Raw genomic sequence first — 288,358 nt, 5'->3', positions numbered from 1 at the left:
GCTTTTCTCCCTGTGAATACATTTCCTCATTTTAAAAAGGCTTATTTCCAATGCAATTAATTTTAAGAATATGCTCAACTCCCATTGCATTCAGTGGGTGCTAAGTGCACATTCATGGCTTTCGGCATAGATGGACTCACCCCCACCTAAGAGCTGTGATTCACAGCTCCGCTAAATCAGAGGATTTCCCACAGTCTCACTGCCGGTCTCACTCCGTGTTCAACGAGCACCAAATTCAGCAATGCTTTTGTGTGCAACATGCACACACACCAGCTACCACCACTGTTCCCAGCTATGAATCACGTATGTTAAAGCGGATGCTTGGTTCATCCTGCTGGCTGGGCTGGTAGGTTATTCATCTCGGAATAGGGTAATATTTCTTATAGATGATTAAAATGATGTGATTCAGCTGGGAATGAGAACCAGAAACAGGACCAGGAGCTGAAGTCCTGTACTCAAAGCTTACATGATTAATTTTAATGGGCTATATCTCACAGAAGACAGAGGCTATCTGGAGTGCGCCGGGGAAGCAGCCCATCCAGCTCTGGTGTGAAGGTCCATAAACTGGGAACAAATCACCGCTGGGGGACAGACAGGCAACACGCACCGGTGTGCAGCCACCATACACATAGTGTCTGTCCTTGATGTTCTCTGTCCAAAAATACTATTTGGGTTTTACCACTCAACTTTTTTCTTCACAGAAAAGTGGTTGCAACCTCTAGTTTAGAGTTTCAGAAGTGTAACACAGGCCTGGTTTGGGCAGCAAAACTATGGCGTTTCCCCCCCCAGTATGTAAAGAGTGGTATTTGATTTCAGAATACCCTTTCAATTACAGGAATACTTGGATATAACCCAGAATCTTATAATGCAATTCAGGACTCCTTAATCCTCCCTAAGTTCTTTTTTCTGGCTTTCTCAAAAAATTGTTTTAGTCTCTTTTCTTACATTTTCCTTTAATTTTCAGTCTTATTCATTTTTATTCTGATTAAGCTCTGAAAAGCCTTTCTTCATATCATATTCAGATTGATAATTAGTTTGAAGGTATTCGTCAGCCTACAATAGCTTTTGTTATTGTGCAGTTTTTATAAAAAATAATTAAAATATTGCTACCTCCTCACTCCTGAGAAGCCTGTAATCCAGCTTCCACAGATAACAGGGAATAGGGTATGAGTTCTGCTTTTATGTCTTTTGTGCCTTGGACTCCAGAATGAAAAGATACAGATTTATATATAAATATCTGTTTAGTCAAACACTGACACAGACTTAGTGGAAAACAAGGGTAATTCTAATTGCATTCACTTAATCTACGATGGTTTATACTATCTTACTTTCCTACTTCTGTATCCATGGTCGTAAACGGGTAACCCAAAGATACAAGCTTTCCTCCAGTGTGCTAGTGTTAGTGTCAGGTTATTTGACCTTTCCTGCGTCTCCAGGCAGAGATTCCCCAAAGTTATGTGGACAGAAGCAGACCCTTGACAGGACTGCTAAATTTGGTAATCCACCAGTCTCATATATAGTGGCTCAGATATTCTTTTGTACGTATTTACTACCTTACCAGAGCTTGCTAGAAGACTTCCTAAGGGAGATACTAAAGCTGCTCAGGTCAGCGTGAGGAGGCCAATGTGAGCCCTTAGTTGGTAAGGTTAGATGAAGCCCTGTGTAGCATCGATCAATGCCTACCACCTTCTAAATCCCTTTATATGCTGCCATGCACACACTTCCAATCGACTCGCTTGTAAGTGAAACTTCTCGCAGGCACAGGATGAGGATTTGGTATTTTCTTGATAGAAAGTACTAATACTGAAGCAGAGGGCAGAGGAGGGGGAAAGTATCAAGAGATAATATTGAGTTTTCATGTTGCCATCCACCAGTAATCATAGATTGGTGCCCTGGGATGAAGACAATGAAAGAAACTGGGAGAAGTCGTCAGAATAGCAGGCAAAGTCAAACCTATGAAAGCAGAAGGGATATAAGGAAATTAAAAAAGCTTTCCCCTCCTCCACCTGACACTTTAGGAACTGACTTTTTGCTCCATTTCATTACAGAAAAAACATTGCAAAAAAAAAGAAATTTCAATTAATTTTCCTCCTAACAAATTTTAAAAAAAGCTTCTAACAGCCATTCATTTTGTCAGCTTTATGAATAAACAGTCAAGTGTTGCTTTGCCCTTGTTTCATACGGTTAATGCTGAGGACCCAAGCTCTGCTCCCGAGAAGATGCCTATGCTACACCCCAGGTGCACCATGCTCCTGCTCTACCAAGTCATCCAGGCACTGGTGGACACTGATGCTCCCTCCCTGTACTTTGATTTTGTCTCAAGGGGAAGAAATGCTGTATGAACCTGGGTTCCCTCTCCTCGTCCCTGCATGGGGGATGCCACAAGGCAGGACTGCTGCACACAGCACAGTGGGCTGCAGCTTAGATACCAACAAATTGTAGGTATTAATGAAAGAATCTGACTTGTTAAGTCAGATTAAGCTGAACTCGTTAAGTTAAGCTAAGAAAAACAGAGCCTGTAGATTTCACATTTCCAACGCTGGCACAGAAACTCAGAGCCTGCTACGATCACATAGTAAGGAAACTTGTTGGAAAGTAATTATTCCCTGGCCTCTTGAAAGATCAGGGAATGAGATGGAGAAATATGCTGCAGCTCCGAACATACATTTTATAAGAGCCAAACAAAATTCTAACTTCAAAGGATCTGGGATGTGCTCTAAATCTAGAATAGGGGCTCTGTGTTTTTTCCTTCATGAGAAGCAGCTTCTTAAATCCAGCCTGAACAAGAGAAAATGAGAAAAAAGGGTAGTTTTCTGAGCATGAGAACTAATGGATTCTGATTCCTTTGGATTTGTGTTGCTTGATTAACTAATTCTGCCTGAATTCTACAAAGGTCTCCTGTCATCTGCATCTACCGGTTTCTGCATGTAGTTACCATCTCCTGAGTTAGCTACACTGATACATATTGATTCCCTGCAACATTTTCTAGCAGAGACAAACCCCTGGAGCCCGGTGTTGCTAACGCTTACAGAGGAGTCCTGAGCAGCCTGACTTTACCCCGCTACTCCTACGTCCCTATCAATAGCAATTTCTGAATGCTAAGGACTAAAGCAATCCACCATCTCTTCCTTCCCTCCAAACCCACCGCCCCCAAGCACTAAACAGCCACCAGACTCCCTGGTCCAGGACCCTGCCTAGCTTCAGGTGCACCTCCTGGCTGCTGCCTGCTGCCTTTAGAGTTTCAAAGCCGTTTTCTCCCAGGTCACAATTTCCCCCATGTGGATTTTTGGAGGTTGAGAAGTCGCATGCCCCCGGTAAAGCTTTTTCAGCATTATGAATCTTCAAGTGTTTATAATGCTGCTGGCTGGTGTAGATTCTCTAGTGTCTAATAAGCTACAAACTCCCACTGCAGCTTTTCTCACTTGCTTGTTTGCCTGAGAAAACTGAAATCAAACAATGGGAATTTTTAGAAGAAAACACAGAAGGACAGATGTATATGCATAAACCTTCCATCCACCCCCAAAACATAAGGTTTTCCTTAGGGAACCAGGCTAAAAATGAGAGAAAACATCCCTAAGAAAACTCCCAATGTTTGTAGATCTCAGCAAGAGATTGTGCTGCCTTGAATACAAAATGGATGTCTACCTCGAAAGCCAGAGGATTCCTTAGAGATTTAAAGGTACAACATACAGTGAAGGAATTTGTAGTAGTTATCCAGCTCAATACGACATTCAAGCATTTTTGCCAGAATGAGCTTTTATATTTCTGCTATAAAAGCTGCTGGAGAGCAGAACAATCCCTTAGCAAATGTCAGCAGCAAAAAATATATATTCCAGTTTTTATTAAGCTACCCTGTGCTAATCTGTTTTAGACACTGGTTTCAAATTGTGTAGCCAGAGTCTTTTTTTGTGTGTTGAGAATGGGTTGATTTGACATGCCAGGTGCAGAAATGCCTTTTGCATGCTCAGACACAGTCTGAATCTCTGCCAGAACTTAAAGAAGGTCCTGCTGAGACTGTGCTACAGGAAACTGCTTCTGAAGCTGCAGAGTTTCTCTTCCACAGCTCATGCAGATGGTTAGGGCTCATCTACTTGACTTGTCAGCACCAGGTACTGTCAGTTGTGCACTCACCTGGAGTCTCCCAAGGATCAGTAAAGGTTGATTGACTGTCTGGCTCATGACTGAGTATACAAGGGAAATTCTTGACAGTATTACCCCACTATCATCTCATTCCCCCTTTTGATGGATGTGCATTTTTTTTCAGGGAAAGGGTTTTTTTTGGCCCAACAGGTACAGCTGGCAGCAGGCGAGAAGCCTCCTCTCTACAGTGCTGGCAGCAAATTAGCTGGAGATCACAGCCTGCATGGAGCCAAACAGCTCGTTCAAAGAGACCGGGACCACGCTCCTTGGGAAGCTGCCGGAGGTAATGCCAAGGGGTCCCTACTTCTGTATAGTTTAATAATTAAATCTGGGAGACTTTGGTGAAAAGGTTTGTGATACATCCTTTTCCCAACGTGGATGATGATGATGGGGGAGCGCAGGGGTATGATAAGGGGTGCCTGGCACTCCTCCCTAACTGGCCCATTTGCTCTCTAGGTGACACTGGGCACGCCATGAGGGACAAGACCTTTGTGCAGCTCTGAGGCTTAACATCTGTGGCTCTTCATACAGATCGGATAGTTTGGCACATTGCTATAGCTGCCAGTCCAACAAATCTCACCTGCTGTGAATATGCTAGACTTCATGAAAATATTCACAGAAATAAATGTATGCTTTCACAACTTGATACATGAAACAGTCATTCCAAGTAGTCAACACACGAAATGTTTTTTTTAAAAAGTATTAGCCTAAAGCAATGATTTTGGAAAGAAATGTAAAAAATCTTTAGCTTCTGTCAGATTAAAGTAGTTTATACTGTGATAGCAGGCATTTCTCAAATGCACCAAAAAATGAAACTATAACACAATCCGACTAATTATAATTACTTATGATATTTTGCAAAACCAGAGATGATACATCACATCTAAAAAAAGAAAATCTGGTTTGCTGGCTGCAGTATTCTCTGAGTACTGTTTTTCAAAACTGAATGGCCCCAGACGTGAAACCACCAGCCAAGAACAGACACTTCTAAATCACAGTGCTTTTGGAAACCCCCCACACCGCACCTTTCACCCTAACTTCTAAAAGACATTTATTTGCATAAAGTTTTAATTTCAGCTTTAACATCTATAATTGGGAGACTACAATGTAATGCCAAGCCCTGTGTGTATCTCCAGAGTCTGCCTGCCATGCAGAGTGAGATGCAGCAGCAGTAGGCATGCACCACCAAGCCTGCAGATAATTGTGTCTGTGATATGCTTACTGCATACATGTAGATAAAAACTCCTTTATAATTATTGCTTTGTGTACCTGAGTTGTAGCACAACTCAGGGGAATTGTGCATATGTAACAAGTCAGTTATTTCATATTTTTGATAACGATGAGTGCTTATTTGGGGATGGAGAAGCAGCACATCAACGTATTTGTGTGTGTAAGCACCTTGTGCAGGGGTGAGGTGACCCGTGAATGATTTGCAGGTTCTCAGCAGTTCAAAAGCAGTTCCCATGCCTGGCTTCCAGCATGTGATGGCACGCAGGGCTGTGCTGTGCATGAGGCAGGTAAGCATCCTGAATTTCTGGCTGGGATCGAAAACAGCAGGGCTGCTGCTGCTGCCAGTGCCTGGGACTCAGCGATCACTCTGTCCCTGTCCCATCCCTCAGCAGGAAAACAGTGTCACAAGAAACTCTTGCTCCCTGCCTGTGAGTCAGCTGTGTTCCCTTTAAGCTGTCTGAAGCACAGGGGCTGGATTTTGTCAGCTGTCACCTATTGCCATATGTAAGTCCATAGCACCAGGAAGGTAGACACCCTGATTAGTGGGTTTTCAGCAGTGCCAGGGTCTGGCACCCCGGGCAGTTCCTTGGGAATTAGCTTCCTACTCTGCTAGTAGCCAATGTTTATTCATCACATATGTGTATCTTTAGTTACCTAAATGCCCTTGAGCCTTTCAGTCCCATTCTTTCTTCAAAGTCAGTCCCTTTTTCTTGCCTAGGGACTAAATAGAGAAAATTTGAGTTCATATTATAAGCATCTAACAGTCAAATACTTGAAATGACTCAAGTCCTGTACAAAACCACACATGATACAGACAGATTTTCTAAGACTTTGATTTTAGGCCATTTCCAAAATCCCAGGGTCACACACATTGGGTTTTTAATTTAATTTATTTTCTTCTGGACAAATCAGAAATGATGCCATTGGGTTCAGTGGAATAGCAATGGTTTAAAAGCAGCCTTAAAGACTAAGGACTCTAAAGTTGCACAGAAGCACATTCTTGATAGCAAATGTAAGATGAATTTGGCATAAGCACTTCCATAAAACACACAAGAGTCATCATATTGAGATGGCTTCATTTCCTGTCCTAAAGCCTTGTCTATCAAACTATATCGGGAATGGTCAGGCTTTTCAGCAGATGTGCCAGAAGACACCAACAGTATGTTCTTAAAGGTCTTTTGGAGATCATCTCACTTTTGGTACTTTTTTCCATAGACCTGAGGGGCCCAGGTCTGACAGTATCAAGTAAAACGTGCTTTAAAATGACGCCTCAAAAGTAGCCCGTGTCTTATTCCATGGAAGTTTATGCAAGAAGATGGAGCAAAAAGATGAATGCAGTCAGGACTTTTCAATGAGAACAGTGGTTTAAAACCCAGCATCTGAGAAAATATAATTTTCATCAAAGGAGTTAAAATGATGCATCTGGCATCCGAATCTCTTCCAGGAAAATGGGAAAACTGGAAGCCAAAAAATACATTTGAAGTGTCATGAAACAATTTTTTTTTGACGGAAAATTGGAAATATTTCTGTTTGTTTGGGAAGGGGTTGCTTTGTGCTTTGTTTTTGTGGATGGTTGTTTTCAATCCCGTATTAAAAATGAGATAAAAGTTATGTTTTCTGGCCATCAGTACTGGCTGACTTTCTTATGTATCTTATTTATTTTTCTGATTCTACACTCTTTCTTTTATTGCCAATATAGACGCTTGCATTACTGTTGAATACAAACTAAATGAAAATCTGTGGTCCATTGTACATTCCCTTTTCATTGCCTAGGAAACCATGAAAGATTAGCAAGGCGAACTTGTGAGGACATATAAAATCCATCATCTGTGTGGCTGTATGAAAATGTATCTCAGGTATTAATACTGCTATGACAGTAAGACAGTAGATTTTTATATCCAAGGCACAAAGGTGTCAGCAAATCCTTCCGAAACTGTGAAAGAGACTTCTAGCTCAGGGGACAGGGCCTTAGATCTGGTCTTTATTCCCAGCCTTGCTCCTACTGTGTTAGCCATGGCAAGCCGCTGCATCATCCTATATATGATTGTCTTCCACTAGATTTCTTTTTATCAGACCTTTAAGCCTCAGAGCTGCTTGTTGTCCTGTGCCTGTTTGCCCCTAGTGCAGTGCAGGTACACCCAGGTTACCAGGCTGAGTCATCCGGAATATGAGTGTGTAATATTGTGCCATGCAAACTTTTTTTCCCCCCCTACTGATTTCTCTAAAACCTTCCCCCACCCCTGCTACAGGCATCATTTCACACGAATTACAGCCCACCCCACAGCCTCCCAGTGTCGCTGAACTCCTTTGCCGTGCAGAGGACCAGACCGACCAGTGGTCTGCTCCAGAACACCGTTTCCTCTGCCTCGTCCTAGACCTGTCTACACTGAAACATGCCATAGGAGCTGTTAAAATCTCCTAAGTTGCAGTATCTCCTTTTTTAAGTACAGGAATGTGTTACAATTACAGCAAATGCCTAAGGCAAGGAGTTGTGAGCCTTTAGCAGCACCCATTGTATTCATCTCTTATAGTCCTTTTTTGCAAGCCAAATATTTGACGGAATTATAGTTCTGGCATCATGAAACGGAATGGTTATCTGTTACTTTTTCAGTGTTTCCCAGCCTGGGGCATCTGTCTTTGCAGATGACAGCAATAACACAAAGCACTCTTATCCCAGTAACCTGAAGTGCTCTGGATCTCAGACACATTAGAGATTTACATTTACACTTTCTTGGTACCCTGGATGAAAAGAACTGCAAACTCATCATTATAAAGAGATATGCAAATCCCTCTTTTGTTTTCAAAGAAACCATTTAATTGTCTATTTTTCATCCTCAGATTTTTCCCAGCAGTTTCATTAGCTGACATGACAAAATGCCAGCTCATTTCATATTTAAATATAGGACCAATTTGAAATAATGTATCTTTACTTTGGGAGCAAATTCATCTGTTATTATTCTATGAATAATGTCCAAAAGAAAGAACTTAAGCCCTTTTCTCCTATTTGCAAGGTTGACAGAAAATTTGTATTTTCTGTTATAGAGTAAGGTGCTTTTGGTTGTTATCTTTTTTTTTTTTATTTTCTGCAACTGTAGATGCTTAAAAAGTGATCAGAAGAACTGAAAGAACTCTATAAAGTCTAGCACCTACCTTGGCTGGCCACTTCAACGATCTATGCGAAAAGCAGATACACCTTAAACCTTAAATTTTGGGCCACAGTTCCCTACTGAGGGATGTAAGTGGGTATTCTTTGTCCATCTCCTTTGCTCCTTAAGGAAAAAATCCCTCTTAGAGGCCCCTGCTACAATAAAAGCAGGTCTCAATCTTTCATTTTAAATAACTGTTTCAGATCGGCCGCCAGTTCAGCCTTTGACCCAGACTCCTGTACAAAGATACTACTCTACAGTGCACATCTAAAATAACCTGGTCATCACTCTAGCACTCATTTTTGTCCATGCAACTGACTGACTATAGCTGCAAAAATGTCTCCACGCAGTGGGACTGATAGTACTTGGGCCTGAAAAGAGATGTTGGCAACTGGTGCCCCATCAGTGCAGAAGTGATATGAACGCTCACAGGCACCCAGGGGAGCCTGCTGCTTACCAGTCGGCTGCTTTTTCCCAGCCTCTTTCCCTACATCTTCTCTTTCCAGGCTCATAAAAAAATCCATGGGAGCTCTGCTACCGTTTGGGATAGTTTTAGATCCTCTGTTGTTGGAACTTTAATTCACTCATCCTCCCAACTTTAAATATTTTTCTCTTTAACAGCTCCCACAAATTTAGGGGGTGTGGATCCTCATGCTTCTCCCTACAGAATCACTTTCCTTTCCTATTTGCAGATTTTACTGTCCTTTACTGTAAGCCTCCCCCTTTCGTGCATGCAAAAAAGGAGAAAAGAAATGCAATTACATACATCGCTACTGATATTTCCATTGAAGTAATGGATTTTTTTGCTAATAATAGACAATAAATGAACACAGTAACAATGGATCCCATCTGAATTCTCAGTTACATTAAACTGATAAAAGCAAATTCCAATTCCTTTACTATTATTATCAGATAGTGTCAGTGTGACTCATATGGTGGATAATGGTTTCCCATCCCCATTGGAAGATTAATGCCTTAGCAAAGCCCATGGATTTATAGAGAACATATTTGTAATGTTTGAAGCCTGGTTTTATTCTTTAGAGGGGACACAGAGAGGTACTTCCAGGCTCATTCACAGTTCTAGTATTACACAGGTACTTAATGATTTATTTCAAAAGAGTTATAAGGGACCTGGCAAGCAAACCGGAAGCCTGTGTCCTCTCCGTCTTACTGTGAAACTCTTCTTGAGACAGAAGATCTGCAAAATGGTCTCAGGACTTGTTTAAACTCTGCTTTAAGTACTTAGAATAATGGGAGTGAGGATCTCTGTGTGGCATTCCTTTCAAAAATCAGGGTTTTCCTGCCCAGGCTTACATCCTATGTCAGTCCACGAAAGCCCCATTAAGTGACTTCTATAAGGAGCAGTGTGCAGACTTGATCCTCTCACATTCCTCCTTAAGCTGAGCAGGTTTTTCCAGGGAAACACAGGTCAACAGGTATCTAACACACATGGAAAGACGTTGCTGCCTTCTGAAAAATCACACTGGATACTGCTAGGCTAGTTCAGCCAGGATCTAAAGATGAGAATTTTCTGTGGGAAGTGAAATAGCCCTTTTTTCTCCCCACCAGAACATGCTGAGTCATTGAAACAGGAACATTTTCCAAGTTCAAAGTAAAATTTCTAATCAAAACATGAGAGGGAAAGAACTTACATAAGACATGGAAAATCTGAGGTCATGTCTCACACTGTCTGATGAGGTCCAGATAAATGTCCTAATTGCACAGCTCTGGGTATCTGGGGCAGTTCTCACACTTTCCTGAACAATTTCAAACAATCTGAGTTGCATTCTCCCACAGAACAAAAAAAGTCTACTTCAGAACTCCTAGTATTTTACACAATAAGCATTCCTAGACAAGCGTAATGTCTGAAATCAGGGAGCTTCAATTTATCCTTTAAAGGCTTCTTCAAGGAGGCCTTTAAAATACCAGCCACTCCACACAATCCTCTCAGCTGAAAAGACAAATGGCACCAAAGCCTCCAGCCCAAACCCTTACGCACATCTTTCCATTCCTGTGTACATTATATACCTTTTTATTTTATAAAAAAAATTTGCCAATTCCTGATAGAAAGTCGAGATTTCATGCTGGAACCCCCTGTATTTAGGCAAGACAGACCTGATCTTCAAAAGTATTTGGTGACAAATGCTATTAAAGGATATATCAGTCAGTGGTCGGTTTGGTGGTGTTACTTACTGGCCTAGCTCTAACACAAGGGTTTTTCCACCCCTCAGTAAATAGCTGGGAAATGTCTTTCCAGACGAGTTCAGCTTACGTTTGGGGAATGACTAGGAAAAGAGTGCAAACATTCTTATGGGAATTGTAGAATCACGGGTGGTAACGTCGGGGGAGAAATCCAATAGGTCAGAGCACATGCAATGTAATAACCACACAATGGCTGTAGGAACAAGGCAACAAGCCATGCTGACTCAATGGAAGGATTCGAGGAAAGCCGCCTTTGTAAGAGGCAGGTATACGGCATGTGCTTTCGCAAAGCTGAACATCATTCTCGCCTGTTCCACGGTGCAGCAGGTCTTGCTTTAGCAGGTCACTGAAGAACACACTTCAGGCTGATCATGTAATCACACACCTCCTTGAATGAAAGCCAGACCTTCTCTGACCTCATTGTTTTGTACCTAAAGGGCTTTTTTCTTCTATCCAGAACCTACTTTTGTTTGTGATACAGTCTCAATTGTTTTAATTGTTCTCTTTGGTTTTTGTTCTGCCTTTAATCCCAAAGCTGCATTTCCCATTGTCATTACCTCAAGTGCCTTTGACAATGCCCTTAACCTTGGGCACATATCACTGTCAAAAAAAGATATTTCTATAAAACTGCTTTGTCAGTAAAAAAAAAAAAAGTGCAGCTGTTTTCATAAATATCTGCACCATGTTACCCCTGACAAGGACTGACACGAATTCCTCTCCCTGAGCCTAGAACAGAGATACATCATTTTACATGAATTATGGGGAGTAACATTACCCCACAGTTTGACCAAAATTATTTGCTATTTGACCAAATATCTTTATAAAGTACACACTTTATTTTTTGGGGAAGAGAGCTTTTTCGGGATTGCATGCATTGAAATTCACAGCTCATCATGGCTAATGTAATCACAGCCTTGCATTAATTGATCTTACTCAAGATGACTGCTGCATGTCATGCAGGCTATCCCAGAGCTGACGTAGACTGTAGGATGTTCCTCGATACATTATTTAGGGCAGGAGAATTTGCTTCTGACAACACAAGTTTTTATTCTACTCAAGTTTCAGAAGCTCTTGTTTGGGAGATATTCAACAATAAGACAAAGCTTTGATCTCTTCTCTCATGAATGATGGAAGAATTGTTAGATTTATTGCCTAAAATTTCCACTTTATTAAGCTGTCAAGTTTTGCTTGGTGGCCTACTACAGAGTGAAATACTAAATTTGATTTAAAGGTCAGAGGAGATGTGTGGCACCTACAATCTGCCTTTGAATTGTTTTTGTAACACTAAATAGAGTTTACAAGGAGAGAAAATTGGAACTGGTCAGCATAAGTCATTCCAATCACAGTGTCTTTGAAAAGACAGCTCTACTTTTAACTACACTAAAAGATAAAGGAAATGGATACATTAGTGTGTTGCTCTGGGATTTATGAAACTCCAAGCAGAGTTCTGGGACTGTAATTGTAACAGCTAAACAAGAGGAAGGCATCAGGAAAATGCTTCTGTTTCTAATGTTAATGCAGCAGCCACAATTATAAGAAACTTTAATTTGGGGAGACATTTTAATCTGAATTTACTAGAGGTCTAAATAAACTCTCAACAATAAGCTCTGACCACTCTCCCAACAGACCTTGTTATTATTTCTGCATCTCTACATCTTTTAATTCACAACCCAAATAAGGCCCCAGAAGAAATTACTTTCTTTTAAAATAATTTTGCAACTGTGGACAAATATATCGTCATTTTAATTAAATATATGAAGTATAAGAAGCACCAAGATATAAATTTCTAGGAGACTGAAGCCTAGTTTAATTTCCACATTTAATATATAAAACTCATGACATATAAAATCTCCTAATATCCTCATTTGCCTCTTAGTATAGTCCTTTATCATGTACATTTCATTAGTCACAGAGATAAAAAAAAACAATTACAAACTAACTGTTAAGTCTATATGAGACACTGCTTGGTAACAAAATTTGGTATTATACTAAGTGGAAATTTGTCTTCGAAAAAGACTGCGTTAGGCAATTTCCCCGTCTCATTAAAAAAAAAAAAAAGAAGTTCAATCATAATCACCATCTAACTTTCTAATTTTCTGATTTTCTTGCTTGGAAATTTGGAAAAGAGATGCTCTTCCCTTAAGAATCCTGAAAATTAACTAAACCTTCAAGAAATGGTTCTGTGGCATTGTTCCTCTCTAGATGGAAAACCAACCCTGGACAAGACTGAAAAGCATGAAAATACTGACATTCAGCTGAGAAAGTAGCTGGAAAGCAAACTTGTCCCAAACTTGCTAATTCCACCTCCCGACAGAGACGCAGGGAAACAACCTGAGCTGCCTGACGGGTAGCGCATTGCTCGGATTCAGCATAATCCACGAGCAGAGTAAGCAGAAACACGCCGAGGCTGTTCTCTGTTTGTTGACCTGGCAGTTGCCATTCGGGCTGTGTATCACCACCTCATTCTGGAAAGCTCACACATACCCTCTCCCCAGCTGCTTCCCACAGCTTTCAATAAAAACACCTGTCTCTCAGGTTTTTTGGCCTTTCCTCTTATATTAAGGGTCACTGTGAATTAAAAATAGAGCCTGAAGGGAGAAGGTGGCTATGGTTTCTAAGTTACAGCTTTTGACTTTTTCTTTGAGGTTTCACATAAAACCCTTACACTGAAAGCAAACCTGAGCCTTTGATCCAAAAAAGATCCAAGTACAGTTCTAGTTCAGGCCTGTTCAAGAAATACGACATTTCAGAGACAAAGTCAGAGGAAATTTATGAATTCCTTAAACCAAACAGATTTTGCATTTTTTCCCATTTTCTGAAGATCCTTTATAGACTGCCTGGCAGCCAAGCAGGGAAATATCTGAAGGAGTTCAGGAATCCTGCGTTGAAAGGCTTGGTCTGGACGAACAGCTTTTGCACTGACTCTTCCTTCTAGGTTGTCCTAGGTCCTAAGCATGGACCCGGACACGGGTGGAAGACTGCAATCCTTTCTGACCCAGCTCTCTGCAGACACACTGTGCCCAGACCACCTGGTTCTACCGATTTTGACAGTGAGAAACAGCACGGGCTAGAGCTTTCCTCCTTGGCCCTTCTGCATTTTCTCCAAACTCAGACTTGGTCTCCACATAACATAGGTACAACGCAGGTTCAGGTCTGAGCACAGAGTTAGCACTACAAATACAAAACACATGCGCTTAAGATGGGGTGCTGCCTGAGGAAGGATTACCAGGAAAGGAGGAAGTCCTGCTGCCAAGTGCACGAGATTAACAAGCTATTCACGGATTTCAGCACAGAATTACAGCGTTGTAAAAAACCACTAAATGCAGCTTTGCTGAAGGTGCTAGTGCAGCTGAAAGAGGTCACCCCACTCAGTCTGTGTGACCAAAGAGGCTTTTTCTACATACTTTGTGTCAAATCCAAGAGACCTTTCAATTGGGTTAAAACATCTCCATTTCACCCCTGTTTGTAAATATGACCTGCTGACAATTACCTATTGGTACAAGCATTTAACATCTGTACTTAATAAGTAAGTTACAGGGAAATGAATCACTCAGGACTGGTAGAGAGCTCTCAGGTAAAAAAAATAAATACTCAAATGAAGTGTGGAAAACTTAAACATGACTGCAACGTGGTATGAACTATAAAAGGCAAAGAAGCTGTCTGACAAATCTTCCAAGTTGTTGAGAAAGAAAAGAAATACAAATATATTTTTGGTTGATCATTTGGGATTCTCCTCTGAAGCAGAAAATTCTATATACAATATATAGAGAGTCTACACACATCTAAAAGATACTGAGTGCCCTCAGTTTCTATTGATCACAGCTCTGCATCTTTGTAGAATATAAATGATGAATTACCTGATTCAGCAGCTTTAAACAAAAGAAAAGCCTAGATGGATAATGTTTAGAAGGACCTATTTAACAAGATAGCACAGAAAAGATGGCCAGGCTTTCTTCCTACAAATACTTCCAGCTGTAATCATAGAAGCATATCCATGGATTTACAAACTCTCATTATTTTGATGTATTGCTGCATTTCTGCCTAAAAATAAAATGATATGTGTTAAGTTTGGCCTGAGATGAAATTCAGAGTTTCCAGCACTAAAATGTTTCAATTATTCATTCTGAAAGATCAGGAAACTAGCAAGGAGATAAACATTGTTGTTCATATACTGACAAAGTGTGCCAACTGTTAGAAACATGTGTTTCTATTTCAGAATAATCTAATTAACATTAGCATGAGTGTCAAGTCATTAACATATTCTTCTGAACAAAGTTATCAGACTCTGATTTAAACTTCACTTTCACTCAATTAAACGTATAGCCACTTTCCCCATCATTCAAGTAATATTTTCTATAAAAAAAAAGAAAAAAGAAAGTAAAAGAAAGATATAGTGATAGTCACCCAGTAACTAACTGACAACTTCAGCTATCTCTGTGATTAATCCGTTCGGATAGGCAGGAAAACATGCAGTGTGCAGATTACAAGACAAAGCTGATGGATGGCATTTTTACTGCACAAAAGTTAGTTCCAATAAATTGGAGAGAGTTTAATGGATCTGGATTTATCAAAATAACAACAACAAAATGGGTAGAGATTTCCTGAATGCAATTTTTTAGGGCTTAAAGCACAGACTTAAGAGTCGATCCTGTTCTTAGAGAGAAGGAAAGTCACACAACTGTGACTGAAGATTTTAAACTGCTGTATTTACACACCACTTTCAGGAGGTTTTGTCCCAAATTTTGGTTTGTAACAATCTCCATGTAGCAGTGAGCACATGGGAAAGATCAGTGTTAGATACCCCTGCGAACACACTCCAGACACACACTTCAAACATCGCCACAGGGAGTAGCTGAATAACTAAGATTAAACCCATTGGGTTCTTGTTTAAAGTAACTTTGGCTCTGGCTGGTTTTGGGGGTCTGCCTCTTTTTTTAGGTTCTCATTAAATTTGGTGAGGAGAGTCCCTTCATTTAGATAGAGCCACAGAAATTTCAAAAGCTGGATGTGGTCATTACCACTAAATTTAAGCCAAGGAAAAAAGACGACCTAGCTAGCTTTCAAATGGACACCATTTATATTAAAGACAATCTTTTAAAAACTTTTGAAGACTGATATTCTCACAGCGTGAAGGTATAAAGTAAGATTGTGAGGCAGCTGCAGTTAATGATTAGTAAGCAAAGTTCCACGACCAACAATCCAAACTTGTTGAAAAGCCATTTACCTAGCTCTATTTATTTATTATTGATTATCATTAATTGTAAAGACTCTGAGTACTGCAATATTGGACTGATGATTTCAATTTTTCATGAAATTCATTAGCTTATTCATCCAGATACTGCAAACACTTTGAAGTATCATAACTCAGCTGCCATACAGATTACCTAATTATACAGTATTCACCTATAAAGAAAAATACCTCAGACACGAGAACTGTACCAATAAAAGCAATGATTCACACTTTGGTAGGAACTTTATTTATAATTTGCAGAGATGGAACTTAAAACACAGACTTTAAACACTTGGAAATTCAGAAGCAAAGCCCCTTGCAAAGGGCACATGCAATTCAATGTAGCAACAACCAGCCTGCCACCCACATTTTGGTACACGTCATGAGCAGACTGTGATTTTCCTTGGAGCCTGAGTATCGATGCTTCTGCAAGTCAGAGTTTGCCAGCTTTAATGGCAGTATCTCAAGAAAAAAACTGGGGAAATGGGAGTTGTTTTCAGTTAGCTCATCAATGCTATTGATCAGTTCTAGTCGTGACTGGGAAGCGACTCAAACTGCAAGGCAACTCCTGTGCAGGGGTCAGAGCTGGGGGCAGTCTAAGGCATAGAGGCTCTTGGCAATTGCACTCAAGGGTCTCTGAAGCTTCTCAGAGCCATGGTTATTTGTACAGCAGGTACGCCACTAAGGTTGTCAATACGTGCTGTAGCAGTACCCTCTGCACCCTAAAAGCCCTCTCGGTGGGTAGCCGGCAGCATCACTCAGTGCGGTCTCTGCCTTACCCAACCTGAGGGCTGGAAAACAGCTCTTCATTTGGTTCTCATTCTTGCTGAGATGCTCAGGTAAGTTTGTTATCATGTGCGGTGTTTGGCTTTCTGATGAGACCTCTTGAAACCACACAATGGCTTCAGGATCCAAATTAAAATTCTCCTGCACCAAATATATACTCGAAACTCCATTGGACATTATCTGGGTAATACCTGAAAATGGTTTACTCAACCGATGGAGCTCAGCCCTTGTACCCTCAACTAGTTTGTTTCAGCTAAAAATATCCATTATGTATGCTTTTATTTGCAGTTAAATAATAAGTGACTGCTATGAAGCTCAGCCAGAATAGCAACTGTAAACCAGCAAGATCCCTATCAAACTACTGAAGCAATGAAATAATATATATCAGAATCCCAAATGACCTCCATAAATCCTTGTTCACCAACAGTGATATTTGTTAACAACAAAATTAACTTTTATGACTTTCCTTCTGTGACTGTATTTGCCAACACTCATTTTTGAAGCTCCTCAGATCAACCAGAACAAATAAATTAGATTAAATTAGGTTTACTGGCCAAGAAGTGAAGACACAAACATAACTCTGAGGCTTATATTAAGCCATGATTTGAAGAACCACATATAATGCACTGTACACAGGAGACTAATAGAAAGAAAAGGAAAAGAGCTGCTGTCTTTGATGCTTACACAACATCCTCTGGATATTGCACACATAAAGGGTTACCTCCCAGCTTGACATGCAGTATATAGTAGTCTGTGTGGAGGGAATATAAACCCAAATAAAATCTGGGCTTTCACTCAAGGGGTGGCAATAGGACTGTGCTCTGAGCACATGCTATGGACTAGTTTCTAAAATGGAGACACAGGTGGGGCTCTGAGGTGCCAAAACAGCAGCAGGAATAGCATTCTCTTGGCTCAGATGAGCACAAAAAACGCCTGAGGTGCACAAAAGTGCTTACTGTTTCAAACAGGAGGGCAAATAAGGGTAAAGTGGAGATCAGAATATTGGAATGGCAACCTCAATCTTTTGTTAATTATGGATTCCAATTCTGTAAAAAGCCTTTTTCTGTCAAAGTCATGCAGGTGGCAATAGTAACAAATAATTATTTTTGGAAGGTCTTATTATACTGGGCACTGACAGTTGCCCCAGCAGCCACCAGCCGTGAACCCTGGGAGTCCCTCTGATGCTGTCAAGGCACTGGTATTGCATCCCTGCAAGGTGCTCATCATAGCATCTTCTGGGTCCTGCAGAGGTTACCATGGGGAGGAGTCTCCTGAATTTTACTGAAATAGGCTGGTTTTCTTGTTTTCTGCTTTTCACACTGGTGTCTCTGTCTCAGTGCCAAGGAGGCAAACTTTAATACAGGACCAGTGAACGTTAACCTTGGCTCTCACTGTGAAAAATTTGCTAAGTAAGGTATAATAGGGAGATATGATTCATTTTTATCTCATCAAGATTGTCTATAGGCAGCAGGCAGTATGTTTTCTAACACACTGCCTTTATTCTGGAGTTTTCCTTGACATGTTTGTGCTGTTTATGAAGAGTGGAGGTTAGGATCCTTGGAGAAATGTAAATTACTTTAGTATTTTCTTAACAATTCTTTGGCTCAAATTTATGTGGGAAATCAGATGTGAGGATTTATGAAGGACACTTGTGACAGTCTACTCTGCAAAAACTGAAGAGGGAAAATCAATAAACAGCATTAAAAATAAATAAATAATAATTATAAAAATTTTCGAAAGTATCTCAAAACTCCTCTGATCCATCTCTAAGCAAATTCCTAGCAATGCACCAATATCTTCCAGTGCTCTGCCTCTGCATTAATCAAATGATCTGGAATGAGACAAGAGCCCAATTTATAGTGCAAAAGTAACCAAAGAGATAAATTTAATCTTGCTCCAACTTGACTTCTTACAGCTTTGCAGCTGCTCCATTATTTTGTAAAGTTCCTAAAGTTTGTCTAGTGAAAGTAACTGTGAAATACCCATGGGTAAGTATCATTCCTATGGCAAAGATCAGCATGAGGCCTTACCTTGCTCCTCCTCCGAAGATGTAAATGCTGCATGGGGTCTTGTTTTGGTCCAATGAAGGGGAAAATCACTACAGTCTGACCTGGAGATATGTTTGCCATCTTAGCTGAGAATGCAAGTGTGCAAAGCTTCTTAAAGAAGCTTATCCTTAAAACATAACTTCTCAAAGTGCAAAAGCAAATTACCATTGAGTCCTTAATTTTCCTGATGGGTGATTTTGGCTTGAGACATGTGACCTTTGAAAGGAGGAAGGGGTTGTTCTTTAAAGAGTCAGTGACCAGACGTCATATATTTTTGTGAGAATTTCTATCTACAGATAAAGGAAATAAATAAAATCTTGCCTTGTGGAGCAAATTTGAAAGGCAGACCTGGGATAAACTGTGCTTCATTTATTTTAGAAACCTTTGTCTAAAATAACGGATGCTTGCAAATATTTTTACTGTACTGGAGCAGGGTCAAGACTCTTGGTGGGCTTTCCCATGGCCAATGGGCTAGTTACTTCTAAAGTTTCCACATCAGAACAACTCTTTATTCTTACTCCAAAACTTACTTATTTGGCAAACAGTCCCCCATAAGCCTTTATAGTCTTACGTATGCCTTCCCAAACCTGTTGAAAGCTGAAGCATTTATACTTCTCCAGTGAAGTGCTATAACCTGCTCATTCCAGAGCGATTTGACTCAAATTCACTCAAAACCAGTCAGGTTAAGAAACCAACTCCATTTCTGTTAAATACTGGATTAATGATTTTATACTGCTGTATGGCTTTGCGTTAGCTTAATTTTCAGGACTTTTGTGTCCCAACTGGAAAAAGCTGTCAAAACTCCGCTCCAGCTCCAGATACCAAGTCTGCAGCGCTGGCATTGCTGCGGTCCCAGATGTTGGCTCAGTATTATCCTGGCTCTGGCAGAGCACCAGGACCTGTGGTGTAGGTGAGGATGCGCAACCTTCCCTCTGAATTGAGAGAAGGGCACAGAGCTGCAGTCCCTGTCCCGGATCCCTGGCACGGAGCTTTGATCAGCTGTATATCTCATTGTGAAGTTTTGTGTTAACGTCAGGCCCAGAGCTGTTCTCAAATGTGAAACACCAGAGCCAGACAACAGTTGTTTGGAAGAGAGAAATGTGTGTTCTATGCTGAGACTGCAAAGCAGCAGTTGCACTTTTAATTAAAACCTATGTCCTATATATCTTGGTGTGTTTGAGTGTTTCTTTGTTTTTAATGAAATTTTTAGATAAAGGAAGCTTTTTTAATTATACTTCTGCCTCCTGGTGCACTCCTTCCTTATTCATTTTTGCTATCATGACTCTTTTCAATTTACGTTAACAGATTAGGCTGTATCAGAGCTTCTGAGTATATTAAAGGTGACGGCAGCAAAACACAGCTCTGTTTCTTGATCTATTCAGTAATGGTCTCTTTAGTCACCCTCCTTTATCCCCTTCCCCACCATACATGCTTTAATTACTGGGACACATACAGATCTTCAGCATATTTGACAAAGAGTAATGAATGAAGGCTCAACACTCATCAAGCGAATGCCTCAACATTTGCATAAGTTAACACTACTATCAGTCTGTGGATCTGCAGGTTAAAATTAGGGATTTTTAACTTGGGGAATTTGATTAGAACAGCAATTCCTGAAGAGCTACTGTTCCAACAGATTTCCTCACATACAGCAGTTTGAATTTTGGAAGCACTGAACTCACACTCAAGTCCAGCAGAAGTCGGGGGAGGATTTTTGGCTGCTGGGAATGAAAACCTTGGGTCCTAGTGAATGTGCAAATATGAGGCACAGGGAAGCTAAAAGAAAACTGCAATGGGATCTGGAGATAAAGAAGGAAGCCAAAAGCTCTAAAATAAAAGTAAATAATTAACCAGAAGAATGCAGGGTTTAATTTCACTAGAAGTTACAAAATCAAGCAGCAAATCACATGAGAATTGAAAAAGATGGCATTAAGCAGAATACATGCATCCATGGCCCAGGTATTCCGATAAAAGGTTTTATGTTCATTATTTGGATGAGACATGAAGTAATTTCTTGCCATTAGCTTGATAACACAAGTAGCGATAGGAATTTGCCTGCTTGACAATTAATAAATTGATACAGGGAAGCAAGTGAACTATGCTAAAATGCTGGCAGTTAATTTTCCTGCCATTGCCTTGCTTGCTTGCTTCTTGCTCATGCAGAAGACTCCTTTAGTTTTCCTTTTACAGGACAAGAAGGACAAATTTTCCCCCACATGTAGAAAGCAGAACAATTTTAGCAATGCTAGCCCTTGAAAAGCAGGAAAACTTAGCCTGAATTTGCTTCCAAGGAACTGGGCATGGAAAAGGATAAATTGGGTGAAGGAGGTTTACTTCTGAGTTCCCAGTCCTGCTACAGAATTTTGTCTTCTGAGCTCCTTTTCCATCAAGACTCAGTATCTTACAAACTGCTTGCTACAGCTTTAATCTTCATGCAAAATAACTGCTAAGCATAAAGTGTGTTTACATCAATCATTCCAGAAATGTAAACAAATAGAAGCAGTAGAATTATGAATGAAGAGTTGATTAAGAAGTGACAGCAAAGATTTGTGATAATGAAGGGATGAATAGTGCTTGTTTGGAAATGTGCCAGTTACTTGCAATTAATTTTGCTGGCTACTCAGCAGGATACCTGCTGGCTTGCAAACAGAGTGGGCATTTTCTGCCCAGGTTGGTAGGCAACTACAGACTCTTCTAGACTAAAACACTTGTAATGTTTTATGACTGCGGACTGGAGTAACAAAAGCACAGTAGATCTAACAGCCCTGACAGCATTTGATATTAAATATCGATGCTCTAACCACAGACTGTTGTTTCAAATTCTTAGAGCCCTGGGTTCCACCAAAACTGCTCCTGCCTGCCTGCCGATGGGCATGCCCAGAGCCACCTCTTTGTAGGACTCATAAGCAAGACCTCAACTCAAACTAGTTAGAAGGTGTTCTCCCAGCTAAACAGATAGGAGGGCATCCTAGATCAATCTACCATGAAAATCCTCCTCTTGTGGCTGTGAAATGAACTCTAAGCCTCATAGTATGCTATAGAAAGCCCCTTTGACTCGCAGGAACATGGTGCAAGGTGTTGGCTAGCCACCTAGCATGCCTGGGGACCGGAGTGCCACTGCGCCTGGTATATATGCTCATGCCTTATCACAGAAAGTCAGATTCTTACAGCAAAAATGAGTGCCACAAGGATGCTACAGCACAGGATATTCACTTGAGAAGGGGGAAATGTAGGTCCAGGATCCTGCTCCATAGGATGGCTACCCAGGAGCAGGAAGCCACTTGTCTTCCCAGTGAGCATATTTGCATATAGAGCCAGTTTTCTACACTGCATTCATTATTTCTTCTTTGGAGGTATGGATTAACTGAAATGAATAAGCTGAGACAATGTCAGATGTGTGTTTTCTGAAATCATACAGCAAATATGTGACAGACCCGGAAAGCACAGTCTTGGTGTAATGACACTCTAGTCTCTTATTCTGGTCACAAGCCCATCTTGCAGTCTGTTTCAATAAAACCAAATAACCCTAGATGAAACCTCTAGAAAAAAAAAAAATAATACCACAATGTATCCACAGGGTCAATGAAACAATTCCCTCACGCTCCTTAAACGCTACAAAATGCACATTTTTATCTAACAGCTGAAGTATTTAACTATTCCCAAATGTAGGCTGATGACTAATCAATCCCCAGGCAATCAATCTATTGAATTTAGGAATAACCACCATTTCACATACTTTGTAATAGCTACTGTATGAGTAGAATTTCAAAATAATGTGCAAGTCTGAATGGGTCCAAGGTTTCCCTCTAATACAGACAAATTACATCAACATATTACAAAGAAAGTTTGAAGGTAGGATTATTAAAATTCAAAGTTTTTGCTGGTTATATGATTAGGAGCATGAAGAAAAAGCAGGAGGTGAGAGTGTGAAGGTAAGTAATAAAAGGAAACCAAATGATTCATTTAATTAAAGGGTTGATTAAACTTGAAGACTTGTTATACCTCACATTTTTCATTAGCAAACATTTCTATTTAGGGGATTTTAAATTTTTTTTTAATTGAAGTTCTTCCAGATACAGTGTGCAATTTACAGTGTGTGATTCATAGGCCCAACCCTGCTTCTTTCAAAATCCACAGGAATCTTTGCACTGATTAAAAAAGTCTATCATTATGCAGGCAAACAAACTTTTCTGATGAATTCTCACTTCAGCCATAATTTTGTGAATCTCAAATGATTTTATGTTAAAAGACCGTGGTGCCACAAAATTTTAGGAATGCAATTAAGTTTTTTTGCTTTATGATACTGCTCAGATGTAAATAATCTTAGGACCTACACACCGAGACCATAAATTACCTTCTCTATTATTTGTCCAGGTTCTATGTCATTGCAAACACTGGACATAGTCACATTATTGAGATGTCTTTCAGAGGGCCAGTTAATATAACCATATCTGCTGGTTTATTAGAACAATATTAGAAATTAATGAGGTTGCATTTAGTTGGTGCCAAGTAATTAAATAGAATGTAATGAAGTGCTAAATATATCCAAAACTTTAAGCTTTGGTCTTTTAATATAGAACTTGTGTGCATGAGAGAGAGCAAGAGAAAGAGAGAAAAAGAGTCAAATCATTTAAGCTTTTATAGCCCTGTCTAATTTTCAGCCACCCATCCATTACAACAGGCTTTTCCAGATTTCACTATGTAGCTGAAAACTAGAGAAATGAAATATTTTTTAAAGTTAGTAGTTGCCATGTGTGCTGAAAGTGCCCTAGAACCTTGGAGACTTGGCTCACCTAACATTTTAGTCAATTAAAACTCTTAAACTGTCAAATAAAACTTGGTTAAAACTGTGTGTGCACAATCATGCACACACCCATACAAAACAACTGTTGGGTAAAAAATGAACCTTTCCTCAGAAGCACCTCTGCATACAGAATTTGAAACATCAAGGTCCCGATTACTAAGTGAATCTTCCCCAAAATCTTTGGTCTGTAAAATTTTGCAGAAAAATCTGCATAACAGTGAAGCTATTTATCTTTTACAATTTCTGACATGTACAGCCCAAAGGCAAACTCTTTCTTGGTCCTCAGAGCTCAAAATGGAGCGAGAGAAAAGCTGGTTCCTGGAATGGTCTAATTCCAGATCTATGCCTGGCCTTTGCTGGATAGAAACTGGAAAAGTGAAATGCTTAACATGTTCCCTGCCCTGAACTGTTCTACATTCTCTGCCTGTTCGTGAATCAGTATGTAAGAGGTATCATTTACTCCTTCCAGTCAAACATCACAATTTAATCTATGCGAGCCATGCAGCATTCAAGTAACTATGTGGCTAATTTCAGCCACAAAGCAATTTCAGTCCCAAAAGTTCTGTATTGATTTCAACGAGAATTAATCCTGCTCAGAATCATGCTTCAAAATCCTGGTTCCAGTATCTGGGAACAAAATGAATATCATCCACCGCTTGTTAAAATAAATGCATCAGTAAAGATTCATCCGTGAGAAAAATTTCACAGGTTACATGTGCAAAAATGCACATATACCAGAAGATATATGCCATATTTTAAAAGTGTTAAAAAGCACACCATTTTACTGATAAAAACACTTAAAATCTCTCTCTGTCTCTCTCTGTGCTTCTCTTGGGAACTTTAAACTCAAATGACTCTGATAAAATATGAAAGCTTCCATTGATTTATTGTTAATAGCAAATAAATAAATTTAGGGGAGAAAATGTACTTTGAGATATTACTGTCACTGAGGGACCAACAATAACTTCAGCTTCCATATATCTGTACAGAAATCTGTTGAAAACCTCATTTACATATTCATGGCCATGGTCATTCTAATGGGGAATGCCTATAAGCAAAATTTTTCATTCCCTTACTATCCTGTCTAGTTTACAGGAAAAATTTCGTCATCGGTATTTAGCTAAAAGATTATGTCCTGGTTTCAGCTGGGATAGAGTTAATTTTCTCCCTGGTAGATGGTACAGTGCTGTGTTTTGGATTTAGTATGAGAATAAAGTTGGTAACACATGGATGTTTGAGTTGTTGCCAAGTACTGCTTGCCCTGATTCAAGGACTTTTCAGTTTCCCAGGCTCTGCCAGTGAGCAGGTGCACAAGAAGCCGGGAAGGAGCAGAGCCAGGACAGCTGAGCCAGACTAGCCAAAGGCATATTCCATACCACAGAACATCATGCTCAGCATATAAACTGGGGGAGGTTGGATGGGAGGGGCTGTGCCCACGTGCGTGCCATAGAGGTGCTGCACAGGCTTAAGTGCAAGGATGTATTGACCCAGGTGGGCAGTTCTGAGGTGGGATGCAGGAAGGCAGAGTCATCCCAAAACCTGAGATTATCCTGGGCTTGATTTTCAGAAGTGAATGCCCAAAGCAATCCAATGCTATAATTGTACAGTAAAGGTATAGGAAAGTTGCCAACTACATTGCTGAGTGAGATCTGGAGCTAGCAGCCTTCACGAAGCGCACAGTTCCAGCAGTCACTATAGAAAATACCCACAGAATTCACCCACAAACCAGGAAGGGCCAGAGGAACCTTGCCGGAGTAGGCATATTTTAGTGACAGTTGTCCAGCTTTCCTGGACAATTGGTTTTTCCTACCAACTGATTGATTGTTGCATGACACAGTATGTTGTACAACATTAGCTGAACCTTTGGATAGCAAGTGCTCAAAAAACCATTTTGGCAAAGACTGAAGATGAGCAAGTTCTGATGCTTAATCAGTACTTAGCTTCTGCCGGAGACTGATATGGATCCAGAAACGAAGTTTTCCCTTGCCTAGGTCTGCTGAGGAATGTAATCAAAGAAAGGTATAGTCAGAGCACATCTACCACACGCTATTAAGCTAGGCTCCTACAGAATCAACCGGTTATGGGCACTTCTTTACTTTTTTAATTAGGAGCTCTAATATCCTGGTATAACACCAGAGAAAAACAACAGCCTGAGTCAGGTCGGGTTCAAGTTCTTCACTGGATTTAGCACCTTTAAAAATGGCATTCGGTATTTAGGTGAATTTGAAAGGATGAAAATACCTCTGAACCTTTGGCCTTTGATGACGATATGCCCCCATTTACCTATCTGTATATTTGATAACAACTATCTTTACCTTTGAGGTCTACAGATCAAAGGCACATTTTGAAATGATCCCTAAGAAAGGAGATCCCTACTAACTCTGAAAGTTAACTTGGCCCAAAGAAACTTCACATTAAATGTGAAATTTTCATGATTTATGCAATGCGGGTTTCTTTAGGAATTTCCTGGAAGGAACCTACATCACCACGTGTAAATCCTCTGCCTCCATAATGGCCAGTTAAATCCAAGTGTGACGTAATTCCATACGGGAGATGCGCTCTGCTGCATTATGCCATGTAAGGTGTGTCAGATTATTTTAATTTGTGTTATTCAAAGGCATGACCTGCTCATGGGATAAACCCAAGGCTGGCTGGCAACCTCACAACATGAGACATTCACTCAGAGGCTGGAAAAGAAAAATCTCCCAAATGTCTCCAGAAATCACTATTTCTTGTTAAAATGCCATTGAAAAAGATCTTTTTTGGCTTTTTTGTGTGGGTCTTTGTGCTTCCTGAAAAGCTTCACTGCCAGATGCTGTAGCTGTAGCTCTAAAAGGTTTTCCTTTGCTTATTCTAATGTTAATAAAGAAGGAACCAGGAATAGTTTGAACTGCTTTATTTGTTAAGAATATTTCTGGCAGTGTATTTGCCTTGAGGACAAAAACCCAATACACTACCAAGGACTTCTGTTTTCCTTTTTCTTCTGTTGCTTTGTTTATTGCTGGAGTATTTTGAAATATTTTTATTGCAAATTCTGTACTCAATTTAGGGCTTAAAGTAAATATTATGCTCTACACTGATACTAAAATAAAGCTTGTAGTATAGAACCCACTGGCAGCAGAGTGTGACTTATATTTCATATTTCACAAATGTTATGGAGACTTACTTAACAGAAAATCATGGTTTCACAGCCTAAAGCTTGTTATTTAAAATCAACTTTTTTTTTGGTAAATCAAGCTCAGCACTACATAGCAATAAAAGTTTACCTCCAGTACCTCCATAATTCCCTACAGTCGCTGTGTTCTCCAAGTGCTGAATAACAACACACTATTGAAATGCCACTCCGCTTTGCCAAACAGGAGGAAAATGCCTCAAAAAGCATTCTTCCTTTCTAGTTTCACAGCCTATAAATACAAAACACTGGAGATTTATGAGTGAAAAAGCAGAAAAAACACACAACACCAGCCCACTCTAACACATTGTTGCAACTGAAGGCTTGTTAAAAAAAAGAAAAAGTGGTATTTCCCTCAGATGATAATTCACTCTAAGTAGAATTATTTCACAGCTTTTTTATGCAGATTCACTGCCGTATGTTTTGCCATAACCCATGGAAACAAGGTTACCGTTCCCATGGTTTAGGCACAGGTGGTGATTTGGTTTATTGAATTTCAGCCTGGAAAAAAAAAAAAAAATAATCCCAGGGAAAGCTGGGCAGCTTGGCTCCCTCCAGAGCTGCCAGAGGGAAACACGAACCTCTCGGTAGCAATTCCTCAGCCTTCTAATGCTCAGGTGCAATGCCTGTGGAGAGCCCTGTTTCCCCTACTGCCTGGGGAAGGAGCCTACATACACGATGAGGTGAGCTCCAGACCAGCTCCTGGGTAGCCGGCACCCGCTCATCTGTACCCTGCATGGGCATCCTCGCTAGGGGTGCATTTGTGCCTTCCTCCCCTTGGTCACCTGAAGGGACCTTGTCTAACTGCGGCTGTAATAAGTCACTGACAAAGAGCAATAGCAATTCACTTCATTAAATGATCAACAAGAACTACAGGTGAGGATTTACGGTTTCCAGAATCCCTTGCACTGGTAAGCTGAAGCATAGCACTTACAATATAAAATCCTTGGACAGAAATTTAGACCTGTTTGCCCGGCAGTTACTGCAGTGGGGTCGTTGATGCCCTTGGATAAGGTGGCTGGGTACCAGTTCAGATAAATATTAAGTGGAACAATAAACTTAATGGCTCTTTTGAAAAATGCAGTGTCGCTCTGACTCTGATCTGGTTTGTTTAACAGTGAAAAACATTTTCCCTCATAAACTTTGTATTTTTTTCCTTTACATGGACTTAGTTCAATTGGAGGCTTCTCACTCTGTGCTGCTGAAATAAAATGACTTAATGTGTACCTTTAAACCGGGTCATTAATCTTCCATCATTCACCTCCTGTATTATGCCTTAGCTTACAGTTAATGGAATATTTAACTGCCTTAAGAGGAACAATAAATTGAAGTCAGTGCTTCCCTTTAAGTTTTTGTCCATAATTTCACCCAAATAAAAGAAAAATTGTTGACTGGGAACCATTGTGATGTTTTCTTAATAGCATTTTATTTGTGAGTATACAGTGAAATTCCATTTCAAAATGTGCTATCGAAAAAAGCATGGCTTATAAATCCCTGAGCCTCAAGCGCTGCACAGAATATAATACACAGAAGGGCATTTCCTTGGTTATCCTGGGATAACACATGGCTTTTAGTGCTATCTGCAGGGTTCTAAAAACAAAAGCTTTTCTTGCTTGATGCTGAATGATATATTGTTTAAAGGAAAGCGTATCTTTGAGGACAGGTCTCCTCAGAACACTTACCAACAATCTGAAATCCCCCTTCCACTGTTCACACCCCAATTTCTTTCCCCACAGAGAATTTGGATAATAGCAAACCTTTCCTGACCAAAACTTCTGCCTAATTTTTGAAGTCTGCAGCAGACTCTGAAGATAACACAACAGGTAGAAACCAGGCTGTAATAATTTTCTACAGAAACTTCAGATTCGTGGGCTATTGCTTTAACCCCAACCGTTCTCTCACAGGATGCCCATGGAGTTTGCTCCAGTGAGGAAGGGTGAGACCCTCTGCTCCACCAGAACATGCACATCAACCGCACCACCGAAATATTGTTTGGTGGAGATGTAGGATGAGATCATTACATAAGGAAGTTAATTCCCCACTGTAGCCAACTGCACACAGGGAACCTCTCTCACACAGCAACTGCCCAACGACCCACCCAGGCTGCAGCCACCCTGACACTAACCATAGGACAAAACCCAACAGTGGAGTCCTTCCATCCCATTATGTTTGCCAAAATTGTGCACATGTAACTTTTATGCTTTTGGTTTGCCCTGATTGTGCCACAGCTTTTAGAAAAATTCAACCAAGACCATCCCAACAAAGTCTTCCAAAATGCTGGTGTAAACACACGAGCAGGTCCGAGGCCAGTTTTGCAATGTGCTAGGGAAACGGCAGGTCTGTGAGTTTCTGGGGATACTACAGAGACATACTGCCCACTGCCTGACTCCCTGCTGAACACTCTTTTGCAGGCTGACTTATTAATTTTATTTTATTATTTTTTTAAGGAAGCATGCCTGAAAATGTTAACAGGTATCTGTTACTGCATGTATGACATTCATCTGTGCCTGCCAGGAAAATGGTATGTGCTCTGATGCACGCAGGTAATGCTAACACAGCTACAGAAGAGCCCAAGGGCTTCCTTATAGCATTGAAAACTACTAAGAAGAAACGTAAATGAAATGTAAGCGAAAATGCTTTCTTTGCTGCCTGATAAACTTTTTTGTATTACAAAATGAAGAGAAAGCATTCTCTTGTCCCACTCTCCATAAGAATGTTAGATGCTGTGAGGCTTGGGTTGAGAGGTGGCATGCCCTACCAGCACTCCACTCAAGATTTCTTCCTGGCATCTTTATCAGCCTGATGTGAGATTCACAGACGCCTCTCCTTTCCTCTCACATTTTGCTACTATTTCTTAGTTTACCTGGTGCTGTATGAGAGGTTCCTAATATAAAGGCACTGTCTCAGAGTTCTCCTTAAACACCATCTACAACCACTCCACCTCTCTCTTTCTATGGCACATTCCCAACAGTGTCCCAGAATAAAACCTTCACAACGGAATGATACCAGGCTTACCGTTTTCTTTAGGGATGCCTTCTCAAAAGCACAGTATTTTGGTAAATGAATTGCAGGTAAGATTTTTTTCTTCTGACATTGGACAAAGATTTGCTAGTGAAAGGGAAAAATTGAAAAATACCTAACAGTTCTGACCAGCTCAGTTTTGAGCTGCATACATCACCTGGTGGTATAATGCAAAGCAACATGATCTGTGGATTGAGGTACCCATAACCATTGGAGTTTCTTACAGTTTATATTTCAGCTACAGGAGTAAATGACCCTCTATCTGTTGAAATAAGTCTTTCCAATTAAGGTAAATCACCCCCATAGTTTGTAGGCAGTTGCCTGAGCTGGAAACATTTAAATATATACCTGACCCAAAGGGAAAGAAACTTGAGCAGCAACGGGGCTGAGGACCAGCATCACTGCCTCCAGCTGGCTCAGGATGAATGCCGGGCAGCTGCCTGAGACATACAGGGCCAGCAGAGCTTGTCCCTGCTTGTCTGCAGAAGCCTTTTCAAGTGGGAACGTAAAATGTGACAGTTGCTTTAGGGGAGAAAGTCCTAATGACCAGTTGGAGGGCATGCCCAATCAGTTTGTAACCAACTTCTGAGGGCAGATATTCGGCCTGTGTCCTGCCTGCAGCTGTCTGCCTGTTTCCCAGTGAGATTTTTTCTGCATGAGACTCTGGCTCCCCCAGTTATGTGCAGGCAGCAGCTTCCTGCTATATATGCTTTGACCTTGCCCAGATGGCCTTCATGGGTCTCAAATCCTTTCCTCATTCTGCCAGCAAGTACAATTTCTGGTGGCACATATATGCCAAGAAGTAGGATCAAACTGATAGGTACATATGGCACAGTGTGGCTCCCGGATTTCACAAGGGTAGACTTCCTACAGAGAGCCAGGGCAGTTGTGCTGTTACACATGCTTCACGTATTAAATCACAATTACTGGTATTTACCCTCTAAGGAGGGAATCTGGCAAAATTAGGAGTGGACCCAGTGCCTCTGAACCAGATGGCCTTTGAAGAACTTGTCCAGGAAACCATGTATTTGTATCAAGTAGGTTTCAGAGGATAAATGCAAGCCAAAAATCTCAAGTGCCTCTCCAGCCTTTGCTCACTTATCTATTGCATGGGATAGGTCCCCTTTCAGTCTAACTCAAGAAGGAACTAACTTTCAAAATTACATTAACATCAACAGGATGTAAACTGCAGTTTTTTTGTTGGCCTCAAGCAATAGGATGCAGCGTTACAAGTGTGGGGAGAATTTTTCTGGGGTTTTTTTTTTGTTTTTTTTTTTTTTTTTTTTTTTTTCCCCAGTGTGTGGTTGTTTTTTTTCCTCTCTCCCCATTCCCCCCCCTCCCCCCCCCCCAATGGGAGAATGTGAAAAAGACTTCTTTTCTGTGTATGACACACATGATTAGGTTTTAGTATAGAAATCCTGCAAATGGCAATGTATAAAGCAGCGCAGCCTCAGTTTGTGGCAGGGATTGGGTTATTTGGCAATGAAGTGGCATATGCTCTTGCTCCCAGTGAAGTTGGTGGCTGGACCATACCCAGGGTATTAGCGGCCACCGTGTTGCAGTTAGCATCTGCCAGCTGCTATGCCAGACTCTGCAGTCAGCCTTGGTGATGCCAGAGAAATTTGTGCCAACACATGCAAAGAACACAGAAACCCTTATCACTTCTGTTGTCAACATTTGTAATCACAGATGTCCAGGAAAGCAAGGTGGGAGACTATCAGGAACTCAGAAAAAAGTTCAAGACAGATCGCTAGAAATTGCTTTCCTCTGTCCCTAGTTCCTGTACATGAAAACATTTAATCTCTTTAGTTTTTAACACTAAACTCTCTGTTATCAGGGAGCTTCTGGCTTCTTTAAGGATTTACCAGAGAAAGATTTCCAGGACTGGTATGGCTGTTATATTCTTTTAGATGTGGAAAAGCATAAACACATACCAAAGGGATCCAACCATATTTCACCGTGTATTGCACTCCTGCGTGAAGCACTGGAGTTACATACATACTCTGATCAGAAATGGCAAGAGATCAAAATACGCTCATCAGCTTGCACACAGTGTGGCTTCACATGGTCTGAAAATCTGCCTTTGTCCACTGTGAGCAAAAGCATATGCCACTTCATTGCCAAATAATCCAATCCCTGCCTTTGTCCACATCTCCTATTTAAAAAGTCAGATAAGACCACACACCCCTATATAATTTCATGCTTTGCAAGCGTGGGTCAAGATACTGCTTTCAGCAATGCTTTTTGTAAGGTAACATGCCTGCAGATGTGCTGCTGCACCTGATCAGTGCATGGCATTTGGTGGCAGGGGCAGCAGCACCCAGCAAGCACTGTGGAGTGCACACACGGTGCCTCTCCACGTGTAGGGCTCAGCTCTCTTCCTGTTAGGATACCCTGGTACTCCAGAGAATCAAGATTTGTCCCTTGAGAGTGTCTGCTCCAAGTCTTTGCTGCTATTATACTGTAAACTTTAAGCCAAGTTATGAGTAAGCCCAATTAGGAAAGTGTCATTATTATATTAAATCATATTAAATATTGAGAGAGCATAATTTACACATAGTTCGCATGCATAATCTCCTTCCTAGGGAAAAACAGTGTAACCCTAACCTGATATTAAAACTGGAGAGAAAATTAATCTGCACAATATGAAATGATTTAATGTCTAGATCACAATAAGACTTTGCAGGTAGTGAAAGTTATTCAGGCATCAGGCATTAGTAAGGTAGCTTTAAAATTGTTTGTATTAATCCTTAAAAACCATTGATTCTACCTGAAATGGTATTTTCTTTTCACAACTGCTGTTCAAACAGATAAAAAAAAAAAAGAAAACCAAGAAAGAACCAAGGCTTGTATGTCTTTTACAGCATTGCAAAGATTTAACTAAAAATGTTGTCCCTTTCATCAGCTGTTACAAGTGTTTTGGAGTAGAAGCTTATCTAATGTCCTCCTCTTTTTCTTTCTCTAGATTTTGAAGGTTGTAAATGTTTGAGTAGCAGTTGGCAATGAAAATCCAAGTGCCGTAACAGTTTTTGGAAATTTCTGTTCTAATCCTAAGGACAGTAATAACAAATTGCTATAAAAAGGTCAAATACCTTGTGATAGTTCAGCTCATTGGTCACTGACTAGTTAATGGCAACTTTATCCAGTTCTTGCATGCTACGCGCTTCCTTGGAAAATTTTACTTGTAACTCCTCTTGCCCTTGTGACATTTAGAGAACAGGGATTTGCCTTTCCTCCCAGGTTTGAGATAGAGAATGGTAGCAGTGGAAGATGGTATGTGACACGAGATGGATAAGCAAGGAAAATATCAATAGTAGTTCAATATACACAGCAGTGAAGGGTCAAATGGGCTAATACACAGTGGCATGAAGTATCAGCATTTCCAGCATGCACATGGTATTTTTCAGAAGCAAAAGGCACAGCCCGTGGAGCATCACATCTGCATTGCCATTCTGAGCACTGAGAGCAATCATGCAAGCCCTGACAGCATTTTGGTAGGCATGGCCCGTTGTGATGAGTTGTAATCAGCATTTATTTCGCCAGTAAAAAGAGCTCTAAAGTCAATGACAACAGAAACACAATTTTTCCTGTTGATTTCTTGCCTTTTGTGCTCCTAAAGTGGCTTCTTTTCATTTCAGCCCAGGGAGACCCCAGCTACAGTTCACTTCCATCATGACACAGCTAGGAAAGAGCAACTCCTTTCAGCCAAACCCTTCTCCTCCTGGAGACATTTCATACTTAACCCTGGCAGTCCCTCCTTGATGGACAAATCACCATCAGGCCAGTACTTACTGCTCAGGACAAAAATTGTGTATAGTAGGTTTTATGTGACAAACTGCTGATTCTAATCCCTTATTATTGTAATTTAGTGATCATAAAGGCAATAGGTCTGTTAGACCCAAGCATGCTGCAGATGCATTTTGTGTTTTAGAAATTCCAACCATATCTCCTGCTCACCTGGTAGATGCTATGAACAACCAGGTGTTGAATTTGGGAGGAACTGTCACATTTCTATCAGTCAAACCAGAACAGAACACATTTCTTAACGTTTTGAGCCCACTTCTATTTGTTTTGTGTAGAACAAAGTTATTCTAAAAACATCTATAAAAGCCCTATTAAACCACAACATTGGAGGGTTCTAAACCAGTTCCAATACTCAGTAGGAGCCTGGACTCTGACCTTTCCAAGATACACTACCAACAATATACCTTATAAACCAGCAGAGTCCTTCTATCCATAAGATTAATGTGGGTTGACTTAGACCGTGCGCTGTTGTAGCATTAGACAGATGTGATGGCATGGCACCAGCTCAGGAACTGGCTTAACTGTTAAAGATAAAATAGCCTCACTGAAACCAGGGAGAGCTAAGTATGCACTAAAATAAAGCAGGTACTTAAGTGGTTTGCTCAGTCAGGGTTATAGCTGTGAAAGATGGACCGCAAGTTAAGGCTTCAGTTGTTTCCAGCATGGCTGTGCAAGAGACCCAGCCCCGAGATGTGTAACAGACACGAGTGAGAAAAGCATTGGCTGTGCCCTCATGCTGAAGGCAGACAGAGTGAACAGGGTGCTATGCTACAGGTTAACCTGAAAGTAGCATTTAACTGGCCAACGTCAGACGCACGACTCTGTTTAGGCTCCCAGACTGCCCACCTGTAGACACCATGGACAGGCAGAAGCTGCCTCATACCCAAATGCCGCAGGATTTAAGTACCGCTGGAACCCATGTTTATCCTGCCTGCAGGCATCACGTTAACAGACACTTTCAAAGCAACCCGGCAAACTAGCAGAGTGGTTTTTTGGCAAAACAGGCATCTGGAGAGCAGAGAGCAAGATGAAGATACCACTCAGATCAAACAGGCAGTGTTTTGAGGACTCTGTTACTGCCCCAGTGCTTCTATGGCCCTAGCCTACTGGTGGCCAAGCAGAAGGGACAGTGTGCGGATGTGACCGGGGGAGCTGTCACTTCTGGCAACTGTGCCCCACTACAACCACTTCATTGCAACATCCCTGACACCCAAAGAGCTGCAATTTGATCAGTTCCTGCACTGATATTAACAGACCCACAGTCCAAGATACAAACTATGTCTGAGAGAGAAGGGAAATGTCTAGACTTTTGCTTTAAGGGTTTTAATAGTTTTATTTCTCCTGCACAGATTATAGAGCAATTTCACTGTCTCAGGTTTATATGGTGAATAGAGAACTCAGTTTCAAGTGATTGGGTTTAGATTTCCAAGTAGCTGTTAAAATAGAGCCCAAATATAATGGAACATTGCTGTCATCTAAGGGCTCTTTGGTGTTCTTCATGAAAGGAGCTCAGTTCAAAAAGGAATCAGTACCTACAACCTAAAATATCTCAGCACATTTGACAACCTCATTGAAAACCTCAGTGGAGAGGCCTGTTCTCAATTTTACAGGTGACAACTGAGGCAGAAAATGTAGGGCTGGGAGAATGCTTCTTCCACTGATGTTCACAACTTACTTTGAAGAAGTCTTCGCCCAACAGTTTTGCTCATATCCCATACCAACAAAGCGTGTGGGCATATGCTGAACCTTAATGGTGTGAATTTTCCTGATTAATTCTTTGCCAGTTCCTCACAGGATCCTCTGCCCTAAAAATCGTTGATGATTTGGAGCTTGGATTCACACGGAATGTGGCACATGAGTGAGAAAGAAAAAGGGTAAAAAGAGTACAATGGTTTATTATTTATTTCTGTTTCTGTTTTGATGGCATTTTCTATGGCTTTATTGAAGTGCTCATTAGCACAGTCTTGTCTGTCTTGTCATCTACTGAGGTAAAATAAAATTTGCATGCATCATGAAAAAGGTCAGTAAAGCGCCACCCTCTATGTTCTTCATAGAAAACCCAGAGTATTGCTGATACTGTTGCCCCTCTGTGGTTGTTGTTTTTTTTTTTTTTTGTTTTGTTTTTTTTTTTGTTTTTTTTTAATGCAAAGATTCAGCCATACATCCCAGAAACGGTGTGTGGGGTATGAGGAATTAATCAAGAGCAAACTGTCAGAGACCACAATACACACAGTACTTTAATGGTAGCAAGTTCCCAAGTCTTATCACAGCATAAATAGAAATGTCTCATTAAAAAGACTGTACACTGAATCCTTTTTATCAATCACCACCTCCTCTACTTTTCTGTTCTCTCCCCATCAGTGTTTTGGTTTGTGATCTGCTTCTAAAAAGCTCAAATTCTCTAGCTGGGAAAGCACAAAATCAAATTTCAAAGTTAATACCCTATTCTCACCTTCGTGTATATTTTATTTTGTTTTCATTTTTAGCTGCAGTGTAATTTTTTCCCCTCTCCCTTGAGAAATTTTGCTTGGAAACAGACCTGAAACTTCGCAGTTTTTATTCCCTTTTCCCTGACTGTCCTAATCCTTATAATATATAATTTTGAATTCTTTGTGGTTATTGAAATGCTTCTCTTTTAATCTTTGAACCGTCTTGCTGGCTGAGAAATAGGCTGCAATACTGATACTGAATAACAGTAGAAAGATAGTAAAATGGTTATCACATGAAAACCTCACCAAAACAGATCTCCATATGGCAAACGGAGCAAATTTTTTGTGGTGGTATGAAGGGGAAGCTGAACAGAACAAGCACAGAGAGAAGGATTTCATTTCTAGACAAAGACAACAGCAACACCAAAATATTTAAATCCAATTTCTAAAAGAGTGAGAAAGGACTTTGCTACACACCCTGCACGGCTACTGCTAGGGCTGGTTGAATTCATAGCTGCTGAAGCCATGGCAGGCGGATGACCAGGGGACTGTGCTGCTTCCCACAGCGCGAGCTGCTCCCCAGATGCTCGGGTACCTCTGTCCCCACTCACAGCCCCCACCTCATTAGTGGGGTGAACATCCCCAGGGGAAAGGGAATTCAGAAACCATGTGGAGCCGAACCCCCATACTGCCTAGCCTACGCTTTTAACGTTTGAGGAATAACCACCCTGAGTGTACCGTAAAAGAGCAGCATTTACCATATCCCCTGCTTCTTGCCCCGTACCAGGCACTGACTTGCTCAATGATCCACCTGCCAGTTGTGGAAACAGAAATCCAGTATTATTTTGTTCTCTTACCAGGACCAACCTGTGTCACATTTTATTTAAAGAATCCATAGTTATTAGCTGAACATCTTCACTTTTGGCTGACCCCAACCTATAAACTATTCGTAGAAAAGAAAACTGAAGGATAAATTACATTCTTCTGCTTCTGATGTAGATAAATATGATCATATAAAATTACTCCTTCATTTACGGAAATTGCCTTTCAGTCTTAAAAGAGATATGTGTGTCCATTGTCCCTCTTTCTTGATCAGATATTAGTATTTGAATCATCATCTCTGTGATTCACAGTATGCACCCTTATAATTTTTCCAGCTACATGTCTTAGTAATATCTCCAGAGAGAACTAATTATGCATGCAAAGACGACTCAGAGAAAAACTGCTGCTAACAAATCATCCAAAATCCCAGTTCTTAGTGTTTTTCTTTCCCTTCCTGCACTGTTATGATCATTTTGCCCATTTCAAACCTCTAAATTTTAACTCTTTTACCTCCACAGTCCCTGCTTCCCCAGTATCTTTCTAAAGGAATGATACTAATAACAGAGGAAGTTCTGATCATGTATTTCTTTACGGCTAAACTAAGAAAAGAATAAGATTTCAAAACCTGTCCAGTAAAGACACATTTGCCTTCCTTCCCAGCCCCCCCTGCCCCCTCTCCGCCCCGGCCCCGCTCCCCTTTACACCCCCCCCCTTCCCCCCCAAAGGAATCAAGTCAAGGAACATGTAATAGAGGGATAAGGGAGACAAAAATCAGAGAATGCAGAAAGCTAGGATCTAGGATTAGACTTTTTTGTTAGATTTGAAAGAGTAAAAGCCCTGATCATCATTTAAAAAGAGAGCCATCGCCACCTTCACAGAACCTCAATGTGACTTTACAGCTGGTCAAGAGATTGCCCACAGATGATATATCTTAGTGGAAAACACATTATTACACCAAGCTACACAAGGAGAAATTCATATTGCTTGGATTATCAGTCTTTAAATTTTCTGAACGGTGTATTCGTTAATTTAAGGAATGAGAGATGATTATGCAATGCTTTTATTATTCAAAGCTCCTAGTATTGAGCCATAAGATTAAAGTTTTAATTAGCTGTTGCCAAAACATATAAGGTAGGACCATCCCTAGCCCCTGCTCTCTGCCTGGCCAGAGACCCCAGGTCCTACAGACTCCCAAGGCTTTCAGCTCCTACTGAGGCCAAGCTCCCAGGACCCACAACCTTGCTGCTATGAAGGCAGCAGACTCCAAATCAATTGGGAAAAAACTGACAGAGAAATCAGAATATCCTTGGCACTCCTAAGAGTCCATAAGGCAAGACCCTACAGTGCCTGGGTCAGTGCCACTTCATCGGGCACTACAGTACTGTTAAGACTCATGCCCTTGCACAGGGTATTCAGCGAATGATGCTGCACCAGACTGATCACTTCACAGACCCTTTCGGATCCTCTTTTCTCTAGTTTTTTTGTTTGTTTTTGTTTTTGTAATATATATAGGACCTCATAACTGAAAGTTTGTTATAATTAAAGGTACTGAGTTAATTCTTCAGTTTATGGAGTCCATTAGGATAATTCAAGTTTATTTAATAATTAATGGCCATTTCAAGTTACTTGACTGAACAAGAGTAACCCGTACACCCAGTACTCAGAGGAGTACCCAAATCCCTAAGAACTCAGTTGGTTAAAACTAAAGGCTTAGACGGAAGGATTTTGCAGAATCAATGTGCAGGGATCTGCCCTTGCAAGGCTATCCCAGGAGTTTTACTGCCAGAATTTCCTGTTTGGCCTCATTTCTCTGACATTTCCTGATGGTGAGGTTTTTTCATATGGTGCAATGGTTCCTTAGACAGATGAATCCTGACTGCTGGTATTTGCAAGTCGTATTTAACAGAATTGTGTAACAATAATTCAAAAATGTGTTCACATTCCCCCTTTCCTAATCAATAGCTAAAGCAATTGGCAGTAAAAGTCAAATAGGAAATTATGAAAGTATAAAAGGTAAAATTACCCCAGAATGCCACTCTCAAAAGTCTAGAAGAGACTGATTTCATTACAAGTTATTTCCCTAGGTTTGGGCTTTTCTCAGTTGCTGATGATTGATGCGGCAAATTTTATTTTCACATTTAACAGATTTTAATCTGTGAAACGTTTCTGTATCAAAATGAATCTAGAGATGCTTCTTACAAGGTTTACCTCCCAATAAACTTGTGTAGACTTCTCCCAAGCTGGCAATGCGCCTGTCATTTCAAGTTTAGCAGCAGATTCTCAGTAACAGTTAGAAACGCTGTACCCTTGTGACAGCTTTACAGTGCAGTAATTTCACTTTGTCCATAACCTTGAAGAAGCTGCAATCCAGGTTACTACTGTCACATTGGAATGCAGGGGTTTTCTTTCTTACATTAATTCTATAGAGCCATAAGTGAGAATAATTAAAACACAAAGTTAAAGTTTGGGAGCCCAGTGCAACACCTAGAAGTCAATATAGCTCGCCTGACATATGCAGCTATGTTGCTTCTCAGCTGCCAGAGCTTTTGCCCTTAACACCTAAAAATTGTACAACAAGGTGTGGCAATTATTGCGACAATCTGTACGTATACTACAATATACTCAAAAAAGCCCAAATAGCATCCCTTCCCTGAGGATTTTCAACTCCCAACAGAAGGTCGTGACTGTGCTGAAAGCACCATTCAAATCTTTCAACATCACAAACAAAACTCAGGGTAAGAAATGTTTGGACCAGCTCCAGTATTTTCTACCACTTGGGTCTGGGGATTTCCACAGTGAGAGTTAGTGTTTTATCCTGAAAGCAGATATTTACTTTTATAACAAAAAAAAGTCCCACAGCAAAATCTACCCGGAAACTGAATTGCTCTTTGAAAAAATTTGGACATCAGCAAAAATGGAAATCCTGACCACAGCCATTTCGTCTGGCTGCACACCTCTTTGCACAGAATGATGTAGCTGGAGGACAGCAAAGAATATTAGAGAGCAGAGAAGGATTCATCTAAGTGCTTGTGAGCTTTTCTATCGCTACCTGCATACAGAGCCACCTAGAAAGGGACAAGAATAATTTCAAGCATACAGTTTTCTCCAGTTTTGTGTTTTGAGAAACTGGCTACAGCCTTGGCTCATCACTAACAGAGGTGCAGCCTACACGACTGCCTGTGATGGCTCTGACCCTCTCTGCAACCCTTTCATGCCCTGCACAAAGCTTCTCAGAAAGGCAGGAAAGCTGTGGCACTGAAAATACAAGGGCCTCTGCATACACTGTATCTGAACATTTCTATATAGAAATAAACGTTGTGCAAATAACACTGGGTGATCATAACACGTGCGAGTATTTGCTTGGATAAGGCACAAGTGGAAACTAGAAGAAAAGATACAGCATTGTGAGAGGCCAGAGAACTTTACGTGCACTTCTGGCATCCAGACTTTGACAATGCAGGCAAGTTCCCCCGTTTCAAGCAGTAGCTGTTGTTACTCTATCACATAGCTGATAAATATAACTAACTTATATCTATCATTGCAAAATGATATTTTGAAAGCCCCAGATTTATAACTCGTATTATTTGACCTATCCTCAGTAGCCCATACACCAGGTGGAATACTGCCCATATTCACCCATGAAAGGGGTATTGCTCATCTTCTGAAGATAAAGGCAAAAACCTGTCTTCATAAAGCTGGCAACGTAACTGAACATGGAGGAAATGGTGTTTTAAATCAGATGTGCTACAGTTTTCATGGTTAATGCAAGTCTTTAAACTTGATTTAGGTAACACATGTCTCTGTTACTGCAGCAGGATTTGCTCTAAGATAGAAAAGGCATTGTTTGATTGAGGGCTTGTAGCTTTAAATAAGAACAATTAAAATACATTTGATGTTTGAAAACACACACACACTCGTTCTGTATTGACTTTTAAAATCTGCCAAGCGAGTCTATTGAACCTGTCAATGGGCTCATGCGATGATTATAGACAGGAACACAGTGACTTTATTTTGAAAATATACAGGAAATGCTCTTGTTCTGGTAACTCAATTTTAAGATCAATACTGTTCAATTATTTAGTGTTTTATCCTTACTGATAGTACAGACAGCACCATTGTGTGGTACAGATGAGGGAGGCTCTAGGTGTATTTATCAGATGCTGCACACTGTATGACAGACTGAAGTTCACACTTGTTAGGCAGCTTAGAATACATTTTAAAGACATTACCCTGACTCATCCTAGGGAGTTGTGTTTCTTTTTAACTTGTGGCAGAACCATCTCTTAGCCATTCCCACTGGGCATCACTGAGATGTTGGCATGGGGTGGAGTGGGGTGACCTCAACCTCATCACGGCAAGGCAACAGTGTGGGGTGGCATTATCTCAGGCATGGAGCAATCCCCAAGATACTGGTCCCAACAGCTCTTTGATAGCATGGCCTCAGCTGAGAAAACATGCTGGGGAACTGGAGAGAAAACCAGGACAAGTGACTAGCAGAGAAATGATCCATGAACAGTTGGATTCAGAGAATGGGCTTTGTTAAGTTTTTATGTGAAGCAGTAGGAGCTGACCCTTCTTGCACTTACTCCAGGATGGAGGCTGTAATGGAAAGGTCTCTGCCAGAGGCATTTCACAGACACTTCATGTCCCAGCGATTTTCTGTGGGACAGCATTATCACTTGTCACTAAATATTTAAGAAAATTATGCAAGAAAATACACACTGCCATTACAACTTCACACAGCAGCTGCCATCAATATTTCACAGGCAGACTTGGCATAAGCTAGAGCTTGAGGATTACTTGACATTTTTTTTTATTTTTTTTGGCTTGCTGTTCATCATCAATTAATTAGAACTCATAACTTGGAACTGAGTCTTGTTTAAGGACACCCAGAAGCCAGTGGCACTAGTCATTTCATAGTTTCGTATGTCCTTTTCTCTGGCTGTACAACATTCAGAACAGTATTGTATCATACAGGAGATGAGCTGAGCTTTTGCTAGTATTTGGAATAGGATGATTTTCTATACATTAACTTTGCTAATGTTTTTACAAATACATTAGAAGCAAACAGAAGGCCAAGGAGCATCTCCATCCTTTACTGGATGTGGCAGGGAACATTGCCACAAAGGATGAGGAAAAGGCTGAGGTACCCAATGCTTTCTTCGCCTCTGTCTTTAATAGCAAGACCGGTTACCCCCAGGGTACCCAGCCCCCTGAGCTGGAAGACAGGGACAAGGAGCAGAATGAAATCCCCACGGTCCAGGAGGAAACGGTCAGTGACCTGCTGCTCCAGTTAGACACACACAAATCTACAGAGCCAGATGGGATCCACCCCAGGGTCCCGAGCGAGCTGGTGGAGGAGCTCGCCAAGCTGCTCTCCATCATTTACCAGCAGTCCTGGCTAACTGGGGAGGTCCCAGCAGACTGGAGGTTAGCCAGTGTGAGGCCCATCCACAAGAAGGGCGGGAAGGAGGATCCAGGGAATTACAGCCCTGTCAACCTGGCCTCGGTGCTGGGAAGGCCACGGAGCCGGGAAGGCCACGGAGCCGATCATCTGAGTGCCATCATGTGGCAGGTGCAGGGCAACCGGGGGGTCAGGCCCAGCCAGCGTGGGGTTATGACAGGCAGGTCCTGCCTGATGAACCACATCTCCTTCTATGACAAGCTGCCCTGCCTAGTGGATGTTGTGGCTGGTGTCTGCCTGGACCTCAGTAAAGCCTTCGACACCGTCTCCCACAGCATCTCCTGGAGAACCCGGCTGCCCATGGCTGGGGCTGGGGTCTCTGCGCTGGGTAAAGCCCTGGCTGGCGGCCGAGCCCAAAGAGCGGTGGGCAATGGAGTCACATCCCGCTGGCGCTGGGCACAGGGGTGTCCCCAGGGCTCTGCTGGGGCCGGTGCTGTTTCATGTCTTTACCAGCGACCCGGACGAGGGGATCGAGTGCACCCCCAGTCAGTGTGCAGGTGACACCGAGCTGGGCAGCAGTGTTGATGTGCTGGGGGGCAGGAGGCTCCGCGGGGGTCTGGGCAGGCCGGGCCCATGGGCCAAGGCCAACTGTACGGGGGCCAGCAGGGCCGCGTGCCGGGCCCTGCCCGTGGGCACCGCAGCCCCGCAGCGCCCAGGCCGGGGGCACAGCGGGGGGAACTGCCCGGCGGGACAGGGCCGGGGGGGGCTGGTCGCCGGCCGGCTGGGCAGGAGCCCCCAGTGTGCCCAGGTGGCCAAGGCGGCCAGCAGCAGCCCGGCTCGTGTCCCAGACGGTGTGGCCAGCAGGGCCAGGGCAGGGACTGTCCCCCAGCACTTGGCACTGGTGCGGCCGCACCATGAATCCTGTGTTCAGTGCCGGGCCCCTCACTGCCAGAGGGACACGGAGGGGCTGGAGCGTGTCCAGGGCCGGGAACGGGGCTGGGGAAGGGGCTGGGGGGCGGCTGGGGGAGCTGGGGGGCTCAGCCTGGAGAGGAGGGGGCTCGGGGGGACCTGATCGCTCCCTACAGCTGCCCGGCGGGGGCTGTAGGCAGGTGGGGGTCGGTCTCTGCTCCCAGATAACAAGAAGAATCAGCCTCAAGCTGCACCAGGAGAGCTTTAGGCTGGGTATTAGGAAAATTTTCTTCACTGAAAGGGTGTGAAGCATCAGAACAGGCTGTCCAGGGAAGCAGTGGAGTCACCAACCCTGGAGGAGTTTAAAAAATGCATAGATGCGGCGCTTGGGGACATGGTTTAATGGTGGACTTGGCAGTGCTGGGTTAACAGTTGCACCCAATCATCTCAAAGGTCTTTTCCAACCAAAATGATTCTATTAGATTCTAACTACATCTTCTATTTGGAGTAGCACAGATCACTTTGAATGTATGAAGCCTGAGCTCAGTATCATAGAAAGTAGAATTTCATTTTGAAATTAATTGATTTTTGTTACCACTAAAAAGGCAAAAGTGAGCACTCATGCTCTGGATTAACTGCCCCTGGAACATGCTATACTGTGAGAACATGGGATAAATGTGAATATATTTATCCACAACGTTCATGTCTACCAGTTCATGTACACCTGCCCTGTTTGCCCATCTGGCACCAGACTGCTCATTGCGATGAAGCCTGCTTGGGCTTCCTCAGTCATCTTCTTCGGACCTGGGTGATGCTTCTTTCCACACAGCACCACAGGCACAGGCAGGTGGGTGTCTTAGTCACCCTCAGCAGAACCATGGCACAACAGAACTGTTGTTATAATAAAAACTCTTTTTTAACCTACACCCTCTGCAGACCAGGTCGCTTTAACACATTAACCTTAACGTGAGCTGAAGAGACCGAGGCAAAACCGAGCCCTCCAAAGCGGCACGGCGCAGCCGCGGCTCACCCAGCGCTGTGGCAGCCCGGCGCCCCACCCTCTCCCTCAGCTCCCGCCAAGCCTCGCTGCCGCGTCCCGCCACCGCAACACGCCTCATTCTGATTGGCTCGGACGCCCGGGCCCCCAGAAGGAGCCGTGGGTACGTGACAGGAGCACCCGGCACCGATGGCCGCCTGCTCCGCAAGGTGGCGCGTTGCGGGAGGGGGCGGCGCCCGGCCTTGGGCAGAAATCTGGCACCAGTCGCACGGCCGCATGTCTGAAATCCTCCCCATTCTATTTAGACATAAGTCAATTTAACGCCTGTTTAGATCAGTGTCAAAAACTCCTCAAAAGAGGAGCCAGGACTTCATCCTTTGTGGTGGTAGGGCTACTGTGCAGTCTCCTTTTCCCCGTTTCTCTTTTCACAATGTGGGATCTCCCCCCCCAGAAGATTACTACAAATACGTTTTGAATATAACTTAAATCTACAATGAATGCCTTGCAGCATTTTCTATAAGCGATCAGACTCTAAATTAGTGTAATTCACCCTGGCAATGCATTCCACTGTAAAACCTTCATTACTGAAAACACCTTAAAGAATATTACTGTTTCTCCATTGATTTTATGGATGACTGAATCCTTGAAGTTTTGTGGCTGAGGTCTGGAATGGACTTTTTCTCTCCTTTGGTTATCAGCAGCCACAAATTGTATAATTCATGTCTGTGCAGTGAATAAATATGATAGTGTTGAACAGTAAATTGCAGTTAGGAATCAATACATTATATCCAAGAGTGTTTATGGAGAATGTTTCCATCCCCTCTGAAATGATGCAATATGGCTGTATTTCCCCCTCGTTCTCAGATTTACTGTTGTTTGCTGGCAGTTCGTTATGTGCAATGGTTCTGCTGGAATTTGCTAAAGAAAATTACCAGGACATTCCTTTGTTGCTATTGTACTGAACTGCTCCCAGTGAAATCCCAGGGCAGACAAATTTAATACATTTATAGATGTCAGTAATCTCTGTCTAGAGACTACCAATACCCCTCCTATTAAACCACAATATCCACACAATTAATTGATCAGTTAAGAAGGAAAAAAAAAAAAGTCTTGCAGTTCACTCAGTCTAACTTTTCTGATAAGTACTTCATTCAGACTTAAAATAAAGGAAGTAATTTTCTAGTTACAAATCATCCTATGCTAATGTGTTATTCTGCCATAATTATAAGGATATTAGTTACTTTAAAAAACCCCAACAAAACACATTAAAAGCACAGTCTAAATCGGTGTCACAGGATACATATAGATTGTGCAGAGCTATGGAATGAAAATAAAAAGTGCTTTGTCATACCACTTGATCTTAGCAAACAGGAACAAATTTTCTATTTGGACTATGCCTTCTGAATACTGTTTTATATTAAATGATAATATAGAAACATTGTGTAGCTGACCAGTAGGAGAGAGAAAGAAGGACAGAGGATGGCAAAAGAGATGATGTAGTCATGAAAACCTGCCCTGTTGAAATCATTGTGAACTCTGCAGCTTGTTTCAGTAAAACCAGGACTACCAGTGCTAATACTAGATGTGATCCTGAAAAATCCCATTTGTACTAACTTCAGTTGAGCTGAATCACTTGCCTTTCTAAAGGGAAAGTAATCCAGTTTTGACAAGGCCAAAAAAATTTGAGAAAAGATTTTGACAAATAACGATAGTAAGTTGGGAAAGAGATGATGAATGCAGTGCTTTGTGTCTAATTGTATGCCTGGAGTACAAAATCTTTTTTTCAGGAATAAAATGCTATGATAGCTGCCAAGTATAAAAATCTATCTGTGCAGAGCGTCCCCCAGAAACTTCCATTTTAAATCATCCAAACCTTCTGAAATAACTGTCAGGTTAAATGAATTATTAGCCCTAAGACAAGAAAGTTCTTTGCCTTTATTACTCAAAAGAACTATTTCATCTTGTTTAAAGTTACGTTTGTATTATGTGGCTATGTGGATACCTACTTTACTCTTTGTCTCTGCCATACTGAATTATTAATTTTAAATCTCAACACTTCCTTTAGTTATTGTGTTTTTTTTCAACACAGAATTTTCACTGAAAATTGTTTTCAGTTGCATCTTGAGTTCAAACAGTTCAGGTGAAATAAGAGCAAGGTTAAATATTAGTTCTGCTTTTTTAATTCTAAGGTTTACATCTGTAATGCTAATACAGTAACGGAGTTGGCTGTTTCTTGTCACAGCAGTCTCTGCTTCAGGCCAGTAATTAATTATCACATCTCTATTTACTTGCAGGACAAAACATGACTCAAAATCACTGGGGTACAACTAGTGCAGTGGCTAGTGTTTGAAAGATTGCATAGGAATTTGATTACTTGAAATTACTACCCAAGAACTAATGCACTACAGCACGTGCAGTGTTAAAGTCTCAAATAGCCAGAATTAGTAAAGGAATTCAATGCCTATTACTGAGGCGCTGCAGGACCTGACGCCTGAGATTGCTCCAAACCTAAGCAAGACTCCTAGACTTCTTACAGAGACGGAGGAAGACAAGTGCTTCCAAAGGGCACTTCAGGGTGCTTGCTGAGCTGAGGGCTGCCTACAACTGCTCAATAGGAAACACTGAACTGAAACCAGATAGATTAATTAGTCTGATAGATTTATATCCCAAGTCTGCCCAGCAGTAAAAGTCAAAAATACAGTGATGGGTTTCTGCTAAACCTGTTTTAGAAAACCAGTTTGCATCTCAACCAGATTCTGCAATGGGCAGGTATTTTGCTCACCTGTTTGAGTAGCATCGACATGCATTTTACATACCCAGAGACAAAACGTATTAAAAGTGCTTATTTAGTATGTCTCTTGCACGTATGCCCAGTCCTGTTTTTTCCTGCAAAGAAGGGCTGTGTAGAACTTGCTGTGCACATTAAAAAGATACTGTAGCAGCATGGAGTACTGTTCTGGACAACCCTTCCCTAGCTGGGTGACAGCTTCCTGGCAGTTTGTTTCTTTCTGTTTTCAAATCCAAACTTTGTTTCCCCCCACTCCCTTTCTGCTAAGCTTGCAAACCTTTCAAACGATACCACTTTCAATAATGCAGTAAATAATATCTAATGTCTTAAAACTTTTATAGCACTTCAGGTTTGCAAGCTGGAAGAGTTTTTACAACCTCTGAGGCTGCCACAAATCAGAGAATTCATTATACAGCAAAACACACTCTCAAATTGAGACTGTTCTTGAAAACAAGCCTATTTTTTCTGCAATGATAGTTGCAAAATAACTGGAGGTTTTAAGCCAAATGGACTTCTTCTCCTATGAAATAAGAAATAACCGTATTAAATCATTTTCCAGGCAGACCTACTAGTAGAGAAAGAGTTCCCACTGCCCTCTTTCACCACACCGACCTAGCCAGAGATTAATTTTTAATGAGTTATGGAGTGGCTAGAAAGGCTTAGGTTACTGCAATCAGCTGGTTCTGACATTGCTGCAACTTGGTCCTGGGTGACCCTTGGTATTCTTCTAGCAAACTATTCAGTAGGGAAAGAGGTGTGTTTTTTCCCCAAGTCTTTAGTTTAGGGTGGGGGAGATGAACTCATGTGCTGAAATAGCAAAAGCAGAGTTTAACCACAAAAAAGCTAAAGAAATATAAATGGAAATGAAAAATAACCCTGGACTTAATGCTGTTCGTTGCTCCCTCTTATCTTGTGCAATATCAGGAAGAGTGTGATTGCATTTCTGTGCTCCAGCTGAGCTGCTTCTAGTAAACAATGGCAGCCAGACTAAGGCACTGGGGATGCCAGTTATTTTGGGCAGAGGCAGAATGACGAGTGGATGTCTTGTGGAAAGGCAAATTGATAACATTTCATTATTTTACTGTACTTTATAATAGAAAGTGAAATAAGTTTTGGTTGTCTATAAAGCAAGCCCGGAAAATATGGCAGCTTTATGCAGCATAGTCTCTGGAGTTCTTCTTTGTTGCTCTTTTTCTTGAAGATTTGTAAACCCTATCCAAAAAATCCAAGATTTGTTGTGGTCAGGAGAAGTTCAGACCCCATGCATGAAGCTGCCAGGTTATGTCCACTTCCCAGAGGTTATACCTGGCAAAGATTGCTGAAGACTTCTCAGTAGAAGGTGCCGCCAAAGCAGGTGAATGGGACTGTGTGTCACATCTACGCTTGCATAAAATTAAAGACTGGATCCATTAAACATTTAAGAATGGGAAGGCTTATGCTCTGGTAGAGAAACTGTTGTGAGCTGTCAGCCCTGGGTGTAAAAAAATGTTTTTGTTACAGTAAAGATTGCCCTGACTCTCACAGCCTGCTGGTGCTGTCCACTGCAGCATTTCTTGCACATCCACTCTCTTCCATTTTTTTTTAATGCTCATGTTGTTTTGTTTTTTTCCTTTAAAACAGAAACGGGAATCTATTACTTATGTAATGAAGGGTCATTTTTTTGTCTTGATTCTGCAGCTGCTATAAAGAAAATAATTTTGTGTCTTCTTTACAGTATACCCAACATACACTGATTGCTTTTGGCAAAATCACGTTAGCACAATCTCACTACATTACTTTGCTGAATGTCTCTACATTACAGGATATCTACTGCCATTAAGAAAGAGAAAAAAAAAACCCTAGTAATTTTGTTTAAAATAGGGTAGGAGATGAAAACACTTCACATTGCTCTTACAGACTTAATCTAGTTCCCTGGAAACCTTTCCTTTCACTTCTGCTGAAGATAGATTGGGCTTTCTTCCTCTTTTACTAAGTCCTCAACAATCAAAAGTCTAAATAACAGAACTGTTAAGTAACACATGATGAACTAAATAATTTACTTACTGGAGGGCTTCCTAAGCAGAGCTTTTTCTGTCTGAAGATTAAGGGCTGTCAATGTACTTCAAAATCTGTTGCTTTTCAAGCTCTCCCTTGCCAGAAATGCATCTGGTTCATCTAACTGACTGTAAATGTTGAGCTTTAATTGCTTGCTGGAAAGTCTGCATGACAATCTACAACCCAAATTCCTTATTTAAAGAACTTCCTGAATATCTTTAAGAAAAAAAAAAAATCTCACTTGATAACATGGCTTTATTTTTGGTGGGTTTTTTTTTTTCCTTAACCTACTACATCAAAAGAACAACAACAAAAAAATCAGTTGTCTTTGTTGTCTTCCATTCTTCTTTATTATTCTACACTTCAGCTCTTATAAAAATTAGATGCATGGGCATAATTTTAAACCAATATATAGTCAAGAAAATTAGGTATGTCATTATGACATACCTATTTGGTACCAATCCCAGAAGACGGAGAAGGAATTGAAATACAAACTGTTCCATGGGGTAGGAAGTTCAAAGTATTTTCCAATAGATGTGCTTACAAATGAAATGCTTGTGGGAGGGAGACTTGGAAAATCTCAGTTGCAGAACTCTGAAGGGGCTGCTCCAGACTGTTCTCTCAGATAACAGCACCCAAAGTTAAGAAAGTGGAAGAAAAAGTTATTTAGGCAACTAAGGTCCTGTAAATCCAATTTCAGCTGTATACAAGGTTTTAGAACAAAATTTGAAGGGAGGAAAAAAAAATATCCCAGGACTGACCTTGTTTAATACTGGCAGCTAACAACATTGGCAAGTACACAAGGTGTGCTAATGAGATGAGTGGGACAAACTCGGGAGGAGGCAGTGCCCATGGCACAATCTGAACCGCGCACAAAGAAATGCATGACCCATGGACTGAAGGATAGGGAGGTGGTGAGGTGTAATGGTAAAAAGGCGAGGTCAGGCACTGGAGGACAAAGCACTGTTCTGCCGTGTGGTGGTACTACATCAGCTGGAAGTCGCAAAAAGGAAGAGCTGCAGGGGTTAGATGCCGTTAGGAGCGACTGTTAATGGCTGTGACTGAACTCTTCGGATCTTAGTTAAAACCACAGAAATGTCTATGTGCTATATTTCCAATAGCTATACTGTCTCCTCCTCCCCTATGAAGACAGAATAGGAGAAAGCACACAGGGCTGCTTTTCTGTATCTTTACTCAGTTTTTATTTAGGCAGCTTCCTGTTGCTTCTCTGAGCAGAAAATAGTCTTAGGTAAAAACTTGGCCTATGGCTTGCAGTGCTGCTCTGTGACCACATTCAGTTTTCTGTGCTGTAGCCTTCCCTTCTCAAGCATACGCACATTTTAGTAATGAGAAAGTTACGGAAGAACTGCCTGAATTTGCCCTCATCTTGACCAGATATCTTCAGAGATTTAATTCATGCATTTTAGCATGAGATGGATTACAGCAATATGCTTTTGGCTCTTCTCTCAGAGGTAGATGTTGGTAAACTACAAGCAAAAAGTTGCTGTCAAACATTTGACACATACAAAGTACCAAGAGCCCGATTTTGTCAGTTTTGTGTTGGCTGTCTGCTAAAGAATGAAAGGAGTACAGAATCAGCCAGGAACAACCAATGTCACAAACCCCAGATATATGAATTAGAAGGCACATGAGTCAAATAGGTCATATTACCTTTTCCTACTTGCCCATTTTCCCCTCTTACAGTCATGTCCTGCAGCTATGCAGACCGTGCCATCCATGCAGTCATGGGGAAATCTTGCCTCTAATCTGCATCAGTGACAAAATTTGGTCAAGAGCAGTTTGTCATTTGGAGATACTGAATTTGATTCTTGTCTGAGTTACACAGGTAATTCCCTTGTAGTAATACTAAAGTACATGGAAGTGCATGAAAATTACTATCTTTCCTATAATTCTCTCATTACAATTCACAGAGGTTGAATTTTCAGTGTTATGCTATTGTTTCCTACCACCTTTTCCTTAAACAGGCTTTCTGTCTGACAATGCTAGTCTTTAAGTGACTTCTCGTATAAAAACTGTTCATGGAAGGTTTACAGACTAGCGAACTTGTTATTTGCCAAATTAGTTGTTTCTCAGCCTTGGGAAAGGAGGAGTAAACAATGCTGCTGTGTAATTTCGTAAATTGAGATTAGCATAAAAGACATTATTTTAATACAGACCAAAAAAAAAAAAAAGATTGGTGGAATATGTATTGAGTATTCCAAATAATTCCTTGATTGTGATGTTAATATGAAAGAGAGCCTACATCTCTCTCTCTTTTTCTCCCTCTTTTGTGTGCATGTGTGTGAATTTCAAGACCTTTTCTGATAGCATTTCCAGTTTCTAGTCATCTTTAATTTACTGGTATTCAGAAACACAAGGAGGAAGGAAAGGGAGAAAAAGAAAGGTATGTTTAAGTTTTAAAAAACTCACCAGAAGAAGATGAATGCCCAATTTAACTCCAAAATGCAATACCATTTGATGTCAGATAAAAGGCTGGATTTTCATTTACTTTGTTAATCATAAATACAATGAAGAGAGGATAATGTCTTTTTTAATTATTTCATTTCATCACGAGTATAATTTCAGTGATGCAGACCATAAAAATGCATTCACTGAGGTGAATTAAAACCCTTTTTATGTACATACTCCAATAGAATCACCAGAGCAAATTGTTTTATTGAGTTCTCCGTGCCAGCTACTCATCCCCTCTTGGAGCCAGTGATCTGTATTTGTGTCAGACATTGATCTCCAAGTGCAGCTAGAAGTATCAAGGACAGCTGGAAAAGGAACTTGCTAAACTAAATGCAGCAATAATAAACAGAAATGAATATTCATACACAGTCACAGATGATCATGAACAGTGAAGTCTGGAGTTCAGTTGGACTGTTAAGAGGATATCACCAATAGGTGGTGGATGCTGATCCACATCCCTCTTACCCTTGTGCCAGATGTTGCTGTCAACAGCATGGACTTGCTGTGATTAGTGAAAGTCTGTCATCAGATAGTGGAATTTATAAAATTTAGGATCATAGAATCATTTAGGTTGGAAAAGACCTTTAAGATCAAGTCCAACTGTTAATTCAGCACTGCCAAGTCCACCAATAAACCATGTCCCTAAGTGCACATCTACATATTTTTTTTAAGCACCTCCAGGGATGGTGATTCCACTGCCTCACTGGGCAGCCTGTTCTTGTGCTTGACAACCCTTCCATAAAGAATTTTTTCCTAATGTCCAATCTAAACCTGCCCTGATAGAACTTGAGGCTGTTTTCTCTTGTTCTGTTGCTTGTTACCTGGGAGAAGAGACCAACCCCACCTGCCTACAGCCCTGTCGGGCAGCTGTAAAGAGCAATAAGGTCTCCCCTGAGTCTGCTCTTCTCCAGGCTGAACACCCCCAGTTCCCTCAGCTGCTTCTCATAAGACTTGTGCTCCAGAAGGGGATCACAATTTGGGGAATTCCATCCTCAAACAGCTGCAAGAAACCACAATTCCTCACCTACAAGGAATGAGTCTGAGAAGTTGGGGAAACTTAACAGAGAAGAGAAAAAGGGCAGGTCATTAACTCGGAAAATACGTCAAGCTATATGAATTAGTCAAATACAGCTCAGACCGGTATCGCAGTCTCTGCGCGCCTTTGTCCTTTCCGCATGCACTGAACTGCCCTGGCACACGACTGGCAGTGAAGAACGCCGTCCTGAGGCAGCTCGGGACTGGTCTGCCTCAATTCTCTTGTGAAATCTTGTCTCCTCCAATTCTAGGAGTCCATTTTCCGAAGCAGTTTTTTTCTCAGTGACTACACAGAAACAGCCGTACATGCATTCGCTCTCCTCTGCTGTAGCCCTCTGCAATTGTAGGGGAAGGCTCCTTAGTGACACATCCTCAAGGAGCCCTGTTATCTGTGCCACACTATCACTTCTGTTTCTCCTCATATGCAGAAACACCATTTGAAAGGTTAGAGTAACGTACAGAAACATTGCTGTGTCCTCACTGGATGAGGTGCCCTCCTTACCAGAGAGTATATATTTTCCATCTCTAAGTCCTGAGCTCCTTTCTCAGCTTAAATCAATTGCTTAACCAGTTTCATACCATTCTGGCAGATATGCTGGCTCACAAAGTAGCACTGGCAGAATTTGGAGTTTAAGAGAAAGAAGCTGCTTCAGTCCAGACTCCCAGTGCTTGAAGCACAGGTTCCTCCACCTCTGTAGTAGCTTGCCAGCTAGTGCTGGGCAGTGGTAGCAGTTCACATCCTGATGCAAGTGAAGAGCTTTTGAGGTCATTCCTCCCTGATCATCAGAGCAGAGGGGCAAAGGCCCCCTTACCCGCTGCAGCTTTGGTCTTACAGGGATTGCTCAAATGGAAGGCAACAGCGAAGGGTCACAACAGGGTCAATGCATGGAGATACAACTCTAAGAAATCAATCTGCAAAAAGTCAGAGGGAATATATGTATTTTGCTGTATGCTCGTTGTTTGATATTCATATAGAGAATAGCCAAAAAGCGTGTTTAGAAATAAAACCCATGTGGAAAGGCTAATTAATATTCTGTTTATATCTAAAGAAAGGTATGGATCATTGAATGAATAGCAGGATTTTGAGTGAGAATAAACAACAGATTTTTTTCCTCCTGTAACTTTCTTTCACTTCATTCCTAATTTGAACACTGAGTTTAATCCTACTAAATCCTCACTTACAGGAGTAAGTCTTTAGTTATGCTGTTAAGTAACATTGTGTAACCAGATTAGTGTTTTGGTGACAGAGATCTGAGAGCCACCAAAAGCAAGTGCTGGCAAACCATGGGGCTGCTGTTGATGTTTTCTTACATCACTTCTGTGGAAACGTTGCTTTAATAAAAACATCAGCTTGTTAACAACTTCCGCTTTTACTTTGGAAACCGGAATGACCTGAGGACTAAAGTACCTGTCCACTGTTTTCAGCTGCTGCTCTTCAAAATGCTCTCAGGCTCAGTAAAACACTGCTGCAGTCAGTAACCCCTGGGGCTGTGCCTTTCCCTGTGCCTCAGGTTTCAGAATTTGTCTGTCCATGTAACATTACAGCACCTCTTATGTAGCACGCAAGTCCATTGGCCATACTTAGAAGCACTGGGCTTAAAAGCGTTTATGGTCAACCTGTGTTCACAGAAGGTCCCATTCCTTAACCAGCCCTCAGGCAGCACTGCGTGGTGTCTGCAGGAGCCAGCAGTTTACCTGCCATCTCCACAGGGTGACGAGCTGTCGTGTTCCCTTGGGTGACCATGCTGCAACAAAGCACTCGCCTTAAATTTCATTTATTCTAAAGGGAAATTCTAAGTTTACTTCAACTACAGCAGGTTTTTCTCTTTTTTTTTTTCTCTATCAGGGATATCCATATGCAGAATATTTTACATAAGCATCACTCCCATAGCCAAAATTTTAGTCTTTTACTTAAATCACAAATTGGATCAGCCAACATCAGGTTTCCTCTACCTAACATACAGGTTAATAGAGATTTGCAAAATCAGTATGAAAAGAATTCCTGAACCTACTAGTAATTTTTGTTAATCTGGGCTGGGCCTCATCAGGAAAGGCAGGTATGAAAGGCTTGCCAGGGCCTGCTGAGCTTGTCTGTCAGCAGATTTTCAGGGGCGGTGCTCTAGAAAGGATGCATTGGGACAGCAAAACCTGCTCACACAGTGATAGCAGCTCACCACTACCTTTTTTCCCCGCTGTGCAGGCAGCAGGGATGATGCATTTTGTGGATCAATCACTATTGGCTGGTGCTCTTCTGTAAAGCAGATTATCCCTGTGTTGCCAAAGAAGAAACACAAGTGGACTCTTACGTTTTTCTTTCTAAAGCACAGATCCAAACACACTGAGTGGAAGCTTTGTTCCAGTGGGTTGCACTGGAATATAAAGTCACAGCTCTCATGCCAAGTCAGGATGATGTACTAAGGATTGTTTTAACGGGCTGATTCAGCTCCCTGAATGCTGGTTTCATGTTGCTGCTGCATTACAAGCTTGACTAATACTGAAGAGACATGTCCTGAAATTATCACTGAGCAAATACAAATGAAACAATGTGCACGCTGTTCTCTGAAGACTCAAAATAAGGCACATTTTGAACGCCTAATTTAGCAGAAAGTATTATAAATGAGAGCGGCAGGAAAAAATAAATGAAACATAACTTTCTGCTGCTGGAGTTTGGAATGAAACATGCCAGGGAGGTATGCTGCAAAATGACCAAAAGAAAGCAATTTGAGGGGGAGGTGATATAACAGCCAGTCAAGAAAATCAAATGCACAGTCTGTGAGTATTTGATGATAGTCAACAACAGAGTATCAGGACCTGCTTCTGGAAACTGCCCAGGTGTTGCACTGGCTGCACCATAAGCACAGTGGAGCTGAACCGGGCCTTTCCAGGACGAGGCAGAGTTTGGGTGGGCTAAAATGGTCCGCTGGAAATATCCCTTTTTCTATACTGCCATTACATGGCCTGCCATCATTAGGGACAATGTTTATAACTGTGTGACCTCAGGTGATTGCCTGAAGCTTTGCAGGAGGAAGAGCATCACAGCTTTGAGCACAGTTGCCACATAGACAGGAGCTGTGATTAAGAGGGATTTATCCAAGTAGTCATTAAGTTAACAGCTATTGTAAATAGTCCTAGGGTGGACCCACTGCAACAGCAGCCGATTGGGATGCTCAGGAGGGTACACTCGGCGCTAGGGGAACTAGCTCAGCTATTTTGACTTTAGGAAGAAGTACAAACATACTGAGGATTTTTTTGGGGTATTTGAACTGTGATAGGAATGAATATGGAAAATTTTGCTGTATTTATGAAACACAGTGGAAACTCATCATTAAGCATAAGCAGGTCAAGTTGCTACTGTGCCAGCTGAGGGGTCTGTTCGTCTCCTAAAGCAAGGCCACTGCTGGTAGCAGCAAAACGTTCACTGACTGTGGTTGTACAAACTTGGCCTTTATTGTAACCAGTTTTCAGGCAAATTATGTATAACATCTTTATAACAGCCTCCAAAGGGTAAAATACATTAAAAGAAAAGCATGCAACATGCAGTTAGTCTGGACTGTGAATAGCAGCGTTGGCCAAAAATTTTCTATTGGCCAAAAGCTATTTCCCCTGCAATTATTTACAAAACACACTTGGTGGATTTCCCAATTAACTTGTTTGTTAATTTTTTTTTGCTAGACGGTTTATGCGAATGTGGTTCAGCCTGTGAATTTGCTATGACTGCTGCTGCTTTAGGCACTCATTAGTTACTGTGTGCGATGGGTAACCTGTATCACACAGCATCGTTGCTGTTCTGTAATGAGACATCTCTGGGACACTCCCCAGGAGCTCTCAGGGTGGATGGAAGGCTCTTGCTGGGGGAATGCTCCCCAAGAAATCTGCTTATAGATCTGCAAAACCCTTGCTAGGAAAAAGATGCTTGTATGAATATTTACAGGAAACAAGAGGGACAATGACTCATGAATACAAAGCAAATGCTCCATTTTCATCTAATGCTATCTACATTTTCTTTCCATCTCTCCCATAGAGATTACTTCAACTTAGAAAATGCTTTTCTATTTGTTATCAGAGAAGAGATACTACAAAGACAAATAGGAAAATTATCAGGAGATTAAGAAGAAAAGTAAATAACTCTAAATTGCCTTCATAGTTGCTTGTTCCATCCATTAATAATATAAAAAAAGTGATGGAAATAGCCTCTGTGAATATTTAGGATAATTCCAACCAGCCCAAGACTGGCCTGTCAAGTGTTTTTTTTTAATTTTGCTTTTCCCAGATAATTTGAAGTTTTCACCAAGAGAATAGACACCCCACCACTTTCGCTTACCTTTATATATCTTAATTAAGAAAATCACCTGATACTCATTTATTGTATTGAACAAAACATTTTTTTTTTTTAAAGCTAGGGTACAAGTTTGATGCCTGGACAATGACAGCTTGACTGGGATGGCTCCAGCAGTCGGATGCTGAGCTTGCTAGCTGCCATTTGGCCACAGAAATGCATTCTTGCAAGTACAAAATGACTCTGCTCCATACAGTTGTGACCATTTCTGACTGCGAAAGCCAGCAAGCAAAACCAGAAGGCAAACTGAGGGTGGCTGAAAAATACGGTCTTTAATATTTATTCTTTTCTCTGCAAGCTTCACTTTATATTCTCTAATATGTATTCATTGGAAAGGATTAAAAGCTATTATTTTTCCACTTAAGGAGCAGGAGTCACAGGGTAGCTTTTCCCAAGCTCCTTTATAAGCTCATAGCCCCTTTCTCTGCCTGGTTGTTTCACAGCCTAGGTGGGCACAGTCCTGTTCTTCCTACACCTTCCAGCCAGCTGCCGTGGCAGCCCATGGGTCCCTCCGTGGCAGGGGCTGCCTGACCATGAGGGACACCCTGGGACACACCAGAGCCCCACTGCACCCAGGATGGTCCTCGTGACCCACCAGCAGCACTTGGCAAGAAGCTCTGGGTTGCCCACTGGTCCCTCTGGTCTTCTCAGGTGCTGGCTGCGTGGGCCCAGCAAGTCAGAACTTTTAGTTGACGTTTTAAATTATCCCCCCCACACGTTAATTTTTAGTCCCAAGTTCAGCTAAGTGAACCATTAAAAGTGACACAAACTGAGATGAGCGTCAAATTAAGACATGCCTCAGGCAGCCAAAACGTTTCTTTTTTAACTTCCATCTGTCAAGCACTGCCTTCTGAGGTACGTGACACAAAAGCGCCTTTGCTAACAAACAGCTTTTCACTCCTGCCGATGGGTGGCCGTACTGAGGAAAAGGAGGGAGAGACTGTGCAGGCTGTGGATCTGGAATCTAATCCTCGGGCCTTTTTAATCTGCTGGCTGATTTGGAAACTACATGGAAAGGGAAAAAAATAAAAATAAAAATTTAGAGAATGTACCTGGAAAGCTGACTTGGATGAATGTATTCATTTTCCCTTTAAAGAAGGCTGACAAGGGGCTGAGTCAAATACTTGAGCTTAATTTACATCTTTAGGTGGGAGAGATTCTCCAAAATGCAAAGTGAAATGTCCAGTGTAGAGGTTAAACCATTAGGAGTACAAATACACTCCTAAACCTTAATAAAAGAGTGAAGACATTTGTGTCACTATTATTATTTACCAGGTTGTACTTCCAGTTAGAAAAAGAAAATAGAAATGTAGTCCCTTCCCCACAGAATTTATGACTGAAAGTGTTTTTAGCAGTATGGGAATCAATCCATCCTTCCATTTGTTCATGCCAAACCTAGATGTATTAAAAAAAATTGGTGACTGACAATCTAAAAAGCATTGAAAGCATTTCACTAGTAGTACAAGAGAAATACTGTTTTGGGTTTTACAAAGAATCACATAGGGCTTAATTTTTTTCACTTTTCTGCAGCTCAGGAAACTAAAAGGCCCTGACAGCAACAAATGAAGGGCTCTGTGAGGGCTTCATGGGAGCTGAGGAGGGCCAGCTGATTAATTCTCTAAAAAAAAAAATAAATAAAATTGAGATCATTGGTAGTAATTCCACCTGACATTTACCAGCAAAGGCATTTTTTTAATGGGTATATGAATGGTAAAATGACTTCTGTTGCCTCTGGGGTATTTCGTCCCAGGAACACTGGTCAAAATGATGTTGATCCTGTGATGCACCCTGACCTGGAGGGTGCTGTGCAGTTTGCAGTCAGTGTTCAGCACACTGTGGCATTAGTCATTTTGTTTTTTGGAGGAGAAAGCAGCAGTAACAAGGGAAGTGCCACAAGTGCAAACCGATTGTGGTATAGCATTTGTATCTGAGTTTTGTTTACAGTAGCCTCCCTCTTAATTTCTCAAGTATTTGAAAGGAACCTCAGTGCAAATGAGATTCAGCTCCCCAGTGCAGGGTACAACTTTTAGCAAAGCCCCCTGCAAGCATTACTCAGTGACTGATGAATATACCTCTTAGGAAGACAGTAGAAGGATTACATTGCAGGCTGGTTCACCCCCTTCCCAAAACATAATAAAAGCAAGTTCGGGTACAGGGAATTTATTATGAACATGTGCATCTAGAAGTGAACACCTGCCAATGTATCTGGTCTACCAGGGCCTTTTCTCGCTTGTGCTTTTTAACTGAATCTTTTAATCTTGGCTACTTTTTTCTTTTTCTTAAGCATTTTGTTTTAAAAGTGCCTGGTGCGTGCATGTGTGAGTGCTTATATGAAGAGCTGGAAAGCCATTCACTGGTGAGTGAATAGTACACATGGTAATGAAAGGGGGAAGACAAAGCAGATAGAAAAAAGAAAATACTTTCAACAAATGCATAAAGATGGTAACCTGCTGGCAGCTCTCAACTATGACAGTCTGGATATTATGGCTCAAAGGGCTTGAAACAGCCAGTTCCAAGAGCTGGAAAGTGTACCAGGGAAGGACAGCTCTGTATGGATCCTGTTTCTCATGCCATTTCCACAAGTGCATTCTATAGCAAGTTCCAGAAGGAACTGGAACTAGATTGAAGATAATCAGAATTTATGCAGTACACTCTTAACTTCAGGAATAATATATAGTGTTATTTTTTAAAACTAGAAATGTAAAAAAAAAGTACAAAAGATTTCTTTAATAAAAGATTCCAGTTTTTTTTTTTTTTAAATGATTCTGCAGAATTTGATTTCATGTTAAAAAAATAATAATTGTGTGGGGTTGGGCTTCATTTGAGGTTAAAAATTACAGAAGTATAAAGCTTTTTTAGTACCCAAAAGTCTTTTCTGGTATATAGACATGATGCAAGTTTATTTCAGGCAAAGAATTTTTTGATGAAACATGATTTCAAATGCTTCTCTCAAACAACATATTTCATAATTTCAGAAAGAGATGAAGATTAACAATAGAATAGGATTGTCTTTGTGTTTGGCTTTCCTTTGAGACTTGGTCCTTGAGTAGAATTTAATCCTGCCCTTTCATGTCCCTGAGCTGTATTGCAGATTTGCCAGCCAAGAAATCCAAAATTTGACTTCTGTGGTACATGGATTTTCTAAATTCAGATACCCTTCCCCTTGCATTAGTTTCAATACGCATGTTCTGAAAAAAAATTGTTTTGTATCTATTCCTTTAGTTCTAAGCTGAAGTTCAGATACTTGGCCACAGCTTTGCCTGACCACAGCAAAACTGAGTATTTTCAGCATCTGTGGTGGGACTCGTAATCACAGAATCATTTAGGCTGGAGGAAATCTTCAAGATCTTCAAGCCAGGACTGCCAAGTCTAACACTAAACCACGTCCCTAAGCACTGCATCTACATACGACAGCTACAGCAGAAATCCATAGTGCCAGAAAGGACAAACACATCCGAGAGATGTAAACTGAGCACAATTTATAAAAACGTAGTACCAGTCTGCAACAATACCCATGCAGTACTAAACGCTGAAAAATATCTGAAAATTCACTGCGGAATTAGTTCTTTAGGCTTACTTGTTTCCTAACATATTATCAACTTTTTTTTCTCACTAGCTTGCAATAGTCGTTCATTGACTAGGCAAAAAACACTCCAGTAGATATTTTGCAAGAAATCTCATTTGAGGATTAGCACTACATAGAGATTTTCTTTAAATTGTTTTTAACATAACCCTGTATTATATACAATTATTAAAACCACTTCCATATGTTGAATTGAGGCACATTTTGTTGCTTGGATAGGGAAAAAAAATTTCAGAGCAACATCAGCTCTACTGGTTGTGCTGAAATATTAAAAAGTATAAATTATTTATATACAGACTGAGACAGAAGAGAGATGAATTCCTCAGAACATTACATATATAAATTATATACAATGCTTGATTCAAGAAGTTTGATTTGTTAGAAGACATCCACCTGAACTTAATTTCATTTTTTTTCTTTTTAAAAATCAATGTTAGTGTTTAGAAGAATATTGGAATTTTAGCTCAACACTCTGAAAACAGGAAAAAACCCTCCCATCAACTATAAACACCATCTCCCTCTTGCTATAACAAAACCAATTACATTTATTGAAGATGAAGATGTGTCTTGAACAAAAGGGAACACCAGATTTTTATTGTAGCAATAAAGAACTTAAATAATTTTTAAGATACTATTTCAATATTTGAGTTCTGAGCATACTCTGCAGGACAGCTGCAGAGTAAACCATCACCGCAGTAAAGTCCCAGCTCTTTAGGGCTCTTGGTGAGGTTTTTATTCAATTATGTTATAGTAGAACAAACACTGCTTTAACAGCAAAATTGCTTAATATGTATATAAAAAGAAATCTACAAAAGCTTTCCTAACAGCATGGTTTGTTCTACTTAAAGAGTGGTCTCTTGTGTTGCTTGCTTTATTTGGGTTTTCTGCTGAGACTTCTTTGAGATCTGGATCAAAGCTACAGTTTAATTTTATTTTGTGTTGGGCAGTATAACTTAACACATATAAACTTGCAGTGGGGAAATAAATATCCCCTCACCTTAAGTGCTCATTTATTGTTTTCTATCTGTCATGCTTGATTAAAATATAGAGCTTGCCTCCCAGGCTGAAATTAGCTTTTCATTTTAAGCGACTAGCATTCAGATCTGAAAAACAACAGCCCATTTGTTTCAATATTTACCATGCCCATTCAGAAAGGGCTTACATTATGGCCAATTAGTAGTTAATTGTGATCCATAATTCAGACATTTGTGAGCTATTTGGAAATGCAGCACATGGACTGCAGGCTCCCCTCCCTACACGTCTCCGTGCCTCTCATTGCGAGCCCAGTCATGACATACACCAGGTTTTGACAGCTCTTGTCACAGCACCATCCTGAGCCTATGTGGATCTCGGAAAGAAAGGAAGAGACAGACATTACAAGTTGTTCAGGAGTGCAAATCTATTTGAAGAAGTGACAGGACACTTGCTTTGAGTGCATGCTGCGGGGCTGTGGAGGTGTCCACTGGAGAGTTCAGGTTCAAGACCACGCACATCTATTCCTACTCACTACTTGCTTGATCCAAACTCCTCAAGGTCTTGTCTCTACAAGCCATTTACTCAGTGTTGCTTGCTTGATTTTCTGTCTCCACATATTTGTATGGGAAGGCCCAGAAACAATTTTACTGTAGAAATCGATCCAAGAAAGAGCCCCAAGCATGGATCCTACATCGAAGAAGAAATTGATGTCTCCCGCAGCCATACACACCACCTACAGCGGCAAAGCACTTCAATATCTGGTTGTGGCAAGCTGAAAGCCAGAAGGTCAGTCCAGCCCATACACGTCTAATAGTCTGAACTAGAGAGTTAATGAACACCCACAGATCCCATCTGACTTGATATGGATGACAGGACATTTCACGTGCAAAACTGGAAACCTGCTTACAGAGGAACGCCAAGCTTTCTTTGAAGAGACACACATAGTACTTTAGGGAGAAAGAAGATTTTAAATCTTTTCATTTAGTTGCTTTTCAGTGGTATTGCTCTTAGCAAGGGTGTTCTGTGCTATTCATAAAGAGTACAAGCATCCAGCAAACCAGGGAAAGACACTCCTTCCAGCCTCAAAAACAGCTCAGAAAACAAGTATATAGAGGCAAATAGCATGCGACTACACTTGCCACGTGGCCTTCTCCACCACAGCATGGCCAGTGCTGCCTCTAGAAGGAAGCAGGTTTTGTTACTAATTCTCCAAAGGATTGCCTCCCGAGCACCGCATACAACTTTGCTGTGTGCTGCTGCAGAATTTGGGAAGTCCTCTGTGCCACTCATCAGCAGCCATGTACAGTGGTGCAAAGCCTACAGGGCTCGCTCACCGGGACATAAATCTTACGCTGACAGTTTACTGCTTTCCATTTAAAAACATGATTCTCCTGGATTATTGTCATTGCTATGGGCAGTGCTTTGTGCTGGAAGGCACAGGAAATAACAACTTCAAACAACTTTATTTTAACAGCTCTTCCAGTGGACTGTAGTTCTGAAGACAATTTTGATAAAGAAGCTGGTAACAGGATTGAATTCTCAGGGCAATCAGTCTCCCAAATGAAACAAAATATGAATAACAAGAGACTGAAGTACACCAAAGTTGTTTTTCCCATGCTGTCTTACTCATCTCCTAGCTTCTGTTCTTCTCTCGCTCTGTCCCTGTTTATTATTTTCAGAGTTGTTTTATATGAAAAAAAGGGCTTCTAGAAACGTGCCCTCAGTACCAGGCTCTCAACAATTTCAGCAAGAACTGCTGCTAATCTACATTGTAATTGGTGCTCAAACTTTTTTGAGGTTCTCTTAATAAAGGCCTGTTCCAAACAAGTCACAGCACAGTCGTAAAGTAGTGCAAGTGCAAAAAAATTAAAACAAAACAAAAAAATATCAGTGTCACCTTGCAAAGTAGCCAGTCGGAGATCTTCATTTTAATTACACATTTTAAAAGGCAATGCCGAGAAGCTGAATTTGTCACAAAGCTTTGTACCTAGAGGAGGGGATTATTCAGAGATGATGGTTTTACCCTTAACCAGTGAAGCGATTTATTGAGATGTACTGTGACAACTACCAAATTACAGCTGTGGAAGCATTTGTGTGAAATATCCAACCAGAGAGGCTTTTCTAATCAGTGGTATCTCTTCTTTTTTATTAGCACTGCACCTGGGATGCCTATGAAATGATAGTGTTGCTTGTCTGTAATACAGTATTTTTAAATACATCTAATCTTTGGGATCTCAACATGTTTTGCAATAGATTAGTATTTTAGTTTGCTTTCCCGCCCTCCCCTCCTGCTTTTCGTGTGTAAATTGCAGGCTGCATGATACCCAGAAATAGGAATTCAAAACAAAGATACTTAAAAAAAAATAAATATCTATTTACATGATACAACGTTTGTTCATTACTTTCAACATCATATTCTCATTCTTCCCCCCTCCCTCCTTATTTTTGTCTTTTCAAGTTTTATGACAAAGTGACCTGAAGCATAGGAGATTAAATGGTTTATTCCTGGAAACACATTAGACCAACAGGAAAGTAAGGCAGAAAAAAGGTACTGGCTTTTGGAAACAGGGAATGCTTCAGGAGGAAACACCTAGAAGTCTGCAATGCAGAATAAATAAAAATCAGAGTGAATTGCCTGGGATGTGGGACAGTAGACATCTGGAGTCTCTGGACTAAAAGGACTCGGACTTGGCAGGTGAATACACAGAGTAGCACAAAAGGAGTCCAAGCCTGGAGGCATTTAATAGAGGAGAATGGTCTGTTGAAGGTCACAAGGCTGGCTACAAAGAGACATCAGTGAATTTTAAGGAGCTTTGGAGGTGGAAACTTTCTGTGCCCTCCCAAATAGCTGCCTCAGCAGCTGGAAAGGTGGATGTGTCGGGAGTAAGCTGTGCTGGGCCTGTTACCTCCCTCTCCTGCTGAATGGGGCTGGGGAGATGACCTCATGCTGCAAACACCTCTCATGAATTTTTAAGTCATAACACAGAAAGATGTGAGACACGTTCAGTTTGTACTTGAAAGAAAAATTCATTCTCTGCTATGGAGTTATCTGGAAAATCTCTGAAAAACAGAACAACCCCCCTCCCCTCCCCGCCCCCCCCCCCCCCTCCCCCCGAAAAAACCTGCCACACCAAATGCAAAGGACCCAACCACTTTTCATTGCTGCTCCAGTTCTTACTAAATAGCTCAAACATGCAGGTAGTGTATTTAGTTTCAAAATGACTTGAGAGAAATAAATTCAAACACACAACCACTGAGCCAAGAACAAATACCTGGAAAATATACAGCCTGCCTGTCTTTTAAGGTTGAATACAAAACAAGAGAATCGCGCTTCCTGGTGCTGTCACCTGAAACATTCTTTTTGTCTCTAAAGGTTAGTTATCAGTTAAAATGTGTTAAACTATTACATTTTATAACTTAATAAAATGCAATTTATTAAAGACCATGAATTTCCTACTTTCTGAAACAAAAGAACACATTGCTCCAGAACACCACGTACCAAGCTCCAAAACACACCACTTTGGGCAGGAGCATCCTGCCCACCTGGCTTTTGTTTCCAACAGTTTATTTCACAGATTAGGCTTGGGATGTGTACATGCAATTAATTCCTTGAACTGCATAAATCCACATTTCACCCCTTTTCCCAGGAATGCCCTCCCAACAAGAGCAAAGGCAGCTCATGTAGTCATGAGACATTTTTATTTTGCAGAACTTCTGCAGTACTGTTGCTCCTGAGCTCCATATCAGTTGTGCCTATGCTACAGGAGAGTATACACAGCAGTTCCCAGCACCTTCCTCACACATGCAGCTTTTCTTTCAACACAAAGCCAGAAACACAGGGAAATATTGGAAGCATTACCCATTCAGTTAGGGGGCACAGGGTGAATCAAAGTGCTGCTGCACGATATTGAGGGAAAAAAAGCTGTCAGCCAGGCAGATTTAAAACAGATGTGAAATTCCTCAACAAAAAACCCAAGCGCACTGCAAATGGGGACAACACCGCAACTCCCTTCAGACCAGTACAGGGGCAGGGAAGAGGGTAAAGCTTATTTCCAAGAAATACCAAAGTTTGCTTTCTTTCTCAAAATACATAATGCATTTGAGCATCCCTGTGAGCAAGGGAGAAAAGCCACCTACCAGAACAGCCGGGTCCTGCTGGGCTCAGGGCACTCACGGGTGGGAGTCGCTGGTTTTGGGCTGGACTGGGCACCACCACCTCTGCGTACCAGCTCGTGGCCGTTACTGGAGGGAGGACGCCAACTCACTCCTCTCTGGTCACTGAGAAAGACCGTGGTCAACACAACAAAGCTTTTCCAACCAAAAAAAGCTGGTTAAGCTAATACATGCCCCTAAGAATTTTTTTAGAGTATTTTCTAACAAAATGAACAAATTCCTGGTATCAAGGAGCAAGCATAGCCCTGCGACCCACGGATTTATGCCTTACAGCAGGCTAGCTTTAGCTGCTGTGCCGATTCAAACTTTTCACTGAAGCTTCCCAAGTGACTGAGCATTTAGAAGGAATTTCTCCCATGTGTTTTCTCTTGATGTCTGAGATGTTAATTGATCCTGCAGCTGGGCATTGAAGGGTCTCTTGCCTTAGTAGAGCTGCTGCTGAATGTGTTCATATTAGGTCTATATCTCCCTCCACAAAACATGTTATCAAAAGTTTTCTGAACAATTTCTTAAAAAAAAGGGCATGAATCTTAGGCAGACTCCACAGAAAAACTAATAGTTTAAGAGAGCTAAATTCCTCCTCCCTCCCCCAACCCTTTTATGTGATTTCTTTAGCATTAATTTAATGCATATTAACAGGTCAGTAGACATTAAAATTTCGAGTCATCTTTTCTTTGGCTGCTCCATGGAGCTTGGACCCTAAAATGTTTAACAAGCAAGTGGAAACCAGTAGATTTTAAAATAGAATCAGGAAACAAACAGGATTCTGTAAAACAAATCCATTCATGTGAAATCATGATGTTAGTGTTCAACACCTTGAGATGTGCAAGGCACAAAAAGGATAGAATTGTCAAACAAGAGGCAATAAAGCGCCATGGTGAGGTGCCAGACCTTCTTTGGAGGAATTTGCCAGGCTTTTGATATCAGGTGCTTTCATTTAATTGACTTAATTGAAGATGCATGCAGGATGAAAGATTCTGGAATTTTACTATTGAGTATAAAACATAGTCCTCCAAAATGAAAACTGGTACTTGTGGAGACAAGTAAAGAAACTTGTGATCAAACAAATGCTTAGTAAAGCAAGATAAGCACCACCACAAGATACAATTTGTGGTCTGAACTCTAGTAATTGCAATGTATAGCACCTCACTGTGAGTCCATTTTCTCTAATTCTCTTATTTTTCATATTTTTTCTGTGGTTTCCCTCTCAGTTTTAGCAAATTAGGAGGGAAGAGAGGACAATGAAACTGTTGCTAAATGCCGAAATTCTTGATTTAATGCTATTTCCTTTGCAGAAGTCATCTGTTCTGCCCATGCATGGAAATAATTTAATTTAACAACATAATAAACACTTAGAAAAGCATTAATATTTGATTACTAAGTGGTGTTATTACACTAATGCCACTTCTTTTTAAAAAATATCGGCTCTAAAAAAGTATAGATTAAACATCCAGAGGATGAAGTGTAAGCACTAGTTGAAACTCCCTAGAATGGCTTGCAGAGAGGGGTGGCTTATTGGCCCTTAAATTAGTCCATATCCTGCATTTTAACAGCTCACAAAGAAAGCTTTAAAATGAATCAGAGGTCTGCCTGCTAGTAGTTCAGTTTTGGTACGTAAAGAGGAATGATTAGGATGTGAAGAAACAAAACAGAATGGCAAATTAAAAACACAGAATGGAACAGCTCCAGAAAGAAAGACAGAGACAGTGTTTGCTGGGAAAGCCAACGACCTGACAGCCAGGTCTTTTGTTTGTGATGTGTGAAAAGGAAGAATAGGGAGTTGAATGTGGGAGCTTGAATTCTAACCACTGGTTTACTAGCTATTCTGCGTTAGGTTTCAATCTCATACTTTGTGAAGAAACGCCAGCAATTTGGGTGCCTTGTTCTGATCCTCATCTTCGTCAGAAAAATCCATTGGCAGGCACAAATGAATAGAATTAGGAATAATGCTTAATTCTCCAAAAAATTTGGTCCAGACAAACTCATTTCCCACTGTGCTGTACTCCAAGCCATTTTATTGGCCAAACATTACATTATAGAAAGACCTTTAAGGAAACATGATGAACAGCCTCACTGGAATGCAATAGATGTTGCTGCTCAGTTAAACTCCTGCCCTGGAGACATCATCTGTGGCTCCCAGCACAGCACGAGGTTTCCATTGCTCTCGGACCTCTGTGGTCACTTTGCAGCTCTTCTGTGCTTCTCTACTAAGTGGTAATTTACATTTTTTCCCTGATTCGCTGTGAGCCAATAAAATACCGCAGGCAGAAAAAGGGTGAGGAGCTGGCGTTTGGGATCCAAAGAGATACCACTTTTTGTTTGGAATAGGCACTGAAGTATCTCATGTTGCGCAGTTAACATCATATTTCTGCTCTCTTCTCACTGAGGAACAACAGGAAAAGTTCTGATTGAGTCAAGGACATTACACCTGAGGAAAAAATAAAAGGCATAAGCGAAGTGTGATTAAAACATAGGTGTGTGCCTGCAGTTGCAGTGTGAGAGAATTAATACCACTTTTGTGGGTCCTGGCTAATGATTATACCCTTGCAACCATTATGCTCTGATTTTTCTATCTTGCAATTCTTTCTTGTTACTGCTGACCTTGTTTTTGGCAACACAATCTTTCATTCCAGCTATGAAAATGCATCTATTTAGAATCAGCATAGACTGAATACAAGTAACAGAGAGTTTTCCTATTAAACTCTATGTGGTTTCACACCTGTTGTCCAAGTAAGAGATAATGCAGAGAACGCAAAAGGGCAGGTATAACTGTCCTCACTAATGTAGTGGCAAATCTCAGTCTTTCCACTTCTGTCTTGCTTCAAGGCAGTTCCTAACATTAAATCCTCCAACCCATTGCCCTGTTGAATGATTTTTAATTTGTCCTTAAAAAACCATTATTTCCATGCAGCAAAATATTGTATATACATAGCTCACACCTAAAGAACACTGGGAAAATTCAACCAACCAACACAACAAAACCCTGACTCTTCTCTGGGGATCCATCAAGAATAATTACCTCCCCGGCCTGTGTTCAGCTGGGGATCCTCCTAACAGACACATTTTCCTGCAGAAAACAAACATTTCTGCTGGCTCTGATTCTGACGCCTTGCAGGTTCAGGCTTGAGGTGTGGGAGCCGCAGAGAAGTGATGCTCTACCTCACTAAAGCAGCAGATTGCTGCTCTGCACCGGCAGCCACCATCCCTCGGGCAGCCCCACTGTGTGCAGGCAGGCGACTGCCACTCTGTCAGTGGCAGTGAGACAAACAGACTTTAAAAAAGTGTCTTAGTCACAAAAGTTCTGTCAGTGGTGTGTCTGAAGTCACAGTTATTTATTTTCTCACATTCTCTCATCCTCTCTCTTTTCTTTTTCCATTAGCTCTGGACACCTTTTCAAATAGACAATCGAGGAAAATGTATTTTCAGTGGCTTTATTGTGAAGCACTTGGCATTCTTTGTTCCTCTCTCTTTAAGGGTAACGTGCCTTTTTATAATAGAGGGGGTCTTACTAGTCTCCTGAAATGATAAAATCAGATCATTTACATGTGGGAATTGCCAGCTGGAGAGGAGGAAACATACGCTTGTGTTCAAGAAAAGTTTCACATGACGTTAAAAGAAACCATCTGCTTTTTCTTTTTTGTTCTTGTTTAAGAACAGCTTGTGTTTGCAGATCACAATTTAACACATGGTAATAACCTGCAGGACTTTGTGAAGCATGGATCTTGTTTTCCTGTATGCATAAAAACCCATAAAAGATTGTGAAGACGACATTTACTTCTGATCACTGTCTTTTTGCGATTGGTTATGCTTTCACAATGGCTGTAACACTGCAGTAAAATCCAACTGATGGGTATAAAATGTAATGTAAGGCATAGATACTAATTTATACCGTACGCTCAAGTAGAGCTAAGCTTTTCTTTCTTCAGTGCATATGCAGCCAGCTTTGGATTATGATAGGCAAACAAATTATTCATCTGCTCATAGTGCAGACTAAGGTTTCAATAGTGTTAGGAACTTCAATTGTACTAGTGATAAAAATATCCCTGTCAGCCACAGAGCTGCTTCGAGGAATTCCCTCCAGCCCTTTCTAAAGACCATTTCATTAGCTGTCTCTTTTAGTGAGTGATTTTCTGTGCATGCTGGCAGTAACTAGAGGTAAGGTATATATGATATTGCATGAGTGATGGCTGGCCCCTCTGGGGGCAGTTTAGCGTAACCTTCACACATACTGGCCCATTCATTTTTTTTGCTCATCTGCTCTGCGGCATTTCTTCCTGAGCCGGGGCAGATAGATGATCATAAACAAAATGCCAGATTTCCAGGTGGATTTTAATTTGCTCGGCTGTAGAGAATTCATTTTTGTTTTGTGTTTTAGCAGAGCATTGTGCCCCAGTCTTTTTTTAAGCCCCTTCATGATTCCTTATGTCAGTGAAGAGTTCAAAGTGCGTGGCACAAGGTAGGACTTCTGTGTGCCATTTATCCAGGATTTTCAGCAGAAAACTCTGCAGTAATATATGAATGTCTGAGTTAGGGGTCATGCCTTTGGCTCCCTCTGTGTAGCCCAATTTGGAGTCTACCTCTTACTGGGTTTTACATTTATATATCTTTTCAGACTTTTTAGTCCTTGTGACTGTCTGCCAAAAAATTGGCAGAATAAAGTACTAACAGAAGTTAGTGAACTTGAACAATGGTTTTTCCTCTGGATTGCATGTTCGGCTGAATCTCTGGTTGAAATAACGCATTTCAGTGAGCCTTAACAAAGGTAGGAAATTATTGATGGTATTTCCCTTTCCTGTGCTGTTCCTTGACTCTGCTGTGTCCCCTAGAACATCTGATGATTTGGTCTGGCACATGAATGATCCCATATGTACCATTATGGTATCAGACATCTGCTACCCATCACGATGTCAGCTTAATTTGAAAAGAAAGCATCTATAAGCACATGCACAAGCACCAGCCAGAATGCTTTGTGACCTTTGGATATTTACTTTAAGAAATTAAATGCACATCGGATAAAATCAGAATTATGATAAGTGTCAAAAGAAATGGTGTGAGTTTGTTCCCAGAAGTGGAACTGTGAGTTCAGGAACATTTTATTTTTATTTTTTTGCCTGAAAAGGTAAAGTGAACTTCTACTTACATCAAGAATGACCATGGAATCTGAGCGCCACATGTTTACCACACGTTGCTGTGGTTGAGGGGACAAACTCCAGTAGATCTAGGACATACGATCTGCCATTCACTAGGTTTCCAGTAGATCAGAATGTAGAGAATTGTGGAATAGATGATAATACTTCCATCTCTTCTCTGGCCTTCTCCACTTCCCTAGAAACCAGAATTCCCCAGCTTCACTCCAGTGAGAGAGAGAGAGAAAACCAGTGACCGACCATCAATTGTGCATAAATTCTGATAAAAGAAAAAGTATCACCAAAAATACAATTTTAGGTAGGTGGGGTGAACCACAGGAAAAAATCAGTGTAGGGTAGGGTAGTGGGGAAGACCCTGTTTTGGCAGGATTAGGAAGTGAAGATTTTCTTAAATAAGAGCTGGGTATGCATAGTGATTTAGATAAGTATTTTGACAGAAAAAAACGTGGCCAGGAATTGCATTGGTATTTAGAGTCATCAGCAACCGTCATGTGTAATAAGAGGAGACAAGGATGTTGTACAGTGGCTTATGATTGCCATTGAAGAGGAATAGGTAATAGGAAATGAGACTGGTCAAAACACTGGTGTCATTTAAACAGAAAAACAGGTGAAGAGGTAAGAGTTTTTAATCTAAAAGAGCTCAATCTGAGAAGAGGGAGAACCGGTTGTGTAATCAAGTTTGAATGGTAATCTCAGGAATGTAAAGGCAGTACAGGATTAACTGTTCTAAACCAAAGGTGTAAAATAAACCTGGAATCTGTAGCCCAGCCTGGGGGAATAAATGGGAAGAATTCCAACCTAACAGATTGAAAAAAGCATATTGTAAGTAAGTAGAAAACTGTTCAAAAGTCAAGCTGAGCTAGGCTTTGCCAAAGGATATTAAAAAGTAAAAGGCTTTTTAACAATATAAATGTAAGGAGAACAAGAATAAAAGTGCCTGCTATGCAGTGAGAATGGGGTTAAGAGCGAAGATAATCTAGATATTACCCCCAAAAGAGTGCTGACTCAGACTTCAGTGTAGGGACAGGAGCAGGATGGGTGGTGGGGCAGAGTGTACTGCAATTTATTACCATGGCCCAGATGGTGGCAAACCCCTGAGTATTTCATGCACTTTAGGTAAGAAAGCCCATTAATCTCCATCCCAGATACCTGAAAGGAGCAACATAGAAGCAGCAAGTCTAATAGAAAGCACTGATGAAACTTATCTGGACAGGCACAGGTCTGGTCACTGGAAAGGTGAATCCATACGTGGGCAGATGCAGAACTGGGCTGTGACAGTGATCGTGTGGATGGAGAGTGTCTTACAGGAGGAGGCTAAAAGAGCTCAGTGTGTTCAGCGAAGCAACAAGAAAGCTGAGTCTACAGAAATGCTCTCTATAATTTTTTCATGGAACAAAGATAAGGGAGGGAGAAATGCTATTAAGATAAAGGAAAGTGAGACCAAATAAAGCAAAAGAGAAATGTATACATGCTGACTGGGCATAAACTTTGGGTGGGCAGTTGGGAACCTTCAACACTACCCGGAGAGTGATCCCTGGTTGAACACTGGGAACACGTCAGATACGAGGCCAGGCAGAAATCCACAAGCTTTATAGTTAAACCTATGAGGCTTATGAGTGCATTTCTGTAATAGCAAAGGCTTGGATTAGGTGATTTAGGAAGTTCTTAATCCCCGTGCTGTCAATCCTTCCAGGGAAGAAATCACTAAGGAGTGCCAATGAAATGTAAGTGCAGTCTCAGTTGCTCTTTACAGGCCCGCATAAAATCGTGGATAGGGAAATCCCAAGGTGTTAAAGATTGCTTAACATTCCTGTAGCAGTGTCTTTTAAGGCTGAGCTCAGGCTGTTTTGTACTTTTCCTTACACAAGGAAGGTGATTTATCAGCTCTTCAGCACTGGGACTTTGCATGGTGGATCAGCTCAGTGCTGTTCAGTAGAGATGTTTCTTTAATTTGGGCACACAGGGTGGCAGTCACCATGTTCAATGGTCTTCAGATCACTGGGTCTTCTAGCGGTGAGCCGGTGCGGAGCGTTGTGCGTGCTGGGTTGGGAGCTGGGAGCCTCGCTCCCCCCTGGCCATGCTACGGGCAGGGTCAGGTACGCGATGTGGACTGACCTGTTGTCATGAGCCAAGACCTGCAGGGCCATAGCGAGGGTGGGTTTATGAGCCACAGCAAGGTCCATCTATCTCATCCACTGCACTCTGAGTGGGAATCAGTCCTGCAAAAGGTGGCTAAAGCCAAGATGACCATTGAGAGGGGCTGGCAGAGACAGAGGATGGAAGAGTGATTCTCCTTTTGCTGGAAACAGATAACGAGAGCAACACTTTCTTCACAAATCTGCACTTTATAATGTGAAATTAATGATACAAATGAAAAGCTTCTCAAAGGGAATTAGCACATCTTAATCATCTTACCATTGAAAAATCTGATGAATCACCTCATAATGACTTTGGATCCCCAAACTCTGGCAGGAAAGTACCTTCTGTCAGAAGATTTTATGCTGTCTGTGCTACACTTCTAACATACAACTCATTGCACCTACAAGAGGAGGCATGTCTCAGGCTGGAATATGTAGGGACAGATTGTTTGCCCAGCTTTCCAGTCTGGAGAGACTGCAGAAATTGGACGTTGCTTGTCAGATAGATGTATGGATTCAGCACGGCAGGCAAAGAAGTTTACATCCAGAACAGTGTCTGTAGGCCACCTTGTTGTGCAGACACCATCCTACCCGCCTGCCATACAAAGTGGCTGGCCAAGAGCAGCCTTGCATGGAGAACTGATTAACCCTTCTTTTCCATGGTTATTTCAATATTTGTGTGGTGGTATCGCATTCCTCAATTTTATGAGAAAGATGACAAATGCATCAGTCTATAAAATTTGTCAAACCTTTTCATCAATAGTAGAAAATATCTTCTTCTGGCATTCCTTTCCCTTAACATGTATTTAAAACCAAGCTAATTATTGGTATTAACACGCTAATGATCAGAAAACAAATTTTGAAGCGTGCTTCAGACCTGAGTTAACTTTCTATAAATGCTTCTGGCTTTTAAAGCCTGTTAAAATCCCACCATTACCCAAACATTCATTGTAAGAAGTTTGCGAGTATCAAATCCATGCTAGTGAATCTGACCAGATCAACCAACAACATAAAAGTGTTCATGAGGAGGTAACTACCCACAGCAGCCGGAGGCACCTAATCCTTTACAACTCAGAGATACCTGAAGATTTTGATGCGCCTCCCCTCCCCACCGAGCTATGAAAAGAGATAAGCTCTCTATTTAATAAACTTTTCTCAAAAAGCTCAGGTTTTAATGGATCAGATGTAAGCTAATTTCACAGGGCTATGAAGACCCTGAAGGTTTGTCACAATAAATAACATTCTCTGGCCAGCTAACATCCAGCCTCCCATCCCTCTGAGCAGCAGTGACAACGCTGACCTCCCCGTAGTCACTTTCTTCACAAATCTCAGGGTTTGGAGTGGTTTGTTCTCGCTGAGTTTGAGAGGTCTGCTAATTTCTTTCCCATATATTATGATGCACTGGAAATAACGTGAATTAATTTAACTTGGTGACCTTTTACAACTGTCAGACTGCAGTAATTTCAGCTTTCTTGATCATCTCTGGGCCCATTGAAAAGTAGGAAAGGAGGCTTAGTGTAGCTGACACTTTGCATTGTATCATGGATATGCTGGAGCCTGAGAGGTTACCTGATGAACTGCAGTGCCAAGGAAAAGGACAATCTACAGTAAAATTACATATTTTGGTTTTGAGATGTCTCTTAGGCCCTTTCAAAGTGAACAGTCATGACTCTGAAATGCCTTGCACATAAACTTGTGTTAGAAACCTACTGGATTGTACTTAATAAAAAAATACACATAGGAATTAGAATATGAATGCAAATAAAAGATACTATTTCAACATTTTCATACTTTTTTCTGCATAGATTACACTGTTAAAATCTGACAAGTCGGCAATCAAAATAAAACACTGGCTTTGTTCAAAAGTAATAAAGATTCAGACTCTGCAACTACGTTAAGCAGCTCCAGAAGAAATAGTCTAAGCACTTTGTTCTTGCTATTATAGTTTCTGCGGTCTCTCTAGGCATAAATGATAGCAAGAATGTTCTGATTTCTGTTTTGACAGATACAGTGAATCTAACCTGATGTGTATGTGTAAGTTAACCCATTTCATTTTGTAATCCATGTAAAACATATCTGTCCAGACAGATCTGCTCAAGTTCATAAAAGCAGAATTTTCAGCAAGTGTTCACTGATAAATGGCTTCAGAGCTGATCTGCTTAACGGAGAGAGCCTCATAAAAGTCAGAAAATCTCTTCAAATGAACTTACCAGAAAATAGGAGAAGCATTTTAGAAGCTTGAGGCATACAGTAACACATATGAGTTGATCGGCAATTCAGTGCCCCATTTTCACCTATAATTCCCACTGTGCATGTTCAACACAGCTAACTGTAGCTGCAAGTCGTACTGTTTATTTATTCTCATTTCTCCTCAGCTTCTGTGCTGTCATGGTTACTTTGCGCTAGTCTGGCCATGCGATTGATACCTGAAAATGCTGGGTACATAAATATTTTAAAATTGGGAAAGGTATTCAGTCTCGTCTTCTCTTTCGTATAGTGTCTACTTGACTACCTGCAAATTAGCTCTTCTAGTGACCTGAGCTGCACTTGCCCTTCCCCTATGCATACAAAGGTATTGAGCATAAACCATCCTGGTGCAGACGTAAGGCTACTTCCAGTATTCCAGTAAGTCACTGTTCACAAGAAATTTTGGATAACATTGCTCATGAAGCTGAGATCCTGCTACAAACTAGAACTTCGGAAGTTAGAGCCCCGTTTTAAACGGCCTGTTGGGAAATACACTGCAGTGACAAGTGTCAATTGATCTTTTACTATCTATGGTGCTGCTTGACAACCCTGGTCCTGAGGAGTTGTTGCAGAAAAGATTTGTTCCCACTACATGTTCACAACCCGGTGGAAGATTTCTCCTATGGCTTCATTATATTACCCAGCAACCAGAGCAGTTACTTGGTCTGAAAACATACACATACACAGACACACTCATGCCGTGATGATCCAAAGGCAAGGTTGAGCCAGAAACAGTACTTCTCTTAACATTCATAATAGAAAAAAACCCCAAACCCTAAACAAAAACCCACCCCACTGTGTTAAAAATTACATTTTGCTGCAAGAAGTAGGATTTTTAGATAAACTCCTTTCTTTCTCTTATGGCAACTAATAATAAAGGGGAAGAGTTAAAATGAGACATCCTCTTAGACTTGCAAAAATAAAAATATCTAAATTTTGCAATGTGTCTTTTGGCAATAAGTCTTTCTGCAGTGTGTTTTCAAGCACACTATTAAAGCCTAGTTTTGTCAGCACACTCAAGCTGAGATCTGAGTGCAATTGTTTGTGGCTAATATTACTTCCAGTCAGAAAACTGCAGACACACAGTTTGCTCTCTGTACCAACTGGAGAGCAGATATATAATGCATGTAAATAAAGCCTATGAAAGTACCTGTATATCCCTTTTTTCATGCACTGAGGAGTTCCCATTCTCTGCACAGAAGCTTTCCTTATCTTGACATCTGGGGAAACAGGGCCAATGACCAGTGCATGACATGGTGCTGCGAGGCTGATGGAGTCCATAGGAACACCCAGAGCAGTAATACAGGTGTGATTCACAAGCCAATCGAAAGCTAAATGATACCAGTCTTAAAAACCGGCAGCTAATACAACTAAGAGTGGTGTTGCTTTAGAACAACAAATATTAGTTTTCTCAGTACTTAACAGTTTCAGAGTGCTCTGCCGTGTCTGGCTGTCACCTCAGAAAATCTTGAAAGTAAACACTAACACAAAACAAACTGGTATTTTCAGCTGCTGTTGCAACTTCAGATCAGTTTTCTCTGGAAATGTTGCCATTGTGTCTTTCCATAGTAGTGACACATACTTTTTAATTGAATTTAATCTGTTACTTACCTACAGAAATAAAGAGAATTCTTCAGTGTATCACCATGCAAAACAAAGAGAAAATGGCATAAGAGGAAAGATTCACGGAAAGAATCTAAACAGCTTTTTTTCTTGTGTGTGACATGAGGAATGCTGTATCTTGTTATGCCCTTTGCTTGGCATTCTCTTGCGGAATTTTCCCTTTCATCCTATGCAGATCATGAAAAAGAAGAAAATACAAATTAAAACCCATAATGCTGAATTTTCAGGAGCAGCAAGGAGTGATTTCACAAGCATGTGCCTGATTTTCTTTTTTTTCTGTCTTTTTTTCCCCCTCTTTTTTTTTCCTGAGCACTTCTCAATTTGCAGATATTAGTCTCCCTGGGTTACAGGTTGCTTACTTGCAACCTCGTTGTTACTACACTTGATGAGATTACTTACAATCAAGAGGATTCTATCAGGCAAGTACTATAACACATTTTAAAATGTCCTTGCTTCTGCATCTTCCTTTTAATAGACAACAGCCCTGATGAGCATTAAAAAACTAAGGAGCAGACACTGCCCTGATGCAACTGGGGGATGTCAGGGCTGCGCAGCCATGCAGCTGTGACACTGTGCATGAGCAGCTGTGACACCAGCTGCTGTGAACAGGGGCACAGGCTAAGGGCATGGGATGGCTTAGCTCTGTACCTTGCCAGGAGAAGGCATCAAATGGCCCTTGAGATTGCCAAAAGTGCATCCCTGGACCCCTGGTTGGAGTGAAGCTGGGTGGGCAGGAGCACTGGGCTCTGCGGTCTCAGCCTTAGCGCTAATCCTGCTTACTTTGCAAGTGCCTGAAAGTATGTCATCCTGCAGTAGTTTCTCTTGCTCCCATAGTTACTTTGGAAGTGGATACCTGCAGCCCTTTTGCCTTTACAATTGTTTAATTTCCTTTAAATTTAACTCCTTTCAATGTAACTCCTAATATTTAGGCAGATTAACATCAAACTTAAAAGCCAGTCCAAAAAAATTACTAACCATAAGTAATTTTACACAAGAGGCCAGCCTTACAAAAAAAAAAAAAAAAAAAAAATCCTCAAACCCCAGAAACAATAAAATCCCAGGAATAATCCCTGAAGATGGGAAACCAACGTTAGAAGCTATACCACAGACTCATTTTCTTGTCAATAGTGTGGGAAGGAAGGTTTGAGAAGCTCACACACCTAAATAGCCCAGAAAATTATGCTCTAAAAAGATCCTGAACTCTATACAGCTCCCCATAGAGTCGTAAACATCCTTATACCACGGGAATAAATGAAGTGCTGTCCACTCCTAAAAGACACAGACAAGAAAATAAGCTGGTCTTGGTCTTACTGTGTAGAAATTAAAAGCAAATGAAGGATCATCTTTCATTGCAGCTGAGTGAAGAGTATTTTGTCTACGCTGTTCTTTACTTAGTTGGATGGGTCACACCGTTAAGTGTCATCTTTCAGTGGAGTGAGCTGTAAATGGATTGTACACAGAACTGACCAAACCGTGTATGAAAAGTCTCACCATTGAAAAATGTCAATTTTTGGACCCGTGAAACAAAAAAATATCTTTTGAAATGGCATGAAAAAGTTTTGCAGACAGATTTCTGCCAAAAAAACACAGAAACCTAAAAATGTGCTACCTGCTTTTTGACTTAAAATACCTGTGCTGGGAGGTCCCTTGGGCTGAAACAATCTTTTCAGTGGGGACCCACAAGCTTGCTTCTTCCACACCTGAGTGGTTTGCATGGGTGACGTTTGATCAGGACGTGGGGATGTTCTTGTCAGATGTTTGCTGTGATGGGGGAATCCTGGACTGTGCTTCTGATCTGGTGATTTCTTCTGCCCCTGACAAATGTGTTCATGCCGCAGCTGCTTGTGAAGAGCAAACAGAATTTTCCTCCCCAAGTCATGTTCTGTTCTGCTCCCCGTGGCTCGTTACCCTCACTATCACTCTGGCAATTCCCCTTTTCAGTTTTAAAGGCCCTCTTTCATGTGGGAGGATATCAGCAAAGAATTCATAACCCGCTCTGTCAGCTCAAGAGAGTGACTGATGCATTGAACTCTCTGAAAGATCACAACAAAGCTGTCTGTCACTGCTGGTTTGCTACTACAGGTGTTCTTGACCCAGGCAGTTGCTTCTTCATACACAGGTGCTTTATTTTACTTTAATTTCTTCATATAAAATAAAGGCATCGGAAGTGCGTTGATTTAAGAACATTTCAGATGGCACGTCTTCCACCTCAGAATACAGAAAATGTATTGCAATCAGAGTATGTTCATTTGCTTACACTAAATGAATTCTAAAAAGAAAGTGTAAATGAATTATAGATTTGAATTTTAGCTCCTATGCACAAGGTAAACCTTTTGGGACCCATTTTTTATGGTTGCCATCATGCACAGGAGGCACCAGAGGAACAGTACTTCAGCTTGAGAGAGAGAGATTCCCCAGGAGGGATACCAGCCTCTGGAATAAATTCCTGACAATTTTCTAGTAAGGAGCTAAGGAAGCTAGACACAAAAAATACCTTTGGAAGACCCTTGAATAAAATTGCTGAAAAAAGTTAGAAGATTTTAAAGATAGAATGAACTTTTGCTGTAAGAAAAAATATCTTTCTCTCCTCAAAACCAGCATTATTTTTAGTGATAGATCAGTTTCTCTGGCAAGTTTCCCCCATCTTATTCATTATTAGTAGACTGGGAAAGCAGTTGCATTGGGGAAAAATGGGAGACAACGAAACCTTTGCCTTTCAGTAACTGTAATGCCAAAAGATCTGTAGCAGATTATTGCTGTAAAATACTGAGTTCAAGTCCAACAATACAGTAGTAATAGAATCTGGAAGTGTCTGTTCAGTGGAAGGTGCTGTAGAATACTGACCAGGGAAGAGATTTATAAGTGATTACAGAAAAAATCCCTAAAGCTGTCTGCTCATTGTAGGGGCTCAGTGGAGGAAAGCAAACAAGATTCTCAGATACAGTGAACTGCTTGAAGAATATAAATGAACATAGGTAGCACTGCTGCACTCTGTACTGAGCGGCCCTCTCCCAGAAAGCTGTATCCAGCAACGATCAAATGGCCACCATGCTTTTAAGGGCACACGAGAACAAGGATAGGGTAATGCAGCCTGATAAAGAGCCTGAAGGAGCTAAGCCGGGAAATGTATCAGGGGAAAAATATGTCCCTTTCTACCTGGAAAGAAGTCAAGATGAGAGCAATGAGAGCAGATGAAATGATAAAGACAACAGGAGGGAAGACAATGGTGCAGACACTTCTTAAAATGTAGTAGCTTGGATTGATTGATCTACCTAGAGATTCACTGCCACTCTGACTGCGAGAATAAAGGGAGGCAGGGAATAGACATCACTGGCTACAAGCTCAAATCTGGCAATACAAGCAACAAATTAGTTGCTTTCTGCTCCTCTTATGTGAGAATACAGACTCACTGTGATTGCTCCTTTCTTTGCCTGTAAATCATATTTGGTTTTCAAAGTAACCCAAAGATTTCCAAAGTTCAAAAGTACTTCTCAGGACTAAGACAGCACAAGTTGAAAGAAAAAGATTATATTTAATTTATACATTGATAAAAGTGATGCTTAAAAAGTCCCTTCTAGGTAACACAATATATGGAGAAACTGGTTTGAAAGGGGAGTCAGCTCCCACTTCAGCTGATCATCATTTATAAATTTGAAGGAATGCAGTCATAAATAAGCCAAGCCCAGGCTAGACTTATCTTATATTACATTTTTTATGAAAAGATTTACGTTAGTCTTAACTTGTGGTTGGGGCTCTTGAGCCCTCAGGCTGTTTCCTCAACTCCGTGTGGAAGCAGCATTGTTATTCGCTTCTGATATAACATGATGAAGGATCTGCGAGCGTATTCAGAAGCCAAATTAGTGCTGGTAGCCGGCGTCTATTCACGCTGGTAGACAGACCTAGGGGTTGGCTCTCCAAGGGCCTAAAGGCAAAACTGTTTAAATCGTACGACAAGCATGGCTGAGCCTAGAAATGAATAATCAGGAATGACCTTAACCCACACATTTCGCTTATGACCTCATTATAGTTGTTAGTCTTGAAATGTGCAGAAAGAGCATGAAGTGCATTTTTTGCCATGGTTGTTTGCAAGGAGCTTTGTGTATTTCCCTCTCTTTTTCTGTCCATATGCACCTACTATTTACCCATCCATGTATACCGGCCTGCCGACACTCTCACGCAGACCTGTATGGCCCTTTCCAACACAGATATCCCCCCCAAAGGCTGCACGGATGGCTTAACCAGCCAGCAGCGGGCTCTTGATGGAGCTTGTTGGGGGTTGAGGCAGTAATAATACACTTTTGGCCACCTGCAAGTGTTCCAGTGAGCTACATCCCAAAAGATGTGTCTGCAGCTGTACTATTGACTGACTTCCCCAAGAACTGCAGGAGCTCAGTGGGATGTTTCTTAGTCCTTCAGCCACAAGGGAGAAGCAGCAGCACTTTGAGATGCCTGAGTTTCTCTGTGAGGTATCCAGAGAAGCCAATAAGAAAGAAAAAGGGTTAAACTCACAAATTATGTGAGATCCCAAGAGAAGCAGATTACGCTAGGCAACAAAAAGATGCATTGACACAAACGTAGATAGTGTCAAAGGAAGCAGGGCTTACAAAACAATGTAAAGATAGCTGAGACAATCCCTCCAGTGCCGTGACGGAAGACACACAAGACAGATAAGCGGGAGCTTTGACAGCTCTGTTTGTGAGTCTTTGGACAGGCCCAAGAAGCACCACCCATCAGGCCACATGGCCTCCTCAGATGCAAGAAATCTGGGAAAAGAAACTTCAAAGCAAGGTCAAACCACTCATGGAAAAACATTTCTCCCCTTTTGTTTAAAAAAGTAATGATTATTTTTAAAGTAACGTAATACTATTATTTTAGTGAATTTTGCCACTGAATGCACAGAATTGAATATCTGCATTGTTACAAGTGGATGCAAGTGCTACTAATGGGGCATGTTACCCTGAAGTTAATTACTTTCCCTGCCTGTAACTGTTATTAGTGTTAAGGTAGCTCATGGGTCTAGATTCAAAATAAGACTATGCAGAGTGGTTAATTTCCAGTGGAATAAGGTCAGCGGCATGAACTTGTAGAGGAAATGAGGATATCAGCTCAACCCTGAAGATCTCAGCGCCAAGGTGGGATCACACTTGATACTTGCTACTCCTGGTTGACACTGAACAACCTTATATTAAACAGCTTTACTAGCATACTGAAAAATCAAAAAGTGGCCCGGGCCTCCACACGATATCACACTTGTGGGTGCTATGCAATATTGCATGCAAGAAAACAAAAATGCACTTTTAATGCAAATAATAGTTACAGGCAGTCTCTGTTCTCCATCACTGGTGGCTGCCATGGTGGGCTAAGCTGTCCCAAAAGGCACTGGCCCAGCACAGCTGTTTTCAAACTCCTGTCTCCTTTCTTTGAAGGAAAGTTGCCAGATTAGGGAGCTCCATATCTCTGGTCCTTTTGTGCTTTCAACCATAAAGAGACATACCAAAAAAGATTGGTCTGGCTTAAGACTAGAAAGTGTTCCTTCAATACTTAGGGGACACTACTCTATTGAGATGTTGTTTTGGATGTAAGATATAGATGTGTGTTCCTGGTAGGTGAGTCACAAATTTCCACGTCTCCTCTACTCCAATCCCAATTTATCCAAGAAATGGTCTTATCTTTTCATACCATCACTTTCTGTTACATGAAACCAAGCCAATTTCATCTGCTGCTATGTGTCTGAACAGAATTGGGCGTGTGAAATATATTGTCACCTAGGCATTCCAGATGTACCAGCACAAGCTGAAATATAAATCAGAAAGGGCTTCTTCCTATAGGGAGTCTTGATTTCAGATTTATTACACTGTTTCTTAGAGTTTGGAAGGTCGGCACATTACACCAATTGATTTCAGGGAGGGCAGAAAGAGGCCCTTGTTATTCAGAAAGTAGTTTTTCCTGCAGGGTGAAAAGGAGAGTAATCTACAGGAGGCAAATGTAATAAAAATTAATTGGTACAACTAAATTAAAAAATACAGGTATGAAGAAGTCTGATACCGCTGCAACCTTTAGCACTGGTCAAATGTAAAGTTAATCAGTGCTGCATATTCTCACATCTGGGCATCCTGTAGCCCAGGTTCTAGAAATGGTGGACTGAGAGATAAATTGAAGCCTGCTGCAATTTAAAAAAGAAAAAAAAAAAAAAAGAAAAGAAAAGAAAAAACCTTACCTTACACTTTGGCTATGGATCCAGCAAAGAGAAACTCTTGGTGAGCTGAAGAACTGATGTAGGTCTTGCAGGAGTTAGGTCAATCTCCTCTAATTAAGAAGACCAAGCAATAAACACCTTTCTTTAGAAGATCATTATATAAATGAAAACCACCAAGCTGGATTTTTCACACGATCGCCTGGCAAACACAAGGGTAAATCCACTGTTCACTTTTAAGTTTTCATCCTCTCTTATTTCAGGCGTGTCACGCCAAGAAAAGGCCAGCCTCAGAAACTGTTTGGAGTAGAGATCTGTAGGTTGCTCAGCCAGATGTTTTTCACTAAAGATGAGAAAACTGATCTTGCTGGCCTGTACACAGAACTGACGTTAATCTCCAAACTAGCAGGTGCTTTGAATTCTCTGCAGTGATTTCGGTTGTCTTTCTGAAACCATTTCTTCTCTTTCCAGAGTGCGTCTCAGAGAGCTGCAGAGCCTGGTTTCCTCATCTGTTTTATGCTAGTTTTACAGTGGCAGAATTATCTTCAGATTATTGGTTTCTAAGTAAACCAGGTCAATACCAAACACTCTCTATTCTAATGCACAGCAGCAACATTTTATACTAAATCAGTCCAAACCTCATGAAGGTGCCTCTTTAATTAGAAGGTGGAAGCGGGAAGAGGAAAAGTATTGTAAAAGTCTTGGTTAAGATGCTAAAGCTAATATAAAACATACAAACAAAAACCCTTTCGTACAATGTCTTTGTATGGTGATTGGTAGTTTTAAAACTAATGAATAGAAATATTCATATATTTCAAACAGAAAAATAGATAATGAATAGAAACACTGCAGACTTGTTCTTACCCATAGCATTATCATGGATGTTGGAAGCCAGACACTTTGTGGCATCTTGTAGATTTTAATAACACTCTTAGTTTCTTAGGTTCTTTAGGAATTAGTCATTTTTGGTAAAGCCTGGAACTGTTAGCACAGAACTGACTGTAGTGATGTTGCTCACATCGAGTGACATGTTTGAAAGGAATTGTTTCCCAATAATCTCTGCTAGATCACTGCAAACTGTTAAATGGCACCCTATAGAAATATTTTGGCAATGAAGTTTCTGTCTTTCATCTACACATTTATGACAAGAATGACAATCAAATCATGAAGCATTTTACTTTAAGCAATACCTTTGATTTTCCATGATTTCACAGCTTGTCTAAAATATGTGCCATAAAAATTGGTTTGGGAAGAAATAGGGCCTAGGATGAGGCATACCAAAAATAATACCAAAATAACAATTATCTTTGAGGAAGATTAAAGAAATAAACAGCAGCTGAGCTCATGAGAGCAAGTATTTCTGCATATTGCTTATTTTGACATATGAAGTGCCATTAGAAGTCAGAGTAAAATTATACCCTCTTAGTAATTAGAGAGGAGACAGAAGGTTTGAAGGAAAACTCTGGAAACGTGAAGATCTGATGTCCAGCAGCAGAACAAAGGACACTATCATGTTATTTCCAATGCAAACTGAAGCAAGCGTAAAAAGGGAGGATATTGTGTTTAAGGAGCTTAGATGGCTATCTCATTCTCCTCCGCACTCTGTGTAAAACCGTGCACTAGTTACTCTTTGCAGCCTGGCACCCCAATCTGTCCAAATTACAGGCTCTGCAAGTGGGGGGCTACTTTGCATTAGGTGTTTGCCATAACGTACTGGCATAAGGATCCTGCCTGAGTGTTCAAATATGGTACTTCATAGATACTGCACATAATTTTTAGCTTCCTTTCTGTTAAATGAGCATTGGAGCACTAGAACATTTTTTTTTCCCCAAGAGCAACGAAAAGCCCAAATTAGTTCCTTTACAGGGGTCCATAATTTCACTCAGATACTTGGAAGATTTGAGGTCTTTTTGCATCAGCACAAAATGAAGGGTCTATACTATCTCCTGTCTCATTATTTTAATTTCTTAAATTATTGCATGTAAATAGAGCACAGAGAAGTTTGTTCATGTGAGACTATAGGGGGGAAATAACACAGTAGAAACTAAAATACCTCTGCAGTTGCAATAAGTTGTGACACTATGGTTTTCATAGAGGCATTTAGAAATACAGCATGTGCAGAAGGTGCCAGTGTGTGTGACAGCTCTATTTTGAGAGTACACATGAACAAAAATAAACACCTCAAATAAAGGCTCACTCAGGGACAAAGGGAGGATCTACAAGAAAACATACTGAGGGCAGTTAATGCTTGTGTGAGTGTGCTTATCTCTCAGCAGTACTATGCAAAACAGTGCAACATTATATCAAGTTCAGTTTTGGCTCTAAGCTCCTAGATCTAAACCCCAAATTTGGGCATATTCTAGCATCATGTAGGAAAACTGACCCAAATTGTAGCAGCATCTCCAGCTCTGCCCACTGACGCAGGTACAGCTGACGTCTGAGCCACAGCTAACAGGAGCAGTGTGGGAACAAGACAAGATAAAAAGGTAGAAGCAAGGAACGGAGATTGATGTTGCTTCTGCTCTAAATTGATAGAATAAAGAAAGAATGCCCCTTTTTTAAAAAAAAAAAATAAATCAGAGACTATAGAAATACTAAAGACACAGTTCTACAATCAGAGCGACCTTGTAACTATATTTCAAACACAGTTGTAAAATAAGTTCAAAAGTGATAACAGCTCCTAAAATCCATGCTGAGTCTGGCTCTTACAAAGCTGCAGCCCACCTCCTTTGCCTGCTCGTGCTCTGTCTGGATTCCTATATTAGCAACATCACACATTTCTTTCACATAGCTAAACAAACTCAGCAGGAAGTCAAGAGCGAAGGGATTGTAGGATCACACCCTAAATCCCCAGCATGGAGCTAGAGCATCTGCATTTCAGAGCAAAATTACTGTTCTAAACAGGCTTGAAATAAATTACCCAGACCAGGGTCACCTTAGTGAACACTGAAATGTGAAATCTTCTTTCAAAAAAGCTGGACAGAGAGTGAGCAGCGAAGGGTAAAGTAGTATATTTTGTAGTGCCTCATGAGAAAAATATATCTAATCTGGGTATCAGTTCAGCCATGGTGAATAATTTAATCATACTTGTAAATGACGTTGTAATAAAAGGTCATCAGATCTGTCATACCCTCAACTGCTTAGGTAAAATCAGGCCTGCTTTACTGATGTTAAAAAAAATTGACATGCATAAAGAGTTAGTCCATTAAAACCATAACAATAAAAATAATGAATTTTGGAAGGAAGGTCTTGGAACCCTCCCTGCCAGGAACAGGGATAAGAATTTTAGATTCCAAGATAGCAGCATACAAGGGACTAGATTTCAGTCTTCAGCCAAGCCATTTTGTACTGCTGCAGCAGTATAAAACAACTTTAAAATTACCTTAGAGGGTTTTTTGCAGATTGTGCTGACCGTTTCCACCGTGATTCACATAAGCCATGTCAAGGGTATGGAGAAGGTGAGGAACTACTCAATACCGTAAACTCCAGCAACAAAACTTCTCCCTGGGACTGGGGTATGAAGTAGCTTTAGATGATTCTTTTCCCTGCACGATGCGCATGCTTGGACCCTCAGCAGCCCCAGAATGATGCTGTGGTAAAGAAAAGAGGGTCAGTGTTAGTGCACACCTACCAATCTACTGCCCTGCCACTGCACTTCAAGCTGTGTTTGTGTTGAAGGCTGCTGTAGCTGAACAAGCCTTTGCCATGTCTTGCCCTTCATGTTCAGTGGCAAAGGGAAAGTAGATTGTGAGATCTTGGTGTCTGTCAGGGAGTAGAGACTGCCCAGGGAAGGAGACTTCACCAGAACTGCAAGTTTTGCTTACTCACATTCGGTGTAGACATTTTCAAGTAATAGAGCATCCCCAAAAGTTTATTTACCAGAGATAATTCTTAATAAAATCTTTGTCATCACTCATAGCTTGTTGTTTACCCGTGTGATAAATTGGAGAGCCCTATGATAAATGAACACATCAATTTATTTATCAAGCACCTTTGATCACTTCATCTGTACTCTGACTGGGAATCCATCATCATAAGGCTCATACTCAAAGCCAAATGCCTTAGCATCCAAACTGCAACAGAGAAAACAAGTTGGTCTGTGAACAGGAGAACCAACTTTGCCTGGCACCTCGGGATTTACCCTATGTGTCCCTACAGTTTGCCAGTGGAGTCATCCCAGTTCTTCCCATCAGCACCCCTAGTTGTGCCTCCTGAGCTCTGGTCCCCCAGTCAGTGTTATCCTTGGCTTTCTCTTGAAACCCTTCAGTACTGGCTGGGCAAGAGGCATCGTATATTGTGAGTGAACCCGAGCTACACAGAGGCTTTTGCTATAATTAAAACTACTGTAAGTTTTGTACACATTAAAGAGAGTTAACACAAGATTCAATAGAAACAAGCACCTTTGCAGGCATGTGGGTGGGCTTGAGCAGGTGGATATGAACAGCTTCACATTCTCCAGTGGAAATTAGTTCTTTTATTTATTCATGTTCTTCAGTTTTTTGTTTTGGTGGTTTTCTTTTCTTCTTTTTTTAATGTAACTTTAGAGTTAGAAACACTAACAAAGGTGCTAGGCTTTACAGGAAAGATTACAATTATTATTAATCACTTCTTTACAAAGTGTTTAATTACTGTTAACCTGTAAACCACATTTCCAGTATTTCTGTGATATATGTAATGCCTTGTTTTTGAGATGCTGGGATAACAGAATGGCTGAAAAACATTTGTATTGATCTGCATCGCTGCTGTCACTGTTGAGTAAAAGGGTCATGATAAACCCTTGCTGTCTGTGCACACACACAGGCACATGCCAGTAATAGTTACCGCTGAGAAGCTGCCTAAGTGAGTCTAGCTGTTTCACCCGAATGAACTGAATTTAATGAGAGCTGCAAAACTTACTGATACCAAAGCAATCGAGCTATGTCCTCTTTCCTCCCAGTCTAGTCCCTCAAAATCTTTTCCTTAACCTCACCAAACACAAATCAGAGATGGAGAACTGTATTTTTTCCTTTTCAGCTCCTTGAATTATTGGCAAGAAAAGTCCGTGCACAGATGTGTTTGGATTCCTCATCTGACATAATCTTCAGAATTTTAGCACCCCTCTGAATTACAATCCGCATGTAATTTGAAATGATCGATCATAATTAGCTGAACTGTCTACTGCTGAACAGCAGTTCTCAGGAAAACACCAAAAATACCTAGCGATTAAAAACACAGATATACAGATATCTGTAAATGTATATATATTTAATTTCAGGTAATGGTCATAACAACCACAATATATAATTTTCATTTGTTTTCTCTATCTTTAAAGAAAACACACCATCTGAACATGTAATGATTCAGGTTTTCTGTCTTCCACATTTGTCTGAGCTTCCCTTTCACTTGCAGCTACAAGACAACAGAAGGAAAACATAAGTGGGATGAAAAAGGAAGGGAAACAGCTGTTCTCTAGCCGCTCCAAACCCTCTGTATGTCTTCAAAAGGAAAGGTTGAAAGAAAATGCGGAGAAAAAAATTAATTGTGAAACCTGTTACTTCTTTAAAACACATGACGTGAAAATGTAGAAATACTTTAGATTTTCTATCAAAATAATTTTCTATTTTTTAATCAACTCTTAAAAAATTACTTATTTCTCCACTATGTGCTTTCTGTATACTGGTTCACTGAAAAGCTATAAAAATATTTGCAAAGATATCAGTGAGTACTGAAGAACATCTGTGACTTTGGGGAGAGAAATGTATTGATTACTTGGTGTAGAAGCTTAGACATTGGTCAGGCTACTCTACTGAGATGACATGTTTTTTTACAAAGTATCTGATTATTTATCTTTTTCCTTTTATTTTTTTTTGAAGCATTTATAGATAAATCTCCTTAAAAATGTCATATGAGTTAAAGAAGAAAAAATAGTTATAATTTAAATATCACAGAACTCAATGAAAGCCTAAATATACAGTCAAGTGAAAGAGAAGATCACCAGGAAAGTTGTTGCACTACCCTGGATGTAGCCAGGACTGTGAAGATTTACAAGACCCCTGTGTGTGCACTGCTGCATAGACAATGAAACATGCAGCGGCTGAAACAGGGAGGCAAGAGAGATGTAGCTAACAAGGAGGACAGTGTTTTAGATAAGGTGGCACCAAAAAAGAGTTTACAATTAAACACTTACTGCTGTCATGCATGGGTAGGAAGATGACCGTGGTAGCTGTGCTTATGATGGTTAAAAATGTGGTGAGTGCTCTGTGAGAAGTGGCAGGCGAAGGGAAGAGATTCCCCACTCAGGTGATTTATATTTCCACTTCTCTGCTCCCATTCACTCTTATTTTCTAGCAGAGGGCAACTTTGGTGGTAACTCACACATTTCATTGATGGCTTCCCTTCAACTGAACTGCCAGAACACAGGCAGCTGGCTGGTAGAAATGTTTCCAATACCCAAAGTTACTTTTCATACATAAATTAATAATGCATTTTCAAAGGAAAATCCTTGAATCCAATAATCTGTGTGGATTTGGAGGCTGTGCTATTACATGCTGGTGTACGTTCGTTATCAAACAAACATGTCTGAAGCTGGTCATGCTTCAGAAATATGAAAAAACTTGGTTCAGCTTCATTACGTGGACATAAAGGTGTGCTGAGCAAATGCTTTGCTTGTGTGTTGCTTCTCCTCCAGTCTCTCCTTCACATGCACATGTGCCATAAACCAAATCAACAAGCTTCCAACCCTGAAACCTGCTGGAAGCTCCCTGGGTTAAGCCCAGAAAACTCCCGCTGGCTTCCATGAACCATGGTCTTCAAACTACTTTTACACTGAAGTACATTTTTGCTAATTTGTGATCAGCAGTTTGTGCAGTAGAGAGTATCAAGAGGTGCTATGGGCCACATATATAACAAACAATGTAACCAATATGATGGATGAAGTGAAAAAAAGACAAAAACCCCAAACCAACCCTGTTTGGTATCGGTGCTACCATGGATTTGCCATGGTGTCAATGCATGTTGGTGCTGGGTGCACAAACCACTGCTCTGCCTCTCCTTGAACAGTTCTGGAAATGGTTGTGATCTGTGTCTTTTAATTGTATGTTACTCATAATGTCTGAAGAAGAGTGAATGTGACTAACTAAGGGAAGGACTTTATGAAATTAGATGACAAAATGAAATTAGTAGATGGAAAATTCATACATGTGTAATAAATTACATTATATTGCCACCAAGAAAAACTTTCCCCCTGCAAATTCAAGGATAGTCGAAGATTCCTATAACAGACAACAAAAATACACATTAAAAAAAGACTGCGGTCTGCCATAACTGCGGTTATCTGTCTTACAAAAATGTGATCTAAAGCTCTTGACTAGACAATGAATTTCCCTCCTATGTTAAATGCCACGCTCTGTAAAAGAGTGGTGTTCCAGGGAGAGGAACAGGGTGTGAAAAATAAAATTAGGGGTGATTTCAATAAAAGGAGAGTCATGCTGAGGATGCATTGCTGCAAATCATAGATCTATGGTGCACAGCATGAATAAATGACGCAGTACCTACTGCAGGCGCCTGATCACTGACACAAGTGCTGAACTGGACAAGGATGCAACTCTGGTGCACAAACAGTTAAGAAAAAATTACACCATCATAAAAATCCCAGTTTAAGATTAGATTAGGCTATCATCTTGTTCTGTGGCCTGAGATAGAACTAAAGTGCTGTCTTTAGGTCAGTTTTACATTATTCCTTTATTTATTTATAATTATTCCATAACAAGGAAGGGCAGTTACCCAAAAGTCCAGTTATGCCCGATATGAGTTTCAAGAATGAAAATAAAATTAAATTCAGTTACCTCTGTGACCGTTGGCCAATAAACTTTGCTCTCTCATTATGTATAGGCACTTAAATATTTTGCATCCTCAAAGCTTTCAATATTAAGTTGCTAAAGACAGAATGTGACATGACTGTTCCTTTTATTTGTTAGTGGGTTTGCAATTATTCCTGGGTCTCCAAGGACACAGCCTGATAGATGATGTTTCAGGGAAACAAAATCCAAGTTTTGTTATTCTCAGCACCTTTTTGCATAATAATGAGACTGGGCAGAGGGTAGGTATACTCAAATATAAGTGCACAAGGTTCGCCTCTAGGCTGCTCTGCAGGAAACCTAAGCCCATAACAATTACTGTGTTTGTTACTGGAAAAATAAGAGATAGTAATTAGAGTGATGCTCTTAAAATCACCAGCTCTTTGTAATATATGCTTTCTAATTTAGTTCGGCAAAAGTGGCTTGTAACAATGTGAGTACATATTAAAGAAGCAGCAATTAGGCAACCAAACAACCATGATGACAGCTTTTTAGTAAATGGTTTAGCTTTTAATTTTGAAATGGCAGGTCCCACTGAGAACAATATTCCAGAACTGTAATTTTGTAGAATGTGACGATGTGTTCTTGGCAATTAATTAAAAATTTCTCTCCTTTTTTTTTTTTTTTTTTTTTTTTTTTTTCCTGAGGAGGTGAAGAGTAGTGGTCACCTGTTTGCAGAGTTTGCTATGTGATTAACACCACTGTCTCCAAAACAGTTTGCAACTTGTCAAGTACAAATTGAAGGTTCTGTTTGGCTTTTTTCTGCAGTCACTTTGCAAAGTGGGAACTTGAAGTATCCCCCAGCTGCCAAGGGAAGAGCCCCTGATCTGGGCTTAACGGCACTGTACTACTGAAGTCCTTGGCAAGCTTCCTCAGGCTGTGCCAGCTTGTGCTCTTCAAAACTATACTTCATTCTTATTTTCCCTAAGTAACTTGAAGACCCCAGGAATAAAAGCAAACCCCCAAAATCCAACCAACAACCCCCAAACACTTCTTTAGGGCAAAATCCTAACTGACAGTGGGTCTGGTGAGCCTGGCAGGGCACCAGAAGGAGGGAACAGTGGAATCTACTGTTGGCTGCATCTGACTTCTGGTTTGCGTCCAGGGCACATCCCTTAATATCTCTCCCCCCTTCAGTTTGTCGTGCTACTTACTTTCTCCATACCATGTGCAAAATGCATTATGACAGTAGTTGGGTGTGCATGTGTATTACAGAGTCATTGGTAATCGGAGGATTTTAAACTCACTTTTGGGTTTCTGTGAATGGTCTGTGGGGGAAATGTGAATTTCAATTTCACCTCCAGGGACTTGACTGACTTTTAACTTCAAAAATCAATGAGCATTTGCATTAAAAGGTTTCAACTCTTTTTTCCCCTCTTTCCAAACTATCAGTAAGGATTTTAACCGCCTGTTTAAACAGAAATCCATTAACACAATGTCATCGTATCAAAACAGAAATGCCAGAGGCACGGATACACACCGGGGCATGGTGAATAAACATTCCTGTCCTGGTGCTGCGGTTCTTGTGGCATTGAAGAGGCATATTCAGCGCTGCTGCCTTGTCATTGGGGACATCCAAATACCGACCTAGAGAAACAGCATGAACCATGAGGTGACCCTCCTCAAACTAGGTGTCAATTTCACAAAACAACAGGATTTCCAGAAAACAGCAATGTTTTTTCCCTCTGTTTGCTAGTACATTAGTAGCTTTTCCTGGCACAAAGCCAGCATAGCACTTACATAGATAAATTCAAGCATTTGAGTGGTTCCATTAAACTCGCTGGGGATACTCACGTCTCGAGCTACAGGAATAGGTAGAGTCCATACTGCGTCAGACCCAAAGAAGGGAGGAGAGGGCCCCCATGAGACTTTATTAGACATATTTAATAAGGACTTGGAGTGTGGGAAGAAACACCTTAACATTTAGAACCTCCTCCAAAAGAGAGACAGAGACCATTAAGTTAAAGAAGAAATGTGAGGGGGAAACTCAGCTGCATGCAGGGATAAATCCCAGCATTTTCAGCCTTGCTGTTCTGAAACATGGACCAGGAAGAAGCTCACTACAGAGAGAAATCCATTTTAGGAACTACCAGGGAGCTTATTTGCTAAAAATATCAGTCAAACATTGTTTTTATCACTCAGCTCTATCATCATACCCAGCTGATGGTGAATATATTTGCCTCTAATGTTTTCTACCACCTAACTGAGCTAAAGTGCTACTGCTGCTCTCACTTGGCTTCCTTAGCAAATGTAACAGCAAATCTTGTAATTGCTTTCTGGTCTAATCTATTTAGAGATTATTTCCCATTCTGCTTCTAAAATTCAGATATTCGGATGATCTGAATTGCTACAAGTTATCAAAAATGTCATTTCTTTACCATCATTGTCAACAGTTGCCTATGATCCTAATACATAAACTGTGTGGTATTGGCAAAATGAGATTAAGACCTAGAAGGCAAGCTAATCTAATTTCACCATTTCCTACACATATCATAATGTTTCCTGCACAAATCAGTGCTTGAGTTCCCAGTAACAATGGCGTAAATTTCATGTATGAAGAATGCCAGTTCATGTTGTAGCATTTCTCCTTTTCTTTCCCATCTTACTGCATTACTGATATGAATTTATAGAGCAAACTACCTAGAATTGTGACAATGAGCTATTTCACCACTACTGCAAATTATCCAAAACAATTATTAAACTCTATGTTGTAACATATATTACACATATTGCAACAGGAGAAACAAAACCTTTTAAACATGATTTTTATTATTATTATTGTTATTATTATTCACAACAACAAAGCAACTGAATATTAAATGAGTAAAAGTAAAAGAACCCTACAGTTGTGCAAATCTAATTATAATTATTATGCATCTGTTGATTCTCCGGTTACAGATGTGTTAATTTGGAAGAAATGATCTCTACACGGACAAGATTAAGCAGATTTTCCCCTATATATGAAAAAAAAAGTAAGCAATACAAACAACAAAATATAACCGATTCCTAGAAAACTCTCCTCTCCACTCTATTACAACTATAGACCAATAAAACTCACACATGTGAAAACTTCATCTGCTTTAGAAGTAAATTGGAATTGAGTTTGACTTTTTGTTTTAATATCTCTAGGCAATGCTGCAGAAGTATTCTGATAACATACTGCAAAACTTGTTTAAATTTTCCCAAATTGATAAACACTTAAACACACAATTCAGAAGTAACACTTGAATATGGAAAAGCTAGCTGGCACTGCTTGCAGCCAAGAAAAGAAAAGAAAGAGAGGAGGTATGGTATTGTAGGAACTCTCCTATGCCTCAATCTGTGAGCTGCATCACATAAAAATAAATCCATTCCACTACACAATTTCCAGAGCAAGAACTACCTTGCAGCTGCTGTATTCATTTTTCTTGAAACAACTGAGAAGCGGTCTAGTCCCATCAACTAAAATCCAATACCTGATTTACTTTTTCTTTAAATAGCAGATACTCATCAAATGTCATCTATTGATCAGCATATGCATGGATATCTGCACTTACTTGAATGTTTTGCATTTTTTGTTCTGTCTTTCAGTGTCTCACACCATATAAGTAGTGAGGAATGCATGACGGAAGGATGTAATTAGATCAATTCGTGAAGGTTGTCAACTGTGTTCTGTGGCTTTTATTGCTGAAAGGAACTAGAAACCTACTGAATCCTTAGGCATGATATCTTGAGAATAAATTGTTCCTGCAGTCTTTGTTCTCCATTTCTGCTGAATAGGTTTATGATCAGAGTTTTCTCTCACTGATAGAAGTGTTTATTCTAAAACCTCTCTTCAAAGGAAAACAAATCAAGTAGAAATCAGAACATTCTGTGCGATTGGAATTTGATGTTTGCTGTGATAAAACAATTGTTGTTCATTGTGGCAATGCATTTTCAAGAGCAATTTAAAGAAACTGGCTAACTCTTTTTTCATTAAGTGCAGTGGATTATTCAGAGCTAGTGCAAGAGGTCCAGTTTCTGAAAGCAGCTGAATAGGAAAAATGCACTTGCAATTTGTGGATCTGAAATTGCACATGCAAGTTTGGAATTAAAGATTAGATTCTTCTTTCAGGACAGATTGAAGAAAAATCTCCTGTTGATCCTTGAGTGGTCCCAGGTAGAAATTTATGGACACCAGCATCACCTAAAGCTTGGGGAGCAGTTGCTGGGCACGTAACTGCTCTCAGCTACAGCTCAAGCGGCGTGTATTACCCAGCCTCAGAGCACCGTTCCATATGAGCTAGGTTGGCAATTCTTCTACCTGGGTTAAAACTTACAGGTGAAAAAGGCCTTAAGCAAGAGGTTAAGCCAGATATTTGCAGCAGGGAGTCTGACCAAATCCATATTCCTTTATATTGCAACAATTCAGGGATGCTTACCCATCTGGTGGTGCCTTTCATCAGTAAAGGCTGTGGCAAACATCTGAGGGACACTGGATTCTTAACATCCTGAGCGCTTTTGCAAGTGAAAACCTAGCTCTATCCAAAAGAGCTTACATAGGACAACAGAAGATGCAAACCACCAATGTTTACCATTAAAAAAAAACAACAAACCCAACAACCCCCCCCCCCCCCCCTGCATTTTTTCCCCGAGAAAAGCTTGAAAAGAAGAGTTTTAATCCTAGTGTATCAACTTTCAGAGTATGTGATACACACATACGAGCTATGTTGGCAAAACAGCATCCGTATAGGAAAACCCTGTAAAGGGGTAAAGTGGAGTTGTTTGTACAAATAATCTTGCTTGTTCCCATGAGGCATGGTATTGTTGTTACTGCAATGATCACTTTGATTTCCATAACAGGAGTGAAATAGCAGCATTTCTGCAAGTCAGGGCCCAAAAAATTGGGTTGGGAATTGAAAACAAGAACACAATTAGTGATGAGATGCCTACAGGCAGGACATAGCCAGACACACCACTGCAGCTGAACTGGGCAAACCTGAAATTTTTTTCCCCTTCTACCACCTGCTTCTTGCTCCATATTGCATTTAAGAATACACTTCAGTGGAAGTGTAACAACAATTCCAATGGAAAACTGATTTCTTTGCTGTAAAGCCCATAGGCTTGACATTTCAATTCAGATACTGAAAAAGGCAAAAACCTTGTGAAAAAAATACACAGTCATACAATTAATTGCGTCATTTTTCTGCAAGAGGGAGAAAGACCAAAGTGACGCTGTATTGGCATTTTTATGCTGGCATTTCCTAACTTCAGCAAAATTATTTTTGGCACTCTTCATGATGCTATTCTAACATAAGGTGCAAATCTGTAGTAATGCCACAGGTTTAGGAAAACAAGTAATCTAGGGGGAAATAAAAATCTCAGCACATAGGAATGACACCCATATAATTCATCATAACTTTTGGATCTGCTTTAAAAAGCTCGGAAACCTTGTATTTTTGCAGTCTTTAATAGCAGTTTAGCATCTCCATCTCAACAGCAAGCTTTCTGTGGGCCAGAAGCTTTGTCAGGCTTTCCTGAAATGCTGAAAGGTTCGTGTGACCTCTCATTAACCTATTTTCATGGCCTCTCTGCCTCCTCACAGAAGTCTCATGGGACAAAGCAGTTGCAAGAAGTATTCAGAATAAGGTAGTTAGGCAACTAAAGGCTACTGCTCGCAGTAATTAATACAAAAAATGGTACAACACTGACTTGAAATTCAGGCAATTAGTAAAAGTCCATTTGGGAAATTTTACCAAGTTAAAAGTTCACACTTAGACTGGCAAACATTTAAACTTTTCTTTTAGCCTTTCATAAATTCATTATTGGATAACAAGTCAGGACAATGGTCCTCTGGCCACTGACCCCTTGCCGAAGTTTTGATTTGTTTACTGCTGAAGGCAGTGGATGTTTTTCACACCTATTTCTGTCTTCAGAGCTCCAATATTAACCTATGTCTGCTACAATTTATTTCCCCTTTCCCCCATTATGCTGTTTGGTGTATGTTTTAGCTAGAATCTGCCAAAGCTGTACTTTAAAAAGGAAACCTATCCTCTAGTGAAGCTGCATACCTTGGACATTCTTAACTCCATGCAGTTTGGTTTTGTACAATAAGATGATTTTAATGAAGTTTGTTCCTCTGAAGTATTTCGCAGGCCTCCAAGTTACACCCCTGAAACCTATTAACACTCTGGTACAACAGAATACTTAGTGTGGTTTATGCCATTGCCGATAGCGTTGCCAATAGCAGGGACCTGTGAGACTCAAACTGTTAATTCAGAATATTTGAAAAGGTCACAATTTCTTCATGACAAAATTAAGTTAACCCTGAAGCAAGGATTTTCTGGTGGCTTTTAAAACAGGTATCTCCTTCAACTACTCCCGGGAGGCTCCAGTGATGCCACTGTCATCCACACTTTCTTGAATACATGGTCTCACTGTGGCCACTACCCAGAGTGAGAGAAGATGGCAGAACAAAGCATCACACGTCTCCAAGCTGCTGGTATCCTGTTGGAAGGCTTTTCCTGATGGCTTTACGTGGCCTACCACAACCTAAGCTCTAAAGAAATCTGGAGTTTTGTATCATTTGAATGTAGGTGATTAAATTTATCCTGGACCCCCATTGTCGCTTGCCAGAAAATCAGTGCCTAGAAAAAAACCACCAGAAAAACATGGTTTCAGGTATATTTCTGCTGACATAGGTGGAAGAAGAAGAAGCAGCATTCTTAATATTTTTTTTTTCTCTAAGGAGAACAAATTCTTAGGAAACTTGCAAGGCACTTGAAGAGCTATACAAAATATTTAGAAATTCAGGGAAGCTCAGTCTATTTGCCCCCTTACTTATTTGTAAGACAAGCAGTGTTTAGTGATAGGGAAGGGCTTAAAAACATGCAAAACGGAATATACACTCCACAATCCATATTGCTCAAACTGTAATACTCACAACATGCAGGCACAGAGATTACCACTATTTCTGAAAGGGCTAGATGTATAAATAGATAACCTGAAGTTCAAATATGAAAATAATATAAAAGATGCAAATCATTGAAGTTAAGAACATTAGTTAGTAGCTGGCTGCCAGGGGGTAGAGAAAATACTCTCCAAAGGAACAGATAATTTTCCTTAGTGGAGCTGTTGCATCTCTCTGTGAAATATTATCATTGGCCTCTATTGAACAGAAAATCTCAAATTAAATGGGTGCCTGATTGGATGCAGGATTTCTCATCATCATACCTGTGCATATGTTTGACCAAGGGATACTGAAAGCCAAAAATCAACCACTTAACAAGGAGGGAGCCCTTGCTGTGTGCATTCTAAATGCAGTGTAATTAGCAGCAAAATCTACTCATTTTGACTGAGCTTGCTCTATTTTGGCTCTAAGCATCACTATTGCTTACAAATAAAGTCCAGACTATCTGCTGGAAAAGCTAATCCAAGGATGGATGCTGGCTTGTAAATGAATCTAGATGCTAACCTTGTAATACTGCCACAACTCAGAGAGGATACAGCTTGTTACAATATTTGTTATTTAAGAGCCTACTAGGACTAAAAAAAAGATTGTAAGTTTTGTTGTGTTTGATGTAAAAAAAATCAGAAAGAAATCCCGCTGAGCCTGTTTTGCAAACATGCTGAATTTATGAGGATGAAAGGCAAGTCAGAAAAAGGTCATGCCTATTAATTTCAATCCTTGTGCAAAACCAGCATATTCTATACATGCCTAGTAAGATTTGTGGCATTTGGGTAAATACATTTGTATTCCTTTAATGCTATTAATAGTATCCACGCTCTGCATTGCTAAGTATATTTCAAATGGTGTCTTTTGCAATCCTGATATACTTCGGTTAAATGCAAGCATGATACTATAGGCCTATAATTTACTATTTCCATCACATTAGAACCATCTCACTTGGTGAAATCCTTTATACTTTGAAAGGCCTGTTGATAGGATTGGACAGGTTTTTTTACCTCGACATTGTAATAATCTGGCAATGCCTTGTGATGTTTGGCAGTGCACAATTAGAACTGGATGTGCAAGATTTGAGAAGAGTGGGACTTCCTTATCCCGTTAGCACTGCTCTTTGTGGCTCATCTCCTCACTTACGTGAGGGAAAGATGCTCTTCTCATCCCACCGACATCCCTCTTCACATCGTGTCTATATTCAGCCCCACAATGAAAAACATTCCCTTTTTGTACAGAAAAAAAAAAAAAAAAAAAGTCTTCTTTCATCTTAGAATAAATCCAAGTCCCTTGTAAACTTCTCTGTGAATGCAAAAAGAGAAAGCCCAGCACAGGACAGTTTGCTATCAGCACGCTCACCTAAAAACCATGGAAACCAGGGTTCAACTTTCTTGTCAGTCACAGAAAGAGGAGAGTGTCTGGCCACCAGATGCAGACTATTTTTAACTCTGCATTTCCTCACTGGTTTTGGCAAGAAATCAATCCTGGATCTAAGAATATGTGTTACACACAGATAAAGGGAGTTTCATGCTTGTGGCAGTGGGGAAGCTGGGGAAGAAGGAAGCAAGAGAGGAAGCATGTGGGACAAGCGTGGGGATTCCTGAACGTATCAGGTAACAGAACTGGCAGGTATCTTCAGGACTTATAACCACGGTGTGATTAGTGAAGGCACCACAACAAGGTCCTGCTGGCAATGGAATAAAGAATGTAGGAATGTGAGAAGCATAAATAATTTATAAGGGCTGTGTAGCAGCTCTGTGCCATGAGAAGCTCTTTGACTTCTGTAGTGTATAGCAAGGCATAGATTTGTCATCTCACTTTCCCTGACAAGTTCATTGCTGATGAGGTGAGTGATTGCTCAGCAGGAAAGCAAGAGTTCGTATTACGGGATAGAAGACACTGGATACAGTCAGGTTGGGAAGAAATTCAAAGATTAGATTAAAAGGTAATTAAGAATGGTTGTACAAAACTAATCTTTTAAGTGGGCATGGATGAGTCAGTTTTCATCAGTTTTGTTTACACTACGTGCGAGATGCTGATGAGGAATGTTTTTCTACTTTGCCTGCATCAGTATTCAATAGTGAAGACTGTATTAGTAAATGAAGGTGAAATAAGAGCTTATACAGTAGCTGATGGGACTGTATATCAATGTGCTGCAGACAACATGCACAATGTAATGGATGTTTTGTGGCTAGGGAACTTAATCGTTAGCATGGGAAGGAGGAGCTGAATGAAGCACTAAAATGAAAATTTGAACAGTAATTGCAAAACTCCCTGACATAATAGTATCAACAGTAATCTTCTGTTCTATCTTAATTTACTAAACACCAAGACCACATTCATTAATTAGGAATCTGACCCCACTAGCAATCCAGAGAGCAATTTTATTTGTGTGAGTACATCCACTGACTTCAAAGTCATATGCTTCTGTGTTTGCAGAACTGGGTACTAGATGCAGCATACCAATATGGGTAATAGTCCTGTAAAAAAAAATCCCCACCAATGTCCTGAAGACAGTCTCCCAACATGAAAGCCAGCTTAGTTCTACTGAAGAAAAATCTATACACATCTAGATCCAGAACCGTTTATGGTAGTATCTCATTTTATATTGAATTTTTCAGAATGAGCTTGCAACTATTTATGGGTTCTCGGTTCAGGTCTGGCGGCAGGGATGGGAATTGGTAAGATTGTGAGTGGTTTGGGTCTGCATTCTAAATCTAAGGTGATTATGAATTAATCATTAATATGTTTTTTAAAGCTTTACTGACTGGTGCAGGTGGAAATGCCCATCCTGTGAATGAATCTGCACTCAAATTAATCAGTTTTCAGACATGATTTCCCTTCCACAATCCCACAACCACGTATTATCCTCCCGCCATGAACTGCAACCATATTAATTCATGCCGCAGAGACCTACTATACGGTGCATGTATTTCCACATACTTTTAAGTTCTGAAGTAAATGCATATACAGGCAGGAAGGCATAATCTAATAGATCATTTGCAAATGAATAAAATCTGTTGCTGGTGTCTCATCAAGGAAAGCAGGCAAGTGCCCTAAACACAGTTGTTGAGATTGATGTTGATTAGGAGCTACAGCTGGGGTCAGATTTGCAAGAGGAAGAGTTTGCTCACTGAAGATGCTATACATGTAGCTACTAGTAGAGGTGCTTTGATTTGTGCCTCTGGTTCATTTTCTGGTGATGCATTTTCTGACTGCAGCTTGTTCTCCTTGAAGAAAATTTCAGTTCTGCGGTATGCAGAACTGGAAAGGTATCCTCAGTTAGGCTGTCATGCCCTCTGTGATATGTACCTTTCTAACAGCATGCCTCGGGTTTCATTACTAATAGTATTTGACACCGTTGTGAATACATAAATTCTAGAGCCAAGGCTGTGAAATATGAATATGAAATACAGGTACTCTTTCCAACCCCAGCCTTTATGCAAAGATCGGTTCTCATGATTCGCACCCTCCATCCTCGGCTCAGACCAGCTACATCCCTGCCAACGAAGTGCACGGGAGGGGAGCAGGACATACATTATTGTGGCAGACAGGTCTCGGCTGCGGGAGTCAGGGCCGATGAAGAACTCGGGGGTCGTGGTGCCTGCCAGCTTGGGAGTTCTACTCAAGGCCTCTGTGCCTTGCTTTACCCAAATGAAGAATTAGCATTTACATTAAGATGGTCTTTTTGATTAAATCAATGAACTGTAAGACAGAATTTGTCGTGAAGACTCTTCTATAATAGAACTAGTTCAATAGGTTGTGCTTCACTGAAAAATAATTTTTCAAGGGGAAAAGGCCATTTTAATTACATTTATTTCAAGTTTTCTCCAGGGTATTTTATACCTCTTGATCTTAATGCTATGCTGTTGGGTTCTTTTTCCAAATTTGTTGTTGTTGTTTTTTTATATTATTGCTACCGTCACTTTTGCTCCAACAATGAAGAAGAACAAGGAAGAACAAGGTAGATCACCCAAACTAAGCCAGGGAATCTGACTTTTAATCTGGTTTAGTAGTACACATCTGGTAAATCTGAAGACCTGAAGTTGTTCAATTAAATTGCTTTGGCTTCTTAACTATGATTATTTTATAATACATATTAGTTTGTTCAACTTTGTGACTGAAATTAAGAAAATATTTTTTTACCTTATTTTTGTAAAGATGTGAGTTGTGGGTTTTTTGGTCTTTGTAATGTAAATGTGTATACATGCTCTCCTTGTAACTTCCAAAAATGTCTCACTCTAAATTTGTACTTTTGTCAGAGCTATCCTAAACTAGTAAATTCATTGGAATTTAGGCAGCGGAAAGTATGAAGTTAATAGAGGTCACAGTGAGATGCCATTCACTGCAGAGTGAACATGCTTAAGAGACAGCAGACCACCTGCTGAGGAGAATGGCCTGGAGGAACATCAGCAGGGAGCCCTCAGGACCAGCAGGGAGCCCTCAGCGCCACTGTTGCTCCTGATGTTGCCCTGCAGATTGGGCACATCGTCTCTGCTGGGCAGGCGCAGGGCTGTCGCTGGAATACAGAGTCCAGTGGATGGATGAATAATCCCACCCTGAACTGTCTAATCAGCAAGATGAATCAGATATGGGGAACCATCGGTCACCTGCAGATACAGATGTTTTAAGACTGAAAGGAAAGGAGCTAGAGAGCGGGGAGGCACAGTCCTTCCCAGAGGGTGCTCTGCCTGGCCCTGGGGGCAGCCTGCCTGTTTTTGGTACAAGCTGTGAGCAGACAAAAGTCAAAATAAGACTGGGGGGAAATTATCAAACGATTCAACAACTTGATTCCATTTTCAAAAAAGAATGAGGAGCCTAACTGTCACAGACTTCCACCGAGCTTTGTATCTCCATGCACTTATTTTTAGTTTTCAGAAGCATCTGAACCCATTAATTTTCAATGTAATTTAAGCCGCTAAATCACTACAACATTTTTAAAAAAGGTACCTTAATTTCTCTCTGCTCACTTTATCATCCCCTACTTTCAGCCCAAAATACAGGTATCAGAATGACTGACAAGTTTTCAAGTCAGCTAGGAATATCCAAATTAACAGTTAGCCACTCAGCACCTCTAATTTACTGTTTCATTAGAAACGATGGTAATTTGATACACAATAATCCTGAGAATAGTTCACTCAAAATCCCTTGAGAAAATTTGTGAGAGGTGGTTCTGTCAGGTGAATTAAATACCAGGAAGTAAGGGGATGTTATTTTACCTACTGCAAATCAATCATAGGTGCTGTTTAAAAGGTCATTTGTATGTAAGTGGAAATTTTTTTATGTCCCTGTTTAAAGGCACTAACTGTTATATGCAGAGGCATAAATCCATGGAACTCTTGAATACTAGAAAAAAATGCTCAGAGGCTTGTCTGTAAGAACCAATTACCTGCTGATTCACGAAATTTCATGAATTATTAAAGAAAATCAAAGATTGATGTGATCTACTCTCACCCATTTGAATTGGCAATAAAAGTATACAGTTTCCCTTTCCAGGAATATTTCAGAACTTGAATTTTTAAAGTGATTTTGCTCTGAAGTGAGATATGCCTCGAAGACCATGGCTTATTCACCGCAATATGGTTTAATTGCAATAATACATAGATCAAACTATTTATCATGAAGAAAAGAATACTCTTTTGTGAAGAAAAGAACAACATTAGGTATTATCAGTGATCATATGTTTAATGAAAAGCAGTAGTGATGGCTACTCCACTGTTTTTCATTTTAACTGTGCAAAAAAAAAAATCAATTAGTATGAAGCACAAACTTTGACCGCCACAGCTATGTGAGGATGCCACATGGAAATTTATAGCCTACATACTGAATATGCACCAATACAAATTTCTTCAAACAGATTTTTATCTTTCTCATGGAATGACCTGAACTTATGACCAGTATCTTGTTAGCCTTTTGAGGCAGTGAGTTCCTTCAAGGCCAGATGGGAACAAGTCATATAACGTATGAATTTCCATTTGCATTTGAATATGCTGTACATATTTGCGCATTCATGGCAATTGAAACCTGCCTGAGGAGCACAGAACTGCTAAGTTTCTGAACTCAGAAAGGTACAGATCTGTACCTCTGTCTTGTGGGCTCTTCCAGTGAGATTTTCTTCTGGAGAGAGCCTACTGCCCTGCCTGTGTGCCTCCTGTGCTCTCCTCCCATATGCCCTGCAGTGCTGGCCAGTATGTGTCTGCAGTTCATTCCAGCCTAGTCCAACAGAGATGCTCACTTCAAGCTAAGACAACATTTTCTTTGCACTGGACCTTGACCAACAACCTGAGGTGGATGGAGAAACAGTCTCTTCTGCCCCATGTGTGTCTGGATATAAAGAGGGTCTGCACAAAACAGTGTAGTTTAATTTTTATCCAACCTGGTTATCAAGCAACAGGTGATACTGAGGTGTCACCAAACTATGGTTTGAAATCCTTATGGCGGGTATTCTTATCACAAGTATGCAAAAAGAGGAAGGACTTACCTTTGCATGAAGCTCCCAGTGTCTGGGACTTCAATAATTACAGTCCAACCACGCAACACTGCACTTGCTTCTTGGCCCTGTTGGATACCAAGCACAAAAAGGTGCACTGAATTACAAAGCCATGATCTTTTACGTATGAAAAAAACCCACCAGTTCCTAATGTTTTCATTCAATTCAGTAAGGCATTCTACCCCACCTTCTCTATGTGGAAGTATTTACCTTGGAGACTGAACGTTTGGGTAAGAACATCATGGTGTTGATTTGTAGCAACGACTGTCAGCCTCCTGGATGGCATCACCTACAACTGAAATGATGTTTCACAGAAAGCTGCTACAGCAGCTGGTAAAACCATCCCCAAGGAAACCATTGGTACTAATCTTTAATGTCTTGGTGAGGAACAGAAAATCTCTTTGAGGGCAGCAGAAATTCCTGGGATGAGCTATCTACCAGCCACTGCCTGAGCGAATGCACTCAGCAGCACATGCTTCCCTCTTCTAGGATACCTATAGTTCCACCAAATGTTTTCTAATGTAAATCCTACTGCCGGTTGGCTTTCCCGGCTGGCAGCTCAGCCCCCCAGCCGCTCTCTGCCCCCCCAGCAGGGTGGGGGAGAGGATCCAAAGGGCAAAAGTGACAAAACTCGTGGGCTGAGAGGAAGGCGGCTGAACAGGTAAAGCAAAAGCCGCGCACAAGCCAAGCAGGACAAGGGGGTCATTCAGCAGTTCCCATGGCGGGCAGGGGCTCAGCCGCCCCCGGGACAGCAGGGCTCCAGCACGTGGCACGGTGACCTGGGAAGACAAACGCCATCCCTCTGAACGTCCCCCTCCCTTCTTCCCCCAGCCTGACATGCTGGGCATGACGCCAGGCGGTACGGCACATCCCTCGGGTCCGGGGGGGGCAGCTGTCCCGGCTGTGTGCCCCAGCTTCTTGTGCCCCCCAGCCTCCTGGCAGGCGGGGTGGGGTGAGGGGCAGAATCTGCGTGAGCGATGCTCAGTGGTAACAAAACATCTCGGCACTGCCAACACTTTCAGCACAAATCCAAACAGAGCCCGTACTAGTGACTGGGAAGGAAATGAACTCTATCCCAGCCACAGCCAGCACGAGCCCTCAGATGCCATAGGTTACAAATGGAAGGGAAGGGATAACTGTAGAAAATTGGAAGCATTAGAGGACTAAAAGCTAAGATAGTGGGAGGCTGGGCATTGGTCAACAACAAGATGGAAAACTAAAAGCCAGTAAGGAACAGAAGTATTTCAGTAAATATACAAAGTCATACCTGCAGGAAATCCTAAATGAAGTAGCTTCTGATGTAGTATCTGGGCCACAAATACATACAGATACAGAGATCAACCACTATATACAGACCTGCTAAAGGGTTAATATAACACAATTTATTTCTTTACTTTCCTTATATTAGAAACTGTGGCATTAAGTAATTTTCTGTCTGTGAGTGGAGAAGATGCAGCAGATTGGCTCTCTAGCTGCAAGAATTGTTTTAGATGGCTCTGAGAGACACAGATGATAAATTGCTTACCTAGGTGCCTGAAAAGTGGTTCCTTTTTACCACAGTGCTTACCTAGGTTACTGAAAAGTGGTTCCTTTACACCTCTCCTGCTGAAGCTCCTGTCTCAGTTCCACATCATTGGTTCTCAGTCTACAAGTGAGGATGTCACAAAATTACATGCAGATTACGTACTTGCCTGACAGAAAAAGAATCCTAAGGGATTACAGCAGTGTAAGGTAATTGTATTAATCACAGTCTATGATTTCCCAAGATTTCTTAGGTCTGCCTGCGTTACCCAGATTCACAATGTTTTGCAAGATCTTGAAAGAAAATACAGAAGTACTTGCAAGACAATTTAATGAAGTATGAAAAGCAGTAATTCAAGATGCCTATAGGAAAGATCTTACCATTTCAAACAGAGCAACTAGCTAGCTAATCTGTCTGCCTTTTTCCTTGAAGGTAAAAGACCCAGTACATTCATCTCCCTGTTAAAACCATTACTAAAACTTGAAACCATTACTAAAACTTCTGGTAACTCACATAAAAGAAGATGGCTCACAGTCTTTGCAATAACTGCCATTACTCATTAATGTCTGCATGCTACTCCAAGGACTTTGATACTTTTCTTCCTATTGAACTCATTTAAAAACCTTAAATAGTTTTCTGAGATCAGCTAAATGTCCTTTCTATAGCAACTGCTTTTCTTTATTAAAATTCACTCCCGTCTCGTCTCATCTTGTGTCTAAAATTAAGTCCCACCTTTTTTATGCATCGCTGTGATCTCGATTTTCCATTCCATAGTTTCACTTATATTTTTTCATGAAAAACATTTCTTTAGCATCATCCTAGTTTTCCTTTTTATTTGTTTCCTTGCTCTTTTCTGCAGATAAAAGAAAAAAACAAAAGGAAAAAAAATATCAACTAATCTCCTTTCTCTTTGAAGGGTCAGAGACACTGCCTTGCCCTGTGTGTGCAGTTCTAGCTGACATTAATGGGAATCCCATGTGCAGGTCTCAGAGTCAGAGATACTCCAGGGGGCCAGAACCCTCAGTCACTTGCCAAACGTTGTGCCTAAATTAAAGACTCACTGGAGGAGAAACAAACAGAAGAGAATTAACTCAGTTAAAATAATAAGACAAAATAAAACATACACTTATGCCCACACACTTCTCTGAGAAGAAGAAAGCATAAGTAAAGACAAAATAAGCATCCCTGAACTTGAAACAGCTCCCTGTTCATGAGGGCAAGAAGTGTACTTTCTTTCTTCCTAATATACAGTAAAAATTGCTAGAGACTAAGAAACTTTTACTTAAACCTCAGTGATCTTTAAATTTAAATTAATGTTGAAAATTTCAACTACCTGGGATGAAGTGAACCTTTGATAGGGCACTTGTATAGTGAGAACATGGCAGAAGCAGCCAGTCTAATGTATGACGTGGCTCTGGCAAGCATCCCTTGGAGCCATTTTCAGTGCAGTAAGGAAGATTTCCTCTTCTGGTACTTCTCTGGCTCTACTGTTCAGGCTTTTTGGGGTCCATGTGGGCTTCAATTGGACAGTGTGGAAAAATTCCAGTGGAGGAGTATGCCAACAAGCATAAAGGTAGAGGAAGAGCTACAAAAAGCCTCTGGTGAACTCCAGTGTAGCCAGGAAATTACAGAAGTTCTGGGTATGCTGCAAGCCAGTAGACAGAGATGCCATGGCAGTGACATGTGGGGAGTACCCAGAAGGGGCAAGGAAGGGTTCCTGGGGCAGCAGGAGTGGAAGGCTTTATTTAAATCCTTTAGCGCTGGTCTGTGAAAGAACCTGGATTGGAAAGCTGGTGATTTAGGTTATTGCTTAGGTGAAGAATCAGATGTTTCTTTTGGACATCCATTTAACGAAAGCAGCAGGTGATATGCCAGGACCCTCACAACAATCTTTCCTTATTAAAGAATGGATTGACAGAAAAAAATAAATCAAGAGGTTCTGTGTAACATCAAGCATCACATCTCACACAGCTATCCCTCACAAAATATTCTGCATCTTATTAGAGTTTATACAAAGAAGAGGAACCAAACTTTCTCCTTTTATTGTATTCTCCTGATAACATGCAAAATAATGAAAATACTCAAAGTCATGCTGTAGTCTTAGTGCCTTAAAAGCATCATTTAAAGCATACGTGCCCTTGCTACCTCCTTACTGAGTCCTGGGACAAGGAGTCTCTATTCTGTCTGATTTCAGAGACAGCTTCAAGCTTCTTTTTTGGAGAATTATGTTATTTTGGACTGTTAGCATTATTGTAAGCATAAAGCCTTAAAATAAAGGCTGCTTAACCACCTATTTCAACAGAAACAAGGATACTGTAAATCAGATGACAAGATTTGAAACAGATTGAAACTTGTGATTGAAACTCAACACTTGATCCTACCATTTCTTGCACTTGGCAAGGCAGATATTCTATCTGTGCCTTTACAGTAGAAAATTGGAAAGATGTTGAACAATGTGAAGCCATTTAGCTTGATCTGAACACTTAGAAACGTAGTGGGGCCAAAGTATCTGAACTTCAACCATGAAACAAGAAAGCACTGATACACTTTCAGTTAATGGAAAAGTTGGAAACAGCAGCTTGTAGCTATGTTCTTTATTGAAGGGTTCTTTGGATTTTTTGATAGACATGTGAACTAAGAAACGCCTTTCAAATCTCATTAAAATTATTATAATTCCAATTTTATTTTCTTCCACTTTTACATCTTTAATTACTTTGCGTGGATTCATTAAACAGGTGGGCACAGAAACTCAACCTGAGTGGGAGGCTACCTGCTTCATAGTAATTCTGCTGTACCTTTTCTTTTCTAAGCAATGGCACTGTGCTTTGGGAGGAAGAAGGCAAAGCTTTTTTGGCATTGCAGCATTGTGAACATTATCACATTCAGATTTCATTGAATTAAATCTTTCTCTTTTCATTTTCTGCTTTCTTCTTCCTTCTGCTGCTTCCTTCCTAAGGACTACATAAAGGGGAAAATATGAAATTAGATTTTAGTGCTTCTTACTTTTAATTTCAATCTAGAGGTGGAAAAGTAACATGAAGTGTAACATTACAGTAAAAGTAATCAAAGGGACTGATGACCTACCTTTTAATTTTCTACTTCTTTATACTTTTGTATGCTGAAATGTCTTTATATATATATTTTTCTTCTGTCTTACACACAAAAATCACCAAACACTTGACATCAGTAAGTTATTCAGATACTAAATTAATAAAATCCTGTTTGCAACAAAGGTAAAAATTCCTTCACTTACTTCAGCAGCAGGATTCATGTCACCTTTCTCAACAAGAATTGGTGGCCATGCTTAATGGGAAATGTTAACTTTGACTGTATTACTGGCAGGGGACAGAAAAACTGACAGCATTAATGGACACAGCAAAGACAAATCAGTCTCGTACTGAAACAGTTCTGTGCAGTTTGTAGTACTGAAAGCAAAAAAGTGGGCAATGCGGTGTATATATGTTTTGAATTTCAAAGAAAATTACATAAGCAACAAAAGGTGTTGGATAGTAGGACCCGCATCAGCCCCTCCAAAATAAAAGAGGTTGATGCTTATGTAGAACATCTGCTAGATTTTTCTGAATAGCTAGCCAGCTCGAATGAAGGATACTGTCCCCAGACTCAATCCTGCAAATGCTTATATGTGTGAGCTCCACAGCATTTTAAACAGAACCAAAGGCATCTGCGTTTATGATTACTGGAGGAGCCCAGCATTTACATACTGATCAAAATACCAGCAGTTGTAATAATTAATGAGTCTGTTAAGCCCTGTTCTGCTCTTCACACAGAACATTCCCGCAACAGGAGACAGGAGCTTAGTCCTACTGTGAAAATCTAAGTCAGGAAATGTGTGATGTTAGGTAAGCAACAGTAAATTAATTACACTAGAAGCTTTTGGTATGCAAGCAGAGGATTTTGGTATAGGTGTTTGCTCACAGCAGGTAGGCAGTGGGCTGTTGGCTTGATGCAGAGATTACTAGGGGATACTTTATATCCTTTCCTTTGCTGGAGATCAAACTACATTTAAAAGATTATTTTAGTGTTCGTTTGCATTTCCTTGGGCTGTCTATATGCTTTTAAGTGCTTGCTTGTACCCTCACATTCATTAATGCAAAATAAGAGTAACTGCAAAATGTCAAACCTACAGCAGGAATAAAAAGGAACACTATGAAGTAAAGAGCAAGGCTTAATTTTTTTCTGGAGCAGTATAGGGCCTTAGACAAAAAAGAATCAGAAGGTGAAGTTGAGGTGAAGTTGTAGATGTGTTTTTAAAGGAGCAGGCTTCTGAGAATGTGCATTGTCCAGCAAATTTGAGGCACTGGGAAAGAAACTGAGGAAGGGCTGAGAACAGAACAAGTTTGTCTGTTGTATGAATCCTTCTTGGAAAGTATGGTTGTAGCAGAAAAGATCACAGAAAATTTCTGATCAGGTTCTGCCATCTGGGAAAAGAAATCCTTCCACCTCATCTAAAGCCAATGCCTGTGCCATACACTGGCAACAAAGACTAAGGTCTTAATGTAAACTGAAAGTTTTAAGCATTTTTGTTCAAAGGCAATATTGCTCCTGCTGAGCATATTCTGCTTCCTCCACTTTTTCATATTTTTCAGTTAGAAAGACTGAGTTGAAGTCTGAGTCCTTCAGAGTCTAATAGAAGTTTTATCCACCTTCAAGCTAGAGAAGACACAATTACTGGCAGCATAAGATCACAACCAATTATAGTCTGATCATTGATGCTGCAACTGTGATGGGAAATTTTGACCAAATATACAGTCACAGTGTAAAAGACTTCTGAAACCATTCAGTTCTGTGCAAAATAGAGGTGCAAGTTTATAGAGGCATTGGAAAGCTGGGGAAGGTGATAGGAAAAGGAGCTAGCTAGGGAGTTTCTTTAGGGCATTGCGGTATATTTGCATGATTTTATTCTTGTGCAAACCAAGCAAAATATAAGATTGACCTCAAATGAAATGAGTCTCTGCTGCAAATTCAGTGTAAAGTTTCTTCTTGAAAGATGCAGCTTTTACCTGTGGAGAACTTTTAGCCCTATTTAATATGAGTTCCTTTATTACGAAATCTCTCCCAAAGATTGAATAGTCCTTTGAAAAAGAGGGAACAGGCAATTTTGTTGATGTTTAGACCCAATTTTGACTTCACTTGGTGTAGATGCTCAAATATCTGAGAGGACGAAAAAAGATTTTTTTCACCTCTTTACTAAACAATCAAGGCCCTCTAATGGCAAAATCAATTTTGACATACTTGTCTGTTTTAACTCTTCTAACTGACGCAGAGTGTGTGCATCTGAAGTAATGTTTATTCTCAGCATACACAGATTGATGTGAGCGATAGTGCTAAATTGCCTGTGACATTTTCCAATGACATTCCAAAACCAGAAGTTTTGACACACAAGCTGAGACTCCTGATGATGTCTTTAGGAACTGCCTCAGACTAACTGTTTCCCTCTTCTGCAAGACATTTGAGCTGCAGGTAAGTTTATCAGTACAATGGCCATGCCAACAGGCATGCTATGTTTTGATTCACTAGATGCTTAATTATACTGGCTACAATAATTTCAATAAATGGACCTATAAATGAACATTTTTGCTATTAGAAATGTCTTATGAATATTTTACAAAGCTAAATAATAAAAAAAAAGTTGTTACTACTGCATTATCTGTCTAGTCTAGAAAGATGCACATTGGTTTAGCACTCACCACTCAAAGGAAACAACTGGTCTATTTTAGCTTCAGTCAGGCAGTAGGTCTCATGGGATCTTCAATGACTTCTCATAAGGCCAAAAGCTGAAGAATCTTCATGTTTAAAGGGGCTCTATATTATTAAATTTACAAAAATAAAATAAAAATTAGAAAATAATGATTTTTCTTCAAGAGCAATTAAACAGTGAACTATACCATCTGTACCATCCTATAAGGAAAACTGAAAAATTAAACACTAAAAATATCTTTCATGGATGAAATCCAAACAAGGTTATAAGCATGTATTAAACATTAGACATGTAAGTATTGATCTTAAATTAAACAGGTGTGATACAGGAAAAGATTGTGGGCTCACTGTTACTCGGAGATAAATTAGAACTCTTACTGAAGATAAAGTGCATAATCCATCTTCTGGAGAAAATCCTGCAGCTGTTTACAAAGGACCGCAGGAAACAATCAGAAGTACGTGGTTATGCTGATCAGTTAGAGCTGATATACCTAACAAAGCGAGTGATTAGCAAGGTAGATACCAGACCTATAGAGAAATAGGAAAATAGCCAAGGGAAAAAAAAAAAAAAAAAAAAAAGGGGAGGGAGAAAAATCCACAAGTGCTGAAATTCTCCGGAAATGTAGAAGACAGCTACAGAAGGCTTAAATAATGTAGCTTTTTGAATCAGTAAGGAGTGGTGCCAGTAAAAAGAAAGATAGAGGATTTTCTTTTTTTTCCTTTCTTTACCTTGACAATAGCTTATTCTCAAATACTTGATGTTTTTAAATAGTTTTCTTTTAAGTTGGGCAAAGGAGGCTAGCCATGAACAGTATTACGGAAATTTGAGAGTGCTTGAAAGTGAAAAGTAAAGGGTATAAAGAAGGTAAAACACAGAAAAGCTTGTATAAAACCAAAGTATTTTTGCTATTCCAAAAAAATGATCTATCATAAACACATCTGCCACCAACCTTCCTACCCTTCCTTCCCCTCTCTCCCCAATATAGTTACTTTTTCAGTTACAAATGAATGGGTTACAATTAATGACAGTTTATGCCTTGAATTCAAACATCTGAGAAATCTGAACAAACATTCTCACATCACTTGGTAAAACTCAAAAGTATTCATCAACACAAGTAAACAAGAAACCAAAAAAATCAACAGCAAAGCCTGCCTTGTCCCACAGTGTGATCACATGAGCTAGTGTCACGGACGAGACTCAAGAAAACAGGTCAGGTCATGTATACCAGAGACATCAAGCAGTGTATTTATTTCCAACAATTAGACTAAGTCTAATGAGATGTTAGTCTGCATGACCCCATATCCAGAATCCTAAAATTGGTGGAAATCCATATCCAAGTAATAAAATATTTTTTTGAATCTGGGTTGTCATCTGTTGACATTTTGTATGGCAGGAAATTAAATGCAGAAATCCCTTGAATTTTAATTACAGGTGCTCTAGATGGGCAAAGGAAAGTCATCATGAGGCTGTGGCTCCAGAGTTCTGCCTGTGCCTTCAGTTGCATCAATTTTTATTGTAATCATTTTCCCCAACACTGAATTCAAATAATGAATTATGAAAAACCACCTTATTAGAGACTGTTTTTAATCTACCAGCTTGCTCCCTGGTGGAACTCTGGAGTGGCTGACCTGTATGGCAGGTCTTCCTTCTTTGAGAAAAACAAAACAATGCTTTTCAGTGTCTAAAGAAGCACTAAGGTTTCATCCCTGTTGGCATGGACTGAAGTGATAGAGAAATCTTAGAGGACTTCAGTGAATGCTAAGTTGGAGGAGAAAGCGCCTAAAAATACTGCACCTTGACAAAAGAATACTCTTCCTTTAGTTAAAAAAATGTCCTTAAACTAGAACATATCTCAGCATGTAGCAAGGTAAAGATATGCATTGCTGAATAGCTTGGCCATACATTCAGGGAACAAAAGGGTTACAGAGCTGCATTATGTTATGTAACGGCGCGTGCTTCGTCGGGGGCATGGAGACTGATTCAGGATGTCTGAGAATAAAGTCTGAGGAACCTCAAGAAGTGGCGGCTGGAAAATTCATTAAACCTGTAAAGAAACTTTCACATAGAGAAATAAAAGGAAATGTTCAACTTCAGAGTGATGCGGATACTAATCAGAACAGAGCAGAACATCTGTTAAGTAGAGAAGCAACATTTTCTTAAACATCTCATAGAGAAATTATTTGTCATCCTAGCATTATGCCTCTATATAAGAAACTACAATGGGAAAAATATAAGTGATATTTTTCGTGTAATAGAAAAACTAGAAAAAGAATTCTAATCAATTCAGACCAACCATAATACTGGACCATACGTAGCACGCATCCTCTTAAAGGAATAAAAGGACAAAAAAAACCCCAAACCCAACCAGAATTTGATTTAACAAAATGAGTTTGGGTAATCTAAAGTAAGTTATATGGTAATGTAGGCAGCCACTGATAAAGGACACAAAAGTAAGAATGATGAAATTACAGGAAACTTTCCGACGTGTATTTGCAGCCATAATGGGGTATATGATAAGCTGCATTTTGTTATGCTTCATAAATGCAGCATCTCTACAGTTTTGCTTCAAATGATGTGCTGAATTTTGGAGAAACCCACAATGTTTATTGAACTTTCAGGAAATGGCATAAAATTAAATATTGAGTTCTGCTGAAATTTGCTGTTTCCAAATGTGAATTGCTCTTTTACTTTCTGATAATTAAATTTATCATTTTAACCCTGAATCCATATGACTAGGCATTTTTTTTCACACATAAGCAGATGGTATTTTAGTTGCAAATAAATGTGGTTTCTCTTCAGACCATTTGTAAATACAAAAGGAAGCAGAGAAAATTATTCTCCAGAGCTTAGGCTAGCTTTATCTTGTGTTTGGACAGGGTGAAAGTGGACAGAAGGGAAGTTTATGTTTAAATGCCTTTTGTTATCTGTTTGTGCACACTCACAGAGGATCAGACAAGCCAGACAAGTCCCATGGGGCAATCCCTGAAAAGCCCCGCTGTACTGCTAAGTACTGCTGCAGGTATGTTCACTCCACTTTCAAACTTCAAACTTTAAAGCTCTCATAGCCCTTGCAAGGTGGCTTGTGCCACTGCCGGGAGCTGCTGCATCCCCCAGGTCCTCAACGGCACCTTGTGATGCCTGACATCTACAGCAGGCTGGGATCTGCACAAAGCCTGATGCTCACCACTACTTCTTTTGTAACCTCGATCAAGGGGACTTGTTAGCCCCCCAGTAAGAGCAGCTGGAATAAATAACTTGAATTTCCATGTCTCTTTTTTCAGCCTCTTTATTTCTTTCTGCTCCGCTTTTTCTCTTAACAGTTTATATGTTCTTTGATTGAAATCCAGTAAAAGTATTCAACCCCAAAATTCTAGTTCTATTCAGGCTTTAAGTGAACGTTGAGCTAGACCAATCAGAGCCACTGGCAATAAATACTTACCCACTTTATTTTCTATCAATAGATCATAAACCAGCTAAATTTTATATAAACATGGATACACGTACACCTCTAATGTATGTAGATACACGAATATAGATAAACCTGTCAGATACCACCTCTAAAATTCTTCCTGTTTTTGAAAAAAAGTTTTCAGAAAACACGATGACTAGGTTTCATTTTACTTTTAGGTGTTTTTATTCTGTTGGAGCTTTTTTCTGCAATGTAGTCATATTATTTTTTTCAGATAACAGCATAGGTAGCATTTATCTTCCCCACCCCTACTGAAATACAGGCTACAGAAAACCATCTATCTGCTTAGTGAAAGCAACAGCGTTGCTGGTTTGTTTTTTTTTTTTTCTTTTTAAATTCATTCCATCTCTCAATTTTAGTTTGTCTATGAAAGAAAGCTACCAAGGAAAAATACTGTATTCAGACAGATGAGGACAATTTTACACTGCACATTTACACAGATGTCATTTTTCATCAGTTAATTGGAGACAGTTATGTCTCAGTGTTAAGATGGGTTCATACTGATGGTAAAAATAATGACAGCATAACAAAAATGTATGACAAACTGCATCATGTACCAATTAGCAAGTCTTACTCTGCTACTATTATGAGGGAAATGCAAGACAGATCCAGATAGAAATGATCCACTTTGTTTTGGGGAAGCTGTTGTAAAGATGCCTTTTCCACCCACTGAAGCAGTAACACAGCTCTAGAAATGCCTGTAATGAGGCCTCGCAGGGAACACTTTCTTCATAAGTCTTATTATCATGCTTCAGTAGGCTCCGGACATCCTATGCTCTTCTTACCATTGGAGACCTAGTTAGGCTGTACAGGAGATGGAGAGCAGAGCACCTACTGCAGGGACTTATTGCCAGCCACTTCATCACTGATGAAATCAGGATTTATAAGAGTGGCAGCCTCTGTCCATCTTAAATTTTGGGCTAAACAAATTGGGAAGGCAAAGCATAGCTACCGATGGGTTGAGAAAGTGCTGGTGAGAAGGAGAGTGACAAACAGTCTGGTTCAGCGTGGGCAGTAATTTATAAAATCAACTGAGGAGAAAGTAAGATGTTTCTGTACAGAGAGCCATCGGTCTCTTCCTCCAAAAATACCTACTTTGTGCGTGGGATTTTTTTGTTTCAGCTTAAAGAGCCGATAAACATAGAATTGGAGGCAACAGAACAAATCTCAGCAAGGCAGCTGAGTGGGTGTTCAGGGTTATAAATGAAACTGAAAAGCTCATATACGGTATTTATATCACGTCACTGAAGTGAATCACAAAATCACTGTCTGGACTTGATTGCTTTAGTAATCAACAATGTACTTCTCAAAATACCCAGACACATACACAAATCTGTTCTGAAAAATAACCATGATCAGAATTGCATAGACTGATTTCAGCTCAAGGAGACCTAATCCATGAATTCCTTGATGATGCTCTATGTCTTTTGGGAGAAAGCAATTTCAAGCAGCATTGAAAATAGAACTAAATGGGTACAAGCAATACAGCAAACAGACTTTTCCTCAAATAATTTACAGTAAGCAACAGGAAGGTACTGAACCAAATTCTCATCCCTGCTCCCAATTAAATCAATAATTTCTATTCTTTTATCAAGGATGAAGGATCGTAACCACTCTGGTTGCCGAACGATAAATAGAATATTGACTGAGGGACACTGAACAATGAATCTAACTGAGGCTGTAAGTATAACTGGAAACAGGCTGTTTAAAGTAAGCAGAGAAGCATTTTATCATTTGGCTTCACAGCTCATTTCTATTTCCTTTGCTTGCTTGGGCTGGTGCTAGATATCGACAGGGCAAACTCCTGTATTCATGCTCAGTGACTGCTTCCACTTCAGTCATCTGATCCCTCCTTCATCCTACAGGTAAAGGTCCCCTCTATTTTCTTTACAGCTTTGTGATCTGGATGATCAAAAATTGTGCAATTACTTAGAGATGCACTGGGACATCATGATATAACACAGATGAAAAAACATTTTCCAAGAAAAATTTTTGGGGAAAAAAGTCAACAACATTTATGTAACTATGCAGGGATTATCCAGTTTTGCACTGCAAATTGGAAATGGCTTAAAATTTGGGGAAGTAAAACAGGAAAAAGAGGGGAATTAAATGTACTCTGAGTAAGTGAATGAGAAAGGCCATTTTCCTCCACTGAAATAATTTTAAACAAGAAGTTTTCCCATATTCTGATGTAATGCCCGATTTTAAACATCATTTTTCTTGTGAACTGCAAAGATTGGGCTAATTTGTAGATTTATTCAGATTATTCATGTGCCTCATGGCTGCAGAATATACAGAAAAGTCCAGTATAAACTTGCTAATATTTTCTGCATGAGAAAAACACAAACCTTAGTCTTCCTTTTTTCTTGCTACTTCTGTCCTTTGCTTCCTACTTTCCCAGCTGATGCATATATATGTTAAAGGACACTTAACAGCTTAGCTTAAAAGAACCCTGATCACCAAACTGGAAAAACATTTGGTTTCTTTTCATTTCTGTAATGAAGGTAACCCCAGTGAGCCAGAACACAGCACCTGAATGCTTTTAAGGTCATACTAAAAAAAAAAAAAAAAAAAAAAAAAAAAAGATACTTGCTATTAAATTCCTGTCTTAGAATATCACGATAAGAAAAATTATTGCACTATTCTTCCTTTTTATTGTGTGCTGTCACTGTAAATGTGGTTGAGATGGCTCATGTGTTTATGTAGCCATCTGGCTTCTGTTCTTTTCTGTTAACTTAGATTTTACCTGTATTGCCCTTTTGATTCCTACCCTGATGTCATCCTCAGCCACACTGTTCTGGACAGGGAGAGAAAAAGAGAGAAAATGAAAGTCTTTTAGAGGACTAACAGAGTCCCAGCTTCTCCACTCTTGCTCCTGCAAATGGCTGTCACTTGCTGTGACTGCAGACTCGTTTGCTGTGGGACACTGAAGCATGTTGTAAGGGGCAGCTCTATATCTGCACATTGTTCCCCACTTGCATGTATCAGAAATAGAGAAATTTGTACTGAGTAGCCTGAGCTAGTCGCTGAGGGGTGGAAAAGGCAGTACCTTGCTCACCTGGTAGTGAAGAGGGGGAAAAGCAGTAGGCTGCCCCCATTTCAAGCATCCCTTTGGGAAACTCACCCTTGTGCTTCCACTTGCCAGAAGAATAATCTAACCCTCAGCAATTTATTTTCCAAACTACTTGCTGGAGTATTGCAGCTGAGCAGCTCAGGCAGCACATCGGCAGGAGCACTCTCTGGAGTCTTTTGTCTCTCCCCAAATGGCTGAAATTCATTACGGGGAGGCCATAAATTAGTAGAAATCCTCACGCTGCAATGCCTTAGAAACATCCCAGGCCATTCAGAGTCTCGACTACAACTCTCTGCACTGAAAAGCTTTTGCAGCACTGGTGGCACTGATGGACGGTTAGTGTGTGAGGGCTGAGCAGCTGCAAACAGGCACCTTTTAATGGAAACTGGATTAATAGACTCTGTGGGTTACCTGCGAGGCCTGGATTAACTGGCTAATTACCAACCTGACAGTGAACTGTCTCTGCTGGGACTGCCAGGGGAATGGGAGACAGCTTTCACCTGATGGGATAATACCGTGTTCAGGTCCAGGGGGAAAATGGAGGTGGGGGAGAAGCAGCCACCTCTGTGCCCCTTGTGCTGCTCCTCTGCCCCTGCCCATCAGAACCAGGCTCTCCGCTGCTCTCGTCCCTGCCTGCTTTATCAGAATACCACTTGTTACTGCTTCTATTAAATAAAGCTTAATATGTGAGGCTTTATATAAGATCTCCAGACTAGATTTAATGAGAATCGGTTTGCAGTGAGGGATAGCAAACTTTTTTGTGCAGTCACCTGGAGATGCCCAGGATGTGCCTGTCCCCAGAGGGCTGGGGCAGTGACTCAGCTCCAGCAGCAGGAGGAGGCCCTGAGGACAAGCTTCCCCACAGAGCTTAAGGTGGGATGGGCACTCAACCCTGTCCTGAATATTTGATTCCATTAAAATAAATAATAATAAAAAAATAAAAATAAACCAACCGTGTAGCTTCATTTCAGTCTGCTGCTCTCACTGCCATAAAATGATGCATGCACCTTTCTTTCTGCACCAGGTTCAGCTAAACCTTCCAAACTGGGCTCATTTCCACCTTCCAAACAGCAGAATAGCAGACAATCTATTTTTGCTAATTCTGTCCTCTCTTTTTATAAACATTAATTAACTACATTAGAGATTCTTCTTGCCTGGATTTGGGTTTGATCCCACAGTACTTTCTGAAAAAAGTGCCAGTACTTCTATCACTATCTACATGCACATCCTGTTTAGGTGCCCATTATTACTGGGCAAACAAACAGTACCCTAAAAGGATGGCTCTCTTCTCGTACAAAGCTACATCCCTTTTCTATTCCTGTGTGCAGAGCTGTACATCAGTTTATAGTCTGGAAGTTGTGTAAGTTAATTTATCTTAACTTTGTATTTTTTGCCATTTTCTTTCTTGCTGTCCAGAAAAAAAAATAATAATTTAGTTTCCTACCAAAATGCTTTTCCTATCTAAAATTGATTTTAGTGAAACGGGGTCTTTGTGTGAGTTCTGTGCTTGTGTAATCCTTGCTAAATGTCTTTACAGGTTGGTGAACTAAATCTCATGACCCAGATCCTGAGCCTCTTAATTATGTCTTCATTCAAGCAAACACCATTGGTATCAAAGAGAGTTTGTCTGAGTAAAGGACTTTGGGGTTTATCCCAGGAGAATAAATAGTACTTAAGCTTCAGAGTAAGTGCTGAACTCTTTAACATTTTGTTTGCTGATAGTGATTTCTTTATACTCAAAGAAATTTTTCTGCTCTGCATTAGAGAGTGAAGCATTGCTTAAATAATGTTCTAGTGGAATTACACAATCAGACTTTCTACCAAGTGTACAGATATCCTTGCGACGGTGATAAAAAAGTTCTGGATACTCCTCTGTGCTGTACCCTAGTAGCAATACAATACTGAGTTGGAGGATTAGGCCTACAACATATTGCATTCCATCTGCTGTATACTTGTGAGTAAATGCAGTCATCTTTCATTAATTTTGTTTCTTTCCTCAAGGTACATTCAAACTTAATCTGCAAAACTCGATCTTTCTATTAGTAAATAAATTTATGGAAACTCCCATCTCCTCTTTAACATGCCACTTTCATATTGATTTTAATTGAATTACTGAATTTGCAGCAATGGAAGAAGAAAAGGCAGATTTGCAGAAGCCAGACACTTTATGAACAGTATATATAACAAAAATAATATGGAATAGTCCAATCATCCCATCTCAAAACATTTTCACTTCAGGAAAAAAAAATATTAAAAAAGCAGTTGAATATTTTTTCATAATATAATGGTTGTACTCTGCATACATCTCTAAATTCTATCTCTCTCCCTAGAGCTGTTTCATGGATATAAAGATACTTTTTCTGCCTGGCTTTGATCATTTTTAAACCAGAATTTGTTCTGTCACTTGAAATAGGCTATTTCTCTACCTGTCGGAAGCAGCAGACTTTCACACAACCAATTTGTTGCCCTTGTTGCTAACAGAAGGGACCACAGCCTAGATTACCAAATTAAACACAGCCTTGCAGATGTTGAAGCATCTGAAGTGTTGGGCAGCAATTCATTCCCACTGTCTCCTCCTCTTCCCCTCTGTTGTCAATGAGGACCTCCAATTCTCCACCCTTCAAAATTAGAGACAAATACAAATAACAGCTGCTGCTTCTGGTGCTCTGAATAATTCATGGAAGCTCAGTTTCAGTTTTGCAAAGTTATTTACATCCTGCAAGACATAAAGAAGGACAGTTCCACTGAAGGATTCTTTGATTTTTGAGATATGGAATAGAAAGACATTTTTGTAACTGTCCTTATTTTTTTATTTTTTTAGTTATGGGCACCCTCTGAACTCATGCTAAGTAGTAAGGAAACATTCCCTGAAAAGAGTTCAGCTAACTGAGGGTTTGTAATGCATATTTTAAAACATTAAAAAACCCCAGCAAACTGATTTACTGCTTATTTGAAAGTTCCTAGATTGAAAGCCTGGAGATGGTAACCTTGCACTTCACCGAGGGCTGGGACAGCCTGTCTGGGCTGTGATTTCTCTATCCAATTTTGGAGCTGATGAAAAAAGCATCAAAATTACAGACAGCTGAAAATTTTTCAATTAACTATTTTTAGCGAACATGATAGTGTATGAAAATTGTAACTGTTCATAAAACTATGACAGTTTTGACAAATCCTCCATGTTTCAATATTGTCAGACTGAAACTAATGTGATTCTAGTCAAAAGAACTTTCCATATTTTTTAAAACTAGGTTTAAAAAAGGGGAAAAACTAAAATAAAATATACTGAAATTTTTCTTAACTTCTTAAAGATATTGCATCGTGAATTTTCACATCCATCCTGATGATGTTTCTTTTTTTCCTCTGAAAGCTCAAAAAATTCTCATGTAATGGCAAACAATTCTCTACAGTGATATAAATGCTGAAAATACTAATACAACGAGACACTTCCAGAAATATATGGGAGGTGATAAAATTGGAATAAGTAACAATAGTGACATGGAAACTGCTTGTTCTCGCAAACTGTCGTCCCTAGGGAAGCCCTACAGAAAAGGAAGGGCGTGGTTACTTCAATAAATTAATTGAATGAGAGTTGAAAGGAGACAATTTTTTATAGATGGAAATTATTTCAATTCTAAATACCATGCGCAGGGAAAAAAATCTAACCAACTTTAAGCCACTCTTAATTTTCCTATAATCCCCCATGTTCCAATTGTGAAATATTTTAGAGTAAATGCTAGTCCTTCACAGGCACATGTTACAGAGATGGAAGTCATTCACAGGATGGATTTGGAGGTCTTTTACTTAAGGCAACCCTTCCGTAAGCCACAGAAATAAATTCACAGAAATGAAAACAAGAAGTGATTAGCTCATCATAGTCTTACTGATTGTCAGTGGGATGTTTCACCCAGTCTGACCCTTTCCAAAGATGCTTGCAGATGCCAGCCCTCAGCTGCCCTGCTCCCACCTCCCCATCCCACCACACAGCTCCTGCTGGTGGAAATCATGGGATGAACCAAGCCAAGGTCCTCACCCTCTGCCATTTTCCCTGACTGCCCGCTCTAGTTCCCTCAGCTGTTTTCTCTGAAACTACCAGAAATGATCCTCCAGTTGCATTCCCAAATAATTTTTGAGGAAAACCTAGACTCTACCAATTAATTAATGAATGAATAAGACCACACCAGCGGCCATGGGCATCACCGAGACATTTGGTTCTTGCCTGCTAACGGGGACGCCTCCTGCAAGTTCCCCTGCACAATGTTTCTTGTGTCAAGAGTACACAACTGCTCAAGAAAAGGTGGTAGGAAGAATTCTGATCAAGCTATTATCTATTTGCTTTCCACTGATATTTGCTGTGTCCCACCGGCTGTGTGCTCATGCTTTGCTGTATGTACAACCTTGGGCGCAGGCTGCTGAGAGGCTAGTTTCTAAGGCAAGCAGATCTAGCTCTTCTACCAAGTAATAAAACACTATTTTCATATTCTCTGCTTTTCAGGGTAGAATGGTCCTTACATTCAATGTCTTCCTAAATACAGGGAGCATCTAACTAGGTAAATGCCCTAACAGGTTTGCACCCTCCGAGTTCAGTTCTGTGGGTCCCGGTGTGGCATGGCACAAGAGGTACAAGGTGTAGCAGAGAGCCTTGAGGGCTGGGGCTGCACCACCCCATGGGGACATTTTGGGCCAAGCCTGGCACTGGACATTCATTCTTGCTGGCAGCCCACAGCCTTGGCAGAGAGAGAACATTCAGATGTGGGAAACTTCATGGATCATTGCAGAAGGTGGTCTAGATTGTTTCTTCAGGCTGATAGCAGTTGGCAGCTATGGGGAGCCAAGCTGGGGCAGTGGCCACACTCAGCAGTTCTCTCCAGGAGTACGAACAGGGACATGCCAGATGTGGACACACGAGTCCCACCTGCCAGCAAGCACTGTCACCTGGTCTGCCCTGAACCAGGGCTCTGGTAGCAAAGCTTAGACTTGGCAAACCAGAAGTATCTTGATGGTTTTCATGCCCGAGTGAGAGATGACTACAGAGAGTTTCCAGCCAGAAGTACTCTTGGATATGGAGGAGCAATCAGAACAGATGATCACGAAATGAGAGGAGATGGGGAAGATAAAGTGATTTTATGACATGCACCAAAAACATCACATGTTGGCTTGCAACCACATGCTTCTGCATTCATCAAGAGACACTAGGGACAAATCACTTAAGGAAACATGGCATTTCTCATCTTTGATGTTAGTATCAAAACATACTTGTTCCAGTACTGCTTTTCTGCAGAACACTACCCCGACTTCAGAGCCAATATTTTATTCCTTCTATTTTTTTTTTTACCTGGCATCTGGTGTATCAGATAGCAACTGACTCCAGCATAAATAAAATTTCAAATTAAAAATAATGAGCTGCATGTGTGTAACTCATTTTGTTTTTTAGTTAATTGTCCCTAATTTATGCAGCTGAAGTGCCTTGCAGTTTCCTATGATTAAAGGCTACCATGTTTAACTTGTCAGGGAATTCATTTGATATCAGTATAAAAGAGCTATAAAGCATGCCTATGATTGCTTGCTGAATGATATTAATGCATTTCTCCTTAAATTGTTCAATAAAGAATGAAATACTTCTGATCTGTACATTCTGTGGTGACAGTTTTAGAGCTTTAACATGAATAAAAATTAATCATATTAGAATGTATTTTTCCTAAAATATATATATATATACACATATAAAACCATTGCGCTAATGGAGTTTATTCAGAGATCTACTGCTTTATTTAAAATGGAAGTCTGGGTCTTCAAAATTAGCTGAAAATCAAATAAATAAATCACAATCAAATAAAAGTTAGAGTACAACTTGGTAGAAAGAAATCCAAAAGAGTAACATGCATAATTTTTCAGTGATTCCTCATTCATCAACATAAATCCTTGATTCAGAAAATCACTTTAAGCCGACACTTAACTTTAAGCATGTGCTTAGGCTCCTTTCTCGCCTTATTTTTTTTTTTTTGCTGAATCCATATAGTTAACGAAGCCCACACTGCGGTGTGCCAAGCTAACATCATCAGGGGAAGATTCAAATCGATATGTTGTATTTTTAGTTCAGGTCCCTAAACACAACTAGTAAGTACCAATTACATGCCTCTGTCTTCTTTCTATCCCCTTCCCTGTATGAACTCTTGGCTAACCACAACCACATTTGACCACATTATTTTGTTCAATTAATTAATTACAGCCAAATATCTCTGAACATCCTCAAAGGTATCACGGTCACACTAGTTCCAATGGGCAGGTTGGTAAATGCGAGGTTCCCCTCTCAGTGCTGCCACAGTAAGAAGGTTTCCATCAGAGCTCAACTCTTATCACACCCCAGAGAGTTGAATTGTGAAGAACAAATGCTCAGAAAATCAAACTCCCTTAACTCCAAGCACTCAGAACTACGGCTTTCCTTTGGAGCTTGGGGTGGATCAGGGAGAGGTAATACCTCTTTTTCTGCTCCGTTGGTAAAAGGCAAGCACTTCCTAATTACAGCATGAAACAAAGCGTATGTGTACGGCTGCCAGGGAAAGCTGCCTTGGTATAATCAATGCACTGTTAAAACCCTAAGGGCAAAATGTTCTTAAAACTACACAGATGATCTTCACACACAGAGTCAGCTTTCCTGGTATGTGCAGGAGGCTATTGAGATCGTTGAGAAGTGCAGGGAAGAATTCTGATAAAGAGTATATGGAGGATAATAAAATTACAACCAGTAAAATAACAATGAACCACCTCATGTAATAGTTTTGTTTGTTTGTTCAAAATAAATATATAATTATGCACTAGTGTTAGGATAAAATACCCACAGATATCTCTCACCTAAGTCTATCTTCTGTTCGCTCTCTCTGTTTCCAGGTTGGGTTGATTCCAGATTCTATATTCCAAAAAATGAAAATATCAGAATCATGGAATCATTTAGGTTGGAAAAGACCTCTGAGATTATCAAGTTCAACTGTTAACCCAGCACTGCCAGGCCCACCACTAAACCATGTCCCTAAGCTCCACATCTATGTGTTTTTTAAATATCTCCAGGAATGGTGACTCCACCACCTCCCTGGGCAGCCTGTTCCAGCGCTTGACAGCCCTTTCAGTGAAGACATTTTTCCCAATATCCAACCTAAACCTCCCTGGTGCAACTTGAGGCTGATTCTTCTTGTTACCTGGGAGCAGAGACCGACCCCCACCTGCCTACAGCCCCCGCCGGGCAGCTGTAGGGAGCGATCAGGTCCCCCCGAGCCCCCTCCTCTCCAGGCTGAGCCCCCCAGCTCCCCCAGCCGCCCCCCAGCCCCTTCCCCAGCCCCGTTCCCGGCCCTGGACACGCTCCAGCCCCTCCGTGTCCCTCTGGCAGTGAGGGGCCCGGCACTGAACACAGGATTCATGGTGCGGCCGCACCAGTGCCAAGTGCTGGGGGACAGTCCCTGCCCTGGCCCTGCTGGCCACACCGTCTGGGACACGAGCCGGGCTGCTGCTGGCCGCCTTGGCCACCTGGGCACACTGGGGGCTCCTGCCCAGCCGGCCGGCGACCAGCCCCCCCCGGCCCTGTCCCGCCGGGCAGTTCCCCCCGCTGTGCCCCCGGCCTGGGCGCTGCGGGGCTGCGGTGCCCACGGGCAGGGCCCGGCACGCGGCCCTGCTGGCCCCCGTACAGTTGGCCTTGGCCCATGGGCCCGGCCTGCCCAGACCCCCGCGGAGCCTCCTGCCCTTAACCAGAAGGTTTATCCAAAACAAACCTCATTAAAATGAAATTAAATTAATTGATTCTTCCATTTAATATCTACCAGTTCACAATCTCTCTCTCTCTTTTTTTTTTTTTCCCCCTTCCTTCTTTTTAGCAGATTTTCTACCCCAGGAGCTTTACTTTTCTGCAAACCCAGGAAACTTCAGGTTCCCACATTTCAAAGCAGTTCCTTCATCACTATGGTTCTATTTTCAATTAAAAAGTAAAGATCACAACCTGAACTCAAACTAAGTTGAACATGTGTTCATAAAGAAGAAAAATAATTGTAGGGAAATTAATTTAAATCAACCTTCCAAGAGGAAGATGAGTGCTAGATATTGTATTAGCATGACTTTATATATTTAAGAGACATATCCAACGCGATGCATTAAGATGTGTTACAGTGGCAAATTCTGCTCTAGTTTTGATTATTGCTTTTGTTCTTCTATTATTTGTTAAAAAGGAATAAAACAAAAGCATAAAATTTCATGTTTAATTATTATAGAACAAACTATAGATATAATTAGTCCAGCTTGAATAAGAAGGACAGCATTAGTGTAAGTGTCCCATTACTCTAGCCTTAAGCCCATCATATAAGCTTAAAGTTTTATTACACATTCTTCTGTTGTTTGTGCTGTTAAATGATGTTTTCTATTAGTCAATTTGGGCATACATTCTGCCAGAGTAGGGCAAGCTGAACTACTCCCCTTGCACTCCCTATTTGCAGAATAACCCTTCTGGCTAACATTAATGCAACAAAAAACTCATCTTAAGGCAGATGAGGACTAGTGATTTGCAATTATTTCCAGCTTTTAACAAGAGCCACCAATAAAGTTTTTACACCTTGAAATATGTTTATTTGAAAGAGGAACATAAAATACACATGATGTCATATTTCTGATTCACCACTAAAAAAACCCAACCCAACTAATTTTCTCCCTTTCTCTCCCCCCACAAAATCATCTTGTTGCATAGTTTAATGGAGAAACAGTATATAAAAGAGTAAAAGCGTTTGGTAGCTAAATATGCAAGACACTCGTACTTGTGCATGTTATGAAGCATATGGCGTGACACACATTTGCTATTCATGCACTGCAGGGCAAAACTGCACAGTGTTGTGTGGGAAAATATTTGGTAAAAAAAAATGGTCCTGAAAATGTAGTCAGAATACATAAAACAACTTGGTAAGTTTCATGGATATTCTACATTCCTTTTGCTCAGAGACAGCCGTTTTCTAAACTAATTGGAATAAGGCTCTTAATTTCATGGTTTGGGGAGTGGAAAAAAACCCCACAACCTGACCCTTACACTGTTCTTCTGTTTCACTGTTTAAAATTCATGGTTAGGTAATCTGCTTTTAACTGACACTCTAACTTACGAAAGGGCCTCACTAAAATATTTTCAGAAAACGAAATATGATGTGATTAACCTCTTGCTATACATACCCCCTCAAAGAATGCAGACAGTATATTATAGGCTGGCAACATTCGCTGATTTGGTGAAATAGAAGTATTATTAAAGCTTGCGTGAATTATTCATTGCAGGGTCAAGGAGGCTGATTTGGGGAGATGCTGAATTCTGCATCTTCTGTTCATCTGCATGGGAATGGATGGTGTTCAGTGCCTGAAGACCATGGCTGCAATTAATAAACAGTCATGTCATAGTTTCCTGGGTCTGGTCAAGCAGTAATGTGTTTTGGGATGATGCATGTCACTAAAAGGGACAATTTGCATAAAAAGTATGAGTGTGAGATAATTCCCATGAGAAGGCTCAAATATACATATGATTGATATATGTACATATACTATGGATCTACTGCATAATTTTCTTTACACTAGTGTTGTCTTTGTATCAAATGTCACTACCAACGGAAGGGGAGCAGCAAGTAATCAGCTCAGCTAAAGCAGCAGCAGCTCCCTGGATTCAGAACCAAGGAACTGGCCCTGAGATCTATCTTGTCTTTCTAGTTTCAAGAAACAGAAATGACATCATGGCTGGAGGGACGTCAGTCACATCAGTCCAAGGTGAGACCCCCCCAGGAGAGGTGGGGCCTTGGCTGGTCATGGGGAAGCAGAGGGAGCAGGAGCTTTAGAGCAGTCCCCTGGTCAGCAGCGACCTGGATGTTCCTGATTCTCAACAGTTTTGCACCCAACATTTAGCCTGTCTGTTATTTAGCCTGTTTGTTCCTCCTTTCTTTTACCTTCAAGCTAAGTTACCTCTGCCTAAAACGGAACAATCCAGTGTGCTTCACGGGACTAGGTGCAGGGTCACGCTTTTACAGGCAATAGCCCCTGGCTGAGCTGGGAGAAATGCTGAAGAGAAATACAAGGCGTCTGTGGTTACACAACCCTTTCCCAAGGAAAATCGCACTGACAGCCACAGTGAGTGTTGATTGGACACGTTTTTAAGTGGCCCCACAGTGAAAAGCTCATTGCCATTTGCTTCATACGTCAGTACGGAGGAGCATGATTCCATCTTGTCTCTGAGCAGATAAAATGACCCAAACTCCCTTCAAGTGCAGAAGTCAGATGAACTCCTGAAATTGTTATGTCGTATGAACAATCTGAACATGACATTTTGTTCTGTGCTTGTGAGTCACCAATTAGCCATCAGAGAGAGGAAGATGAACATTATTTCCCTTATTTGACAGACTGCATGCCTCACATCAGTGAGGGCTTGCATTTTCTGTGGGGTTTCTGGAATTCATACATTAACTTCCATCCCCAGTTTCCCCTCATCCCAAACTATTCTCGCCAGCTATAAATAAGCTCTCAGATTTCAATGTATAAAACCTCATTTTAAAATGTTATTCTTCCTGCTGAAATATCTCCTTTCTTTTTTTGCTTATTTTGTCTGTATAATACACCGATTCAAAGACATATGAATAAAATAATTGGCATTTAGCTTCCACCAAAAATAGTGTGCTGGGAGAGGAAAGAGGACAACTGAATGTATTTCCTTTTCTTGATTTTAAATAAGGGAAGCATTTGCTATGCATAAGTTTGAAATGTATAGCCTTATACAATTAGAAAAATAAAGTCAAGTCATCTGCAGAACTGTTTTAACTCTGATAGGTAACCGCATCAGTGAGAAAACTACTGTGTAAGTAATTCTCTTTCCTCATAAGAGAATGAATGAACCAGCTCAAGTTTATTTAATGCAGAAAACAAGTTATTTTATGAATCCTTTTGAAAATCCTGGTTGCTTTCATGCATGATCACAGCAAATATAAATGTCCTCATTTACTAGTTAACCTGTTTCTTAGGAACACTTATTTATAATTGAAAAAAATGGAATAAAATCTAATTTAATAATGCCACCTATTAAGGAAACAGAATCAGCTATAAAGAGAGAAACCCCACTGGTTATAATTAAAGACTTATTGAGGGAGGTTCAGCCGTATCTATTCACTGTTAAGCCACATGCAAGACAACAACTGGAAAAATTCAGAACAAGGTAGGTGGGTGACCGGTGCAATACGTTAAGATATAACAAGCTTGAAAGGTGAAGTTCATGAAACTGAACAGAGAATTCAGGGAAGAGACTTTAAAATGCCTACTCTTCTTTAGAAATATGTTATTCCATGCATAGACCCATGAAAACCCAAAGGGGAACTTTTGCCTTGTACTCATCAATATGAAAAAGCCTATCAGAATATTGCCTGCAGCTATTCATTTCTTGTGGTGCCGGTCTGGGACTGCCTAATTCTTACTTTTTCTTTTGGGTGGTGATGGTGGGGAGTGGGTGGGGAAGCTGCTTTGTGCCCGCGGGGCAGATCCACCCCTGGCAGCACCAGGGCTCACAACCTGAGACTCTCCCCAGCTCTTCCCTTCCCTTCCCACAGCAGTGGAGCTTGTGGGGAACCCTGCACCCTGCTTTGGCTCGTGCTTCACCCCTGTGAAGAGGCAAAGCACCTGGAGCTCACTGGTTTCACCCCATCCCAGCCTGGTATCACTATCAAACACACTGCAGTACATCAGAGAAGTCTTTTAAGATTAGGTGTTTAGGCACAACATTAGAAATAAGAGGCTACAAGTACATACAATATAAAATCTTAATTCCAAGTAGTGCTAAAGTAAAAAAAAAAAAAAAAAAAAAAAAAAGCCTTTCTAGATGTTTTGTCTCATTAATCAGATTCCTTAATACATGCATCAAATTATCAGAGCAACGGATTCAGGCTTCCCAACAAAACAGTTCCAGCCATCTCTGAACTACAGCCACCCCTGGGCCCTGGCTACTCGCCCACGGAGAGCTGGCTCTGCGCATGCCACAGGTTCAGGCACTGCGTGCTGCTGAGATTGATCCTCACAGCTCTCACTTCTCAAAGCCAGCCCCACTGCAAGACTCCTGTGGGATGAAATCCTGCCCCAGAAGTTCTACTTTGATGTCTGTACAAACAAAGGAGAAGGAAGGGACTACCACCCCCACCCCCCCCGCCCCTTCTGGGAAATGTTGGATTATAAAAGCGTACTTCAGCTCACTCAGAGCTTTATACAAGCAGGCTTAATTACTGCAGAAGTTTGACAGAGACCCCCAGGAATATATCATGTGGCTTTACCAAATAAGTTCTTGACAGGAGACCCAGTTTAAACATTCTATCACCTTCGCTCAGAATAGAGGAGCTCAAACATGCGAGTACTCTGGAGAAAGTCTTGTTGGCGTAAACAAGATCAAAAGCAAGATCGGGATGCTGCATTCCACTTGGGGTCAAAGGGCTTTCTGTTCCTGATGCCTACAGGTCTGATAAATAACTGAAGTGCATGGGTGTTACATTTTGCATTCAGTTGACTTTTCTTTACTTTTGGTACATTTCTAAACCATTCTCTCTAGAAGAAAAATCAGACTATTTTTTCAGCAGCTGTCCATTAGCAGCAGAGCACCTAGTCCCCCTTAAACAGAAGAACCATAACCCCAGTGATGAAATGCCGTGATAGATCAGAAGAACTCTAGGGGAATCGACACTGCCTGTTCTGTCAGTAAATCCATTCATTAATCCCGCTCACAGGTAGGGTTTGTCATGTTAGATTGTAACAGCAGCAAAAACACCTTCATGGTTTATCAAACCAAAGATCTGTTCTCCTACTAATGTCAGATCAACTAAAAAACCAACAAAACCTTTCAAAAAATCACTGCTATACAATCTGGCAAGAAGTTGCTTTCTTCTTTCTTTTGCATTTTGGTATTTTGGTTCTGGAGGGGGTTTTGTTTGGTATTTTTTCTTTTTTAATTAAAAATGTCTTTCATGGCTGTCCTGGTTTCAGCTGGGATAGAATTAATTTTCCTCTTAGTAGCTGTGCAGTGCATGTTTTGGATTTGGTGTGAGAATATATAATAACATTTACAATAAAATAGTCTCCATAGTACTAAGAATTATGTGCCAACATTTAGAAAGTGGACTACATAATTTCAGCATCAAGAACTATAGTTGCATCCTGCCCCTTCCTGTCTGCAATCTACAGAAATCTCAGAATCACATATTGGGATCACAAAGCGATCGCAAGGTACAGACACAGCTTTCCTGGTTTGGTGAGGCTGTATGTTGCTATATCCCAACCTGCGCTTCAGTCTGGTTTTGAGATCTCTAAATATTCAGAGAATGTTGACTGGGTTTTTCCAGAGAAAAGTTATCATCTTACCTTTAAAACTGTTTTTTCTCTATAAAAAAAGGCCAACTGATGAAATAGTCATAGAAAAACCCTAGAGAAAATAATAGTAACTGTTAACTTAGATGTCTTCCTGTGATTTTTTAGTTTTCTTTATTCAGTTGTGGTTGGTTTTTTTGGTTTGTTTTTTTGGTTTTCTTTTTTTTTAATAATGTAAATTATGAGGGAAGAGAAAACTAATTATTAATAAATAAATGTTCTCTAATATGGAGTAAGGCTCAGAATAAGGAGTATTCACATTGTGATGTTGTGGTTGAAGTAGAAATATTGATAACAAAGGAACATACCAGGACAGCAAGTACTAAAACAGAGCATTCTAATTTAAATAGATACACTCAAACACCTTAATTTAAGAGACTAAGGAGCTTTCTATTGGGAAACTGACTGATCACAAATTCTTGGGATTTCCTTGATGAAATCATCTAGTTATAGTTCTGTTGATTACTGGATATAGTACTGGACCTAACCTTGAACTACAGCAATGAAGAATGAAAAAACTAAATATAATTAACAGCAAGTCACGTAATTTCTTGGGACTTAGATCTTTTTAAAAATACAGATATCTTTTTGGTGGGATTACAGCTAAATGTAAATTACAGATAAAATGGTACATTTTAAAATCTTAATTTTAATAGACAAAAGGAATGTCAAGTAAAAGAACGGACATCTTGATAGTACTTCTGTTTATAAATGTTGGTATTTTCAAGAACTGGAATGCTTTGTCCTGTTCCAATGTCTGCAGCTGAGGAGAACATGAGTGCTGGAAAGAGTTCAGTGAAGGCCATGGAACCAATCAAGAAATTAAATAAATTAGTTACATCATATGTAGAAGCTGAACTTAGGAGAAAGACAAGATGTGACATGATCACTGATACGCACTAACTCATGGAAATAAATTTGAGAGAGGAGACCTTTTAGCTTTGCTGACAAAGATTTAAGTAGCTCTATGAAGAGCAAAGACAAATTTAATCTAGAGATCAGGTGTATTTTTTAAAAGTATCCTTGAAGGCAACTCTGAATTCTGAAGTATTCTGTTGGAGGAAATGATGGGCTGACTAATCATTGAAAATTATATGAATAGGAGTAATAAATATTTAGAAAACACAATCTTAGAGCAACCAAAGTTGCTTGTCTGAATACAGCAAATCATTTTGACAGGAAAATGAATTTTCAGGGGGATATTTCATTTTGACTTCTTGTAACTGAAATGTTTTGACTTTTCATTTCAAAATTTCAAAATTACATGTGCTTTTCTTTGAATTAATCAATTTCTCAAAAAGAAGTAACGCAGTAACAAACATTTCACACTGAACAAACTTTTTCAGCTACATCAGAACAATACTTTTCCATGTTATTTTGCCACTAGTAAAACAAAAATAAAATAAAAATCAAGTCATCATGTAATCAGCTCACCCCTTCCCCTCTTTGCCACATTCTCTGGCACACTCACACACCCAAGAACATGAAATTTGTTATGATAGTCTTTCTTAAAAACATAATTCTATCCATTCTTTGCAAGTGGTACTAGAGATAAAGATGGATGATTTGCTAGTCTTTTGTGGCCTTTGAATTCTTGGGACACGCTGTCTTTGCAGCCCTTGGGGTGGGTCAGATAGCCTTCATGGTCCCTAACGTGCTTGTTATAACTGTAGTTCTGCAATAAGACACGTTATAACAAAATCTCCTGATCCAGTATTAATGAAAGTTATCTAGGTAAAATCCCATTTATCAGCTTGAAGGGTTGGGTATACCAGCAGGTTAAATGAGATATTTTTCATGCTTCTACCTTTCATGCTTCATGCTTAAAATGAGGAGATAACCCAGCTCGCCTTTAATCTTCTAAAGTGCCAGATACTCCAAACTACTAATGAAGTAATTATAACCTGAGGTACGCAATACTCCACAAAAATTATTAATAATTTTCAGGACCAAGTCTCCTGATATACCTGATACAATTAACACTTTGCTAACCAAAACGTTATTTAGTTGAGAAAGCCACACAACGGTTTGGCATTTTTTTTCCTTTCGTTAGACTAAATGCCTGTAAAATTGGCAAGTTCAGAGCTCAGGGACTTCAATTCATCCCTACAATACATTACAGGTGACAAAGGTGCCAGTCATTGATAACAGTACTTGCATGGTTTGTTGTTTGGTTTTGGGGTGGTTTTTTTGGTTTTTTTTTTTTTTTTTTTTTTTTTTTTTTTTTTTTTTTTGTGTGTGTGTGCTTTGTTGTATATTTTTGTGAAAACCTTGTCCAAAAGGAACTAATCCCTATACATCAAACTACACCTCTTTAGGTGGCAAGTAGTAGCCCCTCTAGGTTTTAACGCACTTCAGCTGCTGAGCCAGAGGTGCAAGACTAACTCATTTCTATTTTGTAACCTTGCAGTGATCACTATTCCAAAAACAAATCACCTCCATGAAAATAAGAAGTAAAACTTTAGCTCCAGGCTCTACCAGTCTATGAAATCTTTATTGTTTCTTCTACAATTTCTTTCAAACTGTTCTGCACATCTGCAGTACATAATCAAATTGACTTTTCATTATGCAGTTCTACCACAGCACATCGCCTGTGCTGTGCAGAAATATTTGGATTAAAAAAAAAAAAAAAAAAAAAAAAGCCAAACAAACTCCAGTGTTCTCAGAGAGACCATATAGTAAAGATTTTGTTTATTAGCTTTAAGCTCCATGTAAATTATAGAAGGATTATATCCAAGGGTCTTAAAATCCTGAATTCTAATGAAGACCAACCATACTTCATGGGAAAATTAAGACATCAAAAGTTGCCATTTCAGAAGCAGATTTGTAAACATTTTTGATGGTTCCATTAAAAATTGCATAAAACAGCATGTAGAATGAGAAAGGAAATATTTACAAAAACATCCAATATACAATATTTACATGAGCATTAATCCATGTCCAACAGAGCCCTTTATAACATAAATGCAACATATCTAGACAACCTCTCTATCATAATGCTGGTACCATTATACTAAAAGCATGGCAATGAAAGCACATGCCACATTATCACAGATAAAGTTAAAATAATACATTTTTTCTGTGGTTTTCCTACTTCTGAGGAAGACTAGTGCTTAAAATAATTCAACTAAATTCCTGTAGCTCTAATTTTCTTCTTGAACTCCCCATTTTTGGTTACACGCTAATAGAGAAGAATTTATGCAATAGCACTGAAACCATGTGTGTGGGATCAAGCGAGCTGTACAGAAAAAGAAAACAGGAAAGGGGAACTCCAGAAACTCCACACCTCAATCCCTCAGCACCACGGGGTGCTGTTTCCTGTCTCCAGTAATAGGGAGAAAGCTGCCCATTAGAACACTCCAGCTAATTTCCTCACAGTTATTTAAAGAGTGTGCCAGAACCAGGGATTCAGCTGAGCTGTGCTTGGCAGAGGACCAGGAGGCTGGAAGAAGCCCTCTGCTCCCAAGCTGCTTTAAATAGCACCTCCACAAGGGTTGGGAGGGGGAGGAATTTAGCAGCCAGGGTTTGCCAGAATTTATATAGGATGCTTATGGAGCTACTTCTGCAAGTTTTCTGGCTACTTTGCCAGAGAAAGTTCTAGGATGAATCCAGAAGCTCTTGTATGAACCAGTTTATTTTCTTTCATCCTCATTAAAGGCGCTTACGCAGAACAAGCAGTGAAAAAGCAGAAATAAGTAGAATGATAATGCTTTACTATCCCTCCAAGAGATGCAAATATCATGTCTTGTCAGAAGAAACCTGGGAAACATCTACAAGGTGATTTTTCCTTTTTTTTTTTTTTTTTTTAGATGCTAATCTGCCCCCCAAAAGAGAATTTTTAGCAGAAGAATACAGGGGCCATTTTGAGTAGTTGTTTCAGGCATAAGCTGGTACAGCAGCTCCCCTGATGTAATTTTCAGTGTGTGCTTTGACTCAGGTTTCTTCCCAAATCATTAACGGGTGAAAGCTTTCCTTTTATATACACAGGCCCAGGGCAATCCTGCTGAGGGAGGCTGTAAAATCCTGATTTCAGTGAAATCAGTAAATATTTTGCCATTGACTTTACCAAGGCCAGGATTTCAGACCTGAAGTGGGTATGGGACAGATCTCAAATTCCTCTGTTTTTCTCAGAAGTACTCATTTATTTATGTACAGTCTAACCTTAGATTGAATAAAAGTGATTTTAGATGGGCTATTCATCAGAAAAATGTAGAAAAGCTTCCAGAATCATGCTTAAATTCTGAGAATATGATAATGCAAAATATAAAATACTTTTAAATCAGCCTGAAGTAATATGAATACTGCTTGTTGGGAATGAATTCGACTCAAAAATGAAATACTGCTCTTCCAGGGAGGAAAAAAATACACCTTAGCTTTCATTGATAGTTTCAAGCTGCCCATACCTTTTCATGCTTTGAAAAAGAGAACACTTGGAAGTGATAACACAGTTAGGAGGACTTCTCCTGGTCAAGCATGCCAGAAATCCTTTAAAAATGCATTTTCTGAAAAGTTTACAACAGCCGATTTGTATAGGCTTGCCAGTTTAGATAAACCAGAGTTGAGCATATGATGACCCTGGCTGAACCCCTGCTTTGGAAACAGAAGAACCCCAAAGTTTCAATTAAGCAGCAAGTACATCACATAAGCAGTTACTTTATCTTTATCTCCGAAAACATATGCTCTTTCTTTTCTGAGCAAGTGTCTGTTCTTCAGTCTCTGTAACAGCCTAAATGCCATAGACTAAATGTGCCCTGTGCAAATGATGAAGCAACAGCATTTACTGGGTACAGACATGTACCTTTGTTACTGAGCACAGCGTGATTGCCTCTGGAGAGCTTTAGCTCTACTTTGAGGTTTGCTTGTTTGTCTTTAATTCGTAACTATTAATCCTCGGAAGTGATTTGTAATTCAACTGCGCCATTATAGCCCAGAGCCTAGATTTTATTGCTCTGTATGATCTTTCATTAGAGGAATAACTAAATCAGGATTATTTGATAAGGCACAAGCATCCATCACTTTGGCTTCTCAAAGCACTGTCTTCTGAGCCGATCTGAGCAGCCAAGTGCAAGGGGCAACACGCTCCTGCATGGGGGCTCACGATGGCAATCGCAGCAGCCATGTTTGGTGTCCACCAGCAGTGGCTGCCTCCAGACAGGTAAATCGAACCGATGGGCTTCATTCCTATCAGCTGCCTGTCCTCTGGGGGCTTGTAAGTGATACTAGATTAATCTGTGTAACCCTTGAGCTTGCAAGGGAAAAAAAAATAAGAGTAAACCAGAGCTGTACTGTGTTATCTTCTCTCGTTACTCCATTTAAGTGATTGCAATCAGTTTGGGCTGGGGCTAGAAGCTCCTAGAGCTCACCTCCTCCATACAATTTGTTCTTTTACCTGCACGTAAGGCTGGGGGGTGGCATTCAAGGGGACTTTACTGTCCTTTTTTTTTTTTTTTTTTTTTTTCTTTATTCAATAGCATCTCCTGCCTAAGTTTGGCACCACAGTTACCACAGTCTTCCCTCGGCTGCTGCTGCTGCACCAGCTATGATTTCCCTGGCAGATTTCTGAACGAGATGCCAAGACAATGTTGTGCCCAGAAACTCTCAGAGCTGCAAACAAACTGACAGCTTTCCTCACAGTTTCACTGCTTCCCATCACTGGAAGGCAGCCGTACAAAAGCTGATCAGATTCTTCTTCAGCTGACAACCTGCTCTGCAGTTATATGTGGAGATATATACATGTATGCATATATATGTAGCCCACCAGCTAAACAGCATATTTAATATTGAGGAAAGCTATTATGCAGTTTCTAAACCAAAACTTTGTGAGATGACAGTGCTATTAGTAATAAACAGAAAAAGAATAAATATTCTTTTTGTCAGACTTCAAACTGACATATGTTGCTAAATTCTAAGATACTGAGGGCATTAAAATCTGCTTCCCAAATGGGACTACTGCAGATTTCAGAGGTCAGGACCCCATCCACGTACAAAGTTTATTCCAAAAAGAAGTAAAAAAAAAAAAAAAAAAGAAAGAAAAAAAAAGGAGGAATATTTTATTCCAGCTGCTGTGATCTTCACTTACCTTCCTTCTACCAGAAGCCTATTTGTAATTTTTCCTTCTCAGCCACAGAAACAAGGGGGTTTTGACCTTTGCTGTGATACAATATCTTTACATTCCCATATGTTTGCTCAAGTTGTGTATGCACTGAATTTCCCCTTTGACATTTGTCTGAACATCACAAAAAATGTAAAGAATAACTTTTTTTTTCATGGCAGACAAAGGTATAAATGAGAATCTTCAAAAATCAAAGTTAAACAACAAAACCTGAAAACTAGCGTTGTCTTTACTGCTGAAGCATCAAATAGCAACTTTTAAAAGGACAGGAGTGAAGAATGGCAGGCTCTTTATTGCCTGAGTGAAGTTATTACTTGGTTAATATTTTGCTCTTTGTTATTTAACCTCTCTCAAAAAACAGCTCAGCTTTACACATTGCTCTCTTGTGTTGGCAGAAGAAGACATATAAGGCAATGAAATACTGCTTTATGCTAGCAATAAAGAAAAAGTATATTTGTTTACATGGTCATAACCCATATGTACCTGAAAACTCTGTCCTGCAAAAAATGGGGTCTAAATTTAAGTGCCTGCATAGTTCCACTGAATAATTTTACAGTTGGAACCGAGAAGCTTACTACCATTAATGTTGGGAGAATATCCCTTGGACACAAGTATGTAAAATAGTCTTAAATAAGCCCTAAATTTGGCATAGATTCAGAACATATCTTAAAAATAAAGAAGAGACAGAAAGCTATTTTCAAAACAGTACAGTTTTTCCTCTCTTCCTCAGATTAATATAGCACTAACAGAGGATTGCATCCTTTTTCTTCCACTGAGTGCAAACACCTCCACATACTTGAGGAATTCATGTTATTTCCTCCGACCACTTAGATCTGTGAGTCCTGGCATAAAGATTTCAGCTTTGATTGAGTACTTAACGCCACATATGATACTTACAGCAATCTCTGGGCAAAGAAGGGAAGTTTATTTTGGGCTTCTTTTTTCACCAGTCATTCTCACTTGTGTCCCGCCTTAAGATCTACCTGCTTTTTGTCAATGTACATGCCCTGCCTTGAGTCCCTGCAGGCACTGGAGCAGCAAGTTGGGCTCAGCCTCCTGTGTCTCATGCTATTGATCAGGGTTTCTGGTCCTGTAAAGGGTTACATGGTAGGCACGGTACTGTTTGTGGCTTCCCTACCCATAAGCTGCACCAGGAGAGAAATGAGCTTTTCTGCTTCCCCATCACATCACCACTGGGCAAGATCTCTGTGCCACCACCTCCTAAAGGCAAAAGCCCTGGGTAGTGACTGCACTAAGCATTGGGCCAAGCTCTGCCTTTGCCAGAATTTGTTGTGTGGATTCTGATTCTGCAGAGCAAAATTGAATAATAAACACGTATGAAAAATAGCCACAGAGTGTTATCTGATCTCACAGGTCTGGTCCCATCAGCTGCATGGATTTGTCAAAGAAAACATGTTTCCTTCCCTCTCTACAGAGAGAAAAGAGAAATAGAGTGTATGAAGTTTTTTTCTTAACTATTGTAGTCAGATTTTTCTCAAGAGGCAGACTCATTGTTTAAGTGGGAAAAAAAAAAAGAAAAAAAAGGAAAAAAGCACCCTATAATCTCTTAAGAATTTTGGTGACATTATTACTCTGAAAATGTTTCTTGTTGCATACTTCAGTAGCAAAAGAAAATAATACCCTCCATTATATCAAACAGACTGTAAAAATCTTCCTAGAGCAAGCATTTCTGCTGTTGCTTTTAACAATGAAATGTCATTTTGGCAAGGGAATAACTAGTCTCCTGAAATTTCTCTTTTTTGAAATGATAAACACTACCAGGACTTCTGGTACAATGAAAGAGCAAAGGCTTATTTGAATCTCACTACATCACACTTCACCCACACAGAACAAAAAAGAGAAGCCACACTTTCATTTCTAAAGTATTTTCATTTTAACATAGTTCCCTTCTTTTATGCACCAAAGCCTTGAGAAAAGGGTAAGGAATATGCATTAAGTGCAGAACAGAATAAGGAGACCAAGAAATTTGACTTTACTGGGGTAAAATACTGCGTGTGTACTCAGCTAACTTCTTATGGTACTGTTGGTTTAAACACCACTTCTGCAACTCAGAAAATGCAACACTCCTAACGTATATGTTGAGAGGTAAAAGAGAGCAAATAAGTAATTTAACAAGTTCCAGTTCTTTAAAAGATATTACTCAAATATTCAAACACAAAACAATGCAACATCCTTATGAGATAAAGCAAATCATGATAATTTTCTTCGGCTGGTTAATTGCATGTGTGTGAAAGTGTAAAATAGAAAAGCAAAATTAAGTTTTAATTAAAGATATGAGGCAGTTGATGACATTTAATGATAAAATTGATAATTAAATAATGCTGTAATTATTATTAATTGCTTCCCTGTCTGTTCTTCTCTATCTGATCATTTTATTGAACTCTTCAGAAATTTGTTTTTCTCTCTAGTCTGTCTGTTCATCATGGTCTTTGAAGCCTTTCTGATGTTGTCTGTTTCTCCAGTTAAACTCAGGAGCAAAACTCATCCTTAATAAAAATCCAATGAAGAAAAATTTAATTAAATTTCACCGGTGCCAACATCATTAAAATGGAGATGGAATTTCACATTCAAAACACCAACTTAACAAAGATCACGTACAGGTTTGGGCTTATACACCTAAGGTCCTGCAGCCTATTCCTGTAGTAAGTAGCAAGGAAATGGTGTAATAAATCAAGGCTTGGGTGAGAACAGGATACAAACAGAAGTTTGTCAGTGTTTTCCCCTTGGAGAAAATAAGGGTTTATTTTCATTTTTTTCAATATGTTTCTGAAGATTTTGATTCTGTTTGCTGAGAAAATAATTTCTGAATCTTATGAACCTGTAGTTCACACAAGTAACATCCTTTATTGCATGGTATCATGGTGATAAAAACATCAATCGATAAATGTAGAATAATTCCATTTAAACACATGCACTACCCTGTTCACCACACCAACACATACTAGTCAAAGATACCTATGAAAAAGGGGAAGCCTGGAGAAGACTAAGAATTTCTGCAGGAAAAATATTCTTGGAACCAAATCAAATCCAGAATCAAACAGCACTAAACACACACACAGAGAAGAATCTGGAGAACTTGGATGGGTTGTTTGGACTAAACTCTGCAATTTTGTGCAGAAAAAATAATTCCTTACATCCCTGTCTTTCCGTGTTCATGCCTCTCTCCATGAAAGAACAATCCCACATACTGCTGATCACTCTGTGTATGCTACAAATCGGCTTATCACAGTTTACTCATAAAAACAAGGTATTGGTTATAGTTTGCCCTGTTTCTCCTCCCCAAGACAAAACCAAAGTCAACCAAATGAACAAAACCTGATGCTTTAACCACAAGCTACCAGTATATTTTTCACTTAATGAAAATACTGTTCTGAGGTTACAAGGCGGAAACAGCTTGAGGAAAACCACACTACTTTTTATTTGGAACGCTTTTCTTCTTAACAAAATTAGTAGCAGATTTCATGTCATTTTGTAACAGGGGAAAACAAAATATATTTGGCACTGTTAAAGCATTGCCCAGTTGTAAACCAGAAAACAGTCTGGCAATCTGTATTTGATTAGTTTTATTGAATTTGCTCTACATTGAAATCAGTTTGTTATTGTCATTATCCTAGAAGATTGCTCTGTTCATGAAAGGTATTTAACCATCCATAACCTCCTGGCACTGCTTATTGCCAAAAATATTGTTTAAGTGATGCCAAGAGTCATATTGGCTATGCAAAGCATGAGCAATATGTTGTTACATTTGATTGTATCTCAGGATGTGCCATCACTAGCCGTAGTAACACTACTGGTTTCTATAATAAAAATGAAATAACTTGTTCCCATTATTTTTGCTAGAACACTCATCTGCTCCGAGTCAGTCCCTGCCAGCTAAAGGTTTCCTGGACAGATAGCACTCATCAAATAAAGAAAACCTCTGAAACTAAACCAGCAGGCAAGGAGATTCAGATTGGCTTTCCCAGTGGCAGGGAAGCATGGATGAATCTGTCCCTTTGTGAACCTGATGCTCAGCTTGTTTAAGAGTGCTCAGGGCAGAGCGGTGCTGCCCAGTTGGCCGGTTCCAGATTCTGCTGGAAAGGCAACGTTGGCCTGGGCAGGCCTGAAGTTTAGAGCCTGGGATGGCTCTTTACAGGTAGCTCCTCACCTTTTTCTGCAATGTTGTTTTATTAAGCTCTTGAGAAAGAAGACAACAGGCCTAAAGAGAGAGCTGGAGGTCTGATGGGAATCAGGAAAGAAGAGGATTCATATGCTGGGCTCTGTCAGGCTAGGCTGGGTCTCCAGCACAGCCATGTAATTTTAAGTGATCTGGCGTATCAAGTCCCTTTTCTGCATTACCATGTTCTCAACCAAGCACTGATGCAATTCACTAGACCAAAACCACTGGGCAAAACAACCCTTTCCAATTACCCATCTTTAGAAGAAATACATTAAGGCATTATACTCACAGCTTCCAGGGTTTAACTTTAAGAAGAATAATATTACTGTTGGAGACTATTTTTTAACAATTAATATTTAGGAGTGTTTTTTCCAAGTTCTTCCCCTGTATCTTCAAAGCATTCAGTATTACTAACCAAAGGACATGTTGCATTTATATTTTACCATTGTTTTGTAACACACATGCACTAATATTCTCCCTGGAGTTACAGATTTTCTGCTTGTAGCACAAACGCTTCAGATTCCAGCAGCATGATACCATCGGAGGTCACCCCCACTTGAGCTATCAAACCTGATAATGGGTTTCTTACTAGCTATTGTACTTGACCATGCTTTTGTAAATGGTTTCTCACAAAGCTAGAGCAGCCTGACAATTTACCACCTACCCTCCATGACTAAAATCTGCTCTAAATACTTGGGTTTATTTTATTTTAGTAAACGATTCCTTTTGGTCCTGGTTCACCAATTGCCTGCATAATTTCCATATGCATGCTCTATCTTACTGGTATCACTGGGATTCATGAACATGCATACGCAATTTGCTGGAACATGTCTTGTGGTTACTGAGCATGAGCAGAAATACAAACACACTGTTTTAGCACATCTGAAACAGCTACAGGAAAAACTGTAAACATTTATTTTGACTGTGACTCTTCTGAACAATTCTCGTAACTTGCTAACTGCATTGCGTAGGCAGCAAGTCTCTTCCTAGAACTAGTTGAGCTTTGTTAATTTCTGTTTAGTTTACTGCTAAAACCTGAAAATGTTAGTGCCATTTATAAGTGGATCCACTGCCATTTCCATGAAAACAGGGAGCCTGTGTCATGTGCAATATTGATGCACAGCCCTGTGCTGTCACAAGAACTATAGGCAATTTCCCGTTTCTCACTTAATGGAGTACTGCTTTCAGTGTGTTGCCACTATCTCATCCATGAAGAGTGAATAAAAAGCTTGGAAAGGCAGCAAAATATTGATAAAGCAAGATACTGCTTTTGTTTTCATTTCTGAATGCTGCCCACATAGCTCTTTGAAAAATGCAAAGTGCATTGTTACCTCAAGTGGAAATAAATATATTTTCATTTAAAAATAAATATTTTAAACCTTATTTTAATACATTTTTCCCAAAGTTAGAAGCATGGCTATAATTGGGATACAACTTAAAATTTCAGGAGTGCAAGTAAGAAAAGGAAAGAATTCCTTTGCATTCTATTTCTAACCATGCCAGGTGTTCTCACTTCAGCAAATTGTTAAGAAAAACTACACAGAACATATGTTTTCCATTGTTTGCTGCATAATCTGATGATAGAGACATTTGGCATGACTATATTCTTGGTGAAACTGAGGCAATATGAAATATTCATAAACTAACATATTTGTGATTATGAAATAAATCCAAATTGTGTTGATTATTTGGTCTGTTCTCTTGTGGGTGGGAGAATAGTTTAACTTGTGCTGAGAGCTAGTTATACAAATGGTATGAATAGACAAGCAGGGTAAGTGTTTCCTTACTAAAGCTATTAAAAATCATATCTAATTTTGGGAAAGTATCCAAAATAACAGGCAAAACTCTAGATAAGTTTGAATGGGAGTGACGCTAATCAAGTGTTAACCACAACCAGAGATGTAATAATAACAGCTATATTATTTTCTTTGGAAGATTATATATAGCTTTAAAATGCTTAATCAGCCCTTTAAATCTATATCAGAAGTAAACATCACTTTATATGTCATATTTTGAGACAGCAACCTGCAGTAACAAAAAAGTAGTGAATTACCCAAAGTCAAACAAACTGTTAACAGAGTTGGGAAGAACAGAGGTGTCCCGACTTCCCGATTTTCCTCCATTTGTAAAACTGCACTAAGGACTTTATCGTTGCTTTGTGTCGTACAGTGGCACTGTGGCTTTTCAGTGCTCTTTTGGAATGACACTTGCTGCTAGATCATTGCATTTTAGAGATTTTTTTATTGGGAATTATTTTCAAAGAAAAACTCTGTAGCTTTGGGCTAAGTGCATGTCTGCACTGCACCAGCTGCTATGACTGCAGATTAGACAGACGTACCTGAAATTAAAGGAACATCAGTGTAAGTCTGCTTTTGGGGTGACCACAGCAGCAGCCAGCTCATGGGGGGGTGCTCCAGAGTCACCCAAGATGCCTGAACTCTAGACTGTGGCAGCTACACTGCTAATTAAAACTACACGTTGCATCTAGAAATCACGGTACCTGCAACGTGGCTGTTGGACTTTCTGACAGTTGCTATGATACCTTGTGTGCAGCACAGTGACAGCAAATATCATCCCTATGGTCCAAGGTCTCCACTGATGGGTGTGCCCAGATAACCCCAAACCTGAATCGGACAGGGAATTAAGGCACTAGATGGTCCTTGAAACTGTACAGAGTTAAACAGAAAAGCAAATGACAAAGAACCTAACCCAAATCTATTTTGAAAGATAGCTCAAAAAAATATTGTGTGTAGCTCTCTACTTACACCTAGACATAGATCTAACAGAAGTGTGCCATAGTTGGGAATCTTATCGAATAACTCCATCTGCACAAAGTTTCGTGGGGCGGACACATTTACCCTCAGAAATTCTGCCCTGCTATTTAAAGAACTGTAATTTAAACAGTGAAGGACTCTCTTTGGTATACACTGCTCTTCTGGGCTGAATAACTGTTTCAGTGTGTATTTTCTACTTATGAAAACACAGGTACATAATTGTAACTCCTATTTTAATCTCAGTGTGAAGAGTAGAATAAGTGGTTTTTTTTCTAATTTGGCAAATACAAATATCTCTTTATTGCATCTTGCTGAGAGGACCATATTCACATGTATGAATACCTGTAAGTACAGTAATAACTTTTAACTTTCTACAATATAGTATCTCCCACAAACACTTGGTTTAATGGTAATAATTACCAAGTCTCAGTTCAATGAAATTAGTTAATTTTGAGTATGTTGAGTATGGATTTTTGCCCACTTTTATAGTTTGTTTTGATTCCAATTGTAGAAATACTTCATCTGGGTAATATCTGCAAATTTCTATGGTGCCTATTCACAGTACCTTCATCAGACTTCAGGAAGACTTTGAAAGTCATAGAGGAGCTGAGAAGATTCTGAAACAGAAGTCCCAATACTTAAAACACCTGATTGCAAATAGTATTTTTTTGGTCTTATCAGCAGAACAGATAAAATGCTTAAAATCATCCATATATTCTGTAATTTTCGTTGCTTCTCAGCTTCTCAGCACTAAATTAATCTCCTCCAGAGATTCTTTTGCTGTTAACAGCAACGCAAGAACAATTTTGGCTTTCTCACAGACATGAGATCTTTCCTCACATGAATATAGATGGGTCTTTCACCTAACTAGAAGGTCAAGTCAAATCTGTATGGGCTCTAAACATCAAAAATAATAAGGTCCCAATAAATGTAGACCACAGTAACAAGTGACCAAGAAAAAAAAATCTTTTGTCATTCCTTCTTCTGGAGGAGTTTTAGACTTCCCTTTCCAAATGGATCTAGCTTGATTACTTCCCAAAATCTGTTTTATTAGGGCATCTCTAATGAGAAACACCTACAAGCTAATTCTTCATTTTCCTTCTCTGTGGTAAGACATTTTCACTAGAGGAAAATAAGTTCAACATTGCACTTACACACACACACAAAATGGACACATATTGTTGTGAGCTGGTAGTGTTTTCTAATGCAGCTTACAGTATGCATGGGGATAAAGAAAACTGCAAAACTTTTAGGGGTCCAATTCCTTTTTACTTAGAAAGGACTTACATATCTTAAAATCAACCAAGTTCTGATCCCTGGAGCATAAATGAGAATGGGTTTGGTTATATATCATGTAGGGATTAGCAATCTCCAGCCTGTTTTCCCATAAAGGACTTGAACTCTTACATCTAGCTCTGAAGGGAACAGATCTTTTTCATCTGTGATGACATGTTCTTCATAGTTTCATTTTAATGTCTTTCTTTAAATGTGGGTTTGCACACCTCTTATTTGTTTGTATATTTGCAGCTGTATTTGCAAAAAGTTGTAATTTGTGACCACACTTTTTTTTTTTTCGGTCTGAAGTACTGATTTAATAAATAAATAAATAAAAGAAAATTACTTAAGACTTTTAAAAGTCCTAGTTGAAACAGAAAATCCTCCTGACAGCATCCTCCTGATGCTATCAATATATCTGTCTTTTCTCTTTTAAACATAGATCTACCTGGCAGGTGCAGTGGCTACACAATGTATTCAGCAATAATTACCTCTGAAAGACCAAACCCCATACTGTTCTAGCGCCTGAGAGATTGTGCTGAATGCCCACATTAGCTTGCCTTTCAAAAGGAAACACCTGCTTTTGACATTTTAAAGAGACTAGTGCAGCTCCTGGGCAGAAATGGTCCGCAGGTGTCAACATCTCTCCCTGACTTTCCATACTATGCTATTTGCCTTTCAGTCATGTGGGTTTTCTCTCCTCCCTGCACACCTCTTCCTTCCTGCAAGTACACCTCTGAATTCATTTTGTGGCATATCAGTTTGTCATCCTGCTCCCAGTTCAAAGGTTGCAGGTTTTTTCCCCTGTTCCTTCCTCCAGACACCGATTTTTATTTCCAAACAAGCAACAACGCCCCACTTTTCTGAACATGCACATTCCTATTGACAATGTTCACTTCTTCATTTAGGGACAAAGGAGACTTTTTTTGTCTTTTACTATATTATTTCCAAAAATACCTGTTTATCTTTTTAAATAGATTGATTGATAAAAGCACTTAATTTTTCCTGACAGTAACAAAACATGGGATTTGCTTCAGTTTTCTCTTGGGTGCAATATTTGTTGTTTGCTGTTGGTTTTAACACGTAACTTTGGATGATGCAAAGAACACAAGCAGAATTCAGACAGAGGCAGCACAGGGAAGATGAAGTCCTTACATTTGTTTTGCTTGTGTAGCACTTTTGCTTTCATTGCTATAAACCAGGTAGCTAAAAAAAAAATAAAAAAAAATAGGTAGGCTGTAAAGCAACTTTACTAGCACTAGCAGTATCAAGGGGGACTGTTCTAAACAATTCTCAGTGTGCTGTGTGCCCACCTCCTGCCTTGGCTCAGGACCTGTTGTCTTATGTGTGCCTGTATCTCTACTTGGTGGCTGCAGCGGTCAGAGATTTAAGAACCCTCAACACTTGCCAGTCTTCTCAAGGTGGAGGATTCTCCACCGATGCCAAGAAGAAGGAGCCTTCCCAAATGTAGCCATGGTATTTGGATCTGTAAAGAACAGCTGAGCTCTTCTGAAAACCTCTTGCCAGCTCTGGACAGCCCTTTAATTCTTCACAATGCTCAAACTGTCAACAGGTCCCTGTCACAACTTGTCCTGAGGAACTGTGCCTGCCAGCAACAAAATTAGTTTCTTAATATTTAAGTACAGGAGGAGCACAGGGTGTTTCTTTGGGCAGCAATCACACGCTGAAATCCAAGCTGCTGAGCCTTCTTGCTTCTTGGCATTCAAGCTAGGTCCACCAGGGCTGACTGAAATATTACCTCCACATGCTGCAATGGTTTGTCCTAACCAACCAGGACAGAAGAAAATGTAGAGTTAACACTAAAACCTATTTATATCTCTCTGCTGCTCCTTCACTGTGCAAGAACCACTGCTTTTATTAAGCATGCAGGTACAAAGTGAGCAGGAGATGTTTCAGTGACACAACCATGAAGCAAAACATCAGCAGTGGCTCTGGCTCAACTGCTGGCTGCAATACGGAGAAGCTGCTGGTGCCAATGGCTTCATTTTTCTTTCTGTGCTACAGCTTTGGGTAATTCCAATTGAAATGGTGAGGAAATACAGTATCAGGCTCCTGTGTGCCAGATAGCACTGCTAACGATCCATCTGCAAAATATGTTACTCGCTTCATTTAAGGTTAATTTGAAGAGGAGGGGGATTCATTAGGGAAGAGTCTGCAGCACAGTGACATTAATTAGTTTTGCCTCTGACTTGTGTGCTTGGCAAAGTTAGAAGCCAGTCTGCCCAAACAGGAGCTCTCAGGTTCTTTACAGACTTGCAGACATGTTTAGGCACTACTGGCAGGAGGGTGCTGGTGGAGAAGTGGCAGATGGATGGCACCCCAGGCAGAAGGAGCAGACTCTTCCCTACAAAGTCCCTGTACCCTTAAAGCGGAGAAACAAAAGCATGATAGATTTCCTGCTGCTACTTTGCCCATCTCTTTTGTTCTTAGAGGGCAACCAACATTAGGTTGTTTCTGGACTAGGGAAGAGATTCCCACTTCTGTCCCTGTCAGGAAGGCTGCCATACCGAACTGCCAAGGCTTGGTTCCATCAGCAAGGAGACCATTTTTCTCAAAGTCCTGAAAAATGCAGCTTTGATTTTTGTATAACACTTCTTGGAAGTCTGTTGACCCTTTCACACCTAGGCAAGACAAGTATTATTTTGCCTCACTGGATATGAAAAAATAAAATAAAATAAAAAAAATCACCAGGCAAATGTAAGCAACAAGGAGAGAAATCATAAGAGCATGTAATACAAATCATTTATTTCAGAGAAATATGTGCCTTTCTGGGAACAATAAATTTCTGTACCATAAATTAGCTGCGGATTGGCAGCTGAAGCCTTGTTTAGTGGCAAGTATACATGACAACCATAGTTAATGGCTTGAAAGAAATGCCTGAGGTAAGCAGAATTTTCTGAGGAACTCGAATCGAACATTTGCTACCCCACATTTTGAGACAGGTAAACTTAAAAACCAAAAACAAAACAACCCCACCAAACCTGACTCAGTTCCGTGATTTCCCACAGCTCCAGCACAGTGGAGAAAATGCATGGCAATCCATAGCAGAGTACATGCGCTGAGGTCTCACTGTAGTCAAGTTATAGCACAAATTTAGTCACCCAAAGAGGAGGAAAGGGACTGTAACTAAATTGGTCCTTATTTAGGTAAAGTGGCTGCAGAGCAGTGATTCTGATAAGGAATGAAATGTGTTGATAAGCATCTCTCCTTTGCCTCTATGCCCCCTCTTTTCCTGCCTCCTATCTTTCTCTAGCTAATTCTTTCTCTCAGCCAGTCTGGCAAAGCTGATCAATTTTTGATAGCTGGTCAATTTCCCATCAATCTGGTTTTCTTTCCCCAATAGGTAATTGCTTTTCAGCAGAACGATTTTATTCCCCAGGAAAATAATGACAGTTTCCTCTGAAAATATTCTGATTTTTCACATAACAAATGTTATATATATGAAAAATCTGCCTGCTCCAGATCTTCAAGGTTTTCAAAGATGAAAATGAACATCTCTTATTAATATTAATATCTTCAGTAGAGAGATCAGGCTCATCTTCTACACCAGCTACCTTGCTGGTGTGTGTATATATATATATATATACACTTTCTTAGAGAAAACCTGAAATCTCCTCCTGGGCACTGCCATAGTTTTTCTGAGAGTGGAAGACCAGATGTATCTGTTTTTTAATTGTTGTTATCATTTGTATGGAAGTAGCTCTGAGAACCCAACAGTTACTGAAAGGCATTATAGCAGTAACAGTGCTCATATCTCATGATCATCCTTACCCTGGAGGGTTTTCAATTAAAGAAATTATACTTGACACCACAACAAAACAAAAAAAAAATGCTTGTTTAAGAAGTTGTGGAATAACCTGACCTAATATAATTTTCCTTGACCTTGGGAAGTTTAAAACCATTGTGCTTTAGTTGGTTGCTATCACAGATTTTGGTTAGAACCAAACCACCCCAAGCAGCAGGCCCAACCAGACAAAACTCCAAACTAACGAACAAAATCACTGCCTCAACCTTTGACATGTATTCACTTAAAAAAGCAAAACCAAAGGAAAGTTTAAGAATAGCTACTAGTCGATGAGACAGCAGGAAGCACAGGTGATGCTCTCTTTGCAGCTCATCACACTTTGGGGCAACACCCTACACATGAAGGACCTCCAAAAGTGCCAAAATGAGCACTGTCATGTTACACTGCTCTTGGCACAGGAACCGTCCACCTGCGCTTGTCCCTAAGAGGGCTGCTCTAAAGCATCCCTCTCGTGATTATAAATACATGAAAGAAATGGGAAAGAAACGGTCCTGGATTGACTCTTGCTAGTATGAAAAAAAGACTTTTTTTCCCAGGTCAAAGTCTGTAGGTACCACTAAGGTACCATAAGGAATGGTGTGAGAACAGAAAAGAAAAACTGATGTGGCATCTGGGAGGAGTGCGAGCAAAATGTCACACGTGTCACTTGTTGAATCTCAGGTCTCTTCACAGCAAATTTGTTTTTCTATAAAGGAGGAGACTCACAAGACAGCCACAGTGCATCTGTGCAGGTAGAGCTCTGAACTCACGTCGGCAGGCTTACCCTCAGCATTTATTTGGCTGTCAGTCTGAAAAAACAATATTCCAAGGCTGAGGGTAAAAGCTGAGGTCTTAAAGGGGTTTAGCAAGTCACCTTGGGATTTTTGCTTGTGGGTAACTGTGCTTCTAACTAGTACAGACTTCACTGGTGCTGCTCACATGAACGGGGTTGTCTCTTCTGGACTAAACCCTGCATGACTGAAACCAGTTGCTACACATTTCTCCTTGTGATTCACAAGGAATGTACAACGCAGCTGCGGCGGGTGACCCTGGCTGGCGGCCCTGCGCCCCCCAGCCGCTCTGTCCCTGCCCCCCTCAGCCCGGCAGGGACAGAACATACAGCGACAGGCCCGTGGGTCGGGGTCAGGGCAGGGAGAGCTCTCAGCCATCACTGTCACGGGCAAAACGGGCTCCACTGGGGGAAATGAGTTTAACTTACTGCCAATCAAATCCGAGTAGGATAATGAGAAATAAAAACAAAATCTTAAAAGGCCTTCCTCCCATCCCTCCCTTCTTGGTCTTCACTTCACTTCGGATTTTCCCTCCCCACCAGCAGCACAGGGATGGGGACAGGGCTGGGGTCAGTCCCTCACAGCTGTCCCTGCGGCTCCTTCCCCCGCACAGGGAGGGCTCCCACACCGCCCTGCCCCAGCGCGGGGTCCCTCCCGCGGGGGACAGTCCTCCAGACAGTCCTCCACACGCTGCCGCAGCGGGAGCCCTTCCCGGGGGCTGCGGTTCCTCACACGCCGCCCCAGCGCGGGTCCCTCCGTGGGCCCTGCCGGGAGCTGCCCCAGCGCGGGTCCCACGGGTCACGGCTCCTTTGGGCACCCCCTGCCCTGGCGTGGGGCCCTCCCCGGGCTGGGGGGGGGGATCTGCTCCCCCGTGGGCTCCGTGGGCTGGGGGCACGGCCTGCCCTGCCAGGGGCTTCACCACGGGCTGCCGGGGAATGGCTGCTCCGGTGCCTGGAGCCCCCCCGCCTCTGTCCTCACTGACCTGGGGGCTGCAGGGCTGCTGCTCTCACACCGCCTCAGCCCTCTCTTCTGCTGCAATTTTGTGTCGCACAGATATTTTTTTCCCCCTTAAATCCCTCACCCCAGCGGCGCTGCCACCGTGGCCGATGGGCTCAGCCGTGGCCAGTGACAGGTCCAGCTGGGAGCCGGCTGGCACGGGCTCCACTGGGGCATGGGGGAAACTTCTGGCACCTTCTCACAGAAGCTGCCCCTGCAGCCCCCCCGCTACCAAAACCTCACCATGCAAACCCACTACAGCAACAAAAATAATCCTTGACTTCCAGGTCCTGAAGCCAGTGTGTTTGGGACTAATATTCATCATTCGTATCACTGAAATAATCAAGGTCTTGATGCTGCCAAAATAATTATATAAAAAGTGTGAAATTTTGAAAAAAGTTTGCTGGGGTTTATATACAGAGCTTTGCAATGCAAAACTTCAAAATTAGACTGGTATATCAACACTTTTCAAATTTCAGGAGGCTGATTTTCTTTCATTATAGCATATGTGCCAAATTAAATTAATATCCTAAAGTAAGTTGTTGAAAAAAAATCCATGAAGGACTGACAAAATCTGACTTTTAGACCAATGTTAAGGTTTCTAACCACACAGTCAAATGTTCAGGATTTCAAGGCACTCATCTGATACAGATTCACCAGTAGATTTCTAAGCATGATTGAAAATTTGCCCAGTTATTTCAGCTTGCAGATGTCTGAAAGCCTAGCTTAAGGTCTATGCTTTAAAAATCTGCGCTTTTCAGTGAATGTCAGCGTTGAGCTGGACAGAGGAGGGAAGAATATAGATGGTGTAAGTGAGGGAGGTTTCTAAGTAAAAGTCTACACTTATAAGTGAAGAATACACATCTGTAACACCAACTCTGGACTTAATAAGGAAGTAGATATGTGCTACCTACTAAGGGAATCATAAGCATTTTTCATCATCAGTTAATTCCTTTTTCTTTCTTTCTTTCTGTTTCTTAGAAACAATCCCCAGTTCTGCAGTTCAACATCATCTGTGATACTGTATAGTAACCCAAAACCTACCAGTTTGGAAGCAATATTGTTGCCAATTCAGTCACTCTGACAATAACAGATATAATAACTCCTTCTCCCTTATATCCTCCGCTGCAGGCAACTAAGAATGTTATTCTTATTTTCAGTCTGGGCTTCTGCGATGCCGCAAAATGAGAAGAGTTTAAACTCCATAGCTATGAAAGTACAGAAAGGGACATCAGCTCACAAGGTAGGGAAAAAGTGAAAGAATATTAGGCAGGCCTTGATAAATAACCTGTTTTCCAAGGGGATGGGAACCACCTTTAGTTATGCACAGGAGTCATTACACAGGATAATACGTGACAATCCTCTGGCCGTCCCATCTCCAGCATCATCAGAGCACAGGCCTCAAGAAGAGATAGATGCCTGATTGTCGGCCCCATGTGTCCCGTCTCCGGTTGGGAAGGGAGAGGCTTAATTCTTGAACAGAGATGTTTAGTATTCCTTCTAAAGTCTTTCTTCACCATCAGTTATAACTCCTGACAGGCCTGTTATCCATTTATTTGCCCCAATTTTTGCCTTCAATGAATTTCTGTGCCAGTTAGTTCCACAGTTTAATTACTCTCTGTGTGATAGAGTATTCCTCTAAGGCACTCCTAGATGCATTTTAGACAACTATTGCTGGCAGGTGACTTTATACACTCCCAGATAATCAATCACACACAAGGGATAGTGTTTGAGTATGCAAAACTGTACACAGAAAATAAAAGGTTGGCCTATAAATATCTGGCCTGTGCTATTTTCTGTTATCCATCTGCCTTATAGTGCAGGATTTTGGTTAACCCTCAATTTCACCATTTTCTCTATGGCATCCCTTGGAATGTTATTTCATGCTCCCTCCCGATGCTTCATCGCCATGAAACACCTGCTATTTAAAAGACTAGGTGGTCTACTGCTTATTGCAGAACACATCCTTTCTAGATAAGGGGTTAATTGAGAAGATCTGAACACAACATCTCCCTCAGTCTGTTCTACATTACAGTAATTAACCTTGGGTCCAGGACAGCAGACATGAGCAATTTGTTTTCACGTGATCCTTCATCTGAAAGATCTTATTCCTGAGTGTCTCTGACAACCTTTGCAAATTGTTCCTTAAATCCTAGAAGTGACAATACTTGCCTCTTATAAATCACAGTTGTACATGTACTGCTATTCTTTTTTAAAGGTAAATGCTACTTAAACATTTAAAAAACAGTATACAAATGCCTACAGAATGAACCGAAATATCTGATGGACAAAGTATGTGGCAGCATTATATTAAAAGGGCTCTGTGAAATTTCCATCTATATTCCAATCCAGTTACAAGGGTCCAGAGTGATATAATAGGATTTAAAAAGCCCCACAATCAATCAGCTAGATGAGTCCACTGATGCAGACACATGCAGTTTTCTTCCTAAAGGTCTTTGGCAACTGCAGACATCAGGAGGAGACAGAGGAGTGAGAATGGAGTGTATCAAGTGTTGGGGATAAAATGGGGATTGGAACCAGACTGGGCTGGGGACCCAGGGGTCACCCCCAGGGAGCTCCATGCTGCTGCTGTAATTTAGTCAAACTGTGTGCACAACAGATATTTAAATTGTGTGGGTGTGCAGAGAGGCCCAGGAAGAAAGAAAGAATAATTAAAAAAAAAAAAAAAAAAAAGAAAAATTTTAAAAAGAAAAGAAACAGGAAAAGACCAAAAGGAAAAAAAGAAAAAAAAACCAACAGAAAAAAGGAAAAAGACAACAGGAAAAAGGGGGAAAAGTGAGGAAAAAAGAGGGGGAAAAGGAGGGAAAAGGAAAGAAAAGGGGGAAGGGGGGAGAAAGGGGGAAAAAAGGGGAAAAAGAGGGGAAAAAGGGGGGAAGGGGGAAAAGAGAGGGAAAGGGGGGGGGAAGGGGGGGGGAAGGTGGGGAGGAAAGGGGTACAAAGGCGAAAGGGCTCAACTCTTTCCCTCATTGTTGAGAAACTAGCAAAACTCAGCTGAGAAAGCCCAGGATTGCACTGTGAGTCTTTGACCTAACATGCATCTGATGGAAGGGTCATGGTGAAAGGAGGGTCTGCACACAACATTCCTGCTTATTTATTAAATTCAACACCTGAAAACTCCAGGAAGTGCCTAAATGCCTGTGAAATCCATGTGTTTCAGAGATTCTGTGGAAGCACACTGATTGTCACCTGTTAGAAGCTGACCACATACCTCACCAGCAGGAAAGAGAACTGACACCAGCTTGCTGACACCTGGCCAGTGTCCTGCTGAGGGAGCTGGCCTCTTTGCCTGTGTGATGCTGACAGTTGAGCACTGTCCTTGCCTTTCGAACATACCAATTTAAGGGAGCCTTGGCCTGTAGTGATGGCACAAGAATTTAAAAATGAAAGCCAGAGGTATGGGGAATGCGCTTAGGCCTAAAATGGCTACTTGGTTTATCAACGATAATCCTCTGCGCAAACTGGTCAAGCATGAGATATTTTTAGGCCTGGCAGCTCCACACAGGCTGGTTGCTTATGTCTCTGCACGTTGAAGACAAGCATGGAAACCAGAAGTGAATAGAAAAACATTAAGGACATTGCTACTGCCCCTGCAGGAGCGGTGGATTTGACAGATGAATATATCCAAAGGCATCAGGACGGTGAATAAGACCAACTGAAAGTCCAGTCCTGTCTGATGTGAGACTGGCTCCATACCTACAACCAGTGCATCTCTGAAGACCAGCAAAGAACTCTGCATGATCTTCAGAGGAAACCCAAGATAGCAAGTCACAAATGTCTCATCCCATCATCTATGTCATAAATTATAGAATTACTATATGTAAGTATGTGACAAAAACTAGATGCAGGGAGAGGGAAAAAAGAAAATACAAAAGAGCCCTCTATAATCATTAGCTTCCAGGCAGGTGGTTTTAAAAACATAGTAAATTAAACTCTGAACTTCCACAGTAACCTGATTACAAATTAAAAGGTGTATTTTGGTGCAATTAGGTCATTGCCAGGAACTCTGTCTAACCCAAGGCACGTTTGTAGGAGAGGTGTGCTGCTGTGAGCTATGTGTTTAGCAAACCCAGGAAATGCTGGTCCTCCTATAAGCAGTTACTCACAGAGACAGAATACAATATTGGAGAAGACTGCCTCACTTTTTTTGCAGTATTAAATTAATTTCAGTTTAGATTTTGCAGCCAATATGTCAGTTGAAACGATGGGAAACACTTTTACCAATGTAGTTCCAAAATCATCATGGTTAATTATGGCATTCCTTGTGCAAAGTCTGCAGCAGCTATTTTGCTAAAATGTTTACCATCCTGTCCTATATATGCTGGTAGGATCACTGCTTGGGTTATTTGGATGAATCAGTCCAGTACTCATACATGCCACCCCTCAACCCCAAATAATTTTTAAAAAGCCTATTGCTTTAATAAATACATTATTGAGAAACATTTGTTATATTATCAACTAATCTCCGTAACAAAATGAATAACTTTAAAATACTTGTTCAACTACATATTTAAAAATACCACAAAAGTCCAGCTAATCCATTATTTGATGATAATTGTTCTACTAGCTGTAGACGAAAGCAACAAAAGAAAGAAAAAGTTCCTTTGACAGCTTAATTCCTGTGTCTCAGTATCATCCTCTATCCAATACTCTAAGATACTAAAGTAAGATAAAGCACAATGTTAATTCTTATCATATTCAACACGTCTTTTGAAAGACAATTCTTATAATCAGCCAGCTCCCCAGAAAAACTACTCGGTGGCTGTCTTCACCTTGCAGTGCTAAAATCCCAGGGTAGATTTTAAAAGGATTTTGTATTTAGGATTAGAAAAAAAAAATTCATTTTTGTTAGGGAAATTGTTACATTCACCTTAGATTTCTTGTCAGATGAGACTAATTCAAAAAGGTGTACATTTATTAATCAGTCTGTGCTTCACCCTCTGTCTGCTTTTACTTTGTTTAGATGAAACCAAAATAAGATAGAAGGAAATAAGTATTAAAGGCAGCTTATGCTATGAACAAATGGAGCAAATTTCAAAGAAACATATTGCACCTGAATTTATAACTGGATGCTTTAAAGTGAGTCTTTATATTATTAAAAATGAGTCTTCATATAATTTCCCCCTATATTAACTTAAAATATATGCTCAAAGTTTCCAATTAGAAACAGTAAATCAAGGCTGTAGTCCAAGGAGCCTTTTATGGCCTTGATTCTGAGGGTCACTTAAGCATTTACTTAAAGAAATAAAAAATAAAATACATACTCCTGAAATCATGAACTGAATTAGAATGATCTGCATGGTGAATGCTTATGAAGCTGAGACAAAAGCTTCACCACAAGCATCTCACATTTTGTTTCATCCTCCTCTGTGTTTAACGATCATATCTGAATAAGGAGCCCATAATACATATCCTGCATTGTCACATCTCCTTAAGAAGCCAAGACTTGTCTTTTCTAAGAACTCTAGTAATATCTTCTGTCTATTTTCTGTTGTAGTCTTTCTGATTTTTAAAATAAAATTTAAGCAATAAGATTTGTAGGCTTGCCCAAGATCATAAGTAAAGCCAGAAGAATCGAAGTATCTGATTCCCAGACTTATGTTTCTCTTTCCATAACCCTCAGTTCTGCTGCCTTTACCGTGCTGAACTGAAATTGGAATTGTTTCAAGGAGGTACCCAGGGCACCTGCAGTCATCTAAAACTTTCTGTTAGAAATCAAAGGAAAGTACTCTAACACCTCTTTGAAGCTTTACAGTATATTTGCCCCTGGGTTGTTACAGTACGGAGAAAGTGAATCACAATGAGTAATTTATCCAATGAATTTAATTTGGTTTCTTACTTCTGTAATACCTATAATCAGATTGCGATTTTTTTCCATTTATTTGTTACTTAAAACTGTTTCACAAATTAATTTAGCAATCACTGCCAGTTTACTATAGTCTCAATTATCTGATTACCACAGAGGGGTCTGAATTATTTTGACAATCGCAGTTTTGTAAAATTGATGGAAATGGCAATGGTGAGGTAGTCACTTGCAGCCACCTCAGCAAGTGTGGACCAGTACTTTCAACATACAGATAGAATCAAGGCTTTCGGCTTTAAATTAGAATTAATCTTTATAAAAGTAAAGAAAAATATCATTCAATTCTAGAACAATTCTTTTATAAATTTTCTGCAAAATATTTTATTGTAATTATCAAAACATTTCATATATATATAAATTAACCTTGGGATTCCTAAATTTTAGGACTGTAGGTTACTTTTGACCTTAGCAGCTTGATACCGGTTCCTTTTTTTCCATCATCAATTCTTTGGCCTTTTATGCCTGCATCTGATGTCATATGAAATAGCAGAAATTCACCATATGAAATAACAGAAATTCAAATGTGTAAAATAACTAATTTGTACTTCACATGCTTCTGCAGAACAATCATTCCTGATATAGCAAGTTTAAATAACAATTCTTTTAATGTAATGCTTGAAGAGTGGCTCTAGATACTGGTCTAGAGACAGTTCTAGAAACTCTTCTATATTTTATGAGAGGGAAATAGTGGCTCTAGACATGGATCTTGAACTGGGCCTGGAAATTGTTTGAGAAATTACATGAGAAACTGTTCCAGTGGCAGCTCTAGAAAGGGCCCCAGAAAGAAAACCAGCTGTGTCTTTTGAAGCTGCTCTGGAGGCCAAGCCAGTAAGCCACCTTCCAGCATCAGCTTCTGCAATGTTAGCCCCTTTGAGAAGGGCTCCCCCGGGTCAGCCCCAGCGCTGCTCTCTGCTGTGAGCTCTTCTAGCATCAGTCCTAAAGGAATCCGGGCTAGAGGAGGCTCCGGGAGAGGCAGCAGAGCAAAGACCGTGAACTGCCAGGAGCATCTTGTGGAAGCATCAGCAGGATGGTTCACCCCTATTTACACCCATAGCACTCATCGCTTGACTCATTTAAATCATCCATTTTCCACAAACTTTGCCTTTCGATAATTTTATCCAGGAACTACATTTTGCTGAAATTGTTTTCAAATTCAATAACTCAGTGGAGCTATTTTCAACATAGCTTGAAACAAGGGAGATGAGAAATACTCTGAATAGCTTAAACAAATAGGAAAGGTAGCATTAGGACAACTAACCAGGCAATAACATTTTGTACAGAGGCTGGAAGACTGGCAGGACTGTCCATTTGTCTGGTTTTGCCTCCAGAAGACACCTTAGATCTTCTGTGTCTCTGCTAACATATTGTTGTTTGCTTTTTATATCCCTTCTTTATGAGCCCTGAGAAATCATTCTCTTCACATTTCAGCAACGCTTATAAAAAGCATTCATCACATGCTGGTGGTTCACTGAAAGTTACTCTTTTTTTTTTTTAAAGTAGGACATGATTTTAAGAATTAACTTTATTAATATATTGGCCACCGTCTGCTCAGCTATGGCAACTCAAAACTTTTGTATGTCAAGATTTCAGTTTCCTTCCTATTTCCCTGATTTCTGCATAACTGACCAAATTAATATATATATATAAAGGGTTATTTGTCAAAGGTTTATTATTTCTGAAAAAAGAAGCTAAGATATGACCAAAAGTCTTTATCAGCAACAAAGACCAGAACATCAATTTTCCCTGCAATCTGACAATCACCAAACACAGCAACATAAGCAGTGGAACAAGTTTGTAATTCTGACTAGAAATCCTTCCCAGAACTAATGGTATATGGTATTTGGTATATGGTATATCAAGAGTTCTGAATTCCTCTGTGTTTTTTCTCTGCTTTAGTCCCAGATATCCCATTGCTTACCCCATTGAACTACTAGTGACACATTGCAGTATCTGGCATGGAAAATGCATTCCTACAGAACACTGATTCATTATTGACATGAAAATACTGTTCATGCTCTCAGTGGACCAACAAGTGGCTGCTGTCTCCCAGATACATAAGATTTGTAGGCTTACGAAAATGATTTTTTATTATTTAGATGTAGAGATGAGCTTTATTCCTCCAAAACAGACTTATATAAGTTATTCTTTTGTTGAAAGCTTCTGTTTTTAAAGCACTTTGACACGCTGTTGAAGAAGGTATCCTGGTATCCAAATTCATCAATACTGTGAAGAGATGCAGCCTTGCAGCACTGACTAGAGAGAGAGATCTCTCTCCTAATTATTAGGTGTTTGGGTTTGGCATGTAATAAGAACAGAGGGATCTTTGAAGAAAAGCGTAAATTTTAGGCAGTTGGGACTCATGAACTGGGGGCAGAGGGTGTCAGGCTGGTGAGTGCATGTATTGTTCCAAGCCTCATCGCTGAGCAAGATGAAACCAGATTCCTCTCCTTTACGCCGACAGTTTTGAGGAAAAGTCAGTCTGAAGGGAGAAAAGAGACACTACAAAGTCTAATGGAAGGAAGAAAAAACTCCACAAACCTGTCATTCTCTTCTATTAGCCACCTTCCTATCACCAGGGCTCTGGAGGAAATAGCTCTTTACAAGGGAATAAAAATTACAAGGGAATACATTTTCAATAAAAATTAAAAAAAGAGAATTGGTAAGAGAAATGATTGGGAGAACTTTTCCATGCCTTAAGGGCTGCATAAAAGTTAATAGATCCATTGGTAGAGGCAAACAGAATCACTGAATAATCAGATATGATCATCATAATAGTAAGCTTAACACAAATTTAGAAACTGCACATTTTCAAAAGAGTTTTGGGTCTCTAAACCCGTTTATTTTTTGACAGCCTCCTATAAACAATCCAGACCAAGAAATCCATTCCTGAGAACTACTTCCAAGATATTTCCTCAATGGAAACCACAGAATCATGGAGCGATTTGGTTTGGAAGGGATCCCTGGTCTAACCCCCACACAAAGCAAGGCCAACTTCAAAGCAAAATGGTAACACACAGCAACCTGGAACGTTCAAAACTATTTCTCTACTGGCTAGTGCCATTTAAACACTTTGTCAGATAAAACACTTTGTCAGCTGTACAATGTCATAGATGAAGCTCTAATGCACCGAGTGAAGGATTCAAATGACAAATAGTGATTCTTCACACTCTTCCTAAGCTAGAGTCAGTCCTTTTCATTTATTTTATTATCCTGCACTGATGAGTCTCATCCTGGTGTTTTCCCTTCTTGAGAAAATCCTGTTAGAACATTAGGTTTCCCTTTCTGACTTGTTTCATTTTGTGGTGTTTTTTTGTTTTTTGTTTTTTTTTTTAAATACAGTCAATCTAAAATCTTGCGCAAAAAAAATCTGACCATCAGGCGTAATAGTCCACTGTAAAAGCCATATGTTGTTTTAAACATCTGGATTTCTATTCTCTCACACTTCTAGCAGAAAAAAAAAAAAGCAGTTCAATATCTAGAAAATTAACTCAGCTATTGATGCTATAACTGAACTGTACCTTTTGTGCTTTGATAGTTTAATTCACTACCTCTGGAAGAAACACAGAAGATCTCTGATAGCAGCTTGTAACAGAACACGGTAAAGTGTTTGTACCACTATTGCCAATTATTACAGGCACATTCAAAAAGAGTCTGAGAAGTAATCTCAAATTTAATATACTAGAAATGTAATTAAATTATTATTATTGTACTTCATAGGCAACTGTCGAATTTCTCTATGTATCATTAAATGGAATTTTAAAGCAGCATGGGTAGTTCCCATGATCTATGTCAGGCAATCAAGGTAGTTTCAGTAATTCTTAGCTTTTAAGATAAACTTTGTGTGCTAATTCTAGTGTATAGATACCTGTGTTAATCAGGTTTAGAACGCTTCAGAGATTTTGTGATTTTGCTCTGCAAAATTACAAAATCAACAACAATGCTGTCTGTCTGTCAAAACTAGGACATAGTTGGTCAATATCAAAGTCAATGACTTTTATAATATAGAAATACTGCAATAAAGCATTTTATCAACAAGTCACTACTTCCACCAGATATGCAACTGCATGTACTTCTCCTTTAGGTTCACAGTTCTTCCAGAAAATGAAACTATGTGTATCACTTCAGTGTAACTGCACAGACCACAAGAAACAGAAGAGTAACCAAATGACAGCATTTAACACCACATACAGATGGGGTGTGTGTGTGTGTGGGTGTGTGTGTGCAGATCCCCGGCTAAAAAAAATCCAAAAAAACCAGATTTCCAATCAAGTCTTAATAGACCCTTCTGATCAAGGGCATATTCTAACCTCTGGCTAAAGCTTGGTTATGGCTGATCTGTTACGGGCTGGATTGCATCAGAGCTGACCACCACATGCTCTTTTTCAGGTACATAGGGAAACAACAGAAAATTCCATTACCATGACAACCAAGTTTAGTTTGAAGTTATTTCCTACCATTCATGCAATCTCAAACCAATTGATTTGGAAGGGATCACTGAAGGTCGTCTCATCCAACCCACTGCTCAAAGTGGGGCCAACTTCAGGCCACGCTGCGAGTACCTCCAAGGAGGGACACTCCGCAGTGTCCCTGGGCAACTTATTCCACTATTAGATCACCCACACGGTGCAAAACCGCTCCTTTCTTATAACTCTATCCTTGTGTCAGTCGCTTCCAGCACAGAAGCCTGCAGCTCATGGTTAGTCTATCCACATCGCTTCTCCGCACCATCAAGTACTGGTTGCATCTGGGCTCCCTGATTCTCCTCCAGCACACCCCACAGCTTATAGCCCACCAGATCCAAACACAGTCAGTATTTGGCTGGTGGAGGGGTGGCACCCAGCAGCTGGGAATTGCCTCAGACCTGCATTTTACTGACAGCAGGGTCTAAATGTCAGACACTGGAAATGGCCTGTGATTTCATTCCCTACCCTGCATTTTTGCTTTTGCCCTTACTGGAAAACACTGCACGCATGCTGATTTGTCATCAATCAAATGTGTGACAAAGGCTTGTTGGGCCCTTCCACAGGGAAAAAAACAAAACAAAACAAAACCCACAAACAAACCAATGATAATCAGAAAACAAACCAAAGTCCCTTTTTCATTCTGGCTTAGCTACAGGAAGAATCTGATGGGTTTTAGATGAAGCAAGGTGTTAGCTTTGCACAGTACCTGGCTTTCCTGGTGCAGAACCAGTTTCCAGCAGATTCTACAACACAGCTAAATGACCGACTACTGTAACACTGTTGTATAGGTCAGGGTTACAATTATACCACTTATCCTCCTCGATGATAGTGGCTGTTACATACCAAACCAATTTGCTCATGGTAGCAAATTTTGCCCTTAACATCAGCGCAAAGTCAAACTCTTTGTTAGAGCCAGTGATGTGTGCCTGAAAGCAGGATTTAGTCCAATGTCTAAAATGGATCTAGAATAGAGTGTACACAATGCCTTATAGTACTTTTTAAGTGGTTGTGTGGTTCTTGGGGCTTCTGCTCCTCTGTCTTTATTCCTTTATGTCTTCTGGCACAACAGAAACATTTGTCTGAATAATTGTAACATTGAAAGGCTGAACATTTTAAAAGGGAAAGTAAATAGAAGCATTTCTGAGATAATTGTTTTAAGTGTTCCCCTTTGTATGATGAAGTAGTGTAGTAACTTCATTGGAAGGTCAAAGAGCAAAAAAAAAAAAAAAAAAAGAGAGAAAGACTAGCAGAAATAGAAAACTATCAACATGAATTTTTTTTCTTAAACTGCTACTCATTGAATATTGGGAAAAGGAAACAGAAAGGGAAAAAGAGAAAACGTCTTTTACGTATTGGTTCTGATAGAGACTGGAGAACAAAAAGAATAAAACTGCCTCCATTTTCATGTGATTACTACTAGATGTTTGTACAATTGCATGCAAATTAGGCATTTCAATTTGCAAATATCCAGCAGGAGTTGCATGTACAACCAGTCAACCTTGCATATAAAATATTAATGTTACAGATGCATCCAGTCCTGTGGATTGTTTTTCATTTTAATACTTTGAACACAAGTTCTGATCTATTTTGTGAAGAGACAGAAACATCTGGCTAAGCGCAGACCTCCAATTCCAAGCCTTTTGCTTGAGAGTCGTTAAGTGTTTTGTTGGTAGGGAATCCTGTTTCCCGCAGCCAGCCAGCCTCGCAGAGCAGCTGGAGCTGCAGCGCAGTGCTGCGGGAGGTCTCCGTCAGCGCCCGTGCAGAGCCAGCACCCCTCCGCATTTCCTAGCAAAGCTTTGGCAAACATCAGCCAGAGCTGCTGGGGGTGAAAAGAAGCTACGAGCTCAACTGGATTGACACAGCTCCATCTCCTTGCTGTTGGACATGGATATAAATACAGTGCTATGATCCCAAACCAAGTGAGAGCTGTTTTGGGGCAGGGAACAGGCGTTCTCTCTGTCTCTAGCTGCAGAAAGCAACTCAGCCTTCAAAATTACCAGTGGTTGTAACAGAAGGAAACAAGCTCTGTCGTTACTTGCCACAGCTTCCCATCACTGAGCGAATCACCAAGTGTTTGTGTAGACACTGACAGGGCTTTGAAGTTGAGGAAAACATCTTTTAAAACCCTTGTAGCCATGTCACCTGGCATCATGTAAATAAAATCTTTATACTTTTATGTCAATTGCTCTCAGAATAGATGTTTATTACAATTGTTGACATGCCTTTGCACATCACCGTGTTTTTATCTTTTTCTACCATACATGCCAAAACAAAAGTTATCTGCAATTGCTTACAAAAAGAACACTTCAGAAACTACTAATTTATGCTTCTTTAGCTGTCACAAACAGAAAGACCTCAAACAAGTTCTCCCACGAGAAGAAATGAGAAAAAAAATACTTAATTTTTAAAAGTAACAGCAACTTGTAATTCCAATCACTGAGATGATCTAATAATGCAGCTTGGAGTATAAAAATTACAACCTCAAGTTGCTATTTAATCAAATGAAACTTCTGTATGTTTTTGATCTTGTCATTGTGTATTAATAAGCCTATATATTGTATATGCTGTAAGAAGCCAGGATTTCCATGGAAAGTTGTAGCTTTTTAACAGAAAGACTTTCCACTGTCTGAACAAACCTGTGAGATGTTATGGGGCAAGAGACATGAGTAAATTTGCACCTTGAACCATGTGATGTGCCCGTGAGCCCAAAACTCTCAAAGTTTTAGAGGGCATTATATAGTACAAATGCTCAGACACAGCCAAGAGGTTCAGTTACGGACAAAATAGCCCATGAGTGGATAAGAAATAGGCAAATTATTTTTTAAAACAATTTTTGGAAATATTAGCCTAAGAGTTCAATTTTGATAGTTTATAGAATAGAATAAATAGAAAGCTTTTATCAATACCTATTAAGGGGACTGGACACTTTCTGGAAAGCAAATCTGTTGTTTAATTTTTCCATTTATTCATGTGTGCTCTATGTATTTACCTCTGCACAAAATGCAGAAACTTATTCAGCCTTCAGTACATGGGCTATATATATATTTTTTTTTAAAAAAAAGACATTTCATGCCAACAGTCTTCAGATAAACACCTAATTGACTGACAGTTAGTAGGTGTCACCTTCTAATTTAAAAACCAATTTAAATTTAACCGTCATATTGTTGAAGAAAAGTATTACCTTTCATTCAATAATTACACTTAATTGGCTTGAAGATTTAAATGCTACATTGGCTACAAACATTTCAAACTGTGCATAATGTCTAAGTCTCCTCAGAAGACTGCAGTCACTCTAGAGTTTGAGCCTTCTCCTAGACTTATAGAAACAAAAAACAACTGCCTTTTCCTCCCCTTTGCCTTACTAGTTGATGCAAACAAATGGCTAGATGTGCAGTCTGGAAGGAGGGGAAGAAATAATTCAGGTTATTTCGGTGAAGCCATATCACCTCATGTCTGCCAGAACCATGAGATGCTTGACATTTTTACCTAAATTTTGGTCTTGTGCAGGGTAGAGACCATATGCCAGCCTGTACCACACTGAAGAGGTTGCTCTGCAGAAAAGAACCATGAATACACACCAGAAATCGTTAACAAGAAAGTGCCTTAAGGTAGCATCTACTGATATACAGTGTCGCTGGGTGTTTGGTAGGTGAAACAAACCCAAGTGAATAATACATGTCTTCCAGAATTCATGCCTTTGATGGTGGTGATGGTACACATATATAATCCAAAGGGTCTCATTCTCCTTTCACACCAAAATTTCATTTTCACCAACAGGGCCATATTTTAGCTTTTAATACTGCACGCTCTCTCCCCTGAACTGCAGGCTGTCAAGCTGCCAGCCTACGTTTACTTTAGGAGGCCAAGGACATCCAATATTTTGCATGAGCTATTCTAAGCTTTCCGGGCTTGAGTTCCCACAGGCTAGTTACGTGAACGTTGATACCAACCCACTGCTGTAAGACATAGCTCAGAAAGGGAAAGACCGGTAAGGTCATCTGGGCAGCAAAGTGCCTTCCAGTCCCAGTTCACTGCACTCTGGGAATCCTCTACCAGAGCACTCAGATTTGCCTTTCAAAGAAGCATCCACTCCCTTCTCCTCTGGCTGGGGCAGAGTTTGAGGCCAGAAGGACTATTATTCCTGCTTGGTTTTACACGAGCATCAGTAATCAGTTGAGCTAACTAGTTGTTCTAAGTCTTTGAACTCCGGGGCTATTTGTTTTATAGCTAATCTTTTGGCTTTGTTCTTTCCTATTCCAAGCCCTGCGTTGAACCCTTCTACTTGTATGATTTGGGTTCACAACTTATTACTTCAAAAGCTCTTTTACATTATGACTTTCTTCATTCTAGGTTTGGAAAGGACCTTGCAGAATTCAGCCGCCATCGTATAAACAAACAGAGATTTATTGCTCATAGACTTCTCTACAACCCAGTGATTTTATAGCAATTTTACAAACTTCTGGCCTTTTATGGGGGTTTGCCCATCACAAGCACCAATTATGTCCTTCCACCTAGCAGCCAGGTGCAGAGGAAACTTCCCAGAGATTTACCAGCGTCTGCAAAATAACACTGCCTCACCAGCCAACAAATATTGCTGCTATGATTTGTGGCTGCTGGCTTCAGTCAGTTTGCTCGGAACTGTTGAAAGGGATTACTCATGAAATTCTGCAAAATTGCCTTCTGCTTAAAGGATGTAATGCCACTGTTTGTCTTCAGTATGCTGCAGCGTGAGGTGGAAGACTATTCAGGGAACATGGTAACCTACAGACATCAGGTACCCCAAAACTGTGCTGGTTTCTCTAGGCTTGACAGTACAGCGAACATCTCTCAAGTAAATCCAAAGGCCGTATAAACCACTATTCACAGCTACTTATGACAAACCTTTATAATACCCAACAAAATAAAAATTCACTTTCCCGCTTCATATAACAGCACTGACCAAATGAGGAATCCTTCCCCTGGTCTGCAGAGAGTCAGCAGAAGTAGGAATGACCGACCAATGCAAACCTGCTGATTGTGAGAGTCAGAGAGGGCAGACTGATGCTGATTGTAAAGCAAGTTCTACAATGCAGTGTCCCAATAAGAATTAGGCAGGGCACCAAGACCAATCCCTCTTCCTAATTTTTGCTATACAGATGCTTTCATACCATGTGATGGATTCACTTAGAGCAGAGAAATCTATAGGTGGCTATTCAGGCAGCTTCCTCGTTGCCTAGCTTTGCTAGGAGAGACTCAAATCTGGTGTATTTTTTATAAAGAAATAGTCCTCAGTCAGCTAGATGGAATTTGGATCTATAATCACATGAGAAAAATTGCAGTCTGCATCTGCTTACAAATCAAATCAGAAAGTTTCACAGCTGAAAAAATTTACTTAGACAATGCACAGTGGTATAGCATTTACCATTATTTTGAAATTTGGATACGAATTGAGAAATTGAAAAAAGCCCACCAGTACCGCTTCCTCTGCTACCACCTCGTTCCAGTAGCCAAGTGCAGGAAGGGCACAAGCAGAGCACAGTGAAATATGAACACTACCAGAAGCGCGTGCAGCCCGTACGCCTGTGCAGCACTCCCCTGCGAGCATCCAGCACACACCACTTCTTCCTTAACAAGGTATTAATCACGGCCATGGTGATGTGGGGGAGCCTTTCACTCTGCTGCGTGGAGAGAGCTGCGGGTGAAGACATTATAAATCTTCACTTTGTTTGCAGGGATTCTGGCTCATTTGTGGTCTCACTGTGCCAGGAAACCCCTCTGCTCTTAATGATAGATTCTCTGTTTTGGTTCATTGCCATTTTCTGGCTTAGCCAAGCTGGGATACAATGAGCATCACCTGCTGGAGTTCTTCTATGTATTTATATTACCGTATGGTATGAATAAGCCACACCTTTAATATAGTTTTCACACAATATCCTTGCAAAGGAAGAAAATGCTATGGTCTCTATTTTAGAGTTGAAAGACAAGCACCAGACAACCACAAAAGATGGTGGCTGTGTCGGGATTCACAGAGATCTTAGCTGCATAATACCTGATGGAAAGGACAGAGTCCTACAAGACATCTGGGGGGGGTGGGGTGGGGAACCCAAAACAACATCATACCCCACTCAACACAGTTTATTTTTATAGCTGCACTAACTCGATGGGTTTTGTAGATCATAGCATTCCAGAAATTTGATATTTATGCCTGCCGTTAGTGTTAGATATCTAATAAGATTTGGGGTTAGTGCTCATCACCCATTTGAGAATTTTAGATTATCAGCTTTCCAACTCCTTTGGCCTCTGTTTACTGTACAGAGGATGGGGAGTTAAATTGGTGAAGATTGCTTTTGATTTGCTCAGGACAGAGATGGGAACACACAAGAACAGGAAACAGTCACCTGTTTTAGTTTTGGGGTTTTTTTTCCTCTACAGTAGCGATTGTTATAGTTACTCAGCAATTTTACAACACCTGCTACTTTCAGTGCAACATTTCTGTGCGCTCTCTCGTTGCCCAGAAAGGATAATAAAGGGGTCCAGGCTACCCACTGAAGGTCATGCAAATGATGCAACTTAACACACAATTGCTGCCTGCTGCTTTAGGGCCATTTTATAAAATTCTTATGGCTGGTAGTTAGTAGCTCTCCCGGCAACTCTGCTTGAGTTGGAGGGAGATCTGAGGATTAAGAACTGTTCCTGCACAGTGTGTGTCTTGCACTAAAGAATGGATAAAACCTCAGGAAATAAGTGGCTGCAAAAATCAATACAGACAGATGTTCCACCAAAATGAAGTATTTTTCATTAAAATAAGAGCAAGCACGTCAGGCCAGAGAGTAAAGACTTGAGCTGAAGTTAACAGAACCAATAGAAGTGTGGGTCTGCCTGACAATTATTATCAGAGTGCCAGAGAAGACAAAGGCGGCAGCAATACAAAAGAAAGATACAGAAGAATGCAGAGAAAAAATAGATACTGCTATAGAAAAGGGTAAAATCTGCTCTATTCAAAAAAATCTTGAGATTAGCAGGAAACATTCTTCCTAAAAATATGAAAATCTACTGGTTTACCTATATGTATATAACATAACCAAGTCAAGAGGGTGTACCCCACCCAAAATGTTTCTAATTGGGGCTAGAAACTTTGTCAGAAGAGAGTCAGTAAATGGGGTTAGTGGATAAGAGAAATGGCTCTGGAAGGCCCACCAGTCTCTTCCTAATCAACAAAGCACAAATGGCTTTTTCTTTTCTTGCAGCAGGTTGCAACTGAAATAAGAGACAAAACTGAATGCAAAGCAGCTGCTTGAAGGCTGTGGTTGCACAGGTAGTGAAAGCACCTGGGTGGCTCCCCAGTGCCAAAGGACAGAGGTCTCGCTCCCCTTTTCTTTCTTCCTCACCTCTCTCCCAACAAAATCTCCCCTCCCAGCCAAGGACTCCTGCCTCTCCCACCTGCTGTTTCTCTCCCCTTCTATTGGGTGACTCAGCTCAGCAATATTTCAAGTAAGACTGCCAAAACTTTATTATAGGACCAGCTGAATGGGCTGGATTTAAGAGAGAATGCGGGGCAGGCGGAGGAAGAGGATGGAAGGAAGCGCTGCCTCCATCATGGGCAACCGAGCTGGGCTGCCAAGGGCCGGCTCACGCAGCTGAAGCTGGGAAAGTAGGTCAGCATCTGCCCTCATTGCAGAGGGGAACTGTTAAATGGAGTTTGGTTCAAGACAGATTTTTTGCAGCCTGGGAACACTAGCAGGAGCAATGAGATCAGGAAAAGTTGAAAACACCCCCAAATTTTCATAAGATACTGGATTTTTTTTTCTCCTTTCTCCTCTGCTCTAGCCAGAAAAATCAAATTGGTTCCTTTTTAATTAGGAGTGTGCTAACAGAGTATAGTGTTAAAGATGAACAGAGATTTTATTAAGAAATCTTTCACTGTCAAGCATCATCTTCTTGCTTCCTTTTGTCATGGGAGGGAGAAAGTCTTTTATAGCAGTGGAGAACCATTTTGTGAAAGCTGGGATTCAATACATTTGAAGGTATGCTCCTGATTTCATTACAGTTAGATTTCATCCAGAGGCTAAATATCAAACATAACTCAAATCTTCTGAAAACCTTCTGAGGTAAAAGGAGCAAAGCTTTTGGCTAGAAAGGAGAATTTTTGTACCACTTCAGAATATTCATCTTATTTTTAATGTGTCAGGTGCACAGATAGATTCATTTGCTCTTGGAAAGGTAAGAGAGGTAACAGGTGAAAATCAGTAATCTCACCAAGTCACTAAACTCCAAAGTTACCCTGTTTTATGTCACTCATCAGCTATCAGCCCCTGTAGAGTGGCATTACTTTGAGCAGGGTGATGAAATAATAAGCAAATGCACTCAATCATCTGCCCTTGGTGCTTCTTAAAATGGTAACCAAGGAATGCAGAAGTGCCAAATAAAACTGTTTAAATCTTTGGAGAGAAGCCTAATTTTGCAGGAAAGCCTGTTTTCATTTAATACACTGGGAAAAAAAAATTGTTCATCTATATGAGAAAGAGGAAACACTTAATATTGCCAAGGGCAGTGAGTCCTTGCAGAGCCTACACAATCACGAGCCATTCCAGACAACATTGCTAGGAACTGGAATACCAGAATTTGTCTAGACAGATGTGAATTGAAATGTGTGCGTATAAAAGGTTGTACTGACCTGAAACAAAGCAGAATGCAAAGGCATTGCTAACCAGATAGTGCAATATTAATTTGGCAGACCTATGCAATTTTAGCACTTTTCTTGCTCACTTTTCTTGAAATCAGATTATTAGAAATTGGGTTTTAACTGGATAAGTAACTAGAATATCATTTACCCATGTCATAAATAGGCAAAATTTGCTTTTGCTCTCTGCTAACTCATATGAGAATTTTCTCTTCCTTTTCTACCAGCCTGAGATTTTGTTTAGAACCCTTAAGAAACACAATTTCATGCTTAAGTCAGTCAGATCAACATGTTTCATTTAGGTTTCCTGCAAAACCATCAAGCTGTTCCAGTTTCACTTAAAAGGTTTAAGACCTGAGCCAGTAAGAAAATATGAGACCGGTTAAATTACCCAATTACTTTTTTTTTTTGTCAGCCCAGAGAAACTGGCATTCCAAACTTTGTTCAAACTGTTTACATGAAAAAGGTAAAAGCATTCATTATAAATTTTCCAGGGAAGCAGGAGGTCAAATTTGCTCCTCAGTGTTGCAAGAGCTCTAAGCCCCCCATCACCCTCTTGGATGTCACTAGCACTGACACAGTTGTTTGAGAAATCACAAAATTTCCCCCAAATAATTTTGCTTAAGTTATTATATTTCCATCAAAGAGGATGTTTCAAGATCTTCAATCTCCAAAAAACTTACGCAGCTACACCAATCACAACCCTAACCATTTGTACACCAAGCCAGGTAAGCATTAAAGCTGCGTTGTTGTCCAATCTCCATATTTTAAAAGTCATCCCCCTCTCCGCTCCCTGAAGATCTACCATACAGACTTAACCTATGTTATTCTTGATGTAGGTTTCCAGTCAGATGCTGTACTTCAAAAGCAATAGCTAGTATCTAGTTATCATCATCTATTTTTCCCCCTCCCAGACTTAACGTATACATCAGTAACTTCTGCAAGTAGCTTCTGCTGGAGCCACAGGGCTGCTTTGCTTGCCCCTGAGCAGAAAACCAAAATGAATAGCTGGTTCCATGCAATTCTTCTCAAGGTCTTCAGTGCTTTTATGGGTTCAGGTTTTGATTTGTGTAAGGAAGAACTTGCCCTTTTATTAGTCAACATGGGTTGCTTGACAAATTTGTGTAATGTGGCCATATTATATATTTTAACTTGCTGACATCTAACGATTGAGCAGAGGTCAGATTGGAAGCTCAAGGTTTAACCAGCACTTGTTTCATATTTCATCTTTCCAAACCAATAGAAAATGGCATGCTCTCCCCAGCTGTCTGTCAGTGAAAGAAAGGGTACCTCATAAATAATAAGCAGTACTTTCAGTTAAACGAAGCTTCTCAGACAGGAAAATCTAAAAAGGAAAATCTAGATTAAATGGTGCTAATTTTAAACAAACTCGATGAAAATAAGAGGGTTATCTATTCTTTCTGTGATCTGTGTTTATGGTAATTATATTTTAAATTAATTTAATTGCTCAAAATCAGGGAAGAAGAAAGCATGTAGGAGAATAAAATACCACAGAGCAATTACTAGTTTATACACAGTGCAACCACAAGCAAAGACATACTTCTCAAACTGATGAATTAAACTCAGTAATACTTTTTCCCACGCCTGCTCACTCACAAAACATAGCTTGTCACAAAGGTGTCTCAGTGATTTAGTAAGATTTTGAAGACTACATACTGCGAGCTTATTTTGATATCAAAGTGGCTTCCTCCTGCTGCACTCCTTCAAAGCGGTTGACTAGCACACCAAATAGCACCAGCACGGCAGAATTAATACGGATGAAGTCCAAAGTGTGACACAGAGTGAAGATGAAAGTACAGACAGGAGCTGTCATTTTGCTTGTCTCCATCTGTAAGAGGCTCATCCTCTTTCATTTGCACCAGAATTAGTTTTCTTTCTTAGGTGAGGCAATTCTCAAACTTGGCAACAGCTCTCTGTATTTCCTATTTTGACCCTACAACAAGAAACTGTCGTGATGTGTCTTCTCAAGAAGTACCATTTCTAGATCTCCCCAGAACTACAAAAAACTCCAGGACAGTTCAGAGGGGCTGCTAATCCCACCACCCACTATTTCTTCACTTGGGTTGCAGGCGATCTGCTTTCACCTGACTCATTGCTTGGTTTGAGTCATGTCCAAAGCAAAATTCATAGATTATAACAGAAAAAAAGCTTTTGTCCTGTCCTAAGTAGAGTATCATTCTATATAAAGCTGTTTAGCCCAGGGAAACACCTTCCTTTTTCTGGTGTATTACACTGGGATAGAGCAAATCCTTTGGTTCTTGCTTAAGTACTGACATGGTTGCCATCCTTCCTGTCTCTACCTTAAGTGTTCTCCGATTCCATTCAAAATTAAGGATTTGTTCTCTCCATGACCACACTGGTCGGTCTGGAAATAGTATCTTATCTAGAAATTGTAATTTAACAGCACATTCCATAGATATTTCTTTTCCTTTAAATATCTCCTGTCTTTATAAGCTAGCAAATGATGAGTTCATTGCATCCATCTGGCAGCTGAATCAAAATCCTTTCTTTAAAACTTTTTGATGAAATAAATGTTGCTTGCCTAAAACGCTTTCTTGCTATAAGAGGAACACATTATTTCTTCCAGATTAAACTGATTCCAAGCAGTTTCTACTCTTTGTATGAAAATGAACTGTGCAATTACTGCAATTATCTCAGTCAGTACGGGAAGGGTAAATAATATCATTTAGTCAGGCTGACCTTTCTGACCAACTGTCTGATACAATTTTTTCAGGAATTTTTCTCTCCACAGCGGGGTGGGTTTTGGGGAGTTTGGTATTGTGGTGTGTTCTTTTCTTCAATGAGCATTTCAACATTTATCATTTTTCCTAATTATGTTTAGGCTTCAATTAGCTAATTAGAAATAGTGCAGTCATTTAAAAATAATTGAATTTACAGTTACTCTCTTATTTGTCTGCTGCTTTGCAAATGTTTTCACAATGCTTTTTCCATTAATATTGCGATATCCCATTTTACATGCAAGAAGCTATGGTAGAACCCTTATGAAATTAATTAATTTGATCAATGATCAGTCTGAGTTCAGAGAGATTAAGGTAACATAAGCTTGAGAAGGCAAAGGGCTTGGCTAGAATCAGGGACAGCCTACTGGAGCGGACCTCATAGTAAGGCTCTAGAGACTAAAGGACAAACTGTACTGCAGGAGAGCAAGGGAAAGGGAGGACAGGGGGTTAAACATTGCCACCATTGCACTCAGATAATGTCTTATATTTCTGCACTCCTTTACTCCTGCAATCCATTAAATGGTTTGCAAATGTTAATTGAATGAAGCCATAAAGCTTCCTGTGAATAGAGAGATAGTTTCTATTCCACATATGATAAAACTGAAGAGCAGAAAGGCCAAAAATGGGATTCCAGCTCTCGGGCACCACTGCCTTCCTAAGCCATTCCAAGAGGTTCCAGCTACCCCGCTGGCTTTCGGCACACCAGCGCCTTCGATCCTCATCTAATAGACCCCTTATCTACATAAGTACCTTCTAACTGACACAGAGCAGTCAGAGCAGCGCAAACAGCTCATCTTCACTTCTGCCATAGTGCCCGTGTGCCTCTGGGACCGACTGACCATCACACCCGGTGCCAGTGACAGGAGCAGGAATCTTCTATCACCTTCTGGGCTCTTATCTAGCAGAGGACAGAGAGGCAGACACAAACCTGTACAGCAGAGCCAGAAAGGCAAGACCTCAGCAGATAACTGCAGCAGGTCATGGAAAATCACACTTATTTCTCGAAAGACTGGAACTATCATTGGTCAGTTTCAAAGTTTCTAACAAGTGCTTAGATTTGCCGTTACAGCTGCAAAAGAGCGATCGAACTCCAGAAACAGAGCTCTGAACGCATTGCTGCAACACCCCTATGTCCTTCTGCATTAGCTTTCATGTTTTAAACATTAATGCTTGTATGGCATGCTATTGGATAAAGAAGGAAAAGGTCAAATATGAATTGGAATAAATCCTTTTTCATCTTTTCACGATTCTGCTATTGCATTTAAAAAAAAATAACCATTCTGCTTTCAATTGCCAATAAACAACATCACAAAAATTAGAGCACTTGATTAGTCATAGATTAATGCATCTTGTGTGTTATACTGGTGAAAATTCATCTGGTGCGTTCTACCGGTGAAAACCTGCACAAACAATTATAATAACGATGTAAAACACATTTATTGATTTCAATCAAGCTGCTGTGTATCTATGCAGATTCACATATCAGCATGAACCACAGCCATTGTTTCAGGCATGTCCATTTTTACATTATTGTATACTTTATTCTCATTTAAATTCTTATAATAGATGACTATATATTATATTAAACATTAAAAAATTGTCCTGAGCATTGACACTGCCCTATTGTTGCACTATCAGAGCACCTTACAGCCTTCACTGTATTTATTCTTACAGGTCCTAATAGGGAAGAACTCTTATCCCCCACTTCATGGATGAAGGAATACATGGTTCCAACATCACTATGCTTGGACACAACTCACTTAAGGTTCCAGAAGCAAGCTAGCTGTTATACAAACACTTTGTTTTGATTCAGCCCAGATGAGATGTTTTTAACCAGGACATAATGCAGTCCTGAAATGACTACGTTGCTACAAAATTTGAACTAATTTATTCAGAGCTAGATTGGACTTACATCTAGAGAGTTCAGATAATTCAAGGTTAGAGAAGAATTGCATAGTAGAGGAAAATCCCCTCGATATCCTAAGCTGATTTCCTCCTTCTCTGTTTGTATAAAAAAAAAAATTAGATTTAATGTAGAAAAAAATAAACATAAGACACTTCACATTAAGTGCCAAATTGTGTGACTAACGGAAAGTTCCCAAATAAAAGCAACCCTGATTTTTTCCAAAGCATCACAAGGCATTCAGTTGGACTGTCATGTTCTCATTTTCACATATGATTACCTCCCCACCTGTTTCCTTTCCTCTCTGATCTGAGATTGCTAACTTAAATAAAGCTTTGATATGTAGTTTAGAAAAAGATAGTAAAGATTTGATAAGACTTAATATTTCAACTCAGAACACTATCTAGTGAAAGGTTATTTATTCATACTCCTTTGTTCTTAGTAACGTCGAGAAGAATAAAGCTTGGAAGGGCTTCTTGTAAATGCTCTCCCAGAGTTTACAATCGGTTTCAAGCAAGAGAAGATGAGTCTATATTTACTCTGCTCTTGACACTTGCCCATTAGCATAAAGTAGGAATTGCCAGTAACCTAAATGTGAATAGACTGTCAGACACATACCCAGCTTTTACTCTTACTGTATGCAAGTTATCTACCCATTAGATATCAACATGACATCCTTCAGCTAAGTTATACAAAGATTGAGTCATTCTCCCTGCACAGAGCAGGGACGTTGTTTAAAATTCACATAAAATATGCAGCACTCTTCAGCTGCTGATCTTTTCCGAGTGCCTTTGAAATAATGTGTTGCACTTAGTTAAAAAAAAAAAATGTCTCAGGGGAAAAAAATCAGAATAAATAAAATATTTATTTGGCTTCCTAGACAAACTAAAGCAAACTTGAGCAAAAGGTGTTAGATGGCAGCACATGAAGGCTCAAAGAAAGGGGGAGGTTTGCCAGTCAGAGCAGCTCTCTGTTAAAGAGTGAGGTGGATAAGGGGAAAGAGAATTTGAAGAGAAAAAGATGGTGCACAAGAAGTGGCAAATGCATTAAACAGTGCGAAAGCCTGAACAAAACTATCTTGTGACATCAGCAGTTGTGATGTGTTAAGACTGAGGAACACACACCACAGGGAAGCCGTATCTCAGAGAAGCCCAGATCCAGTGGCCTGGAGGGCACCTTGGAAGTCGTCTTCTGACATTAAACCTTGGAGGCTGGAAACAAACTTCAGCAGCACTTGGGTGGCCACAGCTCGTCAAAGCGGGCCCACGCCACACACAAACACATCTGTGTTCCTGCAGGGGAGCCAGGCTGCCTCCCGGCACTGGGCATCCCTCTGCTCCCTGCGGCAGGGCTTTACACGAGGTATTTTCCCCTACGTACACATGGTTTATTCAGTTCTGCCACAGCACATGCACCTGCTACAGACATCAGGAAAAAATTACAGAATAACCCTACAACTCCACAGACTTACAATTTCCGAAATTTTTACTGAGCATGAAGGGACCAGCCCTTCTAGTACAGCCCATAGAAGAGTTCTTAAAGGCACAGAAGTTGCTGGTACACGGGGGTTTTTTTTGAGTTTTTGCAGAATAAGTTTGACCCCAGCAGAGTCCCTCAGGCATGAGACAATATGTGAAACACCAGAGAACCAGTGACCAGCAAGATTACAGGAGGCATTTCTGTGTTGAGGCATGCATTCATCTGTTCTCCATTAGAAAGATACTTAAGCATCATTGCCATATTTATCTCAGCATGACATAAGAAATAAAAAGACTGGGAAACCAATTGATGCTGTTCTTTAGACCAAGTAATTCTTTCAGAATCAACATCTGCTAGTTTGTTTATTAGTCGACATCACAGCCAGCGACAGTCCTTTGATCAGACATGGAATGTGATCAGCATTTCATCTGCTCAGGGTGAGTTTCAACCACATGCAAAAAAGCATTGCAACACTATGAGACATTAAATTCCATATAAATCCCATTTTGGAGGTTTAAGTGGTTATAATCTTTATGGTTGCTCTGTGTACTAAATTGACATTTGCCTGGAATTAGAGATTTAAATCAGATCTGGCTTCTTTTGGGGATTAGATTGTTATATTTCTTAACACGCTTCAGATAGTACTTTGCACATGCATATGAACAAATATGATACATGTACCTGTGTAAAGATAATGCAAACAACACTCCTAAAGTAAGAGAGAAATATGCTCAGATGTATTTGTGCCAGTATATCTTGGCGTAGTTTCACCAGCAGCAATTAAGGATTTTTTCCACTGCTATCCTTTCTACAATGTAATCCCGGACACATACAGGTAAAAATAGCTCCCTTTGCAACAGAAAGGCAAATAAACACATTAATCATTTTAATCATAATTAGAGACTCCACAGATCAAATCTGTAAGGATCACATCCAAATGAAGATGTACAAAATAGTACAGTCATCTAATTGCTCCTGCTTAAGAAAAAAAAAAAAAAAAACAGGGAAAAAAAAAATCAAAATAGTCTCCCTCAATAATCATGAGCCAGAGTTTACAGCAAAACATTGACAGCAGCGAGCACAGTTGTGGAACTTATACAGAGAAAACAATACACACAAAAAGACAATTTGTTGCAACTGTATCTTGAACAAAAAAGGCATTTCTGTTTAACTCCAAGTGGAGTGGTGTTTTATTACTATGGTGTTCTGAAGCATCATCCTCAATGCTTGGAAATGGCTATCTCTTTGTGGCTGGAATGGAAACTTTGATGCACAATAAACACTGAAACTCCTTGCACAAAGCAGAGAAACATGGAGTCTAACACCAACACACAAAACTTGCCAGTGTTGTGCAGGTACATGATTTGACTATCGCTTCCATTACTTATCCCAGCAGCTTCCAAACTGATAGTAGAAGCAAAGAGAAAAAAGTCTGAACTAAGCTCCTGAGCTATTAGTTTCAACAAGTGTTACCATTAAAGAATGAAATGCTCCTTCTCCCGCTAAAAGCAAATGCTACTGGCGACAGTGGTCATAATTAATAGAAGATACCCAGTTATGTAAACATAACTGTCTTAATTTTCTCTGCATTTCTTACATTTTCTGTATTTGTATCAATTAATAGTACTTTTCGTGCAGTAATTGCTGTTCTGGATCACTGCACTGTGTATTATATCAGACAAAACCTATTTTGATTGAAGATGTGAGTTTTGTCATTAGACCACCCAACCTTACTGTTAATTTCCTTTGTAAATAATCCAGGAAAAAAAAAGTTTCTGCTAACTGACGATGGAAAGAATAATTATATAAAATTTGTTCTGTGAAAATCTTATTTCAGCCTTTAGACTGGACACCCGTAGCATTTTGTTCTTCCCTTTCAGAGTTATAAACTTCCACCAATTTTTAAAAATTTTATTGAAACATCTAGAAGACCAAAAAGAGGGGAAATGCTGAGGGACACTGTTACTACACACAGAGCTGCATGTAGCCCAGAATACTTCCTCTGACCATTCCGGGTTGACTTCTGTAGTTTTTAGGATTGTACTCCCATTCATCTTGTGGAAACCATTTTGTGAAAGTACCTATCCTAAGGAATTCCTAAGGCAGGGTAATCTAAAGGATAACCAAAGCTTTGTAACGGAGAACAGGGAAGGGGAATGACCATGGTGGGACTGGCAGGGAGCCGAGCCTAGTGCTGTGCTCAGAAGAGCTGGCAGAGGTGCCATAAAGGATATTTTCCCCTGTTGCAAGAGTCACACAGCCAGTGAGGACAAACAAACCTCCAAGCTGGGAGGTTCATAAAGCAGAAAATTTACATATTTCCATCCCATCTGCCAAACTGAGGTTAAAGGCAGAAGAGCAAAAGGGAGAGCCCCGTTTTCAGGTGCAGTGCGTGCACACAGCTACTGAAGGCAGCAGGTGAGAAAGCAGCCAGCACATTCATTCCACATTATTATATTCCTGAATCTCACTAAATTTAGAGTACTTTGGACACGACTAAAACTTTTTACTTCACTGTCATTTCCCTTAGGGACCCAAGCCCAGAAATCACAGCATAGAAAAGCCTATGGAAAAAACACACCTGCTTGGTTATGGTTTCAAATTGGTTGCTTTAGACACAGCTACACACATGGTAAAGCTGAAACCTAACGTATACACAGCACCAGGGATTTCCTTGATACACAAAAGTAGAAACTAGATGTTGTATAAACAAAATGCAGACTGAAGTCTTCCAGCTGGGCTTTGGTCTTGTTTAGGGGAAGAGCTAAGACTGAAGAACCTAAAAATGAAATATACATACCAATGCAGCATTTAAATAAATCCACTATCAAACTGATGCAGGTGACTTCAGTTCTTACACAAACTGTTTTTAAATGAATAAACAGAAGTGCAGAAGAGATTGAAAAATCCCCCATTATTCATTAAAGACTTTTAGTGCTTCATTAGTTTTGTTGCTATAATCCACTTCTGATTAGCTGGGTTGTTAAACAGCCATTGTCAAGTGCTGCTAAAGTGCATGAATTTCTTTTCAAAGTACAGCAGTGTCATTTGAATGTAGTTAGCAACATCTCATCAGGTGTTACAGCCATGCCTGCAGAGTATAAATTAACTGTGATTTCTTTAGCACTCCCTTTTTTAATCATGTTTTCATATGAATTTTCATTTAGACGTAACAAAGTAAAAAAAGCTGTTACCGTTTTAGATTGCTTATGTCGGGTCAGGGCGATAGTGTAGGCCTGGGTGGGTAACATGAGAGTAAGAAAGAATAAAGTGGAGGGGAGGGAAAGACATACGTTCTGACCCAGCACCCTCTGCTGATGACCCAATAGGGCCAGCAGTAATGAAGCATTTCATTGCAGAACACCAAATCCCAAAATTTAAATTCCATGAGCATCCTCGGGTTTAATTTTTCCCTGTGGGACAGAAACCTTCAGCAACCACAACAGAGACTGCTAATACTAGAAGCCAGCTCCACTAACCTTGAATGGGCATTAGCTTGCAATTTACCTTCTCATTTATTCTTCTTGAATGTCCCGACTCCCCTAGAGTTCTTGCTCCCTCACCAAGAGCTGTGGCTTTGAAAACTTAAAACTTTACATTTTCGACAAGTTCTGTTTATCAAATAAGTCAGATTTTTTGAAAACACTGAAAAATTTCAACTTAATCCCCAAACCATCAGAACCAACAAATTCTTTCTTTGATTTCAGTGAGATTGTCTCTGTGAGGTGTGTATGAGGTTGGAACTGGGAGAGAAAACATGGAATATTTGGCTGATGTTGCAGCACCAAAGCCTCATCAGGGAACTGCAATTAGGTGAATTGCTGGGTCAAAAGCTCGCTGGTAAAAGAGCACAGGGGTATCAGTGGGGAAGGGAGATTAGCAGGTAGCATCTCCATTAGAAACGGACTTTCTTCCAAGTTCATAACTAGACAGCACATTAATCCTTAGGAAATGAGTTAAAGCTTATCTGTCCTGCTCTCTGAAAAAGCTGGTGCAGGAGAGATCCAGCAGCAGCTGAACTAAACTCCAGGAATTAAACAAAGGGTCTAGGTTTGTTCAGTCATTTTGCTTTACCAGAGAAGAGATTTTCAGGTTTTGAAAGAGAGACCATCCTTTAATTTTCTGTGTGTCCAACTATGAAAATTCAAAGGGCCTGTTCCAGGCTTGTGCTTCAGGTGCTGTTGGAATACAAATAATTAAGGGACATTCAATTTATTTTTTTTAAAAAACTGCCAGTATGCTTCAAAGGGTAGGTACAAAACTTCTGGATAGTGACATAAAGTCCATTCTCAACATCTAAACATTTTAATATCACAAGGTTAAAAATGGAACTTCTTTTTCTGACAAAAAAATAAAAGCCAATTCCATATACATGATTCAAGTCAATGAAGAAATGCCAGCCCACCCCAGAGGAACTGGATCCATCCCACAGTGATCCTAAAGGGGCAGCTAGTTCCAGAATCTACCTGCCACACAAATTACTCTGTTTTTTCCCCACTTAATCTTGCTACCACATCAACAACTAAACGTCCAAAATCTTTGGGAAACTCTCTCAAGAATCTTTATAAAAATCTGTATGAAAAATAATACAAAAAATAACGAGATAAGATTTTCTATGGCAAACTGTAAGCTTTGATCTGTTTTTAACCACAGAAAGATCCCCCTTATCTTCCTCAATTTTTCATTTCAGACCCAAGGCTTTAGGTGAGAATCTACCGAAGAATTTACAGAAAATTCCATAGGTAAATTAAAAAATAAAAAAGTCCTCTCTAAGAAGAAAATAGTAGCCATAATTTCTTCAATTGTAGGAGATCTGCAGAACTACATGGACACCCACCCATGTAATGACTTAGCATCCACTCAACTAGTCTTTGGGGTATGAAATTGTGAGTAGGCTGTTGTTATAGTAAAGAATAAAACCAGGCATATCTTAAATATATTATAGATATGCAAGTACTTATATTTTAAAATCTAAGCAGAAGCATTTTTAGTATACCTGTGATTTTAAGAAATGAAATGCAACTACTACAGTAGGTGGGTAGGCAAAAAAAAAATAAATCCTTTTCCCTATTTTGTTTCTTTATATCAAAGCTGACATTCAGAATATAGATTTCTTACTTGTTAATAGTGTGTCAACTATAAAGAAGCTTGTGGAAGACTACAATGCCCTTTAATAATTTAAACTACATTCATATAATCCTAATTTAAATAGATTTTATTTGAAAGATGCCTGATCTGTTCATCTGGCTGCACTGTTTTCAGCTTCTCTGTTTTAAAATCTGTGTCTATGAAGTCTTGAAAATGATTTCCCAAAGAAAAGTGACCAAGGACAATTTATCAGAAACTGCATCCACTCATACAGAGCAACAGATGCCACAGAGTTTTGTAAGACACAAGCTTTCTGCCCTGCCTCTGAATCAGACACTACTTTTCTATTATGATGATTAAAAGCTGATTTTACAAGGTGCATTCGTCAGATTTAATATATTCTGTTACAAAAGACAGGTGATAGTACCAGCAAATCTTTGGGTGAAACAGTTATGTTAGGTGCAGCATCCTGGAATCTATTACCTAAATACTCTCACGACCAGGGTGGCAGATATGTAACACTAGCTTTGATATAAAAGGAAAAATTGAACTGAAAAACTTATACGTTATCTTAACTATTTTTTACCTGGTTCAGTGGAAGCTTCATTTTGGAACCAGTATAATTTAACTGAAGAACAAAAGTAGTATAAACTGTTTCATGAATGATTGAGAGACTTAATATAAACAGCGCAGGCTTTTATTCTTCTGATATTATTTCTTTAATTACCTTTAAAGAAAATGCATGCATGCTTAAAAGACTCTACTGGCAAGAAAATAAGGTAGACACAAGCTTCATATACGTGTCAGTCCAAAACAAACACAGTAAGTGGTTGACTTAGTGAGGAGGAAGGTTTTAAATTTTAAAGGAATGAACTGATAGTAGAAATAACTAGGGTCAAATTTACATTATCTCATTATCTTTTGCAACATTTTTTTTTTTTTTTTTTGACCAACCTGTAGTTCTGTCTATCCTAGAGCAAAGGTCAGGCACGTACCTTGTGTGGACAAGGGCCAGCATGCATTTGCCTTTTTCTGCCTGATACCTCACCATGCACATCACTTTTGTCTCATAAGAGAGGGGACTGGGGGAAACATATGTTCAAGGCAGTGTCAGTTAAACACTTCATACTATAACCTGCCAGTTATTCTATCTTGGAAGAGAAGGTTTATTTATGGAACACTTCGTTTACATAACACATTTAAATTGCATGAGGTATGCTTTCAGAGTCACTTGTGTGTAATCGAAAGCTTTGGAAATAAAAATATTGCCACATCATATTTTACTTAATACTGAAAATCCCATGATCCCATTTTCTCTGTCACCATAGCAGGATAAAAGAATTCTTACTGTGAAACATTCTTTCCTGAGGAACCCATTAAAGCGCAAGTCTCTGTATTTCATCAAACAAGTTCTGCGTTCATCTCCCCAGAGTGGATCACAACTTCTTTGTGTCACTTCCAGTTTCAAAAAACAGTATTTGCAGGGAAAGTGTTCATAAAGGCTCTTTTTAGCATTCCCTGACTAATGGCAACATTAAGGATGAAGGAAGATAAATGCTATTTGAGCACTATTTACTAATTGGGGAAAAGTAACAAGAACAAAGGGAGATAGAGTGCTATGGTAGAAGATTTAGAGTAGGTTTAGGCCTTTGTTAAAGTACTGGATAGTTTAGAGTGAGTTTGGAAAATTAGTCTGAGGAACTGAAGCAAACATTTAGCTGAAAAAAATCTGCAGCTATTTACAGCATTATATGCAATGTAATTTTCTCAACAGATACACTCAAGGCAAGCTTCAAAATCAATCACCCAAGTCAGATGGCAACTGAGCATATTAAGATACCTAACACTGCACTCTGCATCTCCATGATTCAAACTAGGATTCTCAACATTATATTAAGAAGGACTACTAATTCTTGGAATTTTCATTTAAATTCACGGAGTGGGGGAACAGGATGAGAAGATGACCAACATGCAAAAACATACATATAAAAAGTGTTTATATGGTTGGTGGACAGGGAAGGTTACACATGGAAAGTGAGGGAGCTCCAGCAATTACCTCCCATCAGTTCGGGCACACCTACTGAGCATAAATTTAAAGTCCATGCTAGATTCAAAGCATTATTTTTAAGCTGGTAAATTTTACTTTGCAGTTGGGGCAGGTGTATTAGATCCATATTAGGGGTATCCAAGAGCATGAGTGTGTAGCTCTAAAAATACGGATTCAACTGCCTGCAAAGTCTGCTAAAAATACATGAAATCCTAAACAATTCTGAAAATGGAAAAAATAGTATGATAGGATTTACTATTTCCCTTGGAAGGCATAAGAAAAAAGCGTTCATTGAACTCATGAGACTAAACATGAAGAGGCAAAATAAGAAAGGCAACTGTTCTACATTGGTGCAACTTACTGAAGCCTACTGTAGTGGTCTGCACTGCAAGCACAAAGCAGCAAAGTACAGTAAATACCTCTAACAAGATTTACAGTGGTATGCGATTATCTGTTCGAGTCTGTGCAACCTACTTTAGGTGTACAGAGATTAATTCATTCACTTCCACCACTTGAGAGGCATATAGTGAAAGGGAAGAACCTCTGCCATCAGTGGAGAGAGGAAAAATATTTCTAGAGGGTGATTTCTGCAGGTTCTTTTAGGATGGAAGTAATTGCCTTCTGGAGATGCTTGCCTGTTCATATACCAAAGAACTGAAATTAGTTTAAGGAGGACACCCAACTTGCAAGCATATGAAGTCTACCTCATACTGCTTCAGATTTTGTCTATTGGTAGACTGCATTTTCCAGCTTCCTGGGATGCGGAAAACTGAGATAATGAGTTTACTGTCCTTCAAACAAAATGTTACAGCATTTAAAATAGTGGACAGATTTAACTGTCCAAGAGTAAGGAATTTTACTTTTTCCATTAAACTGCATTTCTAAGTAGAACACAAGACTGCCAGAACTGAGTCTGCATCTCTTCCATGCCCTGCTCTCCCTGCAGCCAAATGCTTACTGCCAGGACAGCACAGGCACCGCTCAATTCTGGCAAAAGAAAAAAAAAAACCAAACAACATCAGACTTTAGTAATCTGACAAAAAATATATTCCTGAAGGTCTCCAGGGTTTGCATATGCATATTCATTACTAGTAGTTCCGACTGATCAATGGCTCATCTCCAGTTTGAGGAGGAGAGAAAATGTCCTGATTTTTCCAATTAATAACCAGAACTCCGAAGATTTACTGTTCAGCTATGAAACCAGTATAGTTTTGGCTTAACATTATCTTTTCATATTTCTGTTGTCTGATGAAAACAGTTATGGAAAGAACAAATGTTTCAAATAAACCTTTTAATGTTAAAATAACAAGAAAGTGGCCACCACTTCAGAAATCCTGCCTCTTTTTCCAGTAGCACTGCTATATGTCTTAAAATGTACTGATTATGTTAAACACATCAACCAGACTTCACCCACACAGGTCAAAAATGGTCGAAAAGCATCCTGCCTAGAAAACAGACACAAATAGGCTGGGAGATACTCCCCAGGAGTGCACCTAATGCACTCCAACCACCGATGCATGTCCAGGGCTAGTCCAAAGCAAGCCCTCTGATATGTATTTGGTCATGCCCCCAGCACTCATGGCCTCACTCTGCTCTCAGGGAGTAGATGTGATTTGCTTATACCGCCGTGCACTGCTTAGTAACATAGACACACCTCTGATGCTTAGATCCAGACCCCAAATGCAAGACTGTTGCTTTCTGGGGGAACACTTGTCTACTCACCTCATAGTATGTTTAAAAGATTAAAGGAAAGTCATTCACATTGCTGTAACTAGATTGGGACCAACATAGCAGATTTGGTTCATGATATTCTCATTTCATTCATTCCATCGATTTACAAGAACAAGGCTTTTCCAGACAAACCCATTCACACAGCTCTAAAACCACACCAGCTAAGATCACATGCATTATTTATTACCTCTTATCTTGAGCTACTGTAACGTTTTTTCTAAAAGATCATGTAAACTTCACACATCACTTTTGTGCCTGATGAGTTTGAAACATACTGTAAAGATATTGCAATTAGCAGTACATAGGCAATATCAACATTGTGCATGCATGAGCTGAATACTGTGACTATAGTGTTTATATCGCTGTAACAGATAGTTAAACACAGTAAGAAATACAGCTCTTTCCTTGTTCACAAAGTAGTGTAACTGAGATATCTGAACTTCTTGTTTCCAATGAGAATTTGCTAAATTTACTGATCAGAAAGATTTAAGTCATAGTAAGTTGGCCTAGACTATTGAATCATGAAATTCTATAGAAAAAAATGCTCATAAAAATATACAAAAGCACAGTCTAAAACACAGAAAGGTTTAGTCACCCCTCTTGCAGAGAATATTTTTTTCCTGAGGACATTAATAATGTGCAGCACAAACACTCCGTGTTCAAAGCATACATGCTCAGACTGTATAAACACCAGAAATCAAAATACTTCAATTCTCAATGATTTTTCCCTATAGCATGGTAAAGATAAGGTAAATAGTCACTAATCTAAGAGTTTGAAAACAATATTACAAAAATTTTCATACAATATACTTCACTGCAAATCATTATTGCTTTTAGCAGAGTACCTATAACATGCTTTTTTCCCCTCCCAAACTACATAACATCTAAAATTTAACCTCTTTCAGAATATAACCAGCATGAAAGAATACTGACAAATCTTTGGTTTGGTGCTGAGCATATATCACGAGCTGAATGAAAGGAGTCCTAAGGAACATGAAGTGATAACCAACCTTTCAAATGAAATTTTAAATCCTCATCTATAATTCCATTTCTGTGATCCGAGTCTCTATGAAATTTTACAGGGCTTAAAAATGATTCTACCGGAATCCATTTAATTGCTAGAAGAGCTCATTGGGTTCATTTCCACTACGCACTACGGCTCTGCCCACCAGTGGGTGAGAGCACAGCCACCAGGGGCAGAGGTGACAGTGCCAGCAGGTGACCTGTCCTGGTGCTTGGGAGCACAGATAGACTTCTCCCACAAACCTAAACCCAAAATAACTGCAATGGTGCCACCATACTATCAGCATTTGTGTGTTCTTATGCTTACTACAATAAGACGTATTTACTGCAAAATCAAAGTTTCTTCATGGGGACTGTAAGTTAGTTTTATTATTTTGTATAAGCAAAGGCTGTGTTTTAATGGGTAAAGGCTCATCTGCTACTGCAAGCTGGATAACTAGGGTCCTGATTTCTATGTAGAAAGTCAAAAAAAGTTCAAAAGCACTGTTGGCTGAGGAAAAAAACAATTTTATGGATTCTTCTGCTTTTTGTTTATTCCTCAACTAAAATCCTCTTTGAAATGTGACAGCTCATAAACACTTATTTGGATTTCCACAGAACTAAAGGTTTATGTCCTCAGATGGTAGAATTATTTCTTTAAGTGCACTGTTATTTTCTGCAATACCTTTACAAATGAAATATGCAGAAGTTACTACATTTATTAAAAAACAGTTCTAAAGAGAATAATCTTCATTGCACCATAAAATCTATCAGCTGTTCTGTAACCTCTTGAAATGACTAGATACATATTTGCCATCTCGGCTCCCATTTCATGCCTGCATCTCAAACTCAATGACTAATTGCTGAGAAGAAATTATTGTATCGTGGCCCACAACAACATCATTCTTGTAGGGGTGGTCGGGTGCAGCCTCTCGGGACAGGGCGGGTAAGGATGCAGATTTAGAAGCTCTGGGGAAGGGAGGACCCTGCCTCCCCTGTATCAGGTGCTCAGCTGGTGTCAGCGAGCCCAGCATCACAAAGTACCAGGTCTGTGCACTGCTTGAGGACACTGCTCCGGTGCTTCAGCGCTAAAGCTGCGTTCAACCATAGACGTTAGCAATTTTGTAAGAAACACCATTTATTTCAGCTATCTATGGCCCAAGATGTTCCTGCTGCTGCCTTGATGTGTTTTTACTGCAGAGAGATTTCACGAAGCCAATTGCAGGCTGTAATACATTCATACACCAGACTGTACATCACACGTAACAGCAAAGTTATAGATGTAATTTGGAGTGAATAGTTACCCAGTCCTGCTGTCTAGCAAGTTACCATAAAACGCTCACTGAGCGATCCAAAAAATGTTAATACATATTGATGGCTTACTCCAGACCTCTCAGCTTTCTGTGATCATGAAGCATGACCACATCATGCTTTTAACCTTGTGAGGGGGCTGTATGCTCGAGCACCAGGTCACGCTGGCAGCCACAGGTGCTGAGGTTGCCTAACTGACACATCTGAAAGGACGGGGGTAAAAGCCTCCAGCTGAGGAATGTCTCGTGCTTAATGGAAGGGAATCAGCCAGCTATTATTTGTGGCCCATTAGCCTTTCTAAATTTGTTTGCCCAGGGCATTCCTGCCCAGGTAGCATCCCCAGCTCAAGCCTGGGACATGGCTCAGTATTTGCACTTTCTGGCCACGTGTCCCATTGTAACAGGGGTTACCAAACCAGGATGCCTGCCCTGTAACTCTTTCCCTTTCCAGTTGTCTAGGCATTCTTTTACAAAATACAGCCATTTTCTGATGGGAGAGTTGCAAGTATAAGTTTTAGCTCAGTGCCTGAGGTTAATAATTGCATTTCTGATGAACTACTGATCAGCCATTCTGTGCTTTTTGTCCAGGCAAACAGTATAATTTTCATCCAGTAGTAAAGTTTTTATCTGTATTGTGCAGGACTCTAGACAATGCCTCTTCATAACTGACCATTTACGCTGAAATTACTTCTCTTAACAATCTCTGAGTGCTTGTCAAGGGACTCATAAACCACAATAACCTCTGTCTATGCAAGTTGGGTAAATAAAAATTTTGCCATTGCACATTTGAGTCTGTTACTTTCACCTCGATGACCTCAGAAAGCAGAACAGCTCAAATGGTTGGGTTTTTTGTACAGCGCAATGGAAATAAACAAAAGCATTTACTCTCCTCAATGGATGGACTTTTGAAGCCTCTCTCTTCCCACCATAGATTAACTCGTTCAGTTACTGCATGCACTGCTTCTTCCATGGTTGCTCCTGCACACAGAGCTCAATAAAAAGAAGACAGTAAATTGCTACAGCAATGCAACGGCAGGGATGGGACCTGTGAGTATTTGCAAAAAGTAGCACCCCTTGAAAGTTACTCATGCCTCCTCCATTACTGTCTTGTATTTAATACTTCTGCCTTTCCAGTCTTGCCATGCCCCCGCTGTGCCATTCACTAACCATCCCTCTTACCCACTGCTCTTTCCAAACAGGGCTTGGAGAGGACAATCCCGCTCTGCTCAGACAGTCCTTGCTTTCCTTTACAAGCTGTCATGGCCCTCATCCACCTCTTGGAGGTATGGTATTTTCTCCTCTTCTACTGACTCTGTCACCATGAATTCCCTCCCCTGCCTGCCACGCTACACTGCCAACGTAGCTTTTCTGTCACGTGGCTCCCTGCCCCAGCTGCATCACTCCCCCTAAACATTAAATTATACTCCTCTGAACCCCTTGCCTCTCTTTCAGTCAAACATAATTTTTAGCACCTTTCTATTTCTTAGTTCTTTTCTCAAGTTTTCACTACATCCTTTTGTCACACTTTCCATTGCCAATCAACTCCTTTACTCCCATGCTTTTGCCTTCAGAAATCTCTCCCCTGCCCCCACCCCCACTGCCCTGATGTTCCTATCCCCCAGCCCTCTGTTCCCTCTCCACTCTTCTTGCTGCTGGCTGCGCTTTCACATCTCATTCTAGAAAAGTACCGTGGAAAGCTAGTTCGCAGCTGGAAAAAATCTCGGAGCCAAGTTAGCACATCGTCTGCAGGCAGTATGTTAAAGAATGTAAATTCTTCTGCCTGACAGAGAGCACCATCCTTCCTCTTGCTTCATGGTGCTCAGCTGGATGCTGGTGCTTTAGAAGAAGAATGGAGCCCCATTAGAGGGAGTTTAGCAGTGGCCTGTAGCCATGTATACATACATCTAATATGAACAGAGATTTCCCCATAGACATGAATAGCTAGTATTGCCTATTAATGTAGATGTATGGGAGCCACAAGCTGATGTTTTATTTCTTGTTTGGTTTTATTAGCTGAAGAATTAATCCTCAGCAGGTTTAATATCTGCCACCATAAATCCTCCAATGAAAATTACATTTTACCCATCTGAAAACTTTTATCTACTTGATTGTTTGTATGGCTTTGATGAGTAAAACACAAGTGGGTTTGATCAGCAGCACTACATCTTAATCACACAATTATCCTGCTGGGCAGTTTCTTGTAGTTACCAGTAAGAAACATGAGCGAGGTGCAGGTGGAGTAATGGGAAACATAACGAGTGGTAACATACTACATATTTCTTCAGCCTGCATAGCATGACATGTCATTGAGATTAGGATGCGCTTTCCCTCCTCAGATAATCATAAGCAGTAATGTTAGCTCTGCAACACCCTGCTTTGAAGTTTGGAGTTGCCTAACCCACAGTATGCATTGTTCTTCACAAAGGATATAAACTTCTCAATTATTTCAACTGTCAGAACAGACTGCAAGGAACTTGTACCTTCCATTCACGTTTCATTAGAGTATACAAATACAACTTGTTTTGTCCCAATGTTTTCTGTGTAGCTTTTGCAGAAAGCAACTGACAGCTGAACAAAGAAGTCATCATATTTGAGCTAAAACAGTGACAACAGAATTATGACAGGTTCCTTCAACTACCATTGCTTTTGCTGAGCTGAGAGCCTGGTATTTTTCTGCAGGGTTTCTTTTGACTTTTTTCTTGGGATAAATGTAAATGAACGCATGCAAAATGAACATGAGGACATGGAGAGCTTCTTAATTAAACAAAGGGGAAAACTTCAGACAAGGTCACTCTGAATACGTGAGTTGAGAAGAAAAAAAAAAAATCAATTTGGGGCGTTATTTTCACTATGCATTTGAAGCAGGTATGTTTTCTGTCCTGCATGCATTTCAAATAATTGTTCAAATGCTTCTATTTTCAGACAAAAGCAATGATATTAAGCTTGCTCTGTTTCTTAGGGTCTTACGAATGTCACAAGATCTCTGATTAGGTTTGGTTTTAATTATGCTCTTTATGACTTCAGAATGATGTCATGAATCCTGATCTTTGGCAATCTGAAGACAACAGAGGTATCATACAAACAATTCCCAATGAGCCTTTTTATTTAGCTCAGAGTCGATGTCATAATATGTGAGTTCCAGGTCCCACATAATCTGACCTTATCAATAAGATTTGAGGAAGCCTTTTAATGGCTACAGCTTGAATTGTCAAATTGCTCTAGCCCTGAATTCTCTTTGCTACTCAGCACAGCTCCTCTCCAAAACCACGCGAAGGAGCTCTAGGGAATGCTTTCTAGGAATCACTGCTTTGCTCAAGTATTTCAAGTCACTTGACCTTAAGCCTTACAGCTGCACCTGGGGTGAGCTAGAGCATTTCCAGGAACCGCAGTGCTTACTCAGCCGTGCTGCCTGCAGCAAGCTAAATATTTATTTTCTTAATAGCTAACATTCTCAGTGGCAATAATTATGCTGCCAAGATTACATTCTGTTGTTAAATTGTGTATTGGCTTAATTAAAAAGATATACTTTACTCTGAGTTCTTCTTCAAGTTGCACTTTAAGTAAAAGCCAGAAGTAAAATAACAGCCCTTGCCAAGGTAGCAGCACTTTTGTGAAGAAAGGGCTGTTTTGCAGTGCTATGGTGACTACAGTTTTACTCTATGATCTCACTGGGAAAATGCACATATTAGGTACTACTCAGTGCAGAAGGACAGAACTATAAAAATTTCTTCTATTAAATGTTCAGAAATTGTTTTTACAGAAACCATGAATCAGAAAAATAGGGCTAGAGTAATAAGTAACAAGACAAATATTTACACAGAGAATCTCTGCTTTTTCCTGTTATGACTGGTCACAATTTCCTCAGTAACGTTCCTTTCAAAGTCATTTATTGTACGGCAACAACTGGAAGTGTTACCGATGCTTCTCTCTGAAGAATAGGTTGCAAATATTCAAATTTCTTTTCTTTTGGGCTTGTCATATTCTGCTTCTCTGATCTTCCATCTGAATACTGAATTGGAAATATCACAACATCCCTGACTTTGTTTGGTAGGTAAAGTTTTAAGGTAAACTTTTTTACTGTCTAAAGAACTTTATCTTTTGAATTATAGTGAAGTGTATACTCTGAAAACAGTGATATGTGAGAAGAACAGTCATGACAATAGACGTTTAGCAAAACAATAACATAGTTTAAAGGCTGTCTGAATTAAAAAAAATTCAAACCTCAAATCTATAACTCATATTCACAAAGATTAACCATATAGAAAGTGCTTTCCAGTTGACTGGTATCAGAAAAAAACATGGGTGCTCACACACTGGGTCTACACTACACAGATACCTTTTCTTAGTTGCAGTATCTGCCCATTGCCTGCTTCTTAGTCACCCTTGTGGACATAAGACCTTTTCCTATAGGTAGAGATAGAAAAAGTGCATGGGATCAAAAAAAAAAAAATTCCACTAATCCTTTTTAGGCAAACAGGCAACTTTGAACATTATGATAACAGGCATCACGGACTCAAAGAGTGGTTTTGTCACCTACGGGAAAACCCGAAATCAAGCTGAAGCCCATGCTGCCAGCCGAGTTCAGCCACAGACACAGCTTCTAGTTTTAGGCCCAGAGGACTGAGATTTAACGCCTGCTAAGGACTGTTTGTCTCAGGAAGTCTCGTTACAGCCACATGCAATAATTTTGTTCAAATTGTACTTGGGGGGGGAATGACGGACGGACAAAGAGAACCAACTACTTTATACAGGTATTTTTTCCTCCCATGCAGTGTGAAGATAGACTTTAACAGAGAATAAGAGTTTGCATGATAACAATAATTTTAAAAAAAATTTAGCCTGGTGTGTAGGGAAGTTCTTAGATAACTGTAAAAAGACTGTCCCTGAATTGTATAGCAAAAGAAAGAAAAAAAAAAAAGAAAAAAAAAAGAAATATTATGGTTCAATAAAAACTTAGCAAAGATAAAAAGAACTTAGTGAAAAGTCTACCGATACCTTTTAAAATACATTAAACCATGTTGGTGAAGAATCAATAACTGTTATTTCTCTTGGTTTCAGTTTATGGATGGTTAAAGATTCTGCCATAATGATGACACCCTAAAGCAGCAGCTTTTATTAAAGCAAATATATCTCCCTAGCAGTGTTTGGGCTATACTTCCTCTGTACTTAAACATATTAGGACTGTTTATTTATCATTTCCATGAATTCTTTTGAAATCGAGCAATTGCCACTTTATGACACTCCCCCTGCTGTACCAGGAGAATCTGGAGGAGAAAGGGGGAGGGCTGATAACAACAATTATCCATACCTCTTTCTCACATCTTCCAGTGTCCAGTGCATTAGACCAGGTGTGACTGGAAACCCGGGTGACTCCAGAAGTGGATACAAGCAAATCATACTCCTCAGCCACGGGTGGATGAGCAGGAAGGCACAGATCTGTCCCACAAGCCCAGGAGAAGAGCAAGGGGAACACAGAGTGTGGTGGATGTTCCTGGTTTCAAGGGAAATGCCTTCACTGGGTGCAACTTCCCCACCACTTTAGGAGACTGAGAGATATAGTTGCTGTTTCTGTGATGACCGTGTCCCCATTTGTGTTTGGTGATATGGAGCCAAACCCACAAATGGCCAGAGCTCAACCACATGCAGATTGGTGTTCTGTAACAGAGTGATATCCTCACTTGGATGAAAGGCAAGGGAAGACACTGTAAACGCTATGGCAAGAAGAAAAGAAAAAAAACCTGGTGTGGCTTTTATTCTAAACCTAATGAGTCCCACTCAAGGAAACTTCAGCACTTGCCAACATTTGCTATCCCACTGAACACAGGAGACATCTGTTCTAAGTATATGGCAATGGCAGGCAAAACATCACTGTTCAACAATTTCAGCTTCATCCATCATTTCATTCATTCATGTGTCATACCAAATTATTCATTAGCATTCTACCTGGCTCACATGCTGTAGCTCCACTTATGCAAGGAGTTTATCGTTTACCAAGTTTCAGGCCAAAAATCATTAGTGAAGATGAAGAAAATAACATTTCCATACAGAAACAATAAGCCTTTACCTGTAATACCCATGGAGGAAAATTCACTTTGACAAGGTACTACTTGAACTTGATGAGTAACTGAAAGCACCTTGCAATCAAGCCTACAGAGCACTGTCTGGCTATTAACATGCTTCCGAAGGATAGTTTGTTGTTATTTTATTTCAAAGCCTTATTTCAGGACAGATTTGTTGATGATAACGAAAACTATCAGGATAACTCTTATCATTATAACTCTTTGAAATCCACTTGTGTGCAGCTTCATAAAGTTGTTCAGCATTTCACAGCAGCATTTTTTTTTAAAATTTCAGCACAAAGCAGAGACTTGCTGCTTCTTCCACCCTGGCATGCATTCCTATATGATGGCAATGTTATTAATGAACCAAAAACTACACTGCCATTCAGAAAATCCCTTCGTCACGCCAAGTCACTACATGCAGCAAAGTCCAGCATTAAACAGCACCGTTAAATAATACTGTGTACAGCTTTTGACTTGTTTTCCCTTATTTCTACCAGGTGCCACCCCGTACTTGCTTAACACCCCTCTAATTATGCTGGCACTAAAAAGTGGGAAATCTGCTGCATCTTATCCCCTGTAAGGTAGGTAAATTCCCTCAAGGCAATAGACTCCCAAGCAACCAGGAGAGACTGATCTGAGCTTATAGTGACTGTGGAAGATGGGCTCAGGAGTCCAGAACAAGAGACCAGACTGACTCTGAGTCCTTACATTGCAACAAGGATTTTCTCTCGCTACGTCTTTAGAAAACAGTTGCTCTTTATACATCTGAGAAGAGACCCTGTCTCCACAACCATGCACACCAAGGAAGAGCAGACAAGCTTTAATTTTGCTTCCTGATGCCTCAGCCTGACATGCCTGAAAGGAAGAATTGCATTAGATTCATGTTCTTAGATTCAGACTCAATTTGATTTCCACCAGAATGCCAATAAAGTGCTACTTTCAAACATTTCATTAGAAGAGCTAACGTCAAAAGTTTATAGCTCCTGCGTATGTAAAACACTTTGGGATGCCCTTTATCTGAAAGGCAATCTATAGAGAGGGATAAGTTCTTTCTATTTCATGTTTTCCAGGAAGGCAATATCATTCCAGAGGCAGGATTGCTTTGGAGACTAATTATGCATTCATGCTGCAGGTTTAATAACGACAGCATTTCAGAATAGAGCAGCGGAGAGAAACACAGCTAGGATGAAGGGTCTGTCAGCATTTTACAATAAAACGTTATCTGCACAGGGTTACAGCGTGGTCTGGGCAAAGTACTGTGGTGTGAAAGAGGACAAGTCAGAGCTAGGAGAAAAATCATTTGACAGATATTAAAAAAGTAACCCTATTTATCTGAATATCTTTCAAAGAGAGACTAGGACTGCTTTACACTTGCTTTGCTGCTTTACTTGAGAAACAGGTCCTCTAAATTTGCATGGAATTTTTGCACTTAAATGGTCTAGCTCTTTGTTATATGATTAAATTGGATGTCCAACCGGAATAATAATTTGTAGAAGAAACTCCTCTGAGCACACTGAAAAAAAGTCCAGGAGAAAATAATCATTTTGTAATTAAGGCACAGTGTGGCCTGATCTAGGCTGAGCTGGAAGCCTGAACACTGTTACTTGGCCCTTATAAAGAGAAGAAATTGTTTTCTAAGCCCAGGGGAAGCTAAAAAATCCTTATCTGGAGAAGGGATGGAAATGGACCTGGAGCTGAGCAGTACTGCTGTAAAAAGGGGAAAGCAGCTCTTCTGCATTTCCCTCCACCTTGAAAAGCCCATTTCCAGCAAGAAGCTTGTGTCTTGGCTCCAGAGGATATTAGGTCAAAGCTGAAACTACAGTTACTGTACTTATTTAAACACAAATATTCAGAAATACAGAAATAACCTGAAGCTTCTGAATACTTCAGATGTTAAAGAATAATTACTCCCTGGAAGCTTAAAACCCACCTTGTTCACACATTGCAGAAGTGAGAACTAGCAATTTGATGTTTCAGCAAGTTGTCTACAAGAGCTTTTGATTTTTATTGTACTTCCCCACCCCCCAAAAAAATCCCTTAGCTTAAAATGTCTTCTAGAGTTAAAAAAAAAAAATCTGCTTGTTCCCTCTCAGAAGCAGAACATTCACTTTATTCCACTATGTAGAGAGAAGAAAAGTTCAGAAAACTCCTGTGGGTCAAATGTCAGCTCTCTTTGGCTTTTCTTCTCTTGCTTTAAGTTCTCCAAATAGTGATCAATATTTGCTGTAAAACCCAGTCCAGAGTAGGTGAGTTAAGGATGGAGTTTCATTAATTGAATCCCTCTGCGTCCCTTCCTGCTTATTTGTTCAGATCAAATCTTTGAGGTTAGCTGAGCCTTAAGTTTTGTATGTGTGTTTGTTTTAAGGATCACGTAACTTTGTGTTCTCCACAGAAATAAGAATGACATTCCCAATTAGCACAGCAAATAATCACATTAAGTGAGAACATGCCTCTTACTCATCTGTTTGTAGCTGATCTTTGATGACCTAGCTCAACTGTGGCACAGATGATCAGGAAACTCGTCAAGGTTCAGGGGGGAAAAGGCTCGGGACAGTGCACTTGATCAATGTCACTGCGAGTGTCAAGAGATGGTCATTATTGCCCTGTAGATTTATTGCTTAGGTCAAAGCAAATTACTTTCTCTCTTCTCAAGCTTTTTTCCTGGCTCTGTTTTTAATCTCTACCCTTCTCTCATTCTACTGCCCCCTCTGCTGTTTTGCAGATTGATTGTGGGCTCACTCAGGGAACAAGGGAATCTCTTTGGTCAATGGAAAGCCTGAAATTTTGGCAAAACATCTACTAGAAATCAGGATGAAAGTATCTTCCATTCCATGAAATTGTTCTGCGTTCTCTGTGGGCACGCAAACCCGTGCCTATAAATAAAGGGAAGAGCCATTTGTTTTGCTCACGCTGGTTCAGTGGCACAGATGTGTTTATTTCCAGGTGATAAGGCCTTTCTCTGAAACATCAGCTTTCTTCTTTTTGTTTATATAAGCACAGTACTGCATTGCCCAGAAAAAAAAAAAAACAAAACAACAAAAAAAACCCCCACCGCACAACATCCAGTAAAAATGCAAGACAAAAGGATTTTCATAAGGCATTTGTACCAAAATATAACTAAAACATACACTTTCAAGGCACATCTTTAAGTGCTTCACAGGAAAAGACTGAACACAGCTAATACATTAAATGTCAGTCATCTCTTCGCAAAAGCCTACTGCAACTGTCGCACTGCAAAATTCAGGCTGAAGAAAAAAAGTCTTTCTTGTTTCCATTTTCAAAGAAACTACCCTCCCACCACCCCTCTTTACTTTTCTAAATATACGTATAGATATTCACGGAATGAAGAAATGTGAAGAGTACTACAACAGCAAAAGAGAGCGAGCCTTTCAAAACAAAGATATGTTTTATTAAACCCGAGGAAGCAGAATACATAAAATACATGTTTGAGTGCAGTTTTTTCTTTTGTGAATTTTCTACAATTATTCAAATGAATAAATCCTATCACCTGCCACAGGGTAGGCCTTTTCCCCCCATCCACACCTGGGAGCACTCGTACAGCAGACAGTCCTGCCTGTAAACCTCCAACTTAATCTGCAACACCACTACTACCAGGTTCTGGTTTCTTTTCTAGAGATGGCATTGTACAAAACCTCTATTGAATTCGGTGGAAGAGACAAAGACCTATTAGAAAAAAAAAGTGAAACATCAAAACTAAACTAAACTATGTAAGGCATAGGTTAAAGGATGGCAGAAAAGTGCTTGGAGGCATATAGTCAAACAGTAACGTCACCCATCAGGCTTTCAAAAATTGCGGGGACTCAAGTAGCGTACCTGTATTTCTGATTTTGTTTTGTATTGTAAATACGGCATCATAAATTTTTCACCTTGTAAGAAAGGCTCCATGTCAGGCAGATACCGCAAAACAAAGAAACCACAAAAGAATATTGGATCCTGGAACTTCCACCATGAGAACAATGAAGTTAACCCATGTTTCAGAGAGTTTTTCTAAGTAGTGACAAACATCAAAATCTTCCAGGTGTTTTTCTTTTTCCAGAATTTTGAGGTTTACAAATCGTTTTCATTAACAGCTTATGGAGGGACTGTAAACACAGAACTCTACAAAGCAACCTTGCAGAACCACTACAAGGTCTTTTCTCCAGAATAACTTTTACATACAGAACATGAAATTTCTATATATTCATTGAACTTAAGCAGTAACAGAAAACTAAGCATAGATGATGGTAGACAATGAACTCAAATTGTACAAGCAAGACAAACGCTCTATTAGCTCACAATTCCTTCTGTAGGTTTACAGTGTAGGAGTACATTTTATAAATACAATATTCACACGGAAAGGAGACAGGATTTCACCTTCATTACAATGGCAAAGTATTCCTGTCACCCACCTGCATCTGTCAGAGCACTGCCTCCCTAACCAGCGTACCCAGGTGGTGGTGCAGAGCACCACCCCTACTCTGGGTGCTTTGAGCCCTCCTCCACGTGCACGACTGCCCCACCTTTGACTTCAGAGCAGCCCATTCAGCGGGGCAAGGGAAGTGCCTCCAGCTGTACAATGTGGATATCAGGGTTTCCCAGCCTTAGACTAGTCACAGAAACAGGATCAAACAGAATCAATAATACAAAGTGGGTGCAAACAAAGAGAAAAAGTAATGGCAGAAGAGTACCTCCTTTTAAATACTGGGAACAATACACCGGTCTTCAGGATTTCATACCTTTACATTAAGAGCTCATGTCCCAAGTTTGCTGTATTGTATAGATAAAGGGTTTTGAAAACAAACAGTGGACTAGATTTGATTCACTATATATTCCAAATTTATAGTATTTCAGCTTTTTAGAAGTTGTGGTGCATGGTATTTATAATTCACTGGTGACTTGTATTGATTCTTCAGTCAGACTGAATTGATATACATACTGCTTAACTTTAGGGGAGAGTTTGGCAGAGGTTTATATCTCACTAAAGTAAAATCTGAAGAAAAAGCATAAGAAGTAGATTTATTTAAAATGCGAATGAAGTGTAAACTGGCATGAAACAGATCTAAGCCTAGAAACTTTAGTAGCATCCTGTTGATGTTGAGGAATAAACATGTAGTGATAATATTATGCATTCATTCTATAGACAGGTTGGCTATGTTACTAAATGCAAAATGCTAATTTTGAGGCATTTATATGTTGACAATCACAAAACTACAAAAAAGCACAGTAGGAATCCTTCGCTATTCTAATATATGGTAAAATATGATGGAGATATTTGAATTGCACAGGAGGCCGGGGAGCAATAAAATGGGCTTGCAACTAGATTGTATAATGAAGTCCATGGAGGCTGGGCAGACATTCAGAAAACTATATTAACATTTTGAAAAATTAATTAGGAAGGCAAGGCCTTAATTCTAGCAATAACTGTCAGATTTTAGAATATTTGTTATTTTGCATATTAAGAGTCAACTTTTCTAAAGAGCTTACATAAAAAGTAGAAAAGAACATCTTCGATCAGGAGAGAGTTTACCTCTTTTTAGCCATGTAGAAAAATGAGACATTAGAAATAAAAGAGGAGGATTGTACTTCATAACGTTTTTTACGATTGCACAGCATCGGGAAAACATACTTCTGGTCATTGCAACATTTCTATTTTATGGCAGCGCTTACAAAATGCCAATGAACAAATTGATTTCTATTCATCAGAGTAGGAAGATTCTGGAACAGCTTCCTGGCAGAATTAGTGGGGATAGGAAACCCAAGTGAATTTTTAAAACTGATCATAATATTTTCATGAACAAGATTGCTTCATATGATAGGGAAATTACTGATTATGCAGAAGGTTGCTTTTGGTGCAGTGTGTACCCAAACTCTTCAAGTCCAGTTTTCTGAAAGCCTATCTTATTAATCTATCTGAACAGATAGCACAATAGAATATGGAAAGAAAAAAGGCAACTATCAGTGCAGGCACCTGCACACCCACCAACCCACAAGCCACCTGCATTTCTGAAACGGCAGCTTCATTGTCAGAAATACCTGAAAACAGGAACCAAACTGAAACGCTACACACACAAAACGATTTGAGCAGCTCAAGCCGCAATATACGCACCATGAATTGAAAAGTCTTGGAGCTTAGTGTGCATGGCTGGGATTTTGTCTCGGTACATTATCAAGAGAAAGGCCAACTTTACAGAACTAGATGAAAAGCAACAACAGGGCTTGCTGCATATTTTGGTTCCAGCCAGCTTAGGTGTGTAATTATTTATCCAATCTGTTTTTTTCTAAGCTCATTTCATTGCAACACACCATTTTCCCTCTGGGGGGAAAAAAAAAAATAAGAAAAAAAAAGAGGGGGGAAGAGGAAGACACTATTAGTGCTCCTTTCCTCCCTCTGACTCACAGTTTAGTCCCCAGCCAGCAGAACATTACTCCTTTCCGAGAGCTGTAGCTGTGCAGACAGCAAGGGCAGGGCAACAGGCCCCCATGTTGGCCAAGTCCTCCAGGTTCCCCTAATCCCTCCTGATGCAGCACTGTCCCTCTTTACAAGCTAGCCCTATTCTCTTTCTCAGCCCATCCTGAATACTTCCAGGTGACTTCATTAAGCAGACATCATTAAATAGCACTTTAATTACCAGCCTGATTAAGACAAGAGCATGCCTAGCTTTGAAGCCAAAGAATTGTAAATAACAGCAAAGAAACACTTAGCACTGACAATACTTACAGCCTCTTTTGTTCTCAGCCCATTAATCACTGTCTCAGGTTAGGGAGTTTAAGAACAATTTGGCAATGCTATAACTTCAATAAAGCTTAAGAAAAAATAACTGTTCCTTTTTTAAAATGTATAGATATGCCTTCAGCTATACTTCAGAAATGGCTTAGAATTCATTTCTAAGCCAGAAACTGTAACAATACATCTTATTATTAAATGTGAAACACAGGGATTCTGCTGCCAAATAAATCTCCAGTAGTACAAAGTCCTCCAGGACTGTCTTCTGTTCCACCTCTGAGGTTTTTTTTCATCACCCGCTGCCTAAGGCCCAATTCCTGCAGTAACTCTGCCCACCTCCAGAGCCTCTCTCCTCCGCCTCTGCCCTTCCACTCCCATTGTTCGGTTATTTGTTAAATCATTTTTGTCAAGATAATTGGACTTTCCAGAGCTTGATGCACCGATTTAAGGTGAAAGGGACATATTTACTTTCTCACACAGAGCCACTGAATCAATTTCCCTCCTGGCAGCCTCCCTCTAATAAAAATATTTTTCTCTCCTTTTACTTAAAAGCTCATAAATACCTCTTTGGTAGAGAAAGTCTCTAACCTTTGTGCCTCGCTGCTGTACCTTTGTGAATGACAAAATGAACTCACCGAAGGGATAGACTTCGGGAAGATGAATTGTGTATTTAAACGGGTTCGCCTCCTGCACTCCCTTCCCTGGTTTGCCTTCTGCAGAGCTTCCCCGCCGCTGGCATGCCTGTACCCCTTCCTGGTGCCCAGGGCATCCTCCAGCAGAGGTGAAAACACCAGAAGCAAATGGGTTTTTCTCCCTTCTAAACACAGAACACAGACAAATATCGACTAATGACAAACATACATTATTTTCTGCTTCTTGCCTGTTGGAAAGTTTGTGATCAGTGTTACCAGGACTGCATGGATATCTGGAAAAGCAAAGCATTTCTGTTACACCTGTTGCACTTTTTTCCTTGGTACCTTTTTTTTTTTTTTTTCATTTCACAGTTATTATGACAGAAATATAACAGGCTTATCTTTTTCTAAGATATTACAACATTTCAATAATGCTAAACTCATTTAACGTTGCTTTTGTACTGTGACCTACAAAACCCCCTTTTTTCTGAAATGACTAAAGCAGCTTTACCTGTACATTTTTTATAAGGAGAAGGGAGGGCAAGAGCAAGTGGATAACGGTGGGTAACAAGGAACTCACATCTTGCAGTCTGATAAAGTAAACACCAGTGTGGACACATACTTGCCTGGATATTTAATCACCTAATGTACCTCTGGCCCTACTTCACCCTTCCTCCTAGAAGCCCACATTTGCGCACGGAGACACACACAAACCCGTCTCGCCTCACACCAAGTGTTAAGTGCCACAGACTCCACCGTAAAAGCGTTGCGTCCTTAGCTGACATGATGTGGATTCCAATTTTAGCTTTAGAGGAATCCCCTTGGAGATTTCCAAAACTAAACTGGAAAAAACCCAGAGAAACTTGTTCATCCTTTAAAGTCAGTCCTTCCTGCTGAGCATGAGGGTGGACTGGAGACCTCCAGTGGTGCCTTCTGACCTGAAGGCTTTTGCATTCAGTCCCTGCCACAGATGTCCAAGGGGACTCTCCAACATAGAAGCTACAGGCACCATCTGGCACTAACTGCATTTGCATATATGTTCCAAAATAAATTAATATTTGTTAAGTAATTGCAATTGGACCTGTGTGCTGGGAATGTGAATGCTACTGTGTGCTACCTGGGAATATGCTGGCTATGAATTTGGATTGGAAAGTGACGTTTCTTATTCTTCAGAAAGCTAAGTAGTCCTCACTTTTACATGGAAATACAAGTAAATCATTCTGCAACTATATAACAAATCTATAAAAAATCACTAACAGGTTATTTTAACTGCACTTTCTTTACTGCACTGACAGACAAGGCAGATCAACCACTAATAAAGTTTTTCTCTCTCAGATATTTGATTTTGTACATGCCCACAAACAGACGTATATCTTTATTTCAGCTTGCAAATATCGAGCACTTCATTTTTCAATGTGAATGTCTCAGCATATATATCAATAAATATCTTATGCAGGAGATTTGTCCGTGCAGGTTTGTTTAGTTTTGGGGTTTTTTGGTGGGTTGTTTTGGGGTTTTTTTGGTGTGTTGTTGTTTGGGGTTTTTTTACAGAGATGCATATAAAAGCAAATTAGAGCCATTCTATTCTCTTAGCAGGTCGCTTTTATAAGACAGTTTGTCTTCAGTGCTAAGGCAATGCCTGAAAGTCTCCGCCCTCCCTTCACTGCTTAAGACCTAGTGTTCCAGTTAAGGTCACTGTTCACTTCTAATGGAGTGTATAAAATGAGGAAAGGTTGTAGCTCCCTTAGGTTTCCCTGTATGAGAGTGGAACACCTACAGCAATGCTCTGCAGTGCCCCTTTCTGCAGCACTTGAGCAAAGACCCAGGTCAGGGTGGCTTACCGATACACATAAGTACCTTTAGTATTAGTAATTGTTCAATTATTAGACTTGTTTCACTCATTAGAGTTCATAGCTCAAAATTAAGTCAAACTCCTCATGCCTGAAACTCCTCTGGGAACAAAAGGAAGGCGTAGTTTCTTTCTTGCATGCCAATCTTCCAGTAAACTGAATTTTTCTCTGCCAAAACGTTTCTAGTCTTCAATGATTCTCAGACACAGATGTTTCTCAATATAGCCTTTGCTGAAATAATTATTTTTTCTATTCTTGATGGGGGGAAAACAATCGTTTACTATTTTTCTATTTAGAGATCCATAGCTTGATGGTGGGTAGCTCTAAAGTGATACTGGCTGGAACAGTACCACAAGTCGTTGAGGATCATTACTGACATAAAATCTCAAAAAATGACTTGTTTAAACAAACTAGAACAATTTGTACAGTTAGCAAAGAGAAGAAAGAAGTTCCACAGTGTTTCATGAGTTTTCCCCAAACAAATCCAAAGTGAAGAACAAAAAGTACACTAGGTGATGCGGAGGTATCATTAAAGTGGAGCTAAAAAAGAGTTGAGGATCAGGCTTAAATTTAAGTTACTGAAGGTATTGTCTGCCGTACCCACCTCACGCTACAAGATAGCTCCAACCAGTTCTACTGCAACACCAAGAAAGGTGGAGGTGGGGGGATCACCAAGGGGAAGTGATTCTAAGGTTGTAAGCCAAAAAAACCCAGAAGCCCCAAATTAACTAAGATTAAGCCATTAACCCCACTAAGACTCAGTTTTTATTTATACTACACAGAGGTCAAGGGGTAATAACCATTTTATTGGCATGGATTTGCAGTCCTTTTGTAAGTCTGTGTCATAGCCTTAATGCTAAGTAGATGTACAAGTTCAGAGTGTTAATTATTCATTCAGCAGAAGCAGAAACAAAACCTAATTTGGAATGAGGTGCATCACTGCTGTCAGCAACCTTTTCTGGTTTAATTACAAGTCTCTGCCTTGCCTCCTTCATGGAGCTCCTGCTATATTTTTCATATATTTAACCCCACGCTCTTTAAAATGTTTGCTGCCATAGATAGTTTATGCTAAAAAAAAAATATATATGCTTCACCGGAAAAGATTCTAACTCCTATACCTTCCTCATTTTTTCCGAACAGAGTACATAGAAAACAACTCGTTGGTATTTTTACCTCTAAAGGTGCAATGCCATTCGGCCCCTGCTGGACCTCCTTTTCTGTAAGAGGAAGTTTTAGAGCCTAAGAAGGGTAGCTTAGAGCAGAAAAGGATTAAGATATTCTTCTGCTAGAAATTTTTTCTAAGTTCTGTCCTTCATTTTCCACATCCATTCTGTATCACATAGGGTACATAACTGTCCAATCTCCTGATTTTGCAGGTAAACATTATTTATCAATTATTTCTTGGTTCTTTATACCTACTGAAAGACATCAAAACACATACTAAACTGTTAGTGCTGAAATACGTTAGAAAACCCTCTAACTTGCTATGCTTTTTAAGAGAAAATTTCACAAAAACAATCAAAAGTCTCATAAAAGGGTTTTAAATATGAATAAATGAAAGAATTGAAAGTGATTTAACAAATGCTCCATAATGTACTAAAAATATTTTATTTGCAAAATTTGTGTGAATTTTTCATTTGTTTCAGAAAAAACCACCCACCTTTTATTTATCCAGTGGGAAAAAAATAGCAACAGTTTGTCAACACTAACCATTTTTTTTAAAAGTAAATAAAGTAAATGCGACATGTTAAAAATCTAAACAGCAAGCAATACTGTAGCATGCCTGACTAAATCTATGCTATTATGATTCTTTAAATGAATTCACAAAATTAGCTGTGATTATGCACTACAGAACGACATTTTGATTTACAGAGTAGAACCAATTCAGTGCAGGGCTAGGTCTTGAAAATAGGTTGGTACACAGACCCCTGCAGAAAGTTTGGAGCTTTCCAGTAGATGTTTGCCAAAAGCAGTCCTTGGATAATACAATACATCCATTTTAATGTCTCCCTCTTCATAATAAACTGACGGTGAAACTGCAGCACAACAGCCATTGGCCAAGAGTACTGCTATGAACCTGAAGTGATCGACACGTATATTATGATTAAGAATAAGTATAAGAGCAAGTTATAAAAATAACATCTAGATTTAAAGCCAGTAGTCCCACTTACACAGCTTTTAGTATTATTCCAGGTCTGCACATTTCAAAATTATTATATAAATGATATGCTAGTAGGAATATGAAAAATATTATTTATTGGTTCTTGGTCTTAAGTAAAAAATTATTTCGGTAACTAAAGCCCTCAGGCTGACTATTCATTTATAATGATACATTATAACGATACGTTTTCTCTTAAAACCAAAATGTTTGTAAAATCAAAACTGCCCTATTTCATCCAAAGCCTGAACTATGTAAACATCTGGTTCAAAAAATCCCATCGCTGGCATTCTGTCATTGCTGTTCTACATTCTCTGATGGTATTTGAAGATCTTCCTTCAGTAGATGGGAAAGCATTCTCTTCCAAGTTTGTAATTATTTTTTTTTTAGACATTATAGGCTTCTGACTTTTAAGACAGCCACTCAGCAATTAGCAGCGGGCTTGCTGTCAGCTTCTGCCAAGGCAGTGGTGGGAGATGCACCACCACCACCTGCAGCACCTGTACAATAACCTCACTGGGCAGAAGCGTGGTGAGACAGGGGCCAGCCAGCTGCGGTCTGGTTTGGATGCACTGGGCTGGCAGCAGGAGGGCATCCTCAGTGTCCCTGGACGTGTGAAATACAGTGACTGTCATCATAAGAAATGGTAGTTACTGCCAAATATGTAATATTTTTAAATGCCAGCACTGTATAGGACAGAAGATAGAGGTAGAGGAAGCAGGTAGAGGAAGCACTCAGCGTCATGTGAGAGCAGCTTTCTCCTAGCTTGGTCCTGCATTAATATATGCTGACATTGAGGAAGAGCCAGAGCATGCAATAGAAAAACCGGGCATAACTCCTTACTGAAGTAAATGAACCCAATGTTATTAACAGAGACACTGATTTAAGCATGACCCAGAACATGTACCACAAGTAGCTCAAACATGCTTGTTCTAAAGATGCAACCGTTTAAGTCTGGCTTTGGAACAGTATTATGATATGCCAGGGACTGATTAGGGAAGGTTAACCCAAGTGACCAGCCTGCTCTGATGGACATCTCAGGAAGGAGATATCCATCATTGGGTACATGGGTACACGTCCCCAGGAGCTGCCCCACGGTCAGCTCTGTCCCACACAGCACCTCTTCAGCAAGTAATGCCAGAATGGCAGAAAGCCTGACTGTGGCACTGCCACAAATGTACCGACCATCAGTTTCAGAAAAACTGAATTCTGCATCAGTTTTGCAAAGTAACCGGTCCCACTCCCACGCAATCTCCCCGCACTTCTGACTGATTAGGAACCATAAAGAGTGGATGCACTTTTAACCTTGTTCACATATTTGCTATAAGCAAAATTAAAACGACTACAAAAAAATTAACTACCTTCAAAACCAGAAGGGTAGAATACATGCCTGGAGACATGGCAGAAAAATAGCCCAGGCTCTCGCAAATATTTGTTAATAATGCCAATGGGTTTGTGCTCCCTTGGTGTGCTTAAAAAATACAAATAAACTCAGAGCATCATCAACCCCAGCTAGACTAAATCAATACTGGTAAATATACTCAGAAGGTTATTTTCCCATTCCTGCTACCAGAAGAAAAGCATGCATTTGACAAAAAGGCAATAAATATCAAGCTAAACAGAATTTTTATCCAACTATATTCACACTTGAAGCACTGAGGATTAAATGCTTAGTGTTTCAGACACAGGAGGTGGAAGCACAAGTATCGACTGGTTCCAGCTTTGTTTCTTGCGTGGAGCCAGGTAACCACTTCTCCAAGCATGGAAACTGAGGCAGGGGGTGGAGGGACTGGCATGCCTTCTAGCCCCATTCCGTGTGGATTCAGCTGGCTTAACCCACCTGGCCCCAGACAGCCAAGGTGTCTGGATGGAGTTTTTACTTCCATGCCCGAGGTGGGGACAATGGGCAAACCCAGCTGCTTGCAGGTGAATTTGTGTGGCCGTTGCCTGGCAACTCACAGCAGGAAAGAATTTAAATCCTGCATTAGCAGCTCGTTTTAGAGGATATGAAACTATGCCAAGAGTTTTTATCTGTGGGAACAATGGAAAATAGCTTCTTTGTAAAAACCGTATGTGAAGAATATATCTAAAGCATGCCTCCGTCCGAAGGGAGCCATAATGGGACTTAACATATGCAACAGAATATGAAACTCAAACACTAATATGAACTCCCTGACATTTGAGTACGGGTTCAGAATTCCCCAAGTCAAGCAAATAAGGTACTGTTCAAATACCACATAATTTTTTTTTAATTAAAAAGACCACTGTAACCAAAGGAGAGAAAAGGCTATTGATAAGACAAAAGTCGTTTGTGGCAGAGTAGGAGTCTTCTGAGTGGAGTCTCCTCCACGCCGGGGTCAGTAGGCAGCAGATAAGTGCCAGCCATTCTTTACAATCCAGAAGGCTATATAGAATTATGAGCTGTAGATGGACTGAACTACAGATGCTAAATATTTTCAGCAATAACATTTTAAATAAGAATTCAATTTCTGAGAAAAAAAAAAAAAAAACCAACACTAAAACCAGCAATATTTTCCCCCCCTTTTGTTTGTATTTTCTGCTGGAGAAAAAAAAAATACCAGTGCCACACAAAAAGGAATAGAATAAATGAAAGGTTTCATTTCAGGGCTATTTTAAACAAGTCAAAATATTTCTTTTCACTGAATTGATCTGGACAGCTTTGTTTTCAATCTGCTTTAATTGAAAATATGAAAATTAAATATTACATTTTTCTCATAAATAATTCCAAATTGCTGGTCCAAGAAAGATTGGAAGGTTTCAGCTTTTCTTGTTCCGACAGTGTACAAACTAAATATGTCTATGATGTAAATGTCAGGTTTCATTTAAAAGAATATATATCCTGAACAGCTGCAAAACCATTACAAAAACTTTCAAAGCAGCAGGCTCATGATTTTAGCTTTTCCCTAACTGTAAAGCTTTTGGCATATTACCAAGAGGCTGAATTTTAAAATGGAACTCTAAGGTGGCTGTCATTAGGCATGCAAGACAAATTTTGACCAGAGATGCTGGTTAGTCACCAACTCTGAAGGTGGAATCTCTCCCCCTGCAAAGTTTCATAAATAATATGTGTCACTGAAAAGTGGCAAACTCCGATGTCCTTAGCGGCTGCTTTTGATACTGTACTCACTGAGCGCTGTACTTTCGTTTACCCGTTGGGATTCTTAGGTGTAATTAGCTATAAATTATCAGTGAATAAAAGATGCCATATAAATGCAAAATAATTCATAAAAATAACTCCCACTGACCCTTCTTTGACCCAAAGCATGTCCTCCATGAAGAGCATCTTTCAGAAACAAGAGGCTGTGGGAAGCCTTATGTTAGAGTGCTGTAACAGCTGACATTAATTTGACTGACACTAGGGTGAAACACCGTGTAATCTACAACATTCAAATGAGAATTTTTAAAATCTCATAGGACCTATATAATATTCAGTATTTTTTCTGAAGGAGGGAAGCAAGTTAATGTCTGTCTTGAATAAAGTGGAAATTACATACTTGGTTCTGATTCTGCAGCGGTCAGAAAGATAGCACCACTAGGAGCAACAGTCCCCAATAATTGCAGATATCTAGGAAAAAATATTTTAAAATGAAAAGACATCATGGTGTCATACATTTATTTTGCAAAATGAAGTGGAAAGAAAATACACAAGCCAAGAGAGAAACCAATGAGTAGATGTATCTATATTTTAAAATGTGGCATGGAGAAGTAATCTTTTTCTGAACTCTGCAAAAGCATGAGATTATAAATACAAAACTCCAATAAGAATTTTCCAAGATAACATTTTCATATATGCCTTTAACACTTGTCTTTGCTACCATCTTCCAAACAAGCACAATTCTCCCACAGATTGCTAGTACAGGTTAATTAAGACTGCAAATCAATCCAGGGAGGACAAAAAGAGGAAAAAAAGACAGGAATAGCCAGAAACATTCTGGTTATGATACCAATAGAAACCACTATGATCAGAATTTAGGAAATCTAATTGAATACAATTTGACATAGAAGTAAATTACGTCAAATGGCTAGGCTGAGCAAGTGAATACTGTCAGACAAAGCAAATGACAAACACACTGGGATGGTACGTGAGGGGTGGAAAGAGCATCACACCAATACACATTTCTGCTGGTTAGTAACATGACAACACTTCTCTTCCAAGACAAATCCAAAGAGAAAACACTTGCTGGTGAGCAGCATTTTCCTTCCTTGAGAACACCATCATCTGTTTTGAGACAAAATGTGGATTTACTATGAAAATGCAAAATACGATTACACCAGGGTTCATCGCAATGGGGAACAGACAGGGAGTGTTATGCCTATATCTGAAGTCAAGATGAACAATGAAGATCAAAACAGGGAGAATAATCTCTTAAATTTAACCTCTTTTGAGTGTATGAACGAACATTCAGGAAGTTGGAGATGTGTCAGTGTAAAGGATTACACTTCTAGCAAAACACCATGACTGCAAGAGGAGCCAGGAAGGCGTCCTTCAAGGATCTCAGCAGACCACCACTCTGCAGACCATACCACGCCTGTCTAGCCCTTCCTAACTAGTCAAAGTTTGCAGCCAGAGTGAGACTGTTATATTAAGGAATTCCTAAACCTTACTAGTTCCTTGTTAGCATAAACACTCCTGCATCATTGTTGCTAGGGTGGAACAATAATGAGAGAAACCTTTAACTTCTGCCTTTAGCCATATTTGAAATCATTCCTTTGCACAAACAAGCATCAACCTTACTTCAGTCCTGATACAGTCTCGATTCCCATTTGGATTGAAAAGGGAAGAGTTCCACGCATCTTCCGAAAACCAAAATCACTGGCTGCCTATGAACAAAGAAAAGCAAAACCTATCTGGTATTTTTCAAACTAATAAGTGGGCTAATAAGCCCACCACTGTGAATATTCAAAACATAATCTGTTTGAAAATGTCACTTGTTCTTTACCTAAGATCTCCCCTATTGGGTTTTGAGACATGAATTTAATGTCTCAAAAATTTAGAGACGTTTAATTTAAACAAGTTTATTTCTGCATGCTTCACTTAAAAAAAAAATAAAAATGTGAGCTATGTGCCTTTAAAAGGTTTGTGCTTCTTTCTGTTCACATGCATAGTGCCAGTGGTGATGCAGGACTGGGACTGGGATGTGCTGGCAGCGTGCAGGCAGAGCAGGGCAGACCTGCTGCTACCGTGGCTCCAGGCAAGGAACTGTCCTGCAGCAAAGGCAGCACACCTACACGGTAAACAGCCTCTCACTGGTCTCCCCCAGATGTCTTTGTCTTCTTTGTTAAAATATTATGAAAATCTGGGGATATTCCAGACAACAGAGTAGCCCACAGGCAGCCTCCAGGAAGCTGCTGTAAGTCTGAACATCACTTTATATCAGAAAGCTGCTGGGGGGGCTCCCCTCTATGACAAAAGCTGCTTTAACCTCTGGAGCATCACAGAATCTCTGCCAGATTCTTAACACCACATGTTTTTAGCTATGTTTGTGGAACAACCTCAGAGCAGAACCACAATTAAGCATGTTCACATGTGTATGCACAGCTTAAATGAAGAATAACTGTGCATGAAGAATGATGCCACTAGATTTGGGTTACTATGGAAAGACTCCAACAATGCTAACGTGGCAGTAAGATAATTTTTGTTTTGCCTCTCCGTAAACATTCTAGAGCTTTGCATTTTTGGGAGGCTGGTCTCAATTAGATACTAAAATCACTGGCACCACAGCATTCAAAGAGATTGTGGATTTTATGTATACAGTCATGATTCATAGCATCTACCGGGCTAATTCATTTTGATGGCAACACTTGGTGAGGGGCTGTTTTCAAGAGAGCAAAAAACCAGCAGTTTACAACTTCTTATTTTAAGGTCACTCTGCAAAAGGCTGATAAAATTCACCTGTCTCCATGGTCAAGACAGACTGAAAATCTAGATTAATGCAGAGTGAAGGATGTGCAGCTGTGACAAGAGAGCATGGATGGGACTTGGTATTTTCCCAAACAGGACATTGAACATCCCAGGGAAAATAAACAAACTACCAAAGTTCTTATTAAAGACTTGTAAACATGCCAATAGCTCAGGAAATTAAGCTACTGATAAGTAGCAGATCGATTCCTTGGGAGATAATTAAGAGAACTGGCCACCTTAATCTTGTGCTTTCACTGCTGGTAACCAAAATATTTGTTTGTAAATAGCTGCTTTGTTCTCTAATTAATTTGGCTGCTCAGGCACACTGCATAATTTCATTAGATGAGCCCATTGGCATTTATTTAGCAAATCCCCATTTTATGAGTTTTACACCTACATCTACATATCTACCCTAGCTAAAACTTTTGGCCAAAGAGCAAACTTCTTGAGAAAAAAACATTTTAAAGAAGTGCGAAAAGGAAGGAAGCTTTTTCATTCATGGCTACATTTAGAAAACATACAAGAATCTACATATTTTTAAGATCACCATTATTTATAAGACATATCCGCAGAAAGGAAACAGAGGAAAGTCAACAACTTCCTCAGAATGGATCCCATTTTTTGTCAGGTGTGTATCATCTCTTTCAGTAATTCTAAGCTGCAGTTTAGAACCATTACTCATTTACATCACTAGCTCACTAGCATGTAAAAAAAGCACCTCTTTGTATTTGTTTTATTTTAAAACCAATCTCTATTCAGATGTGAAATTCAGGACCCCCTGTTATTTTTTCAAAGGCAACTCTTTGAAGGTATCAACTTTTTGAGGACTCCAGAGGAAATTTACTACACTGGACAGTGACTAAGAAAAAAAAAATCTTTAAAAAAGGAAAAGATTTATCACTCTATCCGATTGAGAAATCTTTTTTTTTTTTTAAAGAAGTTCTCACTACACAAAGATTTACAGTATAATCCACTATTATTGGAAAATAAAATCTTTAAGGTCAATAGCAACGTCTGAAAATCTGCCTTGGAACGTATTTACATAACATGGAAAATAGCTGCACTAGAGTGAGATTAGACGCATATATAAACACCTAAATGCATACTTCGATAGTCTCATGTATTATACAGTGTCTTTCTGCAGAAGTTTCATGGACATTTGGCTTTTACTTTTTCACTTTTCTTTCTCCGCTAGGCACAACGCTGGTATGGAGTGAAGGAGACAGTCCCCTGGGACCCTGCTGTATAATTTTACTCTGCGGCATTTTGCTTATATTATTTGTAATGTGTGACCTCGGAGAAAGTAAGGACTATTCTGTCCCAAGCAGGTAGAAAGAGTATTGAAAACATAATTCTGTACTTAGTGTTTTGGAAAAAGTAGTAGTTATTCTTGTATCACAGAAAGAATAATCTAGAGGACACATCCAAGAGCGTGAGATGGTAGGTTGGTGATGAGAGACACTGCAGTCATGTGCCAGGAGACTGCTCTCCTGCTGGAGCCCTAAACCTTAGAATAGGTTTCCTTGCAGGTAGCTCAGTTGGAGTACTTTTTCAGTAAAGACCTTTTCCATACTAAGGGGCTAAACTTAGTCTAGAAGGTAAAGATCCCTGGACTGAGATCACTGTCCCCGTCAGGCTGTCAGGTGTTTGGAAGTCTACATTGCTGGTATTCATTGTCCGCATCACAACATTTAACATTTTTTGGTACTGTAGCCTTATGGCCCAAATTTTAACAGCTGGAAATACCCGTAGACTGTGCCTCAATTTGTCATAGACTCAGATGGCAGAGGCATCACAGGCCCCAACAGGAGCTTTGTAACTTGGATGTCACAGGAACACTAAATCCTACAGTATAAACCAGCGGATAGATTAGAATTGCCTAAATGCTGCTTTGAAATTTCCAGTAAGCACAAGAACAGAAGCAATTTCCTTTCCCTGAATTTTCAAGTGAAATAGAAGCACTTGACACGCAGAGGGAGTATATCAAGTCCACAGACAACTCGTCCTGAAATTCCCAAGTATATTGCCATTGTATAATAACCATCATGCTCTTGCACAGCGCTCTGCGTTCCTTAGGAAATGAATGGCATGGGTCAGGCACGCAGCTTCGCCTTGTGCCAAAATGGGGTTCTGAGACAATGTATTCAGCACACGGCGCAGCTTTTTAATGTGCAAAAAGGTGTATTTGCAGGTTAATAATCTCCAGTACTCTCACCCTACCTATTCAGGCGGCTGCAGTTTAGCTCAGCCTTCTAAAAGGAGAAGACATACAATAGCATCCTCCAACAGTTGCTTTATTGTGTTCTAGATGTGATTCATTTTTCTTTGGGGAAGCAGGAACGCAGCCATTTGGGGGAGTAAAGACAAAAAGGCAGTAAAATAAAAACCTCACAGACTGAGGAATCTACCCCAGAGACCAGCTCGGGACATCTGAGTCAAGTAAAGTGCAGTGCCAGCTAACGCGAGCGAGAGGAGCCCTCAGCTGCTCGCAGTCCAGGATGATTCCCTATGGTGAGACTGCAGGAAGCAGAGGTATCTGCAGATCTGGAAACGGACCCCAAAGCCCCTGAGGTGCAGCTGCAGTCTTGGCTCTACTGCCGACTCTTGGGTCCCCTGAGACTCCCATTGCTGACTTCTATTCCCACTCCTTAAGTATAACAGGTTCAAAACTGTTTCCTCTAATGAGAAGTGTTTCATTAAAGGTTTTGCACTTTAAATACACAGAAGCCCGATACCTGCACTATGACTGAATTTGCTATTCCAGCCTGGCAATCCAAACATGTGAAATTAAAACCCTATGCTTTATATGAGACAGGGGGTTAAACTGCTTATATCCTGGAAGGTATTGGGAAATCTTTAATAAGAATGTGAGAGAAAAGCCAACCAGGACGAGGAGTATCTTCTTGTCTATCTATCACAGATGACAATACGCGGTGTTCCTTGTAAACAACCCCCACTAAGAAACCCAGTCCACAGAACAAAGCAGCACAGCAGCCCAAATAAAATCATATTCTAATTTCTCCAAGCAAGTTTACTTGGAAATCTGAGGGAGTTCAAGGCCAACAGTATTCCAACAGACAATACATACAATATCTGACTGTTAATGAAGCTGAATAAAGAAAGTGCATGTTTCAGCTGTCCTCACAAGGCCTGTTACTGACCATGGAGCACTCCAGAGTCCTTGAAAAGTCTCTTAACAACACATCCCTGGTTTCTTTAAAAAGATTTTGTGAAGTTCTTGAAGCACATTAGCAAACTACCCAGGCTTGTGCTAAATGGGTCACCATTTCATTAATCTCTTTCAAGAAGCTGACAAATGTGCCCTGCAGGGACTTGAACCACACAGCGTGGCCCAAAGTTCCAGCTCAGCTACGAGTGAGTTTCAACCGCTGCCCACAGTGGAAAAACTTTTTTGGTTCAGAATTCAAGTTATAAGGTTCCTTTACGCAGTATGACCACCAGAAGCTGAATTCATGAAAATAGCTTCTCAGCCTTGTATTGCACCAGGAAAAGTCACACTATTTTAGCAAGAAACCATGGAGCGTTTGCGGAATCTGCATGCAATTCTGGAATCAACTGCAGCAAACAATAGAGTCATACGTATGAAATGAATGAGGGCTCAGAGTTACAAATGCACTGTTCATTCAACATTTTTATTGTCTGCCACCCATGGTTCCTCTAGAAGAGCAACTGCCTTTCTCGTGCTCTGCAGCTTCCTACCTGCTTCCCAGTAGCTTCAAATTAGCAAGAGCCTGTTTATACCTAAAATGATCTCGTTTATGAGACAATCCTCACTGAATAGCTGTTCAAAATTAATCCACTACTCTCTGAAAGATTCCTACTATTAAAACCATAAAAGAGCATTTCTTATTTTGAGTTGCTCTTTTTCAAGAGTAAGTATCCACTGAAACCAACGAGAACTGACTGATGCCCTATGCACAGAGAAGCTGGAACATACATTACGCTCTAAAACAAATACTTAAAATGTGACTTGGAATGATGAAAACCCTAACCGTCTGATTTGCAGTCCATAATGCCAATAATTAAGTTTTCCTGTACATTTAATTTACTTCCTAAACCCCAAGCAAAAAACCGCAACCAATCAACCAAACCAAAGTTAGGCAAAATGAAGAAACAAACAATTCACTCATGCTAGGAGCGTGTTTGTCTGATCACATAGCACCCAGTATAGCATGCAACAATACAAAACCTGTGTGTGCTGCAACAAACCATATCACCACATTAAAATGTTCTGTAAGGAAAATAAAGTGAAAAAAATACAACATGAAAAATTTCTTTTCAATTTTTCTTAGTTCTTTTTATCTATACACATAATATCTCTAAGTAATGGTCCATGCAGGTCAGTAGAACATACGAGTCCTTTGGTTGCAGCGGTTTATCTGGTGCTTGCTGGAAACATCACTTTTTTCTGCCTTCATTTGGAAGAATTGCCCCCGTGCAGAGAAAAAGGTCTATATATTACTGAAATGCTACTTAATCCTTCACAAAATACATTACAGAAGCAGCATTAAAGGAGGTTGTGACTATTTAATAAAGCTTATATGATGGTGCGGATTTAAGTTTTACTTTTCTGGGATTCCCTTCTGCAACAGAAGGTCAGCATTACATATTAGAACATCCTGCTCTCTCAAAGACTGGAAGCTGTTGGCCCTCCAATGGGCAGTTAGGGCTGAAAAGTTGCAAGTGGGTGCTATTATATACATATACACCAGTTTGCCTGCTTCTGTCTGTAAGGCAAGTAATTCTTCCAGGATTTGCATAATTTTTATGACCTAATGAATTGAGAATTACTGTCATTCCAGCTGGAGACTAAATGCAGCAGAAGTCAAAGGAAACGTGAGATGGGGACAAATGCATCATTTCAGCAACCTTAGGATAAAAGGTCTGTCAAATATTTTTTGATGCTAGTATTTCAATTTTTCTTCCCCTTTTTAATCTTTTGGTTATCGTAAAAGCAATGGCAAAAACAAGACCACACATTAGATTGCCAAACTGAGAGCAAAATCTTACCCTCGGGAGCTTATGGAGGAACAAAAATGACTTAATTATTATACAAAACAGTTTTGATTATTTACTGTGTCATGGGGGTACTAATGAGAATAAATTCATATGGTAGTTAGATATGCAGTAACTTGGCATCCATCCAACTAGTGAAAAATACAGGTCAGCACCTGGAAAATTATCAGCCAGAACAGTGAAAACAAAACTTTTGTGGGAGTTTGTGAAATTAGAAGTCCTTTCACGAAGGCTAATGCAGTTAACATCATCTATGCTCATATGTGTTTAAAAAAGACTATCCATAGCTAGAGCTACCATTGAACCCACGGAAAAAGTATTAAACATTAATGTCTTTCAATGCAAAGTTTATCTATGGTGTTTTCATCAATGGTTGTTGAAAGACCAATGAAGTGATGTGGTAAAAAGGAAGGGGTTTTTTTGGTTTTGGTTTGGTTTGTTGTTTTTTTTTTTTTTTTAATGTTATCCCCACCGTATAAATATGAAGGCAAAAAGATGATTGCCTTAAAGGTCAGGAAAAGATATTACATCTTTGTTCACCTGTGCTCTAAAACTAGATTAATCCTAATTCTGTTTTACCACAGTGGATAACATCAAAGGGTCACAGTGCCTCAGAGTTACTGGAAATTATGAAAATCTTTTGAAGCTACTTTGTGGTGGAATACAATACAGTTGACTTCTCAACAAAATAATCTAAAATAATGGAAGAGATGCAAAAAGAATGGGTAGAGAGTGTGGGGATAGGTGTTCAGTCTCTAGTTAAACTTTCTGTCCAAACGTCATCCTTTTAATGACAAATTGTGTGCAGAACGGAACCTGGCTGCAGTCAGATACAATTCACATTATCATTCAGGACAACTGTAATAAAGGTACAAAATCATGACAAGCTTCTGCGGATATGGCTAATTTCATTGAAGTAAATGCTTTGTCTTGAATGAGAAATGAAGGGGATTTATGAAATAAGGACCATGCTGAGTTTGAGCCTCAAGCTACTTTTAAGCATGAGAAGCTTCAGCTGAATTATGAGTAAAGAGAAACATATCCAGAACTCTCTGGATGCTTTCTTCCTACCTAGGAAACCCAGTCTGGAGGTAATGCTAGAGATTATCACATTTCATCTGATATGAAATTACTGATTACCGATTCTCCAGAAATCCTGGCTGTGTTTATTGCTCACATATGGCAAATCCAGCTATTCAGGAGCAGCTGAGCTTACTGAAAAGGTGAGTTATATAGTCTCTGTACACACATAATCAAGCAACACATTTGGACTTGATTGGATCTGGTTTTGTCTCACAAGTACAGAACATTTCATCAAGGCATGAGAAGCATCAGATTCACCATACGGTGCAGTATCTGTTAACAGCTAAGTCCCGAGAACAACAGCTTGACCAAACACGGCAGGTTACCTGTCCATCTGCAGACGTATTTCTGCACAGGAGATATCAGAGAGAGATACAGCATCCTAAATAGTGCGTGTGGAAGTGCAGGGCCGTAATCCAAGAACTATACCCACATTAAAGCTACAGAAAATGCTGCAAGAGTACATACATTCCAAAATAGTAGTCTTATGTAATCAATGTTTTATAGATACCCTGTGTATTAAAAAAAAAAAAAAAAAAGACAGACCATCAGGCAGGGTAAAGCTCTTATTTCTTTATTCCCAATGGTTTTGTTCCGGCACAGGCAGAGATGTGTCTGGAATGTAGATGTGGCTGATTCCGCTGGGGTGAGGGTGGTTCATCTCTCATCATTACTTGGAGGAGAGGCTGGTGTTTCTGTGTTCCTGACTTATATAAAGCAATATAAAAAAAATAATCTTTCCAATGAGTGAAATAAATACAATTAAGCACAGTTAGGGTTATATCCCACTAACTGTCTGGTTATGCCTGTGAATAATTTTTCATCACAGTGTTGCACACCTGCTCTCTGGGAAGCTGCCTAAAAGGGAACCTCACACTTTTTCTTTCAACAAAAGTATGTGGAAATAGCAACCTAACCTGGACTCATTAAAAATCTCAGTTTAATAAAAGATTTTTGCATGGTTGGGAAAAATAAATAAAAGTGTTTATAGGTCACATCTGCTCCAAGCAGACAAAAAAGTCATATGGTTTGCCTGTTTCTGGAGCTTGGGCAAATCACTGGCTGCAGGTAAATTTTCCAGTTCCTTCCCTCCCTTGTTGAACTCCTTAGTAAAACACATTTTTCCACAGGAAGGTGTGTGACCCTTTTTCATTTGGGGAAATTAAGTCAATCTAAACATAGTTACTTCTCACACTGAAACACTGAAATATATATCCTATATTATAGGATATATAAGAGTACAGTAATACCCTAACCCCGATATTTTGGTGTATAAATCTTGATTTGTATTAGAGAGGATTAATAATTTACAGAGGTTTTTGCTTCGAATATAAAATATTAAAATAAGAGTTATCTGATGTTATCTAGACTTTAATATATTCTAAAAAACATTCTCTTTCAAATACACTTGAAAAATTAGAGTTTTCATTTGCATATGAAGTTTTTTCAGCTTTAGAAATCACAGTACTTTTACTGACACATGATCACAAAGGACTTTACCTTGCCAAGTGCAGACTCAGGCACTTGTGACTTAAATTCTAGGAGGTAGTATTGAACGCCCATAGGAAGTCAATCAACAGGATATTTAAGGCTAAAATTTCATAAAACACAGCAAGGACAAGCTTTTGAGGAAAAGGCATTAGAGATACATGTTCGCTATACTAGAGTGAGCATACTAATTACATACTAAAACATACTAATTACTCTGCACTGCCCACTACACCTCAACAGGCAATGTTTTCTTAGTATTTTTCCATCCCACTTCCAGAGTATATACCCTTGAGAGAAAACTTTATTAATACCTATACAAATAACTGTATGTCACTGCATGAAATACTGAATTGCCTAGTGAACAAATGGGCTGGGGTACAACTAACTTACATGATTCATTCCACTGGAAATTTATATGAGTAATTTTTTGATATTTAATATGTTGAGATAAATGAAGGAATTTGAGTTGTAAGCACAGTTCTAACTTTTAAATTATGGAAATTGACAGAAGATTCTGAAATTATCTTTCGGTTAAATATTTTTAGAAGACACTGGCTCATACTATTAATGGCTGAGCCAAAAAAAGTTGTATACTAGGGGTTTTTTTAGAACTTTATGTGCATAAATTGCAAATTTAAAAATAAATTTATATTTATTCTTTATATAGATATCTAATCCCACATCGATGGTCACTGAAAATGCCATTAGCTGTTTGAGTATACAGTGGTTAGACACCTAATCATCAGCTGCCAAGTCTGCAATCATCGTATCATAGTATTTGCTGATTTTTTTAATTGCTGGTGTTTAATAACACATCTATGGCTTTTCTCCTTTTCAGTTCTGAAGGGATAACTAATCGTCAGCTCTAGCGCACTAAAATTAACAACAGCAGACCACTTGTTTTATAGGGTTAGCAATACAGGCTTCCTTCAGATATTCTCAAGTGCATCTTGATTCACTGACTGACAAAGGAAGAATCACTTTTAGTTTGTGTTCAGGCTCCTTTTATCATAAAGTAATTGCAAGTAACAGGAGAAGTTCTACAAAGGTTATGTCATTCGTTTACCCCAACCTGACACCTTATGAATAGATTTTTTGCAGACAGTACCCATACCTGACTGGAATATATATGATTTCTCTATGCAAGCAATTTTGTATAGAAATGGATGGACAGGAGGGAGTCTGGGACTGGATTTTATATTACTTCAAGTGGCTCATGTAATCTTTGCAGCACATGTGGTGGAAGTTACTCAGGGGAGGATTTTGTCTTATTCATAGAGTAGAAACTCATTTTTCATTGGCTGTCTGCACTAATTTAGTTTGGTATCCTTCCTAAGAGAATCTGAATTGTGTTTGAAAGCAGTACAGAAATGCCTCCTTCCTTTTTCTCTGTATTAAAAAAAAAAATCTTTACTGTTTATCTGCCACGAGAAATACCATAGTAACTCTGATGTTGCCTCATCCAGAAGGACATTACAGACCACAGGCTTTAATGGAACATCAGACTTTAACTAATGGCAGACACTAAGACAGCCTCTGAACCAAAAGTCCAGCCTCAGTTTATAAAATAGTAAGTACTCATTACAGCTAGTTTCTTAAATTACCTTTCTTTGAATCCAGTGGATAATTCTGCTATGCTTTCCAGCTTTTCCTTTTTGGTAAATTGGGAGGGCATAGGGCATCTGCTCCTTATTTCACACTTTCCTCTGTACATTGCTAGAACACTTTTCTTTTTGTTACTCTCTTCTTTCTGGTGTTTTTGGTTGGTTCGTTGGTTTGGCTGGCTTTTTTCTTTTTGTTGTTGTTGCTTTTGTTGCCTAATATTTTCTTGCAATATTCTGAAGTGCATAAATTTGCACATCGCCTTGGAACTACAGTATCTTCTAGTGAAGCTGAAAATTGCAAACAACAGTCAAGAAGTCACCCCATTTGTCTAGCAAATAGCCAGATCATCTGGTAAGAGAGTAAAAGGCAAAACACATCCTGACCCACAACAGCTTGCCAGGACAAGTTTGTTCGATTATTGCTCAGTGCAATTAAGCCCTGAGGGAGGCAAGCAACGAGAGCCATGAGAACAATGTGAGGCTGATCTTCAATAAGTTAATTTACACAACATTCACACTTAGTACTTCTTGAACCAGACAACTTATTTGATTTTAACTTATATTCTTTGTATACTCTATGCATGAAATGGCAAAGTGGGAAGTTCAAACTCATTTCCTTGACCAGCAGCAAGAATTTATAAAGGTCAGGGGAAATACCATGAAACAGATGAACTGTAACTTGATTTTTTTTTTAACACCAGCAAAACAAAAAAGTTAGGAAAACACTGGAGTTTCTTCCTTTTAGCAATTATTTACTGTTATTTTCCATCCATGAACCTTTTTTCTCTTGTCAGCGTTTGCTATTCTCCCTCTCAACATGTGAAGACTATACAGAGTTTTTATACCTTAACCTTTCTGACTCATGATATTAAAATGGTATCATTGCATTTCTGTTCTATACAAGATTTACAGATTTGATATAAATGACATTTCAATTACATTCCAGCTGCCTGTCATGAATTTGCAATAGCTGCACAGCATTACTACAATTTTACTATACATCATCTAGTATCCAGAGCTATGATGTCTTTTGTGAAATTATTCTTGTTACATTAAAAAGCAAGTATGGAAACATAAGTAGGAGATTTCAGATTAATCAGTGTAAAAGGAGCACCCCAGTTTGTACAGCTGCGTGGCCACTGCCTTACGTTCCTCATATACTACAAAGACTTACAAAAATCTGGAAAGGCTCAGGTACATGTCCAGCTCAGCCTGGCTGTTGCACAGGGAATTCATCCTCCTGTTTTCTTGTCTTTTTCCTCTCTGAACTCATACAGATAATGCATGTGGGAAAGAGGTTATATTACTGTTAATCATTTTCTGGTATAGGGTTCCTTTAATCAACCTTGAGATGTTGATGGGAAATATCTCTGGGCCATTTCTATCTCCAAAAAGTGCACGTATATGTCTTTAGAACTGCAGCAGCTACTAGAAGTTCCTTTACTTGGTTTGGTGATGGAAGTCAAAATAAGACTTCATTTCCTCTCTAAAGAGAACTCACCATCCTTAATAAATACCTTCTTTATTATGCATCTAAATAAGCTTCCTTTATTTGATGTAGTCTCAAGCATACAGCAAGAATGAGCAAATACAGACACTAAACTACATGAAAACCAGCAAAAGAATGCAGAAAAATGGGGAGGAAGAGGAGGAAAAGGAGGAAAGGTATTATTGTTAATATTATATATAGGGGTCTTCGCATTGTGCTCTGGACTATGCTTAGATCAGCGAGTTAGAAGACCGCTGGGCTGTCTCCTGCTGCATAAACGTAGCTTCTATTAAATTTCACATCTACAAATGCACAAAGTAGTTGCAATCCTGAGACACACTGGCTTGCCTGGTTGCATTATGGCTTATATTCTTTGTACATAATCTGCCACAAGAGGAGAACGAGTGTGGCTGTTTGAACAAGTCTCGTGCTGCATCTGGCAGGATTCAGCGGTGCCCAAGTGTATTGTACATGAGGAAGTTCAGACAGATGCACCCAGAAAGACAACAGATTGTTGCACAAATATTAACAGCATGAACTTCTGCGGTTCCAGTTCTGGTATGTTTTGAGCACCCTGACATACTAGACAGTGGGAATAATCAGCTGGGCTCTTACAGCTCACTATGCTGAAAAAAATTAAATAAATAAAAAAAGTAAACAAATCTTCTCCATGACTAGAATCTTCCATACAAATTGGGCATGGAAATCACATTTTCTACATTACAAAGCAGCAGAAACATGTAAGGCTAGAACACAGATTTAGGGAATGGACATTTTCAGAAAAAATAAAACTTAGTAAAAAATAGAAAAATTGCTTAGCTAAGCTCTATATGTTACTACTGTCAACAGTGAATTATGCAGTTGTCTCTATGACTGGACTCTTGACTCCCTTATGGATTTATTAGATTAACTCTTGATCCTGTAATAGCACAACTTTGAAAGTACTGCAGCTTCAACTGGCGTCGATTCAAAGAAATGCTTTGAGAAAATGAATAGGTACCAGAGATAATAAAATTAGATGTCAGTACATTAAACATTTTTTTCCCCATGACTGGTCATCACAAAATATCATAAAATCTGTCATAATAAAGGGCATACTGATATAAATAGGCTGATGAGGCATGAAAGATCATATGTGATTTATTTTACCATTATTAAACTAAGTAGATTAATAGTTCATTCAAAGACACAAACTTTTTGTTGTTAAGGACTTCTGTTTTCCTTAATTGTTTTCTGTAACTGAACAAAGTCAGGATGAGATTTTTATATCCAGCAGCAGAACTTTTCAATCTTACTTGACTAGAAACTCCTATTTCACTAATTATAGACATTTTAAAGGATAACCTAATAAAGATCATGACCTAAAAATCTTTTTTGCCATGTAATGAAGCTAGCTGGAAAGAGAATTTGGCGTTAACTGTGTTCATGACTTTCTGTGATCACTGATGGAGAATGAGTATTTGGTGGCACGTACTTAAGTAAGGCATATGACAAAAAAAGCCTACAGCCATACTTTAATATCACTTGGCCATCTCTTTTGATTTTGACAATCCTCAGTTTAAGGAACACCTGAGTTAGAGCTTGTATCCAGGTCTTTGCTTTTAATTGCTACCAATGAACAAGTTACTGTGAATCTGTACTGTTCATTTTTTAACACAGTAATAATTTTCAAGCCATGGCCCACCATGGCAATGAGCTCCAGAGATAAAATAAGATGCTGGTTTAGGGGCTGGGCAGGGGAACACAATTCCAATTTGGTTTAAATTTGCTACTTCCCTGTACATAGAGAAAATATGTAGTAAAAAAACAACACTGATTTTTATAATTCACATATTTAAGGTATATGTGATCTCATTCTCTTCCCTTGGGCAAAGCACCTGGCAAAATTATTGTTCATCTGCTTGGAGGATATAACTTTTAAAAAAAAGGAACGGGTGAATTGTAACCCTTGGAAAACTACACACTGCTTAATAGAGGCATTAATTGTTTCTGGCTGCTTTGCAATGCACTCTTCTCCATCTGTCAACAACATGGTATTGATAGCACAAACACTCATTCCTCTCTGTGTGGGATGCAGGAAAATTTGTGTGCAAGATTTAGACATTTTGAGATAGAAATAAACTAGTCATACACCTAAAATGAAGTGAATTTGTTTTCTACTGCAATGATTTAATATGGGGTTTGATACTAGAGACAAATAACAAGCTGCAGCTGTTGGATCACTGTTGAGGGCATTTGGATGGTTTAAAGATGCATTAAATCTTCTAAACACCTGTAACCAAACAAGTGATGTAAATTAGACTCAATTTCATTTGCTTATATGGTAAAGTTAGGTAGATTTTGAATTTTTTTTTTTAATTAAGATACTAAACAAATTGTCAAAGATCTACTTAGTGATGCAATGTTTTATGTTATTTTTCTCAAAATTAATTCACCACCTGTTTCATGGCTTTGCTGTGTGTATGCCAGTGCCTCAAAGATCCTCAGCTGTAAAATAGGTCTGCCCATAAATAATATGCAGCATTTTACAAATATTCAGAATGACAGAAAAATCCCTTCTAAAAGTAAATCTTTATCAGGTCCTCACTTCAGAAATGTTAAATATTGTATTCCAAAAGCAGTCAAGGATTCGACCATGTTAATATTGAATAGCAACCGAAAATCTCTCTAATAAAGAATTTATCTCGGTATTACTAGTAGCTATCTAAACCAAGGCAGACAATGCAAATTGTTTCTGCTTCTTGATTAACAGAGAATTACATGCCATAGGGAGGAAACACAGCAAGAGGTACTTCAGGAGGATTATTCAGCAGAACAAGTTACAAAAAAGTATAAAGCTACTTTCACATCGTGCTTTCAAAAACTGGGAAGACAGAAATGTGAAAAAAAAAAAAAAAAAATTGCTGGTGTCCATTACCCTTTTGGAAGCTTGGAAAGCTGTGTTAATGCACTCAGGGCTTCCGAACAGTCCTTCACAGCCAATTCATATCAGTATTTCATATTTTTCAGTTTTTATAAAAATTATTACTGAATTTGTGAAATGCTTAGATATCATTTAACCTACTTGAATGTCACAAATTATCACCATGTAGCACATCACAGACAGGCAAAACATATGCAACAGAAGGAGATTTTGAAAGAGCTGATGAATAATTTCCTTTGATGGAATTTCATTTACAAGCAAATAAATAATAGCTAGGAAAAACAACATGACAGAGGAAGTCTCACTCCTGATTTGCTACGTTCTACACCTGATTGCTCAAAATATGCTTCATAATCTTTAGCACAGCCAATGTGCCAGACAGACAGCTGCTATTTGAGAGGTGGTATGCCACTGTGTTAAATTGTAATAAATAATTTTAAAAAACTAAAACTCACCACAATTGTGGCTCCTACTGAATGGGCAGCAACAATTCAGATGCAATAGCGAATGTTAACAGAGCACATCTGATAGCAGAACTCGAGAGAAAATACTGACATCATGGGCCTCTTGTCTTTTTTACACAGGTACTTTGAGTTCGATAGCTTAGTGAGCAAAAGAACCAGTGCAGAGAGAAAAACATACTTCTGGCTTAGTCAATATAACATATAAAAGTTGTTAATTTTCATCCTGATAGATTGCATTTACCTTGCTGATGGACTGATACCGCTATAGCAAGATATTTCTCCTCCCTTTCTTATATTTCTGCCTTCTCATCCTAATTCTTTCCAATTACTGTTGGTACAAGCCTGTCTTCATTTGGCATTACTCTCACCCTGCTATGGCCATGTCTTCAGAGACTAAACCACAATCCCACTAGACACAAATCATGACTTGGAAAGGAAATGCTGCAGTACATTTCTAAACAGAACTCAAGTTTTGCTCTTACCAAGTATCCATTTTAGTGTGAACTCTTAATCTAAGATAAGGCACGCTTCTATTTCACATATTTAATCCAAACCATAGAGTTGGGAGGGGGAAAGGTTGTTCCTGAATGATTTGTGAAATGCTGAATTAAGAACCTATGTTAAAGTCAGGGCTATGATAATAACGAAGATTATTATTGTTGAGGTAGCAGCTGCAAGAACAAGAAATGTGGGTAAAGTGAGGAAATTAAAAGGCTTAGTGCAGTTTTCCATTTAATAATAAAACATTCAATTGCCATAGGATCTCAAAAACCCTACAGCTTTAAACTAAACAATCTAATGTGGATTTTGTTATAAAAGATGGAAACAAAGTGTTAATTTATCCATGTAGATTTTTCATATTAAAAAACCCACTTTTCTAACTCTTTCTCATTTTCTGAGTTTAACATCTTGCAGTTTATGCTCTTCCCTATGAAACATACCTTAGTGGTAGATAATTTGAAAAGAACGATAAAATGTCTCCATGTCTCTATCCCACTGAGTTTTAGATTGGTCTTAAATTAAACTAAGAATAATTTTCACGGAAAAAATAAAAATGTTCTTTTTAGCCAGATGAAAATGTGTTGTTTTTTCAATATACCCAATGTCCCTTCATATTTTTCCTTTTTTTTTTTCCATTATAATGTAATTTCAATAAATGCAGTGGAGAGCTTGAAGTGGAAGCAACAGGGGCATCATCACATGGGCATAAACCCCATTCTTCCACCTTCCTGCACTAAGTGCTTCCCTCAGTGATGATCCTCAGAGGAGGGTTTGAGTGAAGGGGTTTTTGAAATGCTGATTATTTTTGCTAATACCACATAGATACTTGTATACTGATTAAAAAAATGTATACTGGTAAACCCCTGATTCATCTGACATGCATCTATATTTTACTAAGAGAAGACATATATATTTAAAGCTGTGTTAATACACATTCTTACTATAAATATAAATGTTAATGAAAGGTAAGAGAAGCTTGGTAATGACAGGTTTATGCTCAATAGAAGCAAGAGTTAAAACTTGAAGCTTTAACTTCTTTTTAAACTCAGGTTCACAGAATCAAACTAGAAGGCTATGATATATATGGATAAAATTACTGATTCTTTCTGCCCTCCAAGGATAAACATAGAAATAGCTTAGGCATTCTGTAACTCCTTTATAGATTATACTGTTTAGCTCGTAGGAATGAATAGGAGATGTGTCTCATGAAAATTCAGAAAGTGCTTTCAGATAGAATCTTCAAATACAGAAAGTTAACTGCAAAGGAAAAAATAATACATTGCTCTTCATACCCACTGTGGTTGGAACAAGAGGCAAGAGGTTTATGTTGCTGTAATGGAGTTTTTGGTTAGAACTTAGGAAAACATTTTTTAAAATAATGAGGCACTGTTGTTCAGGTCAGCTGGCCTGAGATCCTCCCTTTTTGTGGAAGGACGGCCTTTTGGGGTATGATGCAGGAATATGTTTCTTCTTTGGGTATAAAGGCTGGTGGAATAGGCATCTATTAAGTCTGTTTCAGAGGTTTTTTTCTTGCAGTTTCCCTACAATTCACAGTTAACCATTGATTGAACAGTGCTCAGACTGAAAGAGAAATTGTCGTCCCCTTCGAAGGGGATATCATTATCAGTGAGGTTAGATATAAAAAGATGCAGCTGACATCATTGTATAAAACCTCCACACCAATTTCCCTAAACCCACAAATAATCTAAAGTTCAAATCCTCTAGTTAAGGGATGCCAGGATCCCTCAAGTCCAGCCATCACTCAGTCTACATCTTAAGTCCAGTTGCTAGGGGTGAAAAAAAGATAAAAGTTATTTTCTTTTTGATCCATGAAAAATTACCAAGAAGCTTTCACCTTAAGTGTCAATGGGAACAGCAGGTGCTTGCCACTTCTGGAGATGATGGCATCTGCTTGTAATTTCCAGTGGTTTGACTTTTTTGTTTGAGAGCATTATTCAAATGAATTTTTTGCAAAAGTGTAAATTATATTGTGGCTTGTGTTTCAGCTGCCAGCTAATGACAATACGCTAATTACAGATTCCAGCAATTGTGCTCTGAGATGTGACTTGCAATCCAGATCTAAACATGATTTCCACACTTTTTACTTGAAATGTTAATTTCTTTGTCATATGTAAACATTTTATTACAGCTAATATAAACTTAAATTAATTCAAGAAAAATGAAAGTTATTTGTTTGAGGGAGCCAGGGAATACTGTAACCTTGATGCAGCCAAGTGTGGAGGACAGAAAACCAATTAGCCCATATACATAAGTTTAGAAACAAGGCTGTAGAATGGAAAAATGAATGGATTATTCAGCTTGTTCTAGCTATTCTTGCAGATTTAAAGCTGAAAATTAAGGCTGAATATGCATCTTTTCCCTCTGAGTAAACTGGAAGATCGTTTGATTCCCCACTTGGTTTTGAGATGATAAATAAGTAGTGTTTTGCAGGCCCTATTAAAGCAGGGAAACAATAGGTTAGTCTCTAGACAGCTTAAGAAAAACAATTTTCTAAGCTTTAGTAAGGAATGTGTGAGTGTGTTTTTACAAACAGCTCTATACCATACAGTATGATTTTTCACTTATCCTGAGGAGTAGAACCATGGTCTTCATATTAATGAACGCCTCTGAAATAGATGTAATATATAAAATTTTATCCACTACTATGCAAGACATTTTAACTCAAACTGAATTCTTACTTAAATTATTTGAATCCCATGTTTTCATACCTAAAATTAAACACCTCTAGAAATACATTAATGTATGACATCCCAACTCAAGTGCAAAATGAAACACATAAAATATGTTAAAAGAAAAAAAAAATAATTGCACCTCTCACCAATTGAATTTACAAACATGTAAAGAATTTGGAGAAACCAACAGCAAAGTATGATATCAAGAAATAAAAGGCCAACTAAAATAAACAGCTAAGACTACTAAGAAGCATCTCCCCCTCTTTGTGGTCTATATTTTTTACAATTAATTCTCTCCATGTTTGACTTTACAGTCTATCAGTCCTTTTGGATGCAATATCACTTTTCCACTGCTGCATCTCATCTAATTTTTGGGTTGGGTTGTCTGTTTTTTTCCTGATCCCTGCAAAGATAGTACCTGCATTAACCTAATCCAGCATTTTGATACTGAATATCTTTGTCCAGAAAAGAGTCTCAAATTCTTAAAGAAAAAATGGTGCATATGTTAGGCTAAAAAAAAAAATGTGTATATATCTATATCTATATCTATCTTTCCTTTCCCATGCATCATCCTATGGATGACCTGTGGGATATTCACAAAGACTGCATACAGCTGAGTAAAAATGACTTCAAGGTCCCTGCATAAACCTAGAGTTTGGTCCTACTGTATTCCTGTGGTTTTGTTCACCTCAGACTTCCCTCCCTCTCTTTTATTGGTACACCCTATCATTCTGTTTATCATCAAACTTAAGAAGCTTTCTTTTAAAACCTGGAAGCATAAATCCCAGCTGTTATCTTTTCTCTCTCCCTCTGCCCAGTCCATCCCTGTGTTTTATTATCACAGTTGGAGTAAGCGTATCTCAGCAATTACAACACTTCCACAGGCAGTTCTCAGGCCACTTGAGCTGACACTTTGAAATATTAGCGGGGAAGTAATGCAGGTGCAGGCACTGGCAAATGTCCAGCAGCAAGTTAACAGCCAGTTCAGAATTTTAAAAGGAAGTTTGTGTTATGTGCTATTAAACAGTTGAAATTAGAGATGGAAATCAAATTCATTTTGTCTGGGAATCACTTCACCTCCGAAGCATCGCAGTTCACTCAAGTGAGGATCAGCATATGCTGAGACTTCCACAGAACATTTTTAACATCTTGTTGTAGCAAGGGCTGTTCATATGAGAGTTAAGGCTATAAAATCTGAGCTATAGGTCTTTTCATAGAAATGCTTGGATAGAGGAGAAATATCATAGTCTATATTGATTCTGAAGACACTAGGGATAGTGATGTAAGGAAAAAAGCTCCTTCCAATAAAGAACTATCTTACATACGCAGTGCCTTCTGGCTACAGTGTTGCTGCAAGTTAAAGAAGAAAAATTATCATTGCAATGGAGCATGTAGATTTAATATATTCTTTCCTCTCTTTTCTCTTTCATTCAGTGTCTGCAGCGTGCAGTGTATCCCAGCAAAGATGGGCTGCTGCTGACAAACCGGAGCTTGAAACAATGACACTACACCTGGCAAAACTGGGGTCTTTGAAAGCAAGCTCCTTGAAATTAGAAATGTCCTGAGACTGTGTGTGTTCATACGTGGGTGTGTATGAGAAAGACAGAAACTAAAAGTGCCAGAACTTCCTTGATACTGAGGACTTGAATCAAGTCGAGTAATTCTGAATATGAGAAAAATACTGTGACCGATGTTCCCAAGGGTAAATTTTTCAGAAGCACATATAGTGACACCAGAACCTGCCTTATTTATCAAAGTAGCATAAATCACCTGTATGTTAGCGTGTATGCACAGATAAATCCATGACATGTCAATAGTAAACTAGATCAGAAAAACAGTTCTTGATTACTCTTTAAAAAAATACAACCAACGATGTTTAGTTCTAAAAATAAATCATTTTACGTGTTTGCCAGTATACTGTTCAATTTTTTTTGCAAGATTTTGTGCACACAGCGCTTCCTGCCTGAAAAGTATCACATTATAAAGACGTGGAGAACATTTCTCATGAGGTTTAAGATCAGTTACACAGACAGTTACACGGATTGATGCGCAGTACATAATGTAGCGTAGTATCCCTGAAAACTGTCCAACTTCTGTCTTATGCAGCATTTTTTATTTATTTTTCTTCCCCCCATCTTCAACATTTCCACAGCATCTAAAGGCATCCACAAAGCTGTATGGAATTAATAGGCAGCACAGACCGGGTTTTGTTTAAAAGGCCGGTAAGAAAAGAGGTAGTATTTCAGACTCTCCACAAGACTACACATCAGGAGAGGCAGGATCCGAGTATTTGTTAGAAGACTGCACTGGCAATTTATACCTTTTTAGTCAAAGAAAATAAAAAGCTGTTTTCCACAAATGGCAGCAGAGTAAGAGCATATAGAGAGAAAAACATACGCTCAGATAAGCTTATATATAACACACACTTTAAAAAAAAAAAATTAAGGAGTTCACGGCAAATTGGGAAAGTGATCTCTACCCACTATAAGAAATCTCCCACAAGCACAGGACCAGAACATTATAACACTTTATAACCATGATTGATTTGGGCTAACAGACATTATAAAATATTACAGTAATTGATACTTTATTTTCATACTTTTTTTTTTTATGTTGTTTTAACTGCTGAAGAGGGAAAAGCAAAATCCACTGGTAAATAGGGAAGGAATAAAACATCATGTTTTCCATCTCCCATGTGCCAGGAGCAGGTCCTAGGATATTAGAAGCTACTAATATTTACCTGGCTTGTCTGATCTTATAAATTATCAATGAAATATAAAATATTTTCCTCAGTAGCAGAATTCAGGGGTGCGGGATGGACTCTTTTCACTCCAAGACAACTTCACATTATGCTTTGTAACAAAGTCTCTGACTGAAGAAACACAGCCACTTTAGCACCTGCCAGTTTTCAGCAGCGCTGAGCGCTGGAGCTGTCAGGCTGACTTAATGAGCTGAGGAGCTCCAGCCTTGCTCACGGGTTTGATGTGAATGGCACACAACACCGGGTGAACTGGTGTGCTTTTCCGCTGGGGGAGATCTGTGGTGCCTCGGTACCCAGGTGTCACGTCTGGGAAATACAAATGGTTCATAACTTGCTTGAAAACTGGTAGCACTAAGGAGTACAGGATTGTAATTTGATTTTAGAAACTTTAACCACCTTGTAGTAGTATTTTCTCTTCCTTTTAAAAGCTTTTTCCTAGTTAAAAAAAAAGGTGAATTCTGCAAATATTTTGTATATAAAAAGGGGAGAAACCACCAGGCAACCTGAGCTAGCCAGCAAGGTAAGCATACAAGAACAAGGCCAAATTTCCTATTAGAAGTGGACTTAGTATCCTATATCCTTTTCTTTACCAATCCTCTTGCAGAACCTGATGAAAAGATACTGCAGAGATACCAGCTAACTGTTCCAGCAAGGCTAACAGTACTGCAGAGCAGAGAGGTTTCTGCTTATCCTGAAGCTTCCAGGTTTTTCAGTGCCCTTCCACTTGGTTTTCTGAAGTATTATCAACTCCACTTTAAAAAAAGACCCACACGGTTATATTCTTGCCACTAAATACACATCGAGGCAGCAAGTGATTCCCACAGGCAGCTCCACTGTGATGGCTTAAGTATATAATGTCAGGAGTGACAAGGGTATCACTAAAATAATATTTTGCTTATGTTCCTTATGAAAAAGACTTGAGATGAATGAGTTTTCTTTTTACAGAGGAAAAGCTTGAGGAGTATTCACCCTTTCTCCACACACTCGAAAGGGATCTTTGGAATTATGATAACTCCACGCAAGTGTTTCCAGGAGTGAAAAAATTTCTGGTGAGACAATTTAAATATTTAAATATTAAAATACTGAGTGAAAGTAGTAAGCATTACCTTCAACCAGGGATCACTTTGTTCAAGTTTTGACAAAAATGTTTCAGTCCATACCAATTTAGTTGCTGGACCCATCCAGTCTAACTACACGCACAGATGGCTGATGCCTGCTTCTCCGCTGCTGAGCAGGCACCTAGCTGTTTTGCTGGCTTGTGAGCCTTCCCTGGCAGAACAGGGAAGACTTTGCAGGAGTTTACAATCCTCAGATCACGCCCTTTTGAACTTACTCTAGATCCTTTTTGCAGCTGGGATGCAAGAACAGCACGCAGAGAAGCGGTGCCTTTTACACCCACATTAGCTTGGCCAAATATTACTGAGAAATCCCTTCACCTCTCTAAGGTCCAAGCAATGATTTCAATCACCTTTTGAGCAGCACAATGGTACTTGCTCAGGCATTCCTTGATAAATAAATGCACCCGTGTTTTCTTTCTGTAGAACATTGCCAACCGATAGGTTATCATTCTAGGATAGAAATTACTGTGATAAGCTCCAAAGTTAGTGAAAACATATTTTGCTTTACTCAGGGACGTATTGTTACTGTTTTTAAACATCAAGGCCCAGCTGTTATTGCTATCTTGTGTTATTTTGATGTTCTTCTCTATTGTGGAAGCTTACAACCGCATTTAGTCTTCACCTGACTTGCATTTTCTTCCTTTTTTTACATTCTTTCTGCAGCATAATTGGACAGTATATGCAGCTCCCCCTTTGCATCCCTGAATATCTGAGCTCTGGACAACAAAAGCATCAAAACACTGTAACAAAGGAACATCACACATAACTAGAACAAGAAAGAGTTGAATGTTTTCTGATGGAATACCGGTCACAGCTTTTTTTTATTATTATTATTATTTCAAAATAGGTATTTTTGACTGAAAGGGCTTTTGAAATATTTAAAGATTAAGGTATATTATGATACAATAATAGTTTTGCTTCATCTCTACATATAACACAGCGGTAGAGTCCCTTCAGTCAAAAGAAAAATTAAGGCAAAGAACTGTCTTCAATTTTTTTACAGCATTCTTGAGATTTCTGATTTTAAAATTCTGAAGCATTGAATTTTCATCAGGTTTTGTGGGTTTTTTTCTTCCAAGTAGTGTTGTTTTCTGTGTAGAATGGTAAATTTTGGTTCACGTACTGAGAACAGCAAAATCTAATGCAGTATTACCAGCGACTATGAATTACATTGATTGCCAAGAATATCAAGATGTTTCTAATGTACTTCATCTACATTTTTGACTGCTTTATGATGACAGATAATCATTTAAATGAAAGTCAATACAACCAGCATCGTCTGAACAAAAATAACACCGTTTCAAAATTGTGCTACAAAAAGAAGTTCAAGTATGAAAATACTGACATATTTGTAGACATATCTACTAGAATATGTAAGCTATGGAAAACCAGGGTAGTTTAAGACATTCCACATACAGCTATTTGTTCAAAACTTTTTCAATGAAAATCAATAATTTAATTAAGAACTTTGATAGCTTATGTGGCTAGACTTACTAAAATTGGAACAAAAAGGCAAAAGACTTTTGTAATATTGAATTGTCCATTTCAGTGTTTTTGAAAGAAAGTTCCATTTTTTTGTCATTTTGAGATTGCTTTACTTTTTAGGTAAAAAATTCAAAATGAAAAAAAAAAATCTTTCCCCGTATGTTTTATCTTATGGATCATGAGATTATAATTTTCCTCATAAAAGCAGCTAAATGTGATTGCTCCCCACACCACTGGCAATCTGGTGTCTGCCCATCTACATAGAAGTGCTCATTTGGCTTGATCAGTATTAGTTCATTTTCTGTACTTTATCAGATATTTGCTGTGGGTGGGCTCTATTTGATATCTAACTGCAGAGTTTTATCGTTACTGCTTTGATTCACAGTAAGCATAGAGAAAAGTGCTTTTCTTGCTCTGATTCCAGGCAAATTACAAACTAAGATGTTTTAATAGTTACATGAAGATAGTCCTGACAAGTAAATCCGAGTCATAGATGCCACTAAGCCATTCACATCACCTGTCACTGTATATTTGTTTTGAGGATCAAATTATTTTAATTTATTGAAAAGTTACATTATCAAAATGAAAAACTGAAGATGTGCAGAGGTTACAAGTGGAGGTATAGAGGATACTCCCTGTTGTTGGGTGATATGACACCAGTTATTATGAACTGATTTAATGATTTAAAACTTTCTAGAAGGGTGTGAAAAACTACAGTGAAGAAACTCACTCAATCACATAAAATAGCAATGTTGTATATTCAAGCTTAGTCATCTTAGGGGGATTAATTAGGGAGCAATATCACCTAACCTACTGCTGAAACTGAGCACCAAACTGCAGCATCCAGATTCATGCATAATTTTTTTAATCAAATCCTGAACACCAGTCTCTTTTTAAATACCGTCTCATAAGAAAATCTACCTGATACTAGGAGAAGGAACTGACCTCACCTTACATGGTCCTTGAATGACCCAGCTAGAAGCATGAAGTAGATCATTCTGGCCGTGAATGCCACAGCAGCATTCAGATATGCATTTTCTGGTTAGCCAGCAGAGGTATTTTGCAGAAAGCCTGACATTTATTGCAATGAGAGGGAAACACCATCGATTGTAACGTGTCACTTGCAAGGAAGCATAAAAATGTTTAGGTACAAAGACGGAGAAACACCAGATTAATTGCAAAGAGGTTAAGATTTAATATTGGGGAAAAAAACTAAACAACAAGGGTCCACGTTAAGTAAGAATATCTCACTGTGAGAATGATATCTCTAAACAGAGGCTTTCAAATACACTGGGAAGTGGGAAACCTGACTCTGCAAATCAGTTTCTTAGAATAAAGAACTGTCCCTGACATAAGCTTATTTCACAGCCTGAAGATACATCCTGTGATATACACATAAACAGTTATACCTATAGTTTTCAAACCCACAGACACAGATTTAACCCTGCCATATCAGTTAACAGGTCCTGCATAACCTAGCTAGCACATACAGCTTTGGAAATCAAAAAGATGAATTAATTTTTATCAAGCGAAATCTTAGGGAAACCCAGGGAAAGTCCCTAAAACTAAACTAAATGCACAGAGGACTTGTATCAAAATATATCAAACAGTAGGTAAAATCTTCACATTTTATAAAATGACCTCACTTAAACATATGCAGGAAAAAATTTGTGAAGCATTTGAAATATTTCAAAACCATAAATAGTTCTGTGCTTCTTAAGTAATACATGCAAGTCTATTTTAAAAAGTAAAAAGATTCCCACATTTCAAACTTTTTGGTTTTAATTTCTTCCTGAACATAACCTCCAGAAATGAAAATTCAGTAACCATTGTTATTTTAAATGGCCCTTTCTTCATCAACTCAGGAACAGTCAAACCTGCAAGCAGGTTTCTGAGTCTCTTGATACACATGAGAGAAATTCACAATCTTGCAGCTGCTACCTGGATGCAGTTTGTCAAGATCATATTAAAAATTTATATCCACCTTATAATTAGATATATCATTAAACATACACAATTTTTAACGTAACCACTGGCCCATTACAAAAATATCCAGCCTTATAGCATCTATTCAACACTCCTCATATGACAGAGGTGATAAGGGACCTCTAATTGGAGACATCCATTGACATTACAACCTCTTCATCAGTCCCAGGAGGGATTTGCTAAGCTTATGTTAACTAACTGAACAGAATCCCTAATATTTAAACAAGTTAGCAGCAGTAAATCTTGTGTCACACTGTTTCCCACTGCTAAGCAGAGCATAAAATTACTGAGCACCTGTCAACTTCTCCATTGCAGCCATAAACTTCATTTTCTTCAGTGTTACGGAGAAAAAGCCATATATAGTTTTTTAAATCCACTTTCATACTACTGTTAAGAACACAGCTGTTTGATGTAGTAGTCTGAAGTACAACTGAATTTTTTTTATTGCTCTAATTTTCTCAATTTCATATTCATCTCATAGGGTGCATCCTTAAAAAGCCCCTGCAGATAATTTTAAGCATTCACATTGCTTTTTAAACCACTTGGACATATCATAGATGTAGACTTTTAAATACATAGATGTATTAATTTTAAACTGTGTGTTCTGATATGAGGAATTTGATTGCACAGTGGATGAATGCATACAAGCTGCCTGCACCTTTTCAGAGGATACATGGAAATTTGGCAATAATATTAAAATCTCTCCTTAAAAAGAAGTCTGTTTTCCTTATATTTAAGTAAACATGAATCCAACATAACTGCAATTACATCTTTTCTTTACACCCGTTGAAATGCATCATACATTTTATAAATGTTGTTTAATTAATAATCTAAGTCACTGTTGGAAGTAACACTCCAGTGCCCTACAAGCCGGCAGCAGGAGAGGCTCAGGTGGCCCCTCTGGTGCATGTCTAACCCACAGTAAACCTGCAACTATCTGCTGAAGGAATTGCATATAAAGCTGGTCTACAGCCACCACAGGGAATCAAGTCTGTTTTTTTCCTGGCCAGGGACTCACCTGAGCAGCAACCCAGCAAAGCTGTCACACAGGCTCACTGGGGCTAGCGAAACATTTCAGTGTTAAGCTTAGAGCTTATAATTCATAGATATAGTGACGACATTCCTCTGCCATCCTCCTTTCCCCAGACTGACTGCTGAACAACAACAACAAAAAAACAAAAAAACCCCAAAAAAACCCAAACCAAAACAAAAAAAACCAACAAATCCACCAAACTGTGTGGAGGTAAGCTTATGATGTTCTCTCCTCCCTCAAAAATGGAACAGCTACTGTAAACCTCAAAAGTGTCTAATCTAAATCAATGAAATGGGTAACATTTTATCTCTTAGGATTTCTGAGCTATTTAGGAATGTGACCCTTCCAGGTTTCTGAACCCATTATATTTTCTTTAGAAAAATTAACCCAAACCACACAAAACTCAACCCAAAACCAAGCAACAAAACCAAACCAACCACACACACACACAGAGAAAACAAACAAAACAAACATTAAAGTTTCTTCCTTTTTGTTGTTTCTTCTCTGGCTGTTAAACCTAAACCACTCTTGAGCCTAATTCCATCAAACTTGTTGAGTTTATGGAAATAATACCTGGTGAAAAACAGACCATACTTTGAATTAATAGCATCATAAGATTCTGAGGCAAAATGTCAAAAATAGCAGCCTGTTGTACTGCGTCCTAGAGCAGGATGTCACAGGCAAAATTCTTATAATTTATCAAATTCCACCAAGCTTATCAGCCCTGGCAGGGCAGAAGTAGCAGGTAAGTGCTCCAAAGCGCAAACTAATATCTTTAAGAGACACATTCAGAAGGCAGAAATACCATCATGTCTGAGCATCCTCAGTAAACAATCTCATGTGGCTGATAGCACAGAAGAATGACTTTTCTTTCAGAGGCTTTGCACCATTGTTATTCCACTGAAGATTATTAAAAGTCCTTCAGACACTGAGTATCAGGAAATATTTCTGCTTTTGCAAAGCCAGATTGGGGGTGGGGTGGGGGGGGGGGTGGGGGAGAAACAAGAAAAAAGAAGTAAAATCCACTAATTTCTCTCAATTAAGTCAACTCAAAAACTTACTGGATCAAGTTTTTATGATATTTTATTAACACAGATCTGCAATAGAGTAAAAAACTCTTAATAAAAACAGTACCACATCCATAGGAAAAAAAAATCCCTTATCCAGCTTGCTTTTAACTTCTAATTTACAGAAGAATATCACCTACCAATTAACTCTAAATACAAACCATCAGGGTACTATTTCTCAGCTGGACTGAAAGTTTTAGGAGTTACAACCCAGGACTGTTTGAGGCATCGGGGTAACATATGGACTTCCTGAAAAGATCCTGTGTTCACAATTGGTTTAAATCACTGTTGTGTCTGAATGCATCTGACAGGCAAGGGTACAGGGGTTTCTTTGTGGTGCATTTTTAATTGATATGAAATACCTCACCTTCTCCATAGGCAGAAGATTAACTACTCTCCTGAATTAAAGCTAATTTTCAGTGCGAAGGGAATAAATAACTAGAAAAGAGAATAATTGTTTGGGGTTTTTTTCTCCAAAAAAATAGGAAAAGAGCTTTTTGGACAGGAATCCCCGCAGTATGTGAAAATGGTGATTTAAAATAGAATCCTTCCTAATTCTTGATATCAACATGTTTTAAGAAATACCACTCTCTTAAAACAGCTGGACATCAATAGTGTAATCTGATACTGGGTATTTATTTATTGTTAATTATCACTGAACTGCAGGTTAGCTCAGGGAAAATTCTCATAGAAAACCACCTTTGTTTATTCAAATAAGTTTGCTTCACCAAATAAAATGAGCTTTGGCTTTCTGTATTTCCAGATTTAAGCCTAGACTAAAAAAAGCTTATGCTGCAGTTATGGAACACTTCAACTGTCCATACTGCAGACTTGCAGATCTACAAAAGTTCAACACAGAAGCTTATCAAAATGATATGGTCAGCCCTGTGTCACAAGCATTACAAAGAAACTTCACTGTAGTTGAATGAAGGAGTGACTTTACTTAAAAACAAGTTATTCCAAAAATTTCCATTGAGGGATTTAAATGTTTAAGGGAAGGGAAAAAAGAAAAAATATTTCTTTAACAAGGAAAGGTACTTTGTAATACTGGCTTTTACATAATAATATTTTACATAATAATATAAAACGTTTAAAATATTTCAAAATAAAAAATGAAATCTTATTCTAAAATATGTAAATGTAAAATGAAAACATGCTCAGACCCTCTCCCCATATCAATTTTCCATTTTAAAAAATATCACATTTCTGTGAAGTTTTCCCCTCCAGGAAAACACCCCACCACCCACCCCCAAAATTCTTCACACTGTAGGCTGGACACTTCCAGTATCTCAAACTGCAGGTCTAACCTCTGGAAGGCTGTATGAGTCTTTTCATCTTCCTTTGTACTTTACCATACCTGTTTCTGATCGCCAAGGACACCACAATTGCAGTTCTTATCAGAAAGATAAGTACTTTTCTCCCATATCTTTTTCCAAAGGTTTCTTTCACTGCTGTTCGCTTTCAACATACTTAGAGCAAGGCTCTGATGACTTCAGCTTAAACTATGCCTGATGTGATGTGTGAATGATGTGGAACTTGCAAGAAGAAAAGAAACAGCGTTTACCAATGATTACCAGGTACTGGTATTTGGAAGAATATTGTTCTTATTCTCCTACATTTAGAATAGAAAATAGCTGTCCATCTCTGTGGAGAGGTGGCAACTATCAGCAAATAACAACTTTCTGTATGGTGGCCGCACTTGCAGAATATTGTTCTTATTCTGTATCATTTACTCCCAGAACTGGCTGGGAAATGCAAGCAAAAAAAAAAAAAAAAAAAAGTTCCCAGAAAATGGAAGTTTCAGAGTTCAGTAAGACCCCTCCATGAGTTAGCAACAATTGCACATTTCAGAAAATAACTCGTTCTGCATTTTTCCATCCAAACTTCAAAGAGATTTACACATTTGTAATCCACCATCTGTTGAGTATTCAAGGATGGGGGGACCAAGCATTCAGAACCACAGGAAATACTCCTAACAGATGGGGACATTGCCTCCATTAGCCAGACAGCATCTGTCCTGGCCACCCTGTCTGCCTTGCATGTCACCCACTTTATCCCCAGGGGGGTCTCAGCAAGTCAGCAGCACTGACAGGCTTCACTGAGATGCTCTTCTGCAGGGAGAAGCATTTTGTGTAAGCAGAATACTGGAATTGGCTGTAATGGAGAAAAACACTTCACGAGGTAACGTGTACTGTTTGAAATGCCATCTCTCGGTCCATGAATGTATTGGAAACCTGTTCATTACTAACGCCAGTACTGTCCAATTCTCCATTCCAATAAACTTCTGAAAAGCAGAGTTATTTCATGACTTTCCCTTCCCCACAAACTTGCTACTCATATCAGCTCACTCTCATTCGTTTCCTCAAAAAAAATATGAGACACTCACTCGACATGATTCCCTTTGTGTACTTTTTCTACTGTTTTGAAGTAAATTGCTAGAGCAGAGAAGACACTGCCAGGTGTGACAGTCCCAGTTCACCACAGTGCTAGGGGGTATTAAACACAAATTCATAAAGTGTTTATTATATGGTACCCCAAATTACCATGACTTGCTAAAGTATCACTTGTACAATTACAGTACAGTCACTACTGATGGCACTCCAGAAAGCCAGGTCAGGTCATATCAGCTAACCCAACCGTGAGATCAAATCTTGCTGTAAGTAGCCAGAAAGAACAAGATTTCCAGTACACGAAAGCATCTTGCAATTACAAGTTTTCTATGATCCAGGTAGACTGTGCACACTTGAGGAACATATCCCCAGGATGATGCTGAGAGGGGCAGGGAGGGTCTATTGAACATCATATTTTGTCTTTGACTCTTTCTTCAGATGAAGGCCAAGTACCAAACCTACACAGCTAGACAGCAACCTGTAAAAATCTGAGCTAGATCCACTGGCTCAATGAAGCTTGAGCAGCTTAGTTCAGCAGCACATTCAAACCAGACAGCATCAAGCAGAAAGCAAACCTTTTGGCTAGGGACAATAAGACCAGGCCATTAAGCCTCCTATCCAGCTCTGTTCCCAGTTTTTGTCTGATTACTTAATGGAAGTAAAATGTGCTGAACAGAGACTTTCTACTGAGCCACACTAAAACTATTGCTTATAAATTCATCCAACAGATTTAAATCAATGGCAGCTTTTAGTTTTGTGAGTAATTCCCTTTCTGTTAAATCCTGTGATTTAAAGTAAATAAGGAAATAGAGAGACTTGGAAGTCTTTTTTCCCTCCCCCCCCCCCCCCCCCCCCAACTCCACTGACCACCTAGTAGAGTGCTTTCTTCTCCAAGACAGAGCAAAGACTAACAACCAAATGATTGCACTGTGGTCTTTTCAGCACCTACAAAAGCAGAGCACTCCACTCCAAGAAAAGATTGTGCTCTTTCACATTTTCTTTTTTGCTTTTGTAGTGTAAATACGGGAAAAGTATTTCAATATATGTAAACAGAAGGAGATGGAAGGCTGTAAGGTGTCATGTGATCAGGCAGGCAACAAAAAAAAGTTATTTTACAACAGTAGCATTATTTGTCTTGGTTAAATTAGTAGTTGGACATACAGATGAAGTTGCATTTATATTCAAAAAATCAACAGACTGCCTACCAACACTTCTTGCATTAAAACTTCTACTTCGAAAAGAATTTTTATTTACACAGAGAGGCAGGAAAAGATTTTTAAAAAATATCCTAAACCAACCCTTCTAACAACATAACATAAAAGTAGCAAGTACTCTATCTAAACACAACACAAATTAAGCACATGGTTTCTCAAATTCAGAATTCATTATAAAGTAAACTGAAAGTAAGACTATTTCTCATAGTGTAATTATTGAAGGGAATATTTTTTTCTTTCTAGATTAGCAAGGCACTGGTCTCATATAGATCCTGTACAGGGCCTTCTCTCTCATGTGGCTTCCACCCATTAGTTATATCTTCCTCAGGACCATCCGCTGTCCTGGCACTGGACTGTGTATTTCCTTGGTTGCTTCAGCTCCATGAGGACCTGATTTTACCTGTGGGTCGGACTAACTACATCTGGCCACATCTTCTGATATACCGCTTGACTGCAGTGTCCTTGTCTACAGTGTGCTGTTCCTAAATCAGTCACAAAAATACACTCCTTTTTTGTTGCCGTTACTTACTGTATTGAGTTTGCATGGTGAGGTTTTGGTAGCGGGGGGGCTGCAGGGGCGGCTTCTGTGAGAAGGTGCCAGAAGTTTCCCCCACGCCCCAGTGGAGCCCGTGCCAGCCAGCTCCCAACTGGACCTGTCACTGGCCACGGCTGAGCCCATCGGCCACGGTGGCAGCACCTCTGGGGTGAGGGATTTAAGGGGGAAAAAAATATCTGTGCGACACAAAATTGCAGCAGAAGAGAGGGCTGAGGCGGTGTGAGAGCAGCAGCCCTGCAGCCCCCAGGTCAGTGAGGACAGAGGCGGGGGGGCTCCAGGCACCGGAGCAGCCATTCCCCGGCAGCCCGTGGTGAAGCCCCTGGCAGGGCAGGCCGTGCCCCCAGCCCACGGAGCCCACGGGGGAGCAGATCCCCCCCCCCAGCCCGGGGAGGGCCCCACGCCAGGGCAGGGGGTGCCCAAAGGAGCCGTGACCCGTGGGACCCGCGCTGGGGCAGCTCCCGGCAGGGCCCACGGAGGGACCCGCGCTGGGGCGGCGTGTGAGGAACCGCAGCCCCCGGGAAGGGCTCCCGCTGCGGCAGCGTGTGGAGGACTGTCTGGAGGACTGTCCCCCGCGGGAGGGACCCCGCGCTGGGGCAGGGCGGTGTGGGAGCCCTCCCTGTGCGGGGGAAGGAGCCGCAGGGACAGCTGTGAGGGACTGACCCCAGCCCTGTCCCCCTCCCTGTGCTGCTGGTGGGGAGGGAAAATCCGAAGTGAAGTGAAGACCAAGAAGGGAGGGATGGGAGGAAGGCCTTTTAAGATTTCGTTTTTATTTCTCATTATCCTACTCGGATTTGGTTGGCAGTAAGTTAAACTCATTTCCCCCAGTGGAGCCCGTTTTGCCCGTGACAGTGATGGCTGAGAGCTCTCCCTGCCCTGACCCCGACCCACGGGCCTGTCGCTGTATGTTCTGTCCCTGCCGGGCTGAGGGGGCAGGGACAGAGCGGCTGGGGGGGCGCGGGGCCGCCAGCCAGGGTCACCCGCCGCATTTATATTTGAGTGAGAGAATAGAAAATGCAGATGTAATAGGCAAGCACAGTTTCCAAGGAAAAGGAAACTGTCTTGATACCCGTGGTCATTCACCAGCTCTGTCATTTACGCTGTGACTTGGTTCAGGTAAGTCACCTCACCTATGTGGAAGGTATACAACAAACCATTAACTGACTTTTCAAAGAGCATTCTTGGGCGAAAAGACCCTAAAGGAATATTGTTACTGCACATGTAATTTATGACTCAGGCATTGCTAGGAAGGGAAAAAACACATAAATAAAATTTCAAAGCTTTTAGAGGTGGTCACAAAACTTAACTATTTCAACCTCTGCTATGATCTCTAAGAAAGCAAGCATGTGACTGTATTCTGCTTGGTAGCAGAGAAGATGAAATGGCCTTTAAATCACTACAGCTCAAAAAAAAAAAAAAAAAAATCCAGGCAGTTTCACATATACTTCTACCCAAACTTTGAAAGAAAAAGAAAGAAAAAATAAAAATCTCAGGAAATACAAGTTGATTTGACTGCAACATCATGTAAAAATACCTGTTTTGTTTCAGAGTGGAGAAGAGTAGCTTTTATCTTTTTCAGAAATTCTGCAGAGATTTCAGTTGCTGAAACTGGCTAAGAGGCTCTTGTAGACTAGTTTACTAAAGAAAAAAATTTCATTAGGCAAACAGCAATTGAGAAAATTATTTTCTATATTTTAAATCCTTTTTAATGTGCATAAAAGTGTGATGCTCTTTAACCTGAAACATACATAGATAAGGTCTTACAACATCCTCAGAATAGAGTCCTTTTGGTGCCAGCTAGAACTTCTGTTCTCCTACCAATCGTATGCTGACCGTTGTTATCTGAATTTTACTTGAATAACTTTATTCTCTCAATACTACAGAAGTATGATGCCAATCCAGGCAAATTGTTTCCCTGTGTCACTTTCAATCTTATACTCAGATAACACCCCAAAATAAGACAAATTCTGCATCTAATAAACAAGATTTTTACTCTGTTTGTGTAGCATTTAGTACAGATTTTGCTCCCTTTTCTTAGGCAACGAAGTAATAAGGATAATAAAAATATATTACTAACAAATGAAAGCATATAAGACATTATTATGTTATATCACAATCTATCAATCTAGAAGCTAATATTTTTTTATAAAAATGAACATTTTCCAAACAATTAATTCTTCTATATTAAATTCTAATGACTACTCATCTTAAGCAGAACGCTAAATCCCAGGCTCATGGGCAGAACAAGAAATAGTTGGAAAGAAGAAACCCATGACTGAGCACAATTTCTAGCAAGTCAGACTTAGTTATTGGCTTTTTTTCATATCTGTCATCACCAAAATCAGAATTATCCCAAATTCAGTGTAGAGGGGTCATAACAAAATTGAGATACTGCCTTGCCTTGAGACATTAGCTTGAGAGCACACAACAGTTCAGCCCATACTTTATGGCTGCATAGTTTTCAAAATAACACGAAATATGGAAAAGAGTGGAGGTGACCCATCACTTTTATAATATTTCTGCTCACCAGAGTTGATTCTTATTCCTTTGTTCTTACTCATTTTTTTTTAAAGAACATTTTTGAACTCAACCTATGGAGCACAAAGGGATAATTGACAAAGTGATAGCTTTATCTTTGTCACAATGCATTTTATAGAGCTTTTGCTAAAAGTTATATGTTACTGATGAGAGCAATACCCATGGAATAGTACTTGACATTGCCTCTGTAACAATACAAGAATTAGGCACAAAGAACTATCGTGTTGGAGACTCTCCCCTGCACTGCACACAGGGACCGTTAACCAAAGCCCTGTCTGTACATCACATTGTCAAGAAACACAAGTGAACACCTTCTACAGCACTCTATTCTCTGTCTGACTTTTCAGACTTTAAAGCCTCAATAACATTTTCCACTTGAACCTACCAAGTTACAGTAGTGACCACATTGAAGGTGGCCTGATAATAAACCACAGTTTGTCATAGCCTCTCTCTTGCTTGTAAAACAAGGGCTCTAACTGGGACTGATGATGGAGATCAGCATCTAGCTCATTACAAAAAGCATTCACTAAAAATGTGTGATTATTCTAAAGCTGGCTACACTGATTTTCAATGGAGCAACTTCATAACATGTAGGGTTCATGCAGAAACCCTAAGTTGAAAGAGCAAGTTCAGATCCAGACATTCAAATCAAACTACAAGGAGGGAGAGACAAATCCTGATTTTAGTTAACAGTTCTCCCTAACATAGCAGGATTTTTAAAAATCCTGTTTGAAAAAGGACAAAAACTGGGAACAAGTGAGGCCATAAAGCAGTTTTCTGAGTTATGCATTCATTAAAAAAATATTCACATTGGTGCAGTTTGTATTTGGTGCAAACAAGAAACCATTCATACATTTTGGCATTAAACTTCTAAAAAGCAACTACATGCTGTTGCTCAGCCTTGGGTTATATCTTTTTTTTTTTTTTTGCTGCACACAGAGATATGAGTAAGAGTTGTGTGCTTCTCAGTGATTTGCTTCTCTACCTTTATGCTTTCGTGGTCGCAGACTGCACTATTACTCTATTTAAATTCTCATCTATTCTATGCCTGTAGCCAGAAGCACTCAATTAACTGATCTGCAATTCTGAACATGCACAAACACCCCTCATTTCTTTCTAAGCATATGCCCCTAGCAGCTCAGCTATCGTATGTGTTTTTAGGGTTCATCTACATAAAAAACCATCAGGGAATCACAGTAACAGCTAGAATTTGATTTTCTCTTAAATACTGTTTGCTTTTTGTAAAACAGTCATCCAGAGAACCTTTTGTGAGAATAAACTAATTTTCAGCCTGATAATACTTAGTTAAATATTTAAGAAACAAATCCACCATACAGAAGTGTTCCTTCTATCCCTGTATACCACACAACAATGTTGTATGATTTAAAATGTGCATTTTTAATTATACCTGAAAAATTCTCACTGATCTATTGTCTCAGAGATGGAACTGATTTGGCCTAGCTTTATCTATCATGACTTCAGTCATTTCAGTTGCAGTTTTCCCTGTATAGCATAATTGCAAGAACCAAATTAGGGATATGATATTTAACAGCTGTATGAGCTTTCTCACTTAGGTATTTCCTTAAAGTAATATAACACATTGTGCCTTTATAGGAGCCAGTCAGAGTACTCATTGAATAAACTATTCAAGTGGTACTAATACTGAGGATATGGGTAAGATTTAGCTTTCTTGTTATCCTTAGTATGTTCTCTAACTGTCATTGGAGACTGACAAAGAAAAAAAATTAAAAGGAGAAAACTGGGCACATTAATCAGAGATGACTAGGGGCTACATGATGAACAAAGCAAGCACAGCATGCAAAAGAGGTAACTGCAATTGAGACAAAGTACACACAACATTTTGTACAAGATGGTGGTACAAGTTCATCTGAATTACTGTCTGAAGTTCTAATCAGTCACATTACAGAAAGATTAATTCATGCAGAGTCAGAGAAGATTGTCTAGGGAACCCAAAAGCCTGTTTCCTAAATTGGTTCAAACCCAGTTTTGCTCTTTTGGTCTAACAGGAGGAAAAAAGGTACTGGATAACACTGTCTCTAGCTACAACAGACTAAACATGAGTGATGTTGATCAGCTATTTAAACACAAAAGTGCATAACGTTGTTATTAATGATTCCTAGATCAAGTCTTCCAAAAAAGCTGTGGTGGTCAGGAGGGATCAAAATGCAGCTGGCAGCCAGGTACTAGTGGTGCTGATACTGGGACTGGTATCTGGTTTGTATCTTCATTAAGGGGCTGGGTGATGGGATTGGACACCCTCAGCAAATAAATGAGTGCACCAGTGGAGTGAGTATGGGGGAGGTCAAGGATACCATTCAGAGGGTGGCTCTGCAGCACATAGCTTGAGAGGAGAAGCTGCATGAGTTGGGTTTGCTCGGCTTTAGGAAAAAGAAGGGTAAGGATGACAGAGGAGGAATGAACCAATGCCTTTACCATCTAATGCATGGCTAGGAGAAGGCAGAACCAGACAAGAAGTGAAAAGAAATAAGGCAGCAAAAGCACAAGTTGCACCAAGAAAAAATCCAGTTATAAGCAACGAAAAAATTCCTCACAGTAAGAATGGTCAAACACTGCAACTGGCAGACAGGTTTCATACCATGTCCACCTTTGGAAGTACTCAGCTTAATTACAGTTCACAACAGAATTGCACCTATCAGCTGGGCAATTTACATTTGCTGTAACCCTCAGAAATGGTACAATCAAAAAAGATGGTTTTAAAACCTACACTGTGTACAAAAAGTGTCTACTATTCTTCAAGGAGCTAAAAATGGCTTCTTCATTTAGATGCCCAAGTAAAACCTAGCATTTGTAATGAGCCATTTCCATTTAACCATCACAATCACTTTCCAAATTTACAATGCAAAAATACAACATGATTGTACCATGCTTTCCTTATGGGTCTGACCTGACTGCATTTAATACCCAGTAATGAAAGGACAGTAGTGGTAGAACACAATGCCAAGGTTTTATTCATCATATCTTCTATTTGGAATCATATGCTTGACAAAATACAATGTTACTGCTGTAATAAGCATAATAATAATAAGTAAATAAATACAATCAAGTGGTAAAGTATCTAAGAATTCAATAGATAACTTATTATCCAATTAATTTTTTATCATACAACATGGACTCATAACATCTGACATTAATTCATCACACAGAAGATAATCTGAATTTCTGTATTTTATTTGTTCCTTAATACTAGCGTTTCTATTACATTTTAAATTGTGAGTAATTCTACCATGTCTCAAACTTATGCTTACTGCTTCTGCCACAGCCACAAAACTTCCAGAGTTGCAAAAGCAAGTTGAGCTGAACTTCACTGAAAGGTACATTGGGGCAGAATTGCACTGTTGTATCAGTCCACTAGACATATGGATCCTGAGAAAAATTGATGTTTCTTTTTTAAACACTAGGTAGTTAGAACTTCCAAGTCATTATTTCCCCCTACTGCAACAACTGTCCTACCAGAACCAAATGTCTAAAGTCATGCTATGTGTATTATTACAGTACATATTGGAAAGACAGGAAAACAGTGAAGTTAAGGTACTAGTTTCCAAAACTCTGAAATGGCTTTTGGTTTGATTTCATTGGGGCCTGACAGCTTAGTCAAAGGGAAGAAAAGTATGGAGGAGGATGAGACTGATACTACAAACTGAGTCTTTAAGAGAAGCATCACTTCACAGGAACTTTTTAGATTGTAGTAGCTCAAAGAATGCCTTTAATTTAGGAAGAGCACTGAGTTTTCTAAAACCTACACAAGCAAACCCAGAAAAGGATACCATAGCTACATACCAGCAATACAAGTCAATTATAGTCAGAAGGTATGGCAGCAGGATGGGTGGGGAGAGCCAAGCTACCCAACTTAAGAATAATACCAGACCTGAGCACAGCTGTGGTCCAGCACCAGATGTTAAACCTTCCAACAGCCCCCCAACAAAAGCTCCTTAGGTTGTTAATCTTTCTCAACTTCTCAGCCTGCAAATTAATTTAAAACTTGTTATCTATATTTGCTGGAGCTGGCTTATGCATAATTAGGCCTTAATAAGTTCTTCAAACACAAGGATCCATTACAAAAATATTAGACTGCAATGGCAGTCTCAAAACAGGAAAGATATAATGTGGAAACAACCACAAAGGATGATCTTTAGGAAAAAGATCTTGAACTAATGGCAAACTAGTGGATTCATTAGGTTTTGTATAGAAATTAATGCACATAGTAACAAAACAGAATGACAAAAAGTCATGGACTGCTAAGCCACAACAATCCATTGCAGCATTACATGCAACTATGCTACACACTATAGAAAAGATAACTTCTTGAAAGAAAGGGAGGCTTAGGAGCACAAGGACACTAATGCAAAAGTTCATTTCAGTTGATACCTTGATATCTACACAGGACAAGTTCTGCCACTAGCTAAAATCCATCTGGAGAACAGTAAAACTGCTTGCCCTGTCTCAAACCTGCAGTATTTGGCTCCACATCACAAGGTAGTCATCAGTGCCACAAAGCATTAGGGTGTAAAATAACCTGTATGTTAATCTCACACTGTTTTCTCCTTGACTCATTTCTCAGCTCTGTTACAGCTCTCAGGGTGACATTTGAGGGATGTGTCAAGTTAGTCCACTTCACCTTTACCACAGGTTCCAATGCGCATTTCTCCAAGCAAAGCAAGTCAAAAAAAAAAAAAAACCCAACATTTTTAATCAGTATGAGATCAAACACACAAATGAGGTAAAAGAAAGTTAACCACATGTGATACAAAAGGTTGTCTGCCAGTTCTGTACTAGGGGTGGGAGGGAGTGTTCACAGTGATTGTAGTTTGGGGTTTTTTTCTTCTTAAAAAGTATGTATGAAAAATTTTTATAAATCTGTTAAGGTACATACAGCTGATCCCATCCCAAACACGTACTACCTCATTTTGCAAAGGGAGTCCCAAAACAGAAGAAAATTGAGAGCTGTTCTAAACAGTGCATTGCACATTTCTGTTAATCAGATTGTTTGACTGAAAAATGGGTGTTCTGCCCCAACCATTGCTAATCTTAAAAAGAGGGTGGGCAGGAATAAAACCAATACTTTCCCTCTTGCCCACAAAGTAAACTTCTGCCTGCAAAGGACAGATGTAGAGGATGCACTGTCTGCAATCCTGATCATTTTAAGGGTCCCTTCCAACCCAAACCATTCTATCATATGATTCTATGAAAAAAGTAAAACTTCTATTGAGTTCAGCAGAACCAGAATATCACAATATTTTATGTGAACAATGTCCAGCCTTGTGCTATAATTACTCTGCACTCTAAAGTGCTTAAAGTTTCTCAGTGATTACTGACGGTACATTTCTAAATCCCCCCTTAGCTCTTTACACAGGAACAATAGACAAAATAAAACCTTGTTCTGATTTTTCAATAAGCTTGTTCCTAGTAAATAAAGACAATCCTACTGCAAAATATATCAATGGTTCAAGTAACCTCATAGGACAAGTGGTAGTTGCCACTACCCAGCTGCAAATAGAAGTGATTTATTTGTTTTAGCCTGGGATTGTGCCACAGAATCCATTAGAAGCCCAGGGAGTGCAAGCCAAAATTTAGGCCTCCCTCATCACTACTGGATATCCAAATCACAGGCTAAACAGTCAAGATCTCACTAGATTTTTCAAGGCTTTTGGGACTGGTTGGCTGTGGCGAGGCAGCACCTCAACAAGCAGGACAGGATGCCCCACTGTACTGTGTCCACCAGGCTGCGGGGAATGGGCGCTTAACTTCCACACTGAGTGAAATAATTGGTCTTGGATTAAAGGTCCCTAAGTGTCCCTTGTGATATATATGTTCAGATTATATAACCATCTGCCTTATTTAGAGTTCATTCAGGCACAGGACAGACTAACCAGGCTTCCCAGGTAAATATCATGATGCACAAGAACTGTAAGAAACATTGACTCGCTTAGAGAGCCACTCGAAAACTTTATAATTAAGACTGCAATCTTCTGTGCAGTACAAGGCCACCCCTAAGATTTATAATCTCTTGTCATGTTGCTCAAAGTCACAGTCTCATTTTTATTTCTATTGCTGTTATCTATCTTTGGGTACAAATGGAAGGTTAAAGTTTGAGGAATATTTCTGGGCACTTGTGAAAATTAATTTTATGGGAAAATGAAGCATTTACAGGGTTTCTTCTGTTGTAACACCACTGTGCTAAAGAGAAGTGAGTAAATTATGTGCGAATTCCTATTCACATTCTGAGGAGCTAACACAACAAAAGCAGTAAGTGTAAAAAGCAGAACTTCCAGCCAACGTTCCACCTCCACATCCCAAAAAAGGTGACATCTTTAAGATGCAGAACAATGGGGGAGAGGAATCATATTCAAAATGCTTTAATTGTGAAAACTTTATTCAGCAGCATCTGAATACCAAATCACAATCTGACATGCAGGTACATAGGCCTAACAACAATGCATTTTATGCTCCATACCTGGGTGCTCATAAAGTTCCAAATTAGACCCTGAATTTAGCTAGGAAGGAATTGAAATATAAAGGTTGTAATAAAGCAGACCCCAAGTCTGCACCCAGCTGTTGCATGTATGTGTAGCAGAATTACTATGATTCTGTTCATCAAATGCGCATAGCAAACTAATATGCAGTGAAGTACCTGCAAGTAAGAAAGCACCTTAAATATTCTCTATTGTTAAGGGAATTTTAATGTTGCCACTGTAGGCACAATTCCCCACAAAACAGCATTTATTCAGTGCAAGATTTCTGTGATGAATACCAACAAAAACTCTCAGGCAATCATTTCCTGGTGAGGATTTTTTGTTAGTTGATTTACCCCATGGGCAATAGCCTCTTGAACTGTTCAAAGGTTGTAGTACTGTCAACAAGCTTTTATTTTTCTCTCCAAAACTTTTCTCAAAATATCTAGGGTTCTGGGGGGTTGTTTTGTTGCTTTTTGTAAAAAACAGCACAGTTCAATAATTCTTCCTAGTAGGACACTGGAGTTTTAGATAATGTATCTCATATAAAACCCATAACATCAATGTCAATTAAAACAACTGCTTATTCCAAAGCCCCAAATCCTGAAATTCCACAGAAGGTCAAATGTTTTCCAGCTACATCCATCCATACATTATTGTCACAAACCACTTCAAGATGTTGATTCAGACTCTGACTGGTTCTGGGACAGCAGTCATTTCTCTTTTGTAACAGGAGGAAAAATAGATTTTTGAGTGACATCTTCATTTTGAAAGTCCACATACGTTAAACTCCAATTCATGCTCTATTAATGAGTTTGTTCTTTCACCACTTTTGATCTATGCCAAAACCTCAGTGCCTTGGCTTGAGAAGTAATACTGGGGGGGTTTGTATTCCAGTCTGTCAGTAGTGCATATGACATCATTTCTCTTGGCACATCTTTATAAAGATGCATTACTGATCTTATATGAAAATCACTTCCTTCAAGAATAAAAAAAAAAATTCTGCGCACAGAATGCTCACAAAAGTTGAAAGCTCAGAGAAATTTTTTAATCACCTCCAAACTCACAGTTCAATTAAATTTCTTTCTGAACAACGTAATTAGCTACATATTCAATCTTACTCTCCCCTCTAGGGATTCTCACTAGTCTTTACTAAAAGTTTTGAACACCCAAAATTCCCAAAGTTGTCTTATTTAGCTTTTCTGCAGCTACACACTTCAAAGTCAGATGAACCCGTAGCTGGAGCTTAGCACAGTCCAGCTGCAAAGGCTGAGGGTCTCAGAAGCAGCTATAACTGGGAGGGAGAAAAAGCTTAGACTGCTTCAGGAAGAGAGTTTCAAAATTCACTCCAGCCACTCTGAGAGAAGCTATAAAGCTGCTGGAGCAGCAGCAGTACCAGACTGACTTGGTTTAAATCAGATTGTCGGTGGTGGAACATGCTGGCTTGACCTGGCTCCTACCTCACTTGTCAGGCCAGATTGATGCTGGTCCCAACAAAGCACAGATCCTACCACATGCAGCACATGGGGAGCTAGGGGTTCAGCCCCCTGCAATGAAAATGCTAGGTTTCTGCTATTTTTGTCATTTCTGTTATGCTAGGAAAAGCAGTATTTCAATCAGATAATATACTGGACAACAAGAAAAAAAGCCAATACAGAGGCATTTTGTGAAATCCAGGCAAGCACAATGGGAAATGGGAATGCTTGGCACACTGTAGTATAAACTTCTTCATCTTATCATATAAAATGAGCCCAGGAAACATTGCACTTGCTTGGGTTTGAAAGAAGAGCAGTGGGATACCTGGACCAGATAGCTGAGAGTTAAAAAAAAAAAAAAATAATAATCAGATACTATTCTGCAATCGTATTTCGTCTTTCCTTTGAGGCCAAGGCTTCACATCAAGTTAAACAGTGTCCATCCTGCTTTTTCTCCAAGCAAACGCTCTCACCACAGTCCTCCTTGCCTGTGATTATCAACCTTCTTCCTTATCCTGACCTCACTAAAATATTTCTCTTAAACACAATCATTCCACTACTTATTCAGCTCAAAGATGCTTTCCCCGACTCCCCCATTCAATGTAAAATCATTTGTTTGAAGGCTGGAGGGAAAGGGAAAAGTAGACTGTTCAAGAGACAAAGATGATTTTTTTTATACTACCAAAAAAATTGATCCTCTAGGAGGGTCAGGATTGCAGTGAAGTAAGTTGCCGGAGGAAGAATTAGACACACACAACACATAATGTAAAATGGATGATTCAATAAGTGTGTATCACTATATCATGCATCTGCCATACTTCAATAAAAAGATGTTGTCTACTTGAAATAAGTGAAGTCAAGATTTCCATAAAGAAAATTAGTACTTTGAAAACTTGATATTATACTTGCATAAATTGAAAAGTAGCTATAAAAAGATCTATTCATTCAAACACAGCTAATTCTGAAAAAGGAATGTCCCCTTTTTATGCACAGATATAGTATGAAGAGTGTACATGAATGCTACAGTATATTCTCCAAGACTGTGCTCTGAAATGATCCTGTAGCAATACCAGTGAGGAACAGCTGCTGCATTTTCACCCATAAGGTGGGTGGATTTTAGTGCACAATAGGAACTTCTCAAAGTGAGTGTGTATCTATGTGTTCCATCTGGTAAATGCAGCAGAAACGAGATACTATAAAATGAAAAGACTTTTGACTATGCCCTGCCCCAGGATGAGCAAGAAAATAAGAGCAAGCTGTACTTCAAACTTATTCTTTCCCCACTTTTGTCTTGAGTTCTAATATATCGCAACATTGTCAGCTTTTTAATGACAAGAACTCCAACTCATCTGAACTTCTCTCGTCCCAGAAGTAATAGCTCATGCCCATCTTCTAATATCCTTTAAAGACACTGTAAAACTAGCATTTTCCTTGTAAAAAAAGCCATCAGCACCTCAGTGGGAAAGGACAGGGTGTTAAAATATAAGCTTTATTTTATATATTTTTTCATCCAACTCCATCAACTGACTTTTTTTTTTTTTTGTAACTTTTAAGTTCAGTATTGGCATGGGTTTACTGGTCCAAGGATTTAGTATTACAAGTCCTGAACTTGAACACTGTATCACTTCTATATTTCTCACTCCTTGAATGCAAAAAAATCTATCAAAGTACCACTGAAAATAAACTAAAAATGATCCTCACTTTTAGGGACTATCACTACATCAAGCAAGAAATAAATCATGCCGTACTTTTAAAGGTATTAATTTTTGGTTGCCACAATATCATGGTAACATCCAGCTAGCGAAGCTCTTTTCATGTTTCTGTTCATTGTATATTACGATGTTTCTGTCATATTTATTTTCCTTTGTTCTGTGTCTGCTATCTTTTATACACAAGATACAAACACTTGATCAATTTTTTAAAAGCCTCCAAAATTCCTACTGGATGTGACTCATGGAAATATTTCTTATCAATTTCCAAGCTCTACTGAGTGTTCACCCTCTACAACTGATAATTTTAACATTTAGAAATGTATTTATCCATTCTATACCTCTTATCATTTTTTCCCATACAGAAACAAGTAATAAATTTGACTGTCATACATATTTTATGCTTGATATTGAAGCAATTCTAGCATTTTTCTCTAAGAACTGTAATTCTTTTATACCCACTTCTGGAACATCCGGGGAGAAGTCCTATCCAAAAGTTCAGCTAAAACAAAAATACTAAATCTAATGCTGGAATGTCAAAACCCAAATGTTAATAGTGATCTTTTGAAACAGGTACATGAGTAAGATATTATATATAAGGTTTTACAAACACAGTTATTTAGCGCATTGATTTTCCATTAGGTTGCATAGATACCTGATGGTCTTCACCACAACAGAGTAAACTACACAGAATCAAGAACCCAGCGACATCTTTGTTAATGTTGCCTCTTAACCTGTAAGCTAAACACAGAGCAGATTACTCTAAATATAGCTTGAATGCAATACTCTAGATATTGATCAACAGCTGGCAAATTTTTGTAGCATTTAGCTTGTTTTCAGTGAGTTCCCACAGAGGTTTCACTAAAGCTTGGGATAATCCAACCGACAAGTTTTTCACTCTAATTACATTCTTTTAAAACTGTGCCCAGACATTTTCCATACAATGCTGCTTACAAATATGAAACTGCCCGCAGATGAGCTCAGGACAACAGCCCCGTGTCACGGCAGCTCAGGGCTGCACAAACACTGCTTGGCCGGTGAGAGACATCGGGAGAAACACACCTTTGGTGAATGTTAAAACAGATTCATCATTTTGACAGATCTCCTCAGCTGGGAGCGAAACAAGCAGATTAATGGGAAGTAAAAATATTATTTGGGGAGGCAGAGAGAGTCGTATGAAAGTGCTGAGTAGATTCATTCTATCACACCTTGAAGGCAATAAGGTGAGAGGGCACTTTTCTAATTGAAGAACATAAGGCCTTGTTCTGCTCTCTCTGAAGTCAGATTTGCTGATTAATTCGGTATCAGTAGGATCCAGCTACAACAGAAATGAACAGCCATGGAAAGAGGGGGGAAATCGGAGAGAAATTAGACTGTCAGCTGGGAATACAGAGCAGACTCAGACTACGGCCTGCTTGTACAGTGCAGAGCGGGGAATGTATTACACTACCCAGGGTGTAGAGAGACATGACAGCACCACCATTCTGGCAGCCACTAGTACCGGCAAAACTGCTTCTTGTTAAAGGTTCCCTTTCTTCAAGCTTTATGTGGCAATCGCGTTATGCCTACCCCCATATTTATCAATCCCAGCAGGCCAGGCAGGCCTCGCTTAGGCCTGGCTGCGGGTTCCTTGGTGGGCAGCTCCAACCCATCTGTTGCACCGCCTCTGTAATCCAACAGGAAAATACCCATTCCAAGAAACCAGTGCAGCAGTGAATACCTTGATGCAAAGAGTACCCTTTCCCATTGACAGTTATATACTGGTATTTATAGATGATTGTTAGTCCCTGGAGGTGGCGGTTCAAGGGTCTGGTTGTTCAGCAGCAGCGCAGGCAGGCCCTGAACAGCAGCCTGTGACTATGCACACAGAGGCATTTATGTACAGCAAAGAACTGCCCTGGCTCCAAAATTAATTATTTTTTTTTATTATTTGGTGTGTGGCTTGATTTCTGTCTGGATCAGGACCCTGGGCATCTCCGTGTGACCCTGCTCGGGAGCCAGCTGGCTGCTGGGAAGGGCAGGAACGGGCTCATGGCTTCCTCACCCCCTGCCCCAGCCAGACTCAATAACCACCTCATAATAATTGGTGCTTGCTGGAATAGATTTTCTGCTAAACACCAAAATTAAATGCTACTGAATTCAAATCCTATTGGGGATATGCTATCATTATAATTTAATGTATACCAGTGAAGGACTATCTGTGCTTTAAAAAAAAAAAAAAAAAAAAAGTCAAACTGGCCAAATATGTTTTTAAGTTTTATTTTCCTGAAAGGAAAATTACGCAAGATGTAAGGCTACCCTGCAGAAACGTTGCTATATTTGCTAGCGTTTAGTAGAACATAACACATTTCAATAAAGCTTTTTTTAACTTTAATTCTAAAATTTTATAGTAAATTCAATAAAGCCTCTTCCACTATATTATGCTGAACTCCATAAGAAAAGGACTTTCTTATCAAAGATGTAATGAAAACATCTTTTCTATCATCAGCGTGTTTCAAAATGCCAAACAGGATTATGTTAAGAAACATTTATACATTGGTCTAATGTAAATACACAGTGCCCTTTAGAGCTAGGAACCACCACAACAAAAAAAAATTACTCCCTTTAAAGTTTGCTTTTATTATCCAAATCAGTGTTGATAACTGATAACCAACATTAAAAATTGTATACTTAGAAATCCTTTACAGGCGGGATGCAGAAGTAACATAAATCAATTCTGAAAGTACGTCCATAGAAAACACTTTTCACACACAATCTCTTTCTAATCATCACGAAAAGTTTGCATCCTTGACAAAGTTGCACTGCAACAGACATGAAAGAAGTTTCAACTTTGCAGAAGTTAACTTGTAGTCAGTGAACATGAACAAACTCTTTGTTCCCTATATGCTTCTGGAGAAAAAAACCAATCAATCCTACATGGGTATTATTTTATAGTTCAATTACTTTATGAAATTAAAATTAGTATTTTTAAAGCGGACATATCCTTTGGTTCCTATAAAAAACCCTGCAAGGCCACAAAAGGGCACACATGAGAGCTGCCGAGTCCCTCGTAAAACATTCTAAAGAAAAAATTATTTAATTCTTCCAAAGGTAGTTACAGATGGGGTGTCAGACACTGACCTCACATACCCATTGTATCCAATAAACTAGGTGTTCGACAGACATCCCATAAAATATCCACTGAAAGGAACAATCCTTTCCTCCAAATTCCTACTCAGCTACACAGCTTTACTGGTGACAGTTTCCACGCAGTACCAAACCAGACTGAAGCTTGAGATATTGAAGTATTTATCATTCCTTTTTCATTATTAATTCTTTTATCCATACATACTGTAGAGATTTCTTATTTTAAATACATGACTTACCATAAACTGCTGTGAATAGTTATTTCTCAATTCTCTCCAGGTAGCAGTGTGTAAAGGAGACAATTGTATTTTTACAACATCTGTTTACAGGTACCTAGTAAAACAGGCATTGAAATTCTCTGTTTGTTTCCCTACTTCTCAAAAATGAAGTTATGCATAAACACACCTGTATTATCCAATAACGAGAATATCAACATAGCATAACAGTGTAGTAAAATAAAACCACAAATCTGTGTTTAAGCAGCAGGAATCTTAAACTAGCATTTAATACTTGACCTACAATGCTGAGCATTGATTAGCTGTGAAAGCTGAAAGAAATAGATTGATACTTCATCAAAGATGTGAATAAGTACTCAGTAAGCCTAACGTGTTTTTTTTCCTAGCTTGAAAACTAACCAAGTCTATATTCATATAGGTTATAACGAAGTGTATTTACAGAACATTAAAATACAAATCATTAAAGACAGTATGTATCTTTTGAAGGCAGTGTCAGATAAAGCATGATAAATATTAGTGGAACAGTCAATGCCAGAAATCAAAGCCTGAATAAATAATTTGCTTTAGAATCAGTGTAGTATATAATTTTAGCCTTATGGTAAGGGAAACAAAACCATCACAATTTATTTAAACTGTGTTTGCAATTATGAATTATAAAAGCATACATGGAAGTCCAGCCTTTACATCTTTCTTCCATAACAATGGTTTTAAGGATATTTAGGGCTGGAGATAGGAGACACCTCACCAACTTCCTTTCACTTCTGTTCTCTGCCAAATATTGTTCCAACCGCCCTTGAATTAGGGTGGCATCTTCTATGCATACAGCAGGTCATCCATGTTCATAGCCTTTTACTCAGTAATTAGGACATTGGTTTCCACTTGGCTATTTTCTAGAATTTCTCTGTCATTTCTTTTGGGACACATAGATGTGACATTTTTTGAATCTCTCCACTCCCACCAAGGATTGTTTTCATAACTTGTAGCTGCTCTTTTTTCTTGCATTGAGTTAAAGTCAATTCCTACATATAACAACAGTAACTGTAATTTTCCCACCCAAGGATTGTACTTTTTTTACATGAACAAGGGAATAGTCCAATTGGAAACTCACTCCAGAGTAAGAAATAATAATGCTCTAGTATAAAGATATTCAAGACCATCTGACAGTCTTCTGTATTATTCAATTAAAAATAATTAAAATCAAAATTAAATGAAAACTGTTGTTCCAGTTTGAAGGGGTAGCCCTCTTTCCTTATGGAGGAAACAGAGTTGTGTAAGTAAAAGTCAACCCTTATTTTGTGTAAGTAAAAGTCAACCCTTATTTAGCTTGAGGAGTAATTGTAACTAATCAAATTATTGCAGTTAACATTACAGTTTCAATTTCATTTCCCACTTCAGAGGGTTTTTTTCAGCATCAATTATCACTATAAGCACAGAAACAAAGCTAGCAGAGTAATCTTGAAGGACTGTTTGAAAGAAGAACTTTTCTATCAGCAAGCTTCCTGTCCTTCTCATAAAATTGTTTGGAAATTTGGAAAAATGTTCTCCAAAACATCAAATCAATTTTAGCTAATGGTTCCACTAAATAAAATAAAAATTTAATTAGGCCTTCTGAAATTTCAGACTTAACACATCATTGTAATGTATGAACACATGGACAATTATAGAATACTAGTCATATGCTAGACTTCCCTTATTATTTCCCTACATAGCTACATAAAAATGGACTGATGATTAAACAAATATTTTAACTGTTGAAAAAAATCTATATCCAAAGTTTTTATACTTAACTTTCACAAATAATGCTTCTGAACATTTTATAGAAATGCTATAGAATTGTTTACCTCATGTTTTCATATTAATCTCATTGAAAAAGATTTCTATTCTTGCTATGATGGAAAAAAAAACAAGGGTCTTTTCCATCTTTTAATTTTTTTCAACATATTACTGAGTAACAGCAAGAGAAAGTAGTGTTAAGTAACAATGAGCGCTAATCAATCCCAATTTGTTCCTAACTACAATTAATTAAATTGCTTTGTGCCATATAAATGGATTTTTTTAAAATTAGATGTTACATTTATTGATTGTTTAGACACATCAATAGGCACTGCAAGGGATCTTTTCCCTAATAATGGAGTTAAGCAGGCAAAACATTAAGCAAGTTGCCAATCAGCTGATTAGGCGTCTGATTCTTCTCCCTTAAAGAGAAAAACTCTTACTTGTATCAGTGACTGTAAATAGGCATATCATCATACAGCCACACTTTTATAATTCTCCAGGGCTCTGTGTATTTTGCTGGAAGTGAGTGAAAGCAAATGCCACCTTTGGAAAAGCCATCTGATTTTAAAGAGTAAAGCTTTTCCTCCATTCATTCATATGTCTGGAATAAGGGAGACAAGTGTCCTTCCTCTGCTTGCTTCCTACCACACTATGTTCCCATTGTTCCCAGTCCATAAGAATATTCATTTACCAGTTTCTGAGAGGCAAGAGTGGTTTTTGTTTGTTGAGGTATCATATAAAAACACATATTGAAAAGACTGAAAGTAACGTAACCTAAGACACATGGCTTCATTTTTACCCTCTTAAAGGCTGTTAAACCCAATCACACATACTGAGGCCTCCTAAGAAAATTACTGCAAAACTCTGTGCAAAGGATTATTTCCAGATTTGGAACAAAGTCCCCAGAGGAGCCATGGCAGTTTCAGACCATGTGGTAGCAAAGATACAGAAGATGGTTGCAAACTGGCATCCAAAACAAAGAAATGGAGGGAGGCCAACTTGGCTATAACTGCTATCTCATGATTCTGCTGTTTTGATTAGATACTCAGATCACAAGATATACCAGGAAAATGCAGGCCCCCAAAAGCATGGGGAAAAATAACCTCAACTCCACTGCTCCCTCAAACATGTTGTCTAGACTGTTTATTTGAACACTATAAAAGTTCGTCCATCTCTTCTGAACTTCTAATAACTGAAAAAACATAGCACTTTAATGTATATTATAAAAAGAAGAGTATTAGTCACCACAGCTCAATTTTTATTTTGGATCTTGAGTTAGATTATTGTACATTTTGTCATTATTTGAAGAAAAGTAGAAACCACAAAACTGAGTATAGATCATTCACCCAGTACAAAAACCACTAAAACCCCATCATCCATATTCTTTTATTCTTCTGCTTCTTAGGCAATTTTTCATTTATATCTTGGTGAAATTAACTAGAGAATGTTTCCTGAAATCTCCCAAAATTTTAGACAATTTCATCGGTACCAACAAACAGCACATACTTGTTTATGGCATGTGGCTAGTCACTATGGCATTGTGTTTCCACCAGTGTTTATGTCCTATTAGATCACAGTCTAATATGGAAAGAAAAGGAGGTGGGAGGAGTAAAATAAAGCAAGACAAGGAAATTCTTCTGGTTTGTGTTTCTGTGGTATTCCAGGCTGAATCTTTGGCTTGTTTGTCTTATATCTTAAAGTAACGATTTTATTATTGGGGCCAAGATTCCATTTTAAACCCACCTTGAGATTTATTGGATTATTAGGTTAGAGTATATCAAAGAACACTATCTGCCTGCCACTGCTCAGAAAGGTTAATCTTATGGGGAAAGATTTCAAGACTCTTTCCGAAATACATAATAAGGAAACACTTGAAACAAAGGTGGGAGGACAAATGTTTGACAGAATGCCCTCATATATTTTTCCAAGGAAAGAAGTCAGACATCAAGGCTACCACGTTTTAGAAAGGTGACATTAGGGGGGGAAAACAGAACAAATGTCCCCTGGAAACACAGATGACAGAAAGACAGCATTGGTGGATTATAAATAGAGCTTCATGATCATGTAGCTTGTGCTTTAGCTGTACACAAAGACATGATGAATCTTACCATGCTGATTTCTCATGTCATATTTTTCGTATTTATGCAGTGTATGGTGATTGGATGTCTTTGGTATTAACTGTGAAAGAGAAAAGTGAAACCATCATAATAAACCAAAGACAAAAAAAAATTAGGAACTACTACATATACGTAATACAGTTTTGGAACACAGAAAAGTAAAATTTTCCCCTAGAAAACTAATACAAGCACTAGGGGAAAATGAGATGGATCATATAACTTGCTTCCATCCACAGCCACTTCCTATCTTTCCAAATTCATCAGTCACCAGTATGTTACCATTTGAGTCCACATATTTGCAAGACATGGCGTCAGTTTCCTTCAATTTAGTTGAATATATGTTGCTGAATATTTGTGAGACTCATCACCAATGTGGTCTGCCTGCCAAGGCTGGTCAACGTTCTACCCCGTATTCCTACAATTAACACCCAAAACAGGCCTGGTTCTACACCACCAGAAGACAAGTCAGACTCAGGGCTTGAACATACTCACTTTCTTCTCCTGCAAGTTGAATCTAAAAGGCAGGAGAGAGACAAGAGATGAAAGCCAGCAGAAGTTGTCTGAAAATTATCATCAATAAAATCTTTGTACCTAGAACAGGTCTCAAAAGCTCCAGGTGAGCAAAAGGGACCCCACTGGAGACTATAACGGTGACATTTTAAGGGAAGTGTGATGTTAAAATTTTCATCCATTTCTGTAAGATGATAGGTGTTCAAAGGAAAGGCTGAAGTTCAGAGCAGTTATACTCTCTGCTGGAACTCCCCTGGTTAATCTCAGACATCCAGTGCCTCAAGTGAGGCTGTCTTCGGTTGTCTCATATCAAGTCAAAGATGAGAGTTTTGAACACACTTGTAGCTGCAAATGCACATTTTAACTTATTGCCCTCAGTAGCCTCCTTTTTCAAGCATAGGTCATGAAAGATCCAAAGGAGGGACACAAAGTCCAGTGACAGCATTCTTTTCATGCTTTAAAGCACTCATAAGATGTTCCTCTGCCACATTAAATAGAATAGAGCTGAGAACAAGTGTTTCCCAAATCAGGAGAGAGTAATCATGACAATTAAGGTGTATTTGAGCTTCTGTGCCGGCTGCTCTTGCCGTGGGCAATCCAAACAACAAACACTCATTTCTAAAGGCAACTTACATTGGGGAGCCAGTGTTTGGATCAAAGGACATATAACTCTCTGTAATTTGGACTTCTAATATCTCCTTAATCATGCTTATAAAGAGCTCAGCAACATCTGAGAATGCCATTACAATACACACATGCAAATGATCATAACACACCTGAAAATTACTAACCTAGCAGGATACAAAAGTTTGTACTCCGATTTCTTAAGAAGTTCCTTGCAAAATGTGCATCCATATTATAAATTAGAAATGAAGGCCTAACAAGCCAGTAAAAAAACCCAGAAAAACAGTTTTCCCTAAATTGAAATAAAAATAAGTGTATTTGGGTATTTCAGTAACCACCCAGTTAAACACAACTGAGTGACTGAACACCCTAAATGTAAAAAAACCAAGATCTAAAATGAAGTAGATTTTCCTTTCATTTCCAAAGGCTGCAGGACAGGTCTGTTACTGCTAATGAAAAGCCAACTTATTTCAGCAGAAAGGTTAGATTTCAATTAATTATCCCTGAACCCTGGTCAGTTACAAGCCTTGATAGAAACAGATCAAATAATAAAATATTGCTTGAACTATTAATGATTTTCCCTCAGTGATGACTGCAGTACAACATCTGAACAGTATCCAAAGCTTTCCTCACAATTTGCTAGTTCTAATCAACTTCTATTGTTTTGCTGTTTTATTTCTGAAGCAATCACAACATATGAATGAGGGTTTTAGGTATTACTTTCCCACTTAAGCACAAAGTTCAATCACCTTTTCAGAAGATCTCAGCAGACAGATGATCTTTTTGGAAATTTTAGAAGTGTTAAAAGTCAAGGAGCTTCCATTTTAAATAATGAGACTGTCCATGGTGGCATTAAGCAGCTGAAATGGAAGCCACACTCCTGAAAAATCTGCTCCCAGCTATCAGATGTGGGAGCCTGGGAAGGTTGGACCCAAACCAGAAACTCCCAGTAAAGTAAAACTTTTAGTAACTTTGTCAATATTTTTTTCCCTAGGAGAACAAACAGCAGAATCTTGTGTGTCAGAGGGAAAAATATATAGATTCTTCCCAGAAAAAAAAAAAAAAGAAATTCTTCTTCAGCAACAGCCACTGAGTTGTGATTGCTTCATTGCTCTTGTAGAACAGATTCACATAGAATAGGTAATGACAGCAAATCTTATTCTTCTGAATATTCCCTTGCCCACACACACCACCCCCACACCCACCCCCCCTTCTTTTGAATGCTCATATCCATAATAGCCATCCTGGAATTCTATCTCTCATGTCGATATTCTCATGACTTAAAGGAAAAAACAAACCATTTCCTTACAAATTCGTTTTATGCCTCTGAGTTTATATTGAAGTAGTGTGTATATATGTAAGGTACAGAGGGGCAGAAAGTGCTTTAACAGGTTGAACATTTGTTTTACTGCCTTAATAATATCCACATTCAAATACTTCAAATAGAGTTCCATGAAGTGTTTCAGGTGCTCAGTGCCCACCCTCAAGTACTCAACAGGTCTGACTTGTACAGAGTGACTTCTCAGCAGATTCTCAAAATTAAGACTTTTTAAAGGTCTTTGAAGCAGAACATTAATTTGGATAGATTGATCTGCATTAAGCTGTGCTTTTATGCAAAATCAGACAATGAAGAAATGAAAGTCCATTTTCCACTGCCACTCCTGACCTCAACAGAGATAATGTAAATCTACAACATCAAGAGATTCAGACAATAAGCAAAGATGATTTGAAGGAAGCTGTTTAAATTTGCTCCTGATCGGTAAGCAACCATCATCAGTCCTTCACTGCCTTGCATTATATGTTATGCTGCGTACAGGTTAGCACTAATCTCTTAAAGTTCAGAGCATTTTGGTAAAATGACTAAAATTGTCCATCACTAGGGTCCTTTCAATCATTTACTTAGTCTAAAAGCTGTTTTTATGAGTATTTTAGGTGCTTGCTAGAAGGACTGACATGCAAACAGTGCCTGGTGGAAAATAAACTCTAGGCATGTTTTTAGTTGCTATTTTTATTGAAAATTACAACCTGTTTGAATGCCCCCTGGAATCAGCATCTGATTTAATTAACTGCCTGGCAAAAATGGGGAGAAACCATTTCATGTGAACTCATCTGGCTGTTGTTTTCAGACCCCCTTGTGTGGGTGCTTATTAGAGATGGGAAGCAAACCTTCCCCTGCGCAGCTACATGGTCTCAGCCGGCAGACAGCATCCAGCTTCAGAGTCTGTGCTTCAGGACAAATGAGAAACAACTCGGGAGTCCACAAGAGAGCAGCGAGCAGGAACATAACACGTTATGGAAGACTCAGCATGCTTAGGCTGGTGAACTGGAAAGGCTAAAAGTACAGTGATAACTGGTATGTTTTTTTTCTAAACACATAAAAGTCCATGGAAAAGGAAGGGAATCATCTGTTTCATCACATTCAGTTCGTCTAGGGGAAGGAATTTAAATGGCAGCAAAAGAAAATTAGGCTAGATATTATGAAACTAATTTCTAATTTTAAGACTAGTGAACCAATGGAATAGAGTGTCTAAAGCATCTGTGTGGGGTCACTCCTAACAGGGAGTAGGTTAAAGAGAAACAACTGAGGGATTGTTGATCCTGCTTTGCAAGAGCTGGAAGGATTCCTTGTCCTCTGCCTTTCTCATGAAGCTTCATGGGTAGTCCTGAAATGGACATCATAACTCAGTGCTGCTTATTACCTTGTGAATACTCAGTGAATTTTAATTCAGTCCAATTATTAACAGAATAAGAAATAAAGAAAAATCCTTTACATACACTGTTACTCAGTTTGACATTTATCACTTTCAAATTTGTTTTGTATAGTGATAGACAATTAATTCAGTGACAATAAAGGCACTTTTCTGCTTGCCACCTCACTGAATTTGACATGCCTAAGGATTAATTTTTGCATGGTAGGATGGTTTGTGTAAGGGTGGGTTTTTTTGTTTTTCTTTAAACCATATGTTTGACTCATCATCAAAATCCCATCAATTGCATTGGGAAGAATTCCTGTTTAAGATAATACACAATTTAATCATGACTTGGGGTAAGAAAAGGAAAGCTAAACTGAAATCTTTTCTTTAAAAATTCCATTAGTTGAAAGAGAATTGGTTTGACTGATTGCATACAGTCGCACTGGAAGGCCAGGATTTTCTCTGGACTCAAATAAAACACTGCTTGCCTGTGTAGATCTGACTCTGAAGTAGTGCAAAGCAGCAGTGTACGTCAGCAGGAGCATCAAAGTTAAAACCTGTACAGTGAAATAAGCTGTGTTGTTTGTGCGCTGCAAACTGAACAGCTTAGTCCACGTGGTCTTTCTCATGTTTAAACAGATTAACTGCCCCAATAATATTTCAAAAGTAAATCAGGTTATTTTGGCTCATGAGGCATATTTATTCTTGTGTCTGAGTGCAGTTGCTGCATAAATCTGACCTTTAACTACCAAGAGTTCAGTATTTTTACTACAGAAAGTACTTAAACAGTACAAAATCATTACAGATGTGGAAGACTACAGCATAAACTTTTTTTTTCCCTTTCTTTCTTTGATCTTATATGGTTCTTTTTTCCCCAATAAAAAAGAGAGTGCATTGGCTACACCACCAAAAGGCAACCTTCACAAGAGTTAAGGTACCATGGTAAAACTCAGGAATACATAAGTCCAGATCTAAGACTGACCCGCTGTGCAGAACTGACCTGCTCATCCTGGCTTTCCACTCTCAGCTGTTTTCACCAGCACGTAACCCGGCTGTAGCATGCTCAGCCCCACCATTCCCTTGAAACAAACCCAATACTGGTATTTCTTTCTCCTTCCTGGCTCTAAACTTTTTTAAAAATAAATCCATTACTGTTGATTTGCCATCAATCTTCATTTCTATGCTTCCTTAAATCAGATTCTGTTTGGCAGTGGTCGGGGAAGAATGGTTTGTCCATGGACAGCTTTGCATAGAACTCAATAAATCCTGGTTGGAACACAGTTTCCATTTTAACTGAAACGTCGTTAAATGAGACTTATACCCTTCAGAAGAGAGCACACTGATTAACCAACAGCTGTCCATAGGGTTATGTAAATGACAAGAAATAAGGAAAGAAATCCACATCACATTTTTTAAGAAATTTATAGCTCTCACTAAAATTGTGCAAGTGTTAATTTTTGCTTCTACACATTTTAGGTAAGTGTTGTTCGGTCTGTCATATTAGAATAGCAACACAACAATTAAGTCCAAAAACTTCTGCTAATGAAAAGCACCTGGCAAGACTTTCAGCCCTACCAGTCTGAGTAGGCTATACACAGGCCAAAACTGCCCAATACCTGATTCTCTCATTATAAAATTAATCACAGATAAATACAGCTTTCAAAATAAATCTGAATTCTCACTAGAGTTGAAAGTCAATTTACAGCAACACAACAAACACTAACAACGGCAAATGGTCATTCCAAAGCTAATACACCATTCAGGCTGCATTAGACAAAATTGAGATATTTATCCTCAAAAAAAAAAAAAAAAAAGCTAGTCACATCAACTGTATATGACAATATATACTTCATGCAACCATGGCATACCTTAGTGAATTTTTGCTTGTTATATTTGACAGATGGTTATTAAGGCAAATTTCTGAAAGGTATCGATGGGCAAAGAAAAACCCAGAAACAGCTTACGTATTTTAGAATACAACTGTCACAAATTCTAAACAAGCAACAGGGGCAAGAGTGATTGCACTGAATGATGGGGGTAGCGAAGCAAACTGGGGCAGGGAAAAAAGTAGCTATAGTATTGCTGGTGCCAGCATCAAAACCAAACCAATGGATTTTTCTACTAATTCCCTCATGGCTTTGCTCAAAAGACATGCTCATAGTTTAGAGCAGTAGGCATTTGACATTGTAATTGTGTCATTTTCCTTGTAATAAGTAATTTGTGTAATAAAGCTGTGAGGAAATTGAACTTGTCAGCATGTTAAATGCATTTGTCTCCAGAAATATAATAAACTACATATGTGGAATTGATAGGATTGGAAGCCAAAATTCCCTGTGATTTAAAATCTAATTTGTCATTAATTTTTTTAATCCATTCAAATGCTCAAGTTTTACCAGTTAACTATGCATAATAATTTCATTTTAAATGCAAATGAAAGAGGGCACAGCTAGGCATTGAAAACAAACATTACCCAAGGCAGACTGATAGAAAAATTATTTAAATCAGTGCATTCCAGCTTGCCAGTAACAATACCAAAAGTCATTTTAAACAGGACACAGTTGAAAACTGTCAAGATTTTGGTACAAAAAAATAGTATTTTTAATATATGTGTGTGTATATAGACCAACATACCTGGCATTTAAATACTGGTGGCCAGTTTACTGCAAGTTACACTCAGCACTTAAAACATATATTGTAGGACATGTATTCATTTTATATTAGCTACACAGACCAGCATAAGGATATTTTTCTTCAGGTTGTGCTTCTGCTCTCCGTACCAGTTAGTGCTTACCTTGAAAACACAACTACAAGGGGGGGGAGGGAGTGCGGGGAGGGAGTGCGGGGAATTAGATTTATGAATGGTTAAAGTAGATTTTTGTTATGACCTTAACTGACAATAAGTAAATTACTCTGTGGTTTGCAGGCATAGATTATATTGTTTCTCAGAGTATACTAAAAGATGAAAAGAATGTTGCAAGATATTACAAATCTGTCATTTTTTTCCACTGTCATTTAAGGATTTATAAAGAACCCTTTCATCCATTTTGGCACTATATATCACGTGTTTAGTCAGATAAGACTTTCCATTTACTAAAACAACTTGGTTTTTTAATCTGTTATTTCTACGTACAACTTTACAGTCTATTTACCTGAACATGTTATAGAACATGTGGAAAACTGTTATTTTCCTCTGTTTACAGTGTGGCTCAACTAAATTTATGAGACATACAGGTTTTGAGTATCAAAAAATATATTCTACTGAATGCAACATTTCAATTTAACATTAAACTTTTAAGGTTCCCCTTCCCAAATGAAGGTCATACTCTGACGATATGATCTTAAAGATATTGCAACTGTAGATTCAATGAAAAGAATAAGTAATAGACACCTATGCAAAATTTGAAGCCGAAGCAAACAGGAAAAGTCTGACTTTATATCCTAATTCTACTAAAGAAGCTTCTTACCTAGAGTAGCTCATTTTTATAAACTATTTTATTGCTTTCTTTGAAAGCCAATAGCAACACAGGCCATCACAGGTCTATAAAGACTCAAGTTTAATTACTGGCTTTGCCATAGTTTTTTTGTGAATGTGGCTTATTTTAAGGTCTATTTCCCACCTGTGAACTAATATAATGACCCCTGTAGCTCTGCCTATGATCATCTCAGCATTTCATGTTAACAAATGCCTCATGAAGTGATTTAGGACACAAGCGACATTTTGATCTTCTCTGTTCTTATAGGAAGCCATAATGGCTAGTTTTTAATATTTAATTACTGCAAAACTCAAGTTATAAAATGTTAAGGATAGCTCTGGGGTGCACCATGTGGGACCATTTTGCACCATTTCATGATGCTGAGACTCTGTGCAGCCCAGATACATTGACTGTACAGTGATGTTGTTGAAGATTACAGAAGCAACAAATCAGGAGCAGCTCTCTCTACTGTGCAGAAAGCACTGTTCCTGACCCACTCCTGGCACCTATTTCCACCTCAACATTGCTTTGGTGTTTCAGTCCCATCCAGTTTTCTCCCTCAGCATATTCACATCGTTCCAAGTTACAATGCTCCATTCCCCTCCTTTATTCGCCATCACTGCTGCCTCTGCAAGTCGTTGTCATGCACAATATAAAGCTCATCAAGAGGGACATTGCATTTTCTTTCATAAATTTGTAGCTTATTTATCATGTACTGTGTTGTCCTCTCCTCTCTTCTCCCTCTTCCTTGAAGAGTAATTTTCCTTAAAATCACAGAATCATAGAAAGGGTTGGGTTGGGTTGGAAGGGACCCTAAAAGTCATCTAGTTTCAACCCCCACTAGGTTTCTCCAAGCTCCATCCAGCCTGGCCCTGAACACCTCCAGGGATGGGGCATCCACAGCTGCTCTGGGCAGCCTGTTCCAGTGCCCGACAACCCTCACAGTAAAGAATTTCTTCCTAAATCCACACTCTTTCAGTTTAAAACCATTAACCCTTGTCCTACCCGTACACACCCTTGTAAAACATTTCTCCAGCTTTCTTGTAGTCCCCTTTAGGTACTGGAAGGCGAACAAGGTCTCCCTGGAGCCTTCTCCAGGCTGAGCAACCCCCTCTCAGCCTGTCTTCATAGGAGAGGTGCTCCAGCCCTCTGATCATCTTTGTGGCCTCCTCTGTTCTTGCTCCAACATGTCCATGTCCTTCTTAGGCTGGGGCCCCCAGAGCTGGACACAGCACTGCAGGTGGGGTCTCACAAGAGCAAAGCAGAGGGGGAGTTCACCTCCCTCAACCTGCTGGCCGTGCTTCTTTTGATGTGGCCCAGGATATGGTTGGCTTTCTGGGCTGCAAGTGTACATTGCTGGTTCATGTTGAGCTTCTTGTCAACCAACACCCCCAAGTCCTCCCCCTCAGGGCTTCTCTCAATCTGTTCTCCACCCAGTCTTTATTTGCGTTTGGGATTGCCCCAAACCATGTGCAGGACCCGGCACATATGTAGACTTAATATACAATTGTGACTTTCCTTGCATTGTTCCTCTATCATAGCAAATGAGAATCAAACTAAACCCCACATGCTTGTGTTTAAAAATGCTTATACAGCTGCATATAACGTAAAATTTCACATTGACATGATTCTCATTATTGAGGATTTATGTAATTGAATATCCTATTAGATATTAACATATCTAATAAATCTTACATTTATTTTCTGCTTTGCTTATGCACATCTCTAATTTAAGAGAAATCCTCCTTAAAATTTCATATGTTAAGTATTTTTTTCTACTTTATTTTTCCCCCCCGATTTACTAGGACAAATACATACAAGTACCTGTTTATGGAAATACCACCACCAGTGAAAGCACTTTCTCTCTTCTCAACTTCAAAGCTTGCAAAATCTTGCAGGGTTGGATTTTCAGGGTCATGTAACTATTTACAATTTGCAGACACAACTATTGAAACAGTCTTACAGGGGACCCACAGGCTTTCTGAAAGGCTTTCTGAAACTGTATTTATTACACATTATATTGCTGCAATCAAAACCCAATTAATGTTTTCAGGTCTCCAAGAGGATTATGATTCATATCGCTCTCCAAATGATTCCTACAACTTAAGACAGAGAAAAAAAAACCACCTTTCAAATGCAAAAGGTAATTCATGAATGTTAACAGTAGTTTTGTACACAATCAAACCTGCCACCACGGGGAAAGCGAGAAGCACAAGAACATGGGGTTTGTAACAGGACTTGAGAACTGCCGATGGAAATCAACAGGAATCCCTAGAAAAATTAGCTGAGGACCAACTTCTTCCAACTGAGAGGTGACATAACCATTTTACCATCAAGGACATACATAGATGATCTTTCCTGACATCACACATTTCCACATTAACGTTCGGCTCCTAGCCAGTAAATGGAAACATAACTTCTGTGTCAGCTACAAGTAAGGCCGTAAGAAGTCACTAATATCCCATGGGCTACACCATTTGCCAGATTATTCTACAATCATCTGGGATGAGTTGAGCTCATTAACAAAACATCCCTAAAAACTGCAGAGAATACCGACTAATAATTTGCACAGGTAAGCCTCAACATGACAAATGTGCTAAACATCTTCCATAAAAACTGCCACACGAACAGTCATTTAATACGGCATGTGCTCTGGCTGGCTTTCCAGTTACCTAATGTAACCTAAACTGAAGCAGCTTGCTGTGTAATATATAAGAAATGCCTTTTATCTTTGGCATGAGCAAGGTTAAACCATAGACTGGGTATTCTTGAATCATACACCTTACTTTTCTGGTTTTAACAACTTTATGCCACTTTGCTGAGTAATAAAAAATATACCAGACTCTGTGCAAGGCACTTGAAAGTTACCTAAACCTCTTCCTCTTGGTTAAACAAAGTATCCTGAAATGTCTTATTTGGAATAATTTTGTCAGCCTGGTTTTAAAAATTATTTTCTTCTGGTTAGACAGCACAATCGTTACTAAACTAATACCAAGGTTTAACTAAGAAGTTTTTTAAAAGTTTATATGTACTACCTAATCGAAATTCTTTAATTCCCCCCATAAATATGCACATAATTTTGTTTAATAATAAACACCTTAATCGCAGTATCCATATTCCATTTTAGCTTTATTGTTTGAGATTTAATTTTAAATTCATAAATTAATAACATGCTATTAAAAGTGACAGATTGACAGCACTATAAATTCTTGTTTATCTATTTAAAAAAAAAAAAATCTACAAGCAAGTGAATGCTTCCCCATGAAATCACATTAGTGTATTTTAATCTCATTCTGAATATTGTCAATAGGAACAAGAATATAATTGAAATTAATGTACTTTTTAGACCTACTGAGACAGTAAGTGACTTGCATTTGTGAAGATGCTTCTATAATATGTTCTTTGATGCCTGCCAAATCGGCTACATGTATTTTAGTGGCAGAGACCAGATTCGAACATCTAAGCTGGAGATGAATCTATCACAGTTTCTCACCAGGTGAAAAGTTTTTCCTTCTGTAAAAGCTCATTTCCTTCACTTTTAAGATGGAAGGTTGGAATTTTTACCTTTGCTCTCTGCTAGGCAAAATTTTTCAGTATTCTAAATGAATTTTTCCTCATCATTCTCAAAGATTAACAGCAGTTCACTTATGAATTAAGATTAAATCTTAGATGCCAGTAAACAGAAAGTCACATAAGGAGAGAATCTTCGTGTGATAAACCAAACTGACTAATTTATCTAGCACTGGTTAACAAATCTATGTAAGCATCTTGCAGCTACAGGAGACTCATTATGGAGAAAAAACTACCAAGAATTAATATTTAAGTAAAGCTTCCTAGAAAATGCTGGATTTCTTAGTTATTAGGTATATTTTAGCAATAATATAAAAGTTTAACCTGAGAACTAATCTTCACTATGAACAGGGTGAAGTCATCATAGCCAACACAGAGCAAGATATGTCGTGTAGAAAAACAGATTATGAGAGCCAGCACGTCTGAAACCCGTACAGCTGTCATCTTGAGTCGCTCAAAATTCATTCAGTTTTCCTCAGCAGTTCTTTTGCTCACCACGCTCCCACCCCTCTGATCTATTCCTATCTCTTTTGTACATTTCCTTATGATCTTTTAACTACTTCAGCGGGTGTTTATTTTAGAAACTTATTCTGGTGGTTATGTATCAAAAGCAGCTTGGCAGCTCTTTTAGGTTCAGTGCGTAAGCCTTCCCCGCTACTGCTATCAGCTAGTGCTGAATGTTTGGGAGAATGGATATATTTCTCTTTGCCACCAATAACTACTTTAATAAGTCTTGATTTAGTAACAGCCCTGTATGGAGGTTACAGGCTGCCTTTCTTTTTCTTAGCATTGGCACATCCCATCCTGAGCCATTCTAAAGACATTCTTTGGTGCAGGGTGACAAGGCCTCCTTTGTTACACACCACACACGCTGTCCTGAAACCATCCCTAAGATCCTGGTAGGACTTGTGTCAACCACTTCTTCCACTGCTTGCTGCTCCACCCCAGTGGAGCAACCTGTTCTCTCCCTACAAGAATTCAGTACCTGACTTCACAAAAGATACATCATGCCTCCATGCGAAATAAAATCTCAGAGAAATATTATATATAATATTAGAAGAGACAAGTTTTACAAAAAAAAAGCTTGCGAACAATGGCTGAAAGTGGCTCAGTAATTTTATTACATAGTGCCATAATTCAAAACATTGCTCCAGTGGGTTAGAGTGGGGACATAAAACACACTATATGCTCTTTAAGACTGAAGTTTAAAAACTGCTTTCAGAAGTATGTAATTTTAAAAATATACATGTCGAAGAATGTTGTCTTTTTATCAGAAACTCTCCCTTAAACTGTTTTATAGGTTCCATGTGCCAATTCTGGTAACCTTTATGAAAAAAGCTGCAGAATAGCTTTGGCAAGGAGAGCGTTAGAAGGCAGCCAAGTGGTGGTGAAGCACAATCACAGGACACAGATAATCTGAAGAGAGGACAAGACTAACAGCAACACGTATAGAGAGTTTTACTGCACTAGTAAGAAAAACAGCTGTTAAATAGCATTTAAAAAAAAAAAAAAAAGAGAGAGGGCAACCCAGACAAAATGCCATTTTTGTTTTTTCTGCCCTTTAAAAGAAGAAAAATTCAGGACACAATAACAGTCACAAACACTCCAGGATCAACAATGATATTTTTTTTAAATACACATACAACTTTTCCATTCTCTCCATTTCTTATAGGCACATCTAAATTCATAATCCTGGCATAGGATTATGATCAACAGCTCAGGATACAGCAGCTCGATGCTATGAGCACGCACACGCAGTGCAACAGCACGGCTGAAGCGGGCAATGAAATGTGACAGATAAAATGCTGAGTATTTGACATACCAGATTAATTTGCTGAGAAAGTAACTCCCATCCAAAAAGCCACAGCAACAGATAACCTCTGTTATCTAGTCCGTCCTGTGGCAATAGGGTGGTTTACAACAGCCAGTTATTACTGTTTTCCAACATCTCTTTTTTTAATTGTAAGTATAATACAGGATCTTAGTTGTTACAACAATACTCAATAAAAATTGTGGGCTCTTAGGTCCTTAAAACCAAATACAAATAAGAAAAAAGAAATTACATATTATTTTAGCCTTTCCTATGATACCCAGGGATAATTCTGATAGCTGACATTGCCCTATTATTAGAAAGGCACAGGCTCCTAGCATCCCTTACGAAATTATGCATTTTACTGTAAGTCACCCTGTGCTCCAATCAGTCCATAGTCTGACCTTTTACCGTACTTAATATATGGATAGGAGTAAATAGTTTTAAAAGCTATATAAAAGCGCACCCCTAGTAGATGCACCCCTCACTCTCTCATCCCGATATTAACCTGACCATTTGCATTTAACAGGACCATGGACAAGGTTGCTTCCTTCCTATAGCTTTAAGCCAATAAATAAATTACAGTATTCAGGTAATTAAAGAGACATGCCTTAACTTTGCAAATGATCTAAACCAGAAACCAGTTATTCCTCTATTTTAAAATCAGTCTTCTAAAATGCCGTCAAGTCATTGGGGAAGAAGTGGAAAGAGAACTTTAGAACATTTTCAGGCAATGCAAAAGAAACTGCTTTTTCTATTCCACAGCAATACACAAAATTTGATTAAAAACAGGAAACAGAAGTTGTTAAATCTGAAATTATAAAGTTACATTAGCAATAGAATAGAATAGTTTCACTTCAAGTGGCCTACAGTGATCAACTGGTCCAACTGCATAATCACTATGTGTAATTCACAGAGGAGCTTCTGATTCCTTGGGTTTTGTTTTCTTTCATTTCTACAGCAAACTGTCTGATGCATCATACCTGGGAATTATCTCCAATGAAATTATCTTGAGATTGTGAAGCATTCCTTACAGTTTAAATACCTACTACAAACACTATGTTCACAGTTGTGATTGAATGCTTTCAGACCAATTCTCATTGATTAAAACATTTTATAGTAATATTATACATAAACCTATTACTTAGCATAAGATTTTAACACCATAGTTGAAAAATGATTGATCTGAAAGATATGGTATACTTCAAGAAAAGTATTCTGTTGTTGGCTAAATCAGCAGTCAGTATCTATCAAGCACAGCCCAGGGAAAAGTTCTCCCGAAGCAGTGGTTTATTTGAAAAATCTGTGATAAGCAGTCTTATTCAAAGTGCTAGAAAATCATTTTATTATCAGTAAGGTATGCACCTGTCAACTGTCTCTATTGTCTTTCATGCTGGTTGTTCTCAGGAAGGCCACTAGCAGGAACCTGAACAATATCAAAGTGTTCTAACAACAAAAACTCATCTAAACAGAAAAAGGTTTCGTGCTTTTATTTTAAATCACATTTTTTCTGCAATATCCAACAAGTAGGAACCTCAAGTTATCCAGCAAACAGAGATGGTTCAGTTCTTAAAGTTGGTAAGAGTATCCTTTTTACATTTAAGAGCTATAATTAAACATTAAAATAAATAGCAATAGCCTAATATTTAAATTATGAATCAGATATGAGAACTGGAAGAAGCAACTGGCCTTGGGGATAAACACCTCAACAGAAGAAAAGTTCTCCACTTCCAGATTTATTAAAAAAAGTTTTATAATTCCCAAAGGCATAGAGTAATCTTCACCAAAAAGATACTAAAGGGACTTAAAAAAAAAAAAAAAAAAAAAAGGATCCTAGGAATATTCAGGTTCATGATGGCATGGATAGATGTACCTCAAAGGACCCCCAGCCCCAACTGTGGGATTTCACATGGTGGGTTTTATCTTGCTGTACACCTTTGTTCTCCTAAAGGCGCACAAAAGCAAGACTGTCAATGCATATTCTTCCCCTTAGACGAACAGAACATTTTTTTGGCTGCGACTGAAGACAGACACTAACAAACAATATCTTCTAATGTCACCTAATAAATATTCTATAAACATCCAGATCTCTCACTCATGCGTTAAGTATTTTATAGTCTCTACTGTCTATAAAAATAAATTTGAGAGCAGTAAAATTAAGCAAATGGAAAAAAAATCTTGAGATGGTTTATCAACAAGATGAATTTCATTTTAGAAAAAGTCATCAGTTTATTTAACAAAAAGCAGGCAGTTGTAATTAAATCCAGCCATTTGAACTGACAGAGCAATGATTCTTCTAACATTAAAGGTCTGTTACATGCCTTCTATTCCCACTTCTAATGCATAACTGATTCTCTGAACTGGAGGATCCAGGAGGAGTGGGACTGTACTCTGACATTTTTTGTTGGGTTTTTCAAGCAGAAATTAGTTTAATGGAGGGACTTTCAATTTAAATAGAATATAAGAAGAAAATATGAAATTAAATAACAGCAATTGATACTGTTAGTTATGTATTTTATGGAAGGAATAGAATAATCTAAAATTATGGTAGAATTCAAGGAAACTAACTCAGCCTGATCCAATTCTGCTGTTTAAAATTAGTAGTGTGATCTGTCATTGTCCAGCAGGTCTCTGAAGTTATGCTACCCATGTTTTTCCCCCACTTCCCATCATCAGGCTAAAGATGATAGATGAGAGAAAATACAGGGAAAGGGGAGAAAAATAAATTGAAATGTCTATTTCATATTTCCATATTTACATTAGTAAATAGGAGTAGTGGTTTTGAATTACCCTTCAGAGGTTGGGAATTCTCTGTGATCTTTAAAAGACACCCACTCCAAAATGCCATGGCTCAGGTGCTCAACAGAAATAATATGCACAAGACTAAAAATGGTCACTTCCCCCATAATTCGTATTTGTGAAAAGGCAAAATATAGTGAGAACAGGATCTTTTTCAAAAAGTTAATAAAGCAATCTTCAACATCTCACTTTTTGTTTGGTGGGGGTGTTTTAGTATGTTTCTAGTAACTCAATTTCCTTCCAGACTTTCTTTTATCAAGGCTACAATTTTGGTGAGGCTCTAAAGGCTGGGCCACAGGGCCTGGCTTGATACTAAATCTTATCAGAGCAACAAAGGGTCAGCGTGAAGGGATCTGAAAATCTTGTTCTTGATTTCGGGGCAGCAGGTCATTCCTGTTATTATAGCTTTGCTCCAGGTAGGAGAAAATTTGCAGGAAGGACTTGGAATAATGAAGGCTGCACAGCCAGTATCACCACTGTCAACTGCAAAGTGGGGAAAGGTAATTTGAGGGCTGGTAGGGGTCAGCCAAATGCCTTATTGCCACTCTCTTGGCAGGAACAGCTTCCTGAGTTTTCCTCACTGTTTCTGTTGGGTTACACCCCACCCCACCCCCCGCTGAGTCCTTCTACTGCTTTATGAATCAACTGAAAATTTCTCTTACGAGATTCAAACAACTTGGTCTTAATTTTTGAATAATAGTAATAATTTGTTTAGCTTGTATTGAAGTCAAAAATTAAAGTTCACATTCAGGATGGCTGGAACAGCAGAGCCTGGGCTGCAGCTAAATCCTGCCAGGCTTTCAGGTGTACGGAGCGAGTGCCCCAACATCCCATGGTTCACTTTCAGGCAGCCTATGAGGGTAATGAGCCAGCTGGCTTCAGACCTTGAATGGATGCTGCATTAACATAGCAGCTACCTTAACAGGTATTTGAAGAAATGCATAGATCTCTTTTATTTATTTATATATTTCCTGGGTTGTTTACTCCTTGAGTTTATGACGCTGCTCCAAACCAATTTGTCCTTTGGCTTTACAGATAAAACAGGGGTTTTTTTACTTCCTTGGAGAGCAACCCAAGCCCATATTTCCCTGCTGTTTTAAAGACTACTATTAGTTTCAAGATAATTTTCACATAAATAGGTCCCATTCACAAAATGAAGACAATCCATGAGCCTTAAAATCATTGACTTCAGTGACAGCGAGAGCTCACTGGAAGTAAGCAGAGACAGCAGTTTTACGGCCAGTCACTGTAAATGTGTCCCTCTGGAATAGCATTGTAGCATGCATCCATAAATTTAAGCATTTGAATGGAAGGACACATTTCCTGGGCATCAAACAAGCAGGGAAGCTGAAAACAATATTCTTTAATCTACAGGACTTTGCCCTCAAGTCTCTAAAAGTCTTTTTAAAAGAAAAAGAGAAAAAGCACTTCAGAGCAATATATAAAAGCAAGATACAACAGAAGTAGATTTAGAAAACGGCATTGTGGAATTTCTGCTGCACTGTTGTCTGGTTGCCTGCATGCTTGCTCAAGTAATGTGCAACCCAACAAGCAGCCTTAGTCCACTCAACCCAATCGACATTGCCCCAGCAAATGGGTAAATAAAGCTGAAGAAATAATTTCCTAAGAACACATCATCCCAGAAGGCACACAATAGATCTCCCTTTCAAGCATTGCAAATTGTACTGTCAACACTCCGCATTTTACATGTGAAAAAGTTCCTAGCCAAACTCACTACCCTTTGTGCATTGCAAATTGTACTGTCAACACTCCGCATTTTACATGTGAAAAAGTTCCTAGCCAAACTCACTACCCTTTGTGCAATAATTAGCTTTTTGTGGGGGTTTTGTTGTTGTTGTTCTGGGCCTTTTTTGGGGGGAGTGTGGTTGATAGGTTTTTTTGGGTAGAGGTGGGTGTCTTTGTTAAGTTTAGCAGGGAAGACAAACGGCCACTTCTGGCCAGTCTTCCACCACCTGCTGTCTCGCTTTGATCCAACCATTGTTTAGAGAGGAGCAAAGGCAGAAGGACCATGGCCATAACCACCTAAAACCTTCTGTAGCCAGGAAAACAAAAGGACCAACAGCAGCCCAGAAAGCCATACACTAGGAGCAGCTCACACTAATCTTCCTTCACCACCCAAGGATCTCTGTGAATTTCCTTCTCCCAGTTACAACCTGTGTCAAAAACCTACATTTCAGGGGCAAGAAGGGAGGAAAAGCATACATTTCACAGTGTGTTATATATGCACAGAGGGGCAAAAATATACAGTTTCACTGTGTGGAAACCGGGAGCTAACAGTAGACGTTTGAATTTAGAAAGTTTTCGAACATTTATGCCTGCTCAGTACAGATGGCTATGCCGTGTGCTTGCCAGAAACCTCTTCATTATGAGCATCCTTTCTAGACTGCAGGGTGATTCAGTCTCTAAGGAAATCCTTATTCTGCATAAGAACTATATACTGTTCTGGGAAAACCAAAGGAATTCTAAAAATACAGTTAGTACAGAAAATAAATTACTTCAATCGCCTTTCTCCCTCTCCTCTGATTTTGCCATGACAGGTCACCTTCACTCTAATTTCATTTCTACTGAACACAGCAAAAAAGGAAGAATTTCTGCAAGACCTGACTATGCCACTGAACAGCATCAATGCCATTCAACAGCCAGGTAAGTACAGTGACCTTGTCCCTGTTCTGGTGTAACACTATTACAGGACAATTTGGCTAAGACTCTTCGAGGCACTGGCAACGCCTCCCTTCTGAGGGACTTTGTCTCTCTGGAGTTGTTTGTTCTTCCAGCCATGCAGAATACCCTCTGCATGTATCCTTTGATTTCCAGTATCTGAAAATGATGTGTCAGGGTAACAAAAGCCAGTATGCAAGTAGTAGACAAGCAAACTCATAACACATAATCTATGCATTTGCAAGCTGGAAGCATTCAGGCCAGCACACATATTGCTACAGTGGATAAGAGTTTTCTTTGAGCAGTTCTGAAGGGGAAGGTAGAATAAAAGAAGAGTTGCATCACTAGCAAACACTTAAATAATCCAAAGGTTAAGATTTTTGCCTAGCATGAAGAGAAAACTATACACCAAGCAAGCATTATTTTAAATCATTTATTTATGCTTCTAAGAATATTGATACAGCATTATAGTTACACAGGTTAGCAAGACTTTGAAGAATAATCAACTTTATTGATTATTTGATTCCATTTATTTTTCCCCCAGGGCCTGGGAATTGTGGCTATGATTAGTTTAGCAACATCCTCATTTATGTTTCCAAAAGTTGTAGGCAAGAGGCAGCCACAACATTCAAAAGCCGCCTTTGTGCCTCCTTTTGTAAAAGGGGCATTTCCCACACACGATCTGCTTCACGGAGCAGAGCCGTCCTGGAGCTGCCACACTGGGCACTGGCTCAGCTCTTGGCTCCACACTCAGATCATTAGAAGAAATAGCTGAATGTTTGGGTTATCAAGTTCAGCAAATGTTTCACACTGAATTAGGTCCAAGCATCTCAGATGCAGTTGTTTTGTCAAGGTAATATATTTGGACAATTCCCAGTGTTTAGTAGCCCATAAAATCACACCTATTTGATCAAGTGGCAGTTTTAGAAGAGGCTTATAAAATACAGGTTAATTCAAAGCCTTTTTAGGCCAGTGCTTTTTAAGTGTGATGCCATTTAACCACGAAGCACTAAGCATACGCATTTTATAAAAGATATCTCAATAGGTTGTACAAGATTAGCTTTATACATTCACACAGAGTTTGACTTCTTTTGATAGTTTAAGCCCTTAATGTCACTCAAATCAGCATTTTTTTCTTTAATAGTTAATGTTATTGTAAAAAGCCTTGAGAAAAGAACTGTTTAAAGTGCAAGAACACACAAGAAGTTATTTTCACATTCAGTTTGATTTTTCCCTCAATTAATTCGTTGTACTACTGCAAAAGCTATCAAGTCTCCCAGTCACTTCTATTTCTCTTCTCTTATTTTATAGTGTCACAGCAATACACAAAGCTTTGCAGACAAAGAGAGAAACCAGGTCCTTGTTCCCAGGAGCTTTGTAGCTAAAGATGATACGACCTACTAAGGCATTACAGTAAATACACGTGGGTGGGTGGGCAACAGGAATAAAAAGGTTACTGAAAATAAACAGACATGCTTATTATCTCTGTAGTATAACAGATTTCTGTAGAAGCAAGCACTTACATAAACTATTTTTTCCTGTGACCCTTATTTCAGCTATTTTTGCACTTTAATATCCTGAAGTGCATTAAAGTACAACGTCAGGAATGATGGTCACTCTGGAGATTACTTGTATGCTATTTAGCGAAAATGCACCCACAGTGCAACAGTACATCTGCTGCTGCATTTAAAGTTCAAGCTGGAGTTGCAGGACCAGCAGATGCTGAAGAAAGAGTTGTCCAAAAGTAGGGGGAGACTTCTATTTTCACTTCCCCACCCGCTGCTAGGCAAAAAAATCAGAAAAAAATCAAAAAGAAAACCCCAGAAGTTTCCCTGATTCATAGACAAGGTTATCTTACAGCCGCTATCCATAGTTTCAAAATGAATTAAGAAGTCTTTTGGTTTTACATTTATTATTCACTTATTGGTAAAATTTTATCTATACAGGTCATATTTAATGAAAAAGTTTATAATGTATAATATTCTCGAAAAGTTATTGGAAGCTGGAGCTCAGGCCACATGTTAAATTTGTACTGTCAGGAAACTTACAGGTGCATCAACAACAGCGTTAATTTAGATCAGAAGTGCAGTTTTGAAGTAAGTGTCCTGATCAGCTCCCGCTCATCTGACTTCAAATTACACTGTAAGGAGGTATATGAGTACAAAAGTAGATTCCTTGCAGATAAAACTAAACCAGAAGACATACGCCAGACGTGAGGCTCTCACACTATCTACTGGCTCGTGTTCCTATCTCACAAACTCCAGTCCCAGATCGAAAACTCATTGTGGCTAGTAGGGCCACCATGTCCTCAGCAGCAGGTGTCTGACCATATAGCTCCATTCCTCTTGCATCAAACTGCTAACAGACATAGCCTAAGGCTGTCTCTGTTCCTGCCTTGTCCTAATATTGAGCACATATGGGCCAGAAAATCCAGCCCTCAGACAGGAGGAAACAGAAATTTTTGTGAAAAGAAAAAATTGCTGTTAGAGTTAAACCTATTTGGATGCCTGAATGACTCCAGCATCCGAACAACACTGCAAGCAAATTTCTATGTATTACACTGGCAAAAGACAAAATATTTTTTCTTACCCCTATGTTCCTGATCAGGTTAGCTTTATCAGTAATGATCTATAAGAAACCTTGTATCGCCATTGGCAACGTACAGTCCAGAGTATTCTGCCTATTTTACCTAATCAAAACCATGCTGCATTATATTCAAGATCCTGAAGAAACTAGTAAAACATTCTGTCATTTTTAATTCTAACAGAATAATGAATAAACAAGTTGAGACCAAAATTGCTGATGCTGACCATGGCACAACAGATTGCTATTCTTACTGTATTAGACACCTATACAAAATTAATAATCTTTCTTTACAGTATTAGTGAATTTACCATCCCTCTGATCAAAGACAACAGATATGATTTTTCCCCCCTAACAGCTATGATTAATTACACAGCATCTTTTGCAAAATTGGAAAGTTCTTTGCAAATATGAATAAATGTCATGAATTTGGCATGAGGTCTATACACTCTGCAAGCCCTTATTGGAAATTTACCATGAATACTTTCTGTCCAAGTCTTGAAGAAGCCAACTGATTGTCAATGAAAAGTTATCTGTTTAATCTGTTTGAATATTATCTCAATTTTATTAAAACCTGAAGGTAGCTGAGCCCTAGCACCCTCTCCTTGAAAGTCTGCTCTGGACACTTGAAGGAGAAATATCATCTGCACCATCATGTGTACGGTGCTGATGCTGACCCACCTGATGCATCAGAGCAACTTCACCATGGTATGGATAGCCAGGACTCTACCAGGGCATCGATATTATTGGTGTAATCCACACTGATAACAACAGGTGGATTTGGGCCATTACCTCCCGAGTTAAGCCAGGCAAGAAAGGCTAATGCCAGTCGGTAACGGATGATTACAAATGTATTGCCTCATGCCCAGGGTCTGCAGCTCTCTCCACGACTGCCACATGGCCTAGTCCCGTCTACCAACAGAAAGTCCAACTGACTTGTGGATTTAGGATTCCTCGAGAAGCAAAGTACAAGGCTGTGTAACGTAGCAGATATAAACTGTGCAGATTGTGACTCAGTATAGTTTTCCTCAGTGATAGGCATTTCATAAGAATTTCTTTTCAGACAAAATTAAACTCTGTTTTATAACTCAAGGTTAAGACAGGTATAAATCAGCAAAGCTATACAGAGTTTGCTATGACTCCATCAATTTCTATCAGATGAGCATATGACCTGTCAAGACTTCATTTAAATCACTATTTCAAAGTGTTTTTATTAAGTGATCATTGCATATGTTACTTTTTTCTCTTTAAAAATAATAAATCACCAATGAACTGACATGGAAGCAGCAAAAGGGACAGAGAACAATGTATTAAGTTTTCCATATACTGTTGGTGTTAAATGTAGCCACTGCACATGGAAGGGTAGTTAACCAAGGGAAAAAGTTTGAAGTCCTGCAAATATAAAAATCAAATAATTACTTGCAAATAATCTGATCAGATAACTTGGATTACATTACCTTTATTTTTGACTAGCTTTTTATACAACAGATTAATGGGAAAACAAATAGAAGGGATGAGGAGTAACATTACTTGAAAGCAAAGGCTAAAGAACTTTGAACCCCAGATGGATTGCAGACACTGCAGCAAGTCCATTTGAGTAATGCCAGTACAGTCAATGGACAGAGCTACGTAACAAAAAGAAAAAGTTTACACATGTGAAACATGGGTGGGGTTTGGGTTTGGATAGGTTTTCCCCCCACAGAAGTCCTTGAAGGTATTTGAGGTGTTCAGATATTTGCATAATGAAAGCCACAGGAAAACTATTATTTAACTGATTTTCATTCACAGCCTTTAGGGTCTGATTCAACGCTTATTGAAGTCAGTAGGAGCCTTCCCATTTAATTCATGAGTTTAGATCAGATCTTCATCTGCATCTATAATGAAAGGGAGTTAAAAAGGGTAATTTGGGGGCACACAGTTCTCTTCAAGTTAGAATTCTTAGAATCAGCCCCTTCAGCTAATTCGTGCACCCCTGCTAGGGAGGACAGAGGAAGAGAATTGCACCCAAATGACAAGCAGATGAAAATAAAGTCAACCAATGTTAAACTGTGTATTAGCAACCTAGTCACTCAGAACGGCTCAGCGGTTACTCTCGCACAATTAGGTTACTCTCAGATAAATGCACTGTGTTGTATAGTCCTGCCTCAGATCAAACCCTCAAATCTCACTTTTTCCAGACTGGAAAATATCTAGCCTACAGCCTACCTTCACAATTTTAGGCACAAAAATGCAAATCTCAAGCCATCAACTTCTGTTCAGCCACCAGAATAACCACCTAACCTGGTTTCCATTCATGGTTAATTGACTTCCTAACAAATTAATTATAAACTCACTCCTGTTAAAGTCGTCACATAATCCCTGCAAGAAAAGGGCATGACCAGCTCCCTAAACAGAGAGAGATTTTACTTAGATTTCATACTTTCTTAGGCAACAAAGGGCAAACTTCCCCAGATAGGATCTTTCTTATGTATCTGCCTGGAGCCTGGCAACACCTGAACTTGCGTGAAATTTGTCCCATAGTTAGAATACGTATAATAGCAACATTCAACATAGAATCTCTAAATTTGGCTCCTGTTCATACTGCTTTTTTTGTCCAGTAACGGCATTAACAGGCTGTTTTTCACCTAAGCATTTTCACAAAATTCACAGAAATTGAGATCTTTGATCTTCCACCAAGTTTAAATTAAACAGCTGAGTTACGGGGGGAAGCAGAAGACCAAACATGAGTGCCTGGAATCTCTTTCCTTGGGGAGAAGTAACAAACTAAAAATAGAAAGAATCAGACTTGTTACCTGTTCTGTTATAAAGCTTAATTGAATGCTATTTATTTTAATTCTGTATTCATGAAACTACAGAGAATCCCAACTTCTGAACGTCTGACAGGCTTCAGCTCACATCTCACCTCCCAAGCACTTAGTTTTTCCAGTCCATATTGTCCTGGTATCTCAGAAGTGCACTTGCTTTACCAACAAGACATTTTTGATAGTAGCATAATAGACACGACTGTCTTTAGCAGCATGTCCTAGAGACACAGATTACATCCTGAGGTATTCCTGTAGATTTGATACCTACTCTCTGTCCCAGACTTAGCAAAGACAAACGTTTTGGAAATCCAAAGCTCCATAAGTAGCCATATGCAGCAAACAACTCTGAACAATCAGTGTGACTACTTGCTTTCTTACAATTGTTTCAAATATCAAGTATCATGCACTGTTACCTTCTCCAGCAAAAAAAGAAAAAGCCTTGCTGTTTCCCAGGGATACGTGAAGGGAACAGATTCATGTTTACATCGGCAAACTTCTGTATGCTCCATATTATAATGCTGTTCTACTTTGTATGTAGGCAGATTTAGTCTATGCAAAAAACTAGCCTCCTAGAAGTCACTGAAATCAAAGATCTTTCCATTGCCCATAACTTCATTTGGATAGACGTGAAATTTTAGAAAAAATAAAAATTCAACTTTTCATACTGTTTTTGCAGCTGTAGCTTTAAAAGAAATGAGCCAAGGCTCATTCTCTTAATGTTAGCTCAAAAATCTTCTGTTTAGAGCAAATATCTTTGTGAAAGCTGATGTGACATTTAATTGAGCTGGTAACTCCCCATTTAAAAAAAAAAAAAAAAAGACTTTTACAAAATTCTGAAAATAACCTATCTACTTTCTAAAAGCTCATGTTTTAAGATGAGTCTAGAGTAAATGTTTCTCCTTAATTTGGTTCTGGAGCACCTTCAGATGTATAATCCAGCAAAGTATGTCAAGGGAGATGGCAACACAACTAAATACACAAACAGAAATTATTCTTTCAGATCTGACACCTGCTGTCTCTTCAGACAGTGTGGATCTGATGAGAATTAATGTAGCAGATGGAGCAAAAGAAATGGCGACTGCTTGGTTTCTGAATCATCAAATTTTAAAGAAATCCTCTAACAGTTTTTTTTTGGAGGTTGCTTAGCAAGGAAGGAAAAAAAAACACACCAGGATTTTCCTGCACATCCCCTAAAGGTGCACACAGATAAAACTGCATAGAATTGGTCTTCCCATCCTGCTTATACCAGCCTAGTGATTTATGTTGGTGCTTTAAGAAACATAGTTCCTAACAGCTAAGACTCAAGTATTCAGGTATCCTGCTAAAACATTTCTGTGCTCTAGCTCTGAATCTCTGCTTTGTCAAACAAGTCGCCTTCCAGGCCAGGAAATCCTGTCAATGTCACACAGTCACAGCAATGACTTTCTGGAGAGGCAACAGGAGTCTGGAAATTTCACACCTTACAGTTTTCTGACAGATCAACACTTTACTATTGTGTTCTTTTACATTTTAAGAGGATAGAACACCTCACTAATGAGCTACTCAACACAAGGAAAACAATCAATGCTCAAAAAAAAAATCTGCACAGGTATGCAAATTCTGTGTTTAACAGGAATATAATAATGTCAAGGACCATTATGGACAAGAATTTTAGTTCCAATATTTTGTGACAATCTAGAGGTTAAGTGGTACTACAACTGAAAAAAACTGTGAATTTCAAGCCTGCCCTCCTTGTGTTCTTAGTGATTATCCTCAGTGCTTCTGCTTTCAGAAATCCTATTTGTAAAAGGTGTGGAAAAGAAACATATGCCTTCAGCACAGAGCCTTGAAGACATCTGCATTTCAGTGAGATCAGGGTGTGACTGATCTTCCAAAGAAAGTACAGTTGTCAAGAGGGGCTTTTGGTTATTTCCATTTGTTTCTTTTCTCTTGCACATTACACATGGATAACTAGAAGCAGACAGTTTGAGTTAAGCTAGACGTTTTTTAATCTTTCTGAGTAGCTTCCACATTGAAACTATTTTAGGCAATAATACCTCTATAGCTGTGGCACACTAGAGACAGGGCATTCACATTTCAGAAATCTCTTTTGATTTCCCCACCTCCGCAGTCCCCTCAGCTATAGCTGTTTGGTTGCAGCAAGGATGCAGCTTCTCCACCACCTTTGCTGCGGTTGTGAATGCTCTCAGGCATCTTGTGCTATGGACCTGCTCATAAAATCCCAGAAGGCAAGAGCCTAACCTGTATTTAAAATATCTAACCATTTGGGCAAGCATAAACTTCAGCAACTGGTGACATTTGGCAGTGGGGCCTGATGTACCGTCACGGTCTTCCTAATCTCCCTGTTACCTCGAGTACAGCTGCAGATGGAGGGAGTTTACCCAACTGTGAGTGAGCTCCTTTCGGGCCATTGCTTTTTACAAGCAGATCTTGTCTCACATTTACAATATTGAGCTACTCTTCCAACGCTATGGAATTATCTACAAGCCTACCTAGAGTTGGGGTGATTTATTAGGATGTGGCAGCTCCTACTGTGTACATCTCTGTCTTTATCCAACTGCCAGAGCCTGCCCTTCTCAAATATTTCCACGTATTTGCAACACCATCTTAAGGTTTTCAATTTCTTCTAGCTTTAAAACTATACTGCTTCTTTGCAAATCAGAATCGGGCTGAAATGATGACCTGCACTTTGAACATTTGTAAGAGATTATTAGCAAATCAAGTCACAGAAGAGATAGCTCCTGTGTGAAAATATAGCCTTTGTATAACCTAAACCCATCTGGCAGGCAGGTATCTACAAAATACTTACACCAGCTGTAACAAAATGTAATGAAATGCAATTAGGAATTTATCTTTCTCAGACAATTACAAGTGCAGTCTTCAGAGGAGCCATTGTAACCACACGGATGTGCTTTATCTTAGATTTTCACTTAAACTAATGGCTTCTAAATTACTTGAGTGGAAAATTGAGAATGCAATGCTGCACTTAAGAAAGCATTTGCATTTCATTGCATATGCTGTTAAATTTCCATTAAACTCTACATTTATATACAGATTTTTAATTCATAAAATATGGTAATAGAATGAAACAATCTGATTGGGCAGATGATATCTTCTGAAGAAAGCAGATATTTCTGGATATCTGCCTTCCTCAGAGTGTATCCTGTATCTATTCAGTATCACGTGGCCTTTGTTTGGGGAAAACAACTTTAAACAAAGAAGATATAAGCTACTTGAAAATGAAACTGTTCAACATTTTTTTCCCCCCAAATCAAGTCCAAGATCTACCCTCCAAGGTTTATGATGACAATTAAGAATTCCAGGACATTCAAACAAATACACATAATGCACTGGTGGGTTAATACCAAAGCTGTATAAAGATAAAGTATTTTAAAAAGGCAAAAGAATCTGTTTACAGAGCAAAGTGTTCAATAGTCTTTTATGCAAAAAACAAAAACGTGGTGGCTAACTTGGGGAGTAAACTGCAGATTCCAGTGAGACATTAAGAATTGCTTGAAAATATGGTGGACTCATCTTTGCCAAAGACT

This window comes from Falco biarmicus, chromosome 10 (genome assembly GCF_023638135.1).
Source record: "Falco biarmicus isolate bFalBia1 chromosome 10, bFalBia1.pri, whole genome shotgun sequence".
NCBI lineage: Eukaryota > Metazoa > Chordata > Aves > Falconiformes > Falconidae > Falco > Falco biarmicus.
This window is presented reverse-complemented; position numbering follows the sequence as displayed.